Source organism: Platalea leucorodia (assembly GCF_965183815.1).
Source record: "Platalea leucorodia genome assembly, chromosome: 3".
Taxonomy (NCBI): Eukaryota; Metazoa; Chordata; class Aves; order Pelecaniformes; family Threskiornithidae; genus Platalea; species Platalea leucorodia.
In genome coordinates, this window is record NC_138825.1 from 117,695,732 (window position 1) to 117,984,089 (window position 288,358).

The 288,358-nt window shown below is 41.4% G+C and overlaps 3 protein-coding genes across 3 annotated transcripts; 1 reads left to right on the forward strand and 2 right to left on the reverse strand.

Moving 5' to 3' along the window:
• Positions 1 to 8,765: 8,765 nt before the first annotated feature.
• On the reverse strand, positions 8,766 to 60,478 carry HS1BP3 (HCLS1 binding protein 3). The gene is made up of 7 exons (XM_082308013.1): positions 60,204 to 60,478; positions 55,010 to 55,175; positions 45,958 to 46,165; positions 42,786 to 43,008; positions 20,446 to 20,597; positions 19,822 to 19,957; positions 8,766 to 10,530 (listed from the first exon to the last, which is right to left on the reverse strand). The coding sequence occupies exons 1-7, from the start codon at positions 60,242 to 60,244 to the stop codon at positions 10,302 to 10,304; spliced, it is 1,155 nt and encodes a 384-aa protein (XP_082164139.1). The 5' UTR covers positions 60,245 to 60,478; the 3' UTR covers positions 8,766 to 10,301.
• A 17,529-nt stretch (positions 60,479 to 78,007) lies between these two features.
• On the forward strand, positions 78,008 to 81,838 carry GDF7 (growth differentiation factor 7; the record flags this gene model as incomplete). Its single annotated transcript, XM_082305946.1, has 2 exons — positions 78,008 to 78,338; positions 80,916 to 81,838. The coding sequence occupies 2 exons, from the start codon at positions 78,008 to 78,010 to the stop codon at positions 81,836 to 81,838; spliced, it is 1,254 nt and encodes a 417-aa protein (XP_082162072.1).
• A 16,769-nt stretch (positions 81,839 to 98,607) lies between these two features.
• Positions 98,608 to 220,609, reverse strand: LDAH (lipid droplet associated hydrolase; the record flags this gene model as incomplete). The annotated part of the gene is made up of 7 exons (XM_082305435.1): positions 98,608 to 99,602; positions 113,459 to 113,541; positions 137,085 to 137,325; positions 165,704 to 165,873; positions 188,280 to 188,414; positions 207,050 to 207,208; positions 220,576 to 220,609. 7 exons carry the CDS (start codon positions 220,607 to 220,609, stop codon positions 99,411 to 99,413), a joined length of 1,014 nt encoding a protein of 337 aa, XP_082161561.1. The 3' UTR covers positions 98,608 to 99,410.
• Between the last annotated feature and the right edge of the window lie 67,749 nt (positions 220,610 to 288,358).

Consider the following 288,358-nt stretch of genomic DNA (forward strand, 5'->3'; position numbering starts at 1 on the left):
AGTTGACTATGATTTCAAAAAAATGTTTCCCTTTAAAAAGTTCTGTCTTACGGTGTTCTGACACAAATCCAGTAAATGCCTTATTCACACCAATTCTGAGTAGTCTGTAGTGACTGAACTGTGACTGCTTCAGCAACTGGAGACTGGATGGGGAAGAGAAAGGTGACTTTTAAAGGAATTTGCAGTTTGGGCCTACTTTGCTGACATAATAAAGAAAACAGTTAAGCTTTTCCTCTTATTTTTAAAGGTCATTCATTTCCTTCTTATATTTTATTGGGAAAAAATAGGAGGAAACCCAGATTCTCACACCCTTGGTACTGGGAAAACTCATTAGCGACCCTAACAAACGTTGTTTTTCTCACAAACATTGTTAGACATTTTAAAATGAAACAGGAATTCAACTGGAAAAGAAATTAAAAATTGCAATACCAAAATATCCTGTCCTATTGCTAGTTTTCCCTCCCTTTCATCTGTTGCAATGTCACCAGTTCACAGGCTGTCCAGCCGTCAAAGCATCGTCCTGAATTTCTAACAAAACAGAGAAAAGGCAGGCAAAATTTTTTCAAAGGGAGAATATTTCAGGTCATCCATATGCACACCATGAAAAAGCAAAAACAAATCAGAAAATATCTTAACCCACAAGATTGTTTTGTTTGTATTTTTAGTCTAGCCTTGAGGTTCATGGCCAAGATAGGAAACCAGACAAATCTTTTGCTGGCTCTGCTACAGAGTCCCTGTTTAACTGTGGGAAGATTAATAAGCCTCTCTGTTTTTTCCATGTTCTCACATGTACTATATACATACATATTATCAGACAGAGAGAAACACAGAGCCTATAAATGACTCCAAATTCTTAAATCCCAGTCTCTACTGAGGTGTCTAAAATAACTGAATATTGTTTTTATGAAATGGCTGTTATTAAAATAGCTGCAGGAAAAGGAAAGGGAGGCAGCAGGCCTCCGACAGTCGCGCGCAGGTGAACACCCCAGCCCCTGGGCAGGGACACGGTGCTGTGCGCGCTAGGTCACTCTTGCCCAGCACATTTTGGAGCGTCCCAGCCAAACTGCGCAGCCTTCACAGCAAGGCCAGAGAGCAGACAACGATACCTGCTGTCCTGGGATCTCTTACTGGCTTCTAATGCTGCCCTGTGTAACTCCCTGTGTGGATCTCTGGTAGAATTAAATGGGATTCATTATTCCAACATGGCTCTAGGGAAACAGTTTTCTTTTTTTCCACTAAACTCCCAATTTTTCTCTTTCTCTTCTTATCATATGGCTGAGCCAAAAATCCCCATGATTTTCTTTCACAAAACTGGTAAATCTGCAGTTCAAGCGGGAAAAAGAAAGAGGAAAAAAAAAAAGAAAAAGAAAAAAAAAAGGAAAAAGGGGGAAAAAAGGAAAAAGAAAAAAACAGCAGCAGAAATAGATTTAAAAAGCTGTGGTAAGTGCAGACATTACAGATTTCATCCACAGTAATTACTGGTCAGTACCTTGACGGGGAAGGCAGTCAATCTGGTAATTACTGCATTAAAAGGAAATGGGTCCGCTCCTAACTGCTCTGCAAAACAGAGTCGTCATGCACAGGCTTGCAAATGTGGGAAAACTGGAGCTGGTAAATCTTGCAAGTGCAACACCATTCAGAACAGCCTCGCTGCCTGCCGAAAGCGCTCCTCCAGGCACAGCCTGGAGCATGGGGCACAGCCATACCAACACCCTGCCTCCCCATCCAGCCTGGTTTGTGCGGTGACAGCTTGGACGTGGGAGGAAGCAACAGTGTCTCATAGTGACCTGCAGTCACTATTTTTTGAGCCAGGCTTGGGACAGACAGTCTCCTGTGTTGTTGCTTAAGGAAATTTTTATTTCTTCTAAATTTTTTCTGGTACACTGCCTAAAGTACTCACCTGGGAGGGGAGACATGTAGGCCTTTTGCCTTTCTCAGCCTCAGGGACTTTCGAACTTCCATCTCCCATTTCTCCAGCAAGCTTCTCTATAAAGCAAGGCAGTGCCAAAATCATGCTTTACCTTCCGTGCTGAAACTGGAAAGAAATAGGATTCATAGAAGAAACAGGGGTTTTACAGCGAGTAATAAGGACATGCCTTCGGCTGGGGCTGCACGGCTAGAAGGCGCGTCCCCTGGGTGGTGGATAGGGGATCCCTCTCTGGAGGGTGCACCGGATAAAATTGAAGAAGGTGCCGTGAACCAACACAGCCTAAGGGAAGGCCACCCTGACAGAAAAACCACTGGCCCTCCAAGTCATGGGGGTTGGGCAGGAGGCCAACTACCTCCTCCTGGGAAAAAAAATAAAAAGTTGCAGAAACGATGAGCATCAACTTTCAAAAAAAAAACCAAAATGGCGGAGATGGAGAAAATCAGTAATGAAGTGAGGAGGAGGAGATGGAACTGGATCGGTCATGTCTTGAGGAAAGAACCAACAGAAGACTGAGCTGTGGCCCTTGGGACTCCAGAGCACGCAGCCGCAGACCGATCGAAGTGGAAGAACGATGTTCGCGCCTTGTGTGCCTCCTGGCACTGAGAGAATTCAGAGAGAGAGAGAGAGAGAGAATAAGGACATGTACATGGGAGCAGGAGATGCGGGAGTTTGTTTTCTCCCCCTGCCACTCCCACACAGTACAACATTGTTCCTTCAGTTCAGCCAATGTTTGCTTCATGCAAAACTCGTTAATGGCCTAGACAGCAGAGACAGATGAGCAGAGACTAAGCTGTTATATTGAGGGCACCTGACTGGGTATTGTGAAATCCACTGCAGCATCTGCAGACCAGGGGACACCTGAACCTCCCTGTGATTTTGCCCCTTCCTCCCTTTGCTCCCTCAGTACAATCCCTTACTGCAAAGGTGGGAGGGAACAGGCTGAGGTCAGCTGGATTTTGGGCTCAATTTACCCCCAAACATGCACTGATGCTATCAGCAAGTGCAGCAGCACAGCAGGAGAGGATTTGCAAAGTGCAAGAGCTGGTGGCGAGTACCCACTGCCCACAGGTACACACCTGGGGGAAGTTATCTCTACTTCTAGTTGGATCCTCTGGACCCAAGTGTCCGGTGTTTGCTCCATGGCAGCTCCGTGATGGGAACCAGCACAAAGCAGGTGGAGCTGATCAGAAAATTTGCTATGAAAGTGCTCCCTTGAGCTAAACTAAACCACTGATGAAGACAGCCCCAGCTTTCTTTTTCATTCCTCATGAAAAAGATGAATTTTCCACATCCTTCCATGTAGAATTAGGTTTTCTTTTTAGGTAAAGCATTGCAGCTATAATGAGCCAGCAGTTCTGGACACAAAAAATTCCTTTCACGGAGTGTACACAAGATTAAATATGTAAACTATTAAAGGTCAAGACACAGGAATGCAGAAGCAGGAAAACAAATCATAGTAGCTTGCAGGTATGCTTGCATAAGGGGGGAAAGCACCGGGTAGCTGTGCAGTATTCAAGGTAAATACATGATTATTTTTGTTCATGGTAAGAACTTGTTAACATACCTGGACATTATCAAACTGAACCCTTTCTATTAGCTCCTCTGAGGTGAAATCAGTGGCCTTAAATTATTATTACCAACAAAATAATGTTTGCGATCATTAGCACAAATTCCCTGGATGAACTTAAAAAGCAGAGTAATTAGCAGAAAAGTGAGAAAAGTGCTCAGTAAGTACACCAAGAATTTTGTAATTTTATTTTGTTTGCTTTTATGTTCATTTGAAAAACCACGGCGCTTATCTCACCGAAGAACCACTAAACAAATTGTTCGTTTCAGCTCTACAGTCCCGATCTTTTAAGGGAAGTGAGAGGCTCTGGAGCTCTGTCTATAACTCAGGCAGATGCCTTCTTTCATTCTGTCCTCTCTCCCATTCTCAGTGGTTCTCTCCAAGTCAATCAGACATAAACAGTGGTATCACATCCTATTCCTCCCAATGATCAGCATCGCCAGACTTCTAATGATCTGTATGGGATTCTGACAGATTAGATGATTGACTGCATACGACTCTCCCAGCAGTTGCAGTGTTGGGGCCGGTCCTGTTCAATATCTTCATTGATGATCTGGATGAGGGGATTGAGTGCACCCTCAGTAAGTTTGCAGATGACACCAAGTTGGGTGGAAGTGTCGATCTGCTGGAGGGTAGGAAGGCCCTGCAGAGGGACCTGGACAGGCTGGATCGATGGGCCGGGGCCAACTGTGTGAGATTCAACAAGGCCAAGTGCTGGGTCCTGCACTTGGGTCACAACAACCCCCTGCAACGCTACAGGCTGGGGGAGGAGTGGCTGGAGAGCTGCCTGGCTGAAAAAGACCTGGGGGTGTTGGTTGACAGCCGGCTGAACATGAGCCAGCAGTGTGCTCAGGTGGCCAAGAGGGCCAACAGCATCCTGGCCTGTATCAGGAATAGTGTGGCCAGCAGGACCAGGGAGGTGATAGTGCCCCTGTACCCGGCACTGGTGAGGCCGCACCTCGAGTCCTGTGTTCAGTTTTGGGCCCCTCACTACAAGAAGGACATCGAGGTGCTGGAGCGTGTCCAGAGGAGGGCAACGAAGCTGGTGAAGGGTCTGGAGCACAAGTCTTGTGAGGAGTGGCTGAGGGAGCTGGGGTTGTTTAGTCTGGAGAAGAGGAGGCTGAGGGGAGACCTCCAAATTTGATACTATGATTCCTAGGTACCTGATAATAAAAGTAATGTATCTGAGGGTAATAAACCATGGTGTCTGTTAATGCAGCAGGGGCAGTGGGCTGTTATGTCTTTTTGTGTTTGGTTATGATTTCAAACTGAGGTTCCTGAGCACCTCACTGAAAAAGAGCATAACGTAACATCAGACCGTCTGTTTAGGAGTTATTCCACTGAAATTTGCTGGGTGTTTTGATGATGCTATTTGTTGTCTAGTTACCCTTGGCAAAACTTTTACATTTGACTTCCTAGGAAAATCATAGTATCTACTAATCTTACTATTAAAGGTTGGATCTGGAGGAGCATTCAAGAATAGCTGAAATCTTCCTCTGGTATCAGTAAGACTTTTACTACCCACTGCAAATATAACACATACATGCCAAAAGTGGCTTTTGAGAAAGTATATAATCCAAATCAAAATTTCCACTGACTTCAGGAATCTCTCCTAAGCAAATAGGAGAAATGGCTCTGTTGTTATAAGTCCAGTGGACAGATCTTATTGAGGGCGCCAGGAAGCTGGATAATAAAGCACTGAGGATGTTCTGTTGTTTCAGTCATCAAATCCTCACTAAGTGTCAGTGTCAGGGTCAGTTTTGGGTTAGCCCAGTATAATATTCTTCACAACAGCCAAAAGCAGATGACTATAGGGAAATACAAAAATATGTGCTTGTTGAATATTCTCCTCGTTTCCAGCAACTTGTAGCTCAAGGACTTCCCAAGCTCTAAGTGGCGTCTTTAATAACCCTTGACAGATTCCTCTTCCATGAGTCTAACCAGTGTTTCCTTGACCCCATATATATTTTTAGCATCCATAACATCCTGGTATGAGTAAAGGTTAGTCCCTAAATATCTATGACTAATCAATCCTTTAAGCACCTTCATTAACTTCTGAACTCCCACAGCAGTACTTAATTTGACTATTAATTTAATTTACCATCATCACCTTTCACTACCACTATTTTTACTCAAAGCAGTGTACCCTACAGATGGTTCTCTAGAAACACAGGCACATGATTTCCCTTCACTTGAATTCTTCATTAGGTTCAATGCATGGCATTGAATACCAGTAATATGAGGAAGGCTACAAAGGAAGATCAGTGATATGGTGAGGGCTGAAAATATTGGATCAAAAGCGTTTAAAGATGAATCAAGGAAGGAATGGGTGCAATACAGAAAGCAACTGAATTACTTTATTCAGTCCCGTTATTGCTGTTGAGATGAAAAGTAAGAATATAGATAAAACTTCACAGTAAACCCCCTCTCTCTTCTTGACTTACAGGGATTTAAACTGTCACAAGTGTGTGATCGCATCAATCAATAAGAAACACGGTTGATGCACACACACACAAAGATTCAAGAATCCTTGGTGACATTAGTGACAGTCACATTTTTAAGTGAAATATCAGTGCTTTCTTGTACTCTGTATTAAATCTAACGACCACAGGGATTGATCATTTACAGTCTCCTTTCCTTAGCTAATGCCTTAGTGCCCCATGAACGTGCTGGATTTTCATGACCTTAAATCACAGGCTGACTTGTGTATTCTGCTGTAGCAAGCTCAGGTTCTTTGCAGAAGCTAACATCTGGGCAAGGATTAGCAGAAATATCAGTTTCAATTAATATACTTTTTTAGACCCAACCCAAATTGTCACTGACAGAACTAGGTCTTAAATGCTATGTGGGAATTAGCTTTCCTAAAAATTTAGCAATAGAACAGACCTGAGCAGATGACCCACAGGTCATCTGTGAAATACCCAGCTTGGTGAAATCATTATTTTAACTGTGATCCAAATAATGAAGTAAATAGTGTTATTTGTTAATTAGTGCTGTACCACATAACAAGCAGAAGGTTATGCAAAACAAGAAGCAGCTTCTAAAGCAATAGAGACACCTATTATGAGTTCTAATCACTAAAGAAAACATCTTTTGTAACGGTTTAAATATAACTCTCTTGCTTTTCAAATCTTCTGATGAGCTAGTTATTACTAATGCCGAAAGGTGATGCCTGTCAGCCAAGAACTACATTAGAGTCCATAATTGAATTTCACGAGTTGTCAAGAGCAGGCTAATAAAATAGCTGCTACTAGAAGTGATGTATGGAAAAAAAAAAAAAAAGTTCTGGTCTGGCAGGATGCAAAGTATGTTGTGTGGTTTCCCTATGTCATTTCAAATAATATGTTCAATTTTTCTGGGCTACATTTGTCTGACATTCTTCTCTTGTATAATAATGATTCATTATATATAATTTATTCAAGGGCTGTAACTCACCTCTAAGTGCCTATAAATATCACTGCAGCTAGACATTTGCATTGTAAAACAAATGCATAACACTGGGATTTATGAAGGATCCTTTTATGTTAGTTCCTTGACAGGAGAGAGAGATTTTTTCTGAAGTAAAACATTGACCTTATAATCATCTTAAAAATCTAGCAAAGGAAACGATTAACAGCTCCTCCTTCCCTGTGTTGTTTAGGTAATTTAACAATTTTAGGGAGGGCTGGGGGGCAAAGTATTCCTTGGCCATTCAAAATGGATACAGCTATACTGTTGTTACATCAGTATTACTGGGAATGTTCCCATGGTTATGATGGTAATATATAATATCTACACGCCCACCGCTTTGCAAAAGCATGAGCCATTTCTGAGTGGAGCTCTTAGAGGTGGTGGAAGGCAGACAGATGACATTGCTATGAGGAATGGTGAGAGAAAAACATAGTCCCAGCTGGAACAAAGGCTGCACATCATTGTGTCACTGCACCAAGTGGTGTTAATGAAAGGGTGTGGGACGCTGGCATCCTTTATTGCCCTGGTAAATTGGTATGTGGATATGCAGCAATTCTTCTAAAAACAGGGGAGAAATCCAATGCAAGATGACAACATTCAGGTAGGGCACACCAAGTCGTGAGAAGCTGGTACCGTAGTGATGTCCTGACCTGTCTTGCTGCCACCCTCCCTGGGCAGAGCTGTTCAGTCTAGAAGAGACTGAAAGGAATATACTTTGTTCTCTTTCTGTGGTGGTGAGAATTAGAAGTAATGAGCTTAAGTTGCAGGAAGGAACAGTTATGTCAAACAATAGGAAAACATTTCTAATAGGATGGCAAAGAATTGTAATGGCACACCCAGGGAGGCTATGACATCTCCAGTGCTGCTCTCCAGCCAGACAAACTTTTGAGGACAGGCTAGAAAAATGTCTATGAGAGATAACACTGGCATAATTACTGCTACTGCAAGAATAATTCACTACCCATGCTCAGGTATCTCTCCAGCCTAACCATGTTCAGCCACCATGTCCTGCTCTGGCATCTGCCTACTCTTCCAGTTGCAGCCTCACATCAGTAACACCTTGCCCTGGGCAGTAAGAACTGCCACCAGCAGGACACAGGCCAGAGGTCCCTGCTTAGGGCAGGACGGTGGACAAACTGGTCTTCCCAGGCCACTGCCAGCTCTGTTCTTCTGTGATTTCTCTAATTTACTTCAAGAAATCTTAATCTTTTCCTTTGTTGATCCCCCACTAAAGGTGAAGATCTGCACTCAGTCTACTGACCATTAAATCCATGGCCCTCCATATGGTAGTGTTAGCAGTGTACAGGCCATGTGATGGGCTGTAGGCCAAAAATACAGAAACGCAAGCAGCCTCCCCAGATAGTGCTGAATAAAGTGGAGATCAAGATTCCTCAGCCCTCAGTTAGATATACAGTGGTTGTTCATGATGCCAGGTAGTGCAACAGGAAGGCTGTCCTGAATTAATTTCTCCTGCTTGCTATTCTCTGCCTGCTCTCTGGCAAGTCATTTATTTTCTCCTCAGTGCTTTTAATCGCCTTTTGCAGGATGGGATAAACAAGCTTCCTAATTGTACCAGGACACTGTGAGAACAGACCGGATCAGGTAGTACCTTTGCCCATATATAGTTTTACCTTTAGCTGCTCTCAAAGGAAAGATGGGCGTAGCTACATTCTTGGTTTCATACTTATTTACACAGGGTTTTAGCTGAGCATGCACTTTAACACCATGTAACACTCCTCGTGCCTTAAATGGAATCCATCCTTTAACTCCGATTTGCTGCTACTCTACAACCTAGAGAACAACAATAACAACAACACCTGCAGGTTAGCAAAATGTTTTATTATACTGAAACATACTGTACATAGACAAGAGCCAATGGTTATGTTTCATCTGTCCCATCAAACAAAAATACCTTTATGATATTTTCTATTGGCTTAAAAAGGAAATACTAATAGAGATAATTTCATTATTAAAAATATATATATAATGCTTTCTGTTTATTTTGTTCTATATTAGAAAGGCAAATTTGCGTATAGTGATATGGCTTAAATATATTAATATTTTCCCTCTGGGGAGCTTGTCTTCACATCTGGACAGAACACACATGGAATGAGTTCAGAATCTCTTTCTACATGACAGCAGATATCAACCCACATTAGATGTAAATTCAGCATGTTCAACCAGAGTGCCTGAGGCGGGGAAGAAGAGGGGTAGTCTGGGATGCCTGTTCTACCATGTTTTTCTTTTCCTGCATATTAAAATTTCTCCAGTATATTTTCTTCCTGTTTTTTCCTCTGGATAATCCCAAGTTTGTCCTCCCTTGTTTTAACCATTGCCATAGTTATGAACAGACCACTGTTTTATCAAAAAACTCATTTTAGCTTCTTCTTTAAGTTCTGGGAGAACGGAAGGAGAAAGAGAGAGTGAATGACTCCAGAGGGCAATTCAGAGTTCCTCCATTAGGATACCTGCACTGAATCACCTCCTGGAGAAATCTTTTTCTCTCCACTAACTACAGTGGAAGCCCAGGAAGACTTGGCTGGAAAAAATCAGCCCTTGTGAATCTTAAGTAGGTTCACAAGAGTCCTACAGCATCCAAACCTCCTACACACTGCAACCTCTGCATATGTCTGGAGCTGCACTCTTAGTCATCTTCAGTCATTTGCTGTTCTCCCCAGGGGCTAGAGATGCATAGCGTCTAGTGTTTGCAGTCCTACAAGTTCTCTTACAAGTTGGCATTTGTGGAACAACAAAGGCAGCAGATTGTCAGGCTTAGCTGGGATTTCAGTGTTTCTCTGAACTACAGAGGAACTGTTACCTATACTTAACAGTTCCTGGTTATAAATTACTGAAATACCAGTCAGGGAGGAAAGGGCTGCTACAAAAATGCACAGGATAAAAGGAAAATGACCTTTCCAGTGAGCTGAAATACACTGTCTAAAATGCCAGGAACAGCATCCTGTCCTGCCTCAGACCATTTGCTGGACACTATTCACAGTTGTCATGTGTGCAACACGCTTACCATCTTCAATCAGAACTAAACTGGCCGAAACTGTCCTGTGTTGATACTAAAATAGTAGTAGACAATCTGTAGTGCTATGTCCTTGTCCACATTGCCTGTAAAACCCTGAAAATCTAAGGCAACGTTATACCACAACTACACTGTTTTGAAAACATCATGTCGAGCCTCTGCTAGTCAAACTTGCTGCTCTCTGTATGATGGCACACAAATGAGCACTGTGACAGTAAAGAGATCTTTACTGACAGTAAAGAGGTCAGTTCTTGCTACTGTCACTTGAGGTCACTGGGAGTTTAGGCGAAGAAGGCATCATTACATTTTAAAAATATGTATGTTCAAAAAAGACTCATATCTTCGTTGTCGATAGATTCATTTTCCTGGATATACTGCAGAATGTCCACTTCATTCATTGTCTGAATCCTGTTTTCCTTTGGCTTTGCCAGTAGAGATGAATTAGTGTTCCTGGGGGCAACTGCTGGCTTCTGAGGCAATGGTGGTTTTGATGGTACCTTAGGTTTTGGTTTGGAGGTTACTTTCAAGAGTTTCTCTAAATCATCTTCAACTCTGCAATGAGAAGAAAACATCAGTAACATTTTGGGAATTTCTGAACTGCTTTTTGTTTTGTAAGAAAATGCATTCTTGCAAAATAAAACTTTCTGCAGGAAAGGACCAACTTTGATGAATTTCTCTTTTAGGAAGAGCTTTCCATAAAAGCTTCAATGTTACCAAAATAAGAACTATCTTTTTATAATGTGATTTTTCAGTTCACCATGCAAGTTAATTAATTTTACAGCATGTTTTCAAATGTCTAAATTAAAAACAATTTGCAATTATCAAAATAAAAAGAACTTGATTTTAGTTTGGGGGGAAAAAAAGCTTTTGATCTATGACAGGATGGTTTGCTTCCTCAAGAGCTCAGAAATTTTCATGGGATAGTAAAATTTTTCACATTCAGCTCTGCTTCCTCTTCATTCCCACCCCCAAGACTGAGACTGAGTCATGAGAAACTGGAACATCTAATGGCTTTAAAAATATTATATTCACATTTGCTTCCAAGAAACTGACGGAGTTTTGCAATCCATGAATGTATACAACTCTTTCTTGGTGACTATTTCACTAGGAAATAGTCATATTTCCTAGTGAAATATCCCAAAACACCTGAAACAGTCAAGTATGTTTTCTACCTGGATTGTTTGGCCTTATCAAAAGACAGAGCATGCTGTGTGTGCCCAACTCTGTTCCCATCAAAGCCGTTAAAAGATTTTGAGAGCACCCTTTTAACAGATAGTCTTGTGACTCCAGGAGGTAGCTGCCTTTGGAAAGTGAATATGTGAAGGAAACTGAAAGAAGGCTGTGACGCATCACATCTCTACAAGATATAGCAGAGATGGCAAAGTAAATGTTAGCATAGCTAGAGAAGTCTTTACAGGCCACAGTGATTTCTGCTCTGAATCAAAACAGGCTCTTGTTTTGGTCCTCTGAGCACAACGGTCAAAGAAAATACCATAAGGAGTAAGCACAGTTGTTAATTTCCCAAAGGCTTGATTGATAAATAATTGTTAAGCAGTCAAAACCCAAGCAGCAATCCATGCAGATCATCAGCTACAAAAGTGCAGCCGCTGATAAAATGCATATCTCACATATGCTTACAAAATACATGACTTCCAAAAGGCTTCATCCCTAACTGTAGCATACAAAATCAAGAAAGTGAAAGCATAAGAAGTGCAAGCAAAAACTTCTACATGAGGGATCAGGAGCCAAAGATGAAGAAGAATAGCAGGTTTGTTAATATGTAGGTATCTCCTTGCCAAACCCCAGCTCTAGCATGACACACTTACTCTATGACTGTAGTGTCTTAGGCAGTGAAATGATTTAACTGTTTAGTTGTTTACAAGCACTGATATAAAAACTGTTGTTACCAAACTTCAGTATCAACTGAATCAGCCCATTGGGCTGTAACAGTGCCAGCAGTAAAACTGCCTCAGCCAAAGGGTGGCTTGACAGGGAAGCTACAAATTAACTAGGAGACAAAATTAAGGTGCAGGAGTTATTCTAAAGGGACTGGAATTTTCTTCGGTGCTAAAATCCCCTTCAAATAGTTTTACTTAGTTCACTCTCAGAGGACTTGTGAGGATAAGAAAGTCTGGACAAGTGATTCTTAAACAAGAAAGAAGTTGAACACACATGTGCAGCCCATCCTCTGTCTCTGCTAGAGCACTACATCAAGAGGTGGCAGTCCCTCCATCCAGGAGGGTGGGCTGGATGCTCTCTGTTGGTCACAGCATCCATAACCATCTCGTGGTGAATGGCAAGGAGCAAATGGAGACGTGACTAAGGGAACAGGCAACAGCTGTTTCTCTCTGGGAGGATTCTCTGAAGCTCCTTGTTTGAGCCCCTGGTGACTGGAAGGGGTTTGTTGGAGCAGCTCTCAAGCAGGTCCGCTCACTGGAACAGGATACCATGCAGGGAGTCTAAGGAAGGCGCCTTTTTAGTCTGTTCTTCTCCAAGCCTCATAGGTAGGCAGTTCCTGGAGCATGAATGAGTCTCAACTCATGAATGTCAGGCATTTTTTGGTCCTTCCACTCATTTGTCTTTTGTAATTTATATCTTCCTCACTGCCAGGCAATGAGGCCATCTTGGGGGGCGTGGTGTCATCCAGACCCTTGTGAAGCCACTGGGATAACTTCTGTTGACTAAATGGGACTGTGATTTCTCCCTTTCTCTCTTTGTTCATGGGTAGCTTTAGGAGAGATACAGTAAATGCCTCTACCACAGGGCAGAACAATTGGTGGGGCCTTCTGCCGACAGTTAAAATAAAGTAGCCAGTAAAGCAAAGCTGAGCCCTTCCATAATTTGGGAAGTGACTTATCTGGGTAATTGGCCAGGACCATGGGGAACATGATCAACAGAAGAATCAATGTATCTATCTGAGACACTTCATTGCTCCATCCCTAGTGCATATTGTTTGAACGTTGAAACCACAGATACTAAAGAGCTCCAGCACCCTCAGCTAAGGATCTCACTATTATTAAGAAAAAATGCATAATTTCAAGAGTTTCTTTTTTATGTTCACCCTCATTAAAAGCTGTGAGGAACTTATGACTGCGTTGTCCAGGCTGAAACAAACTACACTCACCATGAACTGGCTATAAAGTGAACAAGATTAGCCTGAATTTTCTGCCGTATAGATGGTCAGAACCCTTTAAGATAAAACCATGCTAGAAGTCAGATCTTCTTATGACTCCCAAAGGGAATCTAAAAAAGATCAGTTTTAACCAAGCTTAATCTTGTAAAATCAACTGCCTGAACACTAATATCTAAAACTAGGAAATAATTAAGCAGACCAACTGATGGACAGAGCTGGGCCACTGTCTCAGAGCTCTGCACCTTGAACTCTACCTTGTGGACTTTGTATTTCAGCAGGCAGCTCCTGCTGTTACCTCAAATTTTATGCCCCAAGTAATTCTGGAGATTATATTCTCTTTTATTTAGATAGGAAGATTTCTTATGTCTCTTAGTTTCCATGATTCCCTGTGGGTAACATCTCCCACCTAACTTACAAAACACCTTGTCAGTGTATTCTTTCCTTCTGAATTCCTCATCTACATAGAATAAATTAATTTAATTTAAGCTCAGGCATTTTTGTTTGCTGCAAATTCTGATATCCAAGAGATATCACACCTGTGATCACATTGCCAAGACATGTTCTTGTTCTCTTTGCTGTGTAATAAACAAAACATGTTAGGGCTGGTATTTCTGAAGCCTAGCTTTCTTTAGCTGATCTGATGCCTCCCGCCTTGGCATAAACAAATACTGAATGAATCAGTGTCCATTTCATAAAGTTTGGGTCATAAGTAACAGAAGCCATAATAACCAGATGAACAATACATATATATACACGCAGATCGTATGGAGGAAGCATGATTTTGAACGCGGTGCACTGCCTGAGAACTAGATGCGCTGCCCAGCAGGGGCAGCAGTACATACAGCTCGTTAACCTGATCAGATGGTACAGCTTCCTGAATTCTCTACTCCTGTGTGGCTCTATATTAATTTCTGTACTAACCACAGCAACAAAACCACTCAGCACAGTCATAAAATAACCTCAAAAGATGCAGTCCAGTACATTGCGGGTTTTTTTTTTTTGGGGGAGGGGTGGGGGGTGGTTTTTTGGTAGTGTTCTTTTAGGCCAAAAATTCTGCAGGAGATGACTTTTCAAAGTCTGGAAGCTGATCATGTAAATCTCCTTTTCTTGTCCTGGATTTTTTAAAGACCTTGGTTAGACAGAAGTCTTTTAAAGAGAACACAGTAGATAATATGTGGTCTTTGTCTCAAAACCTGCTTTTCAGTGCTGCGGTGATAGGCAAACTGTTTGATCCACTGCCATTTGATCATGTGAGACACAACTGTCTTTGGAAAACTACAGAGGTAAAATGCAAAACGCCTCAGGCAGAGACAGAAACAAGGACTTCTATTTCTTGAGAAGCAAATGAATTGTTACAGTGCATAACTACCACCATATTTAACTCCAGACCAGGAGGAGGAAGAAAAAATTCAAGCAACTATTCTGAAATAACAAAGAGATTAAAAGAAGAACCTTCCTGCCCCCATCTTTTTATAGACAATCAGGCACCGAATCCATGTAATTAATCATTCCCTAATTAGTCTCTTTCTTTTTCTGTAATGGAAAAGCAGCGCCACATTGTTTAAAATTCCTGCCATACTGTTGTGCTGATTCATGGACTCTATTGGTGGAAAATCTCTTTGTTTCCAGACACAGAAAGCAATCAAAACCCTTACTGAAGAAATACTGTCACAAAGCCCTGTGATATGACTGCTAGCATGTGGACTTCAAGAGAGTAAACGAGTTCTGACTTGGAGACAGACGCAGCTGACATCTGAACATCAACATTTTAGATGCCACTTCTCGGAACTCTGTCCTGTCTATCTGGACAAGATCTTTGGGACAGGAATGACTATGTGCATGTATGGCATCCGGCATGATGGGGACAGTGACCTCTGCTTGCTGGGAATGCTCTAATGAGGAGAATCAGTAATGAAAGCAAGAGACAAAAAGACTTGCACAATTTGCTAAAGTACCCAGAAGGATCATGTTTGAAGCTAGGTTATGCAACTCACAGCAGTTCTTGCAGAATAGACTTTTATCTTTCCCTATCTTATTATCGGTGCCTTTATTTTGTCTGGTGTTAGTTCCAAGTACAAGAGATACCTTAGTGAAGCCTTGGGGAGAGGTGTAATATCACATATATGACTTGGGAAAAGACTTGTGCCCAAAAATAGGCAGGAAACTTCAAAGTATCTGTTGACCATCACGTCTGCTATGGTCAGTACAGACAGTATGATGTCTAACAAGGCCCATGGAAATTATACAGGCCGGAGTTAACCACAGGAGTGCAAAGCACAGGGGCCTCTGTAGGAGGTATCTGCCCTCCTGCTTTCCCCTGCAATCCACTACAGGTAAATTCATACTGGTACTTTAACCAGTGCCAGGAAATATATCTGGATACTGGAATGTGAGAGTCTGTACTGTTGAAATGCTAGAAGAACCACTGGCACAGCTTTGGTCTGGGACAAGTTAGCCCTCCTCCAGAAAACTCCCAGGCACAACTCGGAGCTGGCGCAGGACAGGGACCATTCCCAGCAGGCAGCTGCCTACGGTCACCTTGATCTGGAGCTAGAGAAAGTCTAATAGCATTCAACACCATCAGTCTTAGATCAGCGTAAGCCTAAGAAAGCATACACCAGGTCTACCATCACAGGGCAGCAGAAGTGGGATCCCGCCGCTGACATGATTCTCAGCACTGGAAAAAGACAAATCTTATGCTGACAGCTGCTTCCTTCCAGTTCAACTCCCTATTCATTATCAAAGGTGAAGTTAATTAAATCTCTCCTAAAAAGCTGTTCAGAGAACTGTGATAATTATTTCAGGCTAGGATGTGTGATAATTTATGTAATTCTGTGGGCCCACAGAGCTGCTGCTACATTCACAGGATCAATTCTAGCACTGGTTTTCCACAAAAACTTGATCCATCACACCAGGCAGGCACAATTTAGATTAATGAGGCAGAAGAGGTCGACTGCAGTCCTGCTGCATGAAAACTTAATTTGTACATCTGTGGCCACTGAGTGGATGGAGATGAGAAAATAAGACATGAGATTCCATGATGGGAGAGTTTGCAGGATACTGATTTCTGCAGAAGTTGACTTCTGTCTCTAGCTTAAATGGAAATCAGACCTGAAGAGGAGCTTTGAGAGTGGAGGTAAATGGCTGAATGCATCCAGAAGGAATCTTTATACGGTATGACGTGACCCAGGAAAATGACAGGAGAAAAGAGAAGCCTGTTCCTAAATCCATTCCCAAGGATAATTCTTTTAACATCTGGGAAAGGGTTGACCAGCTACCCTTTCATCTCACTGCAGCTGGTCACCTTGCACCTTGGAAGAGTCAAAAGCAATGGGACCCAGGACTTCTTGGAAGAGCCTGGGTTCCTCCATATCCCTGTGGCAAAGAGCCAAAAAGACTTAGTTACCTATCCCTCCCTTTCTCAAAGCACATCCCATGAAGGAAAAGTATGATGTGCTCCTTTTTTCCTGATGACAACATGATGGGACTTGACCTTGCTGGTTCCTACCACAGCAATTTATGTCTTTTCCACAAGTTCCGGAAGGACATGCAAGTACAGTGCTCAACAGCCACATCACCAATGTATTATGGCAGACCTAGTGGTACGAAAGAATGCCTGCGTCTACAATGCCAGTGGCTAGAGTGAGGTAGCTCACCTAGTTTCTCCATCAGCATCACTTAATATTTGTTGGTAAGCCAAGAAATTAGTACCCAGTAAAAGGCTGGTCAATGGACAGGAAGAGGGAAGATACTTGTTTGAATGGACATGGGTATTTTGCCACAGAAAGAAATCTTCCATTACACTTACAAAGCAATTGGTTCTTCTCAAAACTCAACACTTGTTAATGTAATGTAGGTGATTCTATTTAAAATAGTAATTCTCATTTCATTTGAGCAGGTATCCACAGAGAGCAGAGCCTTCAGTTTGCAATGAGAACGTTTATCATATTCTCTTCTCCCTCATGTTGTGACAAGCACAGCCCACGCACATTTTGCAGACTCATTTGTCTCCATAACAGTCTTTTCCTCAAGAGTTAGAAGTCACTGCTGGGGATTCACTGCTGTGGTGACAGCGATGTGGTGCTACTGCTGCTACAACCACTCAGGTACCAGAAAGATCACGAAGGACTTGATTGCTCCTGTGTTCTGCTCCGAATATGATCTTTTTCCCATCTCCCCTTTGGAAGAAGAAAGTTCTGCCTTTCTCTGCCTTAGGCAGTGCTCTTCTATCTCTGCCTGTGGTTCACTGGAAAGTACGTTTTCAAGTAAGTCAGACACGTCCCAGATATACCACGTGCATGCGAGCAGACCATGTGGTACATGCAAATGTACACTATGTAAGTCAAGAGCTACCACATCTGCATTATTCAGCTAATCCACCTGTGTACAGTGAACATGTCTAGGTTTCTGGACCTACCACAGACCTGCTGGTGCATCATAGCTCAGGCCGGTCTTAGGTCTTGATAAAATGTGTCCAGGCAAATTTTCTGTATGGTATAACAGAGTATGTCCAACAGACCAAGATGTTTGCCAGTTTTCCTTTGGTAGCTTAGCCAGCTCTAGCCCACTAAAGGAATGGGTTGTCACAGCTCCTACTAGGGCTAGGGAGAGATTTCTTCAGTCCCCTTTGGGAAGGGAGAGGGATTGCCAACATCTGCAGGGCAAAGGCAAGATTTATTCTTAGGCCTCAACATGCACTCAAGCCCCCATGCCAGAGAGATGGCAGGGTTCAGCTCACATTGAACATTTCCTCTCACCACAAAGGGTCACTGCCTGGAAAAGAGACTGTGACACTGCCCGGCAAGAACATGTAACACCAGTCTGGTGGTAAGGGAAGGTGGGAGATGATTCAAATGCTGCCTCTACATTTATCAGACCTGACAGTTCTGCTAAGGCTTCCAGATGAATAGAAAACAAAGTGCATTGTGCATAACCACTTGAGAAAGTTCAGTTACAGGATTTCAGGTGACTGCAATAAATTTACATAGAGGCGAGGTGAAGTATTCTACTAGGTTAAAACAGCACTGCCACTCCTCTTCACCCCTTTAACAGCTTCTCCTTTACCCCCAGTTGCCTTGCATTCAGTCCACCAGCTCGCTATGATGTGCAGATAACACTGTGAACTAGGTTTATCAGGAGGATTTCAGAGGGTGTTAGGCACCTGAACAGGTCAACAGATCCTGACCTATCTGCCTATACCTCTTGCACAGCCAGGAGTTGCCTCTGGATTCCCGTAGAAACTTTCCCATTGGACCACTGGCATGATTTTCTGCTTCATTACATCCAATTTCCAACTGGATCTTGATGACTTGTCAACTACTGAAAGTGCTGGGACAATTCAAGAATAAATTAAAACTACTGGAATTTAAAAGAAATGGAATCTTCCTGTGGGTTTCCACACACAGATGTGTGTGCTGATAACACTGATGACCCCGAACTGATCTGAAAGCATGGTCTATTGGTCTTGGGAGTAGACTTCACAGATCTTTCTCTGCCACAGAGGAAGAGAAAACATATAATCCAAAGGACATGAACATGACAGATGGAGAAGCTCTCTCCAGTAGTGGATAATAATGCAAGGACTGCATTAAAACAGGCACTTCACTTCTAACCATATCAACAATCTGGATCAAGCGCTGTATGCTGAGATTTCTAGCAAAGGAGAAAGCAAACACGAAAATATTGCAAGCACATATGTGTTTGCTCCCAATATACCACAGCACTAAATCAGGTTATGTCCTGCCCCATCAGCTTCTATAAACATCAGGTGGGCTGTTAGGATGTTGTCCTGGTTTCAGCTGGGAGATGGCACCCAACCCAATTTAACCTTTGTTTAAATTAAGTCAGGTATTACTGCTGAGATAGCTAGCCCTTTTGCATATGTAGAAAGCAGTAGCTGCAAAACTACCTGTGTCAGGAGAGGTTTGAAACCACATACAGATTGTCTCTCCTGGGTTTAGTACCTGCTGCAGAAATCATACATCCTAACAGGAGCTGGCTGGCAAGAATTAGCACTCATCATTCAGATGCCAGGCCGAGGTCCAGACGGCATGAATTTGACTCTTTACTGCAGCACAGATTCCCTGGTGATGCTGGTCAATGGGGCAGGTAAGTGTAAGAGCAAGTACATTATTCACTCCTGTAACTCTGAGCTCCAGCCCTCCTTTCCACTAGATTAAAAATTAAATGCAGGGTGATAGAGATTTTAATGAGCTGTGGAGGTGTGCATGGGATTCCTCCTGGAAGTGTGCATGGAGATCTGTGAGCCACCAGCAAAAAACCATTCCTCTTGTGGCAAGAGCCCCTGATTTCAGCTTACTGAAGCTGAATACCTCCTTGTTTCTGGGCTTTGCTTCTCACTTTTCATAATGGAGGTCAGTTTTCACCCCCTATGGATCGCTTGCAGAAAGCAGGAGTGTCATGTCAGAAAACAAGGATGAGATGGCATGCCTTGGGCCTTCAAGACCCTTCCTTTTGAGTCACAGAATAATACCTTGCACCCTGCCTTTCTCAGAGGGTCTTCCTAATTTCCTTTTTAATGTGTTTGATTTCGAAGCTCTGTGACACAAATCTTACCTTTTGCTTGTAAATACAAACATTGATTCACAGCATCCAAATTATTTAAGCTTTGCCCTCAAATTCATCTCTTTTGAGGTCTAAATAACTCCTCAAATCACCTTCATCCTACATGACAAATTTGAGATGTGTACCTCAGCAGTTTTTCAGTGTCCTCCTCAGGATCCATGTTCAGCACATACTCCCTGTTCTTACAGGCAGCTGGCAGCAGTAGTGAGTCACCCAGTCTTACCACGCCACCAAGGTCTGGATCTTCAAATAACTTCAGATCTAGAAAGAGGAACCAGAAAATGCTGTGGTTAAATCATGCTATATAACACAATACCTGCATTAACACTAGCTAGTAAATCTGGCTCCTGGGCTGAAAAAAAAAGATGATGTAGACAATTGGTTTTTCACAAGGACTTCCAGTCCACAGAGTGCAGTGATACTCTGCACTCTCAGGACTTGGTAAATCTGCTTTCTTCTTGCACTCAGAAGTAGGTCACATTACTCTTGTTAACGTGGCATGAGTGACTGTCCCACAGACCTATAATATCCCAGCCCAAAATGTCAATATGAACAGCTATGGGAACTACAGGTCTTATTTATTCTTTCTGAATGATTCTAGATGATTCTGCCCCAGCTGAAGATTTGCCTTAACATTCCCAAGTCATTATTTAGTCTGTATACTCTGTATCACTACATTTTAAAAGCTCTGTTAAACACATGCTTTAAATAAAACAATCTGTGTATATACAAATATAGAACAGATTTACTCTCTTTCATCTTCTTCCTCGGACCAATTGATGAGAAATCTTTTTCTGGGCCAAAGAGTCCTTCATCTGCATCTACTTCCTCTTCAAAAATGGTTAATCTGGGCTTCTCTTCCTTGGTTGGAGGAGCAGATGCCTTCTTTGTTTTTTTAGTTCTAAAACATAAGAGACAAGAAAGTCAGCTGCAATTCCTCATTTAACAAGAAAGATTTATGGCTAGAAAGTCTCATAAGCTGAAAATAGATGGAGGCTGGGAAAAGATTAGAGAAAGGTACATAGGCATCTGTTAGTCACTGGCAGGAACAGGATATTGAGCTGGAGGGACCGCTGGTCTGACACACTCTACCTGTACTCATGTTTTGTATTCTTAAGAACTATCAAGGAACCCAATGTGAACTGGAAGAGCAGGGCTAAAAGTGCTGTACTGTGCAAACTACCACTCAATCACATTTGTTTTAAGCAGTTTACTCCTCCCACACAGAAAGCTTAAAATAAGAAAGAAGAGCAGTTCCAGCAACGCTGTCATAGACAGACGGAAAAAGGATGGCTTGAAAAACAACATGCAGGTTGGACCATCACACTGATCCTGTTGGACAGGTTTTTTAAAATCTCTTTGGCTCTATTTCCTTTCCAGTGTTTGCTACTGTTTTTGACTGCTCCATACTCCTTTCATAAAGGTGTTAGACACTCCCCTCATCCTCCTCAGAGGAGGCGTGATATGAAGACTACATCACCTTTAAGTTGAAGCAAGCAGGGACTGGAAGATACTTGGTTGGACAGACAGCTATTTGCAGAATTTACAAATGTCACTTAGTACTTTCTTGAACCAAGGACAGGATTCTTCCTCTAAATTTAGTCTTCTAAAAATTTGACAGTGAGACAAAGTTAATTTTTAGGCTTCTCAACTCAGTGGAAAGAGACAGACATCACCATAGGACAACTAATCCCATCTATTTTGAACACTGATATTTGGATGCAATATATCTCTGCAGATCATCTCCTCTCCCCCGGCTGGAGAAGGAAGCTAAAAACTAGTTTGGATTACAGGCCTCATTTGCACCTGGCTTAAACAAGGAGAGCTGAAACCCCTTCCAAGAACAGTGAAAAGCGTGTGCCTCATGCTCTCATACCTAGGAGTCATGTTCCACTAGCCGAAGCTACAAGGCAGCTTTCACAGTAAGGCAGCTTGAGTTATGAGGCTAAGCAGATGGCATAAAAAAGAAAATTTAGAGAACAGGACAAAAACTTTTGCATGAAAAGTCCAATTCAAACTGAGATGAAAGAGAAGCATTCCTTAGGACAGTATGTCCTTCCTAAGAAACTGCTATATTTCAGAGATCCTTACTCTTAGCAGTCATGGCCTTGCAATTCCTAAGGTAGCCCCTCTGAGTACCTCCTACAATAGAAGATCTGACCTTCTCCTTTGCAGAGAGCAGGTCAGGTTTCAGCCTAGAGCAAACCCAATTATCTGCACTTAACATGCCATAGTCATCAACAACTAAGAACAAGGTCAAAAGATTACACATACATTCCAACTACATTAAAGAATCTTGTAAAATCCTCTTCCAGTTACAGCTGCACACAGAAGAGTGGAGTCCAGTTGCTTCCAGTTATTTTCACAAGTTTATTATCACCAAAATAGAACTCATGGATGATATTACCTTGCTACCACCACTTCATCTCTTAGCAATGGGAAATGCTGCACTTTAGAGGACTAAGAGCAAGCCCCATGCAGAACTTCAATAGGGCCTTATTTGAAAATATACCCTATTCAATATACTAAAGGTATCTGCAGTTGTCAGCGACTAATTTGCTGAACTATTTATGATACAAACCTTTTTAAAGCAAGGGAAACTTCCATGGCTTTATTTTTTTCACATTTATATTCATTATGGATATGCCTCAAGTGACTTCTAAATTTGAGCTACTTTTGAAAGGTCAGCTCCAAGGAACTGCCTCAAACTGAAGCATTTGTGAAAGAGCCTTCTTCCAAAACCTGACAAAATCTAAAGTTATAATACGTACAAGCCAGACAGCTTTCATCCAGGATTTCTACACAAACTCAAATTCATTGCTTTATTAACTGTGGTAAGAAATCTATCACTCAAATGAACCTAAGTATTAAAGGAAAAGGTAAAAAATGAGAGCCATTATATTTAACAATAAAAACAGAACAGTAACACTGAGACTTTCAGAGCTGACAAACTGATTAAAAATAGAATTAGTAAACACAAATAAATCCAATCTACTGGGGAAGGAGCAACCTTTATTTGCATAATTCATGCCTTGCAAAATATTCTTTAAGTGAATGACAATATAGATGAGGATTTGCCAATCTACAGTATCCCAAAAAGTCTTTGACAAGATCCCCTGTCCATTCAGAGGGTTACAACAGCTCTCCTGATACATAAGAGCCTGTTATGCCACAGGTACTTACAGACATGAGCCAATACATTTCCAAGCAACAGGTCTCCACCCCAGTGAAGTTAACAAGGAGTTTACTAATAGTTAGCTAAAGTATTTGCAGCAAAGAGTACCAGAATGATGGGAAATACTGAAGAAAGGGAAGAAAACCATAAAGAATGTCATAAAGAACAGCATGTAAAACAAAATTAATTGAACTGAAAGGTCCTGGTAATAACTCTCTGTTTAGTCTAGCCATCAAACCAGCCCACTTACACTGGCTCACGTTCTGTTTTGCCAGGGGACTCCATTGGCAGTTACAGGGCACGGGGCCAAACCCCCAGGGCTTGACTGCTACCAGTCGGAACATGAAGAAGTTGTTTTTCTGCCTTCAAGTTGTTTCCCCTCACTGCCCTCCTAAGGAAGCCACAGTTGGAATGCCAAGTAATTCCAGCATATCCATACACGGCCTCTGTTGAGGTCAGTCTCTAACTGGGAAACAGGATTCCCACGGTTCTGTATTTAGCTGTGCCAGTCCAGGCTGTGCACTGCTGGCCAGAGGTTTTATGGGTGAGAAAGGGTGTGTAAGAAGTTTCGGAGCCTGTCTGAGGTTCTGGTTTCACAATCAGCTTCAGCTGGCCTGAGTGTGTGTCTGCCTGCCTGCTTGTCCCCCCTCTATATATTCCTGCTACCTCCCCATAAGCAGGGGACCAGGCATTTAGCTGGAACTGAGCTGATCATGAAGCCGCATGCCGGTAGGCATGCAAGAGGAGAAGCTGCAAGGAGAGTTAATTGGATGATCAGGATGTGCCAGGGTGCAGTAGGCTGATGCAGGGATGCAGAGGCTTTTGGGAAGACAGAAATGAAGGAACATTTCATCTCACACAGTATTACTGTACTCAAGTCCTGCACTTCATTACCACTTTCTTCATACATCACACTCGCAACCTTGGCATCTGGCATTTTGAAACTACCTGCATCCAGCTGGCAGAAGATAACCCATGTCATTGCTATTTGTTGCTGAAACAAGTGAACCTTGGAACATCACTCTAGTGAATTTTAAAAATCGTAACAAAAACCAAACCAGCTCTAAAAATGATGTACCCTTGGTCAGCTGAACCTATTTACCCAATTGAGCTCACTGACTTTTATACACAAAGCACTGTGAGCATGACTCAAATAACACTACCGTCTTCTGCTCTGACTCAAAAAGGTGCCAAACTGCCTCATAAGTGACGGTAGATAAAGACTAGCCTCCTAACTGACATGGACCAAAACTGGATGATCAAAAATTAGGGTATATGAATCCACCTAGCCAGGCTGCCGGCACACTTGAAAATCCAGCTGAGACTCCTGGCTCCCAAATGATTCTCAAATCACCCATGAAAATGTCAACAAAACCCTGTATGCAGAAGACGCTCACTTTCAAACATAACCCATTTTGTGAGCGCAATTCATGTTATTGTTTACAGACACAATATACGTCACTTGTTTGGCAGCCTCCATGTCTCACTGGCACATCAATAATGCAGAAAAGCTTTATGGTCAGCTGTAGAAAACAGCGACGAGGATGACTCAGACACTCCAAAGTCAGATTTCCAGGCCTGTATGGGCGATAGCTGTATTTTGAAATATTGGATCTCCAGGCCTAATGCTTGGTGACACATAGCTTAAATCAAAGGGCATGTCTACCATGCTCAATACAGACAGGAGTCCCTAACCCATGCTCACTACTGGGTTAAAATAGTGAGTATAATTATTCAGAGTAAGTGTGTGTCATTATTCAGAGTAAGTGTAATCTCAGAACACAGACAAAAATTTTCAGAACTTACTATTCTGAAAATATGACCATCTCTTTTTCATAGAAATAAGATTATGCTCCAGGAAAGGAATGTTACAGTAATATTAAAAAAGACTTATTCAGAATATACATACTCATATTTTAGGTATCCATGGGATTTTACAAGGAAAGAGCTCACTAATATAAATGGACACCCCAACTCCCACAAATCTACGTTCAGGCTTGAACAAAAGAACTACTGCTAAAATAGCAGCAATATTAGCACATCTTCTTCAATACCATTTCTGAAAAACAAAGAACCTATACACTAGTTCATGCAGAAAACAAAATGTCATCTGCCGCTTTCTTTTCATTCAACAGTGCTCATTTTCCAAAGCTGCCTGATGATAACAGACAGGACAAAAGGGGTCATTCTCATCCGCTCTGGGCAAGGGATGCTGAATAGAAATTCTAAACCCGTCAGCTCAACACAGCCTGACTGCTAAGCATTAAGCAACCGTGACAAGCGGTGGCCACAGGGGTATTTTACCTCGCACAGTAATCTTTTTCTTGTGGACATCACAGTAACGTACAGTGTTTTAAATGGCCCTGGCACATCCCAGAATAAGATAATGCATAATAGATGGAATAAATCTCCTATTTGCAGAAATCATTTGGAAGAGGAGCATTCAATTGCAGGCAAAGTTTCTCCTGCTGCAGCCCCCAGATTAGGCCAGCCTTGGACTATTGTTCCAGCTGAGCAACAGATGGAAAGAAAGCCTGAAGAAATAGACTTTCAAGAGTTCAGCTCCCATCTAGGGACCTGCTTTTGTGTAGAGATTTTTCTGAAGGGCTCAGCACCCAGAAGTACCTGTTCTTCCTAAAAAAAGCCAAGCCTTTTTTATAATCTGTTCTTAAGCTTCCTGATTATATCCTTTTTCAATATAATTCGAAAACAGACAACGAGACCATAGACGGCCAACTTTTACTTAGTATACAGCTCATTACCAATAATCACAATACAGAAACATTTCCTAAAAAGTTTTCAACTAAATAACTTCCACAACAGTGAAATAGTTCTTACCCTAATACTCATGTTAATGATGCACATTTTCAAATATGCAATACGAGATAACACGCACTAACGTGTTTTTGAAAAAATTGGCCAGGCATCTTTCTGCACCCTGGATGTAACTACTCATTTTAGAACTTCAGGGAGGTTACAAAGGCATAAAAATAAAGCTATTTTAGAAATTAGAAGAGTTAGAAAAGTACAACACAAAGAAACATGGGCTGGTGAGCATTGCCTTGATGCTTGGTAAAGTTAAAGAAAGGCAGATAATCAGATATAATCAGTAAGTAATTAAAAGAGCATTCATTACTAAAGTCTTGCCAGAATCATGCTGCTGTTTTCTTTTTATGAGCCTACAGGCTTGGTTAGTAATGGCATCTTATCCAAGGATTGGCATAGCAGTCCTGAGACTTCCCACCATTTTCTTCCAAAGCAGGCCCAGGACAACGGAAGGTCCTATCCTCCAGCTCGGGTGGACAGGGATCTCGCTGCAGCATTGCAGGTGTCTGCTTCTCTGTAGAGAGCGAGCCTGAGCTATCTCTGCATTAACTTAATTACTCAGATGCTACAAGCAAGGATGGATGAAACCAGAAAGCTCTCTTTTTGGTTCTTCTCCATGGCTTTGGTGAGGCGAGGAGGAGAGAATATTATGTCTTGCTGTTCAGTTTATGAATTAGCAAAAGAGCTACAAGGGAAGCATGATGATGGCAGCATCAGGGCTTGATGTATACCAGCTTTTATTATGCCCCTAATTCTCTTTCTCTATTTGTATGTTTGGAAGGACTTGATTTCAAATTGATAAAGGGAGAGAAACATTGATTTTTGCTCTGCTTCCCTCTTCTGGAGCACCTTCTATTTTCCCTGTTCCTAGTCCTTGCAATTTCTACCTAATACAATCCTATTTCTCTTTTTCATCCCTCCTCAATCCATTTCCCCAAATTTCTGGCCAGTATTAGGTACCTTCTTCCTCCACCTCCAGGATCTGCAGTATTGCCGTATCCTCCAGACTGACAATGAGGCCTCCTCGTCATCTTCAGCCCTCTTCTCCCCCCGCATCCACATCATGTACCTCTTACCCTCCAGACCTCTATTCTGGACTCTTTCTGTTTTAACTCTAAAGATTACTGTTGTTGGTCAAATTATGCTTTTGCAAAAGACCACGGGCTGTAACTGAAGGAGAAACAGCAAGCTGCAATGGGAAAGTGGGAAAATGCAGAAGGGAGGGTAAGGAAAAAAAGGATGAAATTAAGCAGGGGTAACAGTAGACAAGTTAGTAAAGGTAGAGAAAGGGAAGAGGTTGAAGTTAATCACAAATGATAACCAGAATTAACTGCTAACCACCAAAAATAAACACGGATATTTACCAGTCAGTTTGCAATAAAAGGTAAAATTAATGTTAAATCTTAAACGTAAAATCTTTCTGAAGAAAGGAAGCTTTATCAGGAAAAAAACAGTTTCAACTTAATAAACTCTGCCAGACATTATTCCTTGATCTATTTCTTTTAAGGTCACTATCCAAGCTAATGGAGTTACTTTCAGGAATAGGCCCTAGCTTTATGTTTTGATCCTATAAAAATTACACTCTTAAGAAAAAAATTCATTGCCTTACACTAATTAATAATTGTTACAGGTCTGTAGCTCCAAAGACAGCAAATTCTTGGGTGAGTACTCCGTTGCATGCCTGTGAAGTGATGTCTACATGCAGTATAACTCAGCAATAAAATCTGCAACAAGAATATAAATACGACAACTGTAATGAAATCAACCTGCCAACATTGTCCCTTTATGAGACGTTCCTCACAAAACGCCCTGAGCAGCTTCACAATCAAAGTCAACCAAGCTGAAACAAGCTAGGTGTGAAAAAAACTAGCTGGTGAGCATGTTATCTGCCACATGTTCAACAGATTCAGGAGCAAACACAAAAAAAGGCCTCACAAATAGGGAACTGATGGTACTGAAAGTATTCAATGTTCTGGTAAGAATTCTTTCAACTAGCAAGTAAAAGCGACAAATGCAAACAGCAACCGTTTTTGGAGAAGCGATTCGTTCCTTCAACACTGAAATGGTGAAAAAAGCCAAATACACGTATGAACATACCACTGTAGCTTCTTGTTAGATGTATTTGAACAATTTCTGAAAAAGCACTGAACACATGAATAGTTGATGCCTCATTTCCAGAAGTATTTGGCACTCACACCTCTAAATCATAGAACCATAGAGTCACAGAATGGTTTGGGTTGGAAGGGAGCTTTGAAGATCACCTAGTCCAACCCCCCTGCCATGGGCAGGGACATCTTTCATTAGACCAGGTTGCTCAAAGCCCCATCCAGCCTGGCCTTGAACCCTTCTAATGATGGGGCATCCACAACTTCTCTGGGCAACCCGCTCCTGTGTCTCACCACCCGTATCGTAAAAAATTTCTTCCTTATGTCCAATTTAAACCTACCCTCTTTCAGTTTAAAACTATTGCCCCTCGTCCTGTCAGTACAGGCCTTGGTAAAGTCAAATCAGCAGGACCTGCAACTGCTTGGTGCCTCCTCCCAAGGACAGGCAGCCTGACTGTTCCGCATCTACTTTGCAAGGTTTTAATTTTGTGTTACCTAATCTTTACCTCCTCAGAAACAGAATGCTATCATATCCAGCAGCATCTCCTGCCACCTATGTTGACAGCCTCCCGGCCTCACGTTGTGCTCCTTAGGAGGAGACAATTTCCCCTGTGCCGCTGCCTCACGTCAATTCCCTCCTCACCGCATCCAAAAGCAGAACGGGTACAACAACACAGATCTGCGGGCACAACTTTAGTTTTTATCTACCTGTGAACAGAAAAGCCTCAAATAGATAACGTTACAAGAGAGGATGTTTGCATCACAAAACCTCTGGCCTCTCTATTCCTAGAGGCTCTGTGTAAAACTCTGTCTGAAAGGTGCCCTTCTTTTTTCTGCCTGGTACCTGCTCAGTCCCACCCCCAACCTACAGAAAACCTCTAGCAAACTACAAGTGATGTTCCAGTCTAAAATTTTGCCTGACATACCTGTCACACCACATCTAGAAAGCTTATGAAAAGCCAGAGAAGGGCTGGTTACCAAGGCAGTGAGCAGATTCCAGCAGTAGCCAAGCAGGATTTGCACTCAGAGGCAGACTGCTTCAAAAGCAGAGAGTCTCGACTGCTCCATGATATGGCCCGAGGAGGGAAGGTGGGGCTGAGCCTGGTTCCCTGCTGTCTTCCCTCCCTCACATCTTGCTGTTCAGAGAGATCACTTTTTTCTTTTTGGCTGCACTGTGAGTAAAACAAATCTCTCACCGCAACACAGAGATGGCTCCACAGGAAATAAAACAGCGAAGGACACAGTGAGACATTGTCAGAGCTAAATGATACCTCTGTTGCAGACACAGCCCCATGCTCCGGCTGCTGCCTCTCCTGCTGATCACGAGATCAAAACCTTTTCCATAAAAAGAAAATGCAGCTTTCCTGCCTAGAGGTTTCTTGTGTTGATTTTTTTTTCAACAGAGGCAAGATAAAATTGCTCTGGGTGAAATATTCCCCAGGCCATGGATATACCTATTGCACAAAGCAATTCCACTTCTGATGTTGCAGGCGCTGCTGGAGGTCAGGCTGTAGGAACAGTCACACCAGGGAGCACCAGAGACACAAAACTCTCCCTCCTAAGCAATACACCGGTAGCACCTCTGTGATAACATATTTAAGAAGGGGGGAAAAAAAACCTGCGGCAGAACAGCAGCCGGAGAGAGGAGTGAGAACATGTGAGAGGAACAACTCTGCAGACACCAAGGTCAGTGCAGAAGGAGCAGGAGGAGGTGCTCCAGGTGCCAGAGCAGAGATTCCCCTGCAGCCCCTGGTGAAGACCATGGTGAGGCAGGCTGTGTCCCTGCAGCCCATGGAGGTTAACGGTGGATCAGAGATCCACCTGCAGCCCATGGAGGACCCCACACCAGAGCAGGGGGATACCTGAAGAAGGCTGTGACCCCGTGGAGAGAGGAGCCCATGCTGGAGCAGGTTTGCTGGCAGGACTTGTGACCCCATGTGGGGCCCAGGCTGGAGCAGTCTGTTCCTGAAGGACTGCACCCCGTGGCAGGGACCCACACTGGAGCAGTTTGTGAAGAACTGCAGCCCATGGGAAGGACTCATGCTGGAGAAGCTTGTGGAGGACTGTCTGCTGTGGGAGGGACCCCACGCTGGAGCAGGGGAGGAGTGTGAGGAGTCCTCCCCCTGGGGAGGAAGAAGCGGCAGAGACAACGTGTGATGAACTGACCGCAACCCCCATTCCCGTCCCCCTGCACTGCTCAGGGGGAAGAGGTAGAGAAAATAGGGAGTAAAGTTGAGCCCAGGAAGAAGAGAGGGGTGGGGGGAAGGTGTTTTAAGATTTGGATTTTATTTCTCATTATCCTACTCTGGTTTTGATTGGTAATAAATTAAATTAATTTTCCCCAAGTCAAGTCTGTTTTGCTGTGACGGTAATTGGTGAATGATCTCTCCCTGTCCTTATCTTGACCCACGAGCTTTTTGTTATATTTTTCTCCCCTGTCCAGCTGAGGAGGGGGAGTGATAGAGTGGCTTTGGTGGGACCCAGGCATCCAGCCAGGGCCAACCCACCACAGCTGCCTGTGGTCTCTCCAAGGAAGGGCAGGGTTTTGAGGGTGCCTCCCTTCCCACGACTGGCAGAATTCCACGGCAGAGGTGCCACGAGCACCGGAGGCAGCACACACGCCTACCCTGCTGAACAAGAGGGCTGGGGCAGGACTGTATCCATACTATAAAACACTTGGCCTTGGTCTTCCCTTGCTCTGTGTGGTGTCCTGGAATTATTATTTATTCTGCATCTGATTTTCAGTTCAAAGTGCTTGAAATAATGTGAGGGTTGTGCTAGAGCTCTGCAAAGTCATAGCCTGAAATGGAGGGTCCTTACAGCATGCTTTGGGCACAGAACAAAGGCATGGCGTGGTGGTGGAAGGAGCAAAGCCTGATGAGATACTGCCAGAGGACTGTGTACAGAGGCAAACTTGATGCAGTCTTCTCCACGTCACCTTTTGGAAATAGTCCTTGCAAGGGGTCCTGGGTACCAGCCCCTCCCAGGAAGAACAGATAAGCAGAAAGGAGACTGTCCTTTGCGATGTTGTCCATTTGTCTGTAGGGTTTAAGGATACCTTGGCATCCTTCATAATATCCATCAGTAGCATCTGTCTTGTAGCGCACAACAGCACCACGATGGCTCTCCTCCCGTGAGCAATGGTGCTGTGCTGCCAACAGCTGGCAACCGACTGGCAGACCAAGCAAGTTCCTCCACGAGAGTGAGGGATACGACAGGCTGGGCTACATCTCCCACCACCTCCCAAGGGCAACGAAAAAAATGGTTATTGCCAACAGACTGCGACATTTGGATAGCCCCCAAACACCTCACAACCTTTCAGTATTCACTCTCTTTGCACCTCTATGTGGCAGGGTTTGCCAGCACTCTTCTTTTACAGGTCAGGAATGAAACGTGGTCCCGAAAACCAGAAGTGAGCTGTCTGTAGCCCAAACAGGATGTCTTTGAAATGAAGAATTGAAACTATTTCCCGAGACCTCGGCCAGCAGCTCTGGCCCACGTGCTTCTCCTTCCCATTTGTGCATCCCGCATTGTGTGGCACTGCCCTCGTCTCCTGGCAGCACCACTGAACAAGTGAAAACAACTCCAGTGAGGTCAGGGTTTGCTGTAACAGCTCCTGAGGGAGGAAGTGAGGGTTAGCCCTCAGGAGCCTCTTAAGAACGCATTTGCTTTTCTTCGTATTACAGGAACAGTTGGAGCCGTGGCTCTGTCACTCATGGCCAAGATGAGAAAGACGGATGACTCGGAAACAAGTTTCCAGGACGAGACATACACAGCAACAGCCTATGCTGGCAGATAACCCATCACACAGATGAAAAATGAGATGTCTTTAGCAAATGGGTCTAGATAATGTTGTAAGGTGGTTTTGAGGGCATGACACATGTTTTGTGTTTAATGACGCCTTCAAGAACACCTCAGATGCTATTAAAGACAAAAAGCAATAAAGCAAGGCAGAGAGAAGCTTGGAAATCTTCCATCCAAGCCACTCTGACCAGTTTGTGCATCGTGCCAAATAAGTAGCAGTTATTACAGAAAATCATGGTTCAGAAAGCAGACCTCAGAGAATAGCCTATACTAGCAAAAACCCAAGTCAAGATCTTTTCCTAGCCAACTGACACGCAATGGCTCACTCCCACATGGCTGAACTCTGCTGTACTCCAAAACAGGCTGGCTGCACCCATCCAGTCCTGGGCTAGCTCCTGACCTCTACCCACCATCACCCGAAAGAGTGCCAGCTGACAGGAGCCACAGCAGCCAGCTAAATACTTGCTGCAAAATGTCCTTGGTGTTCTACGCTCACGGAGCATCCTTAAATGCCAGACATACACTCAGCAAGAGAAACCCTTGTTACAGGACCCCAACGGCTCCAATTCTGACTCCTAAATGTGCACCTTCTTCAGGCTGTCCTGTTGACAACAAAAAGCCAACATCTATACTAGCAAATAAGCGTAGTTAGGGCTTGGGCTGAGATAATAGCACACAATGTCCTTCTTGTGAGTTTTTAGCATGCTTCCTGGCATGAATTTGGCCCAGGCTAATTATTGCCTTCCCAAATGACGCCTGGATGTGGTTTAGGGATCAGGACAAGCTCAGGGCCCTTCCTGTTTTGGACGTGGCCAGCTTGCTCTGGGGAGCGGAAGGATTTAGCTATTGGACAGGAGCTACTTCATCCTAGTTGGCACAGAGCAAGACTACAGTTCCTGTCCGGTTTTATTTACTAGTTTAGTGACAGTCATATCACCCAAGCACAGCTGCGTACTGTGATGATAAATCTTACTACCCCTTATGATCTGGACATGACTGGGCATCTCAGGCAATATGGAAAGAAAGGTTTTGAGTCTTACCTGAAATTTGTGGAAGGTAATAGAAAGCATTTCTTTCACTTCAATGACAATTGCCATTAACAATGATCTGAATGCCACATTTCTGTGCAAAGGGAAACTTTTCCCCAGGCAGACCTATGAAATCAGTTTTATTCCTTTTACCAAAGCGATAATGGAGAGATCTAATTTTTAAGTACTGTATCCAAGATGCAACCTGAGAAATTCAAGTGCAGAATGAAGAGCTGCTGAGTCCCAGATGTGTGTCGGTCCTTAAGAACACTTCTCCTTTCGCTGGCACTTCAGATGACTCCAGATCTGGCCAACTGCTGCAAGTGCAAGTAGCAAGAGGATGTGATCCCCAGGTGTGTTAATTAGTACCAGCCCATAGTTATAATAGCCAATTAATGCATTTTTGGCAAGGTTTTACAGATCACTTCCAAAAATGGTTTTCCAAAAGCCAATTCTTTGATCCTTTGAAACCAAGACAGAAACTTCTGCACCAGGTCCATGGGGAAAAGAGAACAATGGTTTTATTAAGTCTGCTGAGTTAGGAACTTGACAGCATTAGATGAAAGGAAAAGCCAGTCTCCCATCCCGATTTAAACTGAGCACACATTCACCCCACAGACAGCTTCTTCTAGAGCAAACAATTCTGTTATACTTGGTGAACAGAAAAACAACAGGGCAGCTCTGAATCCATCCCTCATTAGCAGTCTGTCTCATCTACAAGCAGTTCCCCGGATCTGCCGATTAAAGATTTCCTGTGCCTTGGTGAAAGGAGCAGGCTAATCGATGAGGTAATGCTTTTTTATTCTAATTAAGGACTTGAGTCATCCTATTATTGCAAAGTCCATGAAACAAAACATGTTTAAATCTGCCCAATTACATCATGTTCAATCCTCTCCCAAAGCAGAAGTAAAAAAAAGAGACACCTTTGATTCTGTGTAGTTGTAAATTTATCCTGTACCCCTTCTAAAGGATCTCCTGCCTCCTACGAATCTGTCTCAGTTAACTAAGGACTTGCTTAATACGCCTGCAGAATGGCTCACGGCAGCTTCTGCATGCCTTCATCGCTGTTTAGTTCTGCACTGCTCCAAATGACCGCACATTGCTGTTAAATAGGATGGGAAAATCAAAAGCTGAGAGTTCACTCAGAGGACTATGGGAATTATTTGAAAGCTGGTGCCAGCTAGTGGCAATGGTATTTCATTCCAGTTTCCTGACATTACTTGGCTCTACAATTCTTCTATGTACAGAAAAGTCTGTAGTAAGTTTTATTGCTTTAATACATTGTAAACAATGAATGAAGTTCATTAAAATCCTGTGACATTTTTCTTAAAAGCAGATATATCTACTTCAGCAAGCTGGTCAAATTCCAAGCTAGGTATTTACATGTACATCAGTGCAATTCCCCTTGCATTTCCAGTTGAATTACGTGTTCTTCACTTACTGTCCGATGCTGCAATGAAGTGTTATACTAAGCTATTAAGTCCTTGCTGCATTTTACCCCAGATGTAGTTACATTTGTGTTCTGCTTAAAAGCATTTCTGGATGGCATACGCAGCTGTAATACTACACAGCATATAGAGTTATTTGCAGTCCTTTGGGTTTAGGATGATGGTATAAACACAAATTTACTATTTATAAAACCCATTAAAGTATTTTCAGTGTTCTAATCAGAAAGAAAATGAAGCACATTAAAATAATTACTTAAACTCCTTTCCAAATGATCCTCATGTTCCAGCTGTGTATGTACTGGAATCACTCAAGCCAGCCATGACAGAAACTCATCACTGAAGTTTAACCAAGGCAATTGCTTCAACATGCAACATAAAACCTGGGGAAATAATGACTGCATAATCTTATGGGACCAAAAACCAAACACTAGACCAGGAAATATGAATGCAGATAAGGATAATGCTGGCACAGGGGAGGACTCTCACAAGTTTTCCTTAGGTCAGGGAAGTGACTATTTCCAGAATAAAAGAAAACACAGAGCAGCCAAGTTTAGATCCGTAAGTTATGCATGTACTCCTCTCCAAACCTCGCTGACAGTCTGTGTGCCCTAGCTCTGATCCCAAGGTGCAGTTCTTTCTGATTGCCAGAAGTGGACAGAGCAGAAGGGTTTTTGCAATCACCTGTCAAATATGCTCTCCTGAAGGAGTGCTTATAGATGTAACCTGTGCCAACTACAAGCCCAGGAGTACCAGAAAACCTCAGGTTTCCTGAATGCACTTACATTCAGTTAGCACTACCACAGAACAGCAATGAGAGAAGAGGGCTGAGTCCTTCACACATCCAACTCGATTCCCCTGGATGGAAAGCACAGCTAGAAAAGGTTCTCAGTTTCACCACTTGGAGCCACCCAGGCCTCGGTAGCGTCCTCCCAATGGAAACATATTCCAAGAGCAACCACTCAGAAGACACAACACAGAACGAATATGGATGATTCTGTGAGATTCAATGGCTAAACACGGTTTCACTTTGTATTCATTTCTTTCAGTCACCCTCAACCTTCCACCTGCGGGGGGACAGCAAGATTTGCAGTAAAGAAACATTTGGGAAGCTGTGCTGAGGAGATGGGATTGGAGGCAGAAAGGAAAGGATAGCCCATTGCATAGGAAAACAACGCTCACAAAGCACCTATAAACATAAAAAAAGCTCGGGACTGACAATATAAGGTTGCCCCAAAAAAGCGTTGAGAGCAGACAATTAATGAAAAGTAAGCAAGGCTCATCCTTTAACCAGATGGGCAACACACACTTTTTGCTGCCTTTTCCTCTTTTTCCTCACTTTGATGGGGAAGAACACTATATCAGACTATAACCTTGGTTTTCAGAAAAATTGCAACTGTCAGAAATGTTTCAGTAGAAGACCAACGGGGTTGTTTACTGGGATTTTGCAAGTTGCCAATCTGACAGCAGCTGGATTGGAATTGCGACAAATACTTGTGTCACTTGGCAAAGTGACGGTCGAGCATGCCTTGCAACCTAAGCTTGTGACTCAACAACTGACAGAAAATAAAGATCTGCCTGTTTAAATCTCTGACGGCTTCACAGCTGTGAGCACAGATACATACACTGCTAGGAAAACAAGGCTCACTCTTTCTTTTCTTGTTCATTGTTTTAACTATCTGAATTTCATTACAGAAAATATAACCTGTATCTTCCCTCTTCTTTGATGTTTTGACACCTTCACTCTCTCTCAGCTGATCAGGACAGACAGACAAGTGTTTCTACTGCTGTGCATGGATCCTACTGGATTCAGAGGGGAAGTCATGAACGTACCTGGCTAGACCAAAAGGCAGTTGTGAATTTATGAGCAGCTGAGGACTAGGAGTATGCCTGAGGAGTGGCATCCTGAGGAGAGGCAGGAGTACAGCCCTGCCCAGGAAGGACCAGAAGGCAGAGCAGCTGAACACACATTTTGACAAGTTTACTCCAGACCATCTGTCCAGGAGACAGCAGCTGTGCTGTGACACTGCTCCAGCCTGCAGAAATTCCCCTCCTTGGAGGTGAAAATCTACCAGCAAGCACACTGCCCTCACCTGTTACAGCTCTGGGCACTCCATCAGTAAAACCACTTGGAAAGATGGTAAATGCAGGACTCCCCTTAAGCCGATTTCTGCCTCTTCGTCAGCTATTCTCAGCAGCCCAAGGTTTCTGGCAGAGGAAGCAAGATCCAACAGTGCCTCTCATTTCTTCCCCAAAGACAAAAGGCTGAGGCCATCCTAGGTTCTTCTCCCATAACAGGGAAGAAAAGGAAAGGAAAGGTAGCACTAGGATGAACAGCTCAGGAGTCAAACTCTAGCCTGGCTGCCGTTAAGGGGCTGGGAGATGTAAAGGTGTAGAATGCAACCCAGAAACAACTGCTGGCTCTTTTGCTGATCTACCTCCTCCTGCAGCCAGCCTGGCTCTGCAGGACTCTGGCAAGGCCAGGGCTGGCTGCCTGGCTGCTCCTTCCCTGTCAATCTTGCTCAAAGCAATTGCCCACTTCATTTCATCTGCAGCCAGAAAAGGCCCCGAGTCCTTTAATAATCTCCTTACCAACTAAACCCAGCAACAGCAAACCTCTGGCACCAAGGGTGGTTGAGCTTGACCCCAGCAACAACTAGCTACAAGGCTTTTAAAAAGTTTTGGCAGCAGGCCCCCAAAAGGTCAGCCCTCACCAGCCCCATCCCTTCCTAACTATTGTCAGGAGTTAGCTGCATCTCCGTTTACACACAACAGATGCAAAGCTTCAGCCTACCCCTGTGCCTTTATTCCTCTGGGAAGGCACAAATTTGGATGAGGAGAAGCTACGAGGGGAAATCCGCTGAAACAATAGCAGAGGTAGAGAGTGGAGACAGAAACTGTCCAGGACTCATGAGGAGACAGAAGTGTTCTTGCCTGGGGAATACCAACCTCTGGGCTCTGTGCAGTTCGCCAGGAAAAACCTAGGGCTGAGGGAGGATACACTGTCACTGAAAGATTTAGGAGGGCAAAGGAAAAAGGACGGAAGGGAGGGAACCGCGTGTGGAGGAGAGGCTTCTGCAAGGGCTGCGGAATGGATGGATGCGGGAAAGGAAAGCACAGGAAAAGGTGGGTTCTTCCAAGCTGGTGAGTGAACATTACCTCAGAAGTTAACTGCAGCTGAAGAAATGCATGCACAGGGCTGCTGCATGCTTTAACTCATGAAGCAGTCACGCTCCTCTTGCAAAATTGTTGCTGCTTTGTTCAGAGGAGCTGGTTCTGAGTCATTTTAATCAGCTGCTGTCTCAGGTTTATTGGAGTAAACTGAATACAAGTACTAAATTCAGTTGTTTTAACTACAAAGTGAGAGAAAAGAGATGCTAAAGCTCTTGGCTTCAACCTACAAACAATAAAACTGCATAGTTCATCCACAGAGGGAGAAGACAAAACCCAATTCAGTTACTATGATGTGTTTTTTAAATTGTTTTAAGATTTAAGAGCTAGAAATGGGACAGGATGCCATCCAGAGGGACCTGGACAGGCTGGACAGGTGGGCCTGTGTGAACCTCATGAGGTTCAACAAGGACAAGTGCAGGGTCCTGCACTTGGGTCGGGGTAATCCCCAGTATCAGTACAGGCTGGGGGATGAAGGGATTGAGTGCAGCCCTGCAGAGAAGGACTTGGGGGTACTGATAGACGAAAAGCTGGACATGAGCCGGCAACATGCTCTCGCAGCCCAGAAGGCCAACCATATCCTGGGCCACATCAAAAGAACCGTGGCCAGCAGGTCGAGGGAGGTGATTCTGCTCCTCTACTCTGCTCTGGTGAGACCCCACCTGGAGTGCTGCATCCAGCTCTGGGGTCCTCAGCACAGGAAGGACATGGACCTGTTGGAGAGGGTCCAGAGCAGGGCCACAAAAATGATCAGAGGGCTGGAACACCTCTGCTATGAGGAAAGGCTGAAAGAGCTGGGGCTGTTCAGCCCGGAGAAGAGAAGGCTGAGGGACGACCTTATTGCAGCCTTTCAGTACTTAAAGGGGGCTTATAAGAAAGATGGGGTCAGACTTTTTAGCAGGGCCAGTAGTGATAAGACAAGGGGAAATAGTTTTAAACTAAAAGAGGGTAGATTCAGACTAGATATAAGGAAGAGGTTTTTTACAATGAGGGTAGTGAAACACTGGCACAGGTTGCCCAGAGAGGTGGTAGATGCCCCATCCTTGGAAACATTCAAGGCCAGGCTGGATGGGGCTCTGAGCAACCTGATCTAGTTGTTGATGTCCCTGCCAATTGCAGGGGGGGATGGATTAGGTGACCTTTAAAGGTCCCTTCCATCCCAAAGCATTCTATGATTCTAAATGCCTAACTTGATCCTGCTTGGATCAAGTAAAGAAATCCACAACTGATTGCCTGAATTCCCTACAGAAAGCAAAACCCAAAGGAACCCTCAAGGCAGACTGAGAGCAAACACGGCAGCAGGCAGAAAGCTAACCCCTGTGGGCAGAGGAGCTCAGGGCCATGCTATTTTTTTCAGCAACTCCTTCACACCCTGGGCCTGAGCACAGGAGCTCAGTTCAACAATTCAACTGTTAGTAAAGTCCCTCATGCTCCCCTGGTGTGGGGCAACTTGCCTTCTCCTAAACCATCCTAATCACTGCCCAGGAGGCAGCACAGGCCAGCAGCCATTTCCAGTGGGCATTCTGGACGTAGCAAATGTAATCTGGAGGACAGGGGAATGCAATGGTATAGACACAGCCAGATACTGCCCAGTCAGCCTCAGCCAACACACCCTGGCACGGCTGAGCTGACCAGCGTTGATGCTGCTCAGGATTCCTGCTTCACATGTCTCTCTTCACTCCATGCAAATCTGCTCTCAAACACTGGCAAATTACACCTTTTTCCATTGCAGAATTTTCAACAGTATCATCAAGAATATCCTAGCTGTGGGTGAAGAGCTCCTCCATCTCGTGGCTGTCTTCCGCGCCTTTCCCTTCACAGGATTAGCCTCCTTCGGTTCTAGTATTCTTGCTTCTTTCATTCCTGAAGGCATTCTAGTTGGAGAAACCCCTGCAATTGTGACTAGCCACACAGTAATATTTTGTAATTTACCAGGAAAATCCTTTAAAACACAGCAGTGTTAAAAGATACTGCACCTCTAAAAACCCAGGTATATTGTCAAAGAGCCATGGCAGCCTACTGAGGACTTAAATGCATGTTCCTGAAAACGTTCAAAGAGATGGATTTAGAGGAGAGTTTTAGAGAAGAGTGATAAAGAGCAGTATTGCACTCACTTTAAGGAGAACAATAGAGACAAAGATAAGTCAATATACCTAATATTGTCCCTACAATGTGGAGTAAAATACATACCTGATTTCCCACTTATAAAGGAATTAAAACATTTTGACAAAGGGATATTCTAATGATCGTGGCTTACCAGAAAAAAAGAAAAAGAAAAAAAAGCTGATGTCAAAGGGCCATCTTACTCAGTATTAGGAGAGCTTGTTCTACAGGACCTGTATATTCTGTCCAAAGCTGAAAAGATTTCTACAAATGTCCAGGAAAACTTGCAGAGTAACTGGTGACAATACACTGGAATAACAATACTCCAAACTATCAAGAGGGCAGTGAGAAAAAAGGAGAAGGTATACCCCTCAAAAACATACTTCAAATGAATTTCAACAATGCACCCCACAAATGTAACCTGATTTTGAGCACCTCTTATTCTAGGAAGAACTAGGAGAACTGGGGGGGGGGGAAGGAGGAGGGGTATTAAAAGGTGAAAACTTAATCAGAAATATGTATTACAGTTTTTGAAATGTCCCCCATTTGGGCAAGACAAAAAGCAGTCTTTCTGTTGTTAAGAATCCCAGACATGGGCCAAGATCACCCTTCTAACACAGAAAGAAAGCTTTTGGGCATGAGAATCATATAGCAGAGAAATACAAAGTTTGTAGACCACCATTATACCCACAAAAGCTGAAGAGCAGAATTGGCAAGTGAGTTGCCCACCAGACACGAAAGAGCAACTCAGACACAGCCTTGAATACGAGGAAGAGAATCAGCACGACTGGGATGTCTCCTCCAGGCAAAAGGAACCAGACCATTAAGAGCTTCCACCTGGATGATCACCAGCAATACAAAACCAGAAAAAAGACCCTAGTTTAGCATTTTACCCCTAAGGCCAGTACATTTAACTGGATATCTGGTGGTTCAGCAGCACAGCAGCAGTGCTGGGCCAAATCCAAGTCACAGCCTTCTGGCCCAGGAGGAAAAGTTGTTACCAAATGAAGCGTGCTGACAACATATGGAGGCCTGCGCTACTGGAGCAGTTTCATCCTCATCCAGAAAGAAAAAAAACCTGTAAGATTATGCCAAACACATGATTCAATTTAGGTCAGAGCTCTGCTGCTCAAAGCACTCTGGCCACTGATACTGCTTGGAATGGACTGGCTTGTTTCAGTGCTGACTTTACATATTTTCAAAGGTTTGTCACAGGGGAAAAGGATCATAGATATTTTTTTTTAACCTGAATTTACTATGCATTAGGGAGCAGTTTACTACTAAACATATTTATCCAGTCTGCATCACCTCCTTTTTTATTCATCCCCATCCCAAAGTAACTTCAAGCATATCTGAAGCACTAAAGCTGTGAGGCCTGCAAGCTCCCTCTTTAAAGCATGTAAGCACCTAACATTTTAATGGGCATAGAAGAAGCCCTAAAATGGTCACCCAAGAAATGTCCATCCACTGACAGCTACGCTCCTGCCTTTGCCCTCTTACCTAGACACCTATTACTAATGCCATAAAGCTGGGATACGATGCTTATGTTCGATGTGATTTCCATTGATGTGAATTGAAAATATCTTCCATGGAAGCAGGGTGAGTCACAGGAGAACAGAGAAAACGTAAAATCAGATTCAGGATTCTCATTTCCACTTTCACGTTTCTGCCTTGACACCGTACATGTGAGATTTATAAAAATAACGATAAACACATATGGAGATTTTTTTTCAATAGACAGCCAACCACTGGTTTGGAGTGAAAAACTGCATAGCATGTCATGCTGCAGCTCTGTACCAGTAAAGACCATACTTCTTATATAAATGAATTTATTCTGATTCAGTAAGAATTCTGTTCTCTAAAGGAATAGAAGCAATAAAGTAAATGAGGATTAAATACCAGATCTTGTCATCCTTCAATGCATTAAAAGACCAAAATAATCAAGACTTTCAAATGCTATGTCAAACTGCAGAGCAGAAAAGCAAACTTCGTGATTGTTTTGGCACAGCGAGTTCTTTACAGCTTGTACTTGTTGTAAGTCGGAAAATACAACATTGCATTTGCTAATCCAATAGATCATTTTCCTATCCAAAAAAGGACAGCTTCTTTTGTAAACTTACCAGCTAAGGACCATTTTGTGGGAAGTACTGCTTTATCTAACTTCTCATTGTAAATAGTTATTTGATTATTTTAAACTCATCTTCAACAAAAGAATAATTTTGATGCTGAGTAATTAAGCATGTGCTTTGTCAAAAGAATAATATTTAAAGTTTTCTGGTGATACGTAAAGGATTAAATACTTCAAGTAAAAAGGACGATATCTGGACATCAACAATTACACATTATTATAATAACAGGAGCAAAGTCCGAATGGCACTTCCAGTATTAGTAGTTGACCCGACTTAGTGTGGGAGACTCTGGCTTAGAGCCTGGAGTGAATGATCCCTTTGGAAATCACTCAAGGTAATTGGGAAACACCAAGAGAGGGCTCTGGCTTGTTACTATCAGTTACTGCCTATTGCTATGAAGAAGCATTTTGAAAGCACTGTCTGGGTTCAAGACAAAGAACATTCAGTAGTGGCTGGTGACTGTGGGTGGCTGAAACAATTCAGTTGAGTCAGTCAGGGCTTACTGAAGATCAAGAACAGCTAAGCCTTTTCTACATGGCGATCTAAAGCCTGAGACATCCTAAAAAAAGTAGTCACTACTCATGATCCCAGCCACTAAAAAACTAAATTTGCTTCCAGGATTCAGTAGTTAGAAATGTTTTGAGGAGTTAAGTGAGAAATTCCATCTTGAAGTGAAGAAAGTAACTGTCTGAAAATTATTGGACAGGTAAGCAAACCCAGATACTAACATCAGCAAGCTTTGATTCAGTTATTGTTTCTCAAGCTGTTATTGCTTATGCCTTAGCGGCATTTAGCATGTGACACCTTCAGATAAGGGAAGAAGGAAAGAAAAGCCTATTTGTGAGCATCATGATTGAAATGTTGGCTCTTTTGGTCTTTACACTGTTATAACTTTACTTCCTTGTAGACACAAGTGAGCTCAGAAGCAGCTCCAGACCCTGTAGACACCAGTGTACTCCAGAGCAGCACATCCAATGGACCCTGGTGGCTTTATGTTTTGTGGTGGGACCCCGCAGTGTCCAGTAAAGTGCCTACTGTAGCTGAGACTGTTATCAAGGCATTCACAATGTCCCTCTGTCACTTGGATTTCCTGAGGAATGCACTAAAGAGGCACTACAAAGTCTCTTCCCTCTACCGAGGCACCTCCTTCATGAACTGCAGAGGCCTCTCCTCCTCTGTGAAACTCAGCTGAAAGTGGTCGATGTTATAAAATGTTGGGAGGAGGGGACCGTGACATAGAACAGCCTTATTTGTTTAGAAAACTAGGCTAAAACCTAAATAACAAAAGCACTACCAGCCATACCTGATTATACCAAGAGGGTCTAAATCTTCTTCCTCTTCTTCCTCCTCTTCCTCTTCTTTTTTCTCCCCTTTTTTGGCATTTTCCACTGATGAAAGCTGTGAGATTAAGTCAGGTGTCTTCTCCTCTCTGAAAAAATCCAATGCCTCATTTTCTTCATCTTCTTTCTCCTTGTCATCAGGAATGTTTTTACCCTTGAAGTCAATGGCACTAGTAGATTTTGTTCCTGCAAAATACAATAACAGATGCAAAAACTGAGTACGCAGGGTAACAACTATTTTTTATTTAATACCTCACACCTGTTCCTGATAGTTTTGTTTGGGGAAGGAAGGACATGATCAGCTTTTGTGAAACTCATTCAACATTCCTGACTGTCCCGTCTATCCACTGATGTGTCATTATGTGTCTGATCTGTTTACTGATTTAAAGTAGTTAAGTAGAGAATGACAGAGGAAATGAACTTTATCTGAGACATAGAATCATAGAATCATTTAGGTTGGAAAAGACCCTCAAGATCATTGAGTCCAACAGTTAACCTAGCACTGCCAAGTCCACCACTAAACCACATCCCTAAGCACCACGTCTACCCAGCTTTTAAATACCTCCAGGGATGGAGACTCAACCACTTCCCTGGGCAGCCTGTTCCAATGCCTGACTACCCTTTCAGTGAAGAAGTTTTTCCTAATATCCAACCTAAACCTCCCCTGGCGCAGCTTGATGCCATTTCCTCTTGTCCTATCGCTTGTTACTTGGGAGAAGAGACCGACCCCCACCTCGCTACAACCTCCTTTCAGGTAGTTGTAGAAAGCAATAAGGTCTCCCCTCAGCCTCCTTTTGTCCAAACTAAACAACCCCAGCTCCCTCAACCACTCCTCATAAGACTTGTTCTCTAGACCCTTCACCAGCTTCGTTGCCCTTCTCTGGACACGCTCCAGCACCTCGATGTCCTTCTTGGAGTGAGGGGCCCAAAACTGAACACAGGACTCGAGGTGCGGCCTCACCAGTGCTGAGTACAGGGGCACCATCACCTCCCTGGTCCTGCTGCCCACACTATTCCTGATACAAGCCAGGATGCTATCGGACTTCTTGGCACACTGCCGGCTTATATTCAGCCGGCTGTCGACCAGACATAGCAGCGCATGTCTAATCTGCTTATTTATGTTCCTTCTGTAGTCAATAGAAACAATAGAATTTCCATGTGGTGATTCATCCCATCCAAATAAAGTTGTCTGAGAAGGAGTTTCCCTCTGAAGTGCCTATTTTTCTCCACTGGCTACAGAGAGGCTGTAAATACTCTGCTTAGGTGTAGGTACCTAACTTTCCCATTGCTAGTTGAGAAAAAGTCCACTTTTTGTTACTAACTTAATTCATTTGGGTTAATATTAGAGCATTGGACAGCATGAAAAAGTTTCCACAGCAGCTCTTCAATATACACTCAGAAATGAAGTCTGAAGTTCTAACTCCATTCAGTATGCGAGATCCATCCAACTGAGCAAATTCAGCAAACTGGAACATACGCTTTGACCAAGTCTTCTCACCATACTTGTATATGCAAAGCCCAGGAGAATGAGGAGAGAGCTATTCCTTGCTATGGAGTGTCTGGATGTTCAGGAAAGCAATTTAAAATAATGAAACTAGCTAAAAATACACCAGTGAAAACCATGATGGATAAAATTAATGGTTCCATCCTTTCGACTGTTAAAGTAACATGGCATGGGAGACTCATCTCACCCAGCTTTTCATGCTTGCATCTGCCAAATCACCCAGGGCAGGCTTCATTGACTAAATGTGGGTGTCTACACTGAGCAAGTGGTCTTACGCTCCCCTTATAGGCAAGAGAGCGCTGGTCAGGATAGGCAGTGGATGTTAGGATGCTGCTTATCTTATCCCCACAGTCATTTGTGTTTTACCATGTTGATTCTCCCTAAACAGCCATGAATATATCAACTATGTCTCCAGCATCTGTAAGGAAAGTGTACACAACTAGCTTGAGGATCTGCAGTGCATGCACTGAATTCCACCTGGTTTAGTAGGGCCAGACTTATATTATTCTAAGGCAGATATTGATGAACAGGTCACATTACTTGCACCCAAACTGTCCACAGTATAAGGACAGTTCAGACTAATTCAGCTGTAGACATGTGCACCATGGTCAGGTTAATCAGCATGCAAATGTTAATCAACATGAATTCTGAATTCTCTGTGCAAGGGATCTACTTTCAAGAGAACACTGCCAGGGAAAAAAGAAAAAAAAAAAATCCAAAACCTTATTAGCAAAAGAATTTTGCCAAATATTACGCAATTTTGCCCCCCTTGACTTTAGGAAGCTGCCAGTCTCACAGAATTTCTAATCTGGCCACACTTGACACTTTCGCAAAATAGCTGTTCACACATGGTGACTTGCTAGCACCTTGCAACTTCACTTCCTTAAAACTAATGCTACACTGAGAATCCTGCACAGCACAAGGCTGGAGTATTCCCTGCTCAGCAGCTCTCAGCTGAATTAAGAGCAGAGAGCCCATCTGTTCCATTCATTCGATGACTGCCTGCAATGCCCAAGGAACATAAGAAAGGAACTATATGAATCACTGGAAGAGGCAACAAGAGGTGGACATGAGGCTACGGAAAATTTAAAAAAAAAAAAAAAAAAAAAGAGGCCAGAGAAATGGGTTTAACTAATAAAGAATCTGCCTTTTATTCAAATCTTTCTCAGGGTCAATAATTTGCTTTAGGACCCTCTTCAGCAAGGCCCAGCAATTTTATTAGGAATGAAAAACAGACAAAATGTGGAACAGTTGATCACTAAGGGAGACCCTGCACTGTCCCTGTATGGTCCATCTCTCCACTGACAATATATGATTCTTTAGCCTTCTAAACTTACGTATTCTGAATCACAGCTTAGGTGTATGCCTAAGGGAAATCAGAGATGGTGGGATAGATACCTTCAAAGTGAGCATTGTGGTATCAATGCTTCTGTATGAGGCGTGTGTCCACTGAGAAGAGGAGAGAACACTAGCAAACATGACTATGCAGCACTGTAGATGCAGAAGAAGATACCTTCAGTGACAGCCTTTATTCTGGCATTCTCTGGTTTCTGACTACCTGAGTCAAGAACTTAATAATGCTTTTATCAAGCTCATTGATTGGAGAGGGGACACTCATATCTTTTAGTTACCTAAAAATTCCAGTAACTCAGGACTCGTTGCTAGATCCTCATCTTTTGAGATGAATTTCATGATATCATTGAACATAACTCTTCTTTCACAGATGTCAGATTCCCCCACGAAGAGAACTTTTCTAGGCAAGAGCGGAAGAGAAGCCTGTGGATATCGTGCCGCCAGCCTCTGGTAGAGCTCCTCTATCTCGCTGTACTTCTTGGAAACCTGCAATGAAACACACTGCCTGGGTAAGTTTCTTTACAGGTGAGACATGAGCAGCAACCAGCAGTTTAAGCACTGTGAGTTTCATTAACCCTGGAAACTGAAGTGGAAAAATATGTATGACCAAGGAGCTTTACATGTAGCCTAGTAAAAGCTTGTTATCTACACGGTGAAACCCCAAGCATTGTTGCTGGTCTTCTAATTCTGTTATTAAAATCCGCTCCCTAATGGCACTGAAGTTCATTGCCAGATACCCAGTGTCCATTTGTCTGACTCATCAACTAATGAAATACTGGGAAGGTCACTGCTCCAGATACTTTTCTCTGACAGCAAAACCCCTTGTCCACTAAAAATGAGCTATACAATGCCCAGCCCTGAGAGACAGGAGGGAAGAGAAGCCCAGCCAGGTAGGTATCTGATGGAGAAAGCAGCCCGAATCTTTTCACCATTGAGCCAGAAGACCCATTTCTCAGCCCTGGTGGGCTTCAGTGCTGTTCTTGCTGTTAAGACCTAAAAAACTGGCACGTTTGCTGCCCTGCCGAGCCCCTAACACAGAAACCAAAGGGCAAAGACCTCAGCTGACCCCTGACTATTCAGTTTATCCATGAGAAAATAAAAGCCAACAACTTGGCCGTGGCCTACAGGTTCTTATACAGGGAGAAGATGCCAACAGTGAATGGAATCATTCCTTCTGCGGACAAAGACAGGAAGCCTGAGGAGAAATAAGGCCCAAGATACTACAAGAAAAGCAATAACCATGGGAATGCTGGTTAGAAATGGGGTGGCTTCTATGACACATTAAGTTTTGAATTCAGTACCTTAAAAATCAACACACAAAACCCACACACAAACAAAACACTCTCTCTAACTGACGTTACAGGCATAATGCAGAGTGACTGTCATGCTCTGTGGCTGTGGTATTATACATACAATATAGTCATCATGGCCCTCCACGCCCCCCTAATCTATTAATGCGTTTCAACTAATACAGAGTTGGATTAAAAAAAAAACAACCCCAAAAACTAGTGCTAGTGGAGCGTGTATGGGACAGATCCTCTACTAGGGTCCAGTTCTTATCCTCCTGTAACACATCTTGGCGAACTCTAGTGAAGTGAATTCTAATTAATACTGCAACATAAAAGATGGAGAGACTCCAGCAGCACATCTTGGGATGAAAGAAGGCAGAGTTTTTCCACCAACACAGTGGTAAAAGAAAGCCAACTCAACAGAAAGCACAGAAGTAGAAGGGCAACAAATTATAGATTAACCCAGAATCCATAAACTGCATCTATACCAGCAAACTAAGCAGTATCAGGGCATATTCCCAGGCAGCGGAACCTGACAGTGTCTGTTAGGAACCTTATAGTGTCTACTGGAACCTGACAATGCCTGGCACAATTTTGACTCTGGGCAGCTAGCACTCCCCCAGATAATTTTTCAGCCCAAGATTTAGCCTGGTGCAGAGACCGCTCAGTAGCCAGTTTAGGTACCGATGCCCATTGTAGGTGGTAAGAAAGTTTCATACTATGGATGGATCCAGACTGTGCTGGCTGCCCTCCAGGCCAGAGAACAGGTCCTGACATTAACAGACACACCTCAACTAGTTAGCTAAATTAGATGTAGGTATAAAGAACAATAACCACCTTAGCTTTCATGCTTGCCTCCCTTTTGCAGTAATTATAAACCAAGCTATCTGATTTGAAAAATATTTGCATTTCAGTTGTACAATGTTCACTATGGGTTCAGTGTCCAGTCACAAAAGGCAAGCAGCTCTATAAGAAAGATCTGAAGCACGAAACCAAACCTGAGTCGACAGGGGAATGAAAAACAAGAATTTTAGACTTGTCTCCTGTAAGCAGCACAGGTTACTGTGAGCAACAATGTGCCCTGCATGCAGGGTCTGACATGCAATTCAGCAGCCAAGCACTAAAGTGATGGCAATAAAGAGAAGTTCCCAGAATAAGACAATCCTCCCTTTGAAAGATATCCCAAAAAGAGAAACTAAAGCAATTCTGGAATTTCTGAATTGCTGTACATTTCTAGTTTGCTAGGTCCCAGTAGCACTCTGAACAGGGTACAATACCAGAGCCCCTCCCAAAAATACTATGTAAGCACAAATATAAGGGCAGTGAGGAATTCACCGGTACTTTTTCAAAAGAATAAACAATATTAGCCTCCACCCAGAAAAAAAAATTAAGTCTGATTTGTGAAAAATGTTTAACATCTAATTAATTTTCATAATAAATAAACAAATAATGTCTGAAAGCATTACAAGACAGCAGCCAATCAACAAGACTATGCCAAAACAGCTTTAAAATATTCAAAAAGTAACACTGAACTGAGACATACAAACTTACTTCTTTCCCTGCTTAATTTTCATTCCTCCTCTATCAAACTCTGTAAATTATTCATAAATCTCAATTTATGTCTAATTACACCATTGAACCTAAAGTAAATGCACACCCTCGCATCCTATCGCTAATTGAGTCTTTGTGAATCTGCGTGGGCTTTAAACACCACCACCAACCATAACATGCGACACAGCATACAAAGTGTGATAACACTATACCCAAAGCATACTAATATGCTACTCAAAAGCTTGCAGCACGCCATGCAAGCTAATATCCAACAGGGTGGGGATGCCCTCTGCTGGGATAACCTACCACACAGGCAAGATGTTAAACCTCCAGTCTAAATTACCTAAGCCCAATGCTGGTCCCTGCAAGCCCCTGCCAGCTGAGGCTCTTCGCCTGCTTGTCCCTCTGCCTGAAACCCTGGCTGCCGCTGGCTCCTCTACGTCTTCACTCAACACTACTGCCATCTTTACCTTGGTTTTGGTGCTGGAAATGCAGCAGTAAGGCTGGCTGAATCCAACAACCTCCGACTGATGTATTTAGAATCCCAGAATCACAGAATGGTTTGGGTTGGAAGGGACCTTTGAAGATCATCCAGTCCAACTCCCCTGCCATGGGCAGGGACATCTTTCACTAGATCAGGTTGCTCAAAGCCCCATCCAACCTGACCTTGAACACTTCCCAATGATGGGGCATCCCCAGCTTCTCTGGGCAACCCGTTCCAGTGCTTCACCATCCTTGTCGTAAAAAATTTCTTCCTTATGTCCAATTTAAACCTACCCTCTTTCAGCTTAAAACCACTGCCCCTTGTCCTGTTACTACAGGCCCCACTAAAAAGTCTCTCCATCTTTCTTATAAGCCCTGTTTAAGCATTGAAAGGCTGCAGTAAGGTCTCCCCGGTGCCTTCTCTTCTCCAGGCTGAACAACCCCAACTCTCTCAGCCTCTCCTCACAGGAGAGGTGTTCCATCCCTCTGACCATTTTCGTGGCCCTCCTCTGGACCCGCTCCAACAGGTCCATGTCTGTCTTGTACTGGGGACCACAGAGCTGGATGCAGCAGCACAGAGGCAACGCAGGGGCCTTTACGCAGTGCCAGCCAGGTCTCACAGAGTGTATTTTCTCAGGTCAAGTCCCATACATCACCCAGAGCGTTCTCACACCTTTCCAGTCTGGAAGCACTGCTTTGCTGTGACAATTTTGGACCCTTTCAATTTGACACCCTCCAACAATTTTCCAGGAGAAAGGCATATCAGCATGCAACAAAATTAAATCTTGCTTTTCCTGGTTACCACTCATGACCCTTTGAAAAGAGACAATGGATCCTATGGCCCAAAATGTCAGGTTAAAAAAAAATGCTGCTCTAAAATACATTTTATCATTCCTATTAAGTATACAAAGTCCCATTTGATTAATATTCAAATATCTTTCTTCCGTTGCCTGTAATTCCTTTAGGTCTTGATCTTGCAATTATCCTCTCCCCCTCCATGCCTCTAACTGATCTCCGTGAATACTGTTGAGCTAACCCCCCCCCCACCTGTAAGTCAGCTTGAGTGCACGCACTTCAAGGAGTTCTGTCAAGTCACAATATCAAAGACTCAATCTACTTCACTTCAAAAGAGTTAATCATGCAAATACGACAAAGCATGTGCGTATTTGCCAGGTCAAGACCCTATTTGCCTGTAACAATTAACATCCAACATAGAACTGAAAGAGAGACAGGGATGGTTTGAATATTTGCACCAGGAACAAATAAGTAAGTTGAATATCATCAAATATAGCTAGAAGGTTAAGAAAACCACCGGGAAGTTCAAAGTGAAAGCCTGAAATTTGCTGCTAATCCCTCAAATCTCATGCATGTGTCTTGCCCCCTTCTTCAGGGGAACTTCATGCATGAAAGTACACACACCAGAATGCCTGCAGGATACGAGCTTGGGACTCTCAGATGTGCATAGGAGAATTTGATCCCACTCAGTATTAATGGGATTTAATGCCTCCTTTCCCTCGGCTCCTTTTAATGCCCCATTTCCGACCTCAAACTTGTCTTCATATGCTTTGTATTTACTGCAAGGATTTCAATGAAATGGAGGCCTCAGATAGAGCTAACTCAAGCCCTTTGGCCAGCCAATGTACACTAGTGAAGAGCACTCTTGATTTTATAGTATTACATGAAATGTATGAAATACTTATGGCTACTGTGACTTTCTTTTTACAAAGCCCCCTTCTTAACACTGTCACAAAATGGAGGTACAGCAACATTGTACCTTATACAACCACCAGCTTTGGATCCAGGAATCAAAAGCATCCCTTCTCACAGAGAGCACAAACTAAGCTTTCACTTCTAGACTCCCAATTCAAGCCATACCGGAATTAATGTTGCTTGGTGACCTCGTGGGTATGCATTACGGTAGATTTTAATTACATGACCACATGCTGTTCTCCCCACCTGTTTTGCCCAGCAGAAGAGCAAGCACTCTAATATTTCTTTTTAATCAACAGGAATTCGTAATGGCTTCTGAACCTATTGCTACAGTGAGCAGGGATTTCCGCCCCCCCCCCCCCCCCCCCCCCATCACAGACGTTATAATGTGAAGGAATTTACCTTCACAACACACCTGCATGGTCAGGAAATAGCAACTCCAACACACAGATTTTGATGCCCACAGGAAGAAGGCCAACATATGCAAACAGGCAATGATGAGAACATAGATGAATACACACCCACGTACTTACACTCCCTCATTTTATGAGAGGAAGACAGTTCTATAGTAAATTCCTCCCAAAAATGTGTTGTGCCTGTCAAACACCAGTAGTTATTTGTTCAGCTTTGAAAAAGAACAAACTTGACTTACAAAAGTAACTTGTAAAAAAGAAGCAATTAAACTGGGCACAGATAGAAAGAGAAGGCACTATAGGCTGGGTGGATTTTTAATAAGGCTGGAAAGAGAGAAGTTAATTGCTAAAAAAGGTAAGGTGTGGCTAGAAGAAATGCATTTAAGATAAATAAAGCCTTTTCTTCTTCTCACAGAAAATGGCAGATCTACAGGCCATAATTAAATATCACCTTTGCACCAGTACCTCTGATGCAGTACCAACGAAAAAACCAATTTCACTCTTTCAATAGGGCAAGAGTATTCTGACCTTTGAAAGAAATGCAGCTGAGTTTTCCTTCAGTTACCAAGGTTAAGGCATTCTACAACCCATTTGTCCTACTTTACAGAAGGCATTTTTAAATTAAAAAATCCCTCCAGTTTCAACAAAATTAGATCTGAAAGTCATCACAGAAGCTAATTTCTTCTTCTGTTAATACTTCACAAACATTTCAATTAGCAACACTATGATATTGATTTCTCATAGTCCCATTAAGACTGGGGAACAGGGAACTTTGGATTGCTCAGACCCACAGTAGAGGCTAGTAACTCCACAGGTTCGATCTGAAATCTCTTTTTGCTCTTCATCTGGTTTTGGTCGTAGGCCCTTAACGTATCTCAATCCAGTGTGGTATAAATCGCAGCCCGGAGATCACAGCTAGCCTAGAGGACGCTTCTGTCCTGCTCACCGTTTTTTTCCAGGGGATACAGAGACGCTATTTGAGCAATAAATGCTGCTCAATGACATCACTGCCTGCAGTTGCTCACAGCCTAACGCACAGAAAGCCAGTTTTGCTGCTGCCACCTAGGGCATGAGAGTGTGGAAGGCAGTCACTTCAGCTGGAAGCAGGTGGAAGAACAGCTAGGCAAGGAAAATCAATTTAGCTAATATTTCAGGGAGACAAAGAGGGGAAGGAGGTGGAAGAAAAAGACAGACAAAGGGTCTCAAAACACAGACTAGGCTCCTGAGGTAGTCAAAACTTGATTAAAGTATCCAGAGCCAATGAAAATCCTACCACATCTACCCATCTTCTTTAACCTACTTGTCATCTCAGCACTGTGACACTGGCTCCTTCCTCCAGCCTCTCAAATTTGATGATTTCAACAACAGCGAAACTAAGTTCCCTCTCCCATCCTGCTCCCATACTTGGGAAGTATACTTGGGTGGTGTACTGTATCTCACCTCGCTCTGTTCCAGGGAGGTGCCAATGCCTTTATGCCGTGTCACATCTGCCAGCCCTGCGCAGACACCTAATTTAGGGTTTCTCAAATGGTACCAGCCCTGTGTGTTATGCAAAGTGGATTCCCCCACACTGTAGATGCTCAGCTACATTCTTCTCAACAGCACTGCACTGACTGGGATGGAAACTTAGAAATCCGCAGCAAATGCAGACATCTAACCATAGAAGGCAGACTGTTCTGCCTAAAGACAGGCACCTCATGTCATCTGAGATGCTTTGGGATATCCAAGGGGTTTGCGTGGGGCAGGCAAATATCACACAGGACCTATGGGAGACCCACAACCCTCTGAAGGCTAGGTGGAAAATCCCAGGGTGGTGCCGAGAGCGAGTTATGTGCAACTCAACTGAGCCTTAAGTATTTTGCCTGGAGTTGAAGCCCTCCGCCCCAGCTGTCTAAAATGTAGAATGCTTTCCCTTTACGGTCAAAGAAGAGAGGCATTTCCAGAGGATGAGTCATCTCATTCCCCTTCTCCCCATTGACCATAAAAGCAGGGACAGACTCAGATTAAAATATCCAACTTACAGAGAGATAAGTTAGGACAGGTGAATCCCTCTGTTCCTTCCAGTAATACATACAGAAAAGACTCATTGGAATGAATCGATGCAAAGCATCCATCCTCCAACCTCCCAGGTCAGGGTATTAAATTACTCTCATACACCAAACTATACAATATGTCAGACTTAGTCAGCTGAAAAAAATGTATCTGATGAGATAAATGTTATTCCCGTCAGACTACACCAGTTTTCTTCCTCATGAAGAATGAAATGTCAGGAGCTCTGACCAGGGAAGAAATCAGAAAGGTTCAATTCACTTGAGAAGAGCAACTGAGTGCTGAAAATCCTCCTAGAGAGTGGACATGGGAACGGACAATCTCAGCAAGCAGGGCGGCCACACTAGGAGGTCTGTTTCTCCTCGTTATAGACGAGCTGATTTTATCTAATTTTTCTTAAGTGAAGCAAAATGTTAGATGACAATAGCCCAGTTTAACACCTCGGGTTTAGTCAGGTTCTTTCTTGCACACAGCTGCATGGAAATACTACATAATATAAGCAGGCATTGCTGCAGAAAAAAAACGATTCCACATCCCCTTCTCTTATCTGCTCATGTCTGGCCCTTCCCCTGTCCTAAAACAAACTTTAATAGGGCTGTGCAACTCACAGGCTCAAGAAACAGGTGCAAATTAGTACTAAATAACAAACCCCCAAATACCCATTTTTAACCGGGACCAGTTCCTCAGCCGACGTTACAGAATAGACACATGAGACTGGCGCACAGAAGGAAGAACTGCAGGAGCGAGAACAAGCAGTCAGGCACAAGGAGGGAGAACAGAACAGACTCTTATGCCAGCATTGCTGCTTTTGCCATAAAGTTATACATAGCATAAGGAGTGCAATAAATGTATGAGACCTCCTCACCGTGCACCTCTTCACAACATAGATGTGGCTTTATCTGCAAATCAGACTGTGTAAATATTCATTTATCTGCTATCTTCTACGGAGTGTGAGTTACGCTAGGGCTAATGGTCTACCAGGTAACCATGCACTCACATCACTCTCACATTACAGTTATCCCTAAAACACCTGAAAAGAGCACATGTTCACAGCATGCAACTGGGTGCATCCCCTTAGAGTCATTTATAGTCATTGGACAGAGAAATGAACTTCTTGGGAGTGGTTCAGAAGACAGCTAAAGCCGATCACATGAAATGTACCCTGCATGCACATTTTTCCATCGATTCAATAGACATCCCAGGTGAGACAGCTCAAGTGGATGTACACATGCTATAGACGACTTAAAAGAGGTGAAATGAATCTCGTGCTATGTTTTCAAACCTTTACTCTGCACGTATAATGAAAAAGACAATTCAACTCAATATTGTTTTATATGGATGCTTCCTTGTAAAACTCTCTTACTAAGGATTTTACAAACCATGTCAAGGCCAATAGATCAAGGCTAAGAGGTCAAGGCTCACCTACTGCAAGGTTAATTCCTCTTATTGCCCCACACAATTCTCTCTCCATTCAAGTAAACTATTATACACTTATTTCATGTTTATGTGCCGAGTCCCAGGGCTGATACATATATCAGAGAAACTAATTTTGTAGGACTTATAAAAAGCTTAATTGGTTTCTATTTGTTGACCTATAATGCAAAATGCCTTAAAGGCAACAACGAACAGTCACTGTTGCTTTGAGCTCCTGGAATAAGAAGTTCAACTAATGTATGTATAATACTCCTATTGCAGAAATGGTACAGACTGTGTTGTCCTACCAAGGACCTTGACCCAGGGAGGCTGTGATGACAAAGTATCTGCTACATCAGGACCAAAATAATCAAAGCTGAGTAAGAAGGTGATCACTAACACAGCACTGATTAAACATTTACCATAAATTGAACTACATCTTCAGGCTTGTGCTTTGCTGATTTGAAGGCAGCCAGTCGGGTAACAACGACAATGTGATACTCTACATGGCCAGACATCATCTTCCCATGGATTTCCTGGTATTCCGGCACTGACAAATCCAGCCCCGTGTGCGTATTCTGAATTTGCCTAGGGAAGAAAATACATGCAGAGTTCAGGCATTGGCACAAAGACTTTTAACTGACCCTCTTCCGAGGATCCAGTTCAAAGCTCAAGAAAGTCAGTGCAAAGACTCCCATTTCAACAGGACACCAGAGAGACCCTACCCCAGCACTGTTCCTACTCTGTGACAATAAAAATTTGGACATGGCCTGCTTCCTATATTTATCCCAAAGCACCTGCCACTGGCCACTGCAGACAAAATGCATAGCATTTCTGGGAACAGAAGGTGGGGATTCATTCAGAACAGGACTTCACTTACAGGAGTTGAAGGCATTGTCCTACCCAGCAGGGCAGATGAGAAGATCCCATGATCTCTCATCACAGCTTGTTTGGAAGCAAAGGTCCGTTCGCTACAATTCACACCAAGCCCTATCCACCTCTCCTTTGTCTTAGGACATCCCCAGGAATGGCAGAGACAATAGCTGAAAGGGGCCATGAAAGGAAGAAGGAGCTTGCTTGAGTGCAGGGACAACTTGAGGTTTGTAAGAGCCAACCAGGGAACTAGATTAACGCCTGAAATATAAAGAGAAGTTGCTGGAGCAGACGGCTGGGCCAACCACGCAGTTTCCATCTGTGGAGGTCCTTGAGGAAAATTAGACAAACACCTATGAGGACTGAGCAAATTAAAGGTGTACATGATCTCTTTGAGCTGCCTTCTGGTCTTGACTGTCTGACTGACAGTCTTGTTGCCAAATAGCAGAAAGGGTACACTAGCTGAAGTATCTCAGCTTTCCCACAGAAAACCCCACTGGAAACAAAATCATCTGTCCTTTCATAACCAGTTAAAGCAGACAAAGAATCACAGCATTAACCTGTGAGAGCTGCCAACAGTCAGAATCACCCATGGCTCCTGTTGGAGGAAAATGCAACAAGGGCGCTGCTGCTGCAGTTTACTCGACGCATTTCCTTCTCCTGCCAGATTCAGATCCACTGAACTGGGGCACCACCTTCCTCCTGGATTCCCACCCAAGGAATTATTTATGACATTTTTGCAAGAGGAATGCCAGGATCGTATGATAGTGCTCACGCATCAAGAGTAAGATGGCACAGCTGCTGTTGGGGCACAAGAGAACGGTACGTTTAATGAAATGAACGGTCTGTTTCAATAGACTGGAAACCAAAACGGATCGGAGATTCTTTCCCCAAAGCTACCCCCACGCCAAGCCACAGCACACTCACTACTGCTGTCGCTGGAAGCAAACACTCTGCCAGAAGCAGAAAGAGGTTTATCATCCAGAGCATTGAATACTCCCTGAACACATTTCCGAGTGCATCCTTCCTATGTGTGAATGTCTTTTAATGAAATCAGAAGGGACTGTTTAAAAAACCCAATTTTCTTTTCATTAAACATTTTTTCTGCTTTTTTTTTTTTTTTAACCTTAGCCATAGCCGTATGGGGAATGTCAAGTCCCATCTTCCCTGGACTTCCTGTGGATTGCAGAGGTGTCTTGTGGAATTCTTGCCTCTTTCTTTAAGAATTGTAGATTCATTAACACAGGTGCCCTTTCATCTAAGGATACATGAAGCGTACGAACTTAAAATACACTTTAAAGAGGTTTAAACAATCTAATTTCAAACCAAGTTTCAAAAGAGTCCTCTCATCATGTCAAAACTTGACCAGTTCTTTTGAAACTTGAGTTTTTCCAGTAATGCAACCTCCGAATCTCCACTGAAGAACTGAATAAAAAGCCTTTTAAAGAGAGTATCTCAAGAGGTATCTATAAATCAGAGAGCAACAAACAAGGGCACAGGCCCGATTTTGTACCCAATCCTCTTTGCAAGCCATGTTTAAAACATTAGGGCTTTAACAACAGCTCTACCATCACCAAGATTTTATACTAGGTACCTAAACGCCATTTGTTTGCTCCGATTCTGTTCTCATTTTCTGCCAGCCAAGGATTTGACTTTACACTAACAGACAAAATTTTGTTCTCAGTTACACGTTGTCAGGCTGTAAACACAGAATCAATAGTCCTTATGTATAAATACATGGGTGCCTGGCTTTCACACAGTGGTCCGTCGAACCTGTAAGTAACGGTCATTATCCGGAGTGTCATCTCCTTCATTGGCAGCCAAAATGCTGACTCAAAGGACACCTGCCAGTAAAATCAGCTGGATCTGGGGTTTTTAGAACATACCTGCAGCAGGGGAAATGCTCTCCAGATGTGCAGTCACTCACAAGTTGTGACTGCAGCTATGACAGCAAAAAGGTCTGTCGGATGGTACTCAGGAGTGACTGACTTCTGTTAACACAGCCCCAGAGTATAAATGACAAATTAACCTGCTTTCACCTCTGATGTAAATAAGGAAAAAAACCACCACTACACCATCCTTCCTGAATGGCCTTATTCAGCTTAAAACACCAACCACATACAGATGTTCTGAAATGACACAACAACAACTTCATTGTAAGAGCTCCTGCATCAGAGTTCTAAAAACATCATGAAGTTAATAAGCACCTTACCTACACCTGGGGTTTTTCTTTTAAAGTTGTTAAAAGTCCCAGCTAAAATGGCTGTAATGGAAAGCGATTAGAGGTAGGGGGAATAGCTACATTTTTGTTTGTTTGCTTTAGGCCTTGTGATCACTTTCATTATCATCTCTTACACCAAACCTACCACTATTATCTCTTCCATAGCAACAGGATTGTGTGTTTTTTTAAATATAAAAACGATTCTAAACTAGCAGAAATCAGCAGGGAGGCTGAAACAGATACAGCGTAATATCCAAAGTGCACACTACTTCTTGAAATGCCTTAGTTTCAAAATAAACAGCCCCCAGTGTGTTAATTCGATACTGTTGTTATTCAAACAGAAGCAGCACCTACAAATCCCAAGACAGAATATAGTTTCACTGAATTTTTCACATCAAACACAATAATTTTTACACTAGTAGCTTTAAAAAAGAAGCAACAAGAGAAAGCTGGTTGCTAAATTAGACACAGAGGTTTATTGCTTCTACTCCTTATTTAAATCTAGCTTGTGTATCTTTAAGTTACACTTTTGTCTACAAATCCAGACTGGCCAGGGGAGATTTGGGCACGTGGTTAACTTTCCTAACACGGATCACTTCACCTGAACACAACAAGACCATTCATACCAGTACCACTGTGCTTGCGCAATCAGATCACGCAGGATCAGCACGGGACAGAGGAAGGGGAGACTACACAAAGGTCAACTGAACAGAGCGCTTTCCACAGCGCAAGGAAGAGCCACAGGTTTTCATTCCTGTCTTGTGATTTGCTATAATGTAGAGGCTTTGTATTTTAATTAAACTGTTTTCTACGCCGAAAGGCCAAGATGGGAGAGAAGGGAAAGTAGCCATTGCTAAGAGAGAATGCCAAGTAAGGGATGCAAGTGCTGCGACCAGAGAAACCTTATTCCAGTGTCTGTGTGGTCAGGAGAGCGGACTCTGCACTTTCTGCCTTGATAAAGTCAGCCCTGTCAGCAGCACCCAGCTCCAACAACTCTCCTCCTTCCACGGGCGACCCCAAAGGGGACCAAACTCTGATGACTCAGGTCCTACCAGAAGGAGAAAAAACTTGTACAACTCGTTTATTCATTAAAAGAGGGAAAAATATCAGACAAAAATTAGTTAGCAAACATTTTTATTTCTCTGTATAGTCTAATTACAAGTACACAGATCATTATTTATTTATATTACCATAGCAACTAGGAATCCTATTCCCAAAACTAGTATGTATACAGAGTGAAAAAGGTCACAACTATACAGCTATCTTATTTCACAAGCTAGAAAATGTATTCACTTGCTAAAGCCTTAATTCCACACATATATATACATCCAATTTTATCACTGAAAGCATTCCAATATCAGTGGGACAATTTGCAAGTGGTAAAGTCTATTGACTGTAAAATAAATCCAGGTGTTCAGATTTCCATTTCCAAGGCTAAACCTAATATAAAGTCAGTCCTACAAAACACGTCTGTGATTTAAATCAGATACATTTGAGGGTTCAAGGCCAGTGCTCCAAAGGAAGTCAGGCCCTAATATAGCCAAATATTTAAGGATTAAAATAACGGCTTTGAAGTTAATGTGATTGAAATAGTTTCTACTTATGTCCTAGGAGGTAGGTGCAACAGCCAGGATCTGCTGAATCAACACTTCTGTTTCTCGTGTCACATCTAATAGGGAACTGCTTCCACGTGGCCTCAAATATCTCACGGGGGTAAAAAAAAAAAAAAAAAAGAGAGAAATATCTCTATCGTTTCTCTATAAAGACTGCCACAAGCGTTTTCCTCTTGAAGCATTTCTCCTGAGGGTTCATTTGCCACATCTAGGAAAATACAGGTTTGAAAAACTGAACGCAACTGAAAACAGCGCTGCCGCACCCACCCAGGGCATGGTTTCAAGAAGGTGGGAAAACAGAATAAACTCATTTTGCCCACCCCTGGCCTAACTTCCAGCCGGCCGGGCTGCCTGCGGCCCGGTGGACAGGAGGGACAGGCGAACGGGGGTCCGCCGAAGGCGCCGGCGACACCACGCCTCGAAGACACCGGTGCACGCTTCGGGGCGAATTTTAATTCCTTCTGACCCACTTTGAAATACTGGCAAGGAAAATAAGTTTCCGGAGGGCGGGAGCACACGTTGCGTCCCCAGCTGTGTCAATGTGGAAGGGAAACGACGCGAAGTTACCACAGGCGGAAAGGACCAAGCGGCCGGTGTTACACAGGACGGGCCGGATGACAACAGTGGTCTCTCCTGGCTGTGAAATGCCAAAAAACTCGAGGAATCGCAAATATCCGAAGCGTCCTGGGGGCAAACCCACGCCCCAGCAACCCGCCGCCCGCTGCGGCCTCGCCTCCGCTCCGCCACCGCTCTCGGCCTCCCCTCAGCGCCCGCCGCTTCCCCTCAGCGCCCGCCCCGCTCCTTCCCTTCCCTTCCCTTCCCTCCCTTCCCCGGGCGGCGGCCGCCAGCAGCGCCGCGGGATCGGCGGGCAGGGAAGGGAGGGCCGCGGCTCTCTGCCCTCCCCGGTACCTGGTGGTAACCAGCACGGCGGGCCCCGGGCCGTGCTGCATGGCGCGGGGAAGCGGCACCGCTCTGGGATCGGCGGCGACCCGGGAGGAGAGGCCACGTCCGGCTGCCCCGGGGTCCCGCCTCCCTTCCCTCGGGCTGGCAGCGGCCGCCCTGCCGGATGTTGGCCGGCGGGCGGCTTCGGTGCACGACGATCGCTGGGAGGGAAAACGAAAACAACGGCGCGGCTCGTAGTCGGCAGGATTCGAACCTGCGCGGGGAGACCCCAATGGATTTCTAGTCCATCGCCTTAACCACTCGGCCACGACTACTCCGACGGGCGGTTGTGTTGGCGCGGACCCTGCACTAATTCACCCTCCGCTCGCTTGCTATTTTTCTTTACGGGACTTTCCCCAAGCCTCGGTGGCACCCGTGTGCCCTCCTCCTAAGTGGAAACAGCTCGCACGCATCTCTCTGCCTTAAAACAGTCGGCACGACGCTGCTCGACAGCTCAGCTTCAACAAAAACCAGCCCGGCGGCGGGACGCCCCCCCGCGGCCGCCCTTCGCCCTCCGCCGGGGCACAGAGCGCTGCAAACCCCGCAGGCCCTGGCCACAGGGTTGCTCGTTGCTGCTGTTTGCTCCAGCCTTTACTTTGGACAGAGAGCAGCAAGCAGCTGCTGCCGCTGCAGCCCCTCACCGGCACCCACAGCTGGCCTGGGGAGCCCGCCTTCGTTTTCGCACTTCTGGGTGCTTTTTTTTTCTCTATGCTTCTCTGCCCAGGTGTGCAGAGCTTCTGCAGGGAAGCACCGAGAAAACAAATGCTTTGCACCGGGCACAGCTTTCTGCTGTCTGCTGCTCACGCCTTAACAGCAGAAACCTAAGGAGATGCTGGGGAATATTAGAAAAGCAATAGAAACCAGACGCTGCCGCTGCATCAGTGCAGCAGCCCCCGAACAGGCTCTCCACCCCAGTGGGAACGCAGCGGGATCCAGGGGTGCCCCCAGAGAGGAGCAGCCCCTAAAAGAGGACCTGGTGAGTGGATTTGGGCTTTTCATCCTGGAAAGAAACAGCTGGAGGAGTTGGGGATGTGATGGAAGCCTGTAAAAATCAAGACAGACCCAAAGGTGGCAGATACAGAACGATCTGCTGCTGCTTCTGCTGAAACGAGAAGTCTGGAGCATGAAACCCATGAGTCAAAACAAACAAAAAAGGGAGACTTCAAAAGTGGAGTTCCTTCCTAAATCCTGGTTGTTTTGTCTCACTGGCTATTGCCACTGGAAACCTTTTGTTAAGCAGGGTGTAAATACCACCACACGGCTGCAGCCTTCCTGGCACAGGAGTTGGGGTTGCCAGAAGTGCTGCGAGCCACTGGAAAGTGCCTTGGAAACGTTGAATCGTTCTCATGTGGCCTCTGAAGGGTTAAAAAGCTCTGGGCTGGAGTTCCTGAAAGCATAAGTATATCCTAAATAGTTACATGTCTAAATGAATTACTTCTCCAATGGCATTTTTATCCCCAGTTGCCTTCCTGGATAATCCAATTTATGCAGATAGTAACAAGGAGTAAGAAGCGGGCAGTTTGCTGCCTGAGACAGCAAAAATAGAGCAGGACCTGAGCCACGAGCCCCTGTTGAAGCAGTGCTTGTTGCACTCGCTGAGCGGTGTCCGTCCAAATGTTGCTGAGTGCCTGTGAAGATGCTTCAAAAACTGGGGCTTTTCTCCCCAAACAGAAGTGTCCGCTTGGCCCCAGTATGCTGCTGGGCTCTGTCTTTGACCAGGAGAATTCAAATAGGGGCTGCCTATTTATCTGGTTTCTTAGCAAGTCTCATCCTACGTGGCATTTTTATAACTCCACAGCCCGTATCATCAAAAGCATCATGTAGTTGGAAAATAAAACAAATGCCTCAGTGTTGCTAACCTCTGAAGTTGTGGAAAGAATCAGCTGATGTACCCATGAGGTTAGGGTAGGGTCTTTCATCAGGTGGTGACTGTGAGGAGTGAATCTCGGCATAAAAGGTGCACAAAACTCAAACCTGACAGAAGAAAACTGTAATATGCTGGTAGAGCTGTCTGCTGGAGCTGAGCAACGGTCCTGCCTTTTTCAGAAGCAACCTCACAGAATATTTGGAGTTTGATTCCCATGTCGCTTTGCATGCTACAGAGAAAATTTCTTCCATTGGACCCATTATTTTTTTCTTTTTTTCTGGCAGAAAAGAGCACATCGATGAGTGTTGGCCAGACCCTGCGCCCAGGCCATCAGGCCGAGTGGCACTGGCACTCGTTAGTGTAGCTGATCATCAACTGGAAGCCTGCAGGGGAAGGCCTACGGGAGGACGTGCAGCGAATCTGAGAACCAATACCAGTAACAGTCATCACTAATAAAGTTATGATTTCCTACCAATTTTTGGGTTACCCTCAGCTGCTCCTCTCACCTTCATGGGCCTCCCTTGCCTCAGTTCAGTTGTGCATGAGCGAAGGAAAGAGGAAGAAACACTCTGGTTTCAGGGCTCTTTTCTTTGGGACTGCTGGCTCTTTTCCTGCCTCTTAACTCTCCAGTGCTGACTGGTTTGGTAGGTTGCTTGATCCCCCCCCCCCCTTCCTTTCCGGACCCTCAACAAACTGAATCAACATATTCATGCAGTCAGTATTCAGTAACCTAAATTACGCATATCTGCAACATCTCTGTAACAAAACTATTAATGAATTTGCGTAAAATAACTGCCTATATACAATCCCATATTTTTTTACCGCAGATATGTGTGGCACTGTGTTAGAGCCTCAGTGGTTTCTGACTAGATGAGGCAAGGTCAAAGATGACTGCTCCAAGTGGAAGAAGATGCTCAAAGAAAAGGAGGGCAGTCTGATTTCAGTCAAAGGCCTCTAGAAAGTGAAGGAAAAGAATGAATGGGAGACAAGTAATTAAGCTCAGTATGAGGTTGAAGGAGCTTCATTTGTGTTTAAGATGTCTGAACATTGGAAAGTGTCCATATAAGAGGAGCTCTTGCGGACAGGCAGTATCATCCCGAAAACCTAAAATAGTAGCCCCCACAACACAGGGGTAATGGAGAAGGCAGGTCTTAAAGAATTTAAGGAGAGATGCATGTAACTGCTATAGCTAGTATAGATGTTTCATGAGTCAAGTGGCTGTTTCAGTTTTTACCATCACCATCATAAAAAATGTTTTAGCTGTCATTTCACAGAAACAAAAGGAAAATGTGATGAGTTATTCTCAGAATTCAAAACTCAGATACCTAATGTAGGGAAATCCCAATTGCAATACAGTATCCTTTTAAATGTCATGATTTTGGGACACCTTTTGAACATTCTGGTTCAGTAATATGGTTCTGCTGATCCGGGAGCACCCACTCCATAACCACTTTATGGCCTGCGCCCTGAACTGACTTCCATAAAAACCTTCTTGTCACACTGAAGTAGTCTAAGTTGCCACTACATCTAGTGGGTTATTGCCTTGTGCTATGAAACGAGAGCTGTCTTCCCTCAGAGCAACTATGTCCAGCACTGGCAGGGCTCTCGGAGCAGAGGGCTCCTGGAGGCTCAGCAGTGGCTGGTAATGAGTCGATACCATCATTTTTCCCCACCTCTTCATGAAATCCCTTACATGACCAAAAAATGTTTCTCGTCTCCTTCCACAGTACCTATCGGCTTTTCTATCTGCTGACTGCCCACGCAGGAGCAGGTCCTGCAGGTGTTTCCTTCGACACAAGGAGAAGCGCTGAAAGGCCATGTAACGGGGAAGGGTTTGATGTTACCTTGTGCTCCGTGTGTCAGCTCTTCTCCGACGAGGCGTGCATCCCTCGCGACCCTGCACCGCTCCTGCATCAAACCTCTACCCTGCAGGGTCGCAGATCAAGAAGACCCTGCTTTGAACCACCCTCCAAAACCCTGCTCCCAGACACTCAGCCCAGGCCCATGGTGGGTAGCTATTACAGACCCAATGCCTCAGACACCCAGGTGAGGGTGACTTCAGCTCAGGGAGAGCAAACATTAGCTGTTTGCCTCTGGACTAATTTTTCTGTCCACTAGAGAGCACTCAAATACAACCTATAGACCAGGGACGGGTTGCTGATGCTAACTGCAGTCCCCAGCTGTGTCTCACCCTTTTGGGGTCAACTGCCCAGCTCCTGTCTGGCACCATTTACTTGCAGAGGCAATCCCACTGACTCCAGTCTAACCCTTGGCTTATGCTCAAAACCTGGCTGTGGGACCAGTTACACTGGGATTTTCTACAGAGCTGAAGCCAGTCAGTGGTATGACCACGTCTGCAGTTCAGGCTGATGTTTGCATTTACTTTTTATACAGAGTTTTACGCCCAATAGCTAAACTAAGAGCCTTGCACTGATACATAGCCCAGAGGAGTTTTCTCAGCCACCTGCCTCAGCATGAAGAGGGTTGTAGGGGACCAAGTGGGAGTGGGATGAAAAAGGGGGAGAGGAAAGAAATGTTAAAGGTTAGAAATGAGCAGCCTACAGCTCCTGTTCTCTGTGACCTCTCCCTGCATTAGCACAGGGCTTTTCTGCCAGAGAATAGATCGTTTGCCATCCACCGGCCCGGAGCAGGACAGGCAAGGAAATACAGGGAGAAATGATGGAGATGTAGCAACCATCCCCCTCCCCAGTGCTCAGAAAGGGGCACAAACACATTTGCTCTCCTTTGCCAGATGTGACTCAAAAGCTCTCCCCTTGTCCCTCCCTGTGGCAACCTAAAACGTGTGAAAGAAGTTTGCAAGGACTTGGGCAAGCTCAGATGGCTTGGTGGCTGGCAGGGGGCTGCAGAGCTTATGATCTGACACCTGTGAGATAGCCAGGTCCTCTGCAGAGCTTGTGGTCTAATGCCTGTGAGATAACTGACTACCAGGTCCTGGCCTCCTTGGGGAACGGCTTGGTGCCAAATTGGGGACCTGTTTGGTGAGCAGGGAATGGGAAACGAGGAGTGCGTTGGAGGGCAGCTGTAGCAGAGACCCCAGACCTGAGAGGTGAAGGGAATGGTCCTCCCTGTCCCTTCAGCCCTGGCTGGGACATGGAAAAAAAGGGTTTGCACCAGGTAGCCTTTTGCCACATGTGCTGGAGGACTGCCCACCGGCCATCTTCTGCAGGCCATGAGTTCCCACAAAGGATTAAAGTGAGGAAGAAAAACCTCCCAAAGCCTGTTAAAATATTGAGGGATTTGTGGCTGGGGTCTGTTCATTCAGTTCGATGCAAACGGACTGCAGCCCTACGGCTTAATCCCTCTCTGTTCCCCATGAGGGGATGGGGGGTCTCCATCAGGGCCAAGGTGTGACCCCATGAACTCGTCCCAGGGTCACGTCTGTCTCCTGGCCACCGAGCAGGGACCAGCTCTCACAGCACTGCATCCCTGCCTGGGTGTGATTCTTGGCAGCTCCTGGGCTTGCTTTTCATCTCCCCCAAGACAGCAGGCGAACAACAGTGAGCTTATAAGCCCAGGGGGAATCATCCACCAATTTTTGAATCCCTGGCAGAGGACTCTGCCTGTAATCATGGCAGAATGAGGAGAAATAAGAGCCCTGTTTAGGGTATACTAAATAAAATGGGGGGGGAGGAGCAAGGGCAGAGGAACATATTTAAAAACAAAATAAATTTGCTATGAAAACACAGTTTAAAAGCTGAACATGAAACTTTTTTCAGCCTCGATTCATATTGGAAGAAATACAATATTATTTAATTACTGAAAAGGCTGCACTAGGGTAACAGGATTCCAGTGAGATGACCAGTCACTTTATCACTCCTACCACTATTTGTTTTCAGATGACAATTACAAAACCCAGATGTGAACCACTAGGAGATTTTAAATTAGGACTGGGCTTCTCTGTGAGTTTCAAAGGTAGCCAGAATGGTAGATTTAAAGTTCACTCTTGTTATATGATGTGGTAAGATTGTTGATAGCCTGTCAAGGCAGCCTTTTAATCTACACACCTCCTAAACTCAAGATAGATTTATTCTGGGGAGAAGGGAGGAGAGTTATATAGCTGTTCTTCATTATGCCTCATGCCCCCCCCCCCTTAAAACAGTTAACCTGTAATATGATGAGCCACATGTCAGGAATAATCTAGTAGAAACCATAGGTAATCCCTGCTGAAAGATAAACCTTGCTCTTGACCTGCTGCAGCCCTGGAATTAAAATTCCACCTCTCTTAAATTTGGGGGTCCTAGGTAAATCATGGATAAATTTCATGGTAGCCAGTGAGGAAGAAAAGATGAGATTTCCTGGTTTGCCCCAGTTTAATAAAACCAAGCCTTAAAATACAGAAAATAGTCTCTATTATTCAGAAATCACATCTACAGTAGATAGATACAGTAGACTTTATTTTTTTCCAAAGAAAGGATAGTTTTTTGGGAGGTTGACTCTGTACATAGGTGCAATGAGAAGAGTATTTCCCCAGATCAAGGAAAGGTGAAGGAACAGTCAGTAATTGCACAAGTTTCCAGGTAGACTTCCAAATATATCACCAAGTTTTTCAAGTACACCTTCACCGCACACCTGACCTAAGCTCTTGCCAAGGACTTTACCTTGGTTTCCCTCACTCCTACCAAAAAAGCTCTGGAGGTGTTTATCTCCATGTTAATTTATTTAGTTGGAGATAAACAAGAGCCCAAGGTCTGCTTGGCCTTGGTGCTGACTCCTGGTTGCTCTTTACCTGTGTGAAGTGTGGAGATGACTCCCTTTATGAAGATCCTGCCTGCAGGAGTAAGAAAAGGCTGAGGTTTGTGGAGATGCAGGCTCCTCTGCTAAACTACCCATCGCAGCACAGTTCGAGGCAGTCAGGTTAGACCCGGCCAGCTTTTGTTCCTGGATTTCTTTTTAAAATTAGGAAACTTTTCAGGGACATTGTTGGAACAATTCCTCCGTTTTATGAGTGATTCTGGACCTGACTGAAATTCTCCCAAGTGGAAAAATTTCAACTTTCTGAATTAGCAAGAAAAAGAGAAGGGGCTGGGAGGCGAGAGGGTGTTGGTATGTTATTCTTCAGCATCTCTTCCTAAAAAAAGAAGGTGTGTGCAATTGCTCTGTCTGTCACTCCACATGCCTGCCAGTCTAACTGTCTGCTCCCCACCTAATAACATTGTAATAACCCACTGGCCAATTTTAACCAAATACAACAGAAGAGGAGATGGCTGGACAACTTTCAGCTCCTCCAACTATTGTAAAAACCTGGCAGCTCAATAGGTGAGAGGCCGGCATTTGCGTCCGTCTAAGGGAAAGACTGAAGCATAAGCTCAGCAGATACCTGTTTGATTTGGCTTGCCAGTAGGCCAGTCGCTTCTTGTGTGCCTCCAGTGTGGGATGGAAGTATACGGGAAGTACAATACAGATTTTTTTTTTGGTAAACTGAGTTGCATTAGTTCTGCTGCTCTGTTTTCAATTCAACATAACTAATTTGGCAGATGATATGAGAGAGAAATTACAATGACCCAACCATTTCTTGGTGACAGCAAGCCAGGCTAGAGTTACCCAATTGTCCAAGGAGATCTGTAAGTATGCCTCTGTCTCATAGCGCGACCAGTACAACCCGTCTCGTCATCCGGTTGTTCGTACACAGCCGTAGTAGGAAGGTGACCATCTTTCCAGGTCAATGCTGTTTAATCCAGGAGCTGAGTTTTGCTCACAGATGTTTTACAACAAACATTTTAAGTCAGATGCTCTGACTCTTACTTAGAAAGTGGCTGGCAGTCAGACTCTGGGTTTCATCAGGTCATGGACATGGGCTTCTGAAATCTGTGTTTTTTAATGAGGATATTAGTTGTTGCAATTGTAAAGGTGTTATAAAGCAGGAACAGTTTGCCTATCCAGTTACACACAGTGAGATTATTCTTGTTTAAAATTAGATTTTGACCTGCTCAGCATCTTCCTCTGTGCTGATCTGGTAGACTGGCTTTGCAGCCAGTGGAGAAAAGGGTGTTTCTGGGACACATTTCTGGGAGGACTGGGAACTGTTTCAGGTGCTCACTTCAAGATATGATGACTTGTGCCCTAAAAGTGCCTACTTTTCTCCAGTGTCTGTAGGGGTAATGTAGCAACAGGCTTAGGTGTTCAGGTCTCGGTTCAGCTGTTCAGCTATGGTTTAGTGCCATTGAAGAGACCTTGGTGTATCCCACATGGCCCCCAGCTGCTGCCTGGAGGGCTGCAGGTCTCATGTCGGTCTTGTGCTGTGTCTGCATCTCCAGGCAGATGTCTTGGATCTCTGGTACATCTCAATTTACAGTGTCTGTATGTAGGCAATGGAATGAGGCCTAAATGGTTGAAATGCGTGACTTTAGAAGCAGGTGTCACCACGTTGGTGCCCTCATGAGCATTAAATATGTATGTACTTATTTCAGTAACAGAAAAGCAAGTCAGTATGGTCTCTGGAGCCAAAACAGTGGTACAGCTGATGCTTGTCTAGCAAACCTCACATTTACGTTGTAGATCAAGTGAAATGAATCCACTCTAAATGCTTCCTTATCACACTCCTCCAAAACAGTAACTACTAAAATGATACTATATGGGTGTTGGAGATTTTATAGAAACAGATGATTGTCCTTCAGAAAGACAGAGGAAAATACAGCTCTAGAGATAGATGTAGCCATTTATGGTACAATGGTGTAGCACTCACTTTGGATATTTTTCTCATGAGTCAAGTTTTCAGCTTTCTAATGCAAGAAAAAGCAACCACCACCTGGTGAGAGAAACAGTGAGACTGAGGAGAATGGAAATGAAGCCTCATTGAGAGGCCACATTGTTCTAGATGGTCCTAGAACGAGCTGTATCTTTTCCCTCTTCATATGACTGGAGCCTCTGCTGAAATCGGTCACTCAGGTGGTCAAAGCTACAGTTACAGAACCAGAACGATAAATGCTACCCAAGCATTACACAGTCAAGTGAATTGGTCTGGGCTGTGCTGAGCTGGGGCATAGAAAGGGAGACCCAGGAATCGTGGAAAAACTGATTGCATGGAAGGTGCTCTTCCTTCCCAAGACTCCATCAAGAACGTTCATACCAACCTGTGCAAGGTTGGAAATACGCCTGTAGTTTCCTTAATCCTTTGCCCAAGCTGCCTGCAAGAGCAGGCAGGGACTCGTTACTACAGAGAGGGAAAAGCTAAGATGCAAGGGAGTGTGGCTGTCCCAAGGTCCCAGCCAGCGCTGGCTTAGGTCCGTCTCTAGGGTAGTGCTCTTCATTGCTCTCGCTGCCAACTTCTCAGCTCCCCACCAAATACCAAGAGTCTGCACCTTTCTTTCTTCGAAACAAAAGCCACCGTTAGTTGAGTAGCACCCCAACCTTGCTGGAATAAGTTTTTGAAGGAATGAAGGCAAGACTACAGACAATTTTGGCAATGAGCTAGGTTTCCAACACACAAGCCCATCAGCTACCCTGCCCTGGTTTCCAGGGTCTCCAGTGCTTCGTTTACACAAGTGAATTAAATGATGCCAGGGAGCAATGTCATATTGTTAAAAGGATCCCTGGCATGTTTTCAGCCTAGGGCTCTGCTGACCAGTTCCTGGGGACAGTTCAGTTGTTAACACAGGCCAGGGACCACTCTCAACCGACAGCTTGTACACGGCCATCAGCCTTGGAGGCTAGGCAAGTTTAGTCATTTGGACATGGGCTGATCCACAGCAACTGACCTTGGTGCCAAAGAGTGGTCCTACAAACATTTAATTTACCTGTGTAGATGTAGCCTAAGTGGCTAGCTCTACTTGCACAATTATGTCCACATGGAGAGCTCATGGGATGAGACTTTACATTCACAACCTGTCTTATGAATACTGTATCCACAAGTCATCACTGTACAGAGGAAAAAACTACTGAGAAGATTCAGAGCTGGGTTCACTTGCAGCTTCCATATCACTAAATCATCAAGGCCCAGGAAAACCTTTAACTGTCCTTGTGCCTTTGGCTCTTATTAAAACTGTCAGCTCAGACTTAATCCGCGCTGCAGGGTGAGGCCCTGCAGAAAGGATAGAGGCAGAATTTAACACCTCATTGTTCCAAGTGCAAAGTGCTTGTTAGCAAACCAGCAGCTGCCTGCTGGACAATCATTTCATTTCATACAGGAGCATATCAAATCATTTTCAGCTGCACTTTTCTTCTGGATGCAGAGTGAGGAGCCCAAAATGGCATATTTTGACTTACTGACCTGGTGGGATCAGTGTATGAACCACAGAAATAGGCAGAGCTGCCCATACACTGCCAAAGTGACCCACACACAGTGGTGTGCTCTTCAAGGATTGCTTCAATATTGGAAAGTCCCATCTTATATATTTTTTCCTACTAAATTCTGATGATCATCTCATAAGGGAATGTGCTTTGCTCAGGTGCTAAAATAGGCACCTGGGGTCTCTCTGCAGGCTGCAGGGCACCCAAGACATCCACATGGTGCTGGTAGATGAGGCAGAAAGTGCAGGACAGACCCACTCTTTTCTGAGGCAGCAACTGGAGGTCCAGATGTCTCAGGTGGCACCAGATGCTCACATTTAAGCATCTGAGATGGTCTCAGGTGCTTGAACCTGCACGTGAGTGTTTGGGTAGGTAGGAACAGGCAGGCGGGCATGTTGCCTGCATTAAATATTAAAGGCAGAAACATAGGTTACCTAAATACTAACATCAGCACAGTCCATACCAACTTGCAGTCTCTGCGAAAAGCTGTAGATAGATAGGCAGCTGTGAACACATGCCACTGTAACGTATGAGGAAAGCAAGGTCGTTGCTAACAGGGCATTTGACATCCCACCCACTAACGTGTATCGGTGACTTTGTCCACGCAGCTGTCACTGCCCAGGGGCCTGCCTTTAACTTTCGTGAGAGCACTAAATACATTTGCAGGGAATGCAGGATTTAATACATTGCATATATCTCCTTTTAATAAATCTATCTAGGTGAAGATATGCGGGCAAAAAACTTGTTTTGACGTATGCAAAGGACCCTTAAGCGAGATGTGTTTTGCTCATTTTATTAAATTGAGGGCTCTTTGAGACAGAGTTGGAGCAATGCAAAATAAGCTGGAGCTTCACCTGACACACCTATAGTAAAAGCTCTGTAACAGCTGATCCTGCAGCTCTTACACTCAGAAGTCCCTCTGACAGCATGGCACAAAGAAAAATGAGATGTGCCCACATAATGTATTCCTGTCCGCAGCCAATTTTCCATCTCCCTCTGTTGTATACGGCACTTACTTGTACTGGGCTGCTTTACATATGTTTCACAGCCTAAGGGGAGAGAAACCAGAGTGAGTGTCTTCCAGGCTGCTGGTGCTTTCCCCGTTCCATCTGTGCCTCGGGAGCCCTGGCACGGAGGCCTGCTGCTGTAAATCCCGCCACCGGGAGATGGTGCTCCTGCCCTGGGAGTGATCCCTCCCTGCCGGCCCCGGCGCTCCCCGGTACCCAGCTTGCTGCTGATGCTCGGGCCCGCTGCAGCCTCTGCTGAGGTGGCTCTGGATGGCCCTGTGGGACGGTTTCTTCTCCTCTGAGCTTCTCCTGCTACTCAACAGCTGAAGGAGAAAGAGACCCAGGGCACGAAATGTCTACAAAAACGGTTGGAAAAGGCAACCTGGAAAAGGAGAGAACAAATTGTGGGGTTAAAATACAGAACTGGACAGGAGGCCAGAAGATACGGTGGTGGTAAAAAGTGGTTTATGAGCTGCTTGGTTTGCTCCATGGTCTATGCTAGTCTCTCTGGCGCCTTTTAAGTGAGAGGCATCTTTCTCAATTTTCAGGTGCCCAGTCCAAATCACCCACGTCACCACCGTCGTGGAAGGACATACTGCCCTGGCAAGACAGTCAGAGAGACATAGTCTTTGAGAGAAGTGATCCAGGCCATGCAAAGTTGCAATCAAACAGGACTTTGGACCACATCCTTTCCCCACTCAGACACCCACCTTCCTCCACACCTCCTCCTCCTCCTCGAAGCCCAGCACAGCAGCAGGCACAGAGGAGTGAAGGGAGGAGGACCGGGCTGAAGCAGAGGGGGTGGCAGGTCTGCTCTGGCCCTCTGCGTGCCTCAGCTGACCCCCGTGGCTTGTTGGCCTTCCCAGAGTAACTGTCAAGGACACCAAAGCTGACATCTCCAACTGGGTACCTTGTGTTGTAGCTGCACTTAGGTAGGGTGGATCCACCTGTTGATTCCTGCTCAAGGTGATGTTCCCAAAAGAGAGGGAGAAATCAGTTCTTGGGGACAGGACTTTCTTTGCCAGACCCCTCTCACCATGGACAACTATTGGGCTGAACTTAAGGATTTCAGAGTGTATCTCTGTTTGGCTGGTCTACAGCAGAAAATAAAAGCATGGGATTAAGAGCATTGAAGTGAATGAGAGAGCACAAGTAGCTGTCTGGCAAGGAACAAACGATATCCAAGGATGGGAAGATAACTTGGGGGGGGGGGGGGGAGGGGAAACCACCTTCCTCCCATGTTCATAATGGTGAACACCTGTGTCCAGAAAGTTAGGAGTGAGCCAGAACTGGGGTTATTGGTCAGACTTTGCATTGGGATAGAGAGCAAAGGACTCGGTTTTGGTATGGAGAAATTCTCTGTCTCAAGTGGCAGAGAAGTAAGAATAACATGAGAGCTGTGAGCCGCGCTGGCTGGGGAGGGATGGGGAGAGGGCCGAGAAGGGGTCTCCTGGGAATAGCTGGGAAGTGGAAGGATTGGGGTGAAGTAGTGTGTGCAATGGTCCCTTTCTTATGCTCCCTTGGGTGCCTGCTGGCAGACACTGTCCCAGCTGGGTCTCCCCTTTGGGACTGGCTGATACCTCCAGGTCTGAGGAGCCTTCGCTAAGTGGCTGGGGGCTGAAGGACAAGAAGTTGGGGAGAAACGCAATAGTCTGGGAGACAGATGAGAGAAAAAAGGGCCTGAGTGGAGGTCAAATGCTGAAATGTGTAAAAATAAGGAAGCATGGAGCAGAGCTTGCGGAGAGCTGTAGAAGAGCACTTCCCCTGGTGACATCTCACATGGACAGCCAGGGCTGCAGAGGCAGATGAGGCCTTTCTGCACGGGAAGACCAAAACCTCTGTAACAGCTGTCTCAGCTGGGCTCTTCGGTTAACACTGTAGGGCGTACAGCTCTCCTTCCAGCAACTATTAATGGGAGAAAGGTGATTAGTTAGACTGAGACAGAAGCCAAAATGAAGCAAGGTGAATCCCACCCCCGCTGACCAGACGCTAGCCTGGACTACCGCCATAAGGCCACTTGGAGCGAGTCATCGCCCTGATTTGGCATCTGTGGCTTGGTGCATTGACAAATTACCTGCTGACTCTGCTCTTTTCAAAAAGCAAACAGGCTTTTTTAAAAATTGACTGAGCACTCAGCTGTGTTTTGACTTGCTATCTTCAGGTGCCTTATGCCAGACCCTGTCGACCAGATGCTGAATAGGACAATTTTCCCCGAGGGGAATGGAAAGTCTAATTCAAGAAGCTTTTATGTTTCCAGGAGGGTTGAACTCTCAGCAAAGCATTTCCATAAGTCTCCTGTCCCTTAGCTAGAGTACAACGTTCAAATAGAAAGTGATGTGGGAGAAGTATAGCTTTAGACATCCAGATTGCGGTGATGTAAGGTCTCCGGGCCTGAAGGAAAGCAGCCCTACGGATCTTTGAATCCATTTGATGTTTCATGCATGGAGTCTGTACCTTGATTTCTCTTATCTTCCCTGGCTATCCCCGTGCAGACAATCAAGAGGAATTCAGCTTGGCTTCAGTTTAAGTAAGTTTTGGAAGGATTTGCTGGAAGATTTGGAAAGAATATGATGCTGTTGCTTGGTTACTTGCTGAGCTGGCCTTGCCGTCACTTGTAGCCATCTCTCTAGAAGATGTTTGTTAAGTGAAGCCACAAGAGGCTTCTTGTGTGGTCACTACATGAAAACATATTCTTCCAAATAACCACTAGCATCAATGTTGTGACTGTTCTGAACTTGCTCAAGACTTGCAAATTTGGTTGAGCCTCACTGGCTTGGCTGATGGAAACAGCCACAAACACCTCCAATTTTGAAGCTTGGAGGGGATTTGTCACCGCAGTTTACTTCTGTTCCATCAAAAAGTGCTGATGACAGGAGAGGTGAACACCTGTGGACGTACAGGGCTCTGGGAACATGGCTATGACGCCAGGTACATGGTTATTGCTTGAGGATTTCCTTTCTGCCTCAGTTTCCTCCTTTGAGAAGTGGTTTTCCACAGCTGGTGGGGTTCTGGTTAAATCAAATACCCCTTCTTTCCTTTGCTGAAGAGCATCTGTAGGACAGCCCCTCTCTGGCAGGGCCAGAGTCCCAGGCTGGGACCTTGCTGACAGTTGCAAAAGAGGATGCAGCCGTGGCAGGCGAGTCCAGCCTGCCCAGGACTCAACCCCACGCAGGGAAATGAATCAGTGCTCCACAGGCAAAGGTCCCCAGCCATCATGGACAACGCAGGAGGGCAGGCAGGGCAGTGCTGGGGACCAAGAGAGGGAGAAGCAGGAGGGAGACTGCAATGGAGGGGACAAGCCCAAGCATCAGCCAGGCAGGAACGATTCCTTCCTGATCCCGAAGGAATCAGCATCCCCAAAATGGTCCCAGTAAAAAAACAGGTTTTGTGAGCTGACTGCTCCCTTCTTTCCAAAAACCCGCCCAGAAAGGCCTGTTGGTGAAGGAAGGAAGAGACCGTGGTGGGACATAGAATCATAGAATCATAGAATTGTCATGGTTGGAAAAGACCCTTAAGATCATCGAGTCCAACCGTTAACCTAACACTGCCAAGTAACATGATGTGAGCTGTTAAGGTACAGGGGTCAGGATCCCTCCTGGGCATACAGCCGTTGGCTTCATGTTATTCAGGACAGGCTCTTAGGGAAGAATTAGAGGCAAATGTGACCCTTTATCTTCATCTCAGGTTCTGGCAGACTTCTGGTTCATTTAAGACTTGGTGAACAGGGTGATGGGACAGTCTCAGAACCGTGTTTTTCTGTCTGTGCTGGAGGGACCCGGAGGATTTGTAAGTGTAAGAGCAAAGAGAGGTGGAGCAAGTGAGCAGGGCCACAGCCAGTGTCACCGCATTGGTTGAGGGCCACCATGGGCAGGAGCACATCGCTGTACCCACAGCAATGGGGAGTGCCCTCAAGAGGAACAAGTCTATTTGCTGGTGAAGTCAACGGACATAAAATCTCCCTTGGTTATATGGGTGTTTTTTCTGTATAAACTTGCTAATTGAGTTGTAAAATAAAACTGCAGCCTTTCCTCTCCAATTTCTGCTGCTGCAGCAGCGTGCTAATTTGGTTTTGGAAGGGGGCTGGTAGAAAGTGGCTCTTTGCCAGCGTGAAATTATGCGCAAAAGGTTTGCACTGGGAGAGAAAGGAGCCCGTCCTCGGAGCGGGGAAGGGCTGGGGGCAGGAGCTGCCGCGCCGCTGCGCAGGGCTGGGGCAGCTTGGGAAGGTCCTGCAGCTGGGCTGGGCTGGGCTGATGGAAATTCAAGAAAGCCCAAAAGGGTTTAGATGAAGCTGCGATGGAGAACAGATGGGAAACTCTGGGCTTGTGCACCTCGATAGACGCTGTGCGGTTGAGAGGATGGGCTGAGGGATTTCACGTCTCCCCTCCGGCACAGCCAGGCAGGATTTGCTTCTTGGGTCTGCGTACCCATGTGCGTGTGCACACCAGCTGGTGCGGGCATGTGCGCCTGGGGCGTGCAGACGTGTGTGTACGTGTCGCTCGGGGTTGCGTGGGTATGTGCGTGCCCGTGTTTGGGTCCCCATACAGACGGTGAGGACAGGGATCTGGCTCTCATCACCCAGCAGCACACGGCTCTGCTGCAGGGGCGGCTGTGCGCGGGGACGAGGACGGTGTGGTGCGAACTGCCGTGCAGGAACCTATCGCTCAGCTGTGCCGGCTTGCACCAAGCAGGGATTTGGCCCTGCTGCCCACACTGGGGGCTGAGAAGAGGACTGGTCTGGGGGTGAAAAAGCTGGGGGGAAAGGAAAACCAGAGGGCACAGCCTGGCTGTCTGTTGCATCAATGTAATTTTAATTTTTTAAAAGATATACAGAAAAAATGCAGTGAGAGTTCCAGTCCCTGGGAATCTGGAGAAGCCTGGGGTTCCTCACGTGTGGCAGGTACACACACCCCAACACGCAGGAGGATCTACAGACCCGGGTGGCCCAGGGCAGGGCCTGCACTCACCAGTCTTGAACCTGTCACTGTTTCCCATGAAAGCTGCTGCGTGAGAGGAACCCAGGTGGGATGCTCCAGAAACCACTGCAAGAAGCCCAGAGGTTTATGGATAGACTTGTCTGCCCATTTTCTAAAGCTCGGCAGTCCTTCCCATCACCTCATCCTTCCATCCTTCTGCTCACCCTTTTGGTCCCTTCCCTGGGCAGCACTGGGAGGGGAGCGCTGCTGTGCCCCGCAGTGGGGGCATCAGGACCACAGTCCGTGGGTCTGGGGCCGCTGGTGGAGGTGGGATTGAGAGGTGCAGGGCAGGACAATGCTTTTCAGCCTTCCCATCTTTGGGAAGGGCTGCCCTGAGCACTCAGCCCTGCTGCTGCCTGCTCCGGTGCTGTGAGGGCACCCGACCGGGATGCCAGCACCCTGCCCCGGCAGGGAGCCGGGCATCAGGGGGTGGAAGGTCTTGTCGGATGCTCCCGGTGGTCCCAAATTGCTGGGTGGGTGGTGCTAAGGGTACAAGGCCCCGTGCAGACCGTGCAAAGCGTGCAAACGCTGTGCAAGGCATGCAAACACCACGCAAAGGCCGTGCAGGTGCCATGTGAACCGTGCAAGGTGTGCAAACGGCTGCGGGCCCGGCCATCCCGCACCGCGTAGGACAGGGATGTCTCGGGACGTCGTCACGGGAGCTGCCTCTGTTGCTTTGTGCTATGTGTGCGCTATGTGTACGTACCGAGCAAATCCTCTGGTTGGGATTAGAAACCAGCTCACGATACTGTGACAAAGCACCTGTAAAATTACAGCAGAAAGAAATCTGCGAGGCTGCAGTGACAAACGCTCGTGAGAAGCGATTGTTTGGGGGGGGAGAGGGAAAAAAAAGCCGTGTTTGTTTTGGCGAAACACCTACATTCCTTCAAATAAATCATCGCAGCACTTGTTTTTGTATTTGCAGAGAAATCACAACAGACATAACCAGGGACTTAAGAGACTTGAAATAACATCCTAGTAAATACCCCGCTTTGTTATTTTAATCGAGACCCAAGGAAACATCTGAATTTTACCAAGGAAACCCTTGGTAAGGGAAAACATCATCCCGCAGCCCGGCCGGGGCTTTGTTTTGCTGCGGTGCCGGTCTCCCGAGGCGGAATTACCGGGGCCGATGGAGGCGCGGAGCGGCGCGGAGCAGCGCGGAGCCCGGCCCCTCCTCCGGCGGCTCCGCGCTCCCCCGGCCCGGCCCGGTGCCACCCCCGCGGGCACAGCGGGGCCCTCCACCGGCGGGGCGGCGGGGTGGCGCCCCCCTCAATGCGGCGGGGTGTCCCCCGCCATACGGGGCCCGTCCAAGGCGCGGGGTGGCGGCTCCTCCCTCCGAAACAGGGGCTGCCCCGTGCCCCGAGGAGGGGGGGCGCGGGGGGGTCCCGGGGAGGGGGGGTCCCGGGAGGGGGGGGATCCTGGGAAGGTGGGGTCCCGGGGGGGGGGGTTGCCCGGGGGGGGGGGGTCCCCACCTGCCGGCGGAGGCGGGGCGGGGGCCGGGGCGCGGGCGGCGCTTCGGCGGGGGGCGGGCGGCCGGCAGGGGGCGCCGCGGCGGCGGCGGGCGGCGGCGGCGGCCGCGGCGGCGGCGGCGGCGGCGGCGGGCGAAGACGATGTTCAAAAGCGGGCGGGGAGCGGCGGCGGCAGCAGCAGAGCGCCCAGCGCCGGGCCGCCGCCATGCGCCTCCGCGCCGCCGCCGCCGCCCTCTGCCTCTGCCTGCTGGGCGCCTGCCGCCTCCGCCGCGGGCTGGAGGCCGCCGCCGTGCGCGGCCCCTCGGCGGCCGCTCCCCAGCGACCCTCGGCAGCCGCGCCTTCCTCCGCCTCCTCCTCCTCCTCCTCCGCCGCCGCCTCCCCCTTCTCCTCCCCGCCGCGGAGGGACGGGGCTGTCCGCAACGGCACCGTGGTGCCGCACCACTACATGGTGGCCCTTTACCAGCGCCTGGCCGCCCGCCGCGCACCCGGCCGCCGCGCCGACACGGTGACGGGCTTCGCGGAGCGGGCGCGCAGCGGTGAGTGCGGGGCGCGCATCCCCCCGCGCAGCGCAGCGCCGAGCAGCGCAGCGCCGCGCAAGGCCCGCGGTGGGGCAGGGGGGCTGGGACGCGCTGCCCCGCCGGCACCCCGCCGGCGGGATGGGGATAGGTTTGGGGATGGGGACGGGGCTTGGGAACGATGAGGATGGGTTTGGGGATGGAGACGGGGCCGTGCGTGACTTTGAGCATGGGTTTGGGGCCGCGGTCGCAGACGATGGAGCTTGCACGTTGGGCTGAGCGCGGGGTTGCGCCTGGGACGGGGCTGTGCACGGGTTGGAGCACGGGGTGGTTGCACGGGATGGGGACGGGGTAGCGCACGGGGAGGCAGATGGAGCTTAACGGGGTAGGGGCTGTGCCTGGGTTGTTCAACGGGAACGGAGCTGTGCGTGAGTTTGGGCATGGGAATGGGGGTGAGGACGGGGGTGGGAATGGGGCTGTGCGTTTACTTTGAGCACGGGGATGGGGATGAGGACAGGGATTGGAACAGGGCTGTGCGTGAGCACGGGGTTGGGGTCGCGATGGGGATAGCAAAGGGCTTGTGCCTGGAGCTGGGGAAAAGTGTCGCCGATGGAGATAAATGCATGAGCATCGGGTCGGGGGTGGCGATGGGGTTACACATGCAGTCGGGGCTGGGGATGCTGTCGGGGACGGGCTGCGAGGTGCAGGGCGGGCAGGGGTGCGGGCAGCTCTCGGCGCCTCCCGCCACCTGATGCGCTGCCCGCCAGCGGGGACCGGGGCTTGCAGAGCGGCTTGGGGGCCGCTTCTCCGCTCAGCATCCCCGGGACCGAGAGGGAGAAGCCCCGTCAGAGCCTTTGCAGCCCGAAAAAATTCGTGGGGCACCGCGACGGGCCGGGACGGGGAGGGAGCGCGGCCGCGGTGCCCGGCCCGTCGCGGTGCCCCGGGCGCTCCGAAACCGGCTGAGCGCGGCATCGCGCTCCCCTTCTCCCTCTCCCCCCTCTTTTACACCCTTCAAACCCGCGGATCTAATGATAATAATCAAATAAACACGTATACGCACTTAACGAGATATATATATATATATATATATGTACCTTGCGCCCTGCCGGCGAAGTTCGCTCGGCTGGGGGGAAAAAAATAATAAAATCCCGATCGAATAAAATGAAAAGACAAACTGAAAAGCAGCCCCGGCCTCCCCCCGTGCCTGTCGCCGGCTGCCCCGGGGTGGGAGAGCGGCAGCTGGCGGTGCGGAGCCCCCCGCAGCCCCCAAACCCCAGCCCCAGCAGGGCCCGTATCCTGCCGGCAGCCTTTGCAGGGAGATTTTTGCTGAAAGCTGGCGGGGAAACGGCGGCGGAGCGAGGCGGGACCCGGGGGGAGGATGCTCCGGTGGGAGGGTGGGCAGTGCCCGGCTTGGGAGAGCCGGGGGGAAAGTGTGCACAGGTCCCGGGAAGTTTCAGAGCAAAACGAAACCAGATGAAACTGTTCAAAGGGATCTCCTTATCTGCTCCTCGCCGGAATTTTTGGTCTGCTTTTCAAATAGTAATAGTAATAACAATGATAATAATAATGGTGATGATGATAATAATATGATAACAATAATAAAAACAACAACAAGATAATATAATAATAATAATAATAATAACAATAATAATAGCAGCAGCAGCAGCAGCAGCAGCAGCAAATGACAGGGAGAAGAATCTCTCCCCCCCGGAGGGCGGTGCAGGCTGCAGCGGTGCAGGGCTCTGCCGGCAGCGGGTCGGGGGGCTCGGGCACAGCAGCAACGTTTGCAGCATGCCCAGATCAGGTCTCTTGTTAGAGAGCGGGAAAATAAAAAAACAACCCTCCCAGAACTCATTCATCTCTTCTCCCCAACCCCACCTCCTTTGTTGTTTTTTTTTTTTTTTAATTCACATCGAGTATATTTAATCAGTGCCAGAAACTGCGCAAGTCTGTGTTTAGGCTTTGGATCCACCAAAAATAGTGACAGATTTAAGCTGGGCTCACTTTCAGCTTCTATGGCTATCGGATACCCCATGGCACAGCATCCGTGTCCCTGGTGTGTGCGCCAGTGCCTGCCTGTGAGGGAAAATGAGATTTTTCACAGCATTTTACAGCATGGCTGGGGCTGGGGGGGACACAACACTTAGAGCAGAAGAAATTGGTGACAGCCTGCTGATTGGGGATGGGACTGAGCCATGCATGTTCAGATGCGGCTTTCCATGCCAAAACAGCGACGTGGGGCAGTGATGCAGCTGGGGGCACTGAAACACCCGCGAGGAGGCAGAGAAGCCACCTCGGGACGCGGGGATGAGGGCTGATGAGAAGTCACTTGTTTGAATTGATTCCTCCCTCCCTCTCCGCCTCCTCCTCCCCGTTTTTCTTCGGTGCCTCCAGCCGGGGTGACGCTCCCGGACACAGGGCTCACGGGCTGTGTCCGCCCTGGGGTGCTCAGCGAGCCTTGCTGCAAGGCGATGATCTCCCCCGTTATCTCTGTGTCCCTTGCGCCTCCGTAATGAGAGCTTGGCTTCAGCTTGCTGGGTTTTTATATTTTTTTTTCCTCTTTTTTTTTTTTTTTATTTTTCGTTTTATCTCTTCCAGATGCCTCCCCGTCCGCCCCCGAGCAGCGATACCTCTTTGACATCTCCAGCCTGCCCGAGGCGGAGGAGGTGACGGGCGCAGAGCTGCGAGTCCTGCGCGCCCTCCCTGAAAACCGGAGCTTGGCCCTGTCCCCTGAAGGCACCTTCCACCACCTCCTCCTCTCCACCTGCCCAAGCCGGGAGGGCGAGGAGCCTCGGCTGCTGGACTCCAAGGCTGCAGACATTTTGGATGCCGGCTCCTCCAGATGGGAGGTGTTTGATGTCTGGGAAGCCCTGCGGGATCGGAGGGAGAGATCTCCCTCGGGCAAGCTGCTGTGCTTCTTGCTGAGGATCATCTCGGATCAGTCGGGGCGGCTCCTGCCTCCCCGGCAGCTGGGGTTCAGCAAGCCCCGGCCGCAGCCCCACGAGCGAGCCCTGCTCGTGGCCTTCTCCCGCACCCAGAGGAAGGAGAACCTCTTCAAGGAGATCCGGGATAAGATCAAGGCCCTGGGCAGCCCCCCCTTCCTGGAGCCCCCCGATCCCAGCCAGGAGGCGTACCCCAAGCGGAGGAAGAGACGGACCACCATCGCTGCCCGGTCTGGGGGCAGAGGCCACGGGAAGAAGGCGAAGACCCGCTGCAGCAGGAAGCCCCTGCACGTGAACTTCAAGGAGCTGGGCTGGGATGACTGGATAATCGCCCCCCTGGATTACGAGGCGTATCACTGCGAGGGGGTCTGCGACTTCCCCCTGCGCTCCCACCTGGAGCCCACCAACCACGCCATCATCCAGACCCTGATGAACTCCATGGACCCGGAGTCCACCCCCCCTAGCTGCTGCGTGCCCTCCAAGCTCAGCCCCATCAGCATCCTCTACATAGACTCCGGGAACAATGTGGTTTACAAACAGTATGAGGACATGGTTGTGGAGACGTGTGGCTGCAGGTAGCAATTTCTGCAGCTCTCCCCTTCCCCGCCCTGCCCCACCCAGCAGCCCTGCCCCATTTTATATGTATAAATATATATATATATAAGATATATATATATATATACACATTTTGATGTGTGCCTTTCCAAAAGCCAAGCTCGGAGCAGGTGTCCCCTGCCTTCCTGGGGCCACCCTGGGCATGAGCCTGGGAGGGATGGGGGATACCCCCCCAAGACAGCGAGGCTGTAGATTGGGCCCCCCCCAGGCCCTCTCAAAGAAAGCGTGACCCCCACTACCCACACTGGGTTTTCTGGGGCTCAGCCAGGGTCATGTGCTGCCGGGGGGCGAGGGTCCCCACTTGGAGCTGCTACCATCTCCGTGCCTTGCCTACTCCCTCCTGGGGAGGGGGGCACACAGCCCCGCAGAGCCCCCGGGGGATGCCAGCTCAGCCTCCGAGCTCTGCCTGATCCACTTGGTTTGCCCAAGCCGAGCTGGCACCTTCTTTCCCAAAGGTTTTAGAAAATGTCTGGCCAAAATTGTCTCGGGGGGTGGGGAGTGCCCTGGGGGGGATGGAGCGGTGGCTGCAGCAGGGAGGGGTCGGGCCAGCATCACCCCCGGCTGCGGCGGTGGGGCAGGGGGGAGGTGGGAATGCTCTTTTCTTTGAGTTAAAGGAGTTTTTCTGGCTGCCTTCAAATCGCTGCCCTGACTTTGCTGGGGGGAAAATGATGGGTCCCTAGGGGAAGGCAGGGGGTGGAGAACCTGTGGCAGGTTGAAATCATTTGGTCCAGGCCTGTTTGCAGTGCAGAAAGATTTATGTGTGCTGTTGGGGACAGGAAAGATGGTCCCTATAACTGGAGGCTAAAGCGAGAGTTGGGTCTGAAGTAGAGCTCGTGCTCTCAATGGAGTCGGGGACGGCCCTGCAAGGCGTTAGCTGGGGATGCCGTGGCTCTGCGTGGTCTGAAGCGCTGGCACGGGCACTGCCACCCTTTGCCGATGTCCTAGGAGGTACCAGCCGGTGGGTGCCCTCCCTTTCCTGCACAAAACCCCATTTCCGAGGCACACGGTGTTGAGTCCGTGAGTCACACAGCTGTCCCCAGTGGGTCTGGAGAGAAGCAAAGGTCCCAAGTTCCCCAGGGAAGAGTAATTTTGCTCGGGTTCTTCTTTTTCCAAATAATCTCTACGAAAGCGCTAAGCTCCACCCTGCCTTCCTTTGGCACCGATTTCCCAGTGAGCTCCATCCCCGGTGCGCCTGCCTCTCCCCACTCCATTAAGGGAGCCCAGATCCGCCGGGAATGGATGCAAACAGCTGAACGCCGCCCTTGGAGACTGCTACGTAAAGCGGGGCGCTTTGACCCATGCTGAAAGAGCTACAGGATTTTAGTAACTCAGGAGCTGAGTATAAATGATGCCTTTAAATCAGAGAAGCCTTGCAGCCATGCCAAGGAGTGTTTTGGACTCTGGGAAGCGTCTCTGCTGCACCTCAGTGGCATTTGGTACCGAACTTCAGTTTTGTGGCTGGGTTGGCTCAGACCAGAGATATATTTGCACAGATTTTGCTTTTAACAGTTTGGTTTTTACTGGCGGTCAAGGTGTTGGTGTGTAAACATCAGTGCTCATTAGCAACGGTAGTTTGCTTTTGGGGGAGAGAAATCCTTGCTGGAAAACGTGTTTTTTTTCTATATGAAGCCAGTTGTCCTCCATGGCAGGGGTGTTTTCATAGGGGTCTCTGAGCCAAGCCAGGGCAGAGGGAGGGTCAACTCAAAGAGCTCTACCAAGATCCAAATGATTTGAAGGGACAGGAAAGCCTCGGTGAGGGTCCAACAGCCTCCTCCCCTCAAGAAAATAGTACATCAGCAGGGCATAAAGCGTGCACATCAATAACAGTGATATATCCCCTGGGCTAAACCCCCCCGGCCTCCCTCCATCCTCGCCCTGCTGAGGTCTGCTCTGCATCCTCAGGCTGCGGCCGGCAGCAGCTCAGGGGGGTGAACGTGGCACCCGTAAGTCTCGTGTAACCCCCTCGACACCCATGGAGCTCCTCTGGCTTTACATCTGCGTATCCGAGAGGAAAATGGGGCTCCCTACCTCAGCGTGAATGTAAATATGTATTAAGTGCGATGTACCCTTAGCCGGGGGGTTTCTGAGATGGAGGTTAGCAGGGGAGAGGAAGGAGCAGGTCCGTGCCGGCGGGTTTTCTCACTGTTGGCATTTGGGGGGACGAGGTGCAGCAAGCGGGTGAGGAGGGGCCGGCAGGAGGGCTCACGGCTTTCCTGACCTGCGGCTTTAGCACAGAGAAAAGCGGGAGCAGGCGGTTGAGGAAAGGAGATTGGCACGAGCAGTGCCGGAGCAGCTTGCTCTGGAAACACTGTGTCATTTATAAAGTTACCAAGCTTTCAAAGTACCTAATTTTTCAATTGCCGTTCGTTGCTTGATAGTTTTTCTCACTGCTGAGACAATTTTTTTAATGTTTTCGTTTCTTTTACCCCTTCCCCTTCCTCCAAATATTTGCGGTGGAGGTTCGAGGCAGTTCAAATCCAGGCAAGATATATATAGCTCCTGGCAGCCCCTGCTGGCTGGTGGCTCTTGCGAGCCTCGTCCGAGCGGGTGGCCTGAGACCTGCTCTTGCAGGACCACATCTGAGGGGGTGCCAATACCAGTGACCCCCCGTTCTTGTGACTCTTGTTCAGCCACAGCTATCGGGAGCGGACAGACAGACAGACGTCACCCACCTCAGGTCTGGAGGAGGCTGACGGAGAGCAGGGTGACAGGCTGGGTCTCACGATGCTTTACCCTGACCCCAGTGCTGGGGTGCTGTGCACTGCTGGGGCTCTGCCCTGAACCCCACAATGTCTTTGCTGGCCTTGGCGAGAAAAGCTGTGGCTCAGTCGCTGCAGTTTCCTAGCCTGGATCGCTACAATAAACGAGGATAGGGAGGATTCGGGGAGAGCCTGGAGGCCGCTTCTGGCAGCGATGCCATCTGTGGTTTTGCCCATGCGGGAACCAGTCCTGGCTCTCCTGGCTGCAGGTGCCTCTCCCTAAACAGGCACGTTTGGTTTTTGGCAGAGAGCGAGGGTGTGCATACATCGAGGAGCCCCTTGGCTGCCCTTGCCATGCCCACCCACCGCGGGAGAGCAAACTTCAGCCCCCCGGGGTGAGCCCAGCACAGCCCCTTGCTGGCGGTGTGGCCCTTGGCATTCATACCCACGCCAGCTGCTCTTTTAAGAGAGTATCTGTTCCTTCACTGGGCAAACAACCTCCAGACGACAACAGGAGGGCAAAGGATGGCATTGGACCCTCTTTCCCCTTGCCCCGCTGAAAGATCTCTGAAGGAGCCAGGGGAGGGCAGCTCCTGCCTGGGGCTGCTCCGGGGGGATGCGTATGAGCAGGGCAGGGCTGGAGGGGAGCAGCACTGGGGCTCTCGATGGGTAACTGTGCTGCTGCCGCCCTGGGCAAGCATATTGGCCGCAGCACTCGGCAGTCACATTGCTCACTGCTCTCGGAGGAGTATTTGCAGAGCAAAAGCCAGCAGTCCTCTCTTACGAGGGTGGACTCACATCCCCACATGCTGGCAGCAAGGGCTGCCTCTCCATGCCCGTGCAGATTCAGGGATTGCACCCAAACAGTGGGATTAGGCTCGGGATGCAGTTGTCGGAGCCATTGCAAACAGAGGTGCTGAGCCCCTGGTGGGGTGCAAAAGCCTTTCCTGGACAGGGAGGTTCCCACAGCCAAAACGCTGCAGCCCTGCTGTGTTGAGGAGCAACACTGGGATGAGTTTGCAAAGAGCACAGAGGAGTAAATCCTGCCTTCGGAGGCAGGTAAGCAGGGCATCGGCTGCAGGACGGCGGTAACACAGCCCAGCCCAGGGCCCCAGCCCCAGAGCTGGTCCTCTGCAGAGCATCACCCTCTAACGCCATAGAAATGGTCCAGGAAAAATGTATTTCTGATCAGTTGCCTCTTGTGTGAGCTGATTTTTGGGCACATGTAAGCATTATAAATAGGAGACTAGAGGTTGAACATGGACAAATGTGAATTCAGTAGACTCAGAGTGATTTTAATGGATAATTATAGGTTCTTAATCTGCAATATTTATACAACCTTTCTAGTTAAAAAAAACACAGTTTCCATGCAGAGTATATTCTGGAGGATTTGTTTGACCTTCAGCACCATTTTTATCTGCAGGATATAATTACAGCGGAGCTAGAAATATTAAGCGTTTGAAAAGGACTATGTATCTACGCTTAACTGGCTCCCTCCCCTCTTACATGGGAACGTAATTGCGCAGAAGCGGGGAAACTGGCAGAGCAATCCCATTTGACTTGAAAGCGCTGGGGCTCCGATTCGGGGATGCACACAGGATCGGGACAGGACTGGTGCGTGTGCCTTGCCTTGGGCTCCTTGAGGTCTATAAAACCAAAGCCTGTGCTTAAGCCACTGCCTGCGCTGTGTCCTGAACCCCCCTGTCCGGTGGAGTCCCATAGCAGGGACAGTCAGAAGCAAAATGGCTTTACGCCCTGTTTAACTGCCTGATGACCAGGGTGCTTCTGGCCTGGAAATAATTCCTAAGAAACACAGATTTTATCTTCCTTCCCCCCCCCCTTTTTTTTTTTTTAAGGAATAATTTGCTTTTAATTCTCTTAAAATAAGGGGATTGTCTAACGTCCCGTCCCCCCGTCCCCCTCCCCCCCTTTTTTTTTTTACTTCATACCTCAAATGGCAGAAGTGAAACAAGTATCCTCTGGCAGGGAGAAGGATGTGCATATGGAAAAGGGCTTGCTTCAGGCTCACAGCAGCTTTGCCCTGGCATAGCTGTGTTGATCCCAGCGGCCTTAATTCTGGTCAGCACTGGCAGACGGAGCCATGTCCTCTTTGGCTGTTTGCTGATGCTTGGCGTACCCATAAGGAAAAGACTGGAAAGGCACCTCTTCTGATTAAAAGCAAACCCCAAGCCTTGAGCCTTCTGCTCAAGTCTGAGTGCCAGCGACTTCTGTGTCTATTTACACCATATGAATTTTAGCCCACGTCTTGATCACACGGCTCGCTACTGGAGAAGGTTGGGTAGGTCTGCAGTGATTTATCGGTCACACTCCCATTGCAAAACAAGCAGCTCCTTGTACTGGTGGCAGTTTTAGGTCCTTATCCCACAAACCTGAAGGTGTGTGTTTAGGGAGAGTCACCTGTGGTGTCCCCCACTTAACAGCAGACACAGGCACTGTTGTTTGCAGTGCTGGCTGTTGCAGGAAAGAGATGAGGGAGGCTGGGGCATCACTTAGGATGCCCTGAGGATGTGGGTCCCACGGGGCTCCAGCTGGGCAAACAGAGCAGAGCACCTTGGGGCCCTGATGGGACCTTTGGCTTCACTCTCCAGGCTTAACAGGAGTTTTGCCGTGAGCTTCAGCTTGACGTGCTTGTCTGTGATAGCAGCATCTACAGTTATTCACATCGAAAAACACATGACATGTTAATGTGACAGATATGTCATATAAACCAATCCACTGACCAGCTCATACCCACACTGGAGTGAACCTGGTGGGAAATGTCATGGCTTCCTGCCGAGCACGTAGCAGGTCCTGAAATATGAGTGCCTTCTCTTTCATCCGTGTTGGGGCAGCACGGCCATGTGGTAGGGAGAAAAAAACCTGCATGGGGCAATGGCAATGAGAGTCTGGGTGCTGCACAGGGGTTGTCACCCGAAACAGGGCTGTGCCATTGGATTTGAAAGAAGGTCAGACCGAAGGGCTGTCACATGGACCTTGGTTGGGCAGTTCCACCAAGCTGCTTGCTGTGTCCCCTGTCTTGGGTGAAACCTGAGTTGCGGTGTGAATTTTTCACTCTTCACATCATCCTCTGGGGAGGTGACTGGGCAGGAAAACCCGCGTGGGCAAAACCAAGCTCTGGTCTTTGAGAGCGGCGTGGTTCTTCTTTTAAGTCACCATGACCAGCAGATGGGGAGACCATGTGTGTCCCACTGGCATCAGAGCAGCTTCTGTGGCATCAGGGATCCCTTGACGGCTACATGGGGTCTGAATGGGGATGCGGGGTGGCAGGAGCAGGGTGTAGCAGCCTGCTCACCGCCAGGAGTGTGTTCTCCATGAAAACACATTGGGGAGAGGTGCTGGGGAGTAACTGTTCCATGGATGGGGTGTTGCTGATGGTCAGGAGCCTGTGACCTTGCGAGGTGAGGGGAGAGTTTTTATGCCTTTCCTGTCCTTGAATTAATGGCTGGTAAAAGAGCAAGATGTTCCACCAGACTGGTGTACGTGACACCTTGAATTTTGTCAATAAGCTGGTTTATGTCTTCCATGGTAAAACCAGCCACATTCAGTCTTTTAAGGCTCTTTATTCCTAGTACAGCATGTGGCGAGGTACATAGAGGTGCAAAGATGTCTCTGAAAACCAGTTATGCTCTATCAGCAAGCGTTCTGGACCTTCGAAAAATGATCAAAATTTGGAACTGCTGGTGGTGTAACCCACTGACCAAGGACCCAACCCACTGACCAAGGACCCCACCTGACATCTCAAAGGATGTTTTGCAGCCTTGTACCTCAAGACGTGTAGCCCACATGGCTGCTTTTTCCTTTTACTGGCACCAGTATCCAAGCAGCCCCCTGAATTTACCAGTGGGAGAGGAGCCTGATTTACGTGGTGGTGCGAAGGAGCACACCGGCAGGTTGGCTGATGCACCGAGTTTAAATTTTAGCTGAGCGAACTAGGGTAGGAAGCACTGGGCAGCAGAACGTTTTCATGGAGATTGGTATTGAATAATCTTAAAGCGAAGCTTGATCCATTCCCAGAAATGGCTGAAAACAAAACCCAGCCATTTTTCAGTAGTTTTTCAGTAGGTTTTGCTCTTCATTTTTTCTGTCATCACCACTTATTAGTTCATTTGTACATTTTGTGAGCTCCTTTTTCTGCTTTGGTACTTGTGCTTATGCTTTGGGTTTTCAGGATGGGGAGTGTGGAGACTTGCTGTGGTGTTTGGTGGGCAGGGGGAGAGCGAGGAAGGAAAGGCTGAGTCTCAGCAGCAGGAGGCCGGGGCAGTCTGTGCCCTCGAGCAGGGGACGCTGAAGGGATGGGTCTGGCCGGGTTGAAGCCGGTGGGAGGAGAGGACCAGCTCATGATGGGTCACACGCTCACGTGCTTTTCTGATGGAAGGTGGGAGTGTTTAGGTCTCCCTTTCCCTCCACTTTGCTGCGGCATCAACCTGTGCTGGTGCCACCCAGGTCTCCACCATCAGAGGAATGAGACCCAGAGGCTAGGTCAAGCCCAGCCTGCCTGGGAGCTGCGGCGTTGGCTTTGGTCCCAGTTTTTGGGGAGATGGTCGCATTCCCCACGGTGTTTCATTCATTTCCTTTGTCCTGCCTTGGCGAAGACAGAGGAGGGGAGCAGGAGGGAAAAAACAAGAGGCAAAGTTTAGGGTTGCCTTGCTCCCAAGCTGGTCATCCCAGGGAGCTGTGTGCCAGCTCTGTGCCAGGAACTGCCGAGCACCAAGGGGCTCACAGGAGCTCAGCCGTCAGCAGCAGAGCGTGAAATAACGTCCACAGGCCAGGAAAAGGGATGGTCACACATGGAGGGGCTGGGCTTTAGTCCTCAAAGAGGTGACAAAATTAAGTGGTCGTGTAGGCGGCGATCAGCTGGGGATGGGGCATTTTATAGGGGCAGCTCGTCCCCTCCTTGGCCAGGGAGGGGGGTGATCACTCTGGTTACATTCATCCCACGTGCTGTGAGTAATTAACCTTTAAATAGTGCCGAAAAAGAAGGGCGTGAGTTTCTGAGGTGCTGAACATCCAGTGCTCCCCTGTGCTTCAGTCGAAACCACATTTGTGCAGTGCCTTTGCAAATCAAGCTCTTACAACCTGAGGAGTAGTTAAGGGCTTTGCCACCTGGAGTCACCAGCTCCGCCTTGCGCTGCGGCTCTTCGCTGGAAAAGCTGGTGGAGATGCTGCTCACAAGAACTGAACCCATGTCTGCGCAGGAGAGAGCTGCTCCGCTCTTGGTGCTCCCCACTTTAGATGCAGGCAGGAGCAACATCAGCGCTGCTTGTTGATCCAGTTTGCTAAGTCACTACGTATCCCATCACCGCGTGCACTTTTTCCAAAGTCAAGTCAACGCTATCTGGAGCTCCTTTGACAAAATGAGCCTCTCTGCTGGTCAGTCGTGGTTTTATTTATATGTTCTTTTCTTTAACTAGAAAGGAAAATATCAAAAAATGAAAAAGGACTCATGTTTCCAATAGCCGTATCTCTAGTAGTTATAATTTTTGAAGCAATACTCATATCCCTGTGTGTGCCTCTAAACTATCCATGTATTTGTTCAGCTTTTTCAGGTCTGAGTGTGTGAAATATCTCTAAAGAAGATAGCTCTGTAAGTGATGGTGTAAATGCATTGTTTGTATGTATTCTAAAGTTTAAATAGATTGTACATATGGGATTGTAAATGAACTGTAAACAGCAATCTATATTTTCTTGAATATATTATATAGCAGTATATATTTGTTAAATAAGTATTCTTGTATACTCTTCAATAACCTTTTTAATATTTTGTACAGATAAGTTTATTAAATATTTTATTGATAAATAGATCTCTGCAAGATTTTTTTTTTTTGAAGACTTGTGCCTGTGTCCCGAAACCAGATGGCTCATCTCAGAGCAGCCTTCATAAGTCACCTTTACTTCCTGGGCTACCTAAGAGGTCAAAACCAAAAATGAAAAAGCCATTCATTTTAAACTGCCTTCCTTGGCAACCTCAGGTATTTTCCAAGAAAAAAAAGTTGCAGAACAGTGAGTGTTTGCAATGACTTTTTATCATCAAAATGTACATCCCTTTTCTTCCCTCTGTTTCTGAGTGCAGTTCACCTGCCTTGACGAGTAGCTGCCCAGCTCCAGGCAGCCAAGCAGGATTCTCTCCATTGACTTGAATAGAAAGCTTTAGAGGCTCAGAAACATTGAATTGAGGGGGTGAATATCAGAGCTGGAAGGATATCCGCTGCTCACATCATGCTTGTGATCACACAAAGCTGGCCTGGTGGGTTTGACTTGAGCAGAGGACTCTGACCCTGCCGGTGCCCAGCTCCCTCTGGTCCCCGCAGAGGGAGCCCAGGGCAACAGTCTTCTGGAGGGGTGCGGGAGGAACCCGACCTGGTTAGGCCTGGTGAAAATATCCCCTTAGGAAATGAGGAAGAAATTAGGAATCTCAAAATTTGGGAAATGAAAAAATACCTGGAAAAATGTAGCAGAGAGTTCTTTTCCCCCAAATCAGGTCTGGTGGTTTCATTCCTGTTAGGTATCACTGGGACACATGATACATCGCCTAGTACTTGAGAGATTAGGCTGCTTATTACCACTGCAGCAGATGTTTGGTAAAGATTGCTTTTAATTGAATATTGTTGTTTATTATTCCATTCTTCCCTCTTTCAAAGTCTTTTTTTTTTTTTTTTTTTTTTTTTTTAATAGCTCAAGCACCCTGGGACATGAAATCCTTTTGCATTTCTAGTAGGTGAACTTTAAAAGTTATGGGACACCCAGAAAGCAGGGAATCCGTAAGATTAGCTTAATCCAGCACATTAGATTAATGTCATGCACATTCAGGAACGTGCTGTCAAACAGCTATATGACCTTTTTCTCATCTGCTTTCACTAGGACATTATAGTGGCAAAGCCAGAAGTTTCAGGGAGAGTGAGTTGCTGTAGTGTGTGCTGCTGCAATGCGCAGCACCAAAGTGCCTTGGAGACAGCGAGCAAAGGTAACAGGGTTACGACTGCCTCCGCTACATCCCTACCGCATGCAATACTGTAAACATGCAGGTGTGGAGTAAGGCACATTTGGAAGCATGGAAGAAGTCTTTAAGGCATCAGGTGTGTGTTTCAGTCATAGCAGAGCAATCGTAGTTTTCAAGACTCAGGAGAAACACATGGAGAACTGACAGGAGGGGTTTGCCTGAAGGACTTAAAAATTAATTTTTACAAGACTGGCATTTTCTAGGCTGTCCCTTCGTCTTAAGCACACCCACAAACACATGGCTCAGCTGGAGTGAGGCATAGTGATATCCATGCCCAGTGGCACATGGAGTGACAGACCAAGCCCGAGCCACCTTTTGGGCAGCATCCTGCATCCTCACATGCTCATCTGCGGTCACGGTGGCTGAGGGGGTCTTTCGGCACAAGTTCTCTGGCTAGGCACGCGGAGGGAGACAGGATGGCATCTGCCCCCCTGCCCGCTTTATGTGCAGTTTTACAGGAAAGTATTATCTTAACAAGTTATTTTCAACAAAACATTGAAGAGTGAGAGCAAATGGTTATTCACAGGAATCCCATCATGTCTTCACTGAAATCAATGGGAGTGGTAGGTTTGTGTTCAGTGGAGAGAGGTTTTTAGGCCATAGTACTAAAATAGCACTTCAGACTACTCATGGGATTTACACCATGAACTAGTTAATCCTCATATATATTCTGAAAGCCAAGCATTGTCATGGTCAGTTTATATTTGAGAGAAATCAGAGGCACAACAAAGACAGGTGAGATGCCCAAGGTCACACACTGATACAATGGAAGAAAATGCAGAGCATTGCTAAAAGTCTGACTTGGGCACCTAGTGACTTAACCCTAAAGCAAATGCCTGAGTCCCTTATGTAGTAAAAAGAATTAGTTGGTGCCTGCCAGGACCTCCAGAGGGAGATCTGGTACCCCTACATTTAGATATCTAAGTTAGACCAAGCAGGGAATTTAGACATCTATTTTGGGAGCACTGCTTTATGAAGTGGGGGCAAGTTAGGTGAGCCAGCTCGACTTTGCTTAGAGTGCCAGTTTTCCTCTTCGCACCTAATCCAAAGTCCAGTGAAATGAGTTTTAATGCCTGTATTAACTTCCATAGGTTTTAGACCAGGCTCTAGCATCTGCTTGAGACTTTCCCAAAGTTTATGTCCCATCCCACACGGTTCTCTGTAATGCAGACCAATTCAGAAGATGCTTGGGGAGATCACTGGGACATGTGTTTGCTGTGAGGCTCAGCTGCAGTCCCAAAGCATTCTAGTATGAGAATTTAATCTTATTTTCAAACACTGATATTAGGCAGGCATGTTTTCATTACTATGAAAACTTAAATCCTCATTATCACAAAGTACTATTTCCCTACGAATCCAGCTGCATTGGACTGTCCTATTTTGGTGCAAACCAGTAGAGATATGAGGATAAAAGGAAACTCCTGTCTTGCACGTAATATTTTTGTACTGAAGCTCTGTTCATGTCACATCACCTCTGTTGCCCTAGTCTCAGTCAATCAGTCACTTGGGTCGCTCTAAGCCTGTGTGCAAGCCTATTGACTTTATTGAGGCTGTACTGGGGGGGTAATTGGAGTTACACCCTCCAGCTCTCTCGGGATGCCTAAAATCCTGTTGGGTTTTTTTTTTGTGTGTGTGTGTGAAAATACAGGTTCCTTCCTAATGAACACCGATGAGTAGCAGTACCCCCTGCATGATGAGAGCAGATGATGTTAACACTTCAAAACATGTATATTCTATAAATGGTATTCCTGTTTCTAACAAGTTAGATTGGAACAGCTGGATCCTTATCAAATTTTAAGGATGCCTGTTAGGGAAAAGGCGTAGCTGAGTCCTGACACTGGGAAAGACTGTTTTTCCCAATTCCAAGCCATCTCATCTTCATACACAAGGATTTCTCTTAATCTATGAAGCACAGTGTATTTTAGAGCTTGGGGGTTGTAAGGTGAGTTTGTTGAAGAGGTTCATAAACTGGGAGAGTGGGGGGCACCCCCTGCTGCCTCTTTCATTGTGAATTGCTTCAAATAGGATGGCAAAAAATCTCCTTCGAGCCCCTGACTGGCAAACACTGAGCTGGCAAACACTAGCTTGACCCCTACAAACCGATGGGCCCTGACGCCATCCACCCGAGGGTGTTGAGAGAGCTGGCTGATGTCATTGCGGGGCCACTCTCTGTAATCTTCGAGAAGTCATGGAGATCGGAGGATGTCCCAGAGGATGGGAGGAAGGCAAATGTTACCCCTATCTACAAGAAGCACTCAAGGGAGGATCCGGGTAATTATAGGCCCATCAGTCTTTCTTACTTCAATCCCCGGGAAAGTCATGGAATGGATCCTCCTGGGGGCCATCACGAGTCAAATGAAGCACGTGATTGGGAAAAGCCAACATGGCTTCACCAAGGGCAGATTGTGCCTGACAAATCTGGTGGCCTTCCATGATAAAGTGATCTGCTTGGCTGACACGGGGTGAGCAGTCAACATTGTCTACTTGGACTTCTTCAAGGCCTTTGATACGGTTCCCCACGGCCTCCTCCTGGAGAAATTGATGCATTATGGCCTGGACAAGTGGTCTGTGCAGTGGGTGAGGAATTGGCGGAGAGGCCGCACCTAAAGGGTGGTGGTAAATGGCTCTTTTTCAAACTGGCAACCCGGCACAAGTGGGGTCCCCCAGGGATCAATATTGGGCCCAACGCTATTCAATATCTTCATAAGTGATCTGGATAACGGGATCAAGTGCAGCCTGATGAAGTTCTCAGATGACACCAAATTCAGTGGGGAAGTAGACACTCTGGAAGGGAGAGCCACCCTGCAGGAAGATCTGGATAGGCTGGACGAGTGGGCTAACATGAACCTTATGAAGTTTAACAAGGACAAGTGTAAGGTCTTGCACCTGGGAAAACATAATGCAGGAGTGCAGCTCAGACTGGGATCCACCTGGCTGGGGAGCAGCTCCGTGGAAAGGGACCTGGGGGTCCTGGTGGACAGGAAGCTCAACATGAGTGAACAGTGTGCTGCTGTGGCCAAGAAGGCCAATAGGATGCTGGGTTGCATCAACAAGGACATCACCAGCAGAGATAAAGAAGTCATCACCCTGCTCTACTCAGCGCTTGTCAGGCCACGCCTGGAATACTGTGTACAGTTCTGGTTCCCGTTATACAAAAAAGCTGTGGACAGGCTGGAGAGGGTCCAGAGGGCCACCAAGATGATCAAGGGTTCAAAGGCCACCAAGATGATCAAGGGTCTGGGAAGCCTGCCATATGAGGATAGGCTGAGAGAGCTGGGTTTGTTCAGCCTTGAGAAAGGGAGGCTTAGAGGTGATCTCATCACCAGGTACCAGTACTTAAAGGGGAGCTACAAAGAAGATGGAGACTCCCTGTTTACAAGGAGTCACATGGTGAGGACAAGGGGTAATGGGTACAAGTTACTCCCAGGGAGATTCCAATTGTATACAAGAGGTAAATTTTTCACAATGAGATCAGTCAATCATTGCAATAATCTCCCCAGGGAAGTGGTTGACTCCGCTACGCTGAACAAGTTTAGGACTCAGCTGGACGTGGTGCTGGGCCATCTCGTCTAGATTGTGCTAGAAAGGTTGGACCAGATGATTCTCGAGGTCCCTTCCAACCTGACATTCTATGATTCTATGAGTCAGATACAGAGCAAGTCAGATGTTTTACACAACATTCTGCATTTTATTAGCTGCTGCAAACTACTTGCCACAACACAACTACCTTCCTGCAAGCACGTTCCTGCAATAGGTGGAATGGAAAAACCTAGTCCATTTACTATCAGCTTAAGCACTTGAAAACGGTCTTTAATTAAATCTCGCCCTGCCTGTCCCATCGGAGCATGCGTGTTAGCCTGTTTCGTAACTTCTGCATGATGCTACTGAGAGCAACGATCGCTTCTGGCAGCTGGCTTGTACTGTTACTGCTCTATCTGTTGCTTGTACTCAAACCCCATCAGCTGTTCCAGAAATATATGCTGTTTTAATAGTTCCTGGTCACTCACAAACACTCTCTGGATTCTTATTTTGTAAATGTGCCAGGAAAGAGAACATTTGCCTGCACGTGAAGAGCCTCAGAAACTGATTGTAGTTGGGAGTCTGAGTGTGACCTGTGACACAGAGTAGAACAAGTCTCTTGGGTCTAGGAAGTTTATCCAAACCCAGCAATAGTTTGAGCAACTTTATTAATGGCAACATTGAATATCTTCTTTAAAGTCTTTGCTGGCAATTAGCTAGACCAAAGAAAGGGACAGGGAGTGGATGCACGTATAAACCCATTTTCTGTAAAATAAATACGTAAATGACCTCAAATGCAGAGAAGAGATTATCTGTTGTGGCTCATGTACGCAATCTGTCTCCTGTGAGTCAAGAAACTGGTGTTTAGCTTGGAGTCCAACTAAATTCTTCACCATAAACACTGGGCAAGCACTCATCAAGCTTCCTGAAGGGACAAACCTCACTCATCCACACACTCTATAGCTCATCCAAAGCAGCAAACACGGAGCTGGAGGCAGCAAGGGGAAACACCGATTGATTATTTTGGAGTGGCTCTGGATAAAAATGCTTAAGTGAGTCAGGTGCCTACCACCCACTGATTTTCTCTGCACTTAGCAGATGTCTACATCGCATCCGAAATTTGGGGTTTGGCACGTGTTTTTGCAAATTTTGTACACATGAAGTAATGAAGAAGGTGAACTAAGACGAAACAAGTTATCAAAATAAAGAATCAAGTTACATTTTACCATAAATGTCTTTATTTTTGTTATTGGAGTTGTGTACTTTTTCATAAAAGGTATTGATCTAGCAAAACACTTGAACATGAGTCAAAGTCATTGAAGCTAGCAGGATTACTCGCGTGGTGAGAATTAAGCACAAATGTGAATGACAGAGATCAGGTGCTACTGCATACAGTCAATTCATTTGCGATCGGTTTCCCAAGAATTCTAAAATAGTCTAAAATAGGCAAGACCACACTGTGATTTCATGGTAAATTGGCACAGTTGGACCATAAGCACTTTTGACACTCTTTGCCTGGGGTCACGGTGAACACCATGGGCTTCAGAGGAGCTGGATTCTCATTGTGTGAGATCTGCTCCTCTTAGGAAATACAGCTGTGGAAACTAGACCCGTGCTTTTTTGCAATGAATAAGAGTAGCAGATTTTCAGATCTTAGCCTTACAGTAACAACTTCTAGGAGGAAGGTAGCAATTGAATCAATATGGTTTTGATAATCTTAGAGAAAATTCATTTAAGAAAATTGTAAGGCATTATCCTGCAGTAGATCTGGTCATCACTGACCAGATCTAATCTCACTTTAGGTCTTAATGCAGTCATTAGGATTTATTATAATGGATTAACATTTGTATAAAAGGCATACACAAGTACAAGTATTGCTAAATTAATTCCTCATACAAAGTATACGAATAATGCACTGTAAACAACTGCTTCTCATAGGTGCTTCAGTTTCCAGGCTTTAATAGTTGCTTGTCATCTTTGGTTAATGCAAGATTTTTTCTGTCCTCAGGAGATCCACTACAACAGCTGAGCTTTTACAAACTGAGTCCTTGCTCGATTACCTGATTCCATATACTTTGAAGTACAAATGTTTTGTTCAACCAGATCAACGTGCAAACCAAAACAACCGAGTGAACTGTATTTGTTATGTTGCTAACATACAAACATGTGCATATGTGTATATATATATACGTGTACATATACATATATCCACGTATGTGAACATACACCCCCTCACTCTGCCCCAGGGATCACCTAGGCCAACAGATGCGTTCAGCATCTGCCGTAAGGCCATCCAACAGGAATGCATGCCAACATCTGGGTGCTGTTTAAACACACACAGACACATACAACTACGGATTTCTAAAGCGATCACAAGAATTGTTTTGATCATGACTGAATACGGCCCTGTAGAAAGAAGGAAAGCCCCATGACTCTCCAATAAACAGAATCAGTTGCACGGGCACAGTCCCTTCACTTTGAACGTATCTGGTTCCTCCCCATGCTGCTGCAACTGTGGTCTCAACATTTCTGCCTCAAGCATCAGTATCTGCTTCATTACACGGCAGTGTAATCTGAAAATCCACTGGCTAGTCTCAAAAGCTAAACAAGTTTCTGATGCAAAGAAGGTCACTTAAATCCACTGTCTGTCTGCAGGTTTGAAAACTGTTCCAAAATATCCAGAAACTGAATTCTATTACAAATTGCTCTAAATATTAGTGAAAGATTCAAGGTGGGGTTTAGAGAGAAGTGGAAGGTGTGTATGTAATTGTGTAAGAAAAGTAAGGAATTAATTGGTCCTTCTGCATCACAGAGAATGTTCTCCAGTACCATTCTCACTAGTACCACATTAAAACTGTTAATAAATCATGTAAGTTAGCCAATGCATCATCTAAATTCATCTGTTTGCAAGGGCAGGACTTCCCCTGACTATATTCTGTGGTGTTTTGTTTATTTATAAATGTCTCTATGAACTCCACAGGGAGACTGTTTCACAGGTTCATGGCTAGAAAGCTTCTCCTGATTACACTTGGCTCTGTTCCCCTTACTCATAGTATTTTCATTTCTAGCTATTGCCTGTAACTTCTGTTATCACAACTGGTAGGATGTTTTTTTCTAGGTTTTTTTTTATCTGTAAAGGAGAGGGATGAACAAATGTGAGGAACAGTGCACTTGTCAGCAATGTGCTCTAGCAAGGATCTGGTTCTCAATATAACAATTCATGCCGTTTCATGGGTGCAACCGTTGCAGAGCACTAGCCATTTTCTCATGGTGGACTTAACTAATTTGTGGCTTGGCAGAAAATTTCATACTTCAGTCCTTAGAGCAAAGAACTGAAATTTAGGCATGCATCAAAACTGGTTTAACTCTTCAAAGTTGCTGAGCAAGCACTGTTCTCATGGACTTCATGAGGAGAGCTAGGCCACCTATGAGCAGTTATATATGGATTCTGCAATCCATTTTAACCTTTTAATTTTGGCACTTTTGACCAGCGTCCCTTACCTTCTCTACAGTCAATCAAAAAATGAAACACTTGGCCATGTTCCAGACAAGAGCTCCATATGTATTCCTTCGCTGAGCAGCCACAGTTACCTTATGGTGTTTTTAATAACCTGTGGAGTCCTGGCAGCACCCTAAACCCCTTGAGACTTGGAGAAACTGGACACCTCATCTACACATCTCCCTTGTATTCATCCTGAACTCAGCCCGACCTCTGACTGACCATCAACCCCATCTGACCTGGAGGAGACAACGTTAGGGTTGTCCTGGGGCCTTGGGCTGTTCTAGCTGTCATGCACCACGGTTACATGGACAGACGAGACATGTGGAGAGGGCCAGGTCTTTCACAGCATACCAGGATCCATTGCCGGGATCCATCCACAGGGGGATTTTTATCCATACGGAGTAGCCTGGTATTTCTTTGTAAAGCAGGCCAGCTGGGCTGCCCCAAACCCATCCCTGACAGTTCTCCAGCAGGTGAGTGAGGTGGTAGTAACTCAGGTACACTTGTAGCCAGTGCATCTAGTATCAGTGTTGTCTAGAGTGCTGGCAGACAACAAATATCCCACCGTTTGCCAAGTCCTGCAGAGTCCTGAAGACGCAGGATGAAGGTACATCACCACTGAATCAATAAAACTATACTTTGGACCAGCCAGTCTCTCTTTAACTTTCTCTAAAACATCTCAATAGAAAACAAGCTATAATCTATAATAAACAGAAAAAATAGGACAGACTCTCTCACAAAAAATTACACGTTCACAAAATAATTACATCATTTTCTTGTTGATCACTGAATCCGTGTTTATAATTTGGTCAGATCATCCTGTAACCAGTCTGTAATCATTGCAGCCATCTCCTTGCTGGCATCTAGCACAAAGGCGTGGCGGAGCCCTTTCTCACAAAGTCGAATGTCCCCATCTGGAAAATCCATTTTGATCTCATCGTAGTACTGCTGTGGACACCAGCTGTCTCCAGTTCCATAGTAAAAAATCAGCTAGAAATCAAAGCATATCAAATCATTAATTTGAAAAGTTGCTGATGAAGCAACCAATATGCAAACAAAGAGCACTGAATTATTTGGAAATAAGTGATGCTTCATGACCCAAGATATACTTTGAGGAATAGCAAATTGGTAGTTCTTGGTTGTTTCCAAGTCTGCAATTACGATGAAGTCAATTAAATGCTTTGTGACTCAGTTTCCTAATCCAAAACTGTGCAACACAATACAGGCTTAACTCTGAAAACAGACATCTACTGATGAAAGTCTGTCTGTCTTAAGAAATTTGTTATTATGGATCAAAACATCTAGTTGTCCATGGAGTCCACCCCTAACCAGGCAAGCTGCTGTGTTTTCCCTAGCTATTAGCTGTTTTCTATGTTAGTGTTCCAGCTCTTTAATCAAATGGCAAAATGACCAGTAAACTTGATGCTATGTCCCAGCTGAAAGCGCTAACCATTGTGGCTTTCTTCTGGATATAAATGAAGAGAAAGTAGGAGGTCACATCACATTTGTGAGTAGCTCAGTCTTATAGGCATCTGCTAGGTGTGATCTCAAACCAGCTGCCTGGTTGGGGCCTGAGGTGGAGGAGCACCTATTTTTCTTAACCTCAGTGTTAGATGTAAACTAGAGATGATTCACTCAGCCATGTTAGAATAACAGCAATTATGGTCATTCTCTGAAGCAAAACTTTTTTTGCTTGGAGAATTTTATAATCGTAGAATCTTAGAATCATAGAATAGTTGGAAGGGACCTTTAAAGGTCATCTAGTCCAACCCCCCCGCAACTGGCAGGGACACCTTCAACTAGATCACGTTGCTCAGAGTCCTATCCAACCTGACCTCGAATGTTTCCAGGGATGGGGCATCTACCACCTCTCTGGGCAATCTGTTGCAGTGTTTCACCACCCCCATCGTAAAAAATGTCTTCCTTATATCCAGTCTAAATCTACCCTCTTTTAGTTTAAAACCATTACCCCTTGTCCTATTGCAAGAGGCCCTGGTAAAAAGTCTCTCTCCATCTTCCTTATAAGCCCTCTTTAAGGTTTGAAAGGCCACAATAAGGTCTCCCCGAAGCCTTCTCTTCTCCAGGCTGGAAAACCCCAACTCTCTAGCTTATCTTTGTGAAGTGCTGCCCGTGTAGAGCACAGGCACCTCCCGCAGATCAATGAGCAATTTTCTTTTGGGTTGTAATGTGGAACTAAAATTCTACCAAAGTCCATTTTGTTTTGATCTTGCCCTAATAACCTTGTTCAATGACATACATGAAGCAGGTGCTACAGGGCCCACCTAAACACAAAAGTCATAAATTCCAGGCAAATATCATATTCGATGAAGTGTCTTTTTTCTCTGTTAGAAACACTGAATGTCACTCTTTCCCAAGTCATCATTTCCCCCCATTTTCATCTTAACTTTGCATGCTTATAGCTATGTTTTTCAATTTCTATAAAGTATTTGAAGGGAGAGTGGTTGTCTGGGAGAGAGTAAAAACCTATGGATTTAAAACTATACAGGAACAAGATTAATGATGAGGACTCTCTATACTAAAATGTTTGAATGCAGGTACCAGAAGGATGTTGATTGCTCAACATATCACACACACAGCTTGGCCCAATTCCATTACTTTCATTTGTTTCGTATTTCATTTCTGTACTTCAGTGAATAATTGAGCAATGCTAACATAAATTAGGAGACAAGAAGTTTTACTTTCATCACAAAAATCTTCATTTCCATCATTTTTGTAGCCATGTGGAATATAAATAAATGCACCCACTGGGGCAGAGGTGGGCTAAGAGCCCAGACTGCATTTCACAAAATGTTACAAGCTTTTGTCTCACTCGCTTTTCTGTTGTTGAAGCTTACCCAAATCTTGGACATTACTGACTATTGGCTATATCCAAAATAGAATATCTCAGTTGCACAGACACCAACCCAAGTTATACTTCTATGTATATGTAAAACACGGAACATAAACCATCTCACGTTAACAAACATTATCGGTTTCCTTTGTCACTCACTAATTGCCGGAAACAAGGTATGTCGTTTGCTTTAGGAGAAAATTTCTTTTGATCTTGCCTTCGATTCATAAATCACAGGACATCACACTAGCAAAAATTCTTCAAAAAAGCCAACATAAAATGGCCAGCTGCACTCAGGCCTTTTGAAAGCCAAACATCTGACCGAATTATGTTTAACCCTGGGCTCCGTTACCAACAGATACAAAAATAAAGATTATGAAACTGAGAAAAAAAGAAATGGAGCAACTCCAGTTTAATGGATTAGTCCTTGAAATTATTATGTATTTTGATAGGCTAGTTGTAGAGTCTCATGACATGATCATTTAGAAAAAGATGAAAAGTCATTTACACTTACAAAGGTGGATAAAATACTTGGCTTAGTCTGCATGAACTGTGAAATGGGCTGTTCTCCAGGTAGGGTTGTAAACTTGAGAACTCACAGATTTGGAAATGCCTAAACAAAAGATTTATGTGCATTCTTAGCTTGCCTCTGGTATATTTGCATTACAGTTTAATCTTTCATTGCCTGATCCAAAGGATCCTTGACTCATTCAATCCACTGACAGGATGACGTTCAGCTGATGAGCTGCTATTTGATAGTATTTTTCATTTTAAAATCTGTGTGTGGTCTGAGGATTTATTTACTGCATATTTCATGGTTTACAGACAGAATTAATTTTCTTATGTGCATTCCTCTCACATGCACCACTACAGGATTTGCATGCTCACATTTATTAATTTAGTTTTGCAACACCTTAGTGGCCATTTTTATCTTCATTTTGCAGATGGGGAGCACACAAATTAATGTCAAACCACATACATTAATTTGAAAGTACGTAGTGTAGTCTGAAACACCTAGAGCTGGTTTTCCAGTGTGTGCAGCGTTCCACAGTATTGGCTATGCTCAAAGGATAGCACTCCTGGACTTCATTTGCAGGTGCTCCAAAACACTGTCTATCTGTCTGTAAAACAGATTTCAAGGTCTTAAATGAGATACTCAGAAAAGTGAGGACAAACTGTGACCATATATGACAAATATTAATGACTTCACCAACAGTCCATTCTTGGATGTGAAGTTTAGGTGCCTTTGCCATGAAGCTATCCATTTTTACTTCATACAGTTCCCTGTTTCTTTCAACAGACATTTTACCGCTTTTGCTACAAATGAGGTAGGAGTTCTGCATCCTGCTGTCTCCTTCATTACACAGCTCTTCTGGTTAATGAAAGAGGAAAAAGTGATGTTTTAATGAAAGACCACCTCTTAATGCATACATGAAAGGTGTCTGAATCAAGATGGGTGCTCCCTAACTTTGAAATGCCTGGTAATGCAATATCAACTGGTTTCAGCAGAGTTTGTGTATACAGTCTGCTAGACTTCAAGGAGGTAAACCAAAACCCAGGTGTTTTACACGTGGCACCTACATGTATTGGCAACAGTGTTAGCGCCTCTAGATCTGCTGCTTTAGGCCCCTGTCCGTTAAGGTAATGGTTCAATTGAAAGAAGTAGCACTGTCAGCTTCTGGCCAGAGGAACATGGGACACCTTCATGCTGGGTGTCACACTGGGGGTGTCCAGCACAGAAATTAGTGATTTAGTTTGGATCTATTGTGTGTTTTTGAAGCAAATGTCATGTTTGTTCAGATTTACTATGCTCTGGTTAACATCATGGAGTAGTCTTGGAGTGTATGAACTCCTTTCAACTGAAACTAAGGCAAAGATGCTCTTCAGGACCACACTTAGTGAGCTCCAGTCACTAATGGACTTTCAGTCCATGGGGCCATACAACTGTTGGCTAAAGTAATAACCCTCTGAGATGTCGACATTGGGAACACCAGGTCCTCACCACTTGCTAGTTATTTCTACAAATTGTCTTCTGTTTTGCTGCTCCTGTTTTTAAGGCAAACATAGCCAAAGGCGCCTGCTAGGAACAGAAACAGTAAGAGTTTGGAAATTTAGGTTCCATTCCAAGCAGAAAAGGGCAGAATATTTACCAACTACTGGCCTTGCTGTCCAGTCCTTTGTCCAGTCTTTCCAAGTATGACTTCTCTTGTCTTGTCCCTTTCTGGTCTCAGGACTGCTCTACATGCCTTTGGCTCATTGTTTCAGCTCTATTCTTACCTAGTCATTTCCAGTTTCCACTATTTCTGCTTCTTACTCTAGTCCCACATTCTTGCCCTGCCAAATCCGAATTTTAGTCTTCTGTTTTCTGCATCCCATTCTGAGTCTCAGTTCCAACCCAAGTTGCTTCTTCCCCCAGAAATTCTCCACTTTTTTGTCAGTCTAGAACCTCTATTCCCAGCCCTACTCCTCAGATATCTCTCAAACTATCAGTTGCTCCTAGTGTCAGGGTTGGGTTCAGTTCAGCATAAAAACATCTAAATACAGGTACCTGTATTGTGGTTTTCACATGTGTACCAGGCATCCAAATTCCCACCACACAGTCAGGAAAGATATACTAAATAAAGCCACTGGTGCTTAGAAAGCTATTCAGCTGAAACAGCTGGTGCCTACTGTAAGGTGGGTGAAGCTGCACTTGAGGCACCACTAAGAACTCAGTCGCCTAAGTGTAGACACCTACTGCCATTTGAGATGCTCTAGATATCTGAGGCATCTGCATGAGACTGGCAGGTATGACAGATTTTACAGGAGACCCACAACTTTCTGGCAAAACAGATGGAGGCCAGATGGGGATATTCCACAGTGCCCAAAATTAAACCAGACGTCCATGTTTGAGGGCCAAATTCCACCCTGATTTCTTAAATAGATTTCTGTTGACTCTAATAGGGTCATCTAGACTTCTAATTCCTCCTACTGAACCTGTAGGTTCCTACAAGTAAACTCATAAAGCATGATTCAGGTGCCCATACATAAATATCTGGTAGTGCTAGGTTAACGGTTGGACTCAATGATCTTAAGGGTCTTCTCCAACCTAAATGATCTCATGCAACTTAAGACTGATGTGCTAGCATATACTGTTTGGTCTCCAGTGCTGCTACAGGCAGCTCGTGTGTCTCATATGCCAGTCTTGCTTGAGTAGCTCAAATCCATCACCTCACATAGCACCAGAAGCCTACCTTCTGGCCAAACAAACGGACCCTTTGGTTCTTCCTGCCTCCTCCTCCTCCTCTCTGTTTACCCCTCACTCACTAGTTCCCTCTGTATTAGCTCAGCACATATCTCCTCTGCACTTGAATGAATAGCTTCCTTCTCCAAGCCAAGAATTTTTATCATAAGAAAACATGCATTTTCCTCTGAGCCTTATTTGTAGACATTGTAGAACCCTTCGGACTGAAATAAAAAAATAGTCAAGGTAGGATAGACACTTGTGTCATATATGTAATTAAAGTTTGGGTACATTATAACCAACTAACTAAGAACAGTTTTATAACATGAAGACTTGGGGAACTTTATTTGATGCTATAGTTATTTTGTCTGCTTATTTCGTGTGCAGATGTTGGTGTGTGCATTCTGTGTGTCTATGTGCATATGCCTGCAAATCTAAAACTTTAACATCCCTGTTTCTTAATTAGAAACTGCCAACAGAATTCAAATTGTTTTCAAAATACTTCCCTATTAATGGATTATGCAATAAAATCTAAAAGCAGGATTGCAATTAAGGTGTAGATTTTCAGTGATCCAGATGGTGGTACAAGGCCTATGAAACCTGACAGATACTTGACTCTCATTTGTGGTGTTGAGGGTCTCCCTTTGAATGACAAAATGTCTGTGCTCTTTGCCTCTGCCACGCGGAGCCACAAAATATACGGATGTTAGGATGTTACCTGTTTTCCTAATATATTAAGACAGATTCATTTTAGACATATTTAAACAAAAGTTTCCAGAATCCAATCTTCATTTTAACATCAGGAGCTTTGCTATTGCAGCATGCAGGCAGGAATAATTAACAAACCGTGCGTAACCAGAGGCACACGGGATCTTCATTAATGGTAGGAAATACCGGCGTACCCTATATGGTTTGCATGGGTCTGTAAAGTACATATTTTCCTGTGGACTGTGCGTGGCTGTAAAGACATCCTGAGTCAGCACAACCACTGTACCAGCAATGGAAAACTGCTGCCAACCTAAGCATTCAAAAATGGTGATTCAAGCCCCCAAAATAATGAGACTAGCTTAAAAATAAACAGATTTACAAAACAATAAATAGAAAGTTCTTTCTATTTTTCTTCTGGGCTTAAACTTTTCAATATTGGCATTTTTAAACTTTTCAGCCATGAGGGCGAGAGGATTATTTTTTATTCTTTTGCAATATTGAATGCTGAGACTTCCAGGTATTCCCGACTCAGAAGGGAAATGGCAGCTACCGCTGGACATGACAAAGACTTTATATGATTCCTGATGCAATACCCTGCTTGTTATAAGTGACTAAAATTTGTCCTTTGTCAGGATCTGACGATGAGGGCAGAGTAAAGGGGATGTGTGTTATCTTAGCCGGCCATTTCAATACTGTGTTTGAAATAGTCAAGCAATTTCTAAGTTTCAAATAGTTCTAAAATAACAGCAACGTCCTCGTAAGCTGTTTTACCATTAAGCATTACCAGTGCTCAGAAGTATTTTCAGCCTTAGCTTCTGTAAAATAAAGCACAAGGCAGAATAGGGCTCTGTCAGCCTAGTACCCTGTAATATGGTATGTGTACTCAGACACTGCACAACGATGGCAGCTGCTAAGTAAACATCAGAAGAATCTGAGATTCATATCAACAGGATGTTTACATTTTAAAGAGTTTCTAAGAAAATAATAAAGATTTCCTGCAGTTGGCTCCATTGGCACTTGTTTTAGTATGTATGACAGTTCACAGAAGTATAAATTACAGAGATATTTCTTTTATGCTTCTTCTGTGGCTGTCATAGGTCAACACGGAAAAACAAATCCAAAAAGTTAAAAAATATTAATTGAGTTTCCTCTATCTCTCTGGAATTTGGTACATGTTATAACAACTTTAGGATCTTATTACATCAGCAGGCACCACTCCAGCTGATGGCAAAGAGCGAAGGACTGATCTCTGTGGATATAAACTAGCAGCACATGTGCAATGGCAAGCAAGACTGTACCAGTGTCCTTGCTGAAATCCTTGTCTCTGAGACATTAACTTTTTATCAGTATTACTCCCACACACATTCACTGGATGAGACAGCAGTTTCTCTCTGGGTGACATCTCTCAACAGTAAGCAGTGAATAGTTTCATTTGCTTTTGGATGAAAACTAGTTTAAAAGGCATTAGCCCAGAATTAATTTTAGTTTCAATCAAGGTTTATAGAAAATGACTTAGCATCTCTGGAATTATGAAAGCATCTCCACCTTATCCTGCCAAAAGAATAGTATAAACAACATGGGAACAGGCTGGTTTGGAACATACTTTTTTTTTTGGACTTGCTTCAGTTGCACTTTGGCTTTACTAATCACTTTCTGGGAAGAATTCAAAGAGGTGGTGTTGCCCTAGGAAGCCCTAAATGCTTTGGGATCTGATTCTCCAAGACACCATCTCTCTCCCCTCGTGATCCTGCTGTGGTTGAGATCAGCCAGTTTCATGGCAAGATCTTTGGAACTTGCTTCTCAGCTTGTTTTGCCAGAACTGGGATTTCTCAACTTTGCAAGGGCAGTGTGAAGCCAAACTTTTTCTGCCGGACTGTTCTGAGAGGAGGCAGTTGACAATCTGGGGTACACAATGCTATTTTTAAATACGAACCTGTAGGGGTTGTAGTAAAGGTGTAATGGGTAGTTCAAGTACTTGTGGTGATTTTATTTAATATAAGGAACGTGGCCAGTTTTGTTAAACCAACAAAAATAATAAACAAAACCAACTTCGCTGTCTGGAAAGGGAGTGAAGAAACATTTTAAGTTCAGAGAAATTAAGATGCAAAACCTGAGACACAGCCAGGCGGAGTGGCTACTTTGCACATGATTCAAGATGTGTTACCCCTTTCCCTGGTGTCAGGCACGGTGTTCTACCAAACGGGCAGGGAGCAGGCTCCCTGTTTTCATGCCTTTGTCAGTGTTAACTGGAAATCTGGTAAATCGAGGAAGGGGAAAGGGCTTCTCCTAACTTTGCTCCAGTTTGTTAGCAATGCTACCAGCAGCTCTGCATGTAGACCCAAGAGATCAAGCGAGGCCACTTCTATTTCCACTTTCTCACAGATAACAACGGGTCAAATTCAATGCAAAGCAAAAACGTGCTTTTAAAAAGGATGCACCAACAAACCAGGGTGATTAACTTATTTATACTATCTATGTTGCTTTTAAAGACTTAAAAGCATTTGAAGGTATATATTTAGAAGTGTCAGGAACATGAATATTTCAGAAGTCAAGTCTGTATAAATACCAAAATAAAAACAAACAGACCTGAAACCACTATTTAAGCAACACTATTACTGGGCCAGATTCTTCCAACCGTATTTACTGCAAACAGTATTTCCCTCTGAATATCAGCCTGACACTGTCTACATTCAGTGGGACTTTATCTAAGGTGAATCAGTCAGATCTTTCTTGCAACAGCAGGATCAGCATCTGGACATAAATTGCAGTTTTGTTCACTGCCGTGCAATGAGCTCTGTGGCAGATGGAGGGAAGGTAAGTGATTAAGGGGTAGTAAGGGTTGGACGGTAACTTCTTAAGTATTCTTCAGAAGGCTGGGGAAATATTGCTGTCTTTGCTCACTGTGTGTAGCACACACCTTATACCCATCCCAAAAATCCTGGAAGTTCATGTCATCGCTTCTTTACTAGAATACCACACAGGATGAATAACTGTAACAGAAGCTCAGTTATAGAAAAAGTGAAATATCACAGATAAGTATATTGTGGTCCGTTGAACTTTTTGAATGCTCACTGGGATCCTTTTCCACCGAGGAGAGAAACTGCTGATCCCTGATTAGGCACTGCGGGTGCTTCAAAGAGAAAGTTGTTTTTGTGGTTAAATGACACAGGCACCAAAATCCCCAAGCACATGTGCAACTTCCCTAACTTCAACTCTGCACCTCCAGGGAGCCCAGGCCAAAAAGGATGTGAGACCAGCCAAAAAAGAGGTGTTCCTGGCTCAAGAGAGCACTTTGCACCTATTCAGTAAGAGTGTTTGGAAGGTTTTTCACAAATGTAGGCAAGCAACTCACTCAGGCTGTGGGCAGGCAAAGTATTTGTCCTATTCTTTTAACCGCTTATCTTCAGATCATGCTCTTCTCATTGGGAATAATTACTAAACCCCTGTGGACGTCTACAGAGACTCAAAGCAAAAACACTGGGCAACATCAAAACAGCTGCTTCAGGGGTCAAAATAGTTCTCGGTTGCTCAGTTTAAAAGTTTTCAGCAAAGACAATTTTTCAAAAGAAAAACCTAGCACTTTTCTATGGAAAGGAAATACTTAATTTTTGCAGTTTTTACTTGAAATCTCTCCATATCACTGTTTAGTTGATACTCTTGGAGAACACATTTTCTGTGGTATTATTGGTGTGATACAAACTTGTATTACTTTAAATTCTAAATACACCATTGAAATAGGCAGGAAGTGGTAAACATATACTTCATTCATTTAATTTTTTCAAAATTGAATTTCTTCCCCACCTAACCATCTATATATGGGTGGTTATAAGCCACCCACAATACAGACTTCCTCAATCTGAGTGAAAATAGGTTCATGTGTCCATGAACCTCCAGTTTATACTTTTTCCCATTTGATTAAAAATTATTCTTCTCAGACAACAAATTTTTTTCATCTTTGTATTTCTGCTTCAGATGTTTCCTGTCTTTTTCCTTATACAATCAATCTATATCTGCTACACCAGACCACTGGCAAAACTAAACTCAAGGAGCATATAAACCTTTTTTAGTTTAACAAGCTAACCAAAAGAACTATGATTTTCATTTGCTGGAGGAGATGATTTATGGTCTTAAGAAATTATGAACCACTACAGAAAGTTCACTGCCAAACTGATTCAAGACTTCCTGAAGTCTGTGGAGCTCTTCTATTGATGGGCTTTGGAGCAGATTCTACACTTACTTAAAAATAGGACTACTGTGTATTACACACAAAGTAATGAACAAAACATATCTTGATAAATAAAAAATCGGAGGGATGATTCTTTTTTTAAGCAAAATTTCCTCTGTAAGCGCCCTAGTTTTACCCTTTAATGCAATATCTTCTTGGTTACAAAGAGTCAATAAGGCTAAGTCTTAAAATAAAGCAATGAATGTGACATGATGCAGACTTAAAAAGTAAAGTACTGTAGAGAGCCTCTACATGGAAATACCATTGTTCATCACAGGCACGCTAGTCAATGCCCAACATAACCATTTTCCCTTTCCTTTTAAAATTTTTATTCTATTTGTAAAAGCTCCATGATGCTCAATGCTGATCCATCTTTTAAGAATACAGAATTACACCCACTTCCTTTTGTGCAAGAATTACAATAAACTTCCTCTAGTACAGTAGTATCTTTGCCTCCAGTTTCTGTTAGGAAAGGGAGTTGGTGTTATTACAGTGAAAGAACATAGCTCAGCTGGCTTAGACACAACCAGCTAATGACAATTAACCATCAAAGCTGAGCAAATCTTACATCTGTGTGCCCTACCTTATTTGTTTGGATTTTGTGATTCGTTACAACTCCCTGTGTCATTGCAATAAGAAGCCTACATTCATGTACTGCCTGATCCAGATGAATAGCTTTAGAGCCAATATTTTAAATGCTCTGTCATACATTGTTTTGTTAGAAGCCAGGTCTCCATTCTCCTCATAGAGTTCCACTGCTATTTAATGTGCATAACTTCTGTCTTTGGAAGATTATAAGTGAAATACCTCACTTAATTATCCAAACAATATCCCAGCTCCCATTCTTTCAAGAATGGGATTCACAAAATGCATTCATTCAAAAATATGAGCAATTAGCATTGTTAGACTAAGAATCTGGGGTCTGGAGATAAAATTTCTCCTGGTCCCTACCTAGTAATAATTATAGTAAAGCCTGGGCATGGAAAGATTGGAATAATTTAGTGTCTCTTCTTCTTTCTTCTTCAGATCACAGAATGCAAGTAAGGTCCAGAAATAACTTTTCTATTCCACAGCAGCTGGCAAAGTCAGGTGTTAAGATTGGCTTTTAGCATATGATCACAGTGACTACTAAACAGTATAAATTTTTTGAAGTGACAGCTTGCCAGTTCTATAGCAACTTGGACTATAGTTCCTGTTTTTATAAACTTCCAACCTTTATAAGTTAAGTCCATTTTTATTGTCAATACACTTCAAATTTAACATAATGCCAACTCAAAAATTTTTCCTTCATTCTTACATTCCCAGAAATTACTAGAAGATGAAAAAAGAGAAGCATTTAGCTTCATTTTTAGACCTGCTTTTTCTTCAGTTTGCCATCTGCTTATACGCTTCAGCTTTTTGTTTTCTTGAGTATGTTTGCCACTTTAAAAGTATGAGGACATAGAAGAATCAATAAAAGAAAGTTAACACAGGTTTAAAAAAAGCTGCCTGCCAAGGCCATGCTTAGATTGACAGAGTCAACAAAAGCACAGATGAAGCAGACTAGGACACCTGCAAACTCTTACTGTTGGCTATGGGCCTTCATTCAGTACAAGAAATAAGTATTTTTGTAATGTGAAGCATCTGAGTAGACCACCTGAAGTCACTGGAGCTGCAGCTGGTTGTCACCACGATCGTCCTCATCCAACGAAGCTTTCATGCTTAACTTCAAGCATGTGTGCTTGTGATTAAAATTTCCAAAAGCACCTGAAGTCCTGATCCTGCAAACTCTTCACTTTTGTACCCTGACTAGCATGGTAACCTGCAGAGTCTCACCCTCAGTTTCAGGGCACTAACAGGCCTTACCAGCCCTGCCTGGGACCCTGACCCACACTCCCTGCCCATGAGTCCAGGGTCTCCATCTCTGTCCTTTGCCTTTAGTCTCTGCCTCTCAAGCTACATTGGAGGAGTATCTGTCTCCAGCCCTGTCCCTGTCCCTGTGTCCTAGACTGACACTGGACCTACACTGTACATAGCGTGTCACCTAGATCCCGCCTTGCAGCTTGCTTTCCACCATGTCTTTGGCCATGTCTCCTGGATGGACTTTGGACCCATGCTGTAGTCTTGTCTCTAGTCCTGTCTCTGGCCCTGTCTCCTTTGCTCCTGACTGGATTCTCTGGAGAGATGCTGGGCCTGGTTCATTGCTTTGCCTTGTCTGGGACAGTCGATGGAGCCTGTTACCTTGCCCTGCTTGGGTGTTGTGGGACTGGACCCCACTTGGTGAGGGCACTGCCTGTGCTGGGGTCACCCTCGGCTCATGGCTCCCTTTCCCTCAGGGAACAGGCAGACCCTGCACCTCCCTGACACTTGGAGAGGTCATTCAGTCAGTAAAATCAACCGTTTCCCTTGAACTCATTGGGCTTTGGATCAACCCATGGAAAGTTTTCTTTAAGACAATGAGAATATTTGCAGTCTGAAAGATCAGCCCTTCAGTTTCTTCCCTGAGATTCCCCCCAAAGTGCAGGAGAACTTTGAATGAATGCTCTGCAATAAAAATGCGAAAAACCAGGCATGCCTAGTGCAGTGTAGTGTTCCTTGTTCACGTGTGCTATTTCAAGTCCTTTAAAAAAACTAGAACTGAAACATCTGAACATACCTTTCAAAGTGCAGAGAAGGCAAATGGCATAAGTAAAAAATAAATCAATTTTCAGCCAAAAAAAGAAAGACTGATTTATGAAGTGAACTTTGCACTATATCTATTTACAAGGCACTAAGTAATCTTACAGAGATCTAGGACCTCTGTCCTAGAAAATTCCATTCTCCAAGGAAAATCTCTGCCAGTGTAAAGTGCTGGAATCATTCTTCCAGCAAAAAGACAGGGATGATACAAAAAAATGGAGGGAAGGAAGAGGACACAGTAGAATAATGTGTTACACTGATTATCTACTCACATAGAGGCTACACCAATATTAGTTTATTAAATGTGACAGTTTTCTGGCTCATAAGCCATCTGGAATTGTCTGACCATGGCCACACTATTAAATTCTCTCAGCCTCCAAAACAGGGAGACCACATCAAAACTTCAATTAGGAACAGTTTCTGGCCTGTGCCAACCCCTGAACTGTGCCTGGGAATTGGCTAGGAGAATGCTATCGGTCCAGACCAAAACTGTACCAGGATCTCTTTCAACAATAAATCCGTATAGACAAAAAATTTCAGTGCAGGAGAAAGGTCCCTGAAACTACTTCATTTACTTGTATAGCACTAGCTCCAGTCTCTGAGGAATGCATTTTCTGCATCTTCCTCTTATACTACAGTCAAATGGCTGAAACTGTGGACCCATAATAATTTTGCTGACTCTTCTCTATTTTGCTTTGATGCCCTGGAAAAATCAAGCCTGCAGAATCCCATGATATTAACTGACACCACATAACACAGATGGTACATGTTCTGCTTGACCTGTCCAGCAGCAAAGTCAGCGGATTTGGTCAATCAGCCTGCACTCATGTCCTGGCTGGCAATCTGCCTGTCTGATCAGAACCCAGGTAACTACTGGCCTCACTGGGAACAACAACTTAGGCTTAGCCAGAACATAGACTGTTTCTCCTCCACCAAGGAAAACATACCAGATGGGATACTACACCTGATAGTGGTGAATGCTACATCTACAAAGGTGTGGATCAATGACACTTTAATGATCAGTGACCCCTTTAATGGCTTCTCCAAAGTCAACAGAATGACACTAACGTAAAAACAGAATCAAGCCTGCTGAAATTCTGGTTTTGCACAGATATAACTGAATGTAACATTTCCTCATGCATGTAGGCTTCCCATGAAAACTCTGAGGATTAAATAGTTACCTTCTTTAAATTTTGCTTTATGGTTGTACTGTCTCTCTCCACAACCTTCATCATTTCTTGGCTTGCCATATACAAGATGTTGGCTGCAGAAAAAGAAGCATTCAATAATGTAATTACACAGCAAGTGTTTTACAAAAAAATAATACGGGCCCAACCCTGCAAAAAGCTAAGGCTCGTAGAGCAGTCATTGTCTTGACAATCCCACCAAAAATAATCCCACTGACAGAAATGGCAGAATTTATCTCAACTAACTGAATCATGAAAAAGGCATATAGACTAAATTGAGTCAACCCCCATTAATTAATTCCATAATTAATGGAAAGACACCTTTGGAACATAACTCTATCCATCATCTTACAGACTTCTGAATCAGCCTGTGGTGATGACTCTCTCTCTACTGGCTAGTGAAGGAACTTTGATGACCACCTTTCACTACATACTTTTAGAAAGGTAAAGGTAAGCATGGTAACGCGCCCATGAAGTGTTTGCAAGAGTGGGCTTTTAAATACAAAGCATTCATTAAAAGGCATTACTAATCAACAGACCATTAAATTATTGACATTTCAATATGCAAGTCATTCAAATATTCAACATAACAAATAATAAAAATAATGGCAAATACAAGTATCTTTGAAAACTGCATTCCTGCATAATATTGATGGTACTTACCCAGACAGGATTGGACACCAAATGTCTAAGCCTTACCTTTCTGGAATGTAAAGTATTGAAAATGGCTCAGTGCAATTTATTGTGAGTTGGTCTGCGAGATACTGTCTCAGAGACATAAATAATTGAGTCTAATGTTTGGACACCTAATTAAAAGCAGTCTAATTTTATGAGGTGTTGAATTCTGGAAGGTCCAATGTATGTTAGACAGCAGTAAGAACTAAGCACTTCTGAAAAGTGGGTCAGTTTGCCTGGATGCCTAAATATTCATAAATTTAAGCATTTTGACACAGAAGGATCACACTGTGTCCACCTAGCCTGGCTTCTGTTACAACAGAACCTACAGAAGCTGGGCAAGAAATTTCAGCACACAGTCCAAAATCTGGCTTTGAACAAGCACATACCTGTTAGATTATGATTTTTGCTCCTGGAATAAACACCATATATTCAACTGCAGAATCAAGAGTTGCTACATGACCATCAGTGTTGCATTATGTCTGCAGAAAGTGAGAGGTCCTCCAAAGGGTGTTCAGACTTACTCAGTTTTAATAGGGGCTATCCATTTCTGACATCAGTGCTGTACTGAAGAAATGTGCAGATATCACTATCCAAAGAATTAGCACTTTTTTTACCTTTTTTTTCTGCTCAGTCAGCTTACTGTGCTAATAAGATGGTCAAGCCTCTCCTGTCCTCACAATCTGAAGACTGTGCTTGTTGGATCACAGAGACATTCATAACCTATATGTGGGATTGAAGGGCAATATTCTTCTACTTTCTCACCAGTTTGCAAAACCAATGGAAGACCCTGAATGGCTAAATGACCTTAAAGCATTTCAATTTCCCGGTCCTAGAACGACTAAAAGTATTCTGAAATACTAAATCCTCTCCTGAAAAACAGGAGAAAATGGCAAGACTCTGACAATTTTTAAAATTTGAACCAATGAAGTTTCGTGCACAAATAGTTAACGATTGTTGGATTTGATACTGTTCTGAGACAGGAGTAATATATTCTCACAATGTGTGATAGGGGAGGAAATGGCAATCACATAGGTCTTTGGTGGTGACCAAAACATGGAGTTGGCTGAATTCCAGCAGTGCTCTAAGGAAACAGAAAGCCACCAGAGAGATGAGTGATGGCTCCAGAGATCACATGTTGAAAGATAAAGCCAGTGCTCTCAAGTGAAAAAAAAATAAATCATAGAAAGTAGTATCTACTTTTGAGCCATCCAAAGAAGATGCAATTCAGTTATATGCCTGCAGAGCTCTGTCTTTTTTCAAGTAAACGTTGAACACAGCTAGTGCAAGTTCTTCCTTTCCTAGACAAGATGAGAGAGTTGCAGATGTGACATCATATAGACAACCCAGTAAATTTGCTGGTCCCATCCTATTCTATTGGGCAAAGGGGCCTCCATGCAGTTTTATGTCTAGCAACCCGGTCATCTAATCCTGCGGTACAGCTGGCAAAAGTCTGTCCATCTACAGCATTGTTAAGTTTATGCCCTGACATTTGTCTTTTTTCGCAATTCAGCTCCAAACACTGATGCATTATACACTTGTTTTTAGGACACACATCTTAGAATGCACCTTCAAAAATCATCTAGGAAAACCTTAAATGAGAGGTATGAAAGACAATGAGGAATTCCATAGGCATTTCATTAATTTCAGATTGAGTCCTGTTTCTAATGTGACAAATACGACTTCAATGCTCAAAACTCCTACCTATAAATGAAGCTATCTGTCTGTCAAAAGCACTGCTCTATGTCAGAAGGAAAGGCAGAACATGGAGACCTGCCCTTGCTACCCTAGATGCTGGTCCTTCAGGTGATGGATGTGGCTTACTATGGATTTACAAGATTTTACAAAGCACTAAGTACAAGGGCCTGGATTTGGCAGGGTATCTATGGCAATAGCACTCATACCCAACACATTATATGAGGATTTCAGCATGCCAGGCCTTTTACTTTCCAGTCCAGAATAAGGTTCTTGTTAGTAGGACATGGTGGATAGCCTATCTGCAGTCAGAACTTTTGCCATTACCTTGCAGCATCAGCAGCGGATGGTGGGCAGGGATGAAAACAGAGGTGGCCATCAGTGCAGAACCTGACACATACCAGTTCATTCCACTCTACTGGGATTCTGCAGGCAGCTCTCCACCTTCAGTTCAGTCATACAGCAAAAGTGGGAACAGTAAATACTCCCCTGCTCCCCTTCTTCCATCTTACTGGTTTCTTTGTCCTACCTCTTGTTCCTGGTGGGTTCTGCTCATATTTCTGAGTTGCTCATGTGTTTTTTGCAGTAAAAAATAAGAAATGAAGTAGAATTCACACACTTAGTAAACTTAGATTAGTCATAAAGAACCTAAAAGTAAAACTGTAAGACAGCAAAGGTAATAAGGACAATACTTTAATAGGAACCGTCTCTGAAGGCTTGTGTGCTGTGCAAAAAAGGGAACCAGGAAGGCAGGATTAAGCTAAACCGGATGAATGGCAAGGTTCAAGAGTCTATTTCAACCAAACAGAAATCCTTCAAATTTTGGAAACATGATCCTAGGGAAGCCAATAAACAGGAACTTAAACTCCAGCAGGCGTTAAGTAAGAGGAAATTGCAAAGAGCAAAAGTAGGTTTCCAAGAACAAACATTAAAAGATTTAAAAATAAACAATAAAATATTCCTTAGGTATATCAGAAACAAGAGGCCTACAGAAGAATTTGTACAGGCTAAGGGAGTAGCTAAAGAAGATAATTACACTGTTTGGAAGCTAAATTATTTTCTTTTTTTTTGCACGCACCTTTCTTGTTCAAAACATTCAGGGGGTTTCTGCTCTCTATAATCTTTTTCTGGCAATAACAATGATTTCTCTTTGAGTAGTGAGGTATTAAGGAGTAGCAACAGTGGAGAATACAGAATATATCAGGGCTAGAAGGTACATTTAAGAGCTTTGAAGAACCTTAAATAGAGAATTGCTGAGCTGATAACAGTCCTGCTATGTAGGAATCACCCTGTCCGGTGGTTTGGGGAGTTAAAAAGAGTGTCTAATTGCTACTGATTTTACAAAGGAAAATAGCATTTTACTGATCTATAATTTCTTGAACATTTCAATAAACACAACTAGATGACAAAAATTATTGGTCTTTTAAAAGCTCTCTGTTACATTTCACACAATAAATTTTGGTTGAAACTAAACAGCTGTAAAATGAAAGGTTGTAACATGTTAAGAAATAGTCTGGAAGCAAAGAAAAAAGATTAGGATTAGATTAGATTAGCTGGTTTTCATCACAGCAAGGAATAAGGTTTGGATGCATCACAAATACAAAAGAAGTAGTGATTATTACTAAAATCTGTAAATAATCTTTAAACAGACCTTGTGATTTGATCATTTCTGGCGTGGGTTAAATTACCTCTGAAGATGACTCTCTTTTCAGTGATAAGGCCTTTAGACCTTAAGTTGAATTAAGTGCCTAAACTGAGGTGGGATGAATCCTGGCCTAAGATTCTAGTCCAGCTTCATATTAAGATCATGGGTAACTTATTTCTTAATGATCTGGTCAATGGATAAGTAGTTTATTGATAGTGTGTGCACAGGACACAACGCTAGTCAGTTTGTGATGACCAGGCAGTGAGAAATGTGAGAGACCCGAAGAGAAGAGAGAAAAAAATCAACATGCTAGCAAGTGAAATTCAAACTGAAGAAATGGTAAGCAACATACATGCAGAAAAAACCCAAAATATTGTTTTCCCTTACAAGCTTCTAAATTAATGCAAGAAATGGACTCAGTAACCCAAAGACCCCTAAGATGACTGTTGTTCACTGTGCACATTTACTCAACATTCCAATAAAGTCATGTTATTATGTTTCATAAATAATAGGAGGAGGATGATACAGAATTCTTCAATGCCACTATATAAATCACATAACATGACCACACCTGAAGAACTGTGTATGCTGACAGTCACAACCTCTGTGGGACACCTCAAAACTGAGAATGGTGGCGAAAACAGTCAAAGAAGTACAATTAAAGATGTGTTGTTGCCATCATGTTCATGATACTTCATGATACACTGTTTTTCCCTCTCTTACAGCATAATACATTAAAATGCAAAACAATAAAAGGAAGCTCTTTTTTAATGTCGTGTGCAATTAACTGTGAACCTTACTGTCACAGGAAACTGATAAGCATACGTATTTTCCGCATTCACATATAAGCGTGTTGCCCTGAGCTCCTCTAATTGTAAATACAGTTAACGCAATTCATCTTAGGGCAAATATCTATGAAGGCCAGATAACTTATACTTCCAACAATCTCTCCTTTCAGGTACTGTTCTCTAGGTCCGCTATCATTCTTGCTTGGTTTCCTCTGGATACGTTCAGTGGCTCATATCTCTCTTGAATTTTACTGATATGGTATTTCAGCTTACGCTGGAGAGTGTCTCTCTCTTCAACAGCAGAGCTGTAGCTCTTTCAGCCCACGTACCTCTTCATATGTACCAAAATCACGTCCGTCACTCTACAACACGACGTGTTAACCCAAATCAGCCTGTGACCCATGATATTCCCAGGATTTTTTCCTGCAGAACTATTGCTTAACCAGTGATTAACCATCCTTGTATTTAATTTACGTACAGAACAACTTAGCTCTTTAAGGAATGACAGCATTCTCCTCTTCCTGACTGACCCCTTCTCTTAGCTTGTGAAGGTTATTTTGATCCTATCCCTCTCTAGCACATCTGCAGCATATTCTAGGGTGGTGCTATCTGTAAACTCAGCAAACACACACTGTATTCTGGCGGTCACATCCCTAACACAACTACTGAATAGTACAGGAATGAAGATAAGACTGTTACAAAACCCTACTAGCTACATCTTTCCAGTTTTAAAAATCTTCCTGAATCCTGTTTTCCAAACAGTCATGCGTTTGTCTAGTAGTTGTTTCAGGTATGTCATATTTCCCAAAGTTCATTGTAAGAACATAATGGGATACACTGCAAAAATCTTTATTAAGGTCAAAACATCCTAAATCTACTGTTTCCCTCTAATCCACATTACATTGTAAGATGTTTAATGTCTATGGAAAGCTATATTGAAAGAGATACCATTACAGAGCAGGAACAGTAATGTTCTCTCTTGCTGCTGTGGAATGCCAAACTGGGCTTCTCCAGAAAAGCTATTTTTCTCAAAAGCTAAGTCACAAGTTCAGGGAGAAATCTCTCTGCTATTTCCTAATGCTATACTCTGCTAACCTTGGCATTTTTTGAATATTTAGTTCTTTCCTTTTAAAAAAAACCTTGTTTTGTTTCCTTATTTAATGAATAAAGAGCTGCTTTTTCAAAGGAAATAACTCAGAATTCACTCTCTTTTTGTGTGTAATTAGAAAGCGATCTCAAAAGGCTCCCAGGGACTGTTACTATGAGCATTTCAGCAGCTCTGAAAATCAGGCTGTGAACTGGGCACAACCAGAAGCCGAGACATACAAAATGAATGGCCTCTGAAATCTTTCACTAGGCAGTGGGAGGTCGTCTTGTGGGATCACCTTGTCAGTGCTTGCTACCTGGTGTTACAGTCTCTGGAAAGACTTCCAGCCTGTGCCAATGCTTGCTTTAGCTGAAAATCTCTAAAGATTCCCAGAATCATTACCAAGAGTTCTGGAAAAATGTTTATTGGTTTTGATTGTCATGATTTCAAGTACAATATAAAACGCAACCGAGAGCCCACGTGCTGAACTTCCTGAGCGATGAAGCTGTCTCACCAAAATCTGCAGAATGAGTCACTGCACAAACTGAAGCACATCCAGGAGTCTGCAGGACCCTGGCTCAAAAAGCAAGCGTGGAGAATTCCCATAATGGGCTGTGTGGAAGTTGCATCGGAGTTGTGACCTTGGTGTCCATGCTGAAGTTACGGTGAATGTGTAGCTTCAATCTGTTTGGCATTCACCACTATATCTCACTACTTGTTGAAGAGAGAAATATCTGGGGTTTAGTAAAGACAAAATAAGATTGAAATTAGTATTCTGAAAAATCATTACATGTGAAAGATAAGACTGAATGTGGAATGAAAGGTCAGGAGGCCTAGAATTTTTCTGAACTATCACTGAAGTCCTCTGAGACCCTATGCAAATTACAAAATCTGTATGTCTGAGTTTCCTCATTTTAAAAACATGCTTCAGGCTGCTATGACAATGAAGTGGCTTTTGTAGACTGTCTTAAAAATACTTGAAGTGAAAAGCATTGTGTAAACATAATGACTATTAATTAGTTCTTGAAAAATATATTTCTTTAACAATAATGAAATGTACACAGCCAAATTGTCATGTCCCTTTAGAATTGCCCACTACTACCTTGAATGTTGCATTTTACAGTGAGCAAATAACAAAAATCTTCAAAGCTATCCAAGCTATCCGATGAAGAATACATCAAAAACAGAGCTAAGGGCTCTTCCATCAATCTCTAACTGATATATGGTTCAACTGAAGTAAGCTGATCTTGTCATAAAATGAAGATGTATGCAGCGCTTGCATGAGCTTTATGAAAAGTTGCGCAGTTGATAGTTTTCTGCTGAAAGCAAGCCAGTTCTACCTGCTTGCTGAAGGAGGAACTTAGCCAGTGATAAAGCAGGAAAACATTCAGCATCTGAAGAACCCCACCACAGCACAGCTATGATGAGATGTGTAAACGAGATGAACACCGAATACATTGGTTCCTTTGGTAACTTGGATATTCAGACCCCGAAATGAGAAGGGAGTTCTCACGGACATGAATGTGAGCACTTCCGAACTCTGCTCAGAGACCTACACAATGACTTGCGAGCACTTTACTTGGCATGGATGGTTTGCAATACCAAGGCTGGAGCTGAATCCTAAATCCTAGTTTGCAGAGATTTGAATCAAGAAGGCATTTCCATCCACTGAGGATACATAAACCGCAGGCCCCTCCTGAAAAGACTTTGCTTATTCAATTTGTTTATCTGGTTTAACAGTCTAAAGCCAATTTCAGTGGTTTTTTTCCTCAATTTTTGTGGTCTAATCCCATTCCTTCAAATCTGTACTTATGCATATCCTGGACTGATACATTATTATGAGTTGGCCTAGGTCAGTGGGATAATCCAAAGCACAGAAAGTAAAGCATGTAACATGAATCTTTGCAGTATCATGGCCTCTGTAAATATTCCTTCATGTGGGTTTTGCACAGAGCAACTAGGAAAGGAAAAGCACTTCTCAAAAAAAAAAAAAAAAGAAAATGTGGTTGCAGACCTACAGAGACTGACCAACGTACTTGGCGACAGCTGTAGAATCCCAAAGCATTTTTATTACAGTCTATTCTATGTCAAGTTGCTGATACCCCTTGTAAATCATAACCAGGTCACCAGAGTTTAATAATGAAAAAACCTATTGTTAATTATATAATTATCATAAACCATACGGCCTTAGAGCTTAAAAGTGAAATCAAAGTTTTAACAGACAAATACCATGTTTATCATGCTTTTAACACATAAATACCTTCTTACATATCCTAACTTTTTATATGCAAATCTTTTATATACACAGATTACCCTGAAAATAGAAGCCCTTCATTTATTCCCAGGTCAGGCTTATGAAATTAACTGCCAACTTAGTTTCTCCCCATGATCCTGCCAATGACCTTTCTCCTGCCCTGGTAGGATCATTCTCTCTCCATGGATTAAAGGTGATTAAGGATCAGTGTCAGTTTAGTCTCATACATTTGCTAAGCAGAGACGACAAACTGTGCCAAAATGTGTTTGATTTATTTGTGGGGGTTTTGTGATAGAGGAACCCTGATTGGGCTCAAATCAAGGATCCAGAAAAGAAAAGAGTGCTTTATATCATTGGTAGCTCTTTAACCCAAAGTGTCACAGCAAGGACTTAATATCCTTCAGCTAAATTATTAGTTTTCACAAACAATAATGACTGAAATCAATCAAGCTTTTCAGTGCTTAGGGCTATTTAACCACCAGTTCAATTAGCCAGTTGTTAGACGAATACCTGTATCTATTGAGCTGAACTTCAAACACGTTGCTATATCCACAATATAGTCAAGCAAATAATATATGAAATAGAAGATTTCCTGATTTTGAAGAAACACATGTCTAGAAGCATTATTATTACTTTCTAAAGATTTTAGAGCTATATCCTAAACCAATATGTTGTCAGTTGACTCTATGGATAGCAACAGATCTATGCTGGAACTTTGAAAGCTGTGATAATTTCAGGGAAGAAACATGACTGGGACAGATAAACTTTCTCTTATATTTGATTCTTGAAGCAATACAGAGATTTCCTGTACTTGGACTGAAATATGTGTTTTTCCTCAAGTCTTTTAACTTCTTGCTTTATTATTGAATATCCAAAGATCATTTGCTTGCTTATTTGCAAGAAGAAGATTAGATTAGGGCTAGATTAATCGTAAACTCACACTAGAAGCTGAGGGGTTACATTATGTTGTCTGTAGAAATTCAAGAGTGGAAGCTATGTCTGTATGGAAAGAAATCTTAAAAAAAAAGACTTACACATGGTGCACATATCCATAAAATATAAAAGAGGGTTAAGTATTTCCAACTTAACCCTGATAAACTTTGAGAGATATACATGCCCTTGATTAATTTAAAAAATCAACTCTGTGTTGTGGTGCCATGACTAGATCTTGTTCTGTGTGGTTTTGCCCTGTAGTCGGTATCTTAACTATGTAAAAACAATATGGTATTCTTTGCTGGGCTAAGGAGATGAATTTACTGTGACAGAAAGAGTAGACAGAAAGAGATGCCATACTAATGAAACAACAGAGACAATAACAAAGAAAAAAAAGCCTTTTCAACTTCATTGGCTAATAAATTTCAGGAAATAATCAGAATAGTTCCTCTTCCAACAAAAATGAGTGGCTGTGAAGATAGCCCCAATCTGGACACTTTAATGGATGCACACACACATTCTTTAATAGCTTGTTCATCAGACTAAAATAAACATAAGACTACAAAGGGTTACCCGAGCTCACTTCATTTCCCTACTGCTGTTGGCTTCAGATTATGTTGACTCTATCAACAAGATTGTGGCTGTAGGTGTAAATTTATTAAGTCCCACACATCAAAATATTGCTCTATTTTGTAAGTTAGTAGGAGCTATGTTCTGGAATGGGTACAGGGAGAAACATGAAGCCAAATTTTTACTTCAAGGTCCAGACAGTGCAATTTCAACAGCATTAACCTTGGAAGAACATACTATATGATTTTCCAGAGTGGACAAATTCAGAGGAAAAGAAGACCACAGCCCTACCTTCATCATGCTTCCCAAATACAAATTTGGTGCCACTACTCTTACCATATTTTGACCAACCAACCCTCTGAGCAGATGAATACAGACAGTGGAGAGACTTCTTATGCTGTCTTACTAAGGCCACCATATACTAAGGCACTGTCTTTTTTTCACCAAGAAATAAATAAACTTTCTTTAGGTAGAACTGGAGAAGATTGTATGAGACCAGCGATCCTCTCGGTACTGTGGTGCAGGCTGTGGGTATTCTTTGTACTTCTACAGGGTATTCTGAGACCCTGCAGCATGTCAAGTTTCTATCAGTCCTCCCGCTCTCCCTCATCCGTCTGCTACTTCTGGCTCCCTTGATTCTGTTCCCCACCTACACAGAACCTATGTTTTAGATACTTTTTTTTTCTTCGTTTGTATTCTGTTAGCTTCATTTTTCCAGGCTGAATGTCATTTAGTTAATTCATGTATTTTTCAGTCAAATAACACTTTCCAGCTGGTCTCTGCCCTCACTTGTGTTTGAGGCATTTAAGAAAAGACAGCTTATTATGATTAAAACCCACAAACCTGAAGTGCAACCAGGCCCTTTAGTTCTTCAAAAATCTTTTGCAACTCATTTGTAATGCAAAGGAATATCAAGAGGTAGAAATATCAGAACCTGTAAAAACAAATCCATTTTACAGCACATCTGATAAAGCACATAGGACACAGCTCATTACAGTAAGAACCTCTCAGGGCCAAGAAATTAGCAAGTGACAACAAAGATACTGGAAGTCAACAAATATTTATAACTCTCTTAAGAAACTACAACCAAAATTTAGAGCTACCTACTACTACAAAAGCTTCAGGTCTTTAAGCCTCTACCTCTAAGAATGATGCTTTTATTAACTGGCAGAATTTTCTACTGCAGAGTTTTTGCTCCTTTCATGGAAGCATTTTGTTCTATTGTTGGAAATGAGAGACTGGACAGGATAGACTTTGGATCTCATTTTCAGACATTAGTTCCTATGTAACTCAATAGTATATTGCAGTTAGTATAATAATGCTTCCATTCATCTGATTCTGAACTAATTTTGGAGCAATATTTGTCACCAACTCTAAGAAAATATCCTGCTAGGTTAGTACTGTACTATCAGGGTCACAAGTACTGAACAACAATTCTACTAGATTCAGCTAAAAAACTGAAGAGTGGCTACAACTTGTTTAGTTAGTCCACATTTCTTACATAAAAGTCTGAGCAAAGCTATTAGTTTGCCTTCCCTGACGTTAAAGACTTACAGGTTTACTCTTAAACCCAGGGCATAGTATAGTTCTTCCAGACATGGCTTGATGGTTTGGAAAACGAGGGTTTACTGTCTACCTTTAGCTATGTCATCATCAAGAACTCATTTGTTATAGAACAATCTGCTCTGTTGTTCCGTAAATAGCACTCTAAAGAACATATTTCCACACTGGCTTGCTTTTGATAGCCTTTGCTCTTTTCACTGATCCATACCTTTGTAAAATGCCTTTCCTAGTCTACCTTACCCCCCTTCAAACATTAAATGCACCATCTTTTGCTTTGACTTATCAATTTCTCAGCTTCTGTTTTCACAATTGTGAAGTCAAATTTCCACAGTCTGTTTTCTCACAACTGCTTTCCAACAACCAAACTGTTGCTGCTTTTGCAGGTATAAATATGGGCTATATCTGCACCATTGTATTAAATGGAGCCAGGAACTATTTTGTGGCCCTGAGGCCAACTGGAATAGAATGGCTTGTTTTCACAGAATTAAATATTTCCTCTACCGAACCTGCTTATGGGGAAGAGTGTACGGCAGCGCTAACTCCTGGTCTGTGTCTGAATACTAGGAGAATGCTAGCTGGAGAAGGCTAAAACCATACCAGAAAATTAATTAATAATTAAACAGTATGATCACACTCCAATGCTACTCCAAGTCCTATACTCATTTAGCTCATTTCTAGAGGTAACCTACCGATCTTTGGCAGGCCCTACTATAATGTTTCTGTATCCTGCATCCAACCTGCAGAATGCAGATTCATTCAGACATTCAATCAGATATTTTCTGAATTTTCAGATATGCTTTTAACTAATGCCTGCATTTTTTGCCTATATTTTTGTTTCCCCAAACATTTTGTGTTGCATCTGTTCATCTGTTTTGCTTGGTTCTTACCATGGTAAATTGTCCCTCATTAGAGTTCTGAAATTCTGGATGCTACTCTTGCATCTTTAATTAGTGTGTATGAAATTGTAGGGCTGGAAGGGATCTCTATTGGTCTTTTTGTCTTAAGAAGAATCAATGATATTGCGTCATTTTCAGCAGATACTTATCCATCCTGTCCTTAGGAAGTACAGATGATGGAAGTTTCATTATCTTCCTAGGAAATCCAGTCTAGAATTCCATTCTTATCATTAACTAAAATTCCATTACACATTCCATTACACATTACCTCGTCTATGGAGGTAATGGACACGTGGATTAGATTATTCTCCTTTACTTGCAAACTCTTACCATGTCCTTCAGTCGTCCCTTGTTTAGTCTAAACAACTCTGATTTATTTTCATTGAAGGTCATAATTTCTTGATATCTGTCATGGGATTCACCTGAGTAAGTGTAGATATCTAAAGCTTAATTTTTCTTGCTTCACAATCAGTGGAAAGAACACAATTCATCTCCTCCTACAGTAGTCACCTAGATAGATTAGACAAGTGTTACCTATATCTCTCCACTATGAAAAGATTTTAAGGGAATTAGTGGATGAATAGAGCAATATGTTGTAGACATGTTAAGTATTTCTGTCCTAGCACAAATGTTACCCTCTTGTGACTATATTCAGCCAATCTGCCTCTCATCTTCAAATTCTTTGTATAAAACTGCCGTATATTCTCTGCCAATTGCTTTCTCTACTTTATATATATAAATATATATAAATATGAATATGAATATAAATATATAAAGCAATGCATTATGAGAACTAGCTGAACAGTCTATATGTTGCTGGATTCCTTCCTCTACAGACATCAAGCACACTACATACTGCATTTTCAATGGCTTGGAAGTTTCTCAGAAAAAGTCTCTTGAATTCATCTGTCATGGTTTGGTGGACATAATATTCAACAGGTCTCCCTGTCTTTAATATCTGGATGTAAAGACAAGTCCCTCCATCCTCCTTCTTTCCCCCTGTTCTTCTTTCCCAAGCAAGTTATGTCCCTTCATACTGATATTCTAGTTCTGTCAGTTATCTCACCTGTGTCTGTTAAGCCAACTAACTAATAATCTTGGTGATTTTTAAAGGCTTGCAACACTACTATATTTTCCATACTTTTGGAATTTACATTACCTGCACATCACCTAGGTCATCTACCATCTTCCTGCCAGTATTCCTTTGATCTCTTATGAATTTCTTTGTCTACCATAATTTTAGATCCTTCATGAGCGTACTTTTGCTCATAATGATAGACAAGATTTTTTTATCTTTCCCCTTAAACTCATCATCAAGCCTTCTTTACTAAATGTTTCAAAGTTAATCACCTTTTCATGGTTAAGGAAGCCAAAGCTCCCATGACATTGGTCTGACTGAAAGTGCTCCAACCTCTGTATACCCGTGCATACTTGCAAATATTCTTTTGAGGAAGTACAGTTGTTTTAATAACCATGTCTTATGCCCTGTGAAAAACAAGGAACCTCATTACACTGTCATTAGCCTCTCACTCTCTATAGTTTGTTTCCATATGTCTGTCTTTCCCATGTTGACACTGCAGCTTCCCAAGACAGTTCTGATGCTCTGCCTTACAAAACTATCATTTACTGTCAAATTTTTCACAGAACACAGCTGCTATTTCACCATTTGCCATTTAATTGCCATTATTGCTATTACTTTAGACTCTTGTTTGTGTTGGCTAAGGACCACAGTAGAGACTGGGGACACATTTTGTCAGGTACCGGCAGTACTGCACATAGAAAAGCCTGAAATGATGCTTTCTTCTGTCACACAAGGGACTCCCACAGAACCTCCACAAATTCTTAGTCTCCTTCTCCCAGAAGGCTTCACCGATGCCTTCCATAGTAAATCTGCCTGGCAGCAGGATAATTTCACAATAATCTGGTATTATGAAATGCTTGAGAAACTTTTTAAGATATGCAAAACATTGGCAAATTTTAATTCTCATTCCTGGCCTCCGTAAAGGTAAACTGAACAATATGCAAGTAAATTGATAATTTGATGGTAAGTGTAGCAAAAGGGAAGAGTCCTAACTGACTGCCTGATTGAATCTTTTGTAATTAAGAATTAGTTATACTGTGTGGGAGCACTAAAGGTGCCAGTCAGGGGTTGGCTTCAGTGTTTCAGAGACTATTCACACTATCAGGAAAAACATCATTTCTGCTCCACAGATTTTACAGTCTATTTCTAAATCCATGACTGTTCAACATTGAGTTGCAGATATGCATGCAGAGTTTTGCTCGTCCTTCTGAGGGACTACAAGCAGAGGGTAAAAGAAAGTAATTTGACTTCAATGGGACAATTATTGCCAAAGACTACTATTTTCACATGCACAGAGCTCACCTGTACTTTGACATGCTTTAATATGACTCTTTCAAAAGTCCTCTAAACACTAAAGCAAAACTGCTTAAATTGCAAAGTGATGAATCAATGCTAGGTTGGATTCCCATGCTAAATCGAAATGCCCTGCAAAAAGTAGATTGAACTTTTGAAAATAAGTTTTCCTCAGGGAATGTACTACTATCTGGTCACATTTTTTTCCTGGTAAGTTGCCCATCTTATTATAAGGTTCTTCAGAGGAGTGTAACACTAGTTTCCTTTCCAGTTTATCCTTTGCTCTTGAGGAAGCAATCTCTGTCATTCCTCAGAAAGAGTCAGAAAACAGTGGCAAGAACTAATAATACCAAAGAGCAGTGTAATTTCCTATGGGGAAAACGTATTTTCTACCAGTGATTATTGCCAACAGCAACCTTGGAAATATTGTATAACTTATTGTTTAAAACATCAAACAGAAGGAACTGCTTAGTATCAAGGATGACTAACACAGGAACATGTGCTTCCACACATGCACACACACATTAGATAATATGTTGATGTTTAGAGGTTTACAAGATGTAAACATTTACTTTGGGTTCTGCTTAAGTTTACACTTGAATTTAGAATGAAAACATACCAGTTAATATATAACCATGATCAGCACAAACAGGCAGAAATAGCTGCAATTGTTATGACAGACTTCTCCAATCTGCTTGGTATTAAAGTTGCAGGCAGATCAGAACTATACAAGAAAATCCGTCAGCTATGCTTGAGAAAGCATAGTAGAGGCTGAAGGCAAAAATAAAGTTATTCAACAATTATACCCAGGTGCTTCACAAACAATAGATGCTTTGTTGAGGAGTGCGAAAAACACTCATTTACTTTGTGTGATGAAGCATGTGCAGGTAAAGTGGGGTGTGTGATGGAAACTGAAATGTCTATGGACTTAACCCTGTCCTAAGTTACTTTGGAACAACTCCCATCATCTTCAAACGACAGAACTATCCCTTAGCTGGAGAAATTCATCTCCAGTGTAAGCTCTCACATACCCTGGCAGATGTCTGGGATGATGGGACTTCTGGTAGGGTCCAGATTTTTGGTCATGGAAAGTGTTTGCACTCTTACCCTGCAAGAGGAGCGCAGAAGGGTCTGGTGTAGGCAGAGCTCAGTCCCACAGGGAGTGGGCAGGATGGACAGTGTCTGCAGCAATTTAGCATCTTTACACTATGGTTCCTGCCTGAGCTCTACTGGGAATTAATATGCTCTTCTAGACAGGGGTTTATGCATGTGAGTAGCTCTACGGAGGTCAGCTTGAGTGCTTTTCTGGATTAGAACCTGACGCTGACTCTTTCTTGAGGAACCCTGACAAAATTCAGCAACTGGACCAACCCCTCCTTTGAATGAGGTGAACTTCCTCTCAGGTGGAGTGGCTTTGATTGGTATGAAAGGTGAACTTTACACCACCCTTTGTTAAACATAAACCACTGTTTTTAAAGCTCATTTTAAATACGCCTGACCATTGCACTAACCAGCAAGCAATCTCCTGAACCACTGGGTTTGCTCAAGATAAGCCAGCATTTCCTCCACGGATCCATGAAGGCTCTGTAGGCATTTTCTCCTTGTCAATATTGTTAACGTTAAAGAATTAGAGAAGGAAGATGGTGAGCGCTGGTGGACATTTTCATGACAAGAAGCAGCAGCAAAGCAGACTGCAATGTTGTTTTAGATGCCTGTAAGAATTACATCCAGACCAGCGTCCCCTTTAGGTGCATGGAATGATAGGTATTGCATTAGTTAGCAGCTTTGTAAATGTCATTTTCCAAAAAAAAATTATTCCAAGACACAAATGCCTATAGTTTACCCACGGGTATGGATTTAGCGTGTGTTTAAGTGCTTTGCTGGGACTGCATGATGGGGTTTGATGAATCAAGCTAAATGGCCAACCAGTAAACACAAGTTAAGACAGAGCCACGAGCTCTACTTCAGATATTCCTTGGGAGAGTTTAGACAGACACCTCTGAGACAAAAGGCATGAGCCTACTGCAGAAGGGAATCCCTCCCCTGAATTCAGGGGGCTTTGTCTTGGGCCCAGGGAAAATAAAGTGCCAGTTTGCAGATGACTATCTGGCACTGGCTAACACAAAGCAACTGTAGCTGCTAGCACTTAACTGGCATATACTTATTTTCAACATCCTTTCTGCTTTGTTGATGTTACCCTTTCCTTTTTCATGCCATTTGCAACACATCATTAGACTAGCTGCAAATTTGTGGGAGTAAATCATATCCCTGGGGATGAAACCCCACCAGGGATGAATAAACAATCTCCTCTTCTCCAACCAAATCCCAACCGTCCTCACATTTCATGGAAATGATCAGCAGTTCCACTATCAAAACATTCACGCCTTATGAGTAATATTTATGATGGGAGTTTTTTATGTTGGGTTTTCCCCCAAAGAAGAAAAAGAGGAATAATTAACAGAAATAAACCCAATGAGAAATTTCCACATTATTACTATTATTTTCACAGGAAAGTAAAAGTTTTTGCAAGTAATAAAAGTCCTTGTTAAACATCTTTCTTTCTTTCTTTTGGAAATGGGGTAAATTATGAAGCAGATTGACTTTAAAAAATAAATAGGACTATAAATACATAAAAGTCATTGCCTTCCTCCCGTAATTTAATATGAGCATCCTACTCTGAAATAAGGAAAAGTTTATTTCACTCACAGAAAGAATAAAGCAGATGTGAGGTTTTTCCGTCAGCTTAACTGCTGCCTTGGTAAGGTAAGTTGTCCGACTACATTAAACAAACATTTTAGTCAGGCATCACACAGGAAAATAAACAGTAGCAGAGGAAACATGAAAATATTAAAGACTGTTATTCTTTGGCCCCTTTTCCTGCAAAGCAGGTGATAAAATATTATTGTGTTTCCACAGGTAAGGAAACACGCTCTTAAACACTTTGCAGAAATACATATTACGATCATCACTTAAAATGTCAGAAGTGGATAGGACTCAACTGTGACAGCACACAGAAGCCTGCTGAGAAACTCTGCAGGAGCAGAGGATTTAGCACGCTGGGTCAGACTGCTGGGCTACCGAAAGCAGCCTTCTGACCCTTGGCAATATCTGGCAGTAGCCAATTCAGATACAGGCGAAAAAACATCTTGTAAGAGACAACTGCAGAGTTACCTGATTTCAGGAAAGACTACTTCTCTTGAATCCTAATTAGTTGGATGCTAGTGAGAGCAAAGGAGATTATCTGCTCTATCAATTTGACCTCTTTCTGTCCCACCGAGTATCAAAGAATGCACACAGCCAGAAGAGAGGAGACCTGCTGAGCTTCATCCTTTTGGCCCACCTGTGATATACTACACTACACTGCTCAGATTTAACATTATTTACTTTACGTAGATATCATTTACTTACCAGTCAGTAGTTTCTGTTCTCCATGAAATTTTGTCTAGCTATACATCATGTCTGAAATTCTATACATATTTAATTATAAAAGTAGAAAAATATCCTTGATATGATTTCTGCACTATAGCCAGAAGTTATCTAAAACTTACATTCATCAGAGGAAACAAAGCAATCACTTTTCACTACCAGGGCTTTGATTTCAGCCAGCCTGGAAAATCAGCTTGAAAATTTACTGGTCTAGGTTCAAAGATCTGCATAGCTGTCCCGTGGCAGGGGGGAGGGAAAGCTTTTATTCTCATGCCCACTGTGAAAAATGTAGTTGTGAGTTTGCAAGATGCTACCTGAAATCCTTTGTAGTATGCATGGCATTTTTAAATAGACTGTCAGCCTGTCTAGCCAATGTGGCTTGTGGAAGCCCCTCATGACTAACATATGTGTGTTATATATATATAACACACACACAACACACACATATGTGTGTGTTTAATTTAATTTAACAAATATCTAATTTAACAAAAAGTGAAATTAACGGTTAAGCAGGTTCAGTAGATAAACTGTTGCCCTGGGATGTAGGTCCGTGTACAGTTCTGCTGCTGATCAGCTATGTGATGCTGGGCAATAGCTCATTGCTTGTCTTGAACATCGGATCCTTTTTAAAATGTGCTAGTACAGTGTTTGAAATAATAAAACCTAGATGAGAATGTAATGTGCAACTTCCCCTTGCTTTGCATGTCTCAATGGAGACTTTTAGTTCCATACAACAAAATCAGAAGAGCTCTGCCTTCCGTGCTAAATTTAGAGGTGTTCATCATTTCTTCTGTTACTTTTAGGAGTTAAATTTTAATTTCAATGCAAGAAAAGAACACCGGTTTAATTTAAAACCAAAGAAAAGTAAACTAAATTTCACCTATGTGGTTATATAGCTTTTTAAAATACTCTTTAGGGGGGCAAAGCCCTCTTATTTCACCATTTCACGTGAGTTTGTTTATCAAGTGCTTACCTAATACGTTAAACATTGTTTTTTAACTCTGAAAAATAGGAGCAGAATAGATGGAGGAGCTACTGAGTGCATGAATACAACACCATGCACTGTCCTTACCCAAGTATTTCAGTTAGATAGGTATTTCTGCAGCATTTTAGTCCCAAAAAAGAAGTCTCCAAAAATTTCCCATCTTACTTGTCAGGAAATGGAGGTGGAGATGTACAATGAATTTTCCAAGAAGGTAGGAAACGAACAACAGTACTCTCACTAGAAACCAGCAACTGTAAATTCGAATGCAGCCAAAGCATGGGATATCTGCCTGTCCTGGCAGCAAGGGTAAAGGCTTCATGGACAATTCAGATCACAATCACATTCTCTTCTGATGTCTGCAGCAAAATGAGCAGCCAGTAGGCAGAGTGGGACTTATCTCCTCTAATTTTAGGTATCTAGTAGAGAGAGGGTCCCTTTGAGGTCAGTAAAGAGAAACAGTCATCTGTAGGGTGTGATTCACCTGTCCTGCTTTAGATGCCAACTATCTGGACAGCATGATGTCCGCAGTGGTCAGATGAAGACCACCCATAATGTCATATTTAAAATCTCTCTGATTAAGAAGAGAGAATGGGAATAGAAACAGATCTCAAGACATGACAACTCCCAAGGCTGGGATAATTCAAAGCTAGAATGAAATTTTCCAGTTGGCTCCCTGGAGATAAAATTTTAAAACAACTTAGTCAATGTAAAAGCTTACGTTCCATTTTCATAGCAACTGGAAGCCTACGTTTCACTTGCTTTTGATACAAATTTATTGCCCAGATGCTGTTTGACAATTCTGCAAATTTTATCCTACAAGAAAGCTTTTTACTCTATGGCACTTCAGGGATGTAATTTTGCCATCCTGTACAGCCAAGAGAGAGAGGTGGCTACTGCGGAGACAAGCCTCAATACCTCAGTTGGGACTCTTGCTTCCTATGCAGTCCTGTGGGCATAAGAGTGTCTGAAATTGCCTTAGCCCTTTTTTTCTCTGTAAAATGAGGGAATTGTAAACACTCCACATGAAATCTGAATGTCTCCACACTTGGAACAAGATAAAATTTGAATCCAAACTCTGAAGTTTCATCTTAGTTCCTTGTCTTCTTACAACATCTCTTGGATGCTTAAAATAAACCAGAAATCTACCATCTCCAGCCTGCATTCGTGTGACAGCCTGAACCCATCTGAAACCCTCGTTTCAGGTTTCTGAGTCCCCTCCTTCCCAACCTGCCTGAATCGCACAAAGCAGACACCCCCCCCCCCGCCCCAGATCTCTGTGCTCCCCGAATAGGTTACACAAACAGGGAGATTCCTCCAGGGAAGTCACAGGTTCAAGATCACAAAGGACGCACCGAGTTTGGGCCAGTTGGAGGTTTTTCTTGCTATTGTGCTTATCTGTATCTTCACTGTCATCCAGACGTTAACCTCTGACCTGCCAGCCCGCCTCTCGAAAAAGCCTTGCGGTGTTTACCCATTATGTAATGTCTGTGCTTTTGTGGAAATTTTACAGAAACAAATGGAGGAAGTTTGCCAGTCAAATGGCTGGACAATAAATCCTGTCCCGTGTAGACAGAACGGTATACTGTCACTGTAAGTCTGCTACTGGCATCTGTCACCGAAGAAATGTTTACAAATTTCAACGTGCTGGAGTGCCAAAGTATTCCAGCATTTCAGGACTGTACATGATTTGTAGAACAACCACCACTGTGCTAGATAGGGGTATCCTTGTTTTGCTAGCCTGAATAAACAGAGTGACAATGTTTGAGATAACTCAAGGTCACTAATGTCCAATTTTTCTGTCTATTCATCTCCTGGGTTCATGAATACAAGTACCTAAATGCTAGTTTGTTCATTGTAATGCTTTTTCTGCCCTAAGATATCTTTGCTAGAAGTTTAATCCAGGTAGGCAAACTGCCTTCAGACCCCTTTGCTTATGTCTAATAGGTCCTTTATTATTTATACACCGTGTCTTCCCATCCTCCCTTACAACCCATTTTCTTTCCAGACCGGGCTGTCTCTCCTCTTTCTGTACTATTTCCCCTTTGGGACAAGATGTTATATTTCATTATCTTTCTGCACAGTGTCATCGCAAGGCCTTCTGCTGTGTGACTGAGTCTTCTACATATCATCAACTATAAAGTTAAGACAACGGAAAGATGAGTTTGGATAAGAAGCAGGAACAAACATAATTTGAAACAGTGGGACAGATAGATAGGTAATATAATTTCTCCTTCACTCTTTCAACCAAGGGCCTGATTCTGCTGCTACTGAATGGAGCTTTTCACTCTCAATGTCAACGGGAGCGGCACTAGGTCTTAGAGTTCCGCTATAATTACGTTTTCAAATCTCATTTCCTTTCAGAGGAGAGAAAACATTGTTGTGACTAAGCTTTGGATGTGGTAACAAATCCCTGGCAGGTTGGTTTGTTTTAACGGACGTATTAGTTTTAAGGAAACTTTTACCATCTTTTCTGCCCTTCATCACAGCTTTTATTACAATTACAGTAATGCAACAGATGTACATGCCAAAGGCAATATGTGTATTTTTAATGAGTTGACATGCAACCTTCCTGGAGAGGAGAAACAACTTCATTTGCTGAATGTTTCTGAACCATATCTAGGAGTTTATTAAGGGACAAGGAATCGATCAGAAAAACATTTACCACAAATTTAGAGGCTTCAGTAACTCACAGATGAGCAGTCCCATAAGACAGACTCAGTTGTTGTGCTAGGTTTAGCAAATTTTTGCTGAATGGTAACATCTTCTGTTGTCCGCAAATAATAGGGGACAAGGTTAACAGGCAATATCTGGAAAGCCCTAAGATTATTAATCCACACACGTGGTCCTGAGTCACTGGGCTGTAAAACAGCATCAGTTTCTAAAGATGAAACCAACGGGGAATTCTGCTTGAGAGAGATAATATCACAAGCCAAAGGAACTAGTTGCATCAATAAGGCCTGTGAGTTTTACAAGACATTGGCTCACAGGGGTATTCATTCTGGTATAATGAATTCAGTCAATAAATTGAACATAGGCAGAGATCACATCCTATGAGTAAAGAGCCTTCATCTGGTTTCCTGCCTTAATTTACCTTACAGCTTGGACCCAGATCAGACACTGGTGCACACAGCAAATGACAACAGGCTGACGTGCACACATCCATGGGGCTCATTCACCGGGGGACTAAAGAGCTCGGAGGGTCAGGCTCCAACAGCAGCACACAAAATCCGTTCTGTTAAATTATTCCTGCCACTGCTGTGCTCTGGGCCAAACAGCACTCACAAACAATGGCTGGCCATGCTCTTTTGGAGGTTAATGCAGGCCAAGGACCATTTGTAATACAACCCTGGATGTGGATAACCTGTTTTGAGAGGTAAAAGTTTATCTGTGGGTACCAGAGAAGGATTCCTGGCTTGCGGAGATGTGACCCCACAGACCTTCACATACCTTTCTCCTAGACCAAATTATCAAAGGAAGAAGCCTGAAAGCCTTGTGTACATATGACCGCATGCTTGCTTTCTCCTCAGTCACCATAAAACTGCCATAAATTAATAGAAACTCAAGTGACAAACCATAGTACTCCTATCAGACATTTACATTATCAACGGGGAGCCTGATTTTGTCAGGCTCAGGGTACTGCAACGGAGCGACTGTCATTATGCCGTGTTTGTACAACACAAACGGGGCTGCCTAGGTTTGGCAGTAAGAACCCTCGCTGCCCAACCTGTTTTTGGTCTCTGTACAGTCCTACAGCGAGCCTCCAACACAGACCAACACATCCACAGATATCCACAAAAGGTATAAGACCTCGCTGCAATCACAGTTACTCTGGCACATCTGTTTGGACAATTAGTAGGTAAAATTTAACTGATAGAAGACAGAGCACAACTGGAAATGTAGGAATGTGTTTTTACTACTATTAATGCAATCAAAACTTCCTTCTTGCTATTATTACTGCGTTAGCATGTCAATTCTATTCCAAATTGTTTTCAACTGCTAACTTACCAAAATACCTGGAGTATAGCACAATTCACGTTCTGGTTTTCATTCTAAACTTAACATAATTTATCTGAAATTGTTCCCCTTCTTAAAGCTGTTTCTCTTGCTAGAATGTGCAAAATATGCATTCAATATGCACTGGAGGAACGTTAATCTTCTAACTTTCTCCGTATGCCCAAAAAAGTGCTGAAATTCTTCTGTGCATACAGTAACTTCTTCGTGTCTTTGCAGACTGAAGGCCCTTTTCTGAGTTTACCAATATTCCAATTCAGATGACAAAATCTATAGAGCTGGTTAAACCACAGCTTTAAAAAAACAGATGCAAAGAACCCTTTGTAAAACTGATTGCTCATTTATTTTCACCATCCAATATGAATGAAATGCAAAAAGTAAGCAGACATAAGTAACATGAACTAGACTGTAAAAGTGTTTTAATCACGTGAGATACTGTTAGTAGTACAGGTCAGAGTTTTCTTACGAAATATATATCCTTTGAGGAAGTATTTTATTTGTTATTTTCCCCTTCAGACTTTTTTTTTTCAAAATTGACTCATTTGCGATTTTCCTGTACCTATGGTCTTAATTTGAGAAAAGATTAGACCAGTCCTTCAAAACTTATTCATGCTTTAGTATTAAGCTTTTGCCCACAAAAGTACATCAACATTTACTAAATGAGAATGATACCAAAGTTGGTGTAACAAACAAACAAACAAACAAAAAACGTGCTCACCAATGCAGTCCACGCTGAAAAGATTTACAGAGGTTGTTATGGAAGATTCGTCACAGGTCTTCATGCCTCGCAGAGCAAACCGCACCAGGGAGGCTTTGACTCCCTCTGGTAGAAAGGACAGCAGGTAGACAGGCATGTACAGAACGTAACGAAGTTTGCACAGCAAAGGGGTCATGAGCTTTCCTTGAGGGGACTGAGCCATACGCTCTATCGTCGGAAACAGCAGCACAGAGCGAAGAACCTGTCAAGCCACAAGAAAACGACTGTCAGCAAAGTCCTACAGCGCCGCATCCCAGCCTAGGAGACTTAATTTTTAAATGAGTCTGCACTTGAAATGAAGTTGGGTTTCCAGGCATGTTGCACCTCAGACACATAGGCAGGCTTTGCGGTGTGCCTGGGATAAATTTTTTGAAAGATAAAGCAAACAAGAACGTGGTTATGAAATGCTCAGTTCTATCAGTTTTGACACAAGTGCCCAGGAGTGCGAGCCCAGCCCCTTGCTCCAGGAGGATGGGGACCCCACCAGAGGGCAGCAGGCAGGAACCGTCATTTCGGTCCAGGCGGATTTTTTATGTCAGCAAAAGTACACTGCTTTTTATTTCATCTGGTAAACTATTTTCTCAAAGTAAACCAACGAAACAAATTAAAAAACGTCAGCCGCTGTGACGGTAACTTTCCAGTTTGACAACACATGGGGTTTTCAATTTGCAGTTCAGTATAGGTAAACTTGGTCAGAACAAGAGTCTAAGCACACAGCCGCTTCACTAAGATGTGCACAGTGGTGCACGATACTGCTTTTTATATGCTATAATAAAATAGACATATTCTAAAGCTGGTAATTTTTTTATGTTACGATAATAGAATACCCTGTAGCCTTAAAATAGAATGAAATTAATTAAAAACCCCACCCACATTAACTAAAAGTGAATTAATATACCTACTCTCAATTATATTTCAATGTTAAGATCAAAGATCAAAAAAAATATTCTAAAAGGATACCTGCCACTTTTTCCTGGAAGTAAAATCATATACAAGAATTCATACAGGAAAAACTCTCAAAGACGCGCAACTACAATATTTAACAGAAGTATCAAGAAGGCAAAATAAGAGAGATTCTGGATATTACATTTGCACATAATTAGGTATAAATTGCTGTGCTTTGTTGGTGGCTCAACATAAATAAAGCAGACGTAGTTATATACGTCTGCTTACTGCACATACCATTCTACGTATTGCACAAATTAGACTAATATTTTTGTAAAAAATATTTTAAAATAGTTGTCTTTACTCTCAGATGAGACACAGCTACTGTATGCCACTGCACCTGTGCGCAGCGCCCCGGGTCTCAGCAGCGATCCAGTGGAAGGCAGGGCATGCCACCAAGAGATGCTTATAAGATCTGGGCATTGTAACATAGCAAACAGAAGAAATTCAGGAAATATCAGTAACTTGCCATACTGTACTTTTTATAGTATTTTAAAAGCAGACTTTGAAAGTGCTATTTATATCGAATACAGAACTATTTTAAGAAATCCTTCTACTTTCCAGCTGATACTACTTTGGTTTTAGACAAAGAAAAATACATTCTCAGGGAAATCAATCCTGGGCCTCTTTTTATTAAAGGCAACCAGCAGCTGAAGTACAGGAATGCAAGACTTGTACTAAATTATATGGTAGTTTCGTGATATTTCAGCTAGGAGCTGAACTCAAACTGTTGTGATCTAAAGCAGATTTGACCTGCGTTCCCAGGCACACATTAATCCTTTGACATTACAGTTTATAGATACAGGATTAGTTGCTTGGAGTGCTGTACTAACCACCGGGGGAAGCTGCTAAACCTTGGAGGGAAGAGGACAAACCAAGAAAGCTCTTACAATGTCCCATACATTCCTGCATTTTTTAATGGCACAAAAATTTAAAAGATGGTGGTAAGATGGAGGATAATCTTATTTAATTTCTTTCTTTTTTTAATCTTTTGCAGACAATAACAGAGAAATGTAAAATTTTTATTTTTCAAACACTTATCAACTATTTCTTAGTTTACTGCTAGTTTCCTGGGACAGGATTTTGAAATGTGCATTTGACTGCAGAATTGCTTAAATATGTAGTTCAACGTCTTTGCAATACAACTGCAGATACAACAGATTTAACATATTTTATTATAATGACACACTTGTTCATAAAAAAGTATGTCATATTTGTGTCTTGAAGTAAGTGAAGTAGAAATATACAGATAAAATGAAGGAAATTAATGAGATTCAAATGCTGAACATCAGTTAATAATTTTTTTTCTTTTCAAATGCCAGGATCTTATCTATATGCAATTTACACTAGCTGAAATCAAGCAGATGGCACAGAATTATGTTCAAGTTACAACTTTCAGAATTATTATAATACCAGTCATTCTGAAAATGGAGGACATTGCCTATCATAAGCACCAGGTGTTGTCACACCTATGAATGCCACAGTGTATACCATTAAGTAATGTGTAAAGGTTAATGACCCCTTTATTTATGGAAACCCTTCTCATACTTAATGATAGAAGTTTCTTGTGATAACAATCAGTCAAAATACAAAAAATATTACACATAACTAGAGAGAGAAATCTGGATTCACCTGGTTTAAATTACCCCCAATTTAAAGTTCAGTGATTTTTATCAGTTAAGCACATGGCAAGGCAGAGAGCTGGGCAATGAGAGACACTAGTCACAGTGACTTGAGCAGATCTGGGGATTTCTGAAAGTTGGCCAGTGAATCTACTGAAGGCAAACATGCCCTATGCCCATGAGTCTCTGAGAGCTACGGGTCCTATCACCTACCCTTGCTGTGCTTCGGCCAACCTGATAAAAACAGTACATGTATTCTGGAATATTATACTGGAATTGCCACTGCTGATTGTCGTGACAATAAACAGTATTTGTAAAACTGTCATGTAACTTATTTAACAGTTATTTATTTAACATGCTATTACATTGCAAGATTTCAACACTTAGGATGACGCATACATTAAAGTTCAACGTGTAAGGCAGAGTTGCTCTTTGGGTTAGTCACCAGGCAGCTGCTTCTATTTTCATCATTGACTTTTAACTCTTTAAATTACATAGGGCTCAAGACCTGAGTGGTTCAAGGGGCTGTAATATGATGCAGCGTCTTGCAAGTTTTAGGTCTTGTTAACAACAAAAAGCTAGTGTTATCTGCAAGATCTTCACATAATTCAATGTGGGTGCCAAGGCAGCTCCTAGTCCCTAGTCAAGTGGTATATATATCACTGAAAAAATGAACAGGGCACGGCCTGAGCATGTGGCCAGAGAAGAAACTGGCTTAGAAGCCCAATATGTTCTGCCCTTTATTCCTTCAACACACACCGTAGCAGGAAGGTGTGGGGACTTTTGGAGTTTCACTTTTGTCACTGTTTGCATACCTTGGTGTCTAGAGCTATCAGTTCATCAACTTCTGGTATGTATGACCTGCACAGTAAATATTACAAGAGAGAAGGAAGAGAAACTACTATTTCATAGGAAAAGTGAGCCCTCAAGGCAAAGAATATTAAATGCCCATTCCCTGAAAGCAGAGCACTGACCAAGGAGCTTTGTTTAGGCAGGATCCTTAAATGAGTATGATTCACTTCATGTGATCACTGCTTCATATAAATGTTAAAGAATACAACAACATCTTCCTCCAAACTACCTACATCAAGAACATACATGTCCTGTACATCTGGGCCTTCTATCAAGCTTTTAACCTATCTAAAACAAGATGACAAGGTGACAACTGAGTACCTTCAAGTCTTCACTGGATAACGGTTATGTCAACATGTTTTTGGATGCGCAGAAACAGTTGGAAGTTTTTGTGTTTTGATTAAAATGAGAACAAAGAACAAAAAGACAAACAAGTAAATTTACAGCAAATTGTCATTTATCACTGCACAATTTAATAGTATCAACCCCACCAGCAAAGGATTTTTGTAAAATGTTTAAATGGCTTCTTTATAAAAACACTAAAAATATGCAAATCAGATCAAGCCGAAAAAAACCCACACTAATATTTTTCATTAATGCCTTCTACTGAAAGAGTTGAAAGACATTCGTCAGCTACGATTTGAAGTTTGAGCAAGTAATACTACTTATTACACACATTTAAAAACTGGATGCTGCTTACAACCAGTATTCAAAAGAGTGACTTCATATTCAGAGCTGTTAACTCCTGTGATGCCAACGAGAAGATGGCATTTAATACTTCTGAAATCAGGCAGTTTTGATTATGTACAACAAGTGCTGGTTACAGGTTCAGGCACCTCAGGCGTACCCTCCTGGATGACACAGACACGGCGGCTGAGGGCCCGGAGCGAGCTGCGACACTGTGCTGCTTGCTTTTAATACAGAGTGACGTTTTGCTCAGAGAAACAAAACAGGAGAGAAAAGCAGGTAGGACGTGAAAAGGCAGACACTGACTGGCAGAAAGGAGCAGGAGCCATTTTAAAGATTTGTTTCAGAAGAGACCCCAAGTAGGTTAATTCATTAATTACAGCCAGGCTTTGTCAGTCCCGTACCTTGGCTCTCAAGGGACAGACCGTCCCTGCCCACAACACCTCACAGGCATGGTCACATCTCTCTAGTGAACTTGTAAAACAACAAGACTCTGACCCACTGAAGAAAATATCCCTCCTACACCATCAGAAAGTGAAAATGCCTCAGAAATAACCCACCGGTTCACTCCGCTTTAATGGCAGAAGCAGCAGTCGCTGGGAGCTCACATTGACTTTTGAGCAGGGAAGGTTTTTGCTCCTGCTCCTGCTGCATAATCTGTTCTTAATCACCAGGGGTGCAGAAATGGTTAATATAATAACCACCAACAAAAAGAACACACTATTCAGGTTCTGCACGGGTTACACGGAGCCCATGAGGCACTCCAGAGATCAAATCAGCGGGCAGAAGCAGGAAGCAATCTATGACATTTTATAACCGACCCATCGCACCGACCGACGCTCGGTGAAGAAGCATCCAGGTACACTGCCGCAGCTCGCCCGCAGGCCCTGCAGCCACACACCCCTGCTCCGCAGCAACAGCATCACGACGTGCACGATTTACCACAGGGCTGGAAAGAAAATGCGCATGGAAGTTTTATCTAAAATTCCTCCAAAACCCCATGAAAAGCAAAAGCTGTTTCTCTGTCAAAAGTAACACTTCTTTTGATATATTTTAGTTCATCTCATATATTAGTTTATTATTCCTCTGTTGTGTTGGCAGAGGAAAAGCTATTATCTGTCAGGTGAAACCCAGTAAATTTTTCAAAGATAACATAATGATGCACTTAATGGTAATCTACAGTCTACCCTTGACACGGAGTGCCACATTAATCACAATTTGTTTTAGTCAGTATGCAGAAACCTGCAGGCAAAACAAGGAGGGTCAGGGAAGTATTCCCTGCTTTATTACCACAGCTGTGCTGAGCAGATTTCCAAGAAAACGCAGAGGACAAACCAGACAGTGCTGGCTTGGGCTTTCCTTTCACCAGAGTGGGACTTTTCTGGACTTGCCTGTTCACTTTGCTCAGTCACGAATTATATAAAATATAATATAAATACAATTTATTTATAATATTATTATTTATAAATAATAACACAATGTAATATAATATATAATAATATTATTTATAAATAATATTAATTATTTATAATGGATGTATTAGCAAGCTGTCTGTCACAGCTCAATATCAACAAACCCACACAATTTCATGACAGCAAAAGAACTAAAGAATGAACACAGGTGACAAAGAATTATTTCACTCCTGGTGTGAAGTAAGAACATACTGTGTGCACTTTCTTCTATTTTATTTTATGGGTCTTTCGTGATCCTAAACGAATGTTTGGGCTTATTAAGTAGGCAACAGAACAAGTATCTCAAACACAGTTAATAGAGAATCTTACCACTGAAAATTTCCAAGTGCTTTATAAGAATTCCCACAGAGAAGTCTTAGCATGCTTTTTATGGACAAATAACCTGAAAATCAGGAAGTTAGATGACTCCACATGAAAATATATATTGTGAAAGTAGGAAGACTTAAAACAACTGTACGGTAACTTGCAATCCTCTGCTCTAGCCAAAGCTTACTTTTCTCGGTAACCAAACTGTTTCTGTAAAACAAAGTGGTAAAAAAAAAATGTAAATAACCAACATTTTGTAGAAAAGTTTGTATTTTTTTTATCATGAAAGTCATGGTGGCTTAGTTCGTTAGTGGCTGCTTAGTTCAAGAGAGTCTTCTGTTACCATCTTCTAAAGCCCCCTCCCAACATACTCCTGCGAGGCAGGGGCACGTGCACTTGATTTCATGCTTTCAACTTAAATTTTCTACATTTCCTACTTAATAGTGCCCAAATTTTCACTTTGGCATCAGATTCATTTCATTTTTTCTATCCTTTCATTCCAAACTTCTCATTGTGTTAAATATAATCTGCGAGATTAAATGACAGAAAGGGACTTTTTAAAAAATTTTCTAAGGAAATTCTTTGTATATGAGGAGCATAATCTGCTCCCTGCAGAGCTTAATTTGTTTTCCAAACAAAAGCACAGTTACTGTATGTAACTGTGAATGTGCTATTAAAACTCTAAATAATACACTTACATTTTCTTTGATGGGCTGAAGGAATTCTTGCTCCCTAGGAAAAGCAAACTTTTTGAGTGCCACTGACAGCATCATGGCAATGTCTGTCACCTCAACTTTACTAAGGGGTATTTGAGTTTTCATAGCTTGAGAACAGATTGGATCAAGACTCTTGATCACAGGACCTTCTGGTAGGGTTTTCATAGGCATACTGAGGATCTGGCTAAGGACCAAATTGTTCAATTAGCTATATCACAACTTTCACCAATATACGGAAAAAAGTTGTCTACTGCTTTTCTATTACCTTTTAGTCAAGCAAAGTCTGCATTTACACCAAAGGACCTTGACATTGGTCTGCTTACAAATCAGAAACATATTATGTATTTGGTCAATGTTTGTAGATCTAGTCTTCAAATTACAGATAGGCAGTAGAAGAAGAGAAGCTAGAGGTATTTCATAATGACTGTCACTACCTCTCCTTCGTAGCTAGATTGCAGTTTCCAATGAATGTAGTGCTTCAGTACACACCAAACCAGCTTTCTGAGATCCAACCTGGGTATCTGCTTCATGATGCTTAAGGCAATTTTTCCAAGCAGAAGTACAGAAAAAAAAAAACCAAACCCAAACAAGAAACCAACCCAAAAATGGAAAGAAGTATAATAGTGAGGTTCTGTTAAGTTCAATTTGGTACTTTAATTATTCAGCTCACAGAACCAACTCAAAAGCTACTACTGTCTTTAAATATGCCCAGGAAAAATAATCTAAAGCATGAATGAGTGGGAAAAAACCTGGCAAGTAATAAAGCTGAAATGACACATGGGAGATGGTGAACAGCAAATGATATGCAAGTTTGCAATACGATATGGTGCAGAAAGCAAGCGAGAGGGAAGCTCTGCAAGTTAATGTTACATATAGTGGGGAAACACATCACAAACGCCAGAGGAAGCTCTGTCTCCCTGGGATTGCATTCTGTGCTGTGCATCTTAAAAGGGAAGATTTCAACCAAAAGCCAGCCACAAATACAGCATAAAATTAATGAAGGGCTTGGATGATAAAATTTCTAAAGGAAGTTATATATATATATAGAAATATGAATAGGTTGGCAAAGTGGGAGCAAAGAGGCAATGGGGTGGAGAACCGTAACTCCACTAAATTTTAAGGGCTGCGAACGCAAAGGACGCAAAATAATATTTTTGGTGGGACAAGTCACATAAGTGTATGTGATGGAAAGAAACGAAAAAATTCAAATGTTAAAGCAGGTATCAGAAGCCTTTCTTGACATCAACTTTTACGCTGCACCAAGCTATCAGGTCCCAACTGTAGAACCATTACCAATAGGCACGGTGTAAGAGAGAGAAATGCCACCTTACATGGATGTGACAGACACTCTCGATTTCCAAAACCAGAACTTTGCATCAGAAAGCTGTAAGAAAGTTAACATAAGGCCTGATAATGTTATTTATGCATACATTTCTCTCGTGTAACTACATTGTCCTGGGACTACAGCATATTACATACACTGACTAAACTAATAATCCAGGAAGAATGAAAAGTAAATGCATTGACTTAAAACGTGTTTTTTTTTTTTCTTTCTGTCCCTCCTTTTGTGTAAATGGTTACCACATTAAAAAAAAACAAAAAAAAAAACCAAAAAAGCATGTTGCAGTTATACAGCAAGCTGGCAGAATCTTTGCAGAGTGGTTATGCCCAGGAAAGAAACATATCCTTTCAGGAGGAGAAAATGAATCAAACGTTATTTGCAAAGTTTTTACCCCTCCTCCAAAAATCAGAATGAAACATGAAGTTGAGAACACTACAGAAAAAATATTTCTCTTGAAATCAAAGAATTCTATTAATAAAATTAACTTTTTAACACTCCAGCACAAGACTGATCATTAAACCCAGTCCACAACCATTCTGCATTTCCTTCCCATCAAGCCATAAGAAATCCTCCAGCACCCAATGACATATTTTATGATGCTTTGGAAAAAGATCCAAACCCCCAAAACCAATGATCCAGCACAGGATGAGAAAATGGCAGACTCACAGCAGTACCACTGGCATTTTCTGATATGGAACTCATTAAATTAAAATATTAAAAAAAAAAACAAAAAAAAACCAAAAAAAAAACCCCAAAAAACTAGGAAATGATTTTTTTTTTTCAACAGAAAATGCTACCAAAACAAAACACAGAGATCAGTGCCAATGGAGAATGCCTTTGTGATTTCAAATCTTTGATTAATTTTATTGTGAGCATGTAAACAAGACACACCAGTTGCCATCTACAAGGTTTTCAGTATAATGGGGAACACTGTATATACTGTCTACCTGTGGTCAATCTTTACTGCATCCAAGGAAGGCAATCAAGGCCACAGAAGCTATACCTCACGTCAGAGCAAAAAAGATTTCTTGGACAACTATGGGGAAGTCCACAAACAGGAGTTTAGGTATTGAAATATAAGGCATACTTTATACAAATAATTAATTTTCATACATATATATATGAGAATGGCATTTACAATATATATCTTAAATATATGAACTTATATAATTATATATGGTGCAAAAACTACCACAACCACAACAAACGTACTCTCTTACCTTTTTTACAGTCCTTTCCATTAACTACTCACATTCACTAAAACCAGTATAGTTTTCTTGCTGTTACTTACTTAGATGATTACTTCAGATTTAATATTTTCATGTCCAGAAACCAGTTTCTAATTTCTGAATTTATTTATATCCATCCGATCCTATATAAGTATTGCATTCTAATATAAAACAATAGATAATTGCATAAGAATTATATTTTTCCTGTGTATTTACTCCTTGTAATGTTTATAGAAGGTACTTATATACATATTCTCTGTTTAATGAGGTTAAATGAGCCAAGACATCCTGAGCTGCTCCTGTAATTTAGGTTCCTTATTATCTTCCTAGGCTTTCCCTCTACTTATTTCAGTCTGAATTCCTTTCTTGAACACAGATGGCTAGAAATTACCGTGTACAATAGTACTTATGCTCTTCTGTCCTATAAAGCGTATTATGCCAAAGTAAAATGTGAGTTCTCTCCATGGTGACATATGTCATTCATCTTCACAAGAGCACTGACTAAGACCCTTAGGCCTTTACTGTATACTTTGTTACTCCACACATGCAGTGAGAAAAGCAGGCTTTTCTTAAACCTTATCTGTGCAAATACGACTCATGAGCTGTATAAGAAACAGACAGTACAGAGAATATGAAGATAACATTTTTAAGTCCCCCTCCTGCACACCCAGACTTTTAATTCCTACAATATGTGTACAACAGATGAGGCTGCCTCCTTAAAGTGCTCTGCTGACGTGGTTGTCTTCTCAACCTTCTCACTCTTGTTCCTTGGCCAGATTGTCACTCAAAGGTCAACCTAGAGCACAGTCAGCAAGAGCTGAGGCAGGGGAGAAGTGGTAGCCAAGCTCCAATCAATGTCTCCTCTAGAGATCTGCAAAGTAAAGCAACTAGAAATTCATAACATACTTTTAACAAAACAATATTGCCTTAATATTGTGTTGCATCACATCCTAAGCTCAGGTTGGCTGTCTGACAAGGGCTGTTTCCTGTTCGAATGCTGTTTTCCGTTCATCTTTGTCTGATGTCAGGGATGTCTCTGCCTCGTGGCATCTGATGTATTCTCCTTTGTTCATACTTAACTTCATGTTTTTATAGTTAATATCACTTGTAGCATAGTCTAATAGATTGGGCAATTCAATTCAACTCAATCCAATCCAATCCAATCCAATCCAATCCAATCCAATCCAATCCAATCCAATCCAATCCAATCCAATCCAATCCCTGTTCTGGATTTGAACAAAACTGGCAAAATGAGAATTATCGAAGTGTGTGAGAGAGAGACCACTCTCGTTTCTTTGTGACTGCAGGTACAACCCACGCAGACCTCTTCTCACCTCTATAAAACGTCATGACTATTGCTGACCTTAAGGGAGCTGGTCAACTTAGATATGGTCAGCTTATAGCTGGAAGACAGGGATGGGGAGCAGAACGAAGCCCCCATAATCCAAGGGGAAAAGGTTAGCGACCTGCTACACGACTTAAGACACACACAAGTCTATGGGGCCGGATGGGATCCACCCAAGCGTACTGAGGGAGCTGGCAGAGGTGCTCACCAAGCCACTTTCCATCATCTATCAGCAGTCCTGGCTCACCGGGGAGGTCCCAGTCAACTGAAAGTTAGCAAATGTGATGCCCATCTACAAGAAGGGCCAGAAGGAGGATCCCGGGAACTACAGGCCTGTCAGCCTGACCTCGGTGTCGGGAACGGTCATGGAACAAATCATCCTGAGTGCCATCACGCAGCATGTACGGGACAACCGGGGGATCAGGCCCAGTCAGCATGGGTTTATGAAAGGCAGGTCCTGCTTGACCAACCTGATCTCCTTCTATGACAAGGTGACCTGCTTAGTGGATGAGGGGAAGGCTGTGGATTTTGTCTATCCGGACTTTAGTAAGGCCTTTGACACTGTTTCCAATAGCATTCTCTTGGAGAAACTGACTGCTCACGGATTGGTTGGGCATACTCTTTGCTGGACAAAAAACTGGCTGGATGGCCAGGCCCAAAGAGTTGTGGTGAATGGAGTCAAATCCAGTTGGTGACTGGTCACAAGTGGTGTTTCCCAGGGCTCAGTGTTGGGGCCAATCTTGTTTAATATCTTTATCAATGATCTGGACGAGGGGATCAAGTGCACCCTCAGTAAGTTTGCAGATGACACCAAGTTGGCCGGGAGTGTTGATCTGCTGGAGGGTAGGAAGGCCCTACAGAGGGACCTGGACAGGCTGGATCGATGGGCCAAGGCCGGTTGTACAAGGTTCAACAAGGCTCAGTGCCGGGTCCTGCACTTGGGTCACAACAACCCCAGGCAATGCTACAGGCTTGGGGAGGAGTGGCTGCAGAGCTGCCTGGCAGAAAAGGACCTGGGGGTGTTGGTCAACAGCCAGCTGAATATGAGCCGGCAATGTGCCCAGGTGGCCAAGAGGGCCAATGGCATTCTGGCTTCTATCAGGAATAGTGTGGCCAGCAGGACTAGGGAAGTGATCATCCCCCTATACTCGGTCACTGGTGAGGCTGCACCTCGAATCCTGTGTTCAGTGTTGGGCCCCTCACTACAAGAAGGACATCGAGGTGCTGGAGCGTGTCCAGAGGAGGGCAACGAAGCTGGTGAAGGGTCTGGAGCACAAGTCTTGTGAGGAGCGGCTGAGGGAGCTGGGGTTGTTTAGCCTGGAGAAGAGGAGGCTGTGGGAGACCTTCTCGCTCTCTACAACTACCTGAAAGGAGGTTGTAGCGAGGTGGGGGTCGGTCTCTTCTCCCAAGTAACAAGTGATAGGATGAGAGGAAATGGTCTCAAGTTGTGCCAGGGGAGGTTTAGGTTGGATATTAGGAAAAACTTCTTCGCCAAAAGGGTAGTCAGGCATTGGAACAGGCTGCACAGGGAAGTGGTTGAGTCCCCATCCCTGGAGGCATTTAAAAGATGGGGACATGGTTTAGTGGTAGACTTGGCAGTGCTAGGTTAACAGTTCGATTCGATGATCTTAAAGGTCTTTTCCAATCTACACAATTTTATGATTCTATGTCTCCATCGCTTTGAATTACAAAAGAGAGAACTTTGAAGACTACAACAGGCTGGATTCAGGGTAACGTAAATTCAAACCATCATATATCCAGTGTTTTTAGCTATTTCTATTTCGACATGCACATAAAGTACCAGCTATATTGGTTCTTCAGGAAACAGTATACATACATATATATTTCCTTATACATTCCACAGAAAGTTTCTCTAAGAAACAAGATAGATACGAATCTTCCTGAAAACCTCAGAAATGCATTGTTTCCAAACATTTCAACAGCATTAAGTTCCTTCAAGATACAGGGTAATGAAAGATACAGGACACACTGATATTCATCTTGTGAAGTTGTGCATAATCTTCACAACTTCACAGTGTTCTACTGTGGTATTAACTAACTGTTGCAAAATATAAAGTCATACTAAGATTTTTTTTTTAAAAGGGAAGATTGGACAGTTGTATGGACAGTGCTGCCCTCAGTTATATTGGACAAAGTCACTATTTGTAAATGGCACTTAAATATACGTGAGCCAAGCAACAGTTAATGAAATTAAAGAGGAAATTTGCTTTTTGTGTATGAGGGTTCATAATTTCCTAACCATCAGTTTTCTTGTACCTTCCTTTTGCAGCAGTCAAATGTAACACAATGGATCACAACAAACTGAATTTTTATCTTTCCCCACTCTACAGGCTCCTTCACAATGCCAAATCTTTTCCTTACTTTTCATGACTTAATCAGAGAAATGTTATTAAAAAAAACTTAAAGAGGATGTCCTGCTTTCATACTCTGCCCCTGGTATATTCTTTGCCTGAGGTACGTCACCATTTCTGGGACAAGTTAGTCAAAGGCATTCTTTTAGCTGTAGCACAGACACTAGCTACAAATAGCCATGCTATTCCTTACCGATGAAATGCAGAAGCAAAATTAATATACCGAAGCACCTCGTAGGCAGCTAACCTGTGCTGTACTTTTACAGACTATCCTGGAAAAAGAAGATAGGAATAGTTTAAGATATAAGTAGATGTTAAGTTTTAGCTGATGCTATTTAATAACAGGAAAACAGAAAAACTCAGCTTCCCAGATGATGGAAAATGTCAGGATTCCCTTGTGTAAACCAACAGAACTATGAACAATTTTTGTCAGCAGCAAACAGTCTCCTTAACTCAGCAGTGTATCTAGCACAGCTTTGCTTCTACCCTATGTGGTAAAATGAAGAGAAGAATTTAGCAGAAAAGGCAATTAGTAGGATGCCTTGAAAATAAAAATTAATGTACCTGTTCCACACCATTTTAAAAATTATACTTTCTCCCAGTCTGTCCATCTATCACTCACACTTAAGAGTTTCTTACATTCAATATATCCAATATTATCATATAAATTACACCTCCTTCAACATCTGAATTTGACCCACTATGTTCAAATATATATAAACCACACATTTTTCAAATGAATGAAAACTTGGGTTTATTTTTTTACTATTTTCTTTCAGATTCTACCTGATGATATAAATAGCAGGCAATATTCTCATCTGTTTAAAATGCTCTACAGTGATCACAAGGTTTTTCCATGTCCTGGCACCCTCTTTATTTAACATACATTATTCAATTTTATTTGAAGTACATCTTTAATGCCCCAAGCCTCCAGTGCTTCCTGGCTGTTCCACTTGGATGGAAACAAAATTCAAGGACCAGCATTTTTTTTAATGTATTTGTATTTCAAACGGTAGTCTTTAGTGTAACGACGAATACAGAGCTGGGTACAATGATTACATCCTTAGGTATGTAGGCTTGAGTGTCATTTGCACCAAGGTGAGGTGTGACTAAATTTATACCTACTTTAACGCCACTTTCCACTGACTTAGCATAAATTTGATTCTGAGCCTTATATGTTAGGATCCTGCATCCAAACTCATTGGACCAGCCATATGAAGAGTCCTTTCAAAATGTGAATCACAATCAGGCTTCTACAGTATTAACTTTGTGTAATATTATTAGGAGTATACTAAAACTTGCTCTGCAGAGTTTAATTACAGAGGAACTAAAATGGGATGAAAATAACTCAGAATATATCTTTCAGCAGCAAGAAAGTGAGAGGCATGGAAATCTTGGTAGTATCTAACTTTAGCTGCTAAGAGTAAGAAATTACCTTTGCCAACACTGGTCACAAGCAGAGTAAACGAAAAGGTAGAGCCCTAATGAGACTGCAGCATGCCCGAGATCCTATTGAATGCTTCTGGTCCTCTGGGAATCCACCTACTGTACGGCTGGGGGCTTGATCTTGCTCTTGTTGAAACTAGTGGCAATATTTCCATCAATGTAATGGGCCTTAATTCTGCCCCATGAATAAATTCTGATTAAAGGACTTATTTTTCAGTTATTAAATATGACAGTCTACAGTCAATGCAGATCTCACCAAAGACACAATATTCCCAGCTCTAGAGACCAAGATTCTCTTACCTGTTCTTGGAGAGACAGATGAAGACCATGGCTGCCATAAAGCACTTACTATGGTAGTTACAGAATAACCTCTCGGACTGAGAAGTAAATTGAGACCTTTGACAATTCCCGTTGAAACCAATACACTTTCAATCACACCTTTCAAAAGGCTGTCAGTATCTTCCATAATATGCGACTTCCAATGTTGTAACCTGTTTAATGGCAACAGGAGAGGGACCATCCACACCTCACCTTACCAGTGGGTCATGGCACAGGAAAAAAGTATCTGTTGTTTCACATATTACTTGAAATATTTTCCAGTAAGAGTAGAATTTTTCCAGATGAAGCCCAGAATTTTGCTAAACATACAAAAGACTAGAAGTCAGAAGTGTTCTCTACAGACACTGCAAACTATTTCTCAACAGGTCAGCTCTACGTACTGAACTATTTGCGAATTATTAAAAATATTAAAAATATTAAACACACAGACTGTTCATTACATTTACAAGTCTCACAGGGCTGAAATGCAAGTTACTCTGTACTACAAATATTTGGGTAACTGAAGACCTGCCCAAAATGTTTGAAAAAAAAAAAGGAAAAAGCCTTTTTATGGGTTAAGGTAATAATGAGAAAACTGTTCTCCCAAAAATCTGTATCTTATTGTTGGACAGAAAATAGTTTAATAGAGAAAATATTCATTGACAGAGCAGTATTTTACATAGAGAATTAAGCCCCATCAAAGTGGGCAATATCATTCCATCTACAAGGGAAGTGCCAAAGGAGACGGCCAAAATTTGCAACGGTGTGATAATACCAGCAGGGATGGATTTGTTGCTATTATGATTAAAGCATATAAACAGAAAAAGATTAGGAAGGGTGAGAGTGAAAAGAGAGGAAGAATAGTTTATTGGTTGGAAGAAGGGCAGAGAGAAGCTTATGTTGGAATGCAGTGTCACAGTTACACACCATAAAGCTTTCAGTTGCTCCCATTACATGAATGTCAGAACACAGCTGCCACTTTCCAGGAGAAATTCTTTCTCTTTTCATTTTGGAAGCAGAGGGTGGGATTTTTTTTTTTTTTCAGTGTAGCACTCCCATGAGATCACTGCACTGCATCTGCAGGTACCCTTGTGGTACACAGACTGGTAAATGTGATCCTTGTAGACATGGTCTGGGACACTTACTACTTACGATGAACCAGTAATACGCCCTTAAAGTGGAGAGAAGGCTCAACAAAAAGAAAGAATTAAGAATCGGATTTTCTGTGGCCTCGAACCAACTGCTTTCACAGTCATCAATGTACAGCCATACCTACCACTAAATCTCAATGACAATCCATTCAATTTAAGGAAAAGTGGCTGAACAAGGTGAATGAGAAACCAGCCCTACAATTACAATCTCATTTTGCTGATGAAAAGGGAAGGCCATGATTTTCCATCAGTGCCTTGAGATCCTTGAAATTCTATGACCTATAGAGTGCTCCATTTAAGACATTTCTAAGAGGTATATTTCACCACTAATTGAAGTCAGCCCTCAAAAAGGCATCTAATCAACCCAAGCCCATAGCCCTGCTTGGCTAGAAGGGTTAGCAGACAGATAAGGAAAGCTGAGCTGACATTTGATGTTGGAAGGAGTTCAGTCCATTACCATTCTAACCATTTTAAGCGGCTTATTTAATGACATGCTCTGGAGGAAGAAGAGCAGACCAAGTCCTGACTTGTGATACCAGAGAAGAACAGAAGGATGAGTCAGCCAGGAAGTATACACTGAGAAGAAATGGAACTTAACTATTATGACAAATGGAATATAGGCAGGAATATGCTAAAAGAGCAAAATTATCATATCTAATTTATCATGCAAATAAAACTGGTCATCAGGTAGGAAGGGTTTTAGTGCAACTGAGACCAAGAATTTGGAGAATATCTTTCAATTGCCAATGCCAGATAAAAAGTCTGAACTCTGCCAGCTGCCATTAAAGGTCACAATTCAAATTATATTTATTGAGATCTGGGGTTTGTACCTTTCATTTCAGTAAAATACACTTGCAGTAGTCATACTGCTGTTTTAAAATAGAGGAGCAGAAATTTAATGTTTTCAAGAACAATTAGGACTCAATGAATTCTACTCCTTATACAGAATTAAGCTTCATTTTGGAATTTGAAATGGAGTGGAATGTTCTTAGAATTTTCCAGTGACTAGAAATGTTGTAACAAAGTTATTAGAGGCATATTTTCATTAACATTAATTGAACTTTCTTACAGGACTCTAAAGGTAACAAGTTTATTAAATACATTTGTGGTTCCTGGACTGCTACTTAAATGTATATTTAACACTGAATTCCACATGAAAGGGTAAACGCCAATGATTTTTTTTCCAAAATGTCACAGTTAAGTAGACTTTTATCCAAATAACAGAAATCAAGCATTTCAAATATTTATACATTGAAATAAATGGAAAAAGAAGTGGATTTCTATTACATTTAATTTTGAAGATAACCTCTGTCACAAGAGCACAGAGGGTGATTCTTAAGAAGAAATCTAGGGCTTGATTTAGTTCTCTAAACATAGGTGTACAGTCACTCAGTACATCCTCAGGTATCTGAAAAGATCCACCATGGCATTGGAAAAAATTTCCCTAAAATAATCGGTAATCAAAGAAATACTAAAAAGACAGGGAAAAAAAATTCTCCAGTGTTTCTCTGAACTTAATTCAATAGTGTATTAGAAATGCCCTAAATCAGTGAATGTGCAATCTAAGCTCAGAGATCTTATAACTGTTTTGTATAAAGTTTGTGTCTTTTTCTGATTCCTTTTACTCCTGCAGTGAACTCTTCAAACGGGACACACCATTCTCAGTATAGAAGCTAATCCAGAGGAATACATGTTTCCGCGCTAGCCTCTACAGCAAGCATTCCTAGACTTCACTGTATAACGCGGGGAATGAACAAATTAACGATACGGCAGAGTAGGAAATATTTTTAATTACAACACTGTCCTTTCTAAGTAACCTCTTCTAACTAGAAGATCCAAGTCCTTCCTCACTGCTTGAGTAACTATCACATACAAAGAGAGGCAAGAGCTGATGAAGCAGTTCAACTTCTTTGTTGAGGGGTCAGGACTGCCAGCGAAATTACATTTTAATATAGAGCTTCTAGGAACAGATATTGATTACTAGAGTTATAGCCGTGCTCGAAGTTTAACTACATGTTTGTAAAGTCTATGTTCAAAAACTCCACAATGTCCCTTCACGTGTTCCTTTCATGAACAATTCTTTAATGCCCTAATTGACTGCTTTCCCCTTTTCTCTACTCAATTTTAAATTAGCATGAAAACTGCTGATTTCTGGCTCTATTGTCTTCTGTAAAAGCATATTAATTGCAGTAGAAAAACAAAACAAATTCAAGCTATGTGTGACATATCTTGATACTGAATTTTGATCGCTTGGTCCAACTCTCCAAAGAGATGAGTCTCTGATTTTCAAGTGCTATGCATACACATCTGTAGACAGAATTTCAAAACATCTCACCACCCAGCATAAAAAGTTCTTTGGGAAATCTGGCTTTCAAAAGGGTGTTGAGCTCTTTTGAAAACATATGCTATAAATCCTAATTGTTTTTGAAATTCACTTCTTGATCTATGTTTATGATTCCCTCATTTTTATAGAATCATTTCACTTAGTTATTACAATATGAATCCAAATTTTTGGACATTCAAAATAAAAAGATTTTATGAACAAATCTGTAAAAATCCACAGTACTTAATAAATCCTGTTATTCTGCCATTTACCATTCTAGCCATCTTTTTATTTTTAGTCCTTCATTTCCTCTTCATTCTCATGTTTTACTTTGGATTCTTGATGAATGATCACAGATTCCACTTTTCAGTTTATTTTTCTTCCTTTGCTGTTTGTACATTTGGCTACTTTAATGTCTTTTAACTTCCTAGAAAAAATATTTTTTACACGTTTATTTGAATTCTGACTACATACGTCTGAAAAGAAATCAGATGTTTCATTAGCAGCGAAATAAACACAATGTTATGAAAAAACTTAAAGTCTCTTGAAATCAAAATTATTGTTCTTATGTTCCCTACTTTGAATCATCACAGACCAATATCTTGGTTTTCATATTGTTTCTATATTCAACTGAACGGTAAACCAAATACGTTAAACAAGGTGACAGAAGTTGAAGTTTCAGTGAACATTATGAACAAAATACAATTTTCCTCAGAAAGTCTTGGGAATTAGTTTTTCCTCAGGCCTTCTTATCACAGGCTTATGATCTAAACAAGATAATCTTAGGGCAATGTTATTATTGACTCTGAATCCTCACTCTTAAAAATGTGATCAATGTTAAAAATAGAAACTTGTATTCACATGCTTGGTAATTACATTCTGACAGATCTACCGCTGCTGATTTTGTCAAGCCTGTCTTTTAATTGCACCAGATGTCAATTTTAATTAAATTCACACTTGTGCTTTTAATTATCACTCTACTATTTACCAGTCTCATCTGATCTTCAACATTTCTGGACTGTAAGTTTTCCTGACTCAGAAGAGTACTGAACTATATGTAACCTAGTATTTCCCATAAAGTTCTAGGACTGAGCAGGTGATATCTACCTGCTTCACCCACTTCAAAAACCACACAAGGTATGCTACGTATCCACATGGCAGCACTGTTCAAAAATGCATTTTTTGTTTTCAAAATATGTGTAAGGCAGTATTAAGAATGAATTATATATATATTTCAAAAGTCTTTTCTAGAAGGCAAAATAGAGCTTTAATACTTACTGTACCTTATCTTACCGGTATCTGTGTTCCTGTTTTTAGGAGAGACATTTAGGAACCAAATGATAAGACAAATTGACAGTGCATAGCCTTTGCTCTATATTGGGTAGATACAAAAAGAGTGGATTTAAAAATGAGTTTTGTTTCATTTAATGTGTATCCCTTTTTTTCTATTCTTAAGACTGTCATATTGCAATCTTTAAGCTTTTTGTTTTCTAAACTGAGTTTCCATATTGATACTTTTTGGTCAGATACTGAACTCAGCCAGGCAAATCCACAACTCAGCTACCCCCTTTCAGGTGTTGACAATATGATGAACTACAGCTTCCATGTGGCTACCATGAGCTGAGCCACGGTGTGCTAATACAAGATAAGAGAAACATGGCATAAAATACTAGTGAGCAGAATAAAACAAAGCAATTCAAGTCAGGGTGAATTTCAAAAAGCTTTCTTTGGACCAGAGAATCAGGCATGAGCTTTGGCCAAGTAGGCTGACAGGCACCATAAGCCTCATCCAAACCTTCCATTCTTGCTTCCTTGGTAAACTCTAGGTTTCGGGTTAGAAGTTTAAGCTCTCAACAGCGATGACACAGAAGATCTTGAAAAGGCCATAGTCCAACAGGTAATCCTTCCCAACAAGAAACTTTGAAAATTTTACATGCTCCTAATCCTAAAGTTTTGTGTTGCCAAAAAAATCCAGAATTTTATCATCTTACGTTGGTAACTTGAGTCGCACCTTTCATTGTTTCTTGCTTGCTATTTCTATAGTTACAAGCAAGAACAAATCTGGATTGCAGACAGGACAGATATATAAAGTAGAACCCTCTGGAAATCTCTTTTACTTTTTTAACTCTCCCTCTCTCTCCATTTTGGGGAGGGGAACACCTTTAAAGCATAAATCCTGTTACCTCATTTTAGAGGAAACTGGATTGTGATGCCACTTTGGCTTGAAGCCAATTTTCCTTGATAAAAATTATATTCTTAATGTGGAGAAAGATGCATGCCTCTCCCTGGTGAAAGCAAAAGACAAAAAAATTGACTCCTAATCTAATTTGCCCTTAGGCATTTTACATCTGAAGATGTATCACCTTCAACAGTTTATTTCTCATTACATTTTACATTTCTTAAAGTTACTTTTATATCCTTGAGATATTTCACATTCTTTTGTCCTCTGTATTACAAGGTGGGTTGTTTGTCTGTGAAGAGAAAAGTAATTTCAGGCAGACTTACGCAGCACATGGCAATCGAGACAGTGCCTGTTCCTATTCACAAAGGCGGTGTCCAGTGAGGGTTATACAAAAAATCCCGTCTGCCTGTTGATTGCTGCATTTTCCCACAGTTTACATTTTTTAAAGCTTTTTTTTGGCGGGGAGAGGTAGAAAAGAATATGACTGGGACCATTAGGATTAGAGTCTGTCATCAAGCCAGTGAAAATAATGGTTGCTAGTGGTCTCTTGAGTGAGCTGACACTCTCAACCCCATTCCAGAGTTATCAGCCTTTCACCGATGGCGTTCTGAAGTTTTGTTGAGCTTTTAAATTCAAGCTGGTGGCCCTTTATGAGTGTCTCAGTCAAAAGTCAGTATCTCTCTAACAAATCTTTGTTTGCCATGAACTCATGCTCTTTGCTTTGCAGCCTCCCACCCCAAAGAGAGGTTTTCTGGTTTTCTTAAGTTTTCATATGAAGGTTGTCTTCATTTTTTCCTTTTTTTAAAAAAAAAAATCTCTCCACAGATCTTTGTAGAAACTCCCTTGATGCTTCAAAGATACAGTATCTTATTTATTTATTTGGTCAGGTTTAATAAATCATCTGCATTACTTCCCGCTTTTTCCAAATAACAGAACTGCATGATGTTTGCATATGCAGCAAGTTCGTATTGCTTGCTTTACTGGCTATTCCACCAGACTTACTGATATTGCCTGAGGTGTCACTGAGAGAACATATTCATCAGAACTTTGTCATCTGTTGCAAAGTGGATTATGCAGACTCTGCGATGTGTATACCATCAACTAAAGCAAATTTTAGTCTAATTACTGGCTCAGACCACCTGTGCTTCCTTCTATATGCTCCCAAAGATTTGCTAGCTATCAAGAACTGAGATAATTGCCTTATATATATATATAATAGAAACAGTCCAATTCAGTGACCAACTTAAAAGATCCATAATGTTAAATGAACACACACGTCTTCTGAAGGCAGCTGAACTTAGACTCATGATTAAATCTGTGCAAAACTGCATAGAGTCTTTCTTTTTTTGCTCCCTCAATACTTAAGGGGGGATGAAGGTGGGTGTATATCAGCCCAATGCTGTTTGCTTGCTTTTTTAGTATGTAGCTCATTTGTCCAGATGGATAGACTGAAGAAGAAGAAAAATACATCAGACTTGGTTTAGTTTTATATCATGGCCTAGAAATTCGCAGCTTTCTTCACAAGATATTCATTTATTTGAAATGTGTACCAATTCCCTTGTGAGGTCTGCTAAGTACAGCCATCTTTTTTTTTCCTGCATAATAATTTTGCAGATGTCATTGGGTTTGTGTTACTGTCTTTTACCCATTTTAATTTTTATTGGGGTTTCTTTGCACTTTATCATTTAAGCCTGCAAGTAACATGAAATTCATATATGAATAGTGTTTCTCCATTTCGTTTCTCCAGATCATGATCCCTACTGCTAGACATAACTACATAACCATATTCCACCCATCACTGCGATCCATTAAGGAACCAAGAGCAAACAGTTCTCAGCAAGGACAAATCAAAACAAGGCTGCACAAACCAAGGACATTTATTCATGCTTCTACTGTGCTGTTGGTTGCACTGCACCCTGGCAGACACGTCTACAAAGTATAATCCTCTACACGGGAGAAGACATTGTCCCTCTTCAGAAATCATCTGGCTATTTTTCTATATTATGCAGTCTCGGTGTACTCTTCAAAAGATCTGAGATAAGCCTACTTTTGTAAGAGAGCATGTAAGGTGGTAAAAAATATATTTGTTCACTAAGCGTATTTTAAACTTTATAATCGTCAGCGAGACCATCAAAAGTGACTTTACCCAGACAACAGCTATGTAAACTGGCTTTGTTTAAAGTACTGTGACATCTAATTTAGGTAATCAACATTTGAATTAGATGCTATTATGTTAAATAAATTTTCAAAAATGTAATAAAAATAATTATATTCCTGTTTATCTCAGGTGTGTTTATATTTTCATTTTCTTTCTACTTCCAAAATGCACCAGAACTTCTAAGGATGTCAGAACCTGTTAAATTAGTGTCCTTTCAGAAGATGTTTTCTGTAATGATGACACCACCAGTCTTGGATTACATAGATAGATTCTAATCTCAGCAAAATAGGAACTGAACAAGTGTCATTATCTTCATACAGTCTTTCCCTCATCCATTCATGTTTCTGAGAAGATTCCCTTATTATCTCAAAGGTCAGACATGCTTAGCAGTTTCTGTACTGTTAGAAAACTCTCCCACTTTTGATCTCATAGTCTCATAGTCCCTGTGGATTTCCAGTAATCCTATACTAAAGAATTTTGTTTTCTTGTAGAAATACCCGTATTTAAAAACACGGTGACTTTTCTCTTTCTTAACGTTATGAAAGTGCTTCCCAAATTCATAATTAAGCTTTCAAGAGAACTGAAACTAAATTATTAATGTAAAAGGTCACTGCATTGAATTCTGTATCACAATAAATCACTTAGCAGAGGAATTCTGACATGTTTCTCTCTCTTATGGCCTAATTCTACTTTCACTAAAGTTAGGGGGAGCTTTCCAAGTACTTCAACAGAAAGGAACTAAGTGTTAACCAGACACAAAAGAACCAACTTGATTTGAGGCAGAAAGACAGCAGTGAGAGAATCTAATATTTGTCCTAGTGAGATTTTAAACCATTACAAAACAACTTACACACTCCTTCCTCCTATTAGTCCTAAGTAACTATTCTCATCACACAAAAAGATGTGAAAAACAACTCGTTTAGCAGACGGGATCTTTTTGCTACAATGGCCAATTATGCATTTGCCAACAGTGGCAAAATAAAATTCTCTCCTTGTCCAGTTCAGCTCTTGGGAGGAGCAAAAACTTAAAAAAAGAAAAAAAAAAAAAGAAGAAGAAAAAAAAAAGACACCTACTTGAAGCTTCTGTCTTCGAGAAACTGTATTTCAAAAAGAGGATTATCTCTGCCAGTAAACTTTGGAAAAGCTTTGATAACTTACAGAACTGATGTTGACCAACAGACTTAATAAATAAAAGCCTGAGTATAGAATATCTAAACATGGAAACATTCCTGAATAACTTCATGTTTGAACACTCTTGTCCAGAATGAATCTACAATACATTCAAAACCATTATCTTAAACTATTTTGAAAACAGATTAAGCTATATCAGAAAAAGTCATTTGGTTTAGAATCCGAATGTTTTACCTGATTTATTCAGGAATAGCTAATTTGCTTTAAACTTCATATTCTGTCTTACTGCAAAACAGTATTTATGGATAGACGTTCACACATTGTTAAGAGAGATTTCTTTCATTTCTTCTGTAAGTGAATAATTATTTATTGCATTTTATGACGCATACAAAGATACATTGCAATGCAAACTATCTATTGCCATTTTTCACTGTTTTAGTAAAGCTTCTTTTAAAACAAAGTACTTCTGTACATACAGGTAATTTCTCACACATGCTGGAAAAAAAAAAACAAACAACCTCCCTGGCCAAGAGATGGCAAAGAGAAGAGTGTTTCTGAAATTTCATATCCCAATCAATGTCTTTGTCAGAAGGGCCATGTGCAGAGATGTCTTCTCCCACTAAGATGTGTTGCAAAGGGCTGCAGGTAATAGGAAAGAAGCAGATTTCTAGAAAATAAAAAAAAAAAAAAGCTAACAGAGTCATGACATCTGTCATTCTGTTGTGTACCTGTAGGCCATCAATGTTTCCAAGCAAGCTGTTCACAACAGATGGAACATGGCCTTTTGGTTGAAGTATGAAACCACAAAATGAGGACTACATATGTCACGCTAAAGGTGTGATTTAGATAAAAGACCCCGTTACTAACAATGCAACAATAGAAACTTTGGAATGACAGAAAAGAAAGACTAATCTATTACCACGTAAATTTAAAAAAGAATGATAAAATATATTTCTGGCTTTTTCTAACATCAGATGTAACAACAATAATGTTTTATAGATGGAAGCTCCTTCACTTTTTTAACTAAATATTTTGAAAAATTTAAAAAAGAAGAAAGAAATAAAGCTACCATGCACATATAGGAGCATCATCTAAAATAACTCTATTCAGAAACCTCCAACAAAATGCTTCCACTGAGGTCATTCAATCCCTGTGACCACTAATAATACTAATAATGGGTGGGAGAAACATTTTTCTATGGATTAGAAACTGGCTAAACAGACAGAAAACCAACAGCAGGAATATATAGCCAATTTCAGTAGTTCAAAAGGTTAACAAAACTGCCCGATACCTCCTGTTAGGCATTTTTAATTTCTTTGTAAAAGGAAAAGAATAGCACCGACATTTTACACATCACAGAATAGTTTAGAATAGGCAGCAATGAAGAAATGTTTGCTTAACTCAAGAAAGCTTGGTTAGCGGACAGCCTCCTGATGGGTGAAAGTCAGTACTGATTTATGAAGAATAAGACACATTGCAGAAACCTTCTAAGCTACGTACATTACCAGATCCTGAACAAGTTGTAGCTCCTCAAGTGAAAGACCTGAATGCAATTCATATACGGAAAAAAGAAAAAAACATGAAAATATGGTTATGCTACTGTATAAATTTGTGGAATCGTTAAATGCAAATGACGTTGTTTTGTTAATGCTCATCAGATTTCTCAAGAGAGAGTACAGACCAAGAGATTTCTGTCTGGAAGAGAACACAGTGAAGGAAAGATAAGGCAGATGCACATGAACGTGTGCACAGAAAGGATGTGAAAGGGTTACCAAGGTGTGTACTTGTTTTATACACAACTATTCCAACTTATGTTTTGTTAGCTATTATTTATAAAATCAACTAAGTTCTAGCAATACCCAATAATCTTTGGCACCACTGAGACACAGTAGCAATGCATGCCTTTGAATTATATATTACAGAAATTTTATTTGCTTAAACTGATACATACTCAGAGGTTTTAAACTCTTCTTCCTCACTGAGTTTTACAGGAAGAGCAATGCTTACATTTTATGATGGTTTCACTCATTAATAAGTGTTAATTTGTTACCACAAAGGTTCTGGCATTTCAAAAGCATCATTGAAAATGAAAGACTAATACTGTAGCAGATTGAATTCCATTAGCAAGGAAATATGTCAATCTTTTGATTAAATTAATGATCAAACAGACTGTTTTAGGAAAGACTCAGTAGCGTCACCAGCAAAGCACAAAGAAATCCTCCAAGTAAGGATTTGTATTTTAGAAGAGAATGCCTGGAGGACGTAGCATATTTATGAGTTAGGCTCAAGCTCCAACTACAGAGAAAATAATTTTGTCACTCAGCTTCATTTTTCAGTTCTGCTGGCTGAATGAAGCGCAAAGAAGATTATGAGGTTAAGACCAAGTATCAAGTAAGCTGTACATTATTGCATTTTTCCATCTCCACAGAGTAAGGCCGATTAACGTTTTTCCTTCCTAGTGTCAAAATTTTTGAGCGGTCTGACAAACTGTGGATGCTCCACTTCCCACAAAGAGGTGAACCTTGTTAAGATCTGATGCCCAACACAACAACTGAGCAGTGTTCACGATTACATATGTACCAGCAAACAGACAGGCCAGGAACCATTCCCTGGTCCTGCCATTGAACAGGATGGCATGGGATGGTCTGTGTCTTCACACAGCTGAATTTCCCCCTGCCTCAAAACAGGATGTCTGCATCCAAACTAACTACTGGGAATGGTGCTGGGCCTCTGCCAAGCCAAAAAGTCTCTTAAAGACTAGTTCGAGAAGGTCACTGCATAGCTGGCCCAGTACTCAAATCCATACAGTAGCCCTACTTAGTTACAAGTATGAATGTAACCTGTGTGGCCCTTCTCTACTCAGCAGACTTAGGCATCAGCCTAAGACTAAGTTTGTGTTAAGGGGTCTCCTGAAGAAACCATTAACAGAAGCCTCTCTGAGAGTCAATAGGAAAATAGGGATGGGGTCCAAAACTGAATTTGTCCTGGGGTAAACTGGCAATTCCTGTTTCATTTCTCTTTTAATGAAATAAGAAAGCATTATTTCACAGAAGTTTAAGAAAAAAAAACCCACCGTACCCATTAACCTGCAGAGCACAAGGGCCCAAGAAATTAGCAGCATTCAAAACCGACAGCTGAAGAGCAACCAAGGAGAGAGAAGGAGACAGTACTTCCTTCTGTTCATGCATGCTAGCTCAAGTTCATCAGGTTGCATCGTTGTACAAGAGAGGGACAATCTAGTCTATGTTTGGTTAGATTATGAAAGGGCTTTAAATTGTGTAACAAATATCAAATCTGCTAAACATACATTCCAAATACAAACATTTACTGAATTATTTGAACAATAAATACAACACATTAACCTCTAGCTCAGAATAATAAACTGTAAGCAATCAAAGGCTCTTAAAGCAGAGAAATTAAGACCAAAACCAAAACTCACGTAATAAAAGAATACCACATAAGAACTACACAAAAATAAAATCAAATGATCTAGCTACTAAAATACACATACGTGCTCAAAATCTTGTGGGAATCAAATATTCCAGTAAAAATAAAGGGAGAGATGGAAACACAAGTTTCTTATTATCACACTTCATATGTTATAAAAGCTAACAGTTAACTTATTTTTGGCAAAGGGACAAAGGTTGCACAACACTCTGGCTTACACAAATATTTTGTATTGTTAAATGCATCTTAAACGTAACTTGTCATATATTAACTTCATGCACACAGTGCACCATGCAGTCTGAGTGTCCCAAAGATACCTGCATTTCAAAACACTGATGAATAGCATGCTGCCAGTATCCAGCGAGCCAGGTGTAAAAAAATTACTCAACAATTCGTAGTTTAATTGAAACCAGATAAAATCATTTGTGTAATAAAGACTGTACAGATGTTGACCAAGGAAAAGTTGATATTTTTGGACAAATTACTGCATATGCTATTTTCTAGAACATTCCCTCTTGAAAAGATAAAACAGTAATAAAAGTTCTCTCAAAAAAAGTGCCCTTGTTTACAATCACAAAGTGAAATATGCCGGTGGAAATATATCAGGTTAACCTCATGTTTCACGTTTTTAGTTGCTGTTTCCTTTAAAGGAAAAAAAAAATGTTAGACGTGCAGTGGAAATGGTTATGAAGAAGTGGAAGAACCTACTCATGCACATATTAAACACAGACTTTACGCTAACACTGCACTTCCTTCCACTGAAGATTTTATAATGTAAAGGAAAAGGCAATAATTTAGCAAGAGCAAATGTGTAAGAATAAAAATTCAGTATTCTTCATTCATCATCGGCTAGTAGATAGAGTTATTACTGAACACTAACAGTTTGCCATTTCCAGAGTTGCAAGGACACCGTCCCACCTCAGCCTTCTCATTGCTTCACAGTGACAAAGAAAAACAGTCAGATACACAAGAACATGCAGGAACACCTGCCACTCGCATCGAGTTACACAAACCAAGACTGAGTTGCAGAAGCAATGACATAAGCATATGTATTAGATTTTAAAACAACGTCCTTCATTGTAGTACTTATCACAATTTATATAACTATTCTTTTTCATACATTTCCCCATATATAGCCAGCAATCTGCTTGCCTCGAGATAAGAAGCTGCTATTAAAATCATAACCAGTCTTAATTTTTGCTGTAGTAACATAATGTAATTGCCAAATATCTAGTGATCTGTTTATAAATTATTTAAAGACAACAAGAAAGTCCTAAATATATTTATCACCATTATTAATCATTTATATTACAAGGGCATTTAAAGGTCCAAATTCAGAGTAACAACTTTATTTTCCATCAAAGTACTTTATTATATGTTATTAGGATTAGTCATTAAGGTTTTTATTTCATTTTAGTTGAAAGTTTGTGTATAGCAGAATAGAGCTTCCACAGGAAAGACATGGCATTACCCATAGGCTAAGCACGTGCGCTGCTTCGCTAATAACTTAACTCCCATTCTATAAGGTTGTTGTACCTGAAGTTCTGATGCTCGCTTCATCATCTCCAGTGTGATGTAGCAACCAATAGAATGAGCAATCAGCACCAGCTTTATATCTTTTGATACATTCTTTTTGAGGAAGTTCAGCTTATGCTCTACTTGTCCGTTAAGTCCAAAAACATCCTCTAGCTCCTTAATATCTGTGTCTGAAACATAAAAGAAAAGAAGTCCTTTGTTTTAATAATAGAAATGTCAAATAGCTCATTTTTTTTTTCACTTCTTTGGAAAACTCTGAAATAAATAAACTTTTTAATTAAAAAAAAAACAACAAAAAACAAACTTAAAAATTTAATTTACAGTTACCACCACTGGTAAATATAGACTGATAAATCACATGTACAGGATGTGAAGCCTTATGCATAGCTGGGGAACCAGGGAAGGACACAGAAACATGTGGAACTTGATGGCACATCATCTAGCATTGTGTTCCCCTTCATTCAGTGCAAGACCAAACTCAAGGCAATGGATCAGTTTAAATCAATCCAGCTTTACATTGAGAGATCAGGACCTACAATAGCAATACTGGTCAGGAACAAGAGTCCCTTCCCTCAAGACAAACTATCATATACGTTATTATGCACTAAGAACCTTCAGATATCCAAAATCTCCTGTCTTAAAATAAAGATGCACAAAACAGTCCCATGGAATGAAGAAAAATATGAAATGCATGTGTCAACACGAAGAATCATAGAATGCTTTGGGATGGAAGGGACCTTTAAAGGTCATCTAGTCCATCCCCCCTGCAATGGGCAGGGACATCAACAACCAGATCAGGTTGCTCAGAGCCCCATCCAGCCTGGCCTTGAATGTTTCCAAGGATGGGGCCTCCACCACCTCTCTGGGCAACCTGTGCCAGTGTTTCACCACCCTCACTGTAAAAAATTTCTTCCTCATATCTAGTGTGAATCTACCCTCTTTTAGTTTAAAAGCACTAGCACTTACATAAACTACCCCTATTTAGGCAGGTTCTTATCATTGTCAATCCAGCTACAAAAAGGAAGATCAAGTTAGAGCTTCATGGTTCTAGGTTATTGTGCAATTTCATTCCTGTTTTGCCAGGGACTTCCTAAAGGAGCCTGGGCAATCACTTACAACGAGGACTTCGCTACTCGCTTCCTGGCCAGTCAAGAAGACAAGGATGATCTGGTGCCTGTAACAACTGACAGCAATTTGGGCATCTTTAACTCTTGCTCATGAGCTGGGTGATGTGGCTCTCAAGTTCCCCAATCTACGGGGGTTCACAGCTCTTTCATCTGCTAGAAAAGTGCTCTACCACTGAACCAAAAGCTATTTTAAGGATACACCACTCCCATTTAAGATGGACTACTTGATGGAAAAGACTGTAAGAAGAAATACTGAAAAAAAGAATGAAAGAAAAGAGGCAGAAAGCATGAAGGAATGTATGCCTATAGCTTATCTGAAAGAGATGTACTGGTACTAATATCACTTAATCTCTTAAATCCATGCTATTATCTCAGGGCTCAATTTCATACTCCAGTCTAAACCCCTGATCTTTTACACTCCCTACATGTTGACTTGCAATGCAGCTTTAGTCTGGAACAAGCCAAATCTCATTGCAGCAAGGTTCAGACACATGATGGGGACTGGCTCGTTACTGAGCCATGGTCCTACAGACAGCATGTAGGTTCCTGGCAAAAGCCACACACCTCTAACAACTCAGGAGCAGCTAACAGAGGTAGCACACACACAGCCCTAACCAGCCCACCAAGTACTAGGTGTTTAACTTCCCGCTTGGTTTCTTTTGATGTCCTCTGCACCAGTTCCCTATGTGAAAAATCGATGTGGAAGAAAGTATCCATCAGGCAGAGACACTGTAAAGACACACACATTGAAGCGACTGAAAAGCACTGAAAAACTACTGTAAGAGAAAGTTAGCAGCATAGATCCATTTCAGATATAGCTGGTTTTGTGCCTGCTTGGAGAAAGTGATAACAGAAGCCTTTCTGCCTCTGTCTGTGAACATCGTTCATCAAACTAATAAAGGCTGACTGTTTTTTTAAGATGCATGTGGTAAATTTGATGGCAATTGGTCAGTAACCTCAAATGCTAAAAATGACTAATGCTACTGTAGTGAAGTTATTGGGGGGTTGACAGTGACAGTATTAATTGGTAGCCTAAGTGGGCTGGTGCTGTATTGCCTTTTTGATCATCTGTAGGAAACATAACCTTTTGAAGAAAAATAATTGCTAAAGCATGTGTTCTGATGCCTTTTTTCTGAGCTTAAACTATTACCAGAGAGGTCAGAACAAAATTCTTCAGTTAAACTAATACTTCTACTAAAACTACTAATGAACACATCCCATCATAATTTATAGTAGTTTACTTTAAATGAAACACACTCAAGGCATGCAAAATTAGATGAGAAGTAATATTTTGCCTATTAAGCTTTCTACAAGTAATGGAAAACAAAGAGCTTTTTCCGTTTTCCAAAACCCTAAGTAAAAGCCTAAGGCCAAAACATTGTTTTTAAACTTAGTTTCTATTTTTAGCAAAAGCTGTCTTTCCTACTTTTTATTTATTTACACAGCAGCTTAACCTCATGCAGGAGTAGGCTGTCTACATTGCAAGTCTAATTAAGGGTATATATAACACACATAAACCACAGAATACTAGAAATACGATGGCCCGCTGGATACAGCAACAAGTGAAAGAGTATGTTATGCTGACTATATGTATGTTACCGTGCATTGGGTTGAGCAGGTCAATTTTCCCTTGTAAACATTTGCTATCATTTCCATACTGTTTTACTCAGGCACTGCCATCTCCAGTGATTTATCAGCATGTCTTTTAATGTTTGACATTCTATTCATAGCTTTAGTTCTTGAAAAGAAGTGAGTCTGCAAGAATTTCAGCTTATTTCCAGGTTAGAGCAAGGGAAAAGGAGGTAAAGTAGGCGTATAAATCTTCTAGAGAACTTCTCATGGTTCACAAGAGCCCAGAAACCAAGCAGGAAACAAACCAAATTTTTATTCTTGTTCAATCTCATGAGGTTAACGGCTGCTTTTCACTACACGAATTCACATCTGCTACAAGAGATGGTGAACATTGCTGCAACGCAATTAATAAACAATACAGCAAAGATAGTCTAGGCCAGTCTCAACATTTTCCAAGTTAAGGTTGATAACTATGTTAGACAAATACAGTTAATTATTTCAGTTATTTAAGACATTAGATATCTAATTAAATATTTAGTTACCTAATAAATAGCAGCATCGAGATTCAGGGCAAGATTTATAGCTCTTACTGATTTCAGCAGAGACATGTCTATTCAGAACCAGTTTTGTTGCCAAAGCAAGAACCCCGAGGAAGGATATGCATCACACAGGTAGGGGTTAAGAGTAAAGTGAAAATAAGGGCTTTTTCCTCATTTATCCAGACTTGAGTTTAGGACTTCAGCATACCCACCTCAAGCCTGTGCACTAGTGCTTTCTTAAGGGAGCAGGGGAGAGCAGAGCAGAGCTTGCAGAAGCGATTTTTAATCGGATGGGTTAGTTATGATTGATGATGACCGCAGAGACCCGTGCTACTGCACTGGGCCAAAGCATCCTCAGCGCAGCCATGCTCAGCACCACTCAGAGCCAGGATGCTCAGATTCCCACGTCTACTGGCCACATACACATACAATCTCTCTAAGACTGAAAGTGAGTCCTGACAGCCAATGCTGACCCCAGAGACTTGTTTCAGCTGTTTAATACAACTTTTCCTTTTCTTCTGAAATACTGGTTTGTTGCCAAACCAAATCACATTGGCACTACTCCTAGAGAAGCCACACTGCAGGGCGAGCGTGCAGTGTGGGGTCTGGCGATCCACACGCAAAACTCTCCTCATCACAGACTGACCCTGCACTCTTGTCAGGTGAAACTCGAACGTCACATAACCCTATATTGAAATATGCATCCTATTTTTCTTCTGGACAAATATAAAATTGCCCATGCCTCGTGTCAGTTCATGTTTCCCTAACACAAATGGTACTCTTCTAATAGTTCAAAATATGTGAGAGTTGGGCTGCGTCACAGGTTTGGAAGATTTATTTATTTATTTTACAGAATAAAATCGCCCAGGGATTATCCAAAATCAACATGAATTTCTTGGGTGGAGAAGCTTAAATGGGTTCTTTATATAAGCAAAAAGACTTGCACAAACACACTGGCAGTCAGCTCTCCAATGGCTCTACATCAGAGAAGAGACCAGAGTTACTTCACCTCAGGTGTGGAACAAATGGCATGGCTGAAGCAGAGCTCATTTAAGCAGTTTTCAGATAGTAGACATTATACGACTTGTACCTTATGCTGCAAACACCCCATCTGGGCCAAGGCATGTGATTTTAAGACTTTATTTAGCTGAAGTGTATTAAAAGAACTACTGTATTTCTTTATTTTCTTTGGCAAAGCATTAATCTTCTGATGTGCTTTCGGAAAAACAAATGCGCGATCACTTTAATGAATTTCTTTTTCTGACCTCTGCTAAACCCACAGTCAGAAAACAATGATAGATTAAAATAAAGTGTTTGCTCTAAGATTAGTCGACAACTTAATCTTGCTAGGAAAGAGGACTTTGGTTTTCAGGGAAATAACAGAGAATTGTGTTTGTTTTTCTGCTGTGTATGCAAGGGAAATTCTTAGGCAGTAAAAAAAAGCATATCAGTTATATGAGCAGACTTTAGACTGGAGATTCATAAAATTTAGCGTTTCATTAACAAGTCTCCAAAAGCCATAGACTCCTTTTTACTAGATGATTTGAAAAGATACTGGAGACCAGATTTTCTAACACTACCCTCAAATTTGTGCATATAACTTCTGCATGCCTTTCTACTTCCCTAAGTTCACAAGGGAATGCTTGCGCGTCCAAACTCCCAGCTACCCCGGTCACAACAGGTGACTGAACATTTGAGCTTGTCCACTTGTCATGGAGTGACTTTAAAGTCTGTCCCAGGATCCGCTCATACAGAAGGCCTCCAAATTACTCATGAACAAGTAAGGAACTGTGTGAAAAGGTCACTTATAATTCTATGCCATGAAGGAAAGGGAGGTAAAAACTACTGCCCTACCTGCACTGTATCTTCTTCCCTGGGTTGTTTACTCCAGGAGGTAGCACCAGGGTATCTAAGGACAAGCACTAATGAACTTAGCATATGAACTCTTGTGGTCAAGAATTTTCAGAACTGGGCCTTTTACAGGATAAGGACAAGTAAGTATCTGGAGACTGAACCAGGGCACTGGAAAAAGATTCACCCCTTCCTTTGAAGATGCTGCTCATTTCAGCTGCATGACACATCACCGTAGTGCTTAATGTTAACAGTGAGGAGAAATAACAAGTTTAAACACAGGAAAATGCAGTAACATCACAAGAAAGTATCAAGAGGAAGAAAAGCAAAGAGGGAGAAGGTACTGAAAGGTCAGTGATGATATCAAAGTGTATGAAAAGGGAAGGCACAGAGCATCAAGTATGGCCAACCAAATAGTTCAGGAGAGCTAGCTCAGGGTCACGTTAAGTCCACTGCATCTCCAACAAATACCATAAGTGCAACCAAAATATAGGGCCAAGTGTTTTAGACTTTATGCCCCACCTCCTTTTTCCACTACAAATACCTACAAACACTGGTGGGAGGAGCAGCAGTTGTGACTGAGTAACTACTGTTTAGATGGAGCAACCCATGGAAAGTTTTATCTTTGCTTTCATGTAGTGACAGTCAGAAAGCAACCCCACAAATAAATTATTTCGAAGGATCACCTGTTAAACTGGCGTGCATAGTCAGAAGTCTAATTCTGGAAATTAGATAAATCATTTGATTACTGAGATTTCAGGTTTGTGGGTCTAGTACAGGCAAATGTGTTAGAAAATACATCCCCTAAAGATACATTGTTTAAAGCCTGAATGCTTCACCCGATCTTTCGTTTCATTATTGAACCCTGGATAATTTGTATCAGCAAGCAATAAAACACTAAAGAAATGGGATGGAAACCACAAAAGAATGTTCAGTAAATAGTGAAGAACTCCTCCTGACACCAGGAACCAGGTCTTAAAGCACTGTGTTTTAGATTAACCCTTAGACCTTAATCTGGCCCTCGTACCCTCAGGAACTGTTCATGCAGCTTTTAAGATAAACACACCACTCATTAGTGTTTATTGGAGCAATTACTTTTTGTAAAGGTATCCTCCACAAATAAATTACCATTTACTCAAGATACTGAAGTGGTCATATGTATTATTTTCTTTATTAGAAAAATAACAAGACCTTAATTTACAAATTGAAGTACTGATTTCCTTTGCTATCTACATACCTATTGCTGGGACACTTGTTTAACACCTAATCTGTTTTTCAAAGGACGCTGTATTATAATTAAATTAGTACAAGCATAGTCTGACAGAATGAACTAATAAACATGACAAATACTACAAAACAAATTTTTATTAAAAGTATACAGGAGCACACTGAACTTATTCAATTAAGATATCTGTGAGAGACTTCTTTTTATTTTGCATTCCCAGACTTGCTTCTCTCTAACTGATTAGAGTAACTATTACCAAGGCATGATGAGATAACAGTACGAACTTTGAAGCAGAATTTTGTTGGTTGTCTCCACTTTTGGCAAGGCAAACACCATTAAACAGTGTTTTATTATGCAGTTCTACACCAATCTATGACTCCAGAATCACTTTAACATGCATAAAGCAAATCTAATATGGGTGTTTTACATAACATAGATGGAAAAGTTTTCTGTATTTTAATGACTGCATTTTACAGTCAGTAAGCTGAATAACTACAGAAAGTGCAACTTCTAAGAATTTTCAAAACCATATTATTTTAAAAAAAGAAAAGTAAAACAAAATAAAAAAACTCGGCAGGGTAGAGGTTAGAGAACCATCACTGTGTAGGAGCAGAGCTAAATTTCCATCATAGAGTGACCTCAAGGAGCACAAGCAAAGAGATCTGAGGCTTTGGGAAGCTGATGGTTCACGCTACGTTTCTTGTTTTCTGGACATGCTGAAGCCAAGTGAAAGGCTCTGTGAATTCCCTTCTCCACTTGCCCACACAAACAAAACTGGAAGGGACTTCCTTGCTGAGGCTGACTGCTATGCAAAATGTATCTTGATACAGGAATAAGTACAAAACTCATTGTGGCTTTTTTAGTCTCATACTTTTTTCACTTCTAGGCTGCACCTTTGATGTCAGCACGCTACTTGGACTATTAAGGACCGCTTTTCAGCAGACCTCATTATTTTGAAGAGAAAGACCTGTAACACCATGTTCATGTAGCTGAGTTGGTTGTAAAACTCGAGTAAGGTCATTCCAACACACCAGGTATCCCACTCAGCACACCATTTTACTTTGCAGAATACCCTCTACAAGACAAGTAACTACAGAGCACAAGAAAGCAATGGTATGCCCTTACTTTACCATAAGTTGGGCTTTTCTCAAGGCTCCACCCATTTTTTCCCAGTTTCAAAGTCATTTCATGTCTAGGTGTGAACATCCACACTTGCAAAATAACAAATAATTTCAGTACTGGCAGCCCTTCAAAACCTTCCAGCAATTCTCCCCTCTTCCAGTAATCCCAAAATGAATCAGCTCTACCACAGCTTATTAAGGAAGAATCACTGAACATAGCCTGAAATAGTTAGGACTACATACAACCAAACAGGTACCAAATAAAACCAGCAACACCAGTGTAGTGGGAAGCCCTGAACACATTACTCCTCCTGGGGTGCTGAGGTCTCTGGGCATTCCAGAGTAACTCCACAGCAAAGACAACCCACCAGAGCAGCTGTCAACATAACCAGGCTCAGCCTTCCCATACTGGGTGCTGAAGGGAAGCACACCTCTCTGGCATTGCAGGAAAAAACAAGATAAAAAGAGGGATTAGGAAGAAAGCAATGAAGTACCTTCAGTGGCAGAGAGTTCGTAAACAACGAGAGGAAGCAGAGCTCATTTACTCTACAACTACCTGAAAGGAGGTTGTAGCGAGGTGGGGGTCGGTCTCTTCTCCCAAGTAACAAGCGATAGGACAAGAGGAAACAGCCTCAAGTTGCATCAGGGGAGGTTTAGGTTGGATGTTAGGAAAAATTTCTTCACTGAAAGGGTTATTAAGCACTGGAACAGGCTGTCCAGGGAAGTGGTTGAGTCTCCATCCCTGGAGGTATTTAAAAGACAGGTAGATGTCGTGCTCAGGGACGTGGTTTAGTGGTGGACTTGGCAGTGTTAGGTTAGCAGTTGGACTCAATGATCTTAAGGGTCTTTTCCAACCTAAATGATTCTATGATTCTACGATTTTACTTGAAGATCTGGCGGTTGAAAAAATGAAGTCACTAAGACCTGCAAGAAGAAGTGTGCACCTAGGTGTGCCCTTCTACCTGAAAGGGCTCCACATTCAGTCTGAGCCTCTGGATTGTATCATTGTACCAATAATGTCTGTCCAAGCCACATAGAGAAAATCTTGCAACTTCCATTATCTTGCTGATTTGCTGAGCTTAAGCCACAAAAAAAGGCTAGGTTGCAAAAATCAGTCTAGGCCCCCCAAAACCCCCTTTGACTCTCCAAAAAGTCTATTTTCCTTGCTTTGCCTGACTAGCAGGTGGTACTCCTGCAAATGTCTACCTTGCCTGTTTCCCTTACAAATACTCATTTCATGTATGATCTGAAATAGCATCACCCAGTTTTGCAAGGGCAAATGTGCTTCACTGGTATTTGAATTATCTTGCACCATCAGCCCAAGGCATGTGACGTATGAGTCTCTAAAGGAATAACACACACAGAGTATATTGTTCCTTAAAGTAATTCTTTACTGAAAAGCATATCAGTATCGAGACCTTTTCATGTTTGGCCAGATCGAACATCTTCCAATTTAACATGGGGAAAATTCAGTCTTGAAACTGAGGCACAGAACTTTATTACTGAATGAAGCAACTGAAAGCAACCTCAGTAAATACCATACTTTAACAACAACTCACGTTTGTACAGTTTAACAATGGAATAAAACCAAAATAATGATGTTCTGCACATCACCAAGACTGGATAGATAGAGCATAAGAGGTAAAGAAAGGGCAGTGGCCATATTATGAGTGATGAAGGGAACAAAAATGGATGAATATCACTTCACAGGAATTGATTCAGCTGGTGTATGATAAATGAGGTGCTGTGCCGCAGTAGGCAAGTCTAACAGTCACACCTATTGAAAACAGCACTTCAAAACTTCGGGAAGTTTAAATAGATACAAATAGAGAATGAGGTACTGAGAGCAAACAAGGGAGAGCCAAAGTTTGGAGCAAAGTAAGACAGCTGGCCAACAAAGACAACCCATGTTATTCCACAGACAGGGAATAAAAATAATGATTTTAAAAGCAGAAGAAAATTACAAGGAGCACATCACAATATTAAGAGGGGGAAAGGGGAAAAAGCAAGCAGCTGGGAGTATACCTGGAGGGGGAGTTATACAGTAGCATAAGTAATAATGCAGAATTTGTACTTCACAGCGACCAGACAGATCAATAGGTGACATTTTCTGAAGTGCTCAATGCTTCTACCGAATCCAAGCTGTAACTGTTTATTTGTTAGGCCAGTCCTGATTTCTCTTGAAAATCCATCCCCAAATTTTATTTAGAACTGTGATATAGACCAAGACTGATATGTTCAAATAAGCATGACTTCAGAATAATACTAAAATAACACTTATCTTTAGAGTAGCACTAGAATAACACTAATGCATTTCCTACTTCACTAGCTACTATAATGGCATTAGGAAGGCATTCAGTATAACTTAGTCGTTTTTCTTTACTCTTGTGTATATTCATCTTGGATGATACTATTTTAATAGAAGTATAAAGGAAAGTGTAGGTTTCTATCTTCATTTGTCCATGGAAATGTTAAAGTTAGTATCTTAAATAACTACCTGCAGTAAACATCCAAATTATTTAACGATACTGTCTAGCATCCTTTTTATTTTAAGGAGTAAATGACCCACGTAGGCAAACATAACATTTTTCCATCTTTCATCTGTATCCTTCAAAGTTGATGGATTATAAGAAGTTTTCAAAATTATTATCTTAGATTCCCTGATGCTGTCAACTGGTGCCACACCGCTGACTGCAAAGAGCTAAGTCAGTTTATTGCAGCAGAGAACGTGACCCCGGGCTACCAGCGCTGTGGGCTGTAGCACAAAATGTATGCAAAATATTCTGCAACGCAGTGCGACCTCACAGCGCTCAATCAATGCTTCTCATTGCTACCTGTCTTGAAAAGTCTTGTAAGTCTCTGTTTGGGCTCCTCTTTGCACAAGGATTGCAAGCTGACTGCAAAGGGAACCAGCTGTGGCTCAGTGGCTCCCGGCACTGATCCCCACTGGACATCAGAGCAACGGGATCTGCTGCTGGCTGCACGACATGAAGTGAACCAGCAACTGGGAGAACCTAGTTCTCTGGTCTGACACTCTCCACTGAGTTACGCTTTCTGCCATCATCAGAAAAGGCCACGATTTAGATTGAGGAGCACTCCATACTCCATCTTTCATTACTTGCACAGCATAAGGTAAAAGAGAATTGGACAAAACAGCATATGTAAAAGCCTGAATTTATTAAAATCAGTGGCAAAACTGAGGAGAGGAAATAGAATTTCACCTTCTACTTTCTTTAAATATAGCAGGTTTCTTTATCAGTTGCTGATGCTTTAAATAACCATCTGCATGTGCTGTATAGTGCAAATTTTATATCTTTGAGGATGAAAACATTTTTGTCAAATTGACCACTTTAAATTATGATTTATATCTTCTCTTCTCCGGTGTTCTGTTACACTATTTAAAAAGTAATTGGCAAATTCATTCCCTATTACCAAGATAGCAGTTTCCTGAAGAAAATGCTGAAGGTTTCATTCTTAGTCACCTAGCTGAACTGCCTAGCATAGCAAGTAAGGCAACATGCCAAAGACACTGTGATGGCTTTATTTTTCTTGGAGTTTTGCATTATAGCTGAAATAGAGACTAAAGTGCCACCACTACAAAGCTGATCTGTCATTATAGAGGAATAGGGGATTTTTTTTAGTCTTCATTTTTACACAGGTGAGATGTGCTACTTAGAAAGCAAACCAATTCACAAGCAGTGCTAGGGTCACAGTTGAGCAAAGGTTGATTTTCTCATTCATTTACATTAGCAGACATCAAAGTCATAGCTCATTACAAACTCTTTGAAACTGCCTATGGCTTTACAGTATAATTTATATAAAAAGATAGCAACTGAATTTGACCTGCACTCAACACGTGTAGATCCAAATATGATCATGTAGAGTTTAATATATACTAAAGTGCATTCAGAAATACTGAAATTGGTCTCTTCATGGTTAATTGCAGGATAAAATTTCTTCCTCCAAATCATGTAAACACCAGTACAGAGGTCAGTGGAGTCTCTGACAGCAAAGACTCAGTGGTATTATGTTCAAAACCACAGTTTTAATCTGAAAAGAATGACACTACAATGGCAATCCCAGAGAATTTTAGTAGTCTGCTGTAACATTTAACCCAACAGGGATTAATTTGGCAACTAAGTAGTCACCTGACCACACCAGTAATTTGATAGCTGTAGTAAATTATATTATTTTAATAAATTTATTAATGCACAAAACATAAAATTCAGCCTTTAGAAAGATAAGAATATGTCTAGCTTAAAGAAAAAGAATAGTCCCGTGCAGTATCAAAAGGAGGAAAACAGTAAAACTCCTTCATCCAGCAAGCAGCAATGAGACCCCCTCATTCAACCTGAGCCCACAGTACCGTATCATTTTGTCCTTTATCGCACACACAGCCCTTACTTGGATCTTGCTGAGAGATTTAAGTAGATGCACAAGAGGCAAGAATAATTCATTAATGAAGCTGCTTATCTAAGAATGAGGCCATTTGTAGTTACTTCTTCCTGCATAGTCTGCCTTCAGTTTCCTGCGCTTCCCTGAAATGCCTACATTGCTCCTTAAAGAAAGGGAAACTCCTAAAACCAAACCAAACAGGAAGACTCTATGTTCCAAACCTGATTATTTTTAGAATCTGGAATTATGTTGTGCATTGCTGATGGTTCCTCAGTCTTATGACTGTAGATTACCGTGAATTAAAAATAAAACTGCCCTTAAACACTGGACTGATCCCATGAAGATCTGCACCATTTGTTGCAAGCTTTGTGGGCATCAAAATTAAATCTAAGGTTTATATCATAAAGTACAAATTATTATTAATAAATAAAACTATTGATCAGCTTTCTTCCTACAGCTAACCTATGCAGTGAATAAACTTTTTGATTCAACTACCAAAACAAACCCAGACCTGTTACACCTTCAGACAGAAGGGATTATTCTCTGCTCTGGGGACAGTCCATTTTCATGCTGGTAGCAAATGTAAATATATCTTTCAAACTGACTTGGATTAAAAGATTCCTAAGCATTCTCCCTAGGGAAAAAAACCTGAATGATCTCAATATTTAGTTTATTGAATTATTTTACTTTTTTGCTTTCCCTACAATAATACGGTAAACATTTAAATGAGTTACTCTGAAACATCACAGCACTGCTCATCTCAGTGAACTGTGACATGCCTTCTAAAGTCAAGACACCAAAAGATATAAATGTTACCTTTTCATAGGGTTCACATTCTTGAACACTTTTTTCCCCCCACTAACAGCCATCTGCATCTAATTAGAAGTGATGGTATCAGCTGGAGAACATACCTATGTCATGGGGTGAAAGGCGGAAAATGATCCATAAACAATCTCAAAACCTACATCCAAAGTTTCCTGGAATGCAGTAAAGACATTATACTCTCCAATGAATAAATGTCAATTTTTTTTTAAATGTCTTGTTTTCTGGATAAGGATCCAGAAGACTGTATCAGGTTTCAAACGTTGTTACTTTAAAACACATCTTTAAAAATAGAATTATATTAAACTTATTTGAAGATATGGATGAAAAATTCTGATTCTTTTAACAGGGGAATTAGTTGAATAAAATACTAGAGTGGATTAGAAAGCTATTCATGGATATTTTTTAATAATATGCCTACAGATATTATGTTGACAGACTCAGTGGAAACCCTTGAAAGAAGTAGAGAAAATAGAGAACCTATTTTTCATAAAGCTATAATAAAAGTAAAGACAAAGTCCTCTTCTTAGTAACACCAGCAATAATTGGCCACTACTGCATCAAAGTCTATGGAAAACAGAGCAATGCATTAAGTGGTACCAGAGTCAGTTAACAATGTTTAAGTGATCATTACAAATAAATACATGGCTGTTAAGGTATGATGCTATGAGCAGTTCAAATTGATGTCATTTTTGTTGGCCAGAAAAGAAAACAACAGAGCAACTTAGAAATACTTCACATATGGCAAAATTTTGTTTTCTTAGTTTTGACTTTGAATGGAACAAGATTTTTATACACATGCTTAAAATTAAGCAGAACTGATAAAGTCAATGCCAAATGCCAAGATTTCACTCAAAGGATCTATTTGCATAATTATGGGCTTGATTATGGGACCTCTATGAATAATTAACTGAACGTGGCTCAAAGGAAAGAAGTGTTACAGTAAACGGAGTATTGCAGCATCCCTAGGGCTGCTTACTTTTCACACATTTAGATATAAAATATTCCAGTGGGATCATAACATGAAACGATCATTTGTTTCCTTAAAACAGACACCTAGCACTAAAACCATACAGTAAAATGCAGATCTTACCAGGCAAAGACAAAAACCTCAGCATTTAAATGCCTCATAATAACTTTGACATGTGCACACACACTTCCTTCCTTAAGCTGCCTTTTCCAAAGATGAGGCAGGACTCAGGTTTCTGGGCAGCAGCAATTGCCGTATCAGGAGGGCAGCAGGACTGCACCGCACTGAGCTGATGGTTCCCGTCCCGTCCTGTGAAAACAACCAGCTCCTCTGTGCACACCCCGATGTGGGGTCCCTCGCTGTTGATGAATGCCATGTGAAGAGCTCACCGTGAGCTCAGTCAGTGCCGAGGCCAGCTTCGTAAACAGGAAGCTTCTCCTCTCCACAGATTAAAAAAATTGACACTTTGATAGGAAACTAGCTTAATTCTACCTGGATGGCATGCTTACAACTTGGTTCTTTTTAATGTATCTACAGGCTGATACCATTGGACTGGGAGACACCTTGCCATATAATTCTGCATTAAAATTAAGCAGTGCTATCTGTTCTGGGACGCAAACTACATAGTTCTCCGGGTCTATAATATTGAAACATAACTGACTAAACCTGTAAAGAAGTTATATTAAAGATAATCTATCTTTAAATGACTCTCAGATATTTTAATTTGTATGTCTAGGAAGCAGAAAATATTGTTGAAATACACATTAATTTGAATGTGTGTAATGTGAATTAAATGTCTGTATACATAGGCTTCAAGTATGCATGTGAGATGCCAGCTCAGCTGCATCTCTTCTGCTTTTCTCCCTTTACTCGTATAATACAAGATGTAAATGCCTTTTAAACACGGCTATCGCTGCGCACCTGAATGTGGCCAGATACCTACCATTACTACTGCTGTTTGGTATCTAACCGAACAGTGCTGAAGCTCAGATAAGGATTTGCTGGTCAAAAACCTTCTAAGCACTACAGACACTAATTCTGAGGTGGTTTTGTGCTGACCAAACAGATTGCCAGTAGCTCTGATTCACCTGATTCAGCAGTATAGGTATTCTCCAACATCAGCAATCATTAGAAACATCCGTACTACTTAAAATAAATGAGAGTCACAAGCTAGCTAAAATTACCAAATGCATGCTGACTCCCTGTGCCTTTGTGCAACTTCTCTCCTTTGGGGTTATACACAACAACAAGGACAAAGGCTGTTAGCTAAGGGCGAGTCCCTATTTTTAGGAACCCAGTTCTTGGAACACCTAACTTTCACGATCTCCTCCTCTCCTGTTTGCAGCAGCACAGACCACAATCCCACTCCCCACCACCACCACACATTCACGGTGGCACAACATCTCTAAGCCCACCGCAGCAAATGCTTACACAAAAAAAGTGTTATTGGAAAAGTATTCTTAGCTACCATTAATTCCGCTTAGCAAGTGGAAACCGGTAAGAGAGCCAACTCCATCTGATCAGCCAGCAATTCTTGGACCACAAGCAAGTGTCCTGGGAACCACCAGTGGCCCACAGACCACAGGCTGGGAATCACTGTCCTAAATAACTCACAACCCTCTTATTATAGCACACCATGCTCCTTGTCTTGCTCAGGCTACTATTTTAGGTTTTTTCCTGCCAGCACAGCATATCATGATGGCAGAAACTTCTGGCTTGTATCTGCTAATCATGGCCACACTTATATCTGTCATTTGGTGGACAACTATCTATCAATCAATGAGATGATTAACTTGCTGAAGTATGAATTCAGTTTTACCCAAATGATTTCCGTCATTTTTTTTTTGTAGATTTATATCACTTTAGCTAGAGGCAGAATCTCACTCATAGTCAATTCTGCAGTTTCATTAGAAGTCAGAGGGCTGGAAAAGCAAACTCCACTCAGATGAATTGTAACAGCAGCTAAGAAGCAATATAGCAAATAAATCCAAGCTGCACATGGCTTCCAAATTTTCCTGTAACACTAGAAAGTTTTTTTTTTTTTGATACAAAACTTCATTTCACTTCAAAAGTTCACACTGATAGTACATTAACATTTTGGGATCACATAATCAGTGTTTTCATAGACGATTTATTATCCCTCCACCACTTCTGTGCTTTTTCCCATATTGCTTTTTAAGGATATAATTCAGTTTCAAAATGGTCTGAAGGCCCAACTCTCCCTGCATAAAGAAACAGCAATGGAAACACTCTCTTGCTGGACTATAAATCAATCTCTACCTAGCTCTTTTTACATGGAAAATGAATGAAGGACAGTTTAACAGATTTTAAGGACACGCTACTATCTTCTACAGTCCATGGGACATAAAAGATCAAACTAGAATTTTATCTTGTAACTTGGCTATTAAGAATGTCAGTCAAACCTCCCTGTCATTCAGAAGCTACCGAATACTGATTCAGAAACAAAACAATCTGTTCTTGCTAAAACAATAACAAATATTTGTATTATGATGGATAGATCAATATTCATCTGTACAGTTTAGAAAGTTCTAGAGATTTATCTTTAATATAATTTATCATGTAACTAGATATTGTATCATTAAGACATGACTGATGACTAGCCATTTATTAGGTATATGATATTTTAATGCATCAACTGTGTCTCTTTAATCAATTAAGATATGAATCACACTATTTCATATTTCTATAGCACTTGGCATACATAGAGTATTACCAAAAATCAATAAATCATTTAATTCCGATTTCATTTTTCTTTACTTCTCAATCTTACTTCGCTACAAAGAAAAGTATCTTGGCGGTCCTGAGGAGAAACAAAACCAAACTTGCGGTCTTCTATTCTTATTTCTGAGACATTGTCTTTCTCATTTATTATCAAACCACAGCAGATGTCCACAGAATTAGACCATTCTAGGACATGGCTATGTATGTACACCTGCTGTCTATACAGCCTTTACTGGCAAAAGCCAAACAGGGTGCCAAAAAGGGGGGGTGAGTGATGTGTTAGAGGGACTGAGCGTCAAGGGTTTCCTATCTAATCTCCTGTTTTCCACAGCTTTTAAAGAAATTTTGGGCAAGGTTGAGTCTTTTAGTCCTTATTTTAAAGTGGGATATTCATAACACAGCACTTGAATTAGCAATGTGTGTAAAATTAGCAATGAATAATTTCAGTATTTGTTCACTGATATGTGTTAGTTTTAACTAGCAGTTCGTTTCCTATCAAAAGAAGTTGAAAGGCTGTTGAAAAGCTTCCAAGTGGCTACTGTTCATTGCCATCAGAGGAGCTACTCCTAAACATGGGTCTTCAGTCCTTCTGCAGCACTCAAGCATTTCTACTCAACTGGATTTTGTAATATAAAGTACAGAGCTTCAGTCTCCACAATTCATAATGTATTATAATGCCCATTCCCACAAGCTGAGCAGCTATACTGGCATTTTGACAGAATAATTTGAGTGTGAATAAATATGGAATATTTTTTATTTTAATTTTAGTTTTCAGTTTTACCCATCTATTTTTTTTAATCAAGAAATTCACAAAGTATTTAAGAGTAACATTGTTTAACGATTTAATTTCTTTAAAAAGCACCAAGTACTTTTTCATTCTTTCCTTAAACTGTTTTCTGTTCCTGTTTAAAGGAAATCGTATGTTTAAAAGAGACCAATCCAACACAATTTATTTTATTCTGAGTTCACTACCTATAAAATGAAACATTCAATGATGGCTATATACCATGAAAACATGACCTGCCTTTAGTCTTGCAACTAAGTCAAAAGAGCACCCACTTAGTCCCTAGGAAAATACTAGCTTACAGATACTAGTGTTCAGGCAGCAGCCGCTATTTTGACAGTGAGGGCACTGAGCTGTAGCGTACTTCTAACACATTCATAAAGGAAAGAATAACTTGCACTTTAAATAAACCCTCACAACTTCTAATAAGTTACTTGGTTTGACATAGGAGAATATCTTATCAGATCAGAAATCTCAAAAGAAGTGTAATGCAAATTCTTCAACGGAGTGACACATTAAAAGAAGCTCCAGAACTTAAAAAAAAATAAATCAACTGTGGGTATACCTGCCTATTATTTTTACTTTTAAGGAAAAATTTGCTATATCTTAATTATGATCTATTGGTATACATTTTTCCTTTCTTATGAACATGGGTAGAACAAAATGATGTGCAAATGCCTGCACCTTAAAAAGACTTAGGATACAATCATAATATATTTGGCATGGTAAACCATTGGAGTAAGTAAGTAGGCAGGGGTTTTGGTATTATAAAAGAACCTGTTCCTAGGTAGCATCTGTTCAAGAGGCACGAACATCTGAATCATTAGGAAAACTATGAGTCAAAGTCTCAATATCAGGCACTGAAATGAAAAAAAGCAACACTTTTAAGATTATATGAACATTTCTAAAGCATACACAGACTATGCCAGTTTTAAACAGAATGAGAGCTAGAAAACTACTCTCCTCTTTGTAATTTTGCCTACACCTAAGGATTGATGCTGGCCTGTTTTACAGTCACAGCAGTGTTCAAAACAACTGCTTTTTAAAAAGCTAAGGAGGAGGATAAAGAAGTTGAAATTGAGGCATAATTTTTTTATTTCATTCACTGAGTAGAAATAAGTTTCAAATCTTTTTGCACAGCGAATTGATTGCTAGGAGCAGAATTACAGCAACGAAATGTTCAATTAATGTTGTGTGTCTCTGTGGAGCATAGCTTGCAAGAGCTCTCTGAATAGAAGGATATCATGCAGAAGTTAAAATGAAGGGTGTAGCTTTGTTCGGTTTTCAAATCATTATGTGCCATGCTTCCAAAAAATTAGGAATTAGTCTGTGATTGATGGCTGCTGTTGGAAAACTTGCTTTAGTCTTTCTGAGACTTTCAAAATCTACTTAATCTAAATATAATCAGGCATATTATTCCAACACAGTTTGCTTCATTTTAAACCCTTTATTACTTTATAGGCAGCATTATTTGTATGTTAAGTGTACTGTTTAAATGCTTCCACACTCTAAATCAGTGGTCTGCAAAGTGGGGTGCATTCACATTGGGGTGCAGGACGAAAATATCAGAAATGCAGGAGTACATGTATATAAATTATTTTTTAAAAAAAGATATATTGGGGGTGAGTGCTCAAAAAAATTTTTACTGATAGAAATCTTTTACTGATAGGAGTGCATGATCCAAAAAGTTTGTAGACCGCTGTTCTAAATGCATCAGTATGAATTCTTCTTTCCTAATAGCTTGCCCCACTTCTTTTTTTCATTTTCGACTAGCTAGATTCCAATCTGAAAAACCTCAAGAACCAATGGTGTTGAAGATTCAAATGTTGCCTTTGTCAGTTTATGCCCTCATGCTTCTTATTGAGAAATACTGAACTTAGAGGATTTGCATGAGGCTATTTCAAATGAAGCACTACGAAATGCCCATCAGAAGCATGAAGGAATACATGGAATTTTTACAGTAACAGTTTGTGCCCAGTTCTTTGCCAAAATATCCCCTTCTTCTGGTTTTATGCAGCATATTAATAACTGACATGGTTGTCACAACCCTATATAGTGGTTTTTGATACAGGAACTTTGCCTGAGAAATCCAAGACCTAGAAGGCAACAAAGAGCTGCAGAGACCAGAATTATCTGTCCCTATGTATGTGTTTCTGTTGGTCTTTGGGGTTGTGGGGGCTTTTGCTATAATGCCACAAAATATCAATTAAGAACTCCCGTGGGATGCAGGAAAAGGAGCAGAACATGAGCAATGAGTCCATGACTCCCTATTCCTTTCAGTCAGTCACCTGGGAAATTGCAAAGATGCTCAATTTTTTCTGTAGTGGTTTTGATCACATCTTTACAGTCAATTCATGAAAATTACATTTTTGACAATAAATAAATAAAAGAAAGGGAATCAGCTTCTAATATCTAAAAGTTGCTTTTAATTTCTTTTGTGCCATAGGGATGCGGGAGAATTATCCCAAATCTCTTCACCCACTGCAGGCAACCCACATCATTGTCATAAAATGGCAAAATGTAAGGTCTTCTAGCCGCTTTGTGCCTTCCCTTGAGTCTGTATCAAATGAACCATACTTCTTTCATTACATTAAAAGCTACTGCAAAGCACAGTGTATTACCCATGGCAACTGTAGTAACATCATTATTTACAAGGTCACTAAACTTTTCAGGGTTTCCTTAGAAGACTAGCTTGAAAAAGGCTCCCTATGGAATATTCTGGAATACTGTCTAAATGTATACTAATGACAGGACGTGAGTTTCCTGCTCCTGTGCTCCTAATAAAATAAATATGAAAACAATCTCATAAATGTCTTTTCATTATTTTTTAAACTATCCATCAGTGGCTTTCTATGCTTTCCTTAGCTCCATGGTGCTACAGTTAAGTGCACCAGTAAGTACAGATCCTAGCACATGATACTGAAAACACACAAAACACCTTATTGGGTCAGGCAAGTGAGTCCCCCAAGCTCAGCAGTGGCAAGAGTAGATGCTATTCACTGAGAGAAACCAAGCCTGGCCACTTTCTGCATCCCTCCCCCTTGCAGTGAATCTCTCAGGCTCACAGCCCTGCCACAAGATCGCACTGGGACCAGGAGCAGCACAGGGAAGTGCGGAGAAGGTCCGTGTCCAAAGCAAGGACCTCAGTGTCCAAAGCAAAGACCTCAGCGCACCTGCACAACAAAGAACCTGTCTCTAAGCCACTCTTTATGGACCAGTTGTCCATGAGGTTGTTTTATCACTTTAAGTCTGCTAATATAACTTGCCCACAGTGCTTTGGCTGCTAGTTCCCTACATTTTTTCCCTGTCGCATAAAGAAATACTTTATCTGTTTTAAACCTGCTACTACTATTAAGTGACCATTAGCTCCAATACCGAATCTGGTGTATTTTATTTTGCATTTACTTTATTTACTGTCAAGACTTTGGAAACCTCAGTCACGCTCCTGAGCAGCATTTTGCTCCCCAAACCAAAGAGCCATTTAATCCTCGTAACAAGGAAGCTGCTTCCTCCCTCTTGTTTTAGTTCCCTTTCTCCATACACCCACCAACTTCACTCTTGAAATGTCGTCCTTGAGATGCCCACCAGAACTGCACTCTAGTATTCAAGATGTGGTTACATGGTTATATACAGTAATAAAACAATGCCTCCCGCGTTGTCTGTAACATAGGTTATGTCCAACGTTTTGTTGACTTAAATTGTGTCTGCCGCTGTGCAATGAGAGATGATATTGCAGAACTGTCAGTGATGACGCCAGTATCTTCCCTGAGCTTTACAAATTAATTCCAAGTTCAGGATCGCCCACACACAGTTAAAGGAGATCTTTTTTGTCAGATGCATTAACTCATATTTATGCACCCTGACACTCATCTACCATCTTTTTGCTCACTAATTACATTTTATAAGATCCTTCTCTAGTTCCCTGATATCTAACATCTTCCCAGTAATTAGATACTATGAAGTACCATCCACAAACTGAGAAATTTCACTGCTTCCCCTCATTCTGCAGGTCATGGGTGAATATATTGAAACTTGACACAGCACCCATCCTTATGGTACTTCACTTCTGATCTGTCCATCCTAACAAGCTACCACGTCCTTGAAAACCTCCTCTCTCACAGGAGCATTGTCAGTGCAAAAGGACACTGTGAAGTCAGCTGGAGGTTTCGTTTCAACTTAGACATCAGCTCCCTTTTTCCTACTGGATGCTCTCCTTCCTCCAGATTTACGCTCTCCTTAGCAGCACAGGGGCTGTCACAGTGGAAGTGGGACAGTTGTACAACATCCCTGCTGGCCCCATCTAAAAACCTCTCCATTCCAACTAGCTCAACAACCTCAAGCCACCAAACACATCTCTCACCATCAAAGGCTCTTTTCACTAACTACATGCTTACAGACGTTATCCCAGGGCAGGTTATGAGACCTACAAATGTTCTCTGTAATAAACTTGGCTCCAGCCAGTTGCCAGACTTCTACCTGTATCCCATGGTTAACACTGCACCGGAAATTATAAATCTAGGGATTTCTCACCTATCGGGAGAAAGCGCTAGCAGTTTGGTAGTTTGACACTTGAACACTGGTAAGAATTTTACCAAAGAAATACAGGTTTCACGTTTCAGTTTCAAACTTGAGATTAAGTAAACCAATAAAAAGGCTGAAAAGCTCAGGTGCAAAAGTTAGTGAGGGAAAATTATGCTAAACAGCTAAAGCAGTTTTCCTCAAAATTTTCAGGTTGCTTCACATTGCTGAACCTTTTGGTCCTAAAGAATCATACTGATTTACTGCTACATCACTGCAGCTTGACCAAGTCCAGAGGCCTTCTGACACTAAGCAGCTTTTAGGACAGGATTCGCTATTGGCTCCTCCCATCTTACAACGCTGGACATTAACGATATCCTCTTAGGGTTGGGTACCATGTCTCGCTGGCGATTTGCGCGTCAAAAGGCTTTTAACAGATAAACAAGCAACCTCTACTCTGCAAACCCTCCATACCCCAGTCTCAGAAAGATTTACTTGCTCCTGGAAATTTGCTATTTTAGTACAACTGTTTTTGAATTCAGAGATAATTAAGTCTCTCCTCAAGTACTCAATCTCTGAATTGGACATTTCATTAAAAAATGTACTTTTCTAATCTACTCTTCTCAACATCAATGCATTCTAGACCTTCTTCTTTATAACTTGTCTCTAAAGACTGAAATTAGCAAACTCTCTTATTCTCTTAATAGCACTTATTTGACTGGCAAATCTAATTTACATAAAAATACTCTTTTCCTCTGTAACTTGTCTTATACAACTGTTCTGTGGAAATATAACGGAGGCATTTAAAAACCATGTCATGATGTTTTTAATAGGCACAAGTTCTGCTAGTGAGATCGGGGGGGGGGGGGGGGTGTACAAATATTTGTATGCACAAGTTATAGTACTGTACCTTCTATCATTTCCATACCACTAGGAGGCTTACAATGTCCGGCGTGGCTCACAACCCAAACGGGATACTGCTGATTTAGTCCGCAATATAAGGCCTGTATAAAGGTCCTGTAATAACCTGCCAGTCCAGGGTTACCTGCCAAAAAACAAAACATACAAGCACAGTCAATACTGACCTTCCAACAGCAAGCAATCTGCTTCAAAGCAAAATAAACAGCATTATACAGCAATTTTTTAATTTATTTTCTCTAGTACATTTCCAATTTTTATCTTCCCAACTTCAGGGGCTCTGCTATTGAACTGGTTTAATTCCATTGATCAATGGCACCCATGAGAAGCATTTTACAGAATTACTTTGAAATCGCAGAACCTAAAATTGAAGCTCAACACAAGAGAAAAATCTCCTTTTCCATCAGAGGTTAACCAGCATGCTTAGCTATCCCATCAAGTCACAGATACATGAAAACTGGGCAAAGAAACCCCCAGGTCTTATAAAAATATCAGTAAGACTACAGCATGTATCAGTTGATCCAGATGTCTGTCCTCCAGAATATCTCAATGTTACAACTTCAAAATAAGTATGTGGTATCCTGACAATACAAAGGTCTGTACTGACCCTAGAAGAGAGGATATTTTTATTTTGAACTCATTGGACCAAATTAATTTTTTCTGCTTGCAACTTCATATTCTCTCTGTCCTCTTCCACGTCTCTTGAGAAGCTCTTTCCTTTTCAACCCTTGTGCTCTAGAACCACGGCAGTATCTGTCCTCCCTTCTGCATCCCATCAGCTTGACGCAGAACTTCTCAGAAGAGGCTGGTGCCTGGACAAATCTGGCTTGCCCTGAGAGAGCAGACCACCTTGCCCTAAATCTGTTGTTTAACAGGGACGATATCGACAGTCAGGTACCATTGCTGAAGTGGAAACTGAAATACTGTCCCAAAGATAAAAACATATATCTGGTAGGGATTTCAGGATTTCCAAACAAAACTGATCTCTATTCCTCCTTTTTTTCCTCTCTCTTTTGGATATCAGTAGTGACAGTGTCAAGGGACTTAAGTCAGAGAATAAATCCATATGAAGACAAAGCAGATTTTGTTTCCTGATTCCCATAGGATGTATAAAAATTCCACACAGACATAAAAACATATAATTTCTCTCTATTTATTTATTAATTTTCCAGGGTAGTTCCACTGATTTCTTATTATCATTTAGACACCAGGAAAGCCCACCGTCTTGGTTAGGATTGCTCAGCTACATGTCTTTCACTCACATATTAGGCAATTCTTTGTTTGGATATCACCAACAGCAGAAGGCAGCAAGAGCAGCACCGTGTAACAAGGCATTCACTTTTTAAGACAACGACATGTATTACTGAAAGGGTATAAGAGGAAAAAAAAAACAAAACAACTCACTAAAATTGTGTAAACTCCTTTGTAATAACAGAGGCTGAGCCATATAAGTATTGATAGTGACAGAGAAGAAGAATCAGAGCTGTAATCAAATTACTACTTGTAGAAATGGTGTGTGGAGGTAAAAACTAGGTTTATTCCACTTCTTCCCTTTCTATAGTGGGCATTTTCATTTTGTCTTCTTTTACTTCAACCCTTTTGCTCTTCAGGTAACCCACAGTAAGCTCATTGCTCTCGCAAGAGGCATTCCCTCGGTCCAGGGCTTCCAGAAGGCAGCCTACTCGCCGCAGAGCAGCGGTGCACCAGCCACCCACAGCCACCTCCAGCACAGACACCTGCCTAGGAGCTGATGCCATTGCTCACCAGGGATGATAGGTGGGCAGAGCAGGGAAGCCTTCCACTCCAGGTAATACATCACACACGCTTCATCCCTCACTTACATGCAAAAAGTGTCTCTGATGGTGTTTTTCAACCTTAATAAAATTACTGATCTTAACATTATTTTTACTGGAGTACATGGATTTGGGAAAAAAACAAAACCCCAAAACCACAGTATTAGTTATTATATGCTCTAAGCGTCTCTTTGTAAGCTTAACATTAAAGGAGAATTAAAAAAAAAATGTTTTTAGTATATATAAATTCCAGAATGCATGATCAAATTTTTGCAAACTGATCAAGGGTCACACGTCTGTACAACTGCACATTTTCATATGTCAAAAAAATATAATATAGAGGGCCCCAGAGACAATAAAATCAAATCTAGATATCATCTGTCAAGCTCCTTGGATTGATGTTACATAGAGGAAACTTGTCTTTCAGCAAGGTTGAAGATGAAAGTAGCAGCAATCCAAAATAAAGTGTGTCTTTTGTGGTACGAAAGATCATGATGTTTTGGCACTACACTTAGACCTGGAATATAATGCAATTAGGTATTTTGAGATCAAGGAATCACAAAATTAATCGCAAAACCAGCCTCTTTCCTTTACATTTTTCTCTCCTTTAATAATGTAAACCAAGGAAAGGGGGAGAAATGGCAACAGCTGTCTTAGACATTTCGGTGCTCTTTCCCATCATCAGCCAGGTGAACCTAACATGTAAATATTCTCAGGATTCAGTCATCAGCTGAAGAGCAGTGAAGTAAGAACTGCTTATGAACAGTGAAGCTTTGCATCAAATACTGTCCAAAGCTCAAGGCACTCTTAATACTTTTTTGAGGGAAAGGGGATTTTTATCCTGTGATAAATGTGATGTGTATTTTAGGCAGGTAAAAGAGAAGATCCGTAAATGCAAAAGAAAGCCCCTTTCCCCACTCTTCATAAGCATTTGCTCATGATAAAAGACATTCTGAGGGGTCAGTTGTTAGAACTGCTACTGATGCTTTAAAACGCCTTGGAGGGGTATGAATGAGAACCGCTGGCACAAATGGGAAGGAAAATCAACAAGATTTTAACAGCAAAGATTTCTATAAAGAAATCACCACGTGTAAAGCAGCTATAAGTTTACTCTTTATTGAACTTTCAATTTCAATGGAGTTATTCCAGATTTGCACTGACTTAAGTAAATGCAGGTTAATAGTCCCTGCTCTTGAAAGCCTGCATCTGCAGTATTTATAAGTGGAGAATGTTTATCTCCTAATATAGCTCAAACTCACATCTCTGCAACTTCAGTCATTTTATATGTTTTTACTTTAGCTGCTACCTGTCAAAATGCTTCAAGGGGAGCAAACAAAAAACCTGAACCAATAAAGATTTTTTTCATTCTACAGAGTCACAGTAAGAGCTAATGGAAATAAATGGGGCTTAATATGCACAGCAGTCTGTGATCAACCATATTTTGGGCTCATCTACTGCAGCTGAAATATCGTTCAATTAAACTATTTTATTTTCTAGAAAAAGAACTACCAGGTTCATCACAAAGGCACCCAGGCAATGTAGTGCTCACTTGTGCATTTTAAGGATTTCCCAGTACATCAAACCAAAACTGCCTATGTTCTTTCACTCAGCAACTAAGTGTCAAAAAAATGGGAACCATAAGTAAATGCAGTGTTAACCTCCATGATTTGAAGGTTACTCCAGCATTTGAATACCACATCAACCCTCAGACACCTCAGGGCACCTGAATCATTCATGCATGCCAGCACATCTCAAGTTGCAGTCATCTGAACCAAGAAGCACATCTCAAGCAGTTACTCTCAAGCGTGCTTAATTTTCAACAGTGTTTATGTTGTTTCAGAAGTCTTTTAAACAACAGCTGTAAATGGTGACCATAACAGAAAAAGACACAAAACTACAATACACTGCATATTAGCTTAATTTACAGAAGATTTCTAAGCATTTCACGGAAAGAGTATGCCAAAGGGACGGCTTGCACAGTGAATTAGAACACAGTGGGGACACTTTATTTGGTGTACTCATAAGTTTCAACAACCAAAGGACTCCTGCCACCTTTCCTGTTCTTCTCCATAATACATGGCATTTCATCCAGCTATTCTACATTAAGCCTAAAGTCTTTCTATTTTTAATTTGAAGACGGGAATCCACTTCTTCCTTTTCCGATCTGTTCCACCCACAGCTAAAGCAAAATGGTACAGAATGACTGAATGTGCAGAGGTGTAACTTTGAGCTATATTAAGAGGTAAATATTCTCCACTTATATATACTGCAGATATAGGCTTTCAAGATCTGGAACTACTACTCTTTAATCATTCACATAGTTAAAAACATGAAAATTGCTTATAAACATGCATTTGCCTGCCTTTCACTTTCAAAAACTTTCTCCTTAATGCTTTTTCCATCGAATCAAGATTTTAAATACCAATCACTTCCTTCTTATGAAGACAACTAGCAGAGGAGACAGAACAATTTGTACAAACTAAATATCTGTCCCAGGATTTCACTGATAAAGAATAACTTTTATCCTGATTTCATATGATTTCCTATACAAAGTGTCAAAAAGTCAAACTTGGCCTGTCTTAAAATGAAATACATATTAATATCTGAGATGTTGCACTTCAGCTATTCAGACTCGGGAAGTTTAAACTTATATACAGTATGCCATCCGTGCAATTCCATCGGGTTAATTCTGAGTGCAAAACAACAAGCATATAATGATTATTTAAAAAGCCACAGATGATAGCTACCTCCCACAAGCAATAACAGCTTTTGTGGCTTACAAATTGTCGAGCACTTTGAATTCTTCTGCAACAGAAAATATTAATGCAAAATGTAAACTATCATTAAGAGAGCACCAGCATTAGATAACCCTGTGGAAAAATAATTTTCAGATTTACTGAGGAATGTACAATGTAAACCACAACAGCGAAGTGTTTCAGATTAGAAACGAAGATACACACCAAAACATATAGGAAAAGCCTTGTTTCCAGAAAGGAGTAGGTCAAAAATATATCCAGCTTACTCGAATGAAATTGAGACTAAAACACAAAATGAAAATAATTCTTAGCAGTTCTAGAAGGCATTTATTTAAGCAGTCTATAGTCAATGCCAAGAGTGGTGGGGAGTGAAGGAGAGGAAATGTATGGGTAGCTAAACCATCTCAAACCGTGACGAGGTTTCTTGCACCTTGTTTTGAAACAAGCTTTTGGGTTCTGTGCACTGTCCTGTGAGACGCTCCCCAGCGTTTTCAGGCATGTCCCCAGAAGTCTGACCATCTGCTGGCATTCAGCTGTGGTGCTTCATATGCTTTTCCAGCAGTTACTTTCTGTCTGCTCTGGGACCTCAGCAGGACCATAAAGAATAAAGGCAGCTACATGAATAGAAGGGAAACACACAGCCAACAGAGGGTTTACAGAGAACTTTGAGGAACTGGAAAATATGCCAGCAATTACCAGAAGTTTAATTTTAGAAATAATTCACAGTTTCAGAATTAAGTATGTATGCCACAGTATTTACATGATAATCTCCTGCAACAAAACCAAATGCAGACTTTTTTTTAAATGAGCAGCCATAAATCAAATTTGAAATCCAGGGGCGCACAGCAGGACCACACAAAAATCATTTTTGTGGCAATGATTCTCACTGCCTCTTCGCAGAGCTGCCAAAGCTCCCAGCTCCAGCTCGAAGAGCCTAAATGACAAGTTCCTCGCTCAGGGAAACTTAATCTGCCTTTGGCGTCTGACCAGCCACCATGGAAGAAGATGCAACTCCCCTATGTTGATGAACGGAAAGCAGCCCACGCAGATGTCAGAAGGATTTAAATGGAGCATGTAAAAAACACAATGATGTTCTCACACTTGGGAGAAAACTGCAGAAACTGACACCGCGGCTGATGATCAGGCCTTAAAAGGAAACACAGAGGTTCCTCTGACATGCAGGGTCAAGGGATTTCAAATAAAACATGTCACATAACGTTTGAATGATCATCATAAAGTCACGACAATTAAGCTTTCACCTGTTTGCACATTTGGGGACTGGCATTCTTTGTGCTGTATTCCGTTTATAGTCCATACACTAGGGGAGCAGCATCAGCCAAAGAGCAAACAATTACAAGGACGTTATGCCGAAACACATGTGAAAAGTCTGTTTGATCCTCCTTAACTCTGGAATCATGCATTTGGCTGGAAAGCACCTTAATATATTTGCTTGGGTTGTGAAAATAGGGAATCTCAGAAGGATTCAGCCAGGTGCCTGTAACAGAGCTTATTAGAGAGGTTTTTCAAGAACATTTCACATTTTTTCCCTATATATAGATATATATATACACACAGTTTTTAGCTTGATACAGCTATAAAACTTTCACATAGGATTTTATAACATACATTCTTTATACACATTCTGCAGAGCAAATAAGCTCGCCTGCTGTTCTCTAACACTGTTCCACCTTTAGGACAAATGTGGGTTCATTTACCTCTAAAGAAATCCCACGAACAGCCCAATACACCTGAATTAACCCAACACAGCTGCTTTTGCCCAAGTAACAATTGTGCCTGAAGCCTGTGAATAAAAATTTCCAGCTACAAATTGTGACAGGACAGCACATGCCTCTCTTCTCATATGAATGATTAACAGCATCTCTCCAGCCACATAAGATACAAAGTCTGAAATCTTGATTTTGCCCACTGCAAACCTGCTGGACTTTGTGATTACGTGATACTGCAAGGGTTATAAAATCCACAGATGTATTTCAATAGTTACCTCTAATGTCTCAACCAGGTAAGATAGGTACATAACTACAAAAAAGCCTTGATTTTATTATTTTTTTAATACACCTGTAAACTAACGGTTCTTGGAACGGAGTTAAGATTGAGATATAAAACTGAAAAAATAGAGTTCATAATGGAATAGTGAATTTTTCACTACATTTTTTTAAAGGTAGAAACCAGGATTTTCTAGCACTTACAATTAAATAATTTTTGTTCTGTTTCCTCCACAGCAAATGAAAAATTAACACATCTAATTGGGTCTCCTGGTACACACCTACACATAGAGAGTCTCTTAAGCATCTACTTATGCAGATGAAGACAGATTTAACTACTTTTAACATCCCAGATGTAGTTGGTGTCTCTGGTCTGATACAACCGATGCTGGCAGAGAGGCTGCAGTGAGCTCTGCATTGGGTCAAGAATTCCCAGCGGGAATTTTTCAGTCGGCTTCAGGGGCTGAAGCAGAATTGGACCAGCAGAAAACAAACCTCCTTCTGAAAGAACAGGGGAGAACAAAGGAAGTGTGCAGAAGAGGAACATGAGACTCGGTGTCAAATGGGTTCACAAAAACGCCTGTGAAACACATCTGAATAACAACAACCCTGATGAGACAACATCAGCAGGAAAAAGACAAAGACAAGAAAAATAAACCATTAAAAACCAAGATAACCACAAATTATTTGTTTTGTGCAGATAAACAGCTCTGCAGATTTGGTCACTTTTGAATAATATACAAGGAGGAAGCAAACAATACATTCAAAAGGCACCAGAAAGCACATTTTCAAATCTGTATCACAGATTTCTCTATGCTGTACCATTGGTCAAGAGTTACGAAAAAGCACAGGTTTGAGGGATTTGAGGTATTAGGTTTTTGGGTTTGTTTTTGGTCTTTAAGATAGTTTTTAGAATAAAATGACAGATGGGAAAAAAAGAGCAACTTGGAACATGAAGACAGCTAATTTCAGAAAAAAAGACTGAAAATGTGTTTCTCCAATTTTTGTGTATCAAGACTGTCAAGGGAATGTAATATTTGACACGAACGGTCTAAGGTGATTTTGCAAACGGATTTTGCATTTGCATTTGTTATAAGTCTTCAAAAATGCAACATTAAAGAATAAACTGTTCTGCATATGGATAAACCAAGATTTACCAATCCACAACTTTAGGAAAAAATTCTTTTCATTGACACCACTGTATCTCTAACTGAGGAAAAAGGCCTTGTGGTTAGGCTATTGGTACTGGTCCTGAGTAGAAGCTTCATGAAGACTTCAACTCAAACACTTCGTTCAGGAAAACACTTTCCTCATTCATAAACACAAGTCACTTCACAAGCGCAAATGTTTAGTCATTTAAGACCTGCTGTGAAGAGCTTCTGCCTCTTAAGAGAAGACTGCAATAACAGATATAAAAGATCTAAAACTTAAAGGTGGAAGGCAGTATGTCAGTATGTATTACTACATATTTGTTTATTCTTATGGGAGTTTCTAAATCCATCAAGAATAACTGAGGATTGTTTTCAAAAATGGGAATAAGGACAATGATCAAAATCTTCCATCATACCTGTAAGAGGAAAACAAGAGCAAGAGCTATGACTTACTGATTTTTTGGTTTTACTGTTTTCCATAGATATTGAACATAATGAGTCAAATTTATTTCTAATATAGCGTCAATGATCCATAGAGGTTACTGTCAGGACAGAAACAAGGCCATGTGTTCAGTAGAATCTGAAAGGAGATATTTATTTTTTACTATTTTTGGAGGTAACTAGGTCAAAATATTTAATACCAAGGCAAATCCATATCAGCTCAGGTACTTCTGGCAGCAGCTGCCAGAAAGGAAGTAGTACATTATACACTGCTGCTGTAGCTTTAAACATTTTAATTGCATTATTTGTACATGATGCACATGGAAACACTGGATTTCCTTCATAGGTAGATCCTTCAGTAGGGGATTTCTTCTTCCCTTCCGCCCCAGACATCATATGAAGAGAAACAGATCCTTTTTTAGATGGTCAAAATACCCTAGAACACAACTTTTCCATACCTCCGGCCAACTCAAGCCTCCGCGTGCTGCAGGAGAGGGATCGCTTCCTCTCCTGATTACGCTGCACGCAGGAAGGATCCATGCTGAAAACGACGCCTCATTAGCAGGGAGAGGACAGCGAGAGAAGATTGCAGATTGAGAAATTTCAGTAAGTCACTTCAGTAAAGTCACATCTGCCACCCAGATTTAGTGGAGGGAAATACTGTAAAGCACAGTTGGATGTTCAACCATCCTGTCATTACTCTGCCTCCTCAAACTTAACAAGCTCAAATGTGCCAAGCCCCCACCAGAGGTACTTCTGGAGCACTGGGAAATTCAACAAAAGTGGCATATTTCAAGCCTAGATCTGACATACAGGCTCCTCTTTGCATGAGGAAGTTTTTATTTTTAATAAGATTTTTTTTTTCTTTTCTAAAGACAATGGAAGCTGGTGGGCTGACCCAGTAAACAAAGCACAACTGTCAGCGTATTTTAAAATATTAGTCACAAGCAAGTAGTCCATAAGCAGTAAAAATAATAGAGAGCAACGTCCTAAGAACTGAATTTTCTAATATGTAATATGGGATAGAACACACTTACACCTTTCCTTCAGGGGATGCTCTACCAGCACGTATGTCTTCTAGCCAAACCCTTATTTTTTTGGTATCATTTTGAGTCCCCTATCTCTCCAAAAAATTTGGGGAAAATTGACGGATGTATTCAAAGTTTTATGGGGATTAAAAGTAGAAATCAAATAGGTACAGACAAATTAGTGTTATCCCCCAAGAGTAGCATTCTCAGGAAGTCAAACTATTTAGCTGAGTGAAATAAAGGGGAGAGCCCTCAAAGACCCTTGGTCTCAGCTGAGACAGCACATCCCATTGACAAGGTCTCAAGCACCTGACAGAGAGAGATTTCATTATTCCCATTTTATAAATGGGAAATAAACAGACCAAATAATCTATGCAGGAAAATTAAAGCATTACTAACCACTAAGAACTCCACCAGTTAACAGTACCTTATATGCACTGTCATCTGAGAAAATACGTGGTCAGCTGAAAATAAGACTGATCTCATAATTAAGCCATGAATATTCATGCTAGAGATAAAGCAGTGGCTAGAGAAGTTGGAAGCAGCAGCTTTGGAAGTATAAGGAAGATAAGGTTGGGGGCAGAGGGTGTATGCTTTTGCTCCTGTTCAACCGCAAATTTAAAAAACATGGCCACGTATAATACATATCCCATGCAAGCATGTGAATCAAAAGCGTTCTGCTCTGCTTATGTCTCACTGAAATAGAAAGGTGTGCTCTTACTACCTTATCCACTGAGAAGGCCACCTGTCATCACAGGGAAAGGGGAAAAGGTGTTGCCTTGCTCCATTGTGGACCCTTTTACTTGGACTGCTACACTACACAAACTATGAACTCTACAGTGTAGTCCGTTCTCATTGATTGCTTTTGCATCGCGCATACCAGTTACTAGAGAGTAAGCAAGCTCCTTTCCCACTGTCAATTTTTTTATTCAGGCAAAAGAAAAATATTTCAAAGCAATGTAAAATACAAATTCTCCATGTCAAAATCTGAGAACGCAGGGTCAAATGCAAAGAGTTGGCAGCTTCATCTGGAGCTGCAGTGTAAACAAAAGCAGAAGCCACAAGGGAGAGGCCTTCTCAGTGAATCACTACCACCTGGTGAGACTGGTAGGGTACCAACTGCTTCCAGAGAAGTCTCAAGACTAAGCGTGTGAACCCACGTATATGTGCTGCGTGTTGTGGACTGACACCATAATTTAACAACAGAAAGTTCTGCAGCAAGTCCAGCTGAAGGAACTCCCACCTTCTCCCCTGACTGCCATTCCCACCCCCCTACCATGGCTCACCAGCCCCTGAATTACACTGGCACAACTCTGCGGGGCCATGCTGTGAACCCAAACAGGGAACTGTTCCAGCTTTAAAAAGACCCCAGAAATAAATGTATGTATGTATTTAATTCACAGCATGATCTCTCAAACTATTGTTCTGGCATAACCGAGGGGTGGAGTGGCACAGTGTGGTGGGAACAGGAATACCTTATGCCAGTATTGTTGACAAACATTTTGGATTGTGAAATAATGGCCTTCGGAAGTTTTTTAAGTGCTCCAAGCACTAAGCTCTTAGATTTCCAGTGCCTGGTGGGTCTTAATATACACTCTACAAACAGCCTCTAACTTCCACACTACTTTAGACTCAGCAACGTCTGCTTTATACCTTACTTGATGGCTCTAAAAGCTACTCGAAGGCAAGAGCCCTATGAATAGCTCAGTCCTGCCACCCAGTCTCCTTACAGGCTGCCCAAATCCAAACAGAGCTTCAATTATTTAAGTCTCACCCGCTAATAAAGCGGGGAATGGTAGAGACTTTCCAGGAAGACTCTGATTCTGTGATGCTGATCACGTAAGGTCATAACACAGACAGGTGGGATACAGGGAAAGACGCTCTTGAAAATTTTAGGAACACCAGCTAGCTTTCCCAGAGCCAGTCTGAAGAGTAGCCCAGCAGATAAGTTATACATTCAAAGCATCAAGTGGTTGCTTCAAGTCCTATGCAGGAGTTGTGCAGGAGAGGCCATAATAAAATAGCACAGCATTTCTCTTCCTCTCTCCATCAAAGGGCTGCAGATTCTCCTGGCTCACTTGCAGTCAGGCACGATGTTCCACAGTGAATATTCTGCTCAAGTATAACAATCTTCAGGACTAAGTTTAATTCCAAGCACTGCAAATACCAGAGAACAGATGAACGCTCCTGCTAAGCTAATGTGTAAAAGAACATTTCTTAAATAAATAGAGTATCTGCGTGCACACAGAGAGGCGATCCTGCTCAGCTGTTTAGATATAAACATCTACCTCAGGACTAAATTTTAGATGCAAAATTGAGACTTTTTTGGTTCCTGCTGATTAGCCGCATGTGACTCAAGCGTGCCAGCTGGACTAGACGCCATTCTGAGCTGCGCAATCCTCCACATGCTTTGTCAAAGGAGCCAAGACTCCAACCAAACAAGGTTCTTAAGTTGATTCTCTGGACCAGCTGTATTAAATAGCATCACCTTTTTTGAGCACCTAGATTTCCCTTCTTCTCTGCTCCATTGCTTCAGCTGAGGATGGACAATAGCAGCACTGCTCTGTTAGGGGAGGTATGGTCAAAATAAGCACAGGTAATAGAACCCGTGCAACTTCTCGTATCTTACACTAGTAAAGGTAAGTAAAGATAAATACATAAAGCACAGTGTTAATATGATGGAAAACATACATCCACACAGGAAACAGCTTTTCAGCCTCAGCTTCAGGTCATCAAAACTATGTGACACAGGATTAAGCAAAATAAAGTGCAAGTTAGTGTGTAAACAGGAGTCCTACGTAGCTTATTTCAACATTACACTCTATGACTTTCATCTAAAAATTCTCATTGCATCTAAAAGGATTACTTAATTCAAACCATCAAAATCCAAAGTTAAATGAATGACTCCTTTAATAAAGACGTGAAGTACTTAAATGTGATTAGTTATTTTCCTTTATGTCCTTTGAGTATTTACCACTGTACAATCAAAAGATGATATATGTCACAAGAACTTCACACAATCAGTAAGAGCAGAGGTGCCCATGGAGCTGGTCAATGATTTAAACATTCCAGGAGAGGAAGTATTTGTTGTCTCACTCTAGGCAGCTATGGTTTTATTGTTAATTTATTTACTCAGTGTTAGCTGATTGAACTGAATGCTAGCTTAGAGACTTGAGTGACAGATTATATAAATTTTTCAAATGTGAATGAAGATTTGTTTGGTGGTCTGGTACACAATTTGTGAGGATGACTGGGCATCTGTTGAAAAGCAACCCCATGAAAAGGCTGGGAACAGAAACCCCAGCACTCCAGCCCTTATATTCTCTGCTCTAACTGGACTTCCTTTATTTCACTCCTCCTAATGCAAGTAAAAGGCATTTTTATGATCCTCAACAACCAACAAAACCAATTAATCACTGTCACACAAATGGTCTTATAAAACTACTAACTTTTTTGTGATACACATACAGTAGAGAAACAGTCAGTGCTTACCTATGCATTCAGATGATACCCTGAAGCCTGCTAGTACACGGTATAGCTGGCTATTACAGTAATTAGCTTTCCAAAAAACACTGTATTTTTTTCTTATCTTTAAAACAGCTCCCTCTTCTGGCATACTCTTTCCATACTATGTTTAAGGACCATACTTCATTCCTTACCAATTTTTAATTCTATTTCGTTCCTAACACTCAACAAACCCAATTTCAGTGTTAAGGCATTTACTATGCAGTATGGCTGTGAAGACAAGGAGAGGGCACCTTAAATTACAGCTCTTGAAAGAGTGGCTAATTCTAATCAACTATTTATCTAAGATTTATCCATATACTTATGTTTATTACCTTCTGAGGGTACCCCAAAATCAGTCCAGATCAGAATCCACACCTGGACAACAAGTCTGGATGGCCAGTCCCTGGGTGACATGGGCAGGATCACTGAAGTTGGAAGGGATCACCTGAGATCTCCTAGATCACCCCCTGCTCACAGCAGGGTCAGTTAGAGCAGGGTGCCCAGGTCTGCACCCAGTCGTTTTGATTATCTCCACAGCTGGAGACTTCACATCATCTCAGGGCATCCTAACCTCCTAGTAGGCAGAAATGCTCATGGCAGTGCCCATCCCTAGCTACTGATTACACAAAGTACCTAGGAATTTATGCTCCTTACTTTAGCACCTTAATTAGGTGTTTAGTATTAGGCTGGATGAAATTGGGCTTTAGAGTCCCTTTCTGAACTAGGTGATATGGATGCACCCTAACCCTGGAGGAAAAAAACCAAAAACAACAACAACAAAATCCCAAACCAACCAAACTACTAAAAAAAGCCAAAAAACTAAACCACAGCAAAGCTTTCATAACCAGGCTGATAGTGACAAAACTGCAGAGGAAAAAGAAGAGGTGAGGCTGCACAGACATTTTTTCCTACTGCTGATGCTCTGGCACTATTTAGACACAAAAAAAAAAAAAAAAAAAAAAAAAAAAAAAAAAAAAGCAAACCACAAAACCAGAAAGAGGGAAAAAGCAGCTTTTACTGCCTGATGCATTCAGATAGAACAGGTTCTCAGCTTTGTTCATAGAATTGTTGCTGGAGCTCATTCAGTGACTGTGAGCGCAAAGCATATGGAGCAGAACATGACCCAGAACACAGAAGTCCCCTTCCCCAGGAGGTAAAAATTCATCTTTCCTCTTAACCTCGCTGTCCATTGCCAGCAGCATTCCCCTTTCCTCCAGTTGTATTTCAGAGGGAAATAGTGAGCACTACTGTGGCCTGGGGGAGGAAACACAGGCTGCTGACTTAAAAAGTAGTGTCTAAGGGGATGGAAGTACCTTCCTTAGGTAACTCAGCGGTCTCTACTCCCAAATCAGATTTTGCTTCACATAAAGTTCTGATCTATCTTCTTTTTATTGACTTAATGACACATTAAGTACCAAGATTCACATACAGGAGTCCGGATTACATTCTGGCCTAGGTTGCCAGAAGCTACATACTACAACTGCTGGTACTATGAGTCCTTACTAGATCCAGTGCAGTTCCTGCAGACGAATGGTTGTAACATCCAGATTACGTACCAACAAGCACATTTCATCACATAAATTTTGTATAAATTAAAGCACATTCTAAAACCAAAGAGAATTGGAGTAAACATGCTTTACACAGTTTGTACAATGAGGAAATATTCTTTTATTATTAAGCAAACCCCTTGGTCTTGGTGGTGACAGAAGATCTCTGAAGAACTATTCATTCCACTGGTTGCTGAGCAGAGGGATGATAAACAACTTAAAAAATAATTGTTTTAGTGGGAGCCAAAAAAACAAAATACAAAGGAACTAAGCTTCAGGGCGACACAATTAGATTTAGTGCGAAGTATTATTATATAGTTATTCTTAATATAACTTTTCTTATGCAAATGTTGAGGGTGATGATTGTTAAATATCAAAACAGCAGGTGAAGACAAAGCCAGATAATGTACTGAAAGCTTTTCAGAGTCCTTACGTTACAGTCAAAAATAGAACTTCAAAGACTTTAAAGCGAACAGGAAGTCTCATTTCAAGGGAGAACACATTAAAGCCTTGTCATAATTCAGGCAAATTGTTTCCACTATTTTCACTGATGAAAAATAGTGAAGTAGTTTTCAAGTGACAACAGTCTTGTTGAAGTAAGTACATGTAACTACCCCTGGGAAAAGATCAGGATCCAAACCCCCGCTTTCTGTTGTGCAGAAAACCATAAGCAACTCTTGATTCAGAGGATGAGCTCAGGAGATTAAATCTTTATACTTTAAAGTGTCTGGTTAAGTCCTCATAGGCCTTAAACATCACCAAGTCACTGCACGAGTTACTAAAACAATAAGATGATCCAATAACCCAGCAGCAATCCAACTGCAAGCAGGCAGATCGAGAAACTTGGCAAGCATAGGGAGTACTTTGCATGCCTGCCAAAAAACCTAATTCTGAAATTATTTCTGTATATTAATGAACGAAACTTGAGTCGCATGCTTTACCACAAAAAAATGTTACTTACATGATACATTATCAACTGTGAACTAAGCTTCCCGAGTACAAGATTGCAAATAACAAAATTGCATCGTTTACAGCAATAGTAACAAAAACTACGAAGCCTAGAATGAAGGTATTGCAATGCACTCCTACAATGCAACGCAAGAAAAACTTGATGAACAGCAAAACTTCATGAGCTAAACAGCATGGTGGTTTTAAAGTTTGTACTGTATTTATTTACAAAGTTAAATGTTTCATAAATACACAGACACAAATAGACAGATACTCTTAAAACAGAAAAAAAAAATATTCCATTGCACTTTGTGGATCCTGGTTTCCAATGAACCCAAGCAATGTTAAATATTGCTGTAGTAGATTTTATACTTCACTGCTAATTTTACACTAAACAAATACTGCAAAAGGGAAAATAGATCTTTATGACAGAAGAGGAAAAAAAGTAATTCCTGTCCTTCCCATAACACCAAAACCATGGACCCGATCTTTCAACTGTCCACATTTAATTTTACTCTCATGAGTAAATCTCATCGATTTTAATAGAAAAGAATTCATATTAAGAAAGGCAAACACATATATGCATGTATTTTGGACTGAGGAAAAATTGGGCCTTTTACACAGTAATTACTTCAGTAAACACATTATTACTCCTATACAGGAGCTTTGCTCACACAAGAAAAAAAATGTTACGGAACAAAAAAGTGCACATTAAACATTTCAACTAATATAGTAAAACTTTATTCAAAGGATAAGTTTACACAGACTGCCATCAATAAAAACATTAGCTTGTTGTAGTTAAATGAGATTGAACTCTGCTGCACGTTCTGTATTCCAACTGCTTCGAGCACAGCGAGCTATCAGTCCTCAGGAGGCAGAACCCTGCCTCATTTAAAGTCAATGGGAATTTTGCCATCGGTTTCAGAGTAGAAGAATGTTTTGGAGTCAGCTTCCTCCCCCTCCCCCCTTTTTGTAAAAAGTCAGACCAGAGAGAAATCCTCCGCATTATGAAGAAATTTGACTAAAAAACAAAAAGAAAATAAGTATACAAGATTTATTCTCAAATCTCTTGCAACAATTAGATTCCAGCAGAAGCTGAGAATTTTATCATCTTTCTCTTCTATATGTACCCACCAACCCCATTTTGTTTGATTACATATAAACACAAACATATATGCATGAATTTCATTAAGACTGGAAAAGTATGTACCGGAGCAGTTTAACAGGCAGAACAACGTATCACATGCAGTAGGACCAACCACGCTTGGTTCAGATCACTGAACACTTGGGCTGTGCATACTCTCCTTTTTGAGTGAGAGTTGCCCTTGTCTGGGTATTTCTTTCCTTGACCTGTACCAAGCTATGATTTTGCCCCTCTTTATTTCGTTCCATAAAGAATCTTGACTAGGGATACATGCCTTTCAAGTGTGAAAATTGCTGGACTCCAGAAGGGCTTTGAATTTCATACTCAGGAAGTTACAAAAGCATGAGGGGAATGCTATCTAATCCTAACTGTTTGGGTACACGAACATGTTTGCCAGATGACCCAAATGTCCGGATCTCTCCTAAGGCTGTATTTTTGTGTTGGCAGACAGAATTTCCCTTGCAGGCTAAAAATGAGGCATATACAGTACGAAAAAAACATTTGATTTATGAGAAGCAAAACTGCATTATGTTATGCCAGGTCCTAGTCAGCTCCCTGCCAGCCACAGCAAGGAGCTTGGGTAACTTGATTCACTACTGAATTTGGGTATCTAAAATGAAGACAGCATTACTGTGGTTGCTGGGTTTTTTAATTGTTTTCTCAGTGAGAGAACTTCCAGTTTGTTATCCACATAATTCTGAAATAAGAGCAAAACCATAAATCAGCTGCTTGCAAAACCTTGCAGACCATGACAGAAGCACTCTGAATATTTCACTGATGTCTGTTTCTGGATACCTATCTAGTTAACGTAAGATGTTCTTATTAAGGAGTCTCCACAGAACTGTTCTGCAGGACATAAGCTCTACCTAGCCCTGCCACTACATTTTCTTGCATGAAAAGTTTCCTGTGATGAATATAGAGCCCATAAAGTCTGTATGACTTGGTGTATTTTGAACAGAATAACTTACGTGCCTTGCAGAGGTACCTTGCCTCAGATGCTAATGTTTAACTTTTGTGCTCTTCCCCGACAAATCTTTCTACTGACATAAGTTAGCTTTACAGATTTACGCTAGTTACAGGCTCTACCACTAACCCAAACACAAGGGTATCACAACCTGAAGACAGATGAAAGTTCCAGAACTTGGACAAAGAAGAAACACTTAACTTAGCTGTTCATTTAAGCCTTCCAAAAATGCCTTAACTGGAAGAAAGCAGCAACTGAAAAGCATCAAATCAGGCTTGTACCTCTGGAAAACTGTTTGAAGATTTGGATCCATACAGATATTCTTTTACTAAAAAGTTACACTACACAGTTTCTGGCTTAAAAAGTTGTTCCCATGAAACAGTCGCAAGATGTAATCATAGGAGGCTTATTTTTTCTTTTCAGTTCAGGAAAGAATTTAAACTTCATTGTCACTGGGTTCAACGTTCCACTATTATTCAACTCCAGGAGGCAAGGGCATAAAATCATTGTGCCCAAAGAAACTAACATAAAATATTCCATGGGGTTTCCAAAACCTTGCAAAAAAAAAACCCTGAAAAATGGAACGTGTGCTCTCTTTCACTACTAAGTAAGGACCAAGCCACTTAAAGTATACTTTAACAGAAACAGTACGCCAAAAATCTGGATAATCAGAAGAGTCATTATTCGCACCACTAATTTTAGGGAAGTACAATAGTATCCAAAACATTCAAATAAACTATAGGAAGCCTTAGAAATCTGCAAACTCTAAGGCAGTGAAAGAGTCACAATATCTGTGCTTGAGTGGGCTCAAGCTCTGCTTTTGCTAATGGCAGAAATCCTACAGTTCATTGGCAGACTTCAATGAATTTAGGACTTCCCCATTAATTTTAACCTATGCTAAAAGAAAGATTAGGGCTTTCATTTTAAGATGACCAGATTTAAATATAACTCAGAGCTATACGATGCTCATTGAGCTCAAGAGGCTTGTCATAAAAATTCATGTGCAAAAATCTAAGTTATATAACATTTACAAAAAACACAAAACCAAAACTTTAAAAAACTACTGTATCCAGAATTTTCCCTCAAATATTGTTACTTTCATCTTTCGGTTGGCACACAGCTGACATTGCAGTACCACTTTAACGTGCAAGAAATAAATGGAAAGAGAGCGAGGGCGGTGGGGGGACGGGACACAGACACAACGACAACGGACCACAAACGTAATGCTGTCAGCAAACCACCACCACAGAGTAAATGAGTGAGACATCCCAATTTCTCAATTTTACCTTACAGCACCATTACGAATACAGATAACAGTAGTAATCAAACATAACAAACAAATTTCACCATTGCAATACTATTGATGTTTTGGCCATATGCACAGGCCAAATTCTGCCACTTATCTAGTGAGATTTTTGAAATTGAACATAACATTTCCAGTCATCGCATTTCTAGACTTGCAACAAAAAAATATCCTTACCAGGAATAATCATGAATAAGAGCCTGGGTAGATTTTTACTTTCATCTTTTGAGAGGTCTTTCCAAGGCCCACACTTTAAGACATGGGTAGCAGCTCCACAACAGTAGATAAATTCTTCATGTAATGGGACTGGCTCTTCTGATGCTGACCTCATGTTTGCTGTTAGACAGAATAAGATACTGTTATAACAGATCGGCAAATATTTACATGGCTGGCTCTTTGCTGTTATACCTTTCCATAGAATAAGTGTTAAAAAACCCAAACCACCCTCCCCCAACAGCTGTCATGTCCAGTAAACAGAGGCCAAATTCAATATTTGATGTTTAAATAGGTTGTAGAAGTTGATACATGTTACTACGATATGAAAGAAAGCATTTTTCAGTTTTTGTAACAGAAATATATGGTGATGAATTGGACAATAAGATCTATTCTACCTTAAAGGCAAATAATTTTAAATGTCTTATTCACGCTGCCCACTGAAAAGATTCATTTTAAACCTATCTGAAGGCAAACAAAAGAAAAAATACCAAAACCAAACAGAACTACTGCATGAATGTCTTCTCAAGTTCTGTGTGCCTCAACTATGGGAGCACAGCATCACTTAAAAACAACCATCAAAAAAACCCCAACAAAAAACAACCAGAATAAAACACAAAAGAAAATACCAGAGGCCAAAAGGAACAGGCTAATTACTAGATTGCCTTCCAGCACTAGGTGGGCTCCTCATTTTAAGTGCCGCATAACTTGTCTAGAAATTTTCAGAGGATTAAAGGAGGAGTCTTTGTCAGTTAAAGATTTGATCAATTCGGGCAGATATTTATGGTCAGTTTTATAACTTTTCTTCAATTATTTGGACATCTGAATGCAGTGATGGGAAATAAAACAGCATGCTGCCAAATGAACAAGGCATGTTCATCAGTTCATGTATTTATCATATATGAAATCATTATTAGGCTATCACTTTGGCACCGTCTGATTGACCAAACTCCCGTATCTTTCGTTCAGTAAAAAAAGCTACTTCACCAAGTGACCACTTATGAATTAAAATGTCATCAAGATGAACTATGACATACACAAGCATCTGCCAAAAATAACCATTTACCATTTGCAACTACAGGTGCAGTTACCAAACAAAGAGTCAGAAGCTTGCCCTTGTTGGAGTGCGATCACACACATGCATCACGTGGAACAGAGACCAGTGCTTGGTAAGTCCACAACACTGTTTGTATCAACTTCAAGGGCTATTTAAGCTCTACAAAATATTTCCAGTCTTATAAGAACCACATTTCAGGCTTCTGAAGCAACAGATCTGGCTTAAACAGAGTTGAAAAACTTGGCTAAATTATTACAGGAATGACTATGCATTCTTTGTTCAATATATGACCGTCTATAACGGAAAAAGATGTCCAACCTAACTGTTTCAAATTTAACTAAACTGTAATTCAAGTCACACAGAAGGGGAAAAAACCTGATTAAGTCTGATGACTAATCTAAAAGACTAGTCTTTAGTGTCTCTACCTAGTACACCATGAAAGTTGACTGAAATATGTTATGTTATACGGTAAGCAAAAAATCCCAAGATTATAGGCCAGCAGTTCTCCAAAGGAACTCTCAATGACTTCGTATGAAGCCACTGCAAGAAAACTTTTTAGTAAGCCTCATCTTGAAATTAACAGACAAAAGCGCAACCACTTTTAATGTTATTCAAGATGACGATCTTTCCCGAGTTCAAAAGACATTATTTTGTGTATAACTTACATAGCAGCAATCCATCAGCACATGGAATTAGGATAAACAATTCAAACTAAATGAGAATATGATCAAGTAATATGGAACAAAAAATAACATTACAATAAAACTGGATATTGTTGTATACCACCATGACCTTTAAAACATCAAAAGCATCTAGGTAAGGATAACGTTAGGCCTTTCAAATGTTTTTGCTCAGTGAAAAAGGACCATTCATTTTTGAGTACAAGGATCCAAATTCTATTTCCTAATCAGTTTGTGAAGTTTTAGGGATGTAAACTGAAGCCTAAGATCTACAAAGTTTGCAGGACCATGAGATGGGGGGCACTACCTTCACAAATAGTCACTGGAAAATTCTCAGTGCTACACAACTTGAAAGGAACAGATCCCAATGAAGATGTCACATGAAGTTAAAACAATGGGCAATGCAGAAGAGACAGCTAATGCTTTATTTGAACTAACAAGAAGTAACTTGGAAAAAATGTAGTCTAATGCAAACAGAAAACGCTTCTGGAGGGAAGGAAGAAGTGTTTAACACTTTCAATTACAGCACAATTCTCTAGATGAAGCTTTCTTCCCCCACCTCCCTACTTCACCCCCTGAAAAAGTTCATTTAATGCCAAACGAGACATCTTTACTACTTCATTATTCTCCATGTTATCATCTTCAACCTACAGTGACTGGAACATAAGTAATTGAAGCGAATATTGTCAAACTATAATAAGGTATATTTTGCAATGCAGTATTCCTGCTTTTATTTCTTCATTATTTGAAGCTGAAAGAAGTCAAGAGCAGCTCTGACAGAGAAACCCAGTTACATCAACAACCAAATTAAACATTTAGCTTGTCATCCCTTTCCTGAGGTGTTTACAATCCAAGAAGCAAAAGTAACAAGTCCTTACCCAAGAAAGTAGGTTTTATACAAAGTTTCTGATCATGAACCAATAAAATCAGTTGTAAAGTTTCACTTTGAACTGATTTCACCGAACAACTCCAAATGGAAATCTCACTGACAACTCTTCATTCACAAGTAGCATTTGCAACAAAAGGTCATAAATTAAGCAATGAAAAAAGGAAGCTCAGCAACACATTTTGGATTGGAGTGGCAGGCTTTTCAGGTTCACACAGACTCTTGTAGTAGCTTTGGTCCAGTTTTTAACTTAACTTCTAATCTCTAATATGCACAATGTTGCAGTACCTGAAAGCAAGATGGCACACTAGAGAAGAAAAGATTTTCTGAAAAACTGCCCATCTGAGACAATCCCAAAAGGTTTCCTAGTACCAACTCTATGTAATATCTGAGGGATTTTTATTTATTTATTGTTGGGTTTTTAATTTGTAACATTATGGCCTTTAGTAATAGAAATGGACTGAAGAGAAAATAAGAGAAAAGACAGTGGATATATTCCTAGGATACTACGCAGACCTGTTTTAAGATGAAATCAATAATACTCAGAAATACCTCTGGATCTCCTTCCCTCTTCATAAATGAAGTCTTAAAGAACAGTATTTCCATTATAGGCATCTATCTTTGGCATGAATTGCCTGCGTTTCCCCTAGAAATATCTTAAGACGGCCTATCAATTTCCAAACATATTTAACGGGCAGAGGTCTCATGAGATGAGACGCCTACCAGCTCGGTCAGCTGGCAGAGAGGGCACAGTTTGCACCACAGCTCTAAGAAAGCTAAGGAGAAGACAGAACTACAAACTTGACCAGTGGGAGTTTCATATGAGACAGCATGGAAGAAAGTAATAGTGCGAAAGAGATGCAACTATGTAGGAAATCAGGCCTTATTACGTGCAATATTTTCTTCCTTCTCTCCAACCCCTGCCCGTAAACTCTCTAACCATATGTGGAAAAATATTACACAAAGGCAGCTTCTGTCAACAGTACTTAATCTAGCAACAAAACTTCTGCTAGAATACATAAACATGGGCTTTGACTTACAGGGTAGGACTTGAGCACTAGATTAACACACCCTTAATGTAGGCGTCTGCCTGAAAGCAAACTCCTATTACAAAGGAGTACAAAGATCTAGGCAACAGTAGATAGACTGATTAGTGAATAACCATGGGACCAGCCACTAGGTTTCTACCTCAGGATGAGACAAACCATCCCTTAGTTAGCGAAGCCTATAATGAGACCTTAGACATACACTTACAAACTAACACATATATTTAAATGTCTTACTGCTGATCTGGACTCGACCAACTGTCATTGTTTCAGATAAGAATATTTGGAAACAGAGTTAAGCACAAGGAGCAGATTACTTCTGCCTCATGACTAAGTCTCTTCATATTCATCTTTGGTTCAACTGATTCCAAAATAAAATGCTGATAGTAAAACTAAGTTTCCTTTGCACACATTGCGCTTAATCATTTATGCAACTGTCCTGATAGCATATTAACGGCTCCATCCTACACTACTACTTGGACTTGACATTTTATTTGAAAGATAACTTGGGAATAACAAAGTGTGTGATCTGCATCTAAAATAGTATTTAATGAAAGAATTGTCACAAGCTCAGTCTAGCACCACATAATGTAACCAGAGTAAGTCGATTGAGATTTGGCCTACAAACTATCCAATCAAAAGACAGGACAAACAGGTTGGTGTACCTGGTCTGACTAACGATGCTGAAGCGAGAGATGCAACGGTAATCACAAGGGCAAACTATGTATCAGATCAAAATTTGAGAAGCATGGCCATCAGTTTGAGGGAAGTTATTCTTCCCTTCTATTCAACAGTAGTGAGAACATGCCTGCAATACTGAGCCCAGTTTTGTTCATCCCACCAGGTCAAGAAGGACATAGGGAAACTTGGGAGGATCAAGTAGATGACAACCCAGAGGGTGAGCAGCCTAGAGCGCACGACCTCTAAGGAAAAGCTTTACGAACTGTGCTTTTTCAGTCTGCCAAGAAGAGGATAAGCTGTAATCACATAGCAACCTAGAGCTATTTGAAAGAGGCCTGCAAAGACAGCACAGCCAAACTTTTCTTTGCAATGGCAGATGGTAAAACACAAGGCAACAGCCACAAATTGTGTCTTGACAGTTTAAGACATTACAAAAAAATTCCTTGTTAGGAAGGCAATACAAGATTGCTAGGAAGGCAGTGGAACCTCTTTTGTTGGAGGTTTTTAAGACTCAGCTGGACAAAACAATTTGGCTGAACAGAAGAATGGACTAAATTTTCTCCAGAGTTTTCCAGAAATCAACAGTTTACAATTCTTGTGGCCCTAAAACACCCGAAAAGGATAAAGGGTGAGGTGCAACAAGGGTCTCAGCCAATTTTTCTAGCACATTAGCAAATACAGAGGGCTTTATGAATACAGCAGATGACAATAAGTATATAGGTCAGAGAAAAGGAATCTAAACTAGATGACACCCTCAAAAACACAGAAAACTGAACTAGATGTATTCCATGAATTAACTGTACCAGCTTAAATAAAAAAGAAACACTGCCCTAATTGGTGAGCTTATGTGACTGGATTCAATATCACAATGCAAAAGAATAACTGGAAAAATAGAAAGTGAGATTCCTTCAGCTGCCTGCTATGCTAAGTCTCTAACAATTTCTGCAACATTATCCCCAGAAGAGAATCATCCAGACCTGACGTAAGCTCCTTGATTTGCAGACTGGAACTAACATGCTCATAGCTAAGAACTAGAAGCAGAAGGGACAGACTGACTGACCTGGTAGAAAACCTGCGGAGATGAACATGGGGAGGAGGGGGGGAACACAGGACACCTAGATCTCATCAAGGATTTCTTTGGACAAACTACAGATAAACAGTGGATGCCAGATTTTCTACAGAAAAACAGCAAACATAGGAGAAAGACTTTGCAAGCTATTGTGACATCAGTCACAAATCTTGACTAATTCTGTATAAGAAAAGCAGCAGCAGCACATAAAACTGAAACATTTCTTCATTGTACTTTACACTGCAATTCTCTGTCAAAGCCATATGATGGCAAGGACCTGCTAGTCCCTTTCACACTAGTTCTGAATTAGTAAAGAAAAACTGTTAGGTGTTATTTGTAAAAATAAGCAAAGCTAAAAAGTTAACACTATGGACACATCAAACGAAGCAATGTAGTTATATGAAATAACCCAATAAAACCCAAACATCTATACCTAAGGCAGTTCAGAGCGGCAGGCTTGTTTTGTCTAAAACAAGTGAAGTAACTAGGCAGCCTTATGTTCAGGGATCACTCAGCGACCTAGCAACTTGGTGCCTTCAATTTGTTTTGTTCCTGTGTCATTCCCCCCATGCCCCCTCCCTCAGGCAGTAACACAGCTAGGAGAATTTCACTGATGACTGTGCAAAAGTACCTGTGAAACGCGTGGAAATGGGGTACAGCTTACTCATGCTTAGAGCTGTAAGGATAAAAAGCTAAAGTGCAGAATGAAAACTGGAGTCAATTTTCATTTCTGAACCTTCTACAGAGACACCATACAGGGGACTGTGCACAGACCTAAGTAGGAAGAAACCTCGTTTTAAGAACTGGACCTACAACACCATCACAAAATTTCGATTTCCTTACCACTAATAACCTTGTAGCAATCACCAAGAAAGTGTGTACTGTCCTGGTGGAAGGGAAGCAAGGAAAATAACTTCTGGGTATCAATTTTGTACTGGACAAGTGGTCCCTTGTCAGTGCCAAACATTATAAAACCAGTTATTGAGACAGCTTTTCAGCAAAGCAGCATAAGACTCACAAATCAAAAAAATGTTAGCTTGGAAAGGTCTGGATTTTGTGAATTCAAATCAGGAATAGATGGATCCAAGGTGCTTTGCTCTGGTATGAACAATGTGAAAGAGTTCTGGGGGTAAGGAATCAGAAAACATTTTCAGATCCCACAATGATACATGTTTACATTGGTCTGGTACAAAATTATTCAACAAAGAGGGTGCTCAAAACCCTGGGGAAATGGATTAGGAGGGCCCGCCATAACTTTTAACCAATCTTTACATCTCACTGAGAGTTTTGGCTTTAAAAAAGTTCAGCATGTACTAAAGAGTGCAAAAAAAAAAAAAAAAAAAGGAGCTCTTGTTAATTATCATAATAGAACTATTACAGCACTCTTGGTCTTGATTTCCACACTACTCTCAAGAGGATGAAAGAGCAAATGAAAGACTTCCAAGGGAATCAGGCACAATGGCAACCTTTATGAAAGCAGTCACAAGCTTGAAAGCATCAACTATTGGTCTACAGCACTCAACATAGTCGGCAAGGGCATCTGACCTTTCATTGCAGTTCTGGCAACAAGACACTAAAGTTTTATGTCCGGTCTCTGTTTCTCCTTTGGCAATCACAGACCTCAGTTTTTGTTTATGCTGAAGCTCCTTTAACAAAGGTCTCAAAACCCCAGTTATGCTTGCCCAGTGCTCCAACAGAAGAGTCCGTGTCCCTTGTTACTAGGTAGATCAAAAGATCCTCCATTTGCCACTGCAACTTTAACATTCAGTTAGAAACATGTAGCACTGGAGTCATGGCAAGCATAAGCAAATCCCGAGAAGTTACCCTGGTGTGCCTGAGGGTCCCCTGAGGCTTCATACAATACCAGTAACTATAAACATACCCAAAAGAAAAAAGACATGACATTCTGAAAGGGGAATACGTTTTATCGAACACATTTCGGCATACAGCGGAAGAGGTCCTACCATGTCCTGTCAATCTATTTAATCATACCCAGATGGTAACTGCCACTGTTTCAAAAGAGCTAACCATCACAAACTGTTTGTGAACTGTTCAGAGCTACCAACATCACAATGACCCCAAAAGAGTGTGAGTCTGCTTTGTTTTGGCTTTTCTTAAAGTAACTTCATAAGCATAATTAAGGTGAGGAATCCCACAGATTACAAGAAAGTGGTAGCTATACCCCTAGCAGCTCCCCCATTTCCCAGTTACTATGCAAACCTGATGATAAAGCTAATAACCTTGATGACCTAAAAAGAAATGAGCCAGAAATTCGTTGCTTAAAGAAACAAGTGCACTCAGGGAAGTAATGATGGTTTCATTTGCATGAAAACAAATAGGATGGTTTAATTTGGTGTAATGTGGGGTATTTTCCAGAACAGAAAATGGGATTCAGAAGAACTTTTTAGTCCCAAAGGAAGAAAAAGTTCTTCATTTGCACATAGTATTGAGATCTACTGGACAAATGAAGTAACTCTCAAAGACAGCTTTCCCTCCAAATACCGCATTAAAGTATTGGACCCAGAGGAAAATCTTGAGGAGTTTAAAACTGAAATCTCATGGAGGAATAAACAGAAGGTGGTGGGGATGAATAACAAGTGGGTATAATAAATATACTTTAAATAAATGTTCTGAGATTAGACTGCAATGTTAGCAAAATCTCAGTCAAGTAAAGATAGAATTTCTATGTGAGAGAATATAAAGAGCTGCTGCTGAAGTACAATGTCTTCGTGGTATAGAAAGTTTCTAGGGAGAAAACTATGCCAGGTCTCTTCTGACCAGCAAATTTCACAGAAACAGCAGACTAATGTCAAGAGAATCTTATTAATGAACTTTCCCAGCTGCCTGCAGGAAAACCAAGCAAAAAGCAAAAATTCTACACTAGAAAATCAAAGGGAAATAAATCACACTTTGGAATGGATAGAATGAGAAAACTGTCACAAATACAAGTAAGTCTGCAAAGCATGCAATTTATTTAATTGTTTACTTCAATGCAGATTATGTTGAACATCAGTATTTTGGGAGCCACTGGGCAAAACTGAAATGTAACACCACGATTACAGACTGGGTTAAAATCTTGCTGAAGTTAGAGGTGGGAAAGTTATACTTCATGAACAAGAACCCATCATGCTTGTGTTTGGATACAGAGAAAAGAAACATTAGTGGCCTTCAAACTTCAGCACATATCACTACCCAAAACAGAGCACGTTCAAAATTGAACAGATATGTGAATTATGTGGGAGAAGAGTTGACACCGCTTTTCACAGGGTATTGCTTCAATAGGAGAGAGAGAAATAGCAGAATATACTGCAAAAAAAGTGAAAGAACAGATGATCAAGGACACATGCACAAGAAGAAATTGAAAATGGTATCAAGAGAGAAAACATGCACATGCAAATAGGTTTGCTTGTGGTCTAAGGGTTTGGAAAAAATGCTTGCTCACTTAACAAAGATGATGATGCTTTGCTATTTCATTCCTACTATCTATAGGGAAAACAAGAACTTTGCACCTTTTCAAAAGCAAAAAAGTCAAAGAAGTATTTGGCTCTGCAACCGTATGTTCTATACTCTTATTTCTTCTCCTACATCAAAAAAACTACAAGCCCCACATTTCTGTCGGACAGGCGTTTAAGTCATACAGGTGATCCGGACAACATTCAACAAAACACAAAAATGCAAGAATTTAAAGTAATGGTAACCTATATATCCATTTAAACCACAGCACCCAAAAGCTAAGCATTTGAAGAAACATCTGTCTTTCAGCAGCAGTAATGACAGGCAAAAGCAGTAAAAAGCAACTGCTATTTCATCTTATGTTAAATAACTCCTTTTTCACCTCCTATCTGAATAAGGTTCACTACTCAATGGAGAGTATTATTCTTTCTTTGTTCTTGTTAAGTAAGGCAAGGCTCAAAGAGCATACTGAATACTAGCAAGAAGCAGATATCAAAGCAAAAAAAAAATGTACACCAATCCAATTAGCATCATGCTGTCTTTGATTTGGCTTCCCCACTCCTTTGCTGTGCTGTTCAGCATGCATCTCCCTATGGAACGATCCCTTATTTCTCTATGCTTCTTCCATATTTCCACGTTAGTTGTTCTCCCTTAGACTAACATATGCTCTGAATTCAAAACACTTTTTTTCTTGCCGTTTTATTATTTCAACTTGCATGTGTTCTTACATCAACTGTTTATCTCACCTTCAACTTAGCTCTCTAGCTACTGATGGTTTTCTTGCTTTTTAACAAGGGCATAAAGGAATTAGTCAAAATAATGTCTGCTTACAGTGGAACAACTTACTAGTCACAGCAGCATTCTCCAGTAATCTCTCAACCTGTGTTTGCTGCTTACCACCTCCTTCTTATGTTTACTGCAGCAGCTGTACATTCCGACATTCATTTACGAACCTAAACAGGATAGGAAGGCACTGCAAGCAGAGACGTGAAAACAAATAGGCTGTGTGCAAAGGACAAGGGAAATCAAACAGAAGAATCAATGAACAGGGACATAAACAGGGGACTACAAAGAATAATACCAGATAGTATTAGATCCCTTTCTGAGTCACTACAGTAGTATAATTGTCTGTACTATTTACTAATATGAGGCCTGGAGTCCAAGTCCTTCCCAGTAAGGAGCAATGGTGATGTTCATCATTCTGCTGATTGGGTGGATGGGACAGGGAGTTGAACAGTCAAGCTAGAGAAAATGGTACAGTAGCCAAAAAGTTTCTCCCAGAACCAGTGCTGCAGGAAGGCCTGAACACGCTGGTACTCTGACATTCAGACCTACAGTTTTGGTAGCAAGTGGATCCAAGTCAAGTCACCATGCTGGAAAAACGGCTAGCTTGTTCCTCAAAACGAGACCAACCCTTGAAGTATCACTATTTTGCACAGGGACCCAGCTTTTCCCATCAAAATAATACTGCAAAAACCTGACAACACATGACTACATACAAGAAGGACATCGAGGTGCTGGAGCGTGTCCAAAGAAGGGCAATGAAGCTGGTGAAAGGTCTAGAGAACAAGTTTTACGAGGGACAGCTGAGGGAGCTGGGGTTGTTTAGTCTGGAGAAGAGGAGGCTGAGGGGAGACCTTATTGCTCTCTACAACTACCTGAAAGGAGGCTGTCGCGAGGTGGGGGTTGGTCTCTTCTCCGAAGTAACAAGTGATAGGACGAGAGGAAACAGAAAAACTTCTTCACCGAAAGGGCAGTCAGGCATTGGAAGACACTGCCCAGGGAAGTGGTTGAGTCTCCATCCCTGGAGGTATTTAAAAGACGGTTAGACGTGGTGCTTGAGAACATGGTTTAGTGGTGGACTTGGTGGTGTTAGGTTAACAGTTGGACTCGATGATCTTAAGGGTCTTTTCCAACCTTAACAATTCTATGATTCTATGTGTTCATCAAAGGTGCAAATAACAACCCAGTTATCATGTAATACTCATTTTATTTCCAATTTGCGCCACAATTTCTTTTGAGAGGTAAAATTTGAAGGGTAAAATTTCCACAAAAAGTTTATATCAGCAAAGGTTTTTTTGTCTTTTTTTAAAAGGAGAAATTTGAGTAAAGAACCTGTCTAAACAAAGGACAACAGGAACAGGATCTAAACAGAAGCAGGAGACAAGACAGAAAAAGGAAAGAACCAAAAGAACAGCATGGTTACTGGCAGCTGCAGGAGGAAGGAGGACACTGAGGAAAGAAATCCTGCCATACTTGGAGCTGTAACATCTCCAGTTAGACATTGTTCTGGTACATCAGGATTACCTAACATATGATAACAAGGGACTTAACACACAATGCACAGCTGCCTTCGGTGGTTGTGCAATCCTAGCTAGGTAAATAAACAGTTCTCTCATTCATTTTACTAGTCGAGTATGTACTCGAGCTAGTATTTTGGTGTGAAATTCCAGATTTGTTTCAAGCTTAAGACTCTCTTAAATTCAGACCTTTCATATTACGCATTTGTTTCCTATTATGAGTATTCTTTTATCAGAATGACTTAGTTCCCCCAAGGTAACCTGTTTACGAACTTTACTGGACATCTAAATACCATCATTCAAAGTGTAAGCTGGAATCGAATTTAATGAAGCACTTTACTGAAAATTCACAGTGTCACACAGCGGTTTGTCAGGAGCAGAAAAAACATAGTTATACCGCATGCCTCATTTAAATAAGCAAAAACTACCCATCCTTCATATCCTGCATGCATGTTGTCTGTACAAATGCATGCACACCACCACTAAAGCTTAAACATTGAAATTCTGCTCCCAATACTTGGTAAACATAACCTGGACATTATTCAAAATGGGGACTACCCTTTTTTCCAGACAAGGTGCCCTCATTATAATAAATCACAATAACAGGAAAAATGTAATTTAAAAGAAATCAAAGTATCAATAAAAAAAAAAACAAACAGTAAGAACAGAGCTATTAAGAAGCTTTAGAGTAAATCTTGTCAAATTTACTGGTAAGTTCTTTGGCTGGGCTGCACTTTGTTGCAGGCTAAGTGGATACTTATGGAGTAGGACTAGGTAAAGAATCATATATGCTTGCCTCTTTCACAAGCATCTGCTTAAGAGTACTGTCAAACATTCTTGAAAGATCATTGACTTCAAGTGCTTTTATACAATTCTTGTAGTAATACCACGATGGAAAATATTAAATGTCAGTGCTGTTGCTTACCCAGTGCTGGAAACGTGTGACCACCTCCCTCACTGACATCATAAGTAAGCGCCACATGAAAATAGGGAACTGCAATAACCCTAATTAATAATTGAAGGCTTCTAGTCTCCGAGACACACAAAACACAAATTCATACCCAGATTCTGCAACAGGTCCATGCAGATGGACTCTCAGACCTTAACTGGATATCATAACGTCCCAGAGGGCCAGGAGTATAGTGCACCTTAAAAAATAAAGGTCTGCATCATTCAAGCTGTTCAAGTCTTCTGATGATAAGGCTTTAATATTATACTTAAGTTGCACAAAAAGAAGCTGTTTCATCATTTTTGAAAACACAACAAAAAAGTTACCAGTAAGAAAGCCCTCAACAACTGTCATGCCTCAACACTGTTTCGTTGTTACCATCGTTTCTTTTACCATATCACTGTTCACACTGCTTCCTCAACCTGCTGCTCACCTCCTGTCTGGCACAGGTGTTTTTTCTCTTTTGTAGCAGCTATCTTCGAGCCTGCATTTACTAACAACGATGATGCTCAGGAACCAGCAGTAAGAACAAACCTGACAGACAGAGGGTTCCTGAAGGAGGGTGTGTACGCCTGCTAGACTCTGCTTTTCCAAAGCAGATTAGGTCCTCCAATAAAAGTCACTTCTTTCCACTTACAAATCTCATCTTGCTTTTAACTTCTAAGCATTCATAACCTTATTTTCCTCATTCATAGGCCCTCCAGGTCACGGACTTTTTCTTCCTACCTGTTTTATAACTTGCTGCGTAGATAACGAGCACCAGTCAGCTGCAAGAGATGTCTCACAGGAACAAGCACTGACATATAGAAAAAACACTACAAGGAGCATCACCGCAGTTATTTTCTGGAAAAGGAGACATTGCTTAGGACCTGGTTCTTGAAAGTCTCCTCCCAACCCAAGAAAAACAAGTCAAGGGAGCACGCAAGAAGCATTGCCTACTGCATGGGGTGCGCTACTCCACCCTCAACCTTACGCCTGGAAATCACCGCCGTTACTTAGCAGAACACGATTCTATGAACCCGACTTCTGCACGGCCGCTGCCTAAGGGCCAGGGGACGCTTCGCTGCTCGGGAGGCACCGCCTCGGCACCGCCTCAGCCCCGCCGCCGGCTGCCGCAGCGGCAGTAGGTGCCTGCCCAGCGGCTCAGCGAGGCCCTAGGAAGGGGCCTCGGACCCGACGCCGCCCGCCGGGCAGGGGAAGGGCAGGGAAGGGAGGCGAGGGCCCGCCCGGCAGCCGTGAGGGGCCCGGCCAGCCCCGCCACCCCGGCCCAGCCTCGGCGGGAGCGCAGCCCCTCCGCGCTGCCCCCGCCCCGCACGGCGCCCCGAGGCGGCGGGGAGCGGAGAGAGCGCCGCGCCGCTGAGGCACGTACCTTCCCCCTTCGCAGGCTCCCCGACACCCAGCATAGCGGCCGCGTCTGCCGAAACCGGGCGGAAGCAGCCGGCGAGGCCGCGCAGGGCGGCGGCGGGAGGGGGCGGGCGCGGCGGGGCCGCTCCTTCCGCCGGGGCTGCGCGGGGTGGGCTGAGGGCAGCCCCGCCTCCCGCCTCCGCCGCCCCGCTCCGTGAGGGCGGCGGCCGTGCGAGCACTCCTGAGGGAGGGGGCCGGCCCTTCCCAGGCGGCCAGCCGGGGCGGCGCCTGCCCTGCCTGGCGGCGCGGCCCTGGGGCGGCCGTTCCCGCCGGAGCGGTGGCCGGTGGCTGGCGGGGCCGCCCCAGCCCCAGCCCCAGGCGAGGCGGCCAGTGAGGGCCGGCGGCCGTCGCCAGCTAGGGAAAGGCGGGAACAAGAAGCGCACGGCTTGGGGGTTTCCTTCGGTTCGTCATTCACGCTTGTCCAAACCTCACAGTTTCTGTGGGAATTCTGGGGAAAAAAAAAAAAAAAAAAAAAAAAAACAGGTAATTTTGAAAAAGCAAAATAAGCTGGGGTGCTTAAAGGCAGAAAAAGGGGTAGCAGAAGCACAGACTCGTCCTTCAGCGTGTTTGAAGTTGCATCTAAATGAGGAAACTGGACCCGGGTGCCTGGAGTGTAACACCACGGTAAAGCAGGCCCCCCAAAAAACATTTTGAGGATCAACTTGCAAAAGACATAAAAAGTAGCAGTAAATCCTTTCTGAATCCACCAGGATCCTGCCACGGAGTCTGTGTGGCCACTAGGTAACATGTGAAAGGAGCTCAGGGAAAATCAGGCTGTAACGAAAAAACGAAACCCTGTGTTGGTCAAAGAGGACCTTAGGGAGGTTTCCATGCTGTATTGCTGCTTTTTGGAGAAAAGTGTTGGAGGAGCTGTTTCCAGTTGAAGTCGTGGTAGAAGGTAAAAAGAAAATAAATTGATAGGAAATCAGCAAGATCAGATGGTGATTTTCCAGGAGTTACAGAGGGATTTGGGCATGATCAGTTGGACGGCTGAGTGTGCTGTGTAACCACGTGCTACAGGCGGCATTGGAGGACCGGGCAGTGCCGCCTGTAGCCGAACCCTGAACAGCTCCAAGAGGAGCCCCTAAGGTCAATGCACACGTTGATCAAATTAGTGGGAAGAATAACAAAGACAAGAACAAGTGGAACAGGAATAAATATGACGCACCGGAGAACCATCAGCATCATTTTTTATGGGGGGACTTCGTGCCTTGGAAATCTGTGGGAGTCTTTGGAGAAGCCAAGTGACCACACCTGGCCAAGGCAAGCCAGGCTGATGAACTTGGATTTCTAGAAGGCGTTTGGGCAAGAGCTTTCATCAAAGGTTCTCAGAAGACTCAGTGGTCGTGAGATGAAGGTTACAGCCTTCAGATGGATGAATACCCAGTGAAAAGCTAGGAAAGAAAAGGTAGGAATCCATTATCATCTTTTTCAATGCATTGGCGTAACAGGTAGGGTTGCACAGGAATTTGTGTGAAGGTCAGTACTGTTCAACACAGTTGTAAATAGTCTGGAAAAGGGGGCGGATAGCAGAGTGGTAAAATCTGTTGTTCAGACTGAGTTATTTAGGTTAGTAAAAATAATTGTCAGGTTGCAGAAGGACTTTTGAATTCCAACTGAGAGTGGTAAAATGATAGACAACATGTGTTGACATGTGAGATAAAACTGAGTGTTTAGACGGAATAAAAGCCTCTTAACAAATGACGGCTGTTCATGAGCGAGTCCTTGGAATACAAGAGATGCTCTATGAAATCTCAGTGCTTTGTGCTCAGCAGTGGTCAAAATCAAGTAAGATTTGGTAGCCATTTGGAAATGGACACCATAGTTCTCTCTCTGTGTGACTGTCACTGCTTGGATGGGGTCTGCAGCTCTAGCAGTTCCCATCTCCCAGAAAGGGTACAGTAAAGCTGTAATAGGTATAGACAAATGTGACAAAGTTTTTCACAACTGTGAAATTCTTCCATATAGAGAGCACTAAATAAAATAGAAGTCAGGAGGCAAGCTGATGGGAGAAGGAGGTTGGGGAAAAAATGACAAAAGCCTATACAATGGTGTGCAAAACGGAGTTGAATGGACAGTGATTCCTCATTGTCTTTTCTAATGCAAAACCTGTGGAAAGCAAATTAAGCTAACAGGCAGCCGTTTCAAAACAGAAAGTATTTTAATTTAGTCTTAAACTTCACTGGAAGTGTCACAGATTCTTAAAAGTTTACAGGGGTTTGCAAACTGATAAGGCAGATTTATGGAAGGGAAATCTATCAGGGGCTATTAAACATGAAGATGCTGCTTAAAGGCTCAGGAAGCCCCAAGAGCCGTCAGTCTTCTGGAGGTTGTACCAGGGAAGTAGCCCAAGGTGCTTGCCCTTTCCTTGGCACCTACTGTTGGATGCTATCAAAGACAGAATGGATTGTTGGCCTGGTCTGATACGGTCTTCATGTTCCTATTTGCACCTAACATTGCTTTTTTTGGAAATTCAGGTCAAGTCCTGCAGGTCATTTCTTATTCCAGAACTCCCTTTATCTAATGTGCGTTTAAAATATCAAAGGGCCATCTAGGTGCTTGAGATACTGTGGATCAGAGTACACCATGTTATTAAACTGTTTATAAAACTTGATTGTCACCAGCAGGTAAGCTCATGGGTGAATATTAAAATAATGACTGCGTGTATTACATTTGATATGAACTGGAGTTGGTAAGTTCCTGGAGTAAAGTTGCAAAAAATACTATCCTTCACTTTGTAGAAGAGTGAGGCAATTTGCCATGCTCTGTTCTGAATGGAGGTTCAAAGGAATCAGAATTCCTCAGCTCTGCCCTGGATTTTACACAGGAATTTATGTTCTTGAAGAAATCATTTCAGTGTTTTGACATTTTGGTTCCCCACTTAAAAATGTTAATAAAAACAGCCTAAATTGTAATGGTTATATGCAAATTCCAAGGTTGCTGGCATTGCCTCCCTCCCTGTAAGAGGATCAACATTAGGCTTTTGCTCAGCAATTTGTGATCTGATTGCTAGTTGTGATGAGGGCAGATGACAGAAAGTGAGAGGAGGGGGTTTGAATGGTCACCCCAGTATGATCATGCTAATATTCTGTTTATCAGTGTCTGTGTTGTAACTTGGCTGGGCTTATTTTCTTAAATTTATTTTCATAGTTAAGAAAAATTAGTAGTTATTGTCCTCACAGGAGAAGTATAAGCCATAATTTTATGTGTGGTTGGTATATGTTTTTTAGAGGGCAGGTTCTCAGTGGCTTTTCATTTCTTGAGTGAGACCATAAAATTGCTGATTAGCATGAATTTTCATAGTGGTTTCCCTTGGGGAAGGGACTGCACGAACAACTCTTTCACTTGGCATGAACCGCAGAGGGGTGGTTTAAAGCATCTCATGCATTTTTTTCAAACAGGGTTCTGTGATGCATTTGTATTGCTCAAGACATTGTTCATATGCGCCAATATTTTAGTAGTAGTAGTAGTAGTAATAATACTAATAGTTCAGTATAAGCTAGCTATTTGTTGATTTATTTCCTGTTTTGATATTTGTAATGTGCTTTTTTGGTAGGTATTCTCTGTGAATTAACAACAAACTTTATGGATTACAGACCTGTAGCTGATCTGGGTGTTTTAATGTAGTAAACAGATAATGAAAATGGAGGTTAATCAAACCAGTGTCCACACTAAAGAATCGATAATATAGTGGCAGAATGTAAGTCAATAAAGCAGGTGAAGCGGGTGTTTTGATGGCAACATGTTTTGTTTAATAGCCCATCATCTCAGCTCATCACTTGTGTAGCCGCTGTGTACTCAACTGTGACATTAGGCAGTCATTCCTTTCATCTCCATAGTTGATTTTTAGGTACGCGTTTTCATCGCTTGTATCCTCACATAGGGGGAAAAATCTCCTTAATCCCTTAAAATCATCAGTTCTTCAATTTCTGAATTTATTTCGTAAGCTAAATTTCTATGAATGATGTAGGAATCAAAGATTTTGAATCTTTGCAGTGTTCAAAGGTTTTGTCAAAGATTCATTATCATTCAATCTGGAGAATGTATTTTCAGGAGATCACAAATTGTTCCCAATTTCTGTTTCTGTAATTTGTAAATTTACTAGTGAAGTGGGACAGTATATATGAATACATGCATATGTATCAAGACACACCTAATGATTTATTATTTTCAGTAGATTATCTGTAAATATGAAAACCAGTCATCTTTAATATTCACCAATTTATATAAGTGCCTTTACTCTCCAGCTCTTTGTTTCTTCTGTTCTCTGGTGCTTTGAACACAATGGAAAGGTGTTTTTGGTCTGTGTGGCTCCTCTTTGATGGGCTCACAGAAATAAATGTAATACATTAAAGGTGATAGAGGGAAAGATGATGCCATAAGAGTAGCCTATAGTCAAGCTAAAAGAATTCAGTGATTCTTTTACAGTTGAAACATTAGTCTTCATGTCGCTAAAGCATAGTATTTTTGGAGACAGTTTACTAAAGGTAGAGTTACAATAACAATAAATAGGATCTGTCACAGGACACTGATATAATTCTATTTGAAGAAGTTCATCTGTCTCCAGTGTCATTGATATTTTAAATTACCTGTTTAATCACTGGGAGAAAAAAAAGGGTTCCTCTGCATCTTTATGTCCAGCTTCCGTGACAATTTTTTATTTATATGCAATCCTGTTTTTTTTTGTTTTGTTTTGTTTTTTTTCATTATGTTTCCTATTCTGTGAACACACACTGCACGAGCTAAATGGAGACATTCGACTGCACTGGCAAGGCAATCAATAGATTGCAACATTTGGATCCTGAATAGATTTTCAGTAGAACTATTCAGTCCCTCAGAATTAAATATCTCTAACCTCTATATAACCAAGATCTTAAAATTAAGAATTTAAAAATATACATGGTTCATATAAATATTTAGATAGCTCATGGAAGTAGATTTCACACTGAACAGTTCAGCTACTGTATGCATACTCATTTTGTCTGAAGAGGATTTTTCAGAAGTATGTAAAATAAATTCTTTGTGGTTTTCAAATTACATTTTTTTTATTACAGAGCAGTTGGAAATGCATGTATTTTAAAATTATGCATTAGATGTGATGTCCTAGAGACAGTGAAATGTTTCAAAAAGTAGTTGCATCATCAGTTCCCAAAACAACTGAAACAGAGATCGCCAATGAATAATGTTCTTCCCAGGACTAAGCTGGCTTTACAGGTAGTTAATGTAAGAAAGGGAAACTTTAAGTAGGAAAAGGTTATTATTCCACATCTCTTTGGAAAAAAATGGACTTGACATAGTATTGATTGGCTCATTGTGCCCTTATGTGTGGGCACATGCGGACCTTGTGGTATGCATTTGAGTATGTTCATGTCATAAATGGCAGCAATAATATTTTAGTATGTATTCCTGTATTATAAGACTAAAAAAGCTAACTGCAAGCATTTGGAAATGGAAGTTAATTGGAGGTTGTATATTTTTATATATCATATATATAGTATTGCTCTCATGTGATTCTTTTTTTAAGTACATAAAGTTAGAGTACAGCAAACACAAAACTGAGCATGTGAATGGTCTCACATAAAGCAATGGCCCCAGAGCTTCTGAGCATGCACAGACTTTGCTTATACAAACAGCCCCCTTGAAAACAGTGGGCTTCAAGTGGTTCACATGCGTAAAAATTTTGCTAGATCAGGGTGGAATAGAATAAGTATATTTAAGGGCCAGTTTAACTCAGGGATATGAAATAAAAAAGAACTTATGTCATGAAAGCTTGGGATAGTGCTTTATAGGGTCAGATCTTCCTGAGTATTTTGCATGACTTCCCTGGTTATGATTTTACTGCTACATAAAACAGGACCAGTGAGTGTCCTTCAGTGCTGGACCCCTAATTGTCCAGACTGGTTAAGCATTAACCTGTTTTGGGCCTGTGAACACTCTTGTGAACAATCCTGGGCGCAGTTCAGGGTGCGGGCTTGCACCAGAAGCTGTGCTCAGCAGGCAGGATGGACAAGACTGTGCCAAACGTGGTGTTCTCCACCTCACACGGTCTTCCAGAGCTGTTCTAGCAGGCTTCGCGCTCTCAGCCATCACACATTCTCACGCTGCCTACAACCTAGGTTTCGCAAAATGGAGAAATCTCAGTGGAGGGCTGCAATACAGTCTTTGTATTTTTCAGGCACTTATAAATGAAAAAACCCTACACAATATAACAATTATATCTAATGGCCACAGTGGTACCACCCGCGTCCAAAAGGAGACTTGGGCCAAGTGCTAAGAAGTGTAGATGTAGCCAGACTGTGGCCCCTTGTCTAGTTAAGGGTCCCTGGTGCTATTTCATTTAACTGCAGGGGCATGGCCTCTGACAAGGCCCAAGTATGAACATTTTATATAGTCAGGTACCAGGAAGGCCTTGAGAAATATTGGTGTTGAAACAAACAAGCCTGGCATATTTTTGCTGGCAACAAATGAGAGGCACAATGACATTCAAATGGGTATGAGAAGTTAGTTGGTAGTATCTCCAAGCACCAAATAAATCTGCAGGAGAGAGGTTCTTCTGGCCAGGGCCCTGGAGGCCATCTGCTGCGTACTTGTTTAGTAATGTAAATAACACAATAATTGCTATGACCTATATATTTAAGGCTATTTTCATAGTTCAGTTTAAAATACTTAATCCAAAGAAAGCACAATTAATGTCCAATCAAAATATAAAATACCCTTTACATGTCAACAGTTATATGATAGAAAATCCTGTCAAGGAACAGATGGTAGTGTCTTTGTTAATCTTGCCCCACAGATGAGTGGAAATTAGTTTTCAAGCAGCAGAGACAGAAAAAAAAAGAGCATATATGTGGAAAGTAACATACAGAATTAGCTGGAACTGCGTAAATACATGAAAAAAAGTTGCTGGTAAAACTTCCTGAAGAGACATTTGGTTCTTGAAAGTACCCACTAGTGTAAAATGTATTTGTAGTTAGCTGTTAATGCAGCTGTGTGTACTGGAACAAGTCACACAGCAACTGCCTCATATTTAATTGCTGCAAACTGTAATATGAAATAAAACATTTGAGAACTAGTCAAATAATTTGTTGGTTGTTTTTTTTTTTCCCTTGCCTTTCCCTCTTGCTATCTAAAACTGACCATGGGAACTCTAAGTCGTAAATCACACCAGGGTTTGGCCAAGAGTCTTCATCAGAGATTTTCTGGTGTTTCAGAGTGTGCAGGTTTCAGCTCAGGTATAAAATTTAGCCTGTTGCAGAAAGTCAGCTCCAGCCCTAACCGTTGCCTAAGCCTCATGAATCACTTTCTGCTTAGCCTTTGCAGACTAGTGAATTTTATTCTGAACTGTTATTTATGATTACCTGTATGTGGTCTCCCACTAAGCAATCATAGACCCATATGCAGAGTTAGAGGGAGACAGCGAAATCTAAACCACTAGAAAGTGGTCAACTTTCCAAACACCTTTCTACACTTTTTCATTCTTGTTATTGATGCGACCAACTACTTTTCCCTTGAGGTCAATATGCAGCAAAGACCTGCTGTGGTAATGTTTTGGTTTTAGTCCCTCAGCAGATAGTAAATTAAAATTCTTTCTGCTTCAGCCATTTTAAATAGATGAAATTGTTCTCTTTTACAACAGCTTTTGCACAAGTTTAGCTACATTAAATCCCCTAAAAAGCTATGTATGTTGTGTCTGTATCTTTGATAATAATGCAATATTCTTTATAAATTCTAAAATTGTATTCTGTTGTTGAAATACAGTCTAATACTGTGACTACTGCCTTGTAATTTAGTGAAGTCTTATAATTTTCACTTAATGTACGTCAGTGTTACATGAAAGAAAGTTTTAACATTTTCAAATCCTCTTTCTCCCTTCCCTGCCACCATTATATTGGTGCAGTACTTTATAGGGCGAAGTAGGTGACTTTGATTTTCTGTTTCCTTGTGTAATTTTGGAAAGAGGTGTAGTTCCAAAACAAACATGACGTTTAGATGTCAAAAGAAAAAGAGGTCAACCTGTCTGCTCCTGAGTCTTGCACAAATGGTGAATAGAGTCCACGGACAAGTGTAAATAGGTAGATATAATTTTACTCTTAAAGTAAAGCATGGGACAGAGAAAACAAACTTTTTATTTTTCACCTTTTTCATCTGTGCTTTTAAACTACTCTTACAGATTCACAGACTCACAGGATGGATGATGTTGGAAGGGACATCTGAAGATCGTATAGACCAACGCCCCTGCGCAAAGCAGCGTCAGCTGCAGCTGGTTGCTCGGGGCTTTGTGACCAGTTGGGTTTTGAATCTCTCCAAGAATGGAGACTCCACAAGTTTTCTGGGCATCCTCTTCCAGTGTTTGACCAGTCTCACAGTAAAAAAGTTGGTTTGGTCTTTTTTTAATTGAATTTCCTGTATTTATGTTTGTGCCCGTTTCCTCTTGTCGTGTCATTGGGCACCACTGGGAAGAATCTTCTTCACTCCCCCACATCAGATGATAGTTACACCCATTGATAAGATCCCACTGAGGTTTCTCTTCTCCAGGTTGAAGAGTCCCAGCTCTCTCAGCCTTTCCTTGTAGGTCAGATGCTCCTATCCCTCAGTCATCTTTGTGGCCCTTTGCTAGACTTGCCCAAGTAAGTTCATGTCTCTCTTGCACTGGGGAGCCCATCACTGGACACAGCACTCCAGATGTGGCCTCACTGCTGCTGAGTAGAAGAGAAGGATCACCTCTCTCAGCCTGCTGGTGATGCTTTTCCTAACACAGCCCAGGATACTGTTGGCCTTCCTTGCTGCAAGGGCACGTTGCTGGCTTACAGTCAACTTTTTGTCCACCGGGACCCCCCAGTCCTTCTCTGCAAAGCTGCTTTCCAGTTAGTTGGTCTCCAGCCTGCACGGGTGTGTGGGGTTATTCCTTTTCATGGTGCAGGACTTTACACTTGCCTTCGTGGCACTGCATGAGGTTCCTCTATGCCTATCTCTGCAACCCATCAAGGTTCCTCTGAATGGCAGCACTTCTACCTCCACTCCTCCCAGTTTTGCTGAGGGTGCAGTCTGCCCTGTCATCCAGGTCATGAATGCAGAGGTTAAACTGTATTGGTCCCAGTATCGACCCGTGGTTGCACTGTTAGTGCCTGGCCTTCAACTGAACTTCGTGCCCTTTGAACCCAGCAGTTCAGCCAGCTGTCAGTCCAGGGACAGCTTTCAGACAGTGGCATGGCAGCTATGCTGTTCATTCTATTTGCAAAGTCATTGGAAACTGGATTCAGCTGCCTAAACCTAGGCATCTAGTGATATTTGAGATATTCTTGTGCATCTAAGACATCTGCAGGGGTCTGGCACAGATGAGACAGGACCTATCAGGCACTTTCTGGTCTGGCAGCTGGTGCCTGAACATCTCAGGACACTAGCGACATACACTGGGACATCTTGGCTAGCACTTCCACATATGTTTGTGCAGCTGAATCCTATCCTGGCAGTCAGCCGTCACTGAGTGAATTCCAGTGAGTGGCACCACGTTATCAATTGAATTAAAAAAGCCTCTAGAATTAACAACATTTCCAAATTGGCCCATAAGTTCACCAAGTTACTATGGCTGAAAGAGGGCAGAAGACACATATATGCATACCTCCTCCTGCCCACTGACACCTGTACATGCAGAATGTGATTGCATAAGCATTAGGTTGGGATTTTTGGGAAGACTATAAAAGTCTTTAATAAAATTATGTAAGACATGGGACAGAAATAAAAAAGACTGCGTGTTTAATTGAGAAAACAGTTCCATTTACAAGCTGGGAAGGACACACACTAGACTGTGCTTTAGACAAGAGAAAGCATTTTCTAACATTTGACGTATTTTTAGAAGTTCTTAATAGCCTGTATTATAAAAGTGACATTCCTGCACTGAGTTTGGAAGTGTTAACTAGCCTCAGCATAAATGTACGTTAAAGCTGCCCTTGTTAAGCCTGAAGAGCTGCAGGCATTGCACTAATGTAAGTGCCGAACTTTCTCTACTAATTCCTGGGCAGGAGCCCTGTAATCCTCTGGGAAGATGCTTTGACAGTCCGTTTCATTGCTGAAAGCTGTGCTGAAAGGAATTTCCTGCATTATATTTCAGAGGTCTATTGGAATTGCTTGCCTTACTGGGTAGACTGACTCTTCAGCAGGCAGGAGGGAGGTGGCTAAGGTAGGGCAAGGCTTGCTCCATGAAACTTGGCCTCACTGCAGTTCCAAGAAAAAGAATGGAAATTGGTCACTTCTTTCTTCAGACTCAGAAGTCAGCAGCTTGAGATCCCATAGCCTCACTCTGCATTTTTCAACCTTCTCCCTTTCCCTTGTATTTCTATTGTGCTGTCTCTGTAATTTAAATAGAACAAGGGTGTTCAAGAACTTGCTATCAGCTTTTTCTAGGTCATGTTTCTGAAGACCTCACAAGCATCGCGCTGCCATTTGCCAAAAAATTAACATAAGATAAAGTGAAATTCCAGTATATGGCTGGAAGAAGTCCAAGTGAGTGCAATGTGTAAATAATCAGACTTTCAGCTTCTGCCCTTCACTAAAGGTGTTTCCTTTGTTACAACCAGTTCGTTATTGTAATTTGAATATCTGATGTCATTCTTTTGATCACTGAATTCTCCACTCCCCCTAACTTCTTCCTTTCTCAAATAAAATAGAAAAAATGTATGTTTTGCTAAAACATACTGGGTTTAATATTAGTATTTTTTCATAGGGCTTCATATTAATTAAGCTTGGAGTATCTATCTCTTTTGTTACATTGCTGAAAAATGTCAAAGAAGATTAGAAGTGATAAAAATTAACATGTTTTTGGACTGCTGAAATTCAAATTCAACTAAATATAAACATTTAGGATTTTTTTTTTTTCTCCTTGAAACTGAGATCTCAAGCAGACAACCAAATCTTTCACAACTTCAGCTGACTAAATCTAGCTACAGATTTATTTTAAGCACATAACCCTATTACTGATGAATCTTTAATATGTTTATCTTCACAGTATCCCTGTGGGTGTAGGAACTGCTGTTGTCTCTACTTAGAAAACAAGCACATTGGTTGCATTAGGTATTGAAACAACCTTAAAATCTAGCCTGACTAGAAAGCCCAGATCTTTATATACAGCTAGATTCTTGCATGAGTTCTCAAAGATGTATTTGAATTATTTGTGAAAATCAAAATTCTGCAATATTCCCAGATATAGAACAAAGTCTCTGAATTCATGTTATCATGAGTTAGTTAATTCTTCCACCCAATACAATGCTGTGAAACAATTATTTTATTCTAGCACTGAAGGGAATTTCTCAGAATAAAGTTCTCCGTGGTTTGGGGAACATATTATGGTGAATCTGAGAAGGAGAGCCTCTCTTCCCAAGCTGCCATGTTCTCTGAGTACTCAAGCCGAGTCTTGTGTGGCTACGACTGATCTCTCATTTCTTTTCCTGTCTGTACTTGTCTGGCAGATGATAAGCCCTAGCAAATTGGCCAGCTGCAATCTCTTATTTGTTCAGTTAACCCCTGTGCTTCCAGGTATCAGCCACAGGAGCAAATAGGAATGATTTATATAGGGTTTTGTTATAGCTTGCACATATTGAGTATTAGCAAGTTTGGAATTAGCACTGCAAGTCTCTGATTGCTTATGCTAAAATCCTCACTTTGGATGCTGAGAACAGAAATGAGCAAGACGAGAAGTTTCAGGTGATTTGGGGGAGTCTTCTGTTTCTGAGGTTGCCTTTTCTTTCACTTCTTTTTAGAAAAAATTAATTAAGCTTTAATATTCTGGATACATTTTTTAAAGTGTAGTCTATGTTTATATTATTTGTCTAATTGTATTTGTATGCAATGGCCACCACCTGCATTTAATTTATCTTGTGACATGTCTTTCCTGCCTTGATCTAAAATTCTTCAGAACACAGCAGAAATTACTATTTTCTCCTTGGACTTTACTGGCTAGCTCCAGTTTCATTGTTGTGGGCCTCTTAGAGCCTAAACAGATAGCGTACACTCAGCACACAGGTTTTTAACTAATGTTCTTAGAGCACTTTGAAGAGAAAAAGCACAGTACATGTGTTAATTATTATTAAGAACCTAGCTTTGAACATCATGTTCTGATATGAAAAATGTTTAGTGAGTCCTCACCAAATTGTAGCATTATAAATGTATTTCATTAAGAGATCATTAAGACATTAAAAGACATCATTATTAATCTATACATGATCTAAGCTTGGCAAACCTCTGTAATCCAGACTCATTATATTAGCATGAGTGCCTTTCCAGCCAAAAAAGTGCTGAGATTTTGCATGGTAGTGTTTCCATTTATCAACAATATTACAGATGAAATAAAAACTCTGATTTTTGGAAAATCTCCCTTTCTAGTCCCATTACTTTTTCCTGGGCTTGATATAGTGCAGTTGTTGTTTCTGGCATTAATGCCTTTTAGGTTCAGCATTGCACACATTATTTGAATTGAGTAGTCTTATACATGAAGTGCAAAAGATCTTCAGCAGGCTGTATCCAGGGGTTTCTTGGATGTGCATCAGTGGATTTTGTGGCAGAAAAAATCCTGCTGGTAAATAAGAGTCATACATGTTCTTTGATAATGTGTTCTAGAGAAACTGTTAATTTTTCTAAATTACTAATTGTGATGTGTAGCACAATAAATAGACTGTTGAAAATTATGGTGATTTTGTTTAAAGTATGTATGATGGAAAAAAGATTAAGAAAGTAAAAGTGATGAATTTCTAAAATGAAAAATCCTCAAAGAAATCTGCTAAGAAAAATAAAAAAAAAACCCCGCCTTTTCAGTTCTCCTGCTAGCTTTTATCTGTCATTTGTAAGTGCACAGTTGTTTCTTAATTAGAGCTTTTCTGCTTTAAAAACTAAACGTGTGGCCAGAAGCTGACATGTGAAGAAGAATCCCAATTTTCTTCTTATTGCAATTAATTAGTCTAAAACACAATTAGTAAAGGAAATATTTTCTTAAAATGAGACAGCAGTTTTACAAAATAAATTTGTATTCTTCCAAACGTGACCATGCATTTTCAGGGATAATTTGACGTACCATAAGAAAGCTTTGAAAAGATGTTAAATCAGTATAAGAGAAAATATGTCACTTTAATATAATGGCCAAGATGCACAAAACCCCTTTTGCATGTAATTGCACCATATCATAATGGTACTGTGCAATCATGTGAATATTCTTGCTTATGAATTCTGAATTATTTCACCAAAATCATCTACTCCTGCCAATGCATTTACTTTATTGTAAAATTAATTTTATTCAGGAGAATGCAGAAGATTTTTTGAAGTCCTGTGCTTGCAGAGTCTCACATATTAGGTCATTTGATGTCATCACTTAATATACTGAAGGACTGAAGCACATAGATTTGCAGCACTGGATTTTGCAAAGCTTCTAAATATCTAATTCTAGGTATATAGTAGAAATCTAGGGATTTTACCACTGACTTCCTTTAAGCTTTTTTTAACAGAGTTCTGGTTAATATGCTGTCTTGGAAAATTCTTTCCAGTTATGGAAATGTATGCCTAATATTAGATGCGAAATCAAAACTCCTGGTGGGATTCAGATTCAGATTTAGATGCAGGCATCTAAATTGAGATCTCTACAGTATAGGTATCCATGTATGACCTAGGTAAGTAAACAAAATATATGGGCTTGATTCAGGTGTCCGCACTTAAGTATCTGCTGCCACTTGAGATGCCCTTGGGCATTTGAGACAACTGCATCTGACTGGCAGATGTGACAAAGGGTCTGTGGGAGCTCCTTGGCCTTCTGGGGAGGTGGCTGGAGCCAGGTGGAATACCCTGGGCGTTGTAAATGGAGCCTGTACATAAGCAACTGAGCTAGGTGTCTACTGTAAGGTGAGACTACTCTAGCCCGCAGTGACTCTACTGAGTAGGTCTCCACTGGCTATAATAGGATCATGAACATCTAGCTCACTTGTAGATACTTTATACGGTAGACACCTAAGTTCAGATGTCTGAATCTGAATCCCATTGCTTGGGCTCCATTCAGTTGCCTACAGATGTATATATAGCTATTTGTGGTGCTTTACAATATCCGAGACATCTAGATTAGGCTTGCAGGTGAGACATAGTGTGTAGGGAAAAAGTGCCTTACTCAAGCAGCATCTACACGCTAGACAGTAAATCCTGCTTCATCTAAAATGACCTGAGCAACTTATGTGTGTGCAGCTGAATCCAGCTCCTTGTATTTATAATAGATACGTAGTTTTGTCATCAAAGCACTTCCAGTTTCCAGACAAAGGCATAGAGTCTTCCCCCAAAACCTGACCATGGTGTGAAAGGTTACTTCTAAGTAAGTGGTGAAGAGTCTTGCATACAGAGAAAAATATTTGAAGTCCTCAGGAGAGCATGTCATGATGATACTATTTAGACTGAGGCAGTTATATTGGAAGCTGTGAAATTTCACTGTTTCTCCAGTAGAATAACAAGTCTGTCAACCACAGAATTAGATATCTGCACTATAGTTTTGCAATGTAAAAAAAAATCCACTAGAGGCTCTAGTGGTACCAGCCAAGTGAGTTTGAGTCCTATTTTCAAAGGTGACATAGCACTTTTAGGTTAAGGTTTTTGTCCTTGTTACACAGTGCCATATTAGAGATTCTTGAGTTGTTTCCAAATAAGCTGGCAGGCCTGCACAGCACAGCACTTTTGAAAACCGATACCCTTGGTCTTGTGACTTTAGCCAGACACATTTTGACAAACACTCTTCAGTAAGGAAAAGTTAGCAACTGAATAGGATAAATATTTTCTGTAAAATGTTACGCTACAAGAGGATTAGTGATACCTACAAAATAGAAATCGGGAAATTGATTAGTCATTTTACTTTCCTGTTTGCAATATTAAGCATACAATGCAAATATGATCAAAATAATATCCTTTTTTATTATTAAGAACTATTTTATGATGCAATGTTAAGATTTTCTACCAGAAGCAAGCAGCTTTGTACAGAACAAGACCTGCTCCGTGTAAATAAATTGAATATATAGGACTAGTTATGGCTGCACTTTTTGGTTGTCACAAACTGACTGACTGACCCATTTATTCCAATCAGATCAGTTGAGTCATAGCTCTGTGTTACAGAACACTCTCAGGTTGAGTATCAGATAGCAGACTAATATACTGCAGATTACATTAATCTTACTTGTTATCTTTTCCTCTCTGCCTGTTCTTCCCATTTTTTGTGGTTTTGATTCTATGTTTGTTTTCACTGTTCCATAACAAAGATTATCTTTACAGGACACAAATTATAATTATATATACACATATTTCCTATATCATTTACCTATGACTGGTGTTTGAACTTTTAGTTTCCTTGCTATATTATATACATTTAGTAAAGAATAATTTAAAAAAAAGCTGTAACTGATTTATAAGCTTTTATGCTTATCACTGAGAAAAACGCTCAAGAGCACTTGGCTATGATATTAAACAGCTAGTTATGGTCGAATTAAGACTTCCTTAGTCAGCACTCACTTAGATTTTAATATTTTAAGCCCCTGTGCATCAACCAATGGAGCAATGTCTTTTGTATAGAAGTTTCACAGTTTCTCAGGTAAGGTATTTACCTAACAAATAGGATTGAAGGGACTGGAAAGTTGTATTACAAGAAGGTATGCTAACCATCATGCTGTCTGGCAGCTGAAGAGAGAAGGAAGAAGTAAGATGGTTCATACCTTATCTCTTCTGGTGAAGCTAAAACATTGTGCACCTACGAATGAGGAAGTTATGGTGGCTGAAGGAGAGGAAGCACGACGAAGCCTGACTTCGCAGTTTACTCAGTATTCACTGCTAAGGAATATGGAAACTACTTTTATGTTATCGACTGACCATCTAACATAAACATATAAACAATCCTAGGCTCAGCATCTAATATCCCAGCAGAGTGCTCTTTTCTCATTGCTGCTGGGTTTCCTATCAGTCTTTCATTTTATAGCAGCTTCAGTTTGTAAGATAACTAAATGTTCTACTGCTGTAGTTTTTGGATGACAGTTGTCCACATCCTAGCTGCGTACTTCAACATCGGCAATGAAGAGTCAGGTTTCATAGAGTCACCGACTCACAGTATGGCTGGGGTTGTCAGAGATCTCCAGAGATTGCTTAGTCCAACCCACCTGCTCAAAGTAGGGTCAATTAGATCCACTTGCACAGGGCTTTGTATCCAATTGGGTTTCAAACATTTCCAAGGATGGAGACTCCGCAAGCTTTCTGTTCCAGTGTTTGATCACCTTCACAGTGGAAAAAAAAAAAAAGTTTTTTCTTTTTTTTGAAATGGAATTCCTTGTGTTTCAGTGCGTCTCATCCTGTCACTGAGTAGCACTGAGAAGAGTCTGGCTCTATCTTTTTCACTCCCTGCCATCTGAAGTCTTTAAGCTAATAAATGTAGTAAGCTTTTAGTACTATAAACTGTACAGCACACTTCTAGATACTAAGCTTATTAAAAAATATTGTAGTTCTTCTCAAATACAAACATTCATCTTTTCAAAAAGGCACAGTCAGAAGCTTGAGAAAAATCTTGAGCAAAGTCTTACAAAAAGTCATACCTTGTCCCAAAAGTGAGGAAAAAAAGATGAAGAATCCTAGAGTGGAAAATATCACTGAGGATACCATACTATAGACTTCAGTGTTTTAATCTGTATGCTCTAATGCTGACTCATGCAAGTAAGCTGGACTGTTATAATGGTTTATAAAGAGAAGTAATATCTATCAGTTTTATATGACCAAAGTCACAGTGGTTTATATATCTAAAAGCCACTACCTTCTGTTCCTTCTGGAGACAAAAATAAACCTGAGGATCCAGGAACAAAAATGATTGAATGAATTTTCCCCTGACTAAATGGACTCTCCAAGGCAAAAAATATTCATGAGTACAGAAGAAATACATGGACATTTCCAATAACACTGACACAAAGCTGAGGAGTATCCCCCAGACAGGGAGAATCAGAATATCATACAAGAAGGAAAATGGTTGACTTGCTTGAAGCACTATGCAGTTCGAGTCATATGTGTTTAAGAAGAATAAGCACAGTCTGGAACACAGTCGTGATCATAAGATGAGAAGATGATCAATTACAGGAGCATCTAAATAGCTCGTTTGGAAAAGGGCATAACTGCTATCTCCAGCTGTATCAAGAAAGTGACCACCGAAGAGGGAAAAGAGCTAATTAAATTAAAGAATAGCATAAGGACAACTGGATATAAACAAGCCATGACTAAATTAGGTTGGGCATTAGAAAGAGACCCATAGCCTTTACAAGAGTCAAGAATAGAGAGCAGCCTGCAAGGTTTCAGGTAGTTGGGGCAAATAAATTTACCCCTTCTGTTACAGATTTTAATAAGTTTACGGAAGGAATTTGTGATATGCAACCTGTGTCAACAAGTGACCGGATGGGGTTACTTGGGATGTTCTTCTAGCCTTGAAGTCTCAAAAGGTGTGAGATGACTTCATGACATGGAACTTGAACTTGAAAGTGGTCTTCTAGTAAGAAACAGCAATTTAATTTCTAGATGAGAAATTACGAATCCACATGAATAATCCTGAATTCAGAGAAATAGTCAGAAAAGTCTTGCAAAAGGCAGAAAGACTTCATTGCCACCATCTCTTTTATCAGTCAAGGCCCTACAGGCTTTGATCCTGAGAGAGAATAAGGATTTAGAGGTAACAGTGTTTTGCTGCAAGAAACGATAGTCATTGAAATTAAAGCTGGGCAAGATTTTTCAGATTAATAGACTTGTGCTAAATGCAGTGCTGAGTTCTTCAAAAATATTCATTCTGAGGTTTTTCATGTTGAAAGATCATCATGGTCCCCAATTTAATTACATTTCATTTAAAAGTAAAAGCAGAAAAATCTTTAAAAACTGAAATAAATCTATTATTATGCAGCAAATACAAACACTAACTTTTTTTTACGACGTGACATTGTTAATTCTCCTCTCCTGGTGTCATCTGAAAGCGTAATAGTCATGTTCTGTCTCCTATTATCTAGATCATTAATGAAAGTATACAATGTGGTGTGCTACTCATGTGCTTAAAATTAATTGGGCACATAAATGTTTGCAAGACAGATTCCTTTGTGGTGCATCAGTCTCAGAGGTTTTTGCAATTTTATAGTTTTTAAAGCAATTGAAGGTTTGAGTTTTTTTCTTTTTTTAATAAAGCCATAAATTGCAAAACAGGCTTTTTAAACATTTCTGATATTCCCTTGTTCTGACCCATTTGAAAGACTATATAAATCTTATCTGCAAAGTTTGGAATTTCCCATTAATAATAATGAAGAAAGAGAAAAGAACAATAAATTGTTCAAGAAGAGCCTGGGATTTTTCACTGCGAGTTATCCAATAGAGTAGAGAACTGAACAAAGATATAAACATCAAACAAATGAAATTTTGATTGTCATTTATGAGGAGAAAACATCTGTAATGGATATAACGAGCAATCTTGAATCTTAATATTCAGACTTTAATGAGTAAACAGATATTTCACCATCTTGTAAAACAATAGTATTATGAGCTCAATCTGGTTAGAACTACTCTGGTGCTTAAAGACAGGCTTAAGTGTTTTTCTGGATCAGGCCAGAATGTTCAGCACCCTGCCAGATTCATTCTTGGAAGAGTTTACAAAAAATAGTGAGAAAACGTCTTGTGCATAGCAAGAAATCCAAAACAGTGACCAGACTTAATCTGCATTGACAACAGGATAAGCCAAGTTCTTCAAGAGAATGATCTGAGGTACAGAGCGTCAAAGCAAAGATGATTTTTTGTCTTTTTTTTTTAATGGCAAAATTTTTGTCCTCTGTGACACTTGAATGGATTCCAGGCCAAAGGAGGGCTCCAAAACTGTTTTGCGTAAAACTCCAGGCTTGAAATCCCGCTTCCATTTGTGGGAAATGCTAATGTAAAGAAAATGACCACTTTCTCTCATAAAACAGTGCGAAAAGCAGGGAGTGTGCCTAGATCTATGGAAACTGCTTACAACTGGAAGAACTTTGAAATAGCTTGCCTGAATTGCTGGCTTGATAATTCCTCTTCATCAGAAGGAAGAATTTGTACGTACTATTCATATTGCAATGTTCTCAAGAATATGTTTATTAGACTTCTTCCAATTACCCTTCTTGCATTACAGCCTCCTTGTTTTCTCCCCACAGAATGGGTATAATAGCCAGTTCTGTATTATTGCGTGGTGATGAGATCTTTCACCTTCATGAAACGCTTTACTTTTCCTCCCTTCTTGTGGGATCACAGAAGCTCTTGCAGCATGCGGTTTGTTGGACAATGAGATCCTCAGTTAAGTCCCTCTTTACTGGTAGTTGGTGACTCTTCTAGACCCTTCTTCCTTCCACAATTCATCAGCTACCAGTTGTACTTGAATTAGTCTCTAGTGCGTATTTACTATCCAGCCACTCAGACAAATTCTAACTTCTCTTTGGCTTGGCTGTACTGCATCTGCTTGGGATGGAGTTAATTTTCATCACAGCAGCCTGTGTGGTGCTGTGCTTTGGATTTGTGGTTGAAACAGTGTTGATAACACATCGATGTTTTATCTCTTGCTGAACAGTGCTTGCCCAGCGTCAAGGCTTTCTCCTTCTCCAGCGGGCAGGCTGGCGGAGGGCAAGAGGTTGCAAGGGGACAGAGCAGGGACAGCTGACCCCCACTGACCAAAGGGGTATCCCGTACCATATGACCTCGTGCTGAGCAATAAAAGCTGGGGGAAAGAAGGAGGAAGGGGGGATGTTCAGAGTTACGGCATTTGTCTTCCCAAGTAACCGTTGCATGTGCAGAGGCCCTGCTTCCCAGGAGGAGGCTGGACATCTGCTGGCCGATGGGAAGTAGTGAATTAATTCCTTATTTTGCTTTGCTTGTGCACACAGCTTTTGTTTTCCCTGTTAAACTGTCATTATCTCAGTCCGTGAGTCTTCTCGCCTTCGTTCTACTTTCTCCCCATCCCACAGGAGCGGGGAGTGAATGAGTGGGTGGGTGGATGTTTGGCTGCAGGCCAGGGTCAGCCCACCACATTGGCTAATTAAGTATTCGAATTAAGTAGGAACCCTTTCATTGTATAATCCTGGACATTTATCAGTTGGATTGATCCTAAAAATATAATTCACCATAAAGTGCATAAAATCCTGATTTTTTTGGTTCATTTTATCCTAGCTTTGTTCTGTAATGTTTAAATTTCTTGTGTGTTTCCAACTGTGTAGGAGAATGTTATGCTGGCAAAACTGCAGTGATTTTACAGGCTCCAGCCTCAGTCACGTATTTCATGTTTTCAGAGTTCTTTCACTACCTACAGTACATCTGAAGACCTTGTCAGTTTGTATCCAATTTTACACATGTTTTTGCACTCTCTGAGTAGACTTTGGCCTATTTTACAAGAAGAATTAGATGATCTTGCCTTTGAAGTCTCAAGCACTGCTGCAGAGATCGGCTATTAAAGGAAAGCAGTCACAGTGCCTGCTGTAACGGGGTTTCAGTCCACATTGATCTCTGCCATTACCAGAAAGCAAATAATCCTGGTAACATAACTGATCCGTTCAGCGTAGTCTTTAAAAGCGATCTAGACTGACCAAAGCAGAGAGGTAAACTCAGTGAATTATAGGTATCCTGTATTGCCCTGCATTTACTCAGCTCTGAATATCGCAGTGATTACTTGTGAGGTTAATGAATATCGAGGCACTTACTTACTTACTTAGATAAGCCTCTATCACTTAATTAGTGTACCTTAAATGAACTTGAAGTAAACGTCCATTGAGAAGCCAATAATAATAAAAATATAACTCCTTGACTTCCTTGAATTTGGTGGTTACCAGAAAAGCCAAATATTACTAATTCGTTGCACAGTATTATATAAGGCACTGGAATCGTTAACTTTTTTAAATGCAAAAATAACTACTCTACCTGTGATGGTTCAGTTGCTGCAAGCAACTGTCAGTAATCAAGGAAATAGTGATAATAAATCCTCTTGAACAAAGACATAATTCTGACCCCAGCAGAGTTAATGATCTATGAATTTAAATAATTTAAATAATTTAAATAATTTAAACAATTTAAACATGGTGAGACTTTAGCTTAAGAGCATAACATAAGCAAATCTTCCTTTTGGCTACCAGCTCTGGATCAAACAGAGCAACTGTTACTGTGAATTCTTTGAACTAGCATTGTGATGCAACTAAACATAACAGAGTGCTGTGCCGTATTATGACCTGCCAACCTTCTCATCATATTTTGACATATGTATGGAGCTTGTTAGATGAATGATCTGAAAATTCTGGAAGTTTTATCTTACTTTTTCTAAACTGTTTTATGTGCAGTATATCCCACTGAAACTTCCGTGAGGGTTCATTTCCATCATTCTGTAATAAAAATAATGTACCTTTTAATGATAGTTGACATTTTAGGTCTACATAACCAGAGAGTTAGTGGAGGCTGCCAGCTACAAAAGGGGCTGCAGACCCTGAAGATCAGCTGCACTTACTTGAAAATTACCTGCACTATTTGACCAAAGCTACTGACAATAATTGAGGGAACAAATGTAAGAACACAACCTTTTGATACAATTCTGTCCACTATTTTGACTAGAGGATGTAAATATTCCTTCCTATTATAGCCTACTTTTTATTTAATTTTGAGATGCCTTACAACTATGCTTGGCTTTTTCCCCTCTGTTTTCTTAGGGAGTGTAAATCTGACAGAGGTCAATGCATTGAAGGAGAAACAGAAATATTCCAGTCGTCCTTTTATTCAGTAAATGCATCATAAACTTCAATAGGCATCACCTTATTACTGTGCCTCATCTCTGATCTTGAAGAGCCACTCCCAGCAGTGAGCTAACCATGCTTGTGGTGCCGTTCAGGTGCCCCAACAGGCTACTTGAGATGCTCACGTGGCCTCGAACTGACACCTCGGAAAGGCATGGATTTCCTGTCACTCCTAAGCCGCATCTGCCAGTGCCATGTGGGTGTTTCAGATACTCCAGGCCATCTCAGGTGTGTAAGTTTAGGCAACAGACTTGAAAGCTAAGAGCATGCAAACTAATACCTGACATCATAGCAATAGCTAAAGTTCTAGCGTTACAAAACAGCATCTTTTCTGTGTGACGTAAATGCTGGGGAATAACATGAAGGGTAGGATTAATCCTCCATAATTTGGGGGCTATAATTCAACTTTAAATTCAGAACCGTATTTCAAATTCAGAGCCTAAACTTAAATATATGTCAATATTGATGCTTCTGCATGTGAGCTGGGTATCTAAGATTCCCTGGGACTTCGTGAAGATGTAGGTAACTATGCAACTGCCTTAGTATAGGTGCCTGATGCCTGTGGCCCATGGTACCTGAGATGTCCACCAGCATGCAATCTACAATAGATCCATCTGGAGGTCAGACAAGATACCATAAGACATATGAAATGGCATGGGTCTCCTCTGTATTGGCAACACCCATTGAGCCATAGAGCTAGGTGAGACAAATAACACCTTTAGTTCCCATGGAAAGAGTATTTAGCACAAAAGGGATGGTTATGGCCTGCAGTCCTAAGGACGTGACTAAGATTACCTTTCCATTTTACACAGGCTATAGATAACCTGTCAAATGGTAATAACCAGCAGCCAAAAATTACTTAGTGTATATTCTCAGGTCTCCTTAGCTCTGGTGAAATGATCCTGTTTTGTTTTTTTTTTTTAAAGAATGTGACATTTAATTATATATCAACATTTTATAACAACTTCTCCCATTAGTGTTAAGTTCATACAGTCCCTTCAGAATTTGGTTTCTTCAGCAAAAATATATCTTTCTGTTGCAGCAGCAAGTGGCTCTGTTGCCTTAGATTACCTTTTAAACACTGATCCAATCTATTTGTTGTTACTCATTATGTGCTTGATAATCGCCATAATAGACATAAATGTAGTAGGTCTGTATTCTCAGGAATTTACAATATACAAGACTAAAATTATAGAAACAAGATTGTGTGGTTGCTCAGTTTAGTTAGTACAGCTCTAGGTAGTTCAGCTACAGAAATTCAACAAGATGTTATACTGGAAAATATGGCATACTGCTTATTATGCCAAGCTTTACTACTTTTTTTAGAAAAGAGAAAACAATAGCATGACTTTTAAAATCTCATTGTAAAGTTATGATGCAGCTATATTCTCTGACTCCATGAATCTTGATAGTATCTCTTAGCTTCTGCTCATCACATAACGCGGAAGTATCCATAAGCATCTTAAAACGTAAAATCCATTAAAGTGTGTATCTTTGCAGAGGGACATAATCTTGTTATGTTTAAATCAGTCATATCCTAAGACTGTTTTTTCTCTTCCACAGCTATGGGAAGAGATTAGAAACTCAGGTATAGAAAGAAAGAAGCTCTGTGCTGTTTGTAGCATCTCTAGCATCTCAAACTTTTCTGAGTAGGAGTAAGTAGCAACGACTCTATACTACAGATTCTGCTTTTTACTTTGTAGATATCTATAACATATTACTTCTTACCTTGTTAAACTGTATTTTGTAAAGATTCTGCTCTGAATCATTGACATTGACTTATCCTAATATATTTAATATCCTTCTGATATTCTGCAACTTCCTTGAAGGAGACAGAATGCTTACCTGCTTTAGAAAAAAGGTTATAAAGAAGATCCTCATGGCTACTATGGATTTATTAAAATATCTATGCTTGACATAAATGTTACAGAGTTGTCTGAAATAGCAAAATACAAAAAAATATTTAAAGAAGCCATAGATCCTTCCAACTGAATGCTAGGGCATCCTGACCGCAGATCTGGAACTACAAGAAACAAGTCATAAACCTCTGAACTTTGGAATTAAAATCTGGCACAAAAAGGCAAAACCTATCTGTTCATCCATAGTTAATAGTTGCGCCTTTTTCACAATTGTATATGCAGAAGCAAAACACTTTTTGTTGAATAAACAGTGCTTACCTCAAGCAAAAGCAGCTGATGCTATTAGAAAAGCATGAAGGACACTGAGGAATAAAACGATCATCGAGCTGGAGAGAAATGCGGAAAAGAAATGCATAAGAGACAATCAGATCTCCAGTGCTTTGACCAGTAGCCTTCGTTTCTTTCATTGCCTTATTCCATGCTCTCTAATGCTAATGTGTGTGTACAACGGAGATTGAGGTACAACAGAGAGCCTCAAAAAAAAAAAAAAGACGGCAAAGGAAATGGAAATTAAAAGAAACTAGACAAAAATGAACATGAAGGAAAAGAAAATGGAGTAGATAGTGCTAACAGGAAAGGAAGAAAAGTAGGAATCAGGAGGGAGAAAAGGCGAATCACATATAGAATTGTGCATAAGGATAAAGAAGATGGTGGAAAGTAGCGAGAATCTGCAAAAGGAAAAGACAAAACTAGATAATGGGAAAACGGGCAGATTTTAATTTTCTAGGGTGTAAGGGAGAGAAAAAACAATACATAAAGCAAAAAGTAGGCAGGGTACCATTAAAAAGGAAATGGAATATGAAAATACAAGAGAGTATAGAATAATTGAGCAAAAGCACTGGAACTAGAACCAGTTTGAAGACCTGCAAGCAGATGGAAATTGAATAGACAAGTGTATCAAATTGCCAAAATATCTGAAGGGGACCACACTTGCTAAGTATCAGTCCTTTCTGATGATGCAGTCCTACATGAGAAGTATAACTTGTGAAATGAAGTTTCAGACGTTTCACCTTGCAATTCTTCCTCCTCATTACCAGAGGCTTTATCTAAATTATTTGCCTGTGTATCGTCATGCCAGTAAGACAGTCAGATTTCAGTAAGCTTGCCAGGTGGTCGTCTTTCTCGAATTCTCTGTGCCTAATGCAGAGAGGTGCTGAATTGGAGAAGACTAATAAAAAGGGGAAAAAATATGCCAGTGCTATATTCACTGCATGTACTTCCCACCTCACTTCCTAGGAGACTGGCTTAGATCTGAAATGCGATGTTGGGGCCTTGTTGGTGTTTTATGCCAAAAAAAAAAAAAAAAAAAAAAAAAGAGTAATAATTAATATCAGGCTGCACTAGGCAAGTGGTAAGACAGATCAGTAGGTAGAAAGAGCAAAAATCAATTCTAGTGTGGAAAGCAACTCCTCTAAACAGGAAATCCTATGGAGAGAAGTACCATTGTTCATAAATTGTTTCTCTTTCTTAGCTAATTAAAAAACATTTTTTTGTAGCACAGTTAGGCCTTAGCTGGCTGGGATACAAAATCCAGTCATGTGAGGCTTGATGAATTAAAGTCACAGTTTTTCTTGTCTATTTGGCTTGCAAAATTTTCCTCACATTTCTTATTAAAAAAAAAAAAAGCTTGCTTTTTGTAATATTTTGTTTTATGTTGATAGCAATGAAGTGTTTTGGTGAGTCTCTATGCTGTCTTTTATCACTGATTCCAGCCAATAAACTATGTATGACTTCAACAGATGTTTCTTCTACTGTGGACAATAAGATGTTTTGAAGTCCTCAGAAGCAAATTAAAGTAAGAAGGAGAAGTTTAGAGAGTCGAATGGAAATGATAGACAGTTTTCCATGCAGATTTAAAAAAAGATAACCTTTGATGTCCTATTTAGGCCTAATAATAAAAAGTAGAAAGATATTCAGGTAAAGACATAACCGTGCGTAGGAGGGAAACATCTACAACATTCACAATTAGTCACAGTTAATGTTATATCCGCAGTTTAGATGCACCATGCCAGATTTACCTTTGGTGTGACTGTAGCTTCTTTGACTTTGATAAAGCTGGACTGACTGTTTTATATCAGGTGAGGATCTGTCCCTCTGAGTCATGTTGTGAACAAGAAGAAAAGAAGGGACAAAACTTGAAGAAGGATTAAAAGATGTCTGGTTTTCATCTCATTTAAATTCTGGTTGCTTTTCCAAAGCATCACAAAGGGGTTTGTATTTTGTGGTGTCTCATGCTGTATGCAGTATTATTAAAAGTACCTGTAATGTAATTCTCCTTTAAGTAGAAATTATTTAGATTCAGATGTTAGATGCATATTCAGATATATGAGAAATGTGTCATAATATTTCCTTCTGTTTTCCTATCTGGGTCTTAGCCCAAAGGTTTGCCATCTTTACCCATTTCTGTAACATTTTAGGCTTGGAATGTTACATTCTGTAACATTTTAGGCTTGGAATGGCTTAATCGTCTTATATAGAATCACAGAATCATAGAATGTCCTGAGTTGGAAGGGACCCACAAGGATCATTGAGTCCAACTCCTGTCCCTGCATAGGACAACCCCAAAAATCATACCATATGTCTGAGGGTGTTGTCCAAATGCTTCTTGAATGTTGTCAGGCTTGGCACCGTGACTACTTCCCGGGGGAACCTGTTCCAGTGCTTCACCACCCTCTGGGTGAAGAACCTTTTCCTAATGTCCAACCTAAACCTCCCCTGGCATGTCTTCCTGCTGTTCCTTCGGGTCCTATCATTGGTCATCAGGGAGAAGAGATCAGCGCCTGCCCCTCCTCCTTCCCTTGTGAGGAAGCTGTAGACCGCTTTGATGAGGTCTCCCCTCAGTCTCCTCCAGGCTGAACAGACCAGGGGACTTCAGCCGCTCCTCGTACGGCTTCCCCTCTAAACCCTTCACCATCTTCGCGGCTCTCCTCTGGACACTCTCTAGTAGCTTTGTACCCTTTTTGTACTGTGGCGCCCAAAACTGCACGCAGTACACAAGATGAGGCCGCACCAGTGCAGAGTAGAGCAGGACAATCACCTCTCTTGACCAGCTAGCAATACAGTGCTTGATGCACCCCAGGACACGGTTGGCCCTCCTGGCTGCCAGGGCACACTGTTGGCTCATGTTCAACTTGCCATTGACCAGAACCCCCAGATCCCTCTCTGCGGGGCTGCTCTCCAGCCTCTCGTTCCCCAGTCTGTATGTACATCCAGGGTTACCATGTCCCAGATGCAAAATCCGGCACTTGCCCTTGTTAAACTTCATACAGTTGGTGATTGCCCAGCTCTCTAATTTGTCCAGATCTCTCTGCAGGGCCCCTCTGCCCTCGAGGGTGTCAACGGCTCCTCCCAGTTTTAGTTCCATATAAAAATGTTGAAGCCTCAGAAATGTAGCGAAAAAAAAACCAAATCCTGGACACAGTGATTATAGGATTTAGAGGTGAAACTATACAAAATTAATGTATTTCTAGCAGCATTAGTCATAGATCTTGTCCATGAGAACACAATACTGCGAAATATCATCTAGTGAGACTGATGTTCTGAGAAAGAGCAGCACATGTGAAGTGACCAGTCATCCTCCAGAGAGCTGTGGGAAAACTGGTGAAAACAGGAATGATCCCAGGGAGAGCATAGAGGAGGCTAGGGAGGAGGTGAAATGGATTCGCTGGTTAATTATGTTAGGTAAATTCCCATACAGCAGAGCTCCTACCAACAGTCCAAGTGTTTCTACCAGCTAATGGATGTGGGATCAAATCCCGAGTAGGGATGGAACAATGGTGTTAGACTGTATGGATGGGATTCATGAGACATCATATATGAGATCCCACCTGGCTTGCAGTTGGTGAAAGATGTGGCTTTTCTATAGGTTCTCTTTAATACCTGTCAGCCCCATGCAGAAGTTTCAGATATCTAAAATGGCATCTAAGATGGCTTCTAATGCCTGGATCCCACCATAAGACCTTGATTCAGTTGCATCCTAGCTGCTACTGCAGAAGGCCTGAAGAAGGCTGCAGAATGTCCATCACCATGTGGTCATCTCAGACACAATAGGGAATCTAAAATGACGCTAGGCACCTATATGTAGGCAAATGAATGGAACCCCAGGGGTCACGATCTAATTCAGCTTTATGAAAGTCTACTTATTTTCAATGAAGAGGAATGGTTACTTCCTCTGTCCTATTTTACACATCTCTGTTAGGACGGGATGAATGGATGTGACTCACAGAGGACCCTCACGTTTCCCAATGGCAGCAGATGCCTGTGTTTAAGTAGCTGAATCCTACCCTAAGTGTTCCAGGTGAGTCGAATTGCTGTTTCAGTGCCACTGACTGTACTGCTTAAACTGGAAATTCAAATTATAATGGGAATATAATTGTCTCCTGACGGACCTCCAGCTGCTGCTCCAGAAGAGTGTAAATGGTGCATCAGAGCTGCCAGCTCTGTGGGTGCATTGGGTCCCGTACTGTGCCGTAGGTGTTCAGCACCTTCACCTAAGTATGCAGCACCTAAATTTAAGTGACTGAATCAACTCCCTAACATTCATTGGTATTAGAATTAGGTGAGAGGAATCACACCCTAAATATGTGTCTAAACATAATTCTTTGAAAAGAGAAAGGTATTTATATCATAGAAATTTTGGTATTTAGATATGCCCTTCTAGTTCTAACAGACTTCACGAATAATATTTCTATGAGATATTATTTATGGTCCTCAATAACTGAAGTGGCCACTCTTTCTTGGTTACCATGTTAATGACTACATTAATATATAGTACTATAATAACTAAATATAAAACTGATCACAGAGTTTATTTATTGATTGCCATATCTAATCACATTGCAGGTATAAGTAGGGAGATATAGAATAGTTTTTAAATACTTAACAAAACAAATAAATTGATGCCTTTATCAAAGACACTTCCAGGACGAAAAGAATTTATAACATATAGTCAGAATTGAGCTATAATTGTTTGAAATTAAAATACATAAGGAATTTTTTTTCATCATATTATTTTAGAATAATTTTGGTTGACACTGGAACAATATCGCTGAATGTTTTTAGTAGTAAAACTTCCCAGAAGATGATATAAAAAATTGATCTTACAGTCACCACATATATGACATAAAAATTACTCTTTAAGTAATATCACATTGATTTCAGTAGCACTGGAATTGAACATAGTGGGACTTGGGCCGGAATTTTTTTTCTTTTTCTTTCTTTTTTTTTTTTTCAGAAAAAGCTTTTGTTTCTGCAAATGTAGAATTTAAGTGACTGAAGCTTCTTGAAAGTGTATTTTTGGTGAATTGTAGAAATAACTTTAAAACAGAAAAAGTTACCACTCTTTTTATCATGTCTTCCAAAGAAAGTATTATTATTATTACTAGTAGTAGTAGTAGTAGTGGTATTACTACTAGTATTGCTACTACTACTACTAGGACTATTATCATCATCATTATTATCATTATTACATTACCTCAGTATTTTTGTGTAACACTAAAAGCAGCAATAAAAATTGTGAAAGGAAATGAAGCCTGATTCTTTAGGCTGATTGAATCATTTTTCTTCAACCAGAAGGAAATTTCAATTTTTTGAATACAGAAAAATGTTCTAAAGAAATATGTATGGAGTTAGTCTGAATGTTTTGGTTTGTCCATTGAGCTAAACTATGTACCCTCAGAGCACCAGCACAGATCCCTGTTTCTAAATGACACTTTATGCAAATCAGTCCAATATTTGTTTTATAAATGTCTTTTTATCTGTCGGTGGAGAAATGTATCTGACTTAGTATATAAACATATAGCTTATAAGTTTTCAGAATTTTATACAAATCCAAATCAAACAGATTTTTGATTGCAGTAAAATGTTGCGACACTAATACACAGGTGTACTGTCTGGAAAGAGGCCAGACAAAACACTTGAAAAGTTGCACAGTGAAATCATAAGAATTTGCAAATGGTGAAGGGTCGTGCTTTTAATTATACAAAGAGGTATGCATATAAGCAGGCAAAAGGGGTTTTAATCATGGCTGAGTGAGTCTGAGGAAATGCCTTCTTGTTTCAAATGTTTTGTAGGTCACAAATCTTCTCAATCTTTTTGCTTTTTTTTTAATAACTCGGATTGTTACTGACTTCCTTTTAACAAATAACAGTTGCTATCTTTAAGGCAAAGCTTTTCCTGAAGCAGGAAAAGTACTGTCTGAGGACTAAACAGGTATAGGACCCCAAAGAAGTCTGAATGTTTACTGAATTTATTTGAATAACTTTGTCCCATAAATTTGGCTCATATAGAAAGACATATGGGTTTAATCCTCCACTTCAGTACAACAGTTTTACACTGGTGTAACTTCGTTAGAGTTGCAACGGTGTACAGTTGGAATAACAAAGTGGCGAATCAGACCCACATGTGTTTCATATCCCCTGAGAGTTGTATATCACGTGCTTCTCAGATCTGGTGCATATGGAGTGGCATGTAATATCTGTGGGACAGATACTATATCATGTTAGTTCATGTGAGCCAATATATTATCACATGTACTGGATAAAATATGTACACTGCAAGTTCAACCTCTGAAAGGGGAGGAAAAGTACTATAAAGTTACGCAAAATCTGCAATTGGAATAAGCGGTAAGTGCTTACAGCTCTGTATGTGTTCAGGTATTTGAGACAAGGAGTCAAGGCACTGGTCCAGTGGGTAGGGATGGTTCACCTCTACAAGCACAGTGGTGACTGCACCCAGTACTGATTTTCAGTGAGGACAGAGAAGTGAAAAACTTTGCTTATGGAAGGCCGTCACTGCTTCCAAAAACCCTCTGAATGGGGTTTTGAGGGTTTTTTTGTTTTGTTTTGTTTTGTTAAAATCCCAACCAAGCTATGACCCAGCCCGAGCCTGTTTATGTTATGAGATCTGATGGGACTGTAGCACAAGGCAACAAGACTTGACTAACAGCTGTAGAAAAACACTGCAGAGTCCTGATCTGTGTACAAGATTCACAGCATATGTTAAATAGTTATTGTGTACAATGGAATGAATTTAATTGTATTTAGCCATGCTGTAATTTGCGAACCAATTGTTAAAACATGCTGCAGGATGTCAAACTCATATTTTTAATAAGCTGGGCAAACTATCAAGTGGTCAATGTTCTTGTGCTTCAGCCTTTTTTGATTAGTTGCCTTGCAGGAGGATTTGGACAGTTATATGGAAACAATACAGGGATGAACAAAGAAGGAACTGGAGTGATAATTTGAGAGAGTAACTGGGAAATTGGTCAAAGGAGAAAAAAGCATGATGTAGATGGTTCACGGCATGTTGCTTTTTATCCTGTTCACTTAAAAACAATGTGCTGTAATTTATGAGTAGACAGACCTAGTTAATCCTTGCTTGGTTTATGTAGATGCTTGGGTGTCCAAAAGCCCTAAATCAGTTTTATAGTATGCATTACATGTACTGTTGACTGGCTGACCTGAATAAAATGAAGTTTACAAACTGGTTTTGATTAACCATGTCTGAATGTAGACATTTAGCCTATTATTAAATTTAGAAGCCATTGGTTTATATTTTGTTTTATTGCTAATCATCTTTTACATTACTGTCAGAGTTTCCATAATGTCCAATTAAAAAACAAACATTGTGCACAGATAAATAAAAGCTCTCCAGGCTTGTGAGAATAGTGTAGACTCTGTTTGGAAAGCACCCATTCAACTGCATTGTATTACTATGGAAGAATTACTGCCAGGGACAAAGGACATCTGAGTCTCTTTTCTCTACAGCAGACTGGATGGATGGTCTGTCAGTCTGACCAATACGGCTCCACTGGGTTTACTTGCGACAGCAAAAACTACTGGAAGCACAGCTGCCCTGGCCATTCATCCTGATAAATGAGCATCGTCCTAGACATTGCTTACGTGTTCATTGCAGTATTTCTGCTTGGAGGCTTAGAGGATAAGGCGCCCAAAAGCAGCACTGAAGGCATTCCAGGCTGGGCTCTCATGGCTACTGAACACTTTAACATTAAATAATTAGAGCTAGATACACTGGCTTCATCTCTACTAATAAAATAACCAGGGCTGGCATGGGCCCAGGTGTTGCCACATGATCACCCATATTGTTTGTCATCACATGGTCTCAGGCATGCTTTTCACTTTTGCCAAGAAGCTGTCTTCCAGGTGATGCTTGAACAGAGACTGAAGGGTGGCATATAGCAGAGGTGGTTCCCAGAAAACTGTTGGGAGGTACCACCTGGTTTGGGGAGTAAGACAGTTCAGTTTTATGGATGAAAGCTCTACCATGTCAGTTGGGCAGAGAATAAGTTGTGGTTCATTTTCATTACTGCTGTAAATGGGGCCATTAAGATGCTTTCCGCAGAGAGGCACGATTGAAGTTCCTGAGGTACGTACTGCCTGGGAGGAGGCCCTAAACGATCCGTTTGCATGTGTGCCTCTCTGAAAGGGAAAACATACAGCCTGAATAGCTATTGTGCTTCGGGATGCTTACAGGGGGCTTAGCTTCCATCTGAAATCTATTTTTCCCGATTCTGTACTTTGAATATGGCAACTCATTAAGATATCAAGTATCTTAATGTGTGTTACCAGCAAAAATACAAACTGTAGATTAACATCTGTTTTGCATTGAACCTGTGGGACTGAAGTATTCCACTCCAACTCCAGCGTTTACTTTGAGTATGTGAAAGGGCTGGGAGGGATCATCTGCTAACAGAGACTGACCTCAACATATCTCAAGTTGATTTCCAGCTTCCATTTCAGGGGAAATATCTGAATATTTTCCCAATAAAAGTAGACAAAAGAGAAACAAAACAAAAAGTGATGTGCTAACAATTAAGAAAACATCCAGCTAGAATTCAGAGGGGAAGATAATGGCACATCACATACACCTTTCACACAGCATGAGTTGACCAAGTCTTATTGCATGTACCTTCACAGCCACTGGTCTGGCTTGGTTTCAAGTGTGTAATTGTGGAACAGGACATACTTACATTTGGAGAAAGGTGGTAAAAAAATCATTCATTGTCTGTGCCCTGGATCATCTGCTCATTTATCAGACCTCTGTGAGTATTGTTTGCAGTTCCCTTGAGACATACATAAGAATGCAGCCCTTATTGCCTCCAGCCTTCACTCCTCCTCAGCTGAGATTCAACTTGCATATCTTAGAGTAAGTTTCTGTTAACAAACCAGCCCCTCCAGCTTCTTGACATCCACAAAATAAATGCTGCATGTCACAAAAGAAACCGAAGCTCCTAGGAGGAGCAATTGCAATGAGTCTCTTACCTCACCACAGCCTAGGGTCTGCAGAGCTTGAAATGTGATGAGAGTTGGGAACATGCTTCTTCACTAATAGGTCAGGAGGGGATTGCTATTTCCCTATCATCACACCTGTTGAGTGTAAACGGGACCTATTCCTGCAAACAGGAGAAACATGAATGCTGCAAGAGTAAAAGAAGTCCTGTTTTCCATCTGACCATCCATTAAAGTAGACCTACCTTTACCATCCATCTACATCCTATCCATCAGCCCACTACCTCACTGGACACCATAGGGAAAGCTGAGGTCTCCCATTCCTGCTTCTCTGAGGAGCAGTCGAGCAGTTAAGCAATCCAAGCAGAGAAACATGCTGGATGGAAAATGGGCAGATAGATAAATCTGATTGGGCAAAAAAATCTATATTCAATGGATTTTAGAAAGTTTAGAAAAAAAAGGGAATTTTAATTTTTATAGAAGGGTCAAAACGTGGAACTGATGAATTCTTTTACTGTCATAGAAGCAAGTTTTCTTCTGAGAATTCTTCATGCACCTCTGCCCAGCTGGAATATCTTTTTTACCTTAACATCTTGGGAGAACATCATTGGATGGTGTCAAGAAGTTCAACTGTTTTGCATAGGTATTTTTTTCCCAAAAAATTTGAAGATCAAGATTTACTGGGCTTGCCTTTCTAAAATATATTTTACTGCATCAGAATGACATGTGAATTTCAAAATAAATGAATTGTCATTATCATAGACTGCAATAAGTACATCCTGTAAAGTTCATGGAGTTCATGGCCAGAATAATGTTATGTTATTCAGTATAATTTTATTATGCAGTATATATATGGTAAATTTCAAACAATTACTCCTTCTTGCATGTGATACCTTGTGGTTGCTTAACCTGTAGTTGCAGGAAGAGTCTTGATCTGAAGATACTAGGAGGAAAAAAAATATCATGTTGCTGTATAATTTGTTCCAGTGAATACTTTTGAAAATGAGTACTTTTTCTACTTTGAATTTTCTGCCTTGAGCTTATACTTACGTGTAGGTAGGTATGTTATCAAACAAGAGCTTGCCTATTAAAAGTTTCAAGTGTCCCTTTTTGACTTTGGGACTTGGCAACTTTTAAAATATTAAATTTTGAGGCATTAACAATGATATCTAATAAAATAAAAGTCATAAAAGTTATAAAACTCATAAAAATATAGTGGAACCATTCTCATAAGTTCAGCTGTAGCTCAGTTATAGAAAACTATTATCTGCCTAAATTAAAATTCACTTAGTAAATCTCAGATAGAGCAAATCCCTTTTCCATTTATGAGAGTACAGGCAACAGCGGGAAAAAGAGCATCATCTGACAGACTTGATTATCCTGCAGTAGGCCTGAAAGTCATAACTCTGTATTCCAGAGAGGTGCATATGATGGGGTGATGTCAAAACACCTGGGTGAAACTCTGTCAGCTCCTTGTCTCCTGTTTGTGTGATTCCTGTGTGGCTGTCAAAGAGGCTGTATAGCGTGTCGGTTTTAATAAAAGCAATGAGTGAAGGGAATGAAGCAATTGCAGAGCCATTCAGTTGAAAGCGGGTCCTTCACAAATGATTGGATAATTAAAAATATGAATGTACCTAATCCATGTTGACATTTTTATAGCCTTTACATGAAACAACCTTTAAGGGTATGGTGGAGTACAGAGATAAGATTCTACGGGAGGACCACTGGCAGTTGATCACAGAAAAAGAAGGTATCATATGAAGAAAATGCTGGTTTAAACGGAGCATCAGAAAATAAACTGGATGCCTAAAAATAAACATCAATGGGAATCTCCTACATGAAAAATCACTGCTAAAGTAGTTGTATACATAATGATGAACACGCAGTAAGCTATCGCAGGGACAGCTGAAGTGCAGAGTTGCACAGCCTTAGGTGACATGGAGACTGGCAAATAGTGGGCAGCAGTGAGGACAGTATTCTGTCTTTCTGTCACTCATTTAACTTCTAAACTTAATACAGCCACTTCTGGCATGCTCTGTCCATTCCCCATGTCCATATTTTATAAAACTAAAAGATTTAAGAAGAAGCAAAAGAATGGCTCACTATTTGGAAAATAAAACATAAAGGAATTCAATGATATATAAACCAAATTAACAGATTTATTAAAACACATCTGTGTGTACAGAGAACAAAATATTTAATATTCCAGCATTCTTCAATGTAACAAAGAAAAGGGATGAAAGAATACAATAGCACAGAATTTGAAGTCCAGGAGAAAAATAGAAGTATGCAGCTTGATTTTCACAGTGATGCAATTCACAGTGAGTGTTCTGCAGTGAGGACTGTAATGGGTTTCACATCATGTAAAATAAATAAATAAATAACGGAAGTCTTTCTGACAAACTCTGGCTGTCAGTTGATAAACTATGGGGCTTGATAAACAAGCTCCGGTGCTCCATAATGCTTGGCATAAGGTATTTGGCCTGTGCTATTCAACAGATGAAATCTTAATACAATTGAGAAGATGATGGGTTCTTTGTCTTTCGGTATTGTTCATGCTTGCAGGACATTAAGACATTTGAAATCAATCAGACAGAAACTCCAAAATGGGATGTACACACAGGTTGTTTCTAACCAGTGTTATGGCATATGAGCTGGTAATGGTTGGGGACCACTGGGTTAGAACAGCATGAAATCTTTAGCGATAATGTCAAGAACTCTATGAAAATATAAGTGACAGGGGAAGGACTCTCAAATTCAGGAGTTTCTTTTGTCTGTGCTTGACCACAACCATACGTTAACTTAGTCCTTGAGAATAATTTAATATATCAAGAGATCTTCTCAGCTGCCCATGACCTGCTGTCTTAGTTCATGGTACCTGGAGTGCATGCTGCTGTGCTTACATCCTCTCCCTTTTACCTCTTCCTGCAAATTGGGCCAGGCTTTCTTTCCAGCCAGGGAATTTGTTGTCCCTACAAAAAAGCAAAACAGGCCATATTCTCTCTTCGTTCAGTTGGGTTGGCTAATTCATAGCAGTAGTCAGTGAGAATTTGGCATGAGTCACCTATACAGAATCTGAACTGTCACAGGGCATAATAACAAAAAAAAAAAAAGAAAAAGGAAAACAGATGAATAAGTTATTCTTTTGTAAAAGAGGTAATGAAATTCTGAAATGTGCTGCCCTAGGATGTTGTGGAGGCAGTGTCAGCAGGTTCAAAACAGGATGAGTCAAATTAATGGACAGCAGTCTGTTAACAGAAATTAGAAGGACCAGACAGGTATGTGTTCTTTGGCATCCCTCATATGATGGCTATGGGGTATGGGAGTTTTTGAAGCGCATACACTACAAAAAGTAGCCATGATCATGTGCTGTCATTTGTGTCTCTTTTTGCCACTGCTGGGGACAGCAGGGTTAGATGGTCTGAGGACAAGTTCTTTGCTCCAGGAATGCAAGAAAAAAATAATGAGGGAATGCTCATATTGAACAAAAATCTGCTTTCAGTATTAATCCAGAGGAAGACTGTGAACATGAGTGGAGGTGAGTTAATTTTACATTTGCAAATAACTGGGGAATATAAACCAGCACAGTGAAATTTCAAATAATATATAAAAAATGTGGCACAAAATATCCCAAAGTAGAAAAAAACTTTGAAGAAACCTTGATTGTATTCCTTTAGAAGGAGTTACTTCTGTTTCCATAATATTGTTCGTATTTTTTCATGATAAGAAAAAGAATTAATAGGCCATTTCTCCTCTGTGTAAATTGATAGAGGTCACTTGAATTCAATGTAAATATTCTGCTGTGCACAAGCTGACCAGCTGACTTAAAATTTGTAAGTCCACAACTCTACGTATTACCTCTCAAAGGTATTAATCAGCTACTGAGCTAACCCTGAAATCATGGAAACTTTGACAGAGGGTGGATCCCAAGAAATTTAAGTGAGTTAATCTCATTTCGTGTGGAAAATTGCAGAGAAATATGCATACATTAAGGAAATATGCAAGCTAATGTTCTAGATGTTTATTGTTTCCATGTGTTTATTTCTAAACAGAGTAATTTAAGGAATTCACTTTGGGCATACGGAAAAAATATAGAAAAAAATCTGACTTAAAAATAGGGAAAGAAACCTAAAATGAGACACTTTTTGAGCTTTTTCTTCAGTTCTTTCCATCTACAGGAGTCATTTTTAATAGTGAGTTCCTGTGGCCAGCGATGTTACTGATCGGTGTGCTGATTGATCATACCTCTCTCTCTGCTTTCTGCATTTCCCTTCCCTTCCCTTCCCTTCCCTTCCCTTCCCTTCCCTTCCCTTCCCTTCCCTTCCCTTCCCTTCCCTTCCCTTCCCTTCCCTTCCCTTCCCTCTTCCTTCCCTCTTCCTTCCCCTCTTCTCCTTTTCCCCTTCCCCTTCCCCCTCTTCCTTCCCTTGTTCTGGCTCCTAGCTCTCCGAATGGCACCGCAGAGCCTTCTTCCTTGGACATCTCCCTCTCTTTGACCCACTTTGGGTTTTTTTACGCACACAGTGAAACATTTCGTCCTTACAGCAGAGTCAACCAAAGCATAACCACTCACGTTCCTTCCCACCTGTCAGCACCTGCAATAGCACCTGCTCACCCATGCTTATATTCACATGATGGATGTTATTTTTCTTATTTTTTTAATTCTCTTCTGATCATTGTCATTACTTTCTCCATTGTGACTTCAGAACCCATTCCTACCTCTTCGTCCAATTGCCAAAATATTACATCAGCCCTGCTTTCTTCTCCTTTTCCGTCACAGTAGCCACTCCAAATGCATTTTCCAGTAATCGTTTTGTCCACTAATATGAGCAGTGAGAGAGTGGGAGCGGCACGGTTATATTGCACAAATGCTATCTATGCGTTTTGTTCCTCCTTGAGTGTAACCTAGGACTTTTTTAGATTCTCTGTTCCCAAGCATTGTCCATTTGATGTCTCAGAGCGAGACGTTTTCTCTGTCGTAGAAGAGAGGGGGTCACTTAACTTCTTTCGTGTCTGCTCCATGTGGAAATCTGCTTCTAGTTAGCAAACGCTTTCTTGTCAGCCAGGTGGTGCAATCTCACACTTCTGGTACTGAAGAAGATCTTTAGGAATGACTTTGAGTTGATTTATTATGAGTGGATATTCTCGATTAAGTAAATAAAGAAAATTATGTACAAACATAACTAGAGAGGATGGCTATGGCAGTGGATGCTATAGCCCGTGTCATTCCTGATAATAATGCCCGTTGAGCTCGGCTTTGTACAGCAGGCAAACGGCTCAGCTGGAGAAAACTGTACTGCTGGACTGACGACACATTCAACCCAACCCTAGTGATGCGAACTGTGCGAACAATATTGAAAGGAGGTGGAAAAGATGAACTGTAAAGATAATTCTTTTCTTTCCCTATCTTTGCAACTAAAACACACTAGACTGAACACCAAAGATTTCATTATTGGTTGCAATATTACTGAAATGCTTGAGATCCTTGGGATCCTGTTGTGCTAGGTGCTGTAAAACCAAAAAGATAGCTGGAGGAATTTACAGTCTGGTTATAAGACAAGAGACAACAGGTAAGGGAACGGGGAGCACAGGGAAACTGCAAAATAATTTTGGTCATCATGACAAACAGTGATCTCAACACTCTAGTATTCTCACTAGCGTTAAGTGTTTTGTAGACATCATGGAAAATATTGGGTGGAAACAAAACTCCTGTTTGTTATTATAAACAGAGCGTTCAGAAATGTTTTTGTGGTCTGTTACAATAGTAGAGCAACGCATTTTAAATTGACTGATACCAAGTTTCCTCATTGTGTAGCAACAAGACGAGTAACTTAATACAGATAAGTAGAGCACTGGGGTTGTGAGCTTTGTCTTGCAAACAAAATTCCAAGTGAGATACACCAGAGTAGGGCTTACCAAGTAAAATGTAGCTTTGCTGACACATAAGCCTTGGGCCAGGACAAAGACTGTAGTTAGGACCATGCTATGTCACAGGCATGGTGTTAGAAAAAGAAATATGTGTTTTACAATATGAAATAGTAGCTCTAGATAATTTTATGGAAACTAAACTGCATGTGTTCTTTGAAATGCCTAGGACCATGGACTTTGGCTGCAGGCTCTAGGTCCACGCAGAGGGGAAAGGGACACAGCTGAATCAGAAACCTGGAAGAAACCTTGTTTCTTCTGCCATTATCGCAAGAGTATTGGAGAGGCCAAGATAGCAACTTGCCAGATCAGCAAACATGTTATTAGCAATTTCTGCTCAGCATTCTCTGTTCCCCCTGCTAACATGGGTCTTGCCCTTCCCATGAGATGAGTCTTCAAGTGATAAAACTCCATCAGGACTAAGATCCTAATACAACTGAATAGCAATTTTCTGACAACACACCATTTTTTTTTGAAAGGAAACTATTTGCAGGTTCTCTGTTTCACTTCTGCATTAAAAAAGTGGCAGTTTTTAGCACAAAATTGCTTTTCAAGCTACATATAGCACTTGGAAAAATATTCTAGATGATCAAAACACAAGTGAAATATTTCAATATACCCAATTTTTCTATCAGTGTTTAAATTCCTGAACACGAACACATACAACCTAAATGGCACAGTAATGAAGCTACTGGACTCAGCCCAGCCATCTCTCTGCTCGACTCGGTAGAAAACCTAAAGCGCTGGGGTACTGCAGGAGTTAACAGCAGGAGCTAAAGGTCTGTTTAGTTGTGGATGTCTGTTTGAGATGAGATTCAGAATAACATGAAGTTGCCTGGAACACAACTGATATGAAACATCTAAATCCAAGAATAATAACCAGGACTGTTATTGGGTCCTAAATATTCTGGTAAAATCTTTTAAGCGTCTACAGTTCTGCTGCCGCATGTGCTTTAAGACACCTTTTGCTGCAGCTGAATGTTTTGAAACCATGTCCTCAGAAGGCCGTTTAGCTTTTACACAAGAAAACAACGCATGGTGCCCGAGCTGCCTGATGCATAGGCAATGTTAAATTCAGTATGGAGCATAACAGCCCTTATTATGCTCCTTATTATTATGCTTAAAATACAAGGTCGAGGGAGAAGATGGAGAATTCAGATCAGCAGCTTCAGCTTCTTCTTCCCAGGACTGTGGGTCGCCCAGCAGATTACACAATCGGACTTGGTTAAGTGTCTGTCTGGCCCCATGAATCTTGAATTCTTGGCTGCGGCACAGAACAGATTTCAACAGCTTCCCCCTTTCCTTTCTATGCACACATGCTCACATGCTTGCACAAACAAAGCGTGGTGCATAGCCTGCTGTTCAGAGCATTGGGAAATGGGAGCTGAGGATTCAGGCTCTCTGTAGCTGAAGGGGGAACTGAACTCCGGGTATCTTCCTCCTGCTTCTGCACTCTTCTTACGAGACTACGGTGTTGTAAAAATGAACTCTTCTCCAAGGTGTCAAAATGAGTGAGGCGGTCACACTTCTATGTGTGTTATCAGGAATGGGTGAATCTGTATTTGAAGGAAAAATTAGAGTGACACCACAGCTGAATTAATAGTTTCAAAATAAATTGTCTAGAAAAGAAAGCTAATGTCGAATAGCCTGTGTGTCCCGTGGAGCTTGCCGCACATGTATGAGTAGTGTAGTGCAACATATGAAAACAGTTATCAACTGATAGAGTTCTGATTAGCGCAGTTGACATCAACCTATGGCTGAACTGGTTCTTCAAACATTGTCAAAGTAGCCCTGGTCTGGGTTGTCAAGTGCCTCTCCAAGATCCAACAAAAGCAGGAACAAAGCACTGATAATTGTTACCGTGTTTATTTGATGTTTCTTAGTTTCATAAAATAATTATGTTCCAATGAAAAAACACATGCATAAAATATGTGAATTCAGATGGGAGTGTCGTCAGTGCAGCTCTCACAAGGTAAGACAGATACACAATTGAAATGCAAATCCTAGGCAGATGACAACTGTTCTTTCTGTTTGGTCCCTGCTTATCTTTCTGCCCTCAACTCCCCATCCTCCTCTCTCCTTTCTCGTTCCTCTGGTTAGGATCTGGGATCATCTTGGATATGTTTTTTAAAATGGCTGGAAAGGGGCAAATGCTGGACCAAATGAGATGGCTAATTTATTCTAATCAAATTCAAAACACTTAATTAATGCAAAGTTCATATTACAGAAGTCAGCCAAGTCTCTGTTTCTGTTGGAACCTTAGCACATAGATTTCTTTACTGTTTATGATTTTTAACTGTACAAATCCATCAGAAAAATATTCTTCCTCTCTATTTCTTTTTTTTCCCCCAGATAAAAAGATTAGGGCTTTGCTGGCAGGGGAGGGGTTGGGGGCTTGCAAACATGAGGGGTAAAGTTTAACTAGGAAAGTTCATTGCCTTTTTGCTAAGAAGCTAGGAATTGACTAGCCATTGCAGGCTGTTAGCGTCACCTCCCGCGGGGGGGCCTGTTGTGCCATCCATACGCCTACGCCCAGGAAAAGTTCTTACAGTAGACAGAGGCACTGTAAAGTCAAGCTACCTATGTTTACATTTTATTTACTACGACTAATAGAAATTCACCAATACCCCATACCACCTCTACCGTCTGGTGTGTTAGTTCAGGTTCAGATTCCAGGATCCGTTCGTGGAAGCTGTTCCTGAAGAAATACCCTCTGCCGAGCATTATGCATCAGAGCGGTATGGCTGGGTGGGCTTGAGCTGCTGAAAGGCTTCCCTGGGGCAGGCGGTACAGCGTGGCCAGGGACTTTGTGGTGAGGAAAGCCCATAAGCCTGTTTGAACATGCCCACAGGTGTGATCTCGGCATGTGACTTCATGATTTGTCACTGAACCTTTCATGTCTACCATGGGCAAGAACTGGGTTGTGACTGTTCCACCCTGGATGTGGTGTTAGGATTACATTCCTTCTCATTCTTGCAATGGCACAGGAGGAAAGGAGGGAGAAGGAAGAGAGTGAAAAAGAACATTGCCTGATACAGCACAGCCTGATCCTTCCCTTTTGTTTGTTCTCTGCAGTACAAGGGAGAAGACGCAGCCCAGAGGAATGGGAACGTGGTTCAGCTATTGCATAGGTCTCCCTGCAAACGCAGATTCTGTTTCATCTGCACAACAGTGAAAACCACTCAAAAGATGCCAACATAAAATATCGCAGCTTTTAACCGAGTTCTGTCTGTCCAAAGTCCTTAGGCTTTTTGAAAATCACAGCCTTATTTTCAGCATAGAGCTCCAACGTATCACTCAGAGCCGAACTGAAAGGCTAACATGGGTGAGCCTGATTTACTTAAAGGAATAATAATCTACTTTATTTGGGGAAAAAGAAAAAAAAAAAAGAAAGAACAAGAGCAATAACAGAGCACCTCCCTGCTCTACAGCTGCAGACTCCTTTTCTGACTGATCTCTCCTTTGAGAAACTCTTGCGGGCTGTTCCTGTCCACCGCTCCTGGCTAACTGCTGGAGCTGACTCCCTCCAGATGGCTTCCAAGGATCACTGGGCAATTAGCCTTTGTCTCTTGAGCTAATATCAACACAACCCACCTGGATCTTTTTGACAGACCTACAAGCTATTGGGGCAGCAGAGGACTGCAACTGCGCCGGCAAATGCCCGCACGAGTTTCTCGAAGGAGAGATCAGTCAGAGAAGGAGAAAGAAATAAAAGGCAAAGCGATCCTTCGCATTCTCGTGTGCGGCATTTGCTCACCCATTCATGCTATGTACAATATTTCACTAACAGAAGGCTGCACTGGAGAGGTCAGCAGGGTAGACTCCTGCCTGAGCACAATGAAATATAACAAGAAATACAAATTGTTAATTTTTTTTTCATGATAAAAAAGAGAGTAACCCACGTGATGCATGAATAATCAAGTTCTTTTGTTTCATGCAGCACATGAAGTATTTAAAATCCCAAATCAGCTTTGATATCCTGGTGATAAAACAGCAGTGAGCTCAGAGATTTGCAGAAGACTGCAGTGATTCAGTTAGGTAGCATCAGTTTTACTTATGGCTTTTTCAGAAGCCCAGAACACAAAAGAATGTCTGGGAGAGGCTTAATAAGCAGAGGAACAGAACTGTATTCTGTGATAAATTGTGTACATAATGAGTAATGACAGTGCTTTTTGCTTTTTCTTTTCATTTTGGGTCACAAATAAGCAAAATAATTAACCAAGTCATCTCAAAAGGGAATTTTTCTTTTTTTTCTCAGTTAGCATCACTGAGGACTGTATTTTTTCAGCTGCACTGATTCAGAGTATTTTGTATCACCTTTTACAAAGCCAAACAAAACTTAATGGTATTTCCATTAAATTTCAATTGAAATACTTCCAAAACAGTTCTTCCATAAAGATAGGCTATTTGTCCTGATACAGCTCTCTGATAAGACCTTATCTGGAATAGCGTGTACTGTTCTGGTAAGCATTTTCAAGAAAGCAGAAAAGTCCAGCACAATAAGGGGAATTAAATTCTTATCAGATGAGATGGAAGTACCAAGCTTATTCAGTGCAGGAAACAGAGGCAAGGGTGCGCACTTGCTGTCTAGTAGTGTATCAGAAAGGGATGAATACACACAAGGAATGGCTGTTGGACAGTGTTGGCCCAGGAGCAAATTGAGATGAAATGGTCATGAAGTCTGACACGGAGAATTGAAAGGGTTTTAAGCATCATGTCCTTGGATGACATTCCAGTGGATGTAAAGGGCTTTATTTAGTTTTAGGGCAGAACTTGCTCACTTTTTGCAAAAGAAATTGCATAATATAATTCCCTCTGATGAAAATGGATGTTCCTCTCAGTCATATGTCCCCAGTGGTAGCAATGTCCTAATGAATGTATTTTCTATCATGTCCAATCTTTTTAAACCAGAAATAAGGATTTTTAAAATGAAGTCAGCCAAACTGGGCAGGGCAAATATTGACTCTCTCTGAAAAGAACACATTATTAAAAACACAAGCAAATCTGTCTCTCTCGCCATGCAACCATTCCATGGTAAACCAAAAAGCATCAGGTTGCATCAAGGAAAAAAGAGGAAACTCTGATTTAATGCCTCTGTTTCTCTTCCCATTGGTGATAATAAGTAATGACTGTGAAATAAATAGAATTATATCAGTGAGACTAGAATAAAATCCAGCCTTTGTATGAGAACAAAATAGGGGAAAAAATCTCTCTTTTATGTGTGATACGTTTAACTAACTAGTAACTGAAATTGATGAAATACTTTTGTCAATTGGGTGTAAAATTGTAGCAGAAAATGTTGTTTACACTCTAAGATATGGAAAAAACTTGTAGTTAGGCTTTTTGGTGTGACATAAAAGGTTACCAAGTTTGATCATGTCTGGCTAAAAGTTTGTTTTTTCAAAATAGGCATTTTGATGAGAAGAGTTCCACTGATTTTCAGCTAATGCAATTAACATGCGGGACTTCAAAGTTACATACGTGTTGCTGGAGCAATTTTATAAAAACTTGCAAAATTGTCAGTTCTTGCGGATGGACTTTGTGATAGACTAGTGGTAGTGTTAAAAAAAGAATTAATCCTCCTTAAGTCCATTTCTGAAACCAGTGGTCCCCATAGGTACTTTCCAGAGCTTTTCCTGTTTCACGTAGACTTTATTCTAACGTATTATATAGGAAAATACTGTTTCCTACCTTAAATGATAAGTGAGATTATTTCTCAGATGTTGTTTGCTGTTAAGTATAATAACTCAAGTAGGTTCCTTATATGGGAAAGGCAGATTTCAGGGGCCATTTGTTACAATGAAAATTGTCATCAAGAAAACAAATTTAGCAAGACAGTATTTGCCATTTTAGAAAGACAGGGAATGTTATTCATGCACTGACAGTCCTCTGGATCAACAGGGGTTTTTATGCCGGCTTTGCAAAACAAATGGCTTTCATGAGCTGTGAACTGATACTCCCCTCAAAGGGTTTTAATGTAGTACTTGAACAACAAATAAGAAGTGTATTCAAGTAGCATTGTGAGCTAACATACTGTATTAATACCTATAATTGTATAATAGTGATGTATGGTTAATATAAACCATAGATATCATATCCTTCACCATCCCCTCTGACAACAACCAAAGCAAGTATCCCACCTAATGAACCCACCATTTCCTTTATTCCTTCAAGTTTGCCTCATATCTTTTTCTTTCCTCTGCTTTCTGCCTGTGCCGACTCTCCAGCCAGCCCAGGGCATGGAGAAGGGTGTCACTTTTCTCAGCAAAATTGAGATGATTTCATCATACCACTCCCTAGCTGTGGGTCAGAAAAGGGCTGCACAGGTGGATGGATGAGTGTCTTGTATGTGTAAAACTGTGGACAACTTTATTTGGGATCTCCTATCGTGTCATCTAGCTGGCCTAAACCTCTTGAAGACTAACCATAGAGACTGCCTGGAGCAGATGTCCAAAATCTGCTCTACAGGAAACACCCAAAAGCCTTGTACAAGACAGGGGGATCAGAGTTAATGCAGCACCGCTTTCACATGAAGTGACGTGGATCTCTAACATGCTTTCGCTTTAGAAAATGTCCCTTTAGCTCCTAAATCAGGAAGGTGATTTCAAAATTGTCATCCATTACTTGGAAAGATAATAAATCTTCTAAATCATGCTTTTCCTTTAAATGTTGTGCCACAAGAGTGATGGATCTCTACAGCCCTTATAAAAGCAAAACTGAATTTCATTTAAGGAATAGACCTTAGGTCACCTCATTCCACCCCTGTTCTTTATCCCTAAGAGTCTCCTCCTTCCTCCCGCCCATGGCAGATAAATAGAAAGGTCAGTGCAGAGTACATTTTAGTATATTTTATAGTATTATACAGTGACCGAAAGTTTAAATATGGAAAGTATTACAGTACTATGCTATGTTACATGATTAGAAGCACATTTTGCTGGAGATACGATCTGTGTTACCAACAAAATAAGTATGTATAGGATCTGGTTTAACTTAGTTATCCTTTTGTCCTTTTTTTCTGCTTATTGTTATGTAACAGTTGTGATGGTGAAATGCATAATGACTATTCCGGACAGTATGATAGAGCATCGTATGGCATTTATATTGGAGGGTAAAGCATATAAACATATGAAAGTCATTTAAAGATACAATTAAACTTCTAAACAAAGAACTTCATAAATATTTCATTTGAAAACTCAGCATCAACCAACTACCTGAGGGCTAAGGGGACTTTTTTTAATACAACATAATAAAGATTTAATAAAAATGCTGTTGTTAGAGGTGCAAGTGTGTTAACTCTCTTGACAGAGGGCTATTAAAATGTATCCTTCAGTCAGTTCCTTCTTGCATTTTATTTAAACCAGCAAGGTCCTGTGAGTTTACTGCCTAGGATTATGGTAAACAATAGAAGCAATATTTACAAGTTATATTGTATTGTATAAATCCATACAACCCCTTAATTTAGATAACTCTTTTCATCCTGGGGATTTTCTGCTAGTTGATATGAGTTCTGAACTATCTGCATAACCTGTGATCAGTTTTATTCAAGTTAATCCTTTGCTGCACTCAGTACAACAGACAGACTTCGTGGGTTTTCTTTCACTGTAGGGCTAGTGCTGGATTGTCTATTTTTCATGACTAAATCCACCATTCCAAAGACATGGTGTATTTGCCATTACATGAAGATTTTAAATCCAGAGTGAATATGATTCTGAATCACGTTCTGTAGCAAATAAAAAAATTATGTCAGTAATGCAGAAATTATTATGGGAGATTTATAGTATGTTATGCAAGACAGATTACGCAGTCATAAAACCCTCTTTGTCTTTAAAAAGTAGGAACCATTGAATAAATGTGATTTTTAACTATCTATCTTAAGCACTCCAAACTAATATTCCTTGAGTATCACTACTGTATTTCATTCCAGGACAGTGTTTTGTAGTAAAATTGTTAAAAAGTCTGTAAAAGACATTTTAAAGTTTTGAAGTAAGTCCTGGCTCATGAGACTGGAATCCAGGGCAATCAGATGTTCCTCAATATTTTGGGTATTGACAGAATAGGAAAATATGAGAGAGAGATGAAAAAAGAGGCTTCACTAGATTATAATACACAGAAAAAATGAAAATACATTATCTGGAGATTCATTATGCTACATGAAAACAGCCAGAAGACTGCCAGAGATTGGGCCCTAGACTAGCCATACTTTAATACAGGGAAGCAAGGAAGCTCAAGAACTCTAACTTAATATTTACTTTTCTTTTTTTCCTGGCAGATTAAAGTTATGTTTTGTGTTCTTCTGTTTTTGGACTGAGGTGAAGAAAGCTCAAGACACTTGCTGTGTTACAGTGGAGAAGTATACGTGTCTATTTTTCAGGGTCAGGATGTGATATTTTGTATTTTTGCATGTTTTGTTTTTTTCTCCTTTTCATTTCACTAGGACACTTTTTAATAGGACTTTTCTTGATATTTGTTTGCACACATAATATTTTGTTATGTTTAAAGGTTTTATACGTGACAGAACTGTCTATTATTAAAATTACCTAATGCTTCCTATTATGAAACCTTGATTTTGTCTCCTTATAATAGTGCCAAACTGTAACTGTTTTGACTGAAGTTTTCCATGCCAAGTAGCTGTCCCAGGCTGTGCTTTTCTGGAAAGCTCCAGCCATAATAGTTCTGCCATTTCTAGGAATGATGCAAGGAAAAACTATGTAGTTTTGCCTGTGTCACTGGAGTTCTTTAAATCCTTTCTTTGAAATGTGCCAGTGCTTCTAAACCTAGGGAAAGAGAAATGAAACTTTTCAGGGGGTTAGTTTGGCAAGAAAAGGTGTGCCTTTGGTCTTTTTTTTGCTGCTTCAGTGAAGATGCAGATAAAAACCCTTAAGTTTTATGAATTAAAAACTCCAAAGCATCCTCAGGTGTCTCAGTGTCCCTAGATTTTTCTCTACTCGGTAGGCACCATCCCTCACCAAGGAACTGAGCATGCCCTAGCTCACAGTGACAGAGACAAAGACGGACTTTCTGGCTTATACGGACACTAAAACGAGAGCAGGGAACTGGTCTTGCATTATACTCTTTATGACAATTATCATTTTTCAGCTATAACCCTTTTTCTATCACAAAAAGATAAAGAAGGAACTGTGTGTTCAGATGCAATAGAAGCAAAAGCTGAATTTGAGAAAGAAAAGGGCTGGACTGAAACTATATCTAGAGAAACAAGGACTCAAGGATGTAGGGGACAGCTAACGGAAAACAAAGAGGAAACTAGAGAGAGGAAATTGAGATTACCTGGGCAAAGAGTCAATGATAGGGAAAACTGGAAGTGGGAAGTGAGACATTATTAGAATTGAAAATTCAGGGTATCAAAGAGTAAGAAATTCTACTTGAAAGGTTTGCCTATGTGTCATGGCGCAACTTTTAGTTAGAGATCTGTATGTTTTTACTTCTAGAATCTCTGTCCCAATGAGAGGATGGAGATTATCTCCAGAATTTGTATCACGGATATGGTTGTCTTCATCACCCATTTGTTGCAGAAGTGGGAAGGAATGTAAAGCTGAAGCAAGAGATTTCAGTAAGAGAAAGGGAGAGCCTCATAATGAAGATGTGGATGCTAGTCTGGACAATTGAATTCTCTTCCTATCTCAGCTCTAGATATGTGATACTGGGAAAGTAACTTAAAACAAACTTTGCATAGATTGCTGCTAACAGAATGTGCTTCATTTTCTTGGTACCCAGCCTCAGATTGTGGAAACAAATTTGAAGAAGTGCTGAAGACTCCCAGCTGCAACTTAGGTCAATGGGAGCTGTAAATCAAACCCAAGGTATTTCAAAATGGATACTCAAAATTCATGGACATTATTAACTGTAATCACGCTGCTTCAGTTCCACATTTGTAAGATGTGCATAAACCCCATCATCTCACATGGATATTGTGGATATAATTAATATTTGTAAGGCTTTCAAAACTCTACTGATGAGCATCATAAAAGAAAACTCATGGGGAAGTTAATAAAAGTCTTTAGAGAAGGGTTTGAATAGTGTGCAACAAAGATGGCATGAGGCCATCCATTGAACAATGGGACCATGTATTGAACAATGAAGTAAATATTGAACAGCTGTTCATTAAGTAAGCACCATCCAATCTGTGCACTGAAATGTCTAGGGTGCTATGGAAAGAAGTTTGTGATCATGTAATTAAAGCCTGTATCAAAATGCATCTGCCGAAGATAAATCAGTTGAGGTTGCATGGGCAAACTTACTTCTAGCATGCTCTCATTTTTGCATATGCCTTTAAAAGGTTTTTTCAATTTTTTTTTTTATACATGCATATTCCATAAAAACATATGCTCACCTGTTAATGAATGCAATAAGCAACAGAGATAAAAAATGGGGTAATAGAAAAAACATGGAGGTTATGCTGAAAAAGAGTGTCTATGAATGAAGAAGAAGAATAAAGTGGATGCAGAGAAGAGGAGAATATGGAAGGATGTTCTCATCAGTGCCTGGGAGGTCTGTAGGAGAACATGGAAAGACTTTCATTCTCCATTATATAAATGCTTCATATTTCCCGTTGAAAAGTGGTTTTTGAATCCGCTTCTGAAAATGAGACATGGAATTCCCACTGATTTCATCAACTGTTGAACCTTTTAGGCAATGTTCAAAAAATCCCAGCCTTAGAGTTTTCCATTACAGATCACCGTGCGCTTCATTGACGTCCAGCTAACTTCCTAAACAATATTGCTCTTCCAGGAGCTTAGCAAAAAAGTGACTACAAGTTCACAGTTATTCACTTAGTCACATGCTTCCATCTCGTTGAGCATCTTCCATCATGTTTGAATGACACTTTCCCGTTACAAGTATCTTAGATTTTATAGCTTATATTGCAAATATTTTTCCCATGCCTTTTACTGTGAAACAAGTGAAGCTAAAATAATAGCTAAGAAAAAAGTCTGAAAATACTTTGCACAAGAGTTGACATTGGAAGGCAGTAAAATCATGTAGAATATATTACAGTGAGCTGTCAATGAGTTGTCCTTTGTAGTCAGAGAACTGTGTTCATTTATGTTATCTTCAAATACACATTTGTATCCCTTTTTGTTTTTTTGGTTACACACTGTTTTGCAGACCAGTTATGAATGGTCACTGAGCAATTGCTGTCCCTAATCCTCTTGCTGTTATTTTATGTTCTCTGCCTTTTGGGCTCATTAACTTATCACCTCGTGTCTAAGACGGGTACTCTTGGTACAGTTATTTTGTTTTTTACAAGATTTTATAATGCTCAGTTTGACAAAGTTGGAACTTCTAGCCGCTCTAGCAACAGTATATGAAAAGGTTAATCTAGAGTGAATTTATTTCAATAATTTTTAGACTAAGACTAAACTAAATATTACCCCAAGTTGTTCTTAAAATTAAAGAACCAGAAGCACAAGGAAGAGTAAAATAAAGTGAGTGAGAGACTGGGTGCACTTGCTATTCATAAATACTGATATTCTGTACATATATCCTCATGATATTGCTACGATTTGATCTTTCAAGAGTGCATTTTAAGTAAAAGTTATGCTGAAGATATTAAAATCTGTTTCTTGACCTAACCATTTAATTTTAACAGAGGTAGGGATGATCATAATGATTTTGAGGGTCTCTAGGTCAGAACTAGAGGTTCTTTAATAAAAGCTTTTTCTTCACATAGCTTGACCTTTATACTGGGGTTTTATTATTTCTATAACAACATATCCTTTCCATATAATTGCTTGTGCTTCTATAAAATGCTAGCCTTGACTGTTTGTAATGGTGAATTGTAACAATGATTTTTTATGGTACTGTTAGAAAAATAGGAAGAAAAAGCTGTTTAAAGAGACTAGTATTGCACTCTGCAACACAGGGCACTGTATTAAATACATCGAGTTTCCCTTAAATACACATGATACAGCTTCGTCGTTAAACTCTGTTTGAAGTTTTCTTTGCTTAACTTACATTATCTCAGTGGGCAATCATTCCCTGGAACATTTTGAAACAAATGGTAATTTCAGTTCTAACCAGCACACGGTCTTTCGGAAAACACTCTTCGCCAATCATCATGCCATGTTCTGGCTTGTAATTTTAATGACTTTATCAAGCTAAAGAAGAAAAATGCACAAATCATGGGAATACAGTATATTCTGATTATGTAAATGAGCACTAGCAATATTATTTTTGTAATACATAACCAACAAAAAGAGAGAAACTACAGAATCAAATAAAAGAAGATCAATGAACACATATGCAATGGGCAAATATTAGAGTAAGGGTAGTACAAAACACGCATATTGCTTCAGGAATTTTAATTAAGCAATTATCCATAACATGTTTCTTATGAATTTACTGAATTTTTACTTGCTTTGCACCTTAAGAAATTTGGAACTCTATGAATTCAAAGCAGAGTTTAAAGTTAAATAAAAGCAATATGAAGTAAAATAAACATTTTTTTTTTTAGTTTACATCAGATCTCTTAGTAAATCAAATTACTTAAAACAATAGGGCTTAATGGTGTATTTATTCTGATTCTATAGAATTCTAAAGTAACAACTTTTTTATTAAAATGAGACATGAAATCTGCCCTCTTCCATCCAGATTTTTATTCTGTTTGTGAGCAGGGTTTTAATGTGCTTAGAATTTATGGGGCTATCAATGATCCCATGAATAGTTCAATCAGAGGGAAGTCTCATGACTGAACAATAGAAATTTAAACTCCTTAAATCAGTTCAAATATACATTCTTACATAGTAAAAATACAAACCATGATTTTTTTTCCTGTATGAGAATCTCCCTCCTTTATTGGATGCGGAGGGAAACTTTGCCACAAAGGATGAGGAGAAGGCTGAGGTACTTAATGCCTTCTTTGCTTCAGTCTTTAATAGTCAGACTGGTCATCCTCGGGGTTTTCAGGCCCCTGAGCTGGGAGATGGAGAGAGGAAGCAGAATGAAGCCCCAGTTGTTGAAGAGGAGGCAATCACTGACCTGCTCCTCCACCTGGGTGCCCACAAGTCCATGGGGCCAGATGGGATCCACCCGAGGATACTGAGGGAGCTGGCAGAGGAGCTGGCCAAGCCTCTCTCCATTATTTATCAGCAGTCCTGGTCAACCGGGGAGGTCCCAGATGACTGGAAGCTAGCAAATGTGACACCCATCTACAAGAAATGTCAGAAGGAGGATCCAGGGAACTACAGGCTGGTCAGACTGACCTCGGTGCTGGGGAAGGTCATGGAGCAGATCATCTTGAGTGCCATTATGCGGCACATGTGGGACAACCTGGGGATCAGCCTCAGCCAGCATGGGTTTATGAAGGGGAGATCCTGCTTCACTAACCTGGTCTCCTTCTATGACAAGATGACCTGCTTAGTGGATGAGGGGAAGGCTGTGGATGTTGTCTACTTGGACTTTAGTAAGGCCTTTGACACAGTCTCCCATAGCATTCTCCTGGAGAAGCTGGCTGCTCACGGCTTGGATAAGTGCAGTCTGTGCTGGGTTAAAAACTGGCTGGACGGCTGAGCCCAGAGAGTGGTGGTGAATGGAGTCAAATCCAGTCGGCGGCCGGTCACGAGTGGTGTTCCCCAGGGCTCAGTGTTGGGGCCGGTCCTGTTCAACATCTTCGTTGATGATCTGGATGAGGGGATTGAGTGCACCCTCAGTAAGTTTGCAGATGACACCAAGTTGGGTGGAAGTTTTGATCTGCTGGAGGGTAGGAAGGCCCTACAGAGGGACCTGGACAGGCTGGATTGATGGACCGGGGCCAACTGCATGAGATTCAACAAGGCTAAGTGCCGGGTCCTGCACTTGGGTCACAACAACCCCATGCAACGCCACAGGCTGGGGGAGGAGTGGCTGGAGAGCTGCCTGGCGGAAAAGGACCTGGGGGTGTTGGTTGACAGCTGCCTGAACATGATCCAGCAGTGTGCTCAGGTGGCCAAGAGGGCCAATGGCATCCTGGCTTGTCTCAGGAATAGTGTGGCCAGCAGGACCAGGGAAGTGCTCGTCCCCCTGTACTCAGCACTGGTGAGGCCACACCTCGAGTCATGTGTTCAGTTTTGGGCCCCTGACTACAAGAAGGACATGGAGGCGCTGGAGCGTGTCCAGAGGAGGGCAACGAAGCTGGTGAAGGGTCTGGAGCACAAGTCTTGTGAGGAGCGGCTGAGGGAGCTGGGGTTGTTTAGTTTGGAGAAGAGGAGGCTGAGGGGTGACCTTATTGCTCTCTACAACTACCTGAAAGGAGGTTGTAGCGAGGTGGGGGTCGGTCTCTTCTCCCTAGGAACAAGTGATAGGATGAGAGGAAATGGCCTCAAGTTGTGCCAGGGGAGGTTTAGGTTGGATATTAGGAAAAACTTCTTCACCAAAAGGGTAGTCAGGCACTGGCACAGGCTGCGCAGGGAAGTGGTTGAGTCTCCATCCCTGGAGGTATTTAAAAGAAGGGTAGATGTGGTGCTTGAGGACATGGTTTAGTGGTGGACTTGGCAGTGCTAGGTTAACGGTTGGACTCGATGATCTTAAGGGTCTTTTCCAACCTTAATGATTCTATGATTCTATGATTGCATTCTAGAATAAATGAATCTTCGTAGAAATTACTTAAGAATAAAATCACCATGTTTCTAAAAACTGCATAGGTAGACTTATTATAGTTATTATAGTTATAAAAATTCTTCTAAATTTGGATTTTTTTAATTTTGTTTTGCTTTGGTTTAACTCACTGGTATGTATAACTGCCAATAATTTGCTCATATCTTAGTTTGGTATAATTCTTATATGACAAAATTTTAAGACAACTGGGAATGCATTAGTTTATAATTCATACCCTTCTTAATTTAAGATTCTTTTTTCTTTGAGAAGCAGTTAGTTTCAGATGACTCTACAAGTGTGTGGAGGGGTTCTACTTTATATTTGTGTGACACAATTTTTGTCATGTGTCTTTGAATGCAAATACAGCTTAGAGTTAAAAAAGTGTTATTTAGAATGCATAAGAGATTTCCTGCACTCATTTTTCTCCAGTTGTTCAGTTTATTAAATTAACATGTTACCTATAAATTAATTATAAATTCATCTTGCAGTTACTAAATAGCATCTGTCTTAAAATAAGCATGTTAACCCTTCATAGAGCAGAAGTACTCAAACTCTACCCAAGTCACTGGAAAGTCTCCTTCATAATATTGTACTGCTTAGGGAACTCACCTCTTCTTGAGACTGAAGACATTTGAAAGTGATTGGCTGTGTGGTTATGAATGCAAACGTCTTGGAAAAGAAAGAAATAAGGCAAAAGCAACCTTCATCTTCATCTAGCTATTAGAATATGAGTGGAACAGGAAACACAGATGATATCTGATCTCTGGACCACTTCCATTTCTTTTATCTAGAGATTGCCTAATGCAATGCTTGTTCTGGGGAATTGGGTCTGGGACCCCACATGTGCCCCTTCCAAGGGGATTACTGGTCATCCCCTCCTCTGCCCTTCTGGTCTTGTGACTTTTGCATTCCTGCTTGTATATTGACTCAGCTCCAAGGTAGGCATGGAAAATTTTGAACCAATCTGCTTGAGGAGAGTTCTCTTGAAACACAGAAGATGAGGCATCAAGCCCCCTCAAGTTTAACATGGGGGTAAATTTTCTATACAGAAGGCAATTCTGTGTATGGCAAGCAGGGTGTAGAGCATGGGGGAGAACAATACAGCTACTATTGACCAATTGTGCAAAGAGCACCTTGCTTTTAACATCTTGAGTGGAGCCTGAGCTGAGTGGAACGTAGGCATTTGTGCTGGGAAGACTGGATCACTCTTCCAAGGCCAAGTATCAGGATGCAAGTGAGGGTCAACGGCTCCATAAGGGCTGGGTAGCTGGGAGACATGGCCAGCAGGGTAGGGGGCCTTGCCAGCCCCATCCCACTGCCTCCAAGCAAGGGAGCAAGGAGGGCCTAGGGATGGCAGCTGGCATCAGCCAAGAGTCCAGATCATCATGCGAGTCCAGATCATCATGCAAGTCCATGGTGACAAGGCAGGTTGGGGTGAAGCCAGGAGTCTGAGTCGGGGTCAGGATCAGCTTTGGCAAAGGTAACTAGGATCAGGCACAGTCCAGGGATCCCCAGGCTGTTCCAAGATTAAGCTAGGAACTGGGTCCACAGGTCTGAATCAACAGGGTCCATGGTCAGACATGGAGACAGGTACACCTATGACACAGCTCATGGAGGAACTGAAGGCACAGGCCTGAGCTGGGGCTCCTGGGCCCATGGGCAGGAGGTAAGGGTGACGACCCCAAATGAGGCCAGTCAGGGTCCTGACACCAGATGTTTGAAATTGAGTCACATTTGAACCTCAGATATGTGCCCCAACAAAAGTATTGATCAACAGTCTTTGCTTCATCCCAAGAAGAGTTTTCAGCATCCCACCACTTGATCTCATTTCCTGACTTGGTCCAGAATGTTTTCCTGACTTGGTCCAGTGTCCCCTTCTTTTAAAAAATATGAAAGGAACTGATCAGAATAAACTGTATGCTTTGCATTGAGCGGCACAAACCAAATGATCTGTAGGTGTCATAGTTTTGTCAAACAAAAAGATTTCCTTTATGTTCTCACAGCAGGAATTCAGGCCATCTAACTATAGGCACCAAGCTTTGTGACATTTTTTTTTAACACAGGCAGTGCGCAGCGTAGTCATGTGTCTGGGCAAGCATGAGTCCCTGGAAGAGAGGAGGAATTAGAAATGCATTCTGAAGCAGTGATTAATCAGTGGATAAGTTGCACCATGGGCTGTCATGATGGAGTATGTTTCTGGGAGTATCGGTAATATTCATACTCAAAGGCGGGAAAGAGCAGCTGGTGACCAGTCAGAAATAAAGACCTGGGAAGAGCAGTCAACAAGACATAGTGCAGGAATTTGTACCATTCTACTTCAAGTCTAATGAATATTTGAAGTGAAAAGCATTCCACCAGATGTTTAGGACCCTATATGAAAAGACACATGGGTGCTCACTCTCCTAGCTGTAGCAAGAGGAGAGATACATAGGACTAGGCATTGCAAATCCATGCTCCTGCAAGTCCTTCTCTAGACTCCACTGAAGAATTCAGGGCAGAAACCTCACTTAGATGCTTTTAATCATTCTTTGTGGTAGTCTCTCTTTCCTTCTGTTGACAGCATAAGAAATCTGTAAGTTAGGTGGCAGAAATACTGGTCACTATGAAACTTTTCATATCTATAATTATATATTTGGGGGAATTGTAGTCTTGTGTACAAAATATTAATGGATTACATTATTGTAATCTAATCTACATCTACTCGATGTGTCTTTTTTTGGATTTTCTTGCATTGCTATCCCCCTCTGTAAGTGCTTTGTGGAGCTTCCACTAGGTCTTTCTTTTCAGAGTAGTGTAAGTTTCTTAATATCCCCATGGGCCTTCCAAGGTTAAATTTTTTTTTGTCAGTAACTTTTATTTCTTCTTAAAAAAAATCCATTTTGAAGCTCTGTGGAATTTAGAGAGAGTCCTTCCATGCTCTTCTGGTTGTATTTAATTCTTTTCCTCATAAATCACATACTTTGTTTTGATGCAAAACACAGCGACAGAAGAGAATCTGACATTTTATGTAACTGGCATGTCATTTATAAGATCTCCATTAGACAAAACATTTGTTTAGATACTCTGTTATTCATTTATTTTCATGTCAACACCAAAACCAACTGCAGAAATGAACAGAGATGAATAATAAGACAAACTGTTTTAGTATCAATGTGCTCTGCCTAAGGCAATATACTGTGCAACTGGTGAAGAATGCTTATTTCCTTCCCAAAACCTCTGCTGAGAACCAGCTCTTACAAACAATCTCTTACTCCTTTGTCTTAAGGGACTATTTTCAACTATCTCCAAGACAAAACTTCAGTTGATGTTTCACTTAAAAGATTTTTATGGTAAATTGGTAAATAATACCTATCAATTATGGTTATCTTCTCTACTGTTGCATTATCTTTGCTGTGTCTGGTCTTTGCCAATTGCTTTTCTCTATGTAATAAATAAAAAAGACAGCATACAGGAAATAAACAACAATGGTCTCATTAGCAGACAGATTTGACAAGATATGGCTTCTGAGAGATATATGTAAATCTGATAGATATGACAAACAAAAATAAATATTTCAACTGATCTACTGCAGCAATAGCAATGTTCCTCTCATTAGAGCTGGGAGGATAAGGTCTTTCTTGAAGAAAGATGGTGGCTAGGAAGTAGTTGAGGTTGCCCTCAAAGCATGTATACCCCCGAGTTGCCTTGGGAAGAAAAAGGCAACCAGGAGTTATCTGTCCAACTGCTAATAGTAGAAGTAGCCCATTCTCAGACATCATCTTTGACAGCCAACTAAGAACTCCCAGAGACTTCTGGGTGGACAGGTGTTGGGTAATGTACGTGCAGTAAGTGTGCTGGTTCCAAGATCAGCATGAATCCAGGATTCAGGTATGTGGAAGTAATAGATGTGCTGTTCAGATGATTCACAGATGTGCAGTACCTTTGCTGCTTTCTGGGAGCTCTGCACCTATACATATATGAAAATTGAACATGTGAACCAAGTCTTTTGTGGTAAGGCACGTCTGCCTCCACATGTTGATGAAAGAAGATGTGGCTTACCCAGCCAGAATGGTTAAACACCAGTGATCTAGTTTATTTCCTTGCAAAAATTAAATTATTCTCTGAAGAATAACTTTGAATAGATTAGGCTGCCCCATTTAAATACTCGGAGTCCTGAATCTTCCTTTACTTTCTTTTGTAAACTATTCTCTGGTTAAATAGGTGTCTCAGTTAATTTTGACTGAATTCTCACTTTCCAGCTGCCATCCTGCTCCTCCACTGAAAGTATGAATACCATCCTAAATACTTCTGTTACAGCTTCAGTGCTTAGGACTTTAAAATATAGGTATGTTGTTATTATGTTCTGTCTTTGCTCAGCACTTAACCTTCTGATGTTCACACATTCATTTTAAATCAACTGTTACAAAACCTTGGACAATTTACGTACTTTCCTGTGAATTCCCTGCAATTTGTCAATACCTTCAAGAACCAAGGTGGGTAGGACCATGGAAGACTCTGGGAGATAAAAGGAAAAAGAACATTCCTTTTCCTGTATATGTAGTTCAGAGCTGTATTTGCCTCTGCTATAGCTATATAACTTTGTAAACTTGCATTGAATTTGCATTTGCCTCTTATACCAAAGTTTTTCCAGCGTTACTACTTGCTAGGTATCTTCTTCAATGTGAAGTGAGTGTCTCTGTTCTGAGTTATTTGTTCTAAGAGTTTTTTTTCATCTTAAATAATAATTTTTTATCTGTTAGCATGATTTTTATTTTCCACACCCTTGTGTTAATTATGTGCATTCAGAGGGTCTTGAAAAACTTATTATTTAATATAATGATTAGAAAGTTTCAGTAATATATTGCTTGCCAAAGGCCTGAGATGGCAGTTGAAAACAGGTATGTGAAGAATGGAAATCTGGTGAAGCATATGTTGGGGCACAGGGAAGTTAAATTCTCTTTGACGAAATAATTAGGAGCATTAACCTTAAAAGAAGAAAAATAGAAAAAATGCAAAACCCAATAGATGTAATAGTTTGGTGGTAGACAGTTCACTTAAGAGTCTTAGTCTGTTTTCTCTCTACTCAAAACTTACATTTACTTGCTGACCACTAGACACCAAAATGGAGAACGCCTCACAGAGACTCATGATGGCCAATAACGGGCAAAGGAAAAGGCTTACAAATAGAAAAACACATTTTTGATTCTGAAGACTGTTAGTTGCATTCTTGGGTGGGGATGTCTGAGTGTTTGGGACTAGGAGTTACACCCTGATGGTATTCCTCTGCCTGTAGATGTTGCAGTTACTACTTCTGTGGAACACCGATAAACACACTGCTATTTCCTTCTCTTATTTTATTGTCTTAAAAATTAATTAAATTAACAAATTCTTCCCATGAAAAATCTTTTGTGGCCATCTGGCGTTCTAATGAGTAAAAGAAAGAAAACTTTTGCTGCCAGTTTTTCATATGAACAGGATAACCACCCACACTCAGAAGTGTAGCTTTCCTCTATTTGAGTTTCTTTATGATGGCAGAAAGTTGAGCAATCTCTTTAGGAAGGGCAGAGAATTTAACTTCCAGATTTGAGTCAGGTAAGAAATAGTCCAAGAATAGCTCACTGACTCTTTTACCAGTTTAGCCTGAAATGTTATGTTGGTTTATGCTGGTTGGTTTACAAATCAGGGTGGATACCAAGGAGGAGAAATTACCAAACTATTCCAACTTTCACAAGTTTATAGAAGAGTGTGAGGTTCCTGCTTTGTCTTAAAATAATTGCTAAATTTTCCTATATGTTGCAGGACTGAAAAAGATCAAAACTGAAGCTGAACACTGAGAGACCTGTAGTGAAGGACATTCCCCAAAAGAATTTAATGACTTGAGTAATTAACTTAAAGCATCCTCAATATTTCTGACACAACTTTGTCCAGCATTTAACTATTATCTCTGATACGCGCCCAATCTATACTCAGTTTTTGGGTTGCTACTTAATGCAGATTTCTTTTTCTATATGTTTATTGTTGAGAAGTTTATAAGACTCGTGACTGTTAAAGCCCTGTTTGTGGCTGACAGGGGTGGATTTCTATATTGATAGGGATTCCTCCTAAAATAAATTGGGACCAATGGGATGCAAGAATCATTCCCCAACTCAAGTTGAACTTTTTCCTTTTGATGTATTGGTTAGAAATAGTAAAATGGAGAGAAAATTCCATGAATAATTTATTTGCATTTAATCATGAATCTGTGTCGATTACCCCAACTAAACAATAAATGTGACATTTCAAATATTTACAGCCTATCCATAGAATGCAGTTCAGAAAGGTGCTTTTCAAATGATAAAGTCAAGAAGTACATGACTGTCAGGAAAAATGCCTTCTCTAGTTAAATAAACTGCTCTTTGTGGTTTTTTACACTTGTACATATGCCCATATTTTATTCTGTATAGTACAGAAAAGTCAATAAACGATGTATGCTTTGCCAACTGGAGGGATTTGTCTACTCTTTTTTTTTTTTAAGTAGATGTGCAATAGAGAGGAACTTGCTAGATTTCCAGATGCTTCTGGTAGATCAGGTGGTGGCTATATTCTCCTGTCAGATGTATGTTTTTTTTCTTATCTTTGAAGACTGGTGCATAAGTGTTCTCAATGGAATCTAGTATTCGGAATACAATTCTACATTGATTGTGCATAAAAATAAGGTGGAAAATTTTTCAATACCCATAAGTAATATTTGTAATAACTCAGGTTAGGATGTGATAGCTTCTTTGCATCAGTGTAAGTCTTTCAGTCAAGACTGAATGGTTTTCTAAGGATGATAAGTTCAAGGCAAACAGTAGTTAAGAATATGATGTACTAGCTATTGGTCAAGCCCTTTGGCCTGTGTATTTTGAGAGTTCAGACCAGTGGCTTATCTTCACTTTCTAGATCTACACGAACTGTTGGTACAGGACAAAAATGGTGGGTTTTTCAACAAGGAATGACTTAGAATGTTATGTATGATATGGACTAATTAGATAGGGAGTAAAAATCATAAATGCAGTGGCAATAATGAGATGTCTTTTAAGAAAATTAGTTTTCTAAATACTGTCTTTAAGTTAGAAGTGGTAAATTTTCCCATTCCTAGTACCATGTTTGGACGTAATGGGCTATGACAGAGCCCTCTTTCACTTACCATAGAACTTCTGTTTACAGATTTTCTTCTACACCATTTTCCTCTTCCCTCATATCAGCTGTTTTGCATGTACCCATGAAAAGGGTTGACGTTGCTTCAGCTGTAATTTTGGCACGGTGGTAATTTACACTGTGGTTGCACCTGTATGAAGTGATGGCTTCATTGAAGGGTTTTCCCCCTTTGCCAATAAAATGCCGAATTATTTCCTACTCTCTTGATTTGTTTTACAAAAAAACAGATTAATGTGTGGTTACACTTGCTTTCCAGAATGTGACTGCTTTTTTATAGCGTGCTGGCTCTACTGCTGATATGTTCTTTCATGGTCTGAACCTACTCCCAGTGAAATCAATGGAGAAGTTCCCATTTATTTATTGAAAGTAGTGTTGTAGTCTCGCTTTCTAATATGGTGAGTTTTACCTGTTTATTACAGTCCTGGTGCCAAACCTCTGTATTAGACTTGTAGCTCCACTGAAGTCACCAGAGGCATGTGGATTCAATACCAGCTGAGAAGCTCTGTGCCTTGCAGTAATATCTTGCTTTTCTTCACTGCGCTCTCCCAAATGTTGTTTTCTTTGAGAATATGGTTTCCAACTCTAAGCTCTGTCTTTAACCGGCTATTCACTCTGTACAAATAGAAGGAAGGAATTTTTTTAGTGACTGGACTTAGTGTTTGATATGGTGTCAAACTGATACCGGGAAGAAGTCTACAGTTTAGCTCACCTGCTGTCCCAGCTGGGTTTGCTCTCTGTCTGCCAGGTTTTTTTCCTTTTTTTTTTTTTTTTTTTTTTAATAAAAGGAGACTAAGAAAATGGAAAGAAATGTCACAGTTATCAGAACAATAGGAAACAAAAATTCAATGCATGCATATATTAAATCCTGTTGCACCTAAAAGTTAACTTTCCTCAAGCAAAAAAAGCAAAGTGGTAAAAGACTGAACTTGACCCAACAGATTGTATACACCTTATCTGGCAATATTAACATGCACTTGAAAGTTATTAGTGCACCAAACCTTTCAATACCAAAGTGTGCCCTAAATGTTATTTGATACTTGATGTTACATAAATCTGTATTTTCATTACTAAGCAACTTTAGGATATGTAGTGTGTGTTTGAAAAAAGGCATGGTAATAACTCACTAATAATGGGTGCCATGTGGGGGGAAAAAGGCAATATTACCTACCTAAGAAATATAAAACATGGTTTATATTTTCAACAGTTTGAGAATGAAATGAAAACAGAATATTTGGTGCACCTGTAAAAACATATTTGATCATAATGGCAAGTACAGCATTCTTAGTGTGGGATTCATATTTCATAACTCATGTTCAAACAAGAAAAATGATTATAATGTTAAGTATTTCCTGAGTTTATTTTAATGGATGGCAGAATAAGTATCTTTTACTCATTAAAATACAGATTGGTATAATTTAATAAATGAATTTAATACACAGATGTTCAAGACTGTTTGAGCAGAGTACATATTAATCAACTTCTCTATAACTGATCCTCTTTTATATTTTTTAAAAGAAATTTGCAGGAGCCAAAAGTTTATTAGATCTGTATGATCTCGGTCTGGTATCAGATATCAAGTATGTTGTTTGAATCATGTCAGGTGATCAAAGTGTTTCTTTTTGATTGATGAACCTGTAAACACCAAACTATTTGAGTGGTCATTGGTTTTGCATCTGCTTGAGACACTGACACATCCTTTGAAAAAATGGCCAAGATTTTTGAGAGTGACTTGCAATACCGGGAACTTCACTTTTGGGTGCCCTACAGAAGACTGATCTTCAGACAGTATTAAGTACTCTGGTTTGAAAAGCTGTTTCAAGTTAGATACTTCCAAAATAGGGCCCCAGAATCATTTGTCACATACAAGCGTTGTAATCAAGAAATGCAGAGAGTGATTTTTCCTATTGTTTATGTATGCTTTTGCTTCACTGGCTTCAGTGGAGTTGCACGGGATTTATATGCACATAAATGAGAAAAGAAATAGGACCGTCATTTTTTAAAGCATGTATTATGGAAATATGTGGAGCTGTGAAGTATCCAAGTGTGCTTATAGGAAGTATTTGCAGAAAAGACTAGATCTCAGATAAGCCTTGGCCTAAGATCCACAGAAGAACGTCACTGTCCTGCTACCCTTAATGCACCTGAAGGTGCCTGGCCTCTTGAATGGGCTCCATAGCCTTGAGAAGGTGCCCAAGCACCCTGTGGAGAGATGCTCAGGAGTGACGACCCCTATATGCAGCACTCTGAGCTGCCTTTGCTTGCCAAATGCTGAACACCTGCGTATTTCTGAAATTAGTGACATAAATCCCTTCCTTCAGGATCTGCAGTTTGGTTGTCTTTGTTGAAATAGCGCTCTGTCTTTTTTTGCTGATAAGCCAGAGGGGTTTTTTTGCTTGAGGCAGGATGTGTGTATGGTGCCCTCCTTCTTGCAGCAGATCAGGTCACTGCAGTGTGGGAGACGTACGAGGATTCAAATCCATTCTCCTCCCCTGAGAATTGACTTAAAAAAATCAGGTGCTGGGCAATTTTACAATGGGGACAACAGAATTTATGCCACTTTGCATACAGGACCTCAGGCTTTCTTGTGCTAAGAAGGACCATGAGTGAGCGTGATTCCCTACTGTCGAGTATGGGTGAGGGAGGATACCCATCCTCCAAGGATCATTTCCCCTAGCCTGATTTAGAGCATCTGCCACTGAGCAATTGAGTAAAACCAAATAAGTTCTTCCTCTTTGTCTATTTCAAGAAAGGTTTTGGTCTGCAGCATTGTTCTGGGTTCCTATCTTGTAGGTCAGCTCTGAGCTTACATCTCAGCCTGTAAGTGTAACAGTGCAGGGACTGGCATAGTCTGGCCGTGTCCTTGTATTGAACAGGATGGTAAGGATGCAAATGGTCTGTTGGGAGTGTTTCTTGGTTTTTGCTAACTTCCTGACTGTGCCCAGAAATTTAGGAGAGTGCTAGTTGGCCTGGGCTAAAAGTATGCTGGGGAGCACTCTAATTAATTCAGAGTAGCTTATTGAATGCCATTACATATGCCGGTGTGCTGGTGATGCTTAAGGTGCTAGTATAGATGCAGCCACATGGTTCCTCCTAGATTAAACACTGCAGGTAAATCTGTCTGGGAGGTATCTAATTTATGAAACCCATTTGAGCTGAGATGTGAGAGAGTCAGGTACATGCTTGCCCCACAGGGCAAGAAGCTGGATGCTTGGCAAACTGGAAGGGAGCACCACTGAGAATTGCCAGGCTTAACGAGCAGCTAAGAAAGCTCCAGTGTTCAGAGCAAGTGTTGTAGCATGTATGTGCATTAGTGATGTTTGATCACAAAGGACAAACTAACCTTTTACTTTAGGCTTTACCTTTAAGGAAGAATACCAGATTAGAGGTAGAATGGAAGTGAAAACAGAGGCATGTAGTTTTCAAATTATTTCACAGGCTTGTTAAAGGCTTGACTCCATCATAATCTTGAATACATCTGATTAACTTCCCTGTAAATGACAAGCTGACTTGTATTTCCATGGGATTTTGTCACATCCCACTTAATTAGAGTTCACTGTTCTGCCTAGTGACAGCATGCTCCTACGGGTATTCCCTGTGGTCAGGCAAAGCATCTGGGAAGAAGACATGAAGCAGAAGTTTCAGGTGATGACACAAGTTTCCTTTCAGGTGTGGTTAAACCTCTTAGTGCTCAAAAGAAAGCCTTTCTCACCTTCACAGCAGCAGTTCCAGTCACCCTGACATCAAAATTGGTACCCAGGTGGGCCACTGAGAATTAACTGACTTCTGTGTTTGTCCCTGACTCTGCTCCTACCTATTTACCAGGCCATCTGGAGGGGGATAGTGCTGCAGTGACTCTGACTGAGTTCATTTGGGGGCTGCTGGTGAGCAGGATGGCTTGGCTGATTTGTACACCAATTCCTGAATCTTTCTGAACTGGATATTCTTGCTCCTTCACTGCCCAACACCTTGCAACCATTTGCACCTGTACAGAGTGAGTGTAAAAAACTGCCAGTCCAGATGGCAACACTTCTCACCTACTTTGCCCAGGTTTTAAAACCTACACAAGCTGCAGCGCAGCAGGAAAGCATATTGAGGGACAACTTCCATTTCTGCTGTGACTCAATCTGAGGTGCATGGTCCCACTTTCCCAAAAGGGAAGAAGACGGGAGGAGTAAGTGGAAGGATTCTTTGCAGCAACCTTTTCATCTCTAATAGTCAACAGGAAAAGTACAGCTTTGCTTTGTTTTTCAGATAACTCAGCCATGATATCATAATGATAACAAGTTTGCCTTAATATCCACTTCTGTAATGTATCAGCCAGATAATCAGTTTCTGCTCCAAGAATTTTAACGAGAGGTTTGTGGTCTGCAATCAGAACAGCTTCTTCCAATGTAAAGACTCATGGAATGTCCTCATACCAAAATGCAATAGTCAGGGCGTGAGTCTTGTTTCATATGTTTCATGAAAGTGGAAGGAATTAGCCTCTTTGTTCCATTATTATTTTAGGTGAGAAGCATCTATACCTACAGCTGAAGGATCGCCAACTGAGAGGGAAGAAGGGGAAATGTAAGGGTTTTTTCATATCTTCTTAACTTCTTTATTTCATTAAATGACTTCTTAAAGTTTTCAGTCCCAAACTGTCCGAGTAACATCTTTGTCATTGGATTTATTAACGTAGATAAGTCAGAGAGAAACTCACTATAGTAATTAACTGTATGTAAAGAGGAGCTGTAACAATGTGTTCTTTGGCACAGCACTTTTTTTGTCATAGCTTACTTTCTCTGGAAGTAGTTTAAAGCCTTACACATCACTTTCATGACCCAGTCAGTTGCTTGCGAATGGAAAAAGCCATATTTGTCCTTTTTCTTACCTTTTCCAAATTGCGTTAGACATTTCAGCACAGATTCCAGGCTTCTCAAGTGTGTTTTCTCACTTGCGTTTGAATAAAAATCTATCTCCACTTATATCTTGCATACTTGTTCTATTATAAATTGAGATGTCACTAGTACACCAGCTATGTGCTGCTATTCCAGAAAAGAACCTTATTCGTGTTAATGATCATGCATATCAAGACCCTGGTTCCAACTCCATCTGCTGGTAAGCCTGAGACAAACCCACCTTTGTAAACTTCTGTTCCCCATTTAGCAATGGAAGCATTCTTTTGAGACTTTTGCATAGGACCAGGGAATAATAGTTACATCTGTCACAAGTCACATCCTTCTGAGATTCTACTTGACTACAGAATGTGACCTTCTGTGCTTCAGAAAAATGCATTATTTGGGATAATCTTAAGAGATCCAACCTCTGGTTTTAAGGACAGGGTTCTTTACAACACTGACCCTTTACCCTTTTCTCCAAACTTGATGTTCTAATTGTGTCTATATTAACGGAAGAATATGCAACCACTTACGACACTATGAGTCATATATAAAATAGTTCACCAATGTACATTTGTTCAAAAGCACAGCACACAGATTCAAAGACAAAGGTTCTTTCTTTACATCTGGATTAATTATTGCCAAGTCTCAGACTGTACAGTTAATGTTTCTGTTAAAAAGATAAAACAGCAACTAACCTGTTGCTGAACATCACATTGCCTTCCCTTTCCTTCTTCTTTTAATGTTAATGTAACTTAGAGAAACTGCACACACGCTTGACAGAACTGACCTACCTATAATATGTTTACATAAATGCGTGCCCACTTCTGATGTTCAAAGAGATACAGGCTTTAATAGAGGTTTTTGAATAAGAATCTTTTCAGAGTCCTGCTGCCATCAGTGAGTTATGAACCATCCCCATGGTGATGTCTTCCTTTGGAGAACAGTGTGATGCTATTGCAAACAGGTTAGGATCAAGTTTTGGAGACCTTCTGCAGTTTTGAGTCTTGTAAAATCTGGGCGCTCTTGGCAACTTGTAAAATCTCAACCAATAAGCAACCCACTGAGAAATCTCTTTGTGTGTACTGTTTTTTGGTGAAATAACTCAAAAGAATTTTTTTCAAGAATAATAAAACCCAAGGTAAATTGAATGGTGAGCCCCAAGGATTAGTTTTTTTTATAACTTCCCCATCTTTTGTTCCTTTGGCACTCCATCTCTTGCAACAACACATATCAGGTACCTCACTTAAGAACTGCTTATTAAAGCAATAATCACTGATCTTCACAGTGGGAACTGCAGTACTGAGCCAAAGTCACAGGTGCCAACTCCACCACACTTGGCAGCAAAACTTTATACATCATCTACTGTCCTGCTGCTTTTTTGGCCGTTAGTCTAGGAATTCCAGGCAATTGGCAGGCTTGTTGGAGAAGCTCAATAGCTCCAGTGAAGCTGCCCTGTGCTCAGATATCCTGAGCAAATGGCCACTGCAGATGTACAAATTGACTTCACATTTGTCTAATGGATTAGATGTGTGAGATCAATTGCATCAGTGCTGCAAGGCTGCAGCAAGTTGAATTCTGTGGCTATGCCCATGGTAGTAAATCACTCAGTGCCAAGGGACATTTCTGAGGGCTGGACCCTGGTTGCATACCAGCAAAGTGTTTGAAGGCCTCTGCCATTGTTTTGCCTCGGGCTGACTGGAAGCAGCCTCGTCACAACGCTCTGGTGCTACAGCTGAGCTAAAGTACGTTATGGAGAGGGAGACCTTAGTAGCTTGAACAGGGAGCAGCACTGATACAGCCCAGCTGCTTTTGAGAATAGGCTCAAATGTCCAACGTGAAGCATTTTGGCTTGGGGATAACTGCTGTGTCTCCACAGTAGGCCCTACAGAGAAAAAGGGTGCTCTTTTAAGATCAGGAGCAAAGCCTACAGGAAGAGGAAGCTCAGACACAAGAACTGAAATTGTGTCTTACACAGGACTTGTGTAAAGGCATTGGAACCGTGTCTAGAGACACTTAAACTAGCACCAACACTATCTGATATACAAGCTGCACATGAAGACATGTCCTAAGGTTAGCAGGGATCCCAAAGTCAGTGACAAGCAGATACTAAAAACTCAGCTGCTACATGAACTATTTATCATCGAAGTTATTACAGTTAGGCTGTACGTGTGCACACCATACATATTCTGCCACATACGTCAGAATGAAAATCAATCAGACACACAAATGTCAGAAAATGGA

Coding starts and splice junctions, on each gene's coding strand:
- HS1BP3 (XM_082308013.1), bottom strand. CDS start 60,244: ATGCAGCACGGCCCGGGGCCCGCCGTGCTGGTTACCACCAG. Junction 43,009..45,957: donor TGAGTTACTGGAATTTTTAG/GTAACTAAAAGA, acceptor TGTATTTTGCAG/GAACAAAATCTACTAGTGCC. Junction 20,598..42,785: donor GACCCTCTTGGTATAATCAG/GTATGGCTGGTA, acceptor CTTATGTTTTAG/AACTAAAAAAACAAAGAAGG.